We start from the raw sequence: 256,406 nt of genomic DNA, 5'->3' as shown, positions 1-256,406 counted from the left end.
TCAGTAAGTTCTCTATTTGGGCTCTCTCTGTACATTTTTATTTATTTATTTATTTATTCATGACATTTATACCCCACATTAGCCCGAAATAGACTCAAGTTCAATGTGGCTTACAAACAAACAATAAGGTGAATAAAACATAATGTACAGAATATAACACAAATTACAATAAGTTCAAGAAGTAAATTAATACATGTGCAGCAAGTAACCAGGGATTAGGCTCTCAAGGACAAACAAATAATTAAGGGTGGATAGGTAAGAGTATAATTAGGCAGGACTAGATGGGAAACAAGATTAAGAAAAGGGTGTAGGTAAAATTCAAATAGAGTTCTTTGTATTCAGAAAGGCCAGACTGAATGTGTTTTTAGAAGACTTCTAAAAGTTAGGTAATCATTTGTAAACTTGATTGATTAAGGAAGAGAGTTGGTGGCACTATATGAATTGTATGGCTGAAAATTATGCCTTTTGGCATTATCTGGATAGTGTTTATACTGTACATTAATCTGGGTAAAGATCTGTAACAGAGTGGACACCCAGGAGGGAGTGGAAAACATGAAAAAGGATCTGAGGATGCTAGAAGAATGGTCTAAGGTTTGGCAATTAAAATTCAATGCGAAGAAATGCAAAGTGATGCACTTAGGGAATAGAAATCCTCTGGAGACGTATGTGTTAGGCGGGGAGAGTCTGATAGGAACGGATGGGGAGAGGGATCTTGGGGTGATAGTATCTGAGGATCTGAAGGTGACGAAACAGTGTGACAAGGCGGTGGCCGTAGCTAGAAGGTTGTTAGGCTGTATAGAGAGAGGTGTGACTAGCAGAAGAAAGGGGGTGTTGATGCCCCTGTATAAGTCGTTGGTGAGGCCCCACCTAGAGTATTGTGTTCAGTTTTGGAGGTCGTACCTTGCGAAGGATGTAAAAAGAATTGAAGCGGTGCAAAGAAAAGCTACGAGAATGGTAAGGAATTTGCGGTACAAGACGTATGAGGAGAGGCTTGATGACCTGAACATGTATACTCTGGAAGAAAGGAGAAACAGGGGTGATATGATACAGACGTTCAAATATTTGAAAAGTATTTATCCGCAAACGAACTGTTTCCGGAGATGCGAAGGAGGTAGAATGAGAGGACATGAAATGAGATTGAAGGGGGGCAGACTCAAGAAAAATTTCAGGAAGTATTTTTTCACGGAGAGAGTAGTGGATGCTTGGAATGCCCTCCCGCGGGAGGTGGTGGAAATGAAAATGGTAACAGAATTCAAGCACGCATGGGATAAACATAAAGGAATCCTATTCAGAAGGAATGGATCCTAAGGAGCTTAGCCGAGATTGGGTGGCAGAGCCGGTGGCAGGAGGCGGGGATAATGCTGGGCAGACTTATACGGTCTGTGCCAGAGCCGGTGGTGGGAGGCGGGACTGGTGGTTGGGAGGCGGGGATAGTGCTGGGCAGACTTATACAGTCTGTGCCAGAACCAGTGGTGGGAAGCAGGGCTGGTGGTTGGGAGGCGAGGTATAGTGCTGGGCAGACTTACATGGTCTGTGCCCTGAAAAGGACAGGTACAAATCAAGGTAAGGTATACACAAAAAGTAGCACATATGAGTTTATCTTGTTGGGCAAATTGGATGGACCATGCAGGTCTTTTTCTGCCGTCATCTACTATGTTACTATGTTACATACAAAGTATAAAAAAAAGTGAATAAAAAGAGAAGTGTTTATTAAAACAGTTACCTGAGGTGGCCACATTTTGCCCTCAGGCTGCGTCAGGGGTATAAAAACTACAAAATAAAATAAAAACATATATAATGAGCTCAATAAAATATGTACAGTTTCACAAAAAACTTGGAACCTGGTGATTTGATCATTAGGCATATAGATAGTTGGGTGGCTGGTGGACGTGAGGTGGCTTGCCTGCCTGGTGCGAAAGTTGCCGGACCTCACGCATCACCTAGATAGGATTTTAGACAGTGCTGGGGAGGAGCCAGCTATCTTGGTACATATGGGTACCAATGACATAGGATTCACACCAACTGAACCCTATTGTAAATCCTCACACTTAAATTAGTGGGGGGGGGGGTTCCTAGAAACGTCCATGACCCACCTCTGCCCCTCCTGTGGCCATGCCCCCTTTTTGACTCCACACAGAAACATTTACATGCACATCTTTATAGAACAAGGACTATAAAGGTGTGCATGTAAATTCCAATTATTGCCCATTAGCGCCATTGTTAGTGCCCGACTATCAGTGCTTAATTGGCTCATTAAGCAATTAAGGGGCCCTTTTACAAAGGCATGCTAGTGTTTTTAGCACACAATAAAAATAAGCACATGCTAGATGTTAGAGACGCCCATATATTTCTATGGACGTCTCTAGCATTTAGCGTGCCTTTGTAAAAGACCCCGTAGATGCACAATTTAGGCGCACACAGTTTTGAGCACTATATATAGAACTAGGGGGGTAGATGTGCAGTCAGACTGCTATTATCTGCAAGGTTCTTCCTGTGATGGTTTCTGCCCGGTATGGACTACAGTGCTGCCAACTCACGGCTCTCGCAAGCAAGAACAGCAAAGGCGACAAAAAAGTCCCAAAGCAAACTCTGTGGTTCAGAAACTTTATTGGTTGGTAATAAAAAGACTCAACATGAATCATGTTTCGGCCATTAGGTCTGCATCAGCAGTCTGTACCCAATACTTGCTTTAACGTTTAATAGAATCAAAAGTTCAGGCAGACGGAGGGTATGTGACTTTAGAAGCCCCCAGTATTGAAAGAAAAAGCACTCTAGAGCTGTTGCCAGCGCTACGCTTGTGGCAGACACAGGGCCGGTCAAACCCAGTAAGCGGGGTAAGCACCGCAGGGGGGCGCCTGCCTTCAAGGGCACCACTGCAGCGCTGCGCCGCCATACCACGCCGCCCTTGGGGGTTTAAATCTTTAATTTACCTCCATCCCAGCGGCCGCGTCATTTCAAGGCCCTGCCCGTCTCTAGCCTTCCCTCCCTTCGTGAGTTCGTTCTGCAGAGTCCCGCCTTCTGACGTCATTTCCTCGAGGGCGGGACTCTGAGGGACCGAACTCACGGAGGGAAGGCTAGAGACGGGCAGGGCTTTGAAATGATGCGGCCGCTGAGACGGAGGTAAATTAAAAAAGACAAACCACGCAGGGTGGCAAGAAGAAAAAGGGGGATGTTGGGGGGAGAAGAGGGCGGGCAGGTGGCCATAAATGGGAGGGGGATGGGGGCGAAGGACAATCGCTGGACAGGGGCAGGGTGGGAGAAGACAGAAAGGAGATGCTGGGGGGGGGGGGCGCCAACTCATACTCTGCAGGGGGGCACTAGAGACCCTAGGACTGGCCCTGGGCAGACACACGTTGTACCTTTACGTACACTTGAACGAGTGCCTTTTCTTTCAATACCGGTGCTTCTAAAGTCGCATACCTCAGTGTGCCTGTTGGGAACAGACTCCTGAAGCAGGCCTAGCAGCCAAAAAATGATGTGTTTAGTCTTTTCTACCAACCAATAAAGTTTCTGCACCACAGAGTTTGCTTTGGGACATTTTTGTCGTCTTTGCCGCTGTGGTTTTTGTTTACTTGGTGCAAAGGTTTGTTCTTCTTTGTGTTTTTGATGCAGCTGTCAGTCAGGTTCAGCCACATGCTGCTTGTATTCATTCCCATGTCTCTCCATAATCATGACAAAGGACAATGTGGGACTAGGGGTACCACGTGCCCCAGAATTTGAGAACGCTACAGGATTGTGAATTAGCAAAAGGATGCTTCCTTTCACTCTGGCAGCCAGACAAAGAGCGTGGAGAAGAATGGCATCACAACTCAGTAGCTGCACGCTATATTACAGTATCAGGTCAATGCCTTCGAGTTTGCAACACACTGTTTTACATTTCAAGATGAGGGCTGAAAAATATCTTACATCAGCAAATGCCCAAAGCATTGGGTGGAGCTCAATTAAGAAAGACTTGCTGATGTGTGAGAACTCACATGTGCAACACTGTCTAAGTATGTAGGTGCATGTTTTAAAGCACTATCATATATATATATATATATTTTTTTTTTTTTAAATTAAATCTATTTCTGTCTTCTTAGCTTTAAATATTATTTCTATATTAGCTGTTTAATGTTAAATATCTTCAGAAGACCTGGATGACCAAGTTAAATCCTTGTAAGGTGAAGGGGCTTTTAAGCAGCTGATGACATCATTGAACGTGGGGGTGTCAGCATTGAAAAGTGAGACATAAGAGCACAATGGGCCTCCAAGAGTGGGTTGTCATCCAATACTTTATTGAGAGACCTGACATGGGCCATGTTTCGGTAGAATGCCTGCGACAGGAGTTGTCACTATTGGCAATATGATCTGATAATGTTTCTGTCCTTTCAAGCTCTGCGGGCAATTCCAACATATAGAAACATAAACGCAACATGGTTAATTCATTCAAGTAAGAGAAATTGCTGTCAAGACTCTAGAACACCTGGTGAATTGTCTCTCTTCCTTGAGGCGCAAATGTAGCATTGAAAAGTGAACAGTGGTGTATGGCGTGTCTTGATAAATGTGAAGATACATAACAACTTACATTAACTGGAAAGCTCCTGCGTAGCCTAGTGGTTAGTACAGCAGACTTTGACTCCCACTGCAGCTCCCTGTGACTCTGGGCAAGTCACTTAACCCTCCATTGCCCCAGGTACAAAATAAGTACCTGTATGTAAACTGCTTTGACTGTAACCACAGAAAGGCAGTATATCAAGTTCCATCCCCTTCCTTCTCTTACCAGATTAGTTTAGTCGCTGGAGCAACACACACCTTAGCAGTAAAGCTTTCAAAACTGCTGCAAGATTGTTAATTTTACTGTTTGCACATTTGCCATATTTCACATTAAGCAGAAGGTGCAACTTTTAAGTGAGTTAGGGAACGTTCAGGCTGATAGGTTCTACAGAATTAGTAGTCCTTGGGTTCTTAACATAGGCAACCAAGACCCCTTGGGCCTAAGGATATTCGTGATATTGCATAATAACAACGAGACACATGGTATTTTCTTAACATGGCATAATTTGGCCGCAGCTTTATTTTAAATACAAACAACGTCATAAACATCATAACCCTGGGTATACCCAAGCCAATCACCTTCCGGCTTAGTAGCCAACCCAGTCCGCCGTCATAGCAAGACTGACCAATCGTAAACAGAGCTCCCCGCCGTACAGCAAGGGAGCTCAACCGTAAGCGCATATATCCCAGCTGCCTAGCTTACACCATCAGGCTTGGGTACCCCGCCAAAGCTGTGACAAATATAAACAGGTACATATCCACATTAACTCGGGAGGGGGGGGGGGGGCTTGGTGTCAGGCTGCTGCTCCGGACGCCGGAAAGAGGCATCCGGCTCCACCCAGGGGTTTTTAACCCCCTTTACTTCCCGCCCTTCTCAGCGGGAGCGTCTGGCGAGGCGGGAACTAGCTCATCGCGCCTCGCTCGCTCCTCCCGCGTCTTGGGCACACAGGCCTGTCAGGGGCACTGTGCCATGTTATTGGCGGCTCCGTGCACCCGAGGGGCACTGCGCCTTGCTTTTCTTTAGAATTACAGTGTGTCTTCTTTCAATGCTAGCATTGTTTTCTTTCTGCCTCTCTGGGTTTGGTCCCCTCCAATCTCCTTGGTCCACTTAGGAGTTTAACCCTAGCCTTAGCAAGCTGTAAGGATCCTTAATATTTCGTTAGAGCAAAAATAGTGCAAGAATATGTCACAATAAATCTTCCCCTATGCCACAGAAGGCTTTCTTTTCTAAACAGGGATTTTAAAAAAGGAATTACTTCTGACAAATTTGTCTCATCTTGATATGCCCTGAAGGTGGTGGCGTCTACCCAGCCTCACTCATCTGACATTGCATTCACTCCTGCACTCTGGGCATTCTTTTCCTTCACCTGGTTCATTAGGTTTCCCTTCTTTGTCTGTAAAAGTCTGCGGAGTGATGTTCAAAATGTTTTCTAAGAGAATATCTGGTGGTCAAGCAAAGTGACTTTTAATGCTCAACTGATTTTAAAGTAATGCATTTCAAAGAAAAGTCAGGGTTTCCAAAGACAGGTACTAATGTGCCAGGCTGTATGCAGTATTAAGACTTGTTGAGTAGTTAATACATTTGTGAGTGCTGCACTGACCTCCAGTCTTTGATCTCGAAAATTAATACTGGGGCTTACAGTTGAAATCCTGCCTCTGACAGCACAATGAACAACCACAATTGAGTACCCCATTCACACACTTTTTATTTTCAAAGTACACATTTATGAAAATCTCTACCGCTTGCAAAAGCAGAACACTGAACTGGTGTGTGGTTTACCTTGTTATTCACAGTGTACAGCAACTCTTTTAAAAAGGCATATCTGAGCAAGGTGCATCCTCTTTGCTTTCCTCTCCTGTTCACTTTTTCCTCTGCGTAAACTTTCAAGTGTACAGGTAGAAGTTCGCTACTTCTGGCTAAGTCTTAGGCTGACCCATCTAAAAACCTCACATTAATGGGGCAAATAATGTTTTGAGTCATTACACTATAAATATTACACTATAAACACACTGCCACTTAAAGCAGATTCAGCTTTTTGCCAAGGAAATATATTTTGGAACTGATCATCATTAAGTCATGAAATTGTTATTTTCTGAGACAGTTCTATTATTTCTGCCAGTAAACAGATATTAATGCCAAGGGCTGTCTTACTAGTATGATCACTTCGAATTTTCATTTTTGATAAGTATATGGCTGAATATTATAGCATATTTTCAACCCATCTCCTCTATTCGCTCATCAGTTAGAACAAGGATGGATGACAGTGCAATTAAATGTGAGTAATTAATCAGTCAGATGGTGGCGCATGCTCTGCCAATATTTTAAGTAATTCAATTCTTTGCTACTCTAAATACATTTTGATGAACATGCTCACTACTCAACCTGCCCAGTTATAATTGTCAATATATTATTCTTCCAGAGTATCTGGTTTTCCTAAGAACAGTTTATTGTGCATAAACATGTTTAGGACAGTTCTATAAAACACACAGTTATGTGCCATTATGCACATAAGTCATTAGAATAAGGCAGATATATGGCTATGTACACAAATGTGCATGTACAAAGAAACCCCCTTGTAATAGCTATGCAGCTGTCTTGTATACACCTGGAGCTAGTAGGGATGGGGGGTGGGTGGGGTGGGGTGGGGGAACAGGCTCATATTGTGGAGTTGAGGGCCAGGGCAAGGACTGTTGAAACCCAGTAAGCTGAACAAGCACTGCATCAGACTTACATTCCAATCTACTCCAAAAAACACAATCCACACCAAAGTCACTATCCACCTTATAATTGAAAGAGAAAATGCCTAGATTTCGACCCAAATCGGGAGATAGACGTTTAGCTCACAAAAACGAATAAATCGGTATAATGGAAAGCCGATTTTGGATGTTTTCAACTGCACTCCATCGCGGAAGTGTACAAAGTTGATGGAGGCGTGTCAGAGGCGTGGCAAAGGTGGAACTGGGGCGTGGTTATCGGCCGAGGAGAGATGGGCGCCTTTCGCCGATAATGGAAAAAAAGTATGCGTTTGTAGCTAGAATTTAGGGCACTTTTCCTGGACCCTGTTTTTTCACGAATAAGGCCCCAAAAAGTGCCCTAAATGACCAGATTACCACCAGAGGGAATCGGGGATGACCTCCCGTGACTCCTCCAGTGGTCACTAACCCCCTCCCACCACAACACATGATGTTTCACAAACTTTTATTTTCACCCTCAAATGTCATACCCACCTCCCTGGCAGCAGTATGCAGGTCCCTGGAGCAGTTGTTAGGGGGTGCAGTGGACTTCAGCAGGTGGACCCAGGCCCATCCCCCCCCTACCTGTTACAATTGTGCTGCTTAATGCTTAGTCGTCCAACCCCCCCCAAACCCACTGTACCCACATGTAGGTGCCCCCCTTCACCCCTTAGGGCTATAGTAATGGTGTAGGACTTGTGGGCAGTGGGTTTTGAGGGGGATTTGGGGGGCTCAACACACAAGGGAAGGGTGCTATGCACCTGGGAGCTCTTTTACCTTTTTTTTTGTTTTGTAAAAGTGCCCCCTAGGGTGCCCGGTTGGTGTCCTGGGCATGTGAGGGGGACCAGTGCATTACGAATCCTGGCCCCCTCCCACGAACAAATGCCTTGGATTTATTCGTTTTTGAGCTGGGCGCTTTCATTTTCCATTATCACTGAAAAACAAAACGCCCAGCTCACAAATTGTCGAATAAAACATGGACGTCTATTTTTTCGAAAATACGGTTCGGTCCGCCCCTTCACGGACCCGTTCTCGGAGATAAACGCCCATGGAGATAGACGTTTTCGTTCAATTATGCCCCTCCATGTCTAAACCAAACTACTCTTTTACTGAAACCTTTAACTGATAAGCCTGCCATCTACTGAAGCCGGCGAAATCGGTATAATTGAAAGCCGATTTTGGCCGGCTCCAACTTCTTTCCGTCACAGAGCTGGCCAAAGTTAAAGGGGGGGTGTATCCGCAGGGTATAGAAGGCGGGACGGAGGCGGGACGGGGCGTTGTTAAGACATGGCCAGCTTCAGCCGATAATGGAAAAAAGAAGGCCGGCTCTGACGAGCATTTGGCCGGCTTCACTTGGTACATTTACTTTTAGGACCAAGCCTCAAAAAAGTGCCCCAATTGACCAGATGACCACCGGAGGGAATCAGGGATCACCTCCCCTTACTCCCCCAGTGGTCACCAACCCCCTCCCACCCAAAAAACATTTTTTTTAAAAACTTTTTTGCCAGCCTGAAATGTCATGCCCAGCTCCCTGACAGCAGTATGCAGGCCTCTGGAGCAGTTTTTTGTGGGTGCAGTGCACTTCAGGCAGGTAGGCCCAGGCCCAGGCCCACCCCCCCTACCTGTTACACTTGTGGTAAATGGGAGCCCTCCAACCCCTCTCCCAAAACCCACTGTACCCACATGTAGGTGCTCCCCTTCACCCATAAGGGCTATGGTAATGGTGTAGAGTTGTGGGGAGCAGGTTTTGGGGGGGATTTGGGGGGCTCAGCTCACAAGGTAGGGGAGGCATGCACCTGGGAGCAATTATTGAAGTCCACTGCAGTGTCCCCTAGGGTGCCCGGTTGGTGTCCTGGCATGTCAGGGGGACCAGTGCACTACAAATGCTGGCCCCTCCCATGACCAAATGCCTTGGATTTGGCCGGGCTTGAGATGGCCGGCCTCGGTTTCCATTATTGGCGAAAACCGATGCCAGCCATCTCAAACCCGGCCATCTCTGACATTTGGCCGGCCCCAACCGTATTATCAAAACGAAAGATAGCCGGCCATCTTTCTCGATAATACGGTTCGGGACTGCTCTTTGCGGGCACCGGCCATCTATATGGCCGGTAGCGTTCGATTATGCCCCTTAAGGTAACAGATGCACATCAATGTGGTAGCCAACTATATACACAGTCCTTCTCCTCTCTTCATCAGTACAAGATAATTATTTACTTCTCCCTTTGTGAACCTTCTCGTTGGATTGGTGAAGGTCAAATGTACACAGTTCTTAAGTACTGTTAACAGTAGACAGGATGTTCGAGAACGATCAGGGCAGTAAAGATGGTAAACACAAAGTTGCAGGCAGCTGGTGGTAGATGTAAATATAGAAAAAGAAGCCTTTACCTTGCCCCCACTCATAAAAATGTATTTATGATATTTATATCCCACATTATTCCAGCAACCTGAGTTCAATGTGGTTAACAATATAGTGAAATCACATCATGCAGAATACATTGCAATAAAAAGAGAAAGAAAGAACAATGCATAACAATGAAAACAAAGATTCAGTAGAGTAAAACAGTAACCAAAATTGACTAAACAGGGAGATCAGTATCCACACCTAGAAATTTTCCAAGAAGGAAAGTTTTTAACATTTAATGGAATATCGAGTAATCACACTGACCCCTAATTAACTTTGGCATGGAGTTCCAAAAATGAAGAACAATGGGCAAAATGTGGTTGTGGTAGTCCCACCTGATGAGCACGGCTGCCAAGAGACTGAACCAGGCCCGGGGCAGGGCCGCCGCTGCCGGGCCCCCCACCCTGGACCACTGCAACCCCTCTGCCCACAAGGATTGTCACTGCTGCCGCCTGCCGCAACTGTAAATGCATTGGCTGGTGGGGATCCCAAGGCCCCACCAGCAGAAGAATCTTCCTCCAGCACTGCTCTTCTTCACTCTTCAGCGTGGCCTGCCCCTGTGGTTGCTTTTTCTCTTAGGTCACACATGCTCGGTTTCAAAACCGAGCATGTGCAGCTTGAGGGGAAAATCAGCTGCTTGGAAGGCAATGCGGTAGACTGTGAAGAAGAGTAGCACTAGAAGAAGACTCTTCTGCTGGTGGGGTCTTGGGATCCCCATTAGCCAAGGTAATTACAGTTGTGGAGTTTTCTCTCTCCTGCGCAGGAGAGAGAGAGAGATCCCGGCACCGGGCCCGGGGAATTTTGCCCCCTCTGCTCCCCTCTCGGCGGCCCTGTGAGCTGCCAATTATCCTGAAATGCAGAACCTAGTAACATAGTAGATGATGGCAGATAAAAACTTGTATGTCCATCCAGTCTGCCTGTCACGATTGTGACTATTTTCCATGTCTGTGCTCACCTCGCCCTCCGGTGGCCAGAAGCGGTGTCTGCTATAGACTGTTTTCTTGCTGTTTCCCAAGCATGTTTCAAAAGTCATTCCGATCCGGTTCGGATCTTCCTGCTTGCCAAACTTGCTTGGGTTGATTGGAAGTAAGCAGCACCCTTACCTGTGACCTCACTTGTAATTGCCTTTATTATGCACCTGGCCCTTTCAGCTGGGCCTTTGCAATGCCAAAGGTCTTCAGGTCAGTTTGTATGCAGTTACTCACCATAGCAGCATAAAATGTCTTTTTCACCAGTTTTACTTGTTTGTTATAAAACCTTTGCAACTACCTACATTTCCCTAGGGCCACAAGGGATCTCATTTTACACAAAAATTGGCTTTGCTGTTCTCAATTGTTGTTTAAGCAATTTCAACCCACTATGATATCAGGGGTTCATTTTTCTTTCTGGCATATTATTGCAATGGTCTCAGGCTCTAAACAAACAGTCACGGACTCTGGAACAACGTGAGCCCTTGGCCTGCTGTCATCGAGCAGCAGCAGGAGGCAAAAACCCCCAACCAGGACTGGACTAACAAGCAAGAATGGAGCTGAAGCTGTAGGCAGGCAATGCTGGAACAGACAGGACTGAAGCTGTAGACAGGCAATGCTGGAACAGACAGGACTGGAGCTGAAGGTAGAGGGGACTAGAGCAAACAAGGCAGACTAGGCAGAACACAAAGCTGACCCACACAGACAAACAACAGAACTAAGGCTGAGGCTGACCCTAGCACACAAACAAACAGAGAAGAACGAAGCAGAAGTGCACACAGGCACCCTAAACAAGAAATCAAGACAAAAGTGCCCACGGGCCACACAGGACTATGAACAAGGCAGAAGTCCTTCACTGCACATGGACTAACCTGGAGACCTTTGGCAATGCAAAGGCCCTGAATGAAAGTCCACCACTCCTTATAAAGGCCCTCACTAATGATGTCACAACTACAGGACAGAGGCAGGAAACAACTGACACCAAAGTGAGGCTTGACACACTAGGAGTGGCCTAGTGGTTAGGGTGGTGGACTTTGGTCCTAGGAAACTGAGGAACTGAGTTCGATTCCCACTTCAGGCAGCTCCTTGTGACTCTGGGCAAGTCACTTAACCCTCCATTGCCCCATGTAAGCCGCATTGAGCCTGCCATGAGTGGGAAAGCGCGGGGTACAAATGTAATAAAAAATACAGGAAAGAAACAACAATGCAAGGTGAAAGAACAGACAGGAGCCAGCTCGTGACCATTGGGAAATAAGGTGAGTCAAAGAGGGGTCACAACCACAATCATGACAATTATATTTAGACATGACAGGTGCAATCTTATCCAATGCCTGACCTAACGCATACTGATTGACCAGAACTTGCAGGTGCTGGAAACCATTGATACTAAATAGTCCTTATTAGGTATCTTTTGATGGCTTGATGGGGGGCCTGGAAGGAAGGCCTTTATGTAGGTAAATGTGATAATAAGTGCATTCGTAGCCATCTAGGACATACCCATAGGTGTGCAGGGTCTTTCCATAACTATACAGAATAATGTTTATTTGGCTGTGTGCTGGTATCTCTAACACAGGTCAATATATGAGAGACCACCGTTTCCTTGCATATCACATATCAGCTACTTCATCAAAATAGAAGATCCAACATCAAAGGAGTAGCCAGCCCTCCAATTATGGAGGAGCCCAGAGGTGGACTGGGGGGGGGGGGGAGCAACAACATATCCCTACCCTCCCTGTTGTTCCAGGGCATTAAAATTAGTATGTATGTCGAAGCTCTGCCAGCCAAACAAATTCCCTACTGAGCAGCTCCCCCCCTTCTTCCTCGCGCTGTTGCAGTAACTCAGATTCCCCAAGCATGCTCGGTTCCTGTGCAGTTTGGTGCTGTTATGATGTAGCCTTGATGCAAGGTTATCTAATTTGTATAGTGCGGAAGTCTGTCTTGTGAGAACATATACTTTTATTGACAGGTTGAATATTCATGCTGGTGCACTGTGATAAGATATAACATCCGACTGAAACTGATTTAGCATGCCTATTTAAATATCGATACCTAAGTTTTATACATGAATTCCAATTTATTATGCCCCTGATGGAGAATTTTCAAAACATGGCCATGTTGAGCATTTTGCATCAATAAGAAAATAAAGTCTCTGTGTTCTTCTGGTGTGGATCCCACCCTACTGCTTTGTTTTACATATCAGCTGACAGTCCACCAACTGGAGAGCCTTGGAGGCAGTTGTAACGTCTGTGGCCATGACCACCCTCAGACTTACCTTATTCCTGGGGGTCAGCTTCCTAGCTGGCTCCTGTTTCTTCTGTCTGTCCTTTCTGAGCTAGCTCTGGCTCTCTGTGCTGGCTGCATCCAGCAGCATGACACTAATTGCCTCACTATACTGCACCTGTGGGTGTTGCCTGGGTTAGCTCTCTCTCTCTGTGTGTGCTGGCTGCTTCCAGCATGACTCCAATTGCTTCACTACACTACACCTGGGTGTGGGAAGCCTCTCTGTGTTTCACTGTGCTTTCTGCCTGCTCTGTGGTTTGTGCCTGAACAGCCTCCATAGTTGCTTAGAGATTGCTGCAGCTGTGCCTTTGGTGTTGAAGGGCTTTATTAAGCACTTAGAGACTGCAGCCTTTGCCTTTGCATTGCCAATGCCTCCGCAGTGCCTTAGGTCCCGAGGTTAGTGTGCTGTTTGCACAGTTAGCTTTCCTTGTCTTGTGGGCTTCCAGTCCTTCTGCTTTGCGAGTTACTATCACCTGTGGGCCTTGCCTTCTGGCTCAGGGTATTATTGCTCTGTGGGCTTTCAGCCCTTCTGTGTTTATTGCTCTGTGGGCTTCCAGCTCTTCTGTGTCTATTGCTCTGTGGGCTTCCAGTCCTTCTGTGTCTATTGCCCTGTGGGCTTCCAGTCCTTCTGTGTCTATTGCCCTGTGGGCTTCCAGCCCTTCTGTGTCTATTGCCCTGTGGGCTTCCAGTCCTTCTATGATTATTGCGCTGTGGGCTTCCAGCTCTTCTGTGTCTATTGTGCTGTGGGCTTCCAGCCCTTCTGTGCTCATTGCTCTGAGGGCCTCCAGTCTATCTGCGTATATCCCTTTTACCTGTGGGCTTCCACGCCTTCTGGGTGTATTACTGCGGCCTGGGGGTTTCCAGCCTTTCTGTGGGCTTCTAGCCTTTCTGGGTGTATCTCTCTGACCTGCAGGCTTTCAGCCTTTCTGTGTTTATTATTCTCTGTGGGCTTCTAGCCTTTCTGTTAGTAGCAGTGCTTTGGATCTACTTCTGACGGATACCTGGTTTTGACCTCTGCCTGTTCCTGGACCTGCTTTTGACCGCTGCCTGGTACTGACCCCTGCCTGTTCCTGGACCTTCTAGTGACCGCTGCCTGGTGTTGACCTGTTGCCTAGCCCTGGTTTGCTGTGACCTGCTGCTTGGTCTAACCCTGTGGACTTTGTGCTGGACTTTGTTCTCTCTGTTGCTGGCCGCCCGAGCTCAGGGGCTCAACTCCTGGGGAATGGTGGGAGGCACAGAGAGGACTCAGGATTTTGGCCGACAGCCCGGTGAGGGTTTCCTTCATCGTGTTCAAGGGCTCACCTCTCCGTGGAGATACATTACAGAAAGCCGAAGCCCTGATAGACTGAGGGCAGAGCCTTAAATAGGAAGGAATCAGGCTCAACCAGGCACAGCTGAAAACAAGATGGCAGCCCCCATCAGGAACACCCTGCGACCAAATAAGGGCTTCCTTCCTGCAGCTGCCACCTCCAAGATGGCTGCCCTGGCCTAACAGCCCTCTCCAAGATGGCCGCCAAACCCTGGAATAAACCTGAATCCAAGATGGCCACCAGTGCCCAGCTCAGAACAGCCAGGAAACGTGACAACCTGCAGAGCCGAGTCGTTCAACTGCTCCATGCGCCCCCCTTGCCAGTGGTGTAGCCAAGGGTGAGCTTGGGTGGGCCCAGGCCTATCCACTTTGGGTTCAGGCCCACCCAGTAGCAACACATCTATAATGTGGCTGGCAGGGATTCCCAAGCCCCACCAGCTGAAAACTCCCAACTGTCCCTCCTGCATACCTTTTAAATAGCAGATCTTTGCCTGCAGCAAGCAGCGACTGATACATACTGTTCGCACCGGCCCCACAGCCTTCCCTCTGATGTATTCCTGCCTATGCGAAAACAGGAAGTTGCATCAGAGGAAAGGCTGTGGGGCCAGCATGAGCAGTGTGTATTAGTTGCTGCTCGCTGTTGGTGAAAATCTGCTATTTAAAAGGTATTCAGGGAAGGGCGGATGTTTGAGAGACCATATGGATGCAGGCAAGAGAGGGAGAGACCAAATCATTTGTGGGACAAGGCAGAGTTCTGCCCACCCATCTTGGGCCAAGGCTCACCCAAATTTGGGTGTCTGGCTACGCCCCTGCCCCTTGCTAGGAGGAAGGGTGGTGGGGTGATGCACTTCAGGGGTGGGGGCGCGATGCGCCTTGGGGGGGGGGGTGCAGCGGTGAATTGCCCCAGGTAGCAAGCAAGCTAGGTACGCCACTGGGTGAAGGTGCTAATATGTGTAAATGTTGATGTTTAAATTTCCTGCCCTGCATAACAGCGTATTTTGTGAAATTGGTTCCACATACGTATACCTGTGCATCACCCATACCATGCCTCTGACACGCCTCTCTTCTACATGGGGATATCTGAACATAGCCAGCACATCCATTTGTAAATCTGGCCTTTCTTAAATTTCAGTTTACATTGTGAAGGAGAGGACAAGGGGGTGAATAGGATGGAAGTGGAAGGGGAAGAAGTGAGGAGGCTCCAGAGCAGAAGGAGATAGAACAGAGCCTTGCCTTTATTGCGTCCCCAGAGAGATAGAAGAGAAGGATTAGTGCCCTCTGGAAAATGGAGGAGGGAGCAAAACTACACTACCCATCATCCCCAGAGAGAGAGAAGGAAAGGGGCAGTGCCCTCTGGCAAATGGAGAAGGGAGGACTACACTACCCAGCAGCCCCAGAGCAAGCCCTTGCACAGGAACTATCTGCCCCAACAGCCTCCAGGGGAGAACTCTGACAAAGTCAGGGAGGGGCCCCTGGAGGGTAATCAGGTGAAAGAGGAACAGCTGAAAAGTGGGTGGGACGAGGAACCTATGGAGTGGCAAGAAGCCGAGGAGGGAGAGAGAGGAGAGAGCCCGGAGGAACCAATGGACCTCACAGCCTGGGCTCATTCTTTAGGAAAAAAGCTGAGAAAGCAGGTGAACTCGTGGTTTGGCAGCTGGGTTGCGAGGGGAAAGAGAAAGGGTCATGCGGGAGAAGGGTCAGTGTATTGAGAGAGTGACCCAGCCTTTTTTCTCCCCACAGCGAGTTCAGGCTGTTTTAAACTGTGTGTTAAAGAGTGCTGTTTGAAGAGGGATTATCGACTCCCCCTGTGTGAAACTGTTAACAGCGGGAGGAAGCTGTTTGTGGGAAAGTGTTTGCTCAAGACTGAAGAAGCTGTTTATTGAGAACTGTTTGCCAAAGCACCTGGAGGAAACCAGGAGCAGTGGCTTTCCTTTTTGTGGTGTTTTTTTTGACTGCCCTTCACAGACACTCTCCCCCTTTTCAAAGGGGAGGAGGAGAGGGAGCGCACGGGGCTGTAGACTGCTTAAGGTGGAACAAACTGAGTTCTGGAAGCAGTGGCGTGAAGTTGGTTTTTACCCTACTGTGCTGTGGCTCTGAAAGGAGAAACAGTGGGAATGTGTTTTTTTTTTTTGCCTGCTTTATTTCTGAACTGCTGGACTGTGAATCCCAAGAGAATAAAGATACTTACTGATTTTGCTTTCTGGAGTTTGGATTTCTTTGAGCCCTGCCCTGTGGACTGCAGTGGGCTAGGAGGCTGAGACAGGTATCCTGGTTCTTAACCGGAGTAGCCAGGGCAGCGCAAGATCCTGAGGACCCCCGGGAGGAGGGAGGATCTTTTACAACATATAGATGCTGTTTTCACATGGAAATGCCAGCATTTTCATGTGCAAATCATGAATATCCCTTCTAAAATAACCATGAAAGCCTTTGGTGAAAAAAGTACAGCATAATCTATCAGCCTCATTTTCCTTTCCATTTTCTATTCTAATTACTCTCCTTGTACTTTACATTAACAGGAATTTGGCTGTGCTTTGTTTTTCAAGAAAATTTGAATGGCTGAGCAAATGACCAATGCTGAATCAGGGTTTCTTTTCACCTTCATATTAATCAAACTGTGGAACAACTTGACAACATTATTTTGCTCTGTCTAAGGGTTGGACCTCTTACTGCTCTCATCCATTTTCAGATTTTGTTGATTCTACAATTTGCTATGGGTTCTAAAATATTATGTGCCTTGGCCTGATCCCAAGCCCAAAGGGAAATGATGTTCTTCTTACATTCTCTTACTTTAATAGTAATTGTTCCATTTTCAATAGCTGTGTAAAGAAAGCTTCTTTCTTTAATTAAAAAAAAATATGGGTGGCAGATAATGTTCTTCTACTACCAAATTAAGAGTGTCATTAACTAATATGCATTAACATGTTAATATGTATTAATGCAATGTAAGGCATCCTTATGGATAGAAATTACATGTGTAAAGGGGAAAAGGATAGTGATAAGAGTGGACTACCATCTACCTGGCCAGAATAGACAGATGCAGAAATGTTATCAGAAATTAGGGAGGCTAACAAAACGGGGAACACAATAATAATGAGTGATTTCAATTATCCCAATATTGACTGGGTCAATGTAACATCAGAGCATGCTAGGAAGGTAAAGTTCCAAGATAAAATCAAGGACTGCTTTATGGAGCAGCTGGTTCAGGAACCAACAAGAGGAGGAAAAATTCTAGACCTAGTCCTCAGAGGAGCCCATGATCTGGTGCAGTAGGTAATGGTGCTGGGAGTGCTTGATAACAGTGATCATAACATGATCAGATGATATATAGGGAATACGTCCACGTTGCCGGTCTGGAGCTTGTAACAAATGTAAAAATAGGTCTTTGAGCACAAGACAAGCTCCACCACACATGTGCGAGTACCTTCCTGCGCTACGAGAGTGTGGGACAAGCAGTACAATATAAAGCATAATATAAAGGAGACAACTTCAAGGGGAGGTGGGAGTGTATGTGAGAATATAAGGCCTGCTGTCTGCAGAGAATACTGACTACAGGTAAGTATCTTCCTTTCTCTGAGGACAACCAGACCTATAATGTTCACATTTGGGAATCCCTAGCTACAAGGGTCACCGAAAACAACAATCATTGGTCAATTGAACCTCGCAACGGTGAGGGCAAAAAAAATAAGTAACCTGAAACTATATACAATCTGAGTAAGAGTGCAACCTGGGACAGAATAAAATGGGTCTAGGAGGGTGGAGTTGGACTCCAGACCCCAAACAAGTTCTGCAGCACACTGCTGACAAAGTGCCAAAGCAGAAAAGCGTGGTTTTATGTTTAACTTTGGACATGACCACTTATGTCAAAAGCTGGTGTAAATGCTCTTGCTTAAATGTTAATTATGCACATAACTGACAGTATACTACAAGCTCACTGCTGGATTCTATATATCACACCTTAATTTCCATGTGGAAGTCGAAGCATATTCTATAACAATGCACGTAACTTAATTGGTTAACTAGCTAATCAGCGCTTTCAATTGGATGTCAACAAGCACTTATCAGCACTAATTGACATTAATTTAAGAATTACGCACACAACTCGCTAAGCATATTCTGTAATGTGAGGCACGTAAATTCTAAGTTGCATAGTTGAAAAGGGAGCATGGCCATGGGCAGGGCATGGGTGTTTCTAAAATCTATGCATGTTTTTATAGAATACACATCCGCTCTGCGCCTAATTTAGGTGTCGGGATTTACGCCAAGTAAACTATGGTGTAAATGACCATGACTCCATTTGGTTGTATGGAGAAGCACTCGGTGTGTTCTATATACTGCATGGAAATTAAGCCTATTCTATAAAATGTAGGCGTACTTCAGAGAATACACCTAGGCATATTTTTTTCTGTGCAGAATTTTCAGGCTTCATATACAGAATCTAGCCCTTAGTGCCTAAGTGCTTGGCACACCTCTGCCCTACCCATGCCCCTCTTGTAGTTATGTACTATAGAGTTTAGTGCTAATATTATAGTATAGCACCACAGTTACACGCTTAACTGCAAATTAGTGCCAGTTAGCACCAATTAACTCCAATTATCACTGATAATTGGTTTAGTGGCAATTCACACCTTATTAATTAACATGCACTGAACCAACAGTATTCCATAACCTACATGAGCAAATTTGCATGCTAAGCACAGAAATGTGCATACAAAATTATAGAATTAGGAGGAATATGTTTATTCCTAATTAAAAGATAATGTTCTAAAATCTTGATCTACCTATCTAGAGCTTTATCTTCCTTTATTTGATCCTGATTAGAGTACATGGTAGGCTATAATCCCAGACAGGTAGTATTTTGCTTGCATACCTCGGCTGTGGTTTGCCTTCATTTTCTGATTGTAGCACATGTCAGTGCTTAGTGAAAATGGGCACATATCCATTCTGCCTCCAGGGCAAATCATTTAATCAGTCTAGTACTACTGACAAAGTTTCTCAGCCTGATTCTCCCACATAGTTCATGTGAATCAAATCAAGATGAAAAATACTTTAAAAAGAAAAAGCTTTTTTATAAAAGAAAACCCCCCAAAACCTAAACAAAAACCCTAAATACCAAATACCCTTTAAATCCTTCTACCACCTTAATATATGGTAATATAGTACAGTTCCCTTGTAACTTTCCCTCAGTGTATTCCTGCTTCATTGTATATAAGTCATCTCAAACTCCTTTAGAGGAGAAAATCCATTTCCAGCTCATTTAATTTGTTTTAATGTAGTATTTATAACCATCTTATTCTACCAATTGGCAGTACAGAGCGACTAGCATCAAACATTATTATGTGTTACAGTCAATATCTGTCAAATAAAATACATTTAAAAACATATTCATAATCATGTAATAACATCATTCAAAATAAAACTAGATAATATATAATACAATCAAAATACAAAGAGAGGAGGAAATGGAATTCTATAATTCAATAGGATAGTTTAGAGGGATAGAAAACCTAGTAGAAAGAGAGGCAGGCAAGCAGTCCTAAAGCCATCGTGACACCTGACCAGGGGCATAGCCACGGGTGGGTCTGGTCCCACCCAGTTTGGGCTCAGGCCCACCCAGCAGTAGTGTACACTTGTCAGTCAGCATGGGGGAAGCAAAGTGGGTTCCCGTGGTCCTGCATCTCCCTCTCTCCCTCCCTTAATGAGCTTCTCTCTTCAAGAGATCGCTGGCATCAGCAGCAATTCCTACATGCTGCCTGCAGCTGACCCAGACACTTTTTCTCTGTCGCGTCCAACACTCCTCTGACACAACTTCCTATTTCCACCTGGGCAGAACATGGCAGACAGAAGGCTTCGGGGGCAGACGAAGGCAGCATGTAAAAATCGCTGCTACTGCCCCTTTGAAGAAAGAGGCTGAAGCTAGATGGGGGTGGGGAATCTCAACTGGGGATTTGCTAGGGAAAGGTTGGACAACCTAGGGAAGGAAGAAGGGAAGAGAGAGAGAGACAATTGTTGGACATGGGGAGGGATGAAGAAATGTTGCATGGAGGTGGAGATGGGCAAGAGAGGGAGAGATCCTGCATGGGGGGGGGGGGAGAGATGTTAGGCACAGGGTAAAAGTGAGAGGGAAACAGATGGTGGACAATGGGAGAGGGGGAGGAGGAAAGAAAGAGGGAGAAATGTTGGACATGGCAGTGGAGGGAACAGAGGGAAAAATGTTGCATGGTGGGGGGGGGGGGAGAGAGATGTTAGACCTAGGGTGCAAGGGAGAGGGGAGAGAGAAATGGTGGTAAATGAGAGAGAGAGAGGAGAGGAGAAGTGATATACATGGGGTAAAGAAGAGGGAGGGAGAGATGAACATGGGGTAGAGAGGGAGGAAGAGATGCACAGGATGGGGGAGGGGATAAACAGGGACATGTTGGATCCAGGGGCAAAAGGGATTGAAAGACAGATGCTGGACAATGGGATGGAGGGAAGAGAGATGGAGAAATGCTGGACCAAGGGGAAAGAGAAAATGGACAGGAATATGTTGGGGGGGGGGGGGGTGAAGTGGAAGGGACAGGGAGATATCAGGCTATGAGGGTGGGGAGGAGAGAAAGAGGGCACAGATGCTGTGCTAGAAGGGTGGAGGGAGAAAGATGCTGGGAATAGTGGAACTACATGGGAGAGGTGGGGGATGAATGCAAGGAGAATAGTGATTACAAGGGTAGAAATATGGTAATGGGGAGTAGATTAAGATGAAAGGGAATCGAAGGTTAGGGAAGGAGTGAGATGAGGAATGGGAGAGCTAGTGGGTAAGAGTAGGAGATAGAAATTGATAGTTAGCTAAAAGGTATAGATAATTATAAGAAAGGGTGAAATTCAAGAGAACAGAGAGGCAGTAAAGAAAAAAAAAAAGAAAGGAAAGTGCTAAAAAGGAAAAACCAATAAGTCATAGGTAGGTGTAGTGAGAGAATGGCACAAGACAGGAGAAAGGAGAAAAGACATGCATAGAAGCCGCCTGAAGGAGAATTAGTGGACATACAGGAAAGCAGAAAAGAGAAACTAGAACCAACATGATGGAAAAATAAAATGGCCAGACAACAAAGGTAGAAAAAAAGCATTTTTTATTTTTAATTTATTAACTAAAATATGTCAGCTTTGGGAAATGTATATAGCAGATGTCTTTGTATTATGTTCATTAGAAAAGGAAATCATTTCCCTTTTTATTTCTCCAGTGTTGCAGTACATGCTCTTTACTTCTTGTGGTTCCCAGTTCAATTTTTGTCTACATATTTTTATTTCTAATTTTGTGATCCTTTGTTCTGTATTTGCTGAGGGTATGCCGATGGGATAGTACTGGTAGGTAGGGAAATCAGAAGGGAGACAGGGAGGAGAGAAGATCCAGGGGCCCCTCCTTCCTTTATTTTCTGACCTTGGCCCTAGTATGTCTAACACTGGCCTTGATTCTTGCTGTAGCTGGTGGGGATCCCCAAGCATCATCAGCTGAAGACCTCCTCCAAAGGCAGATAGAACTCTCTTCTACCAAGCTCTGCAGTCGGTGGCAGCATCCTTGAGCCATCGTCAACTAAGCATGCGCATGTTGCTGGCATTGGTGGCTCATGAACATTTCTGCTGTCTGCCAAGCTTGGTAAATGGGAGTTCTGGATGCCTTCAGAGGAAGCCCAAAAAATAAACAGGCAAACAATTTGCAAGATCCAGAACAACAGGAAAAAGAGCAGACCAAGTGAAAAGTAAAATGATATTTATTTCCAAGTCATCAAAACAGCAAACAATTTCCTTTAATCGCCCAACATGGCCATGATTCACCCTACAAGGGCTGCATCAGGGGCTAAACAAATAACTGTAAATAAATAAATACATACATACATAAAAGGCCAATAGATATTTAAAAAATTGATCAAAACACCTACAACTTAAAACAAACTAAATATAAAAGAATTATCTCATACAAATAAAGGAAGAACTACATACCCAGCGGAGCAGTCCAATGTTTTCCCTGTCTGGTTACTGCTATATATATGAATAATTGATTAATTAAACAAACCTAAAGGCAAAAACAAAACAAAAAACAGTCCCATAAAACAGTTCTGATGCATAAGGGGAAAGCCAAAACAAAATTAAATACTCACCAAAACAGCATTAAAAACTAGCAAGAGGTTTGCTTATACAACCGCAGTTACAACAGCTCAGGTACATTAAAGGAATGCTAAAACACAAGTTAAATACTCACTAATACAGCTCTAGAAACTAACAGGAGGTTTGCTTTTACAAGCAGCAGTTACAGCAGCCATGGCATCCTGATGTACAGGCTGCCTTGAAATGGAAACAGCTTTAAATGTTAGTGGGGTCAAAGTTTGCCATTAAGTACTTCCTTTCTCCACACTCAGGAATAAAGGTATAGGGAAAAGCTTGTGTGATGGCTAGATTTTATTTCTCCATCTCTCCTTTCCAGTCCTCATTTTCCCTCCAGTCCCATTGCTTACCTTTCTAGTCCTCCCATTTTGACCTGTATCTCTTATTCCTTTTTTCAGACTCCTATTCCATTTTCAGTCATTTTCTAGTTCCCTACTTTCATCCTCTGTTCTCATTCCCTCTCAAGCCTCATCTACCTGTCTTTCATCTCCTCACCAAGCTCAGCTCCTTCCCTGTCATTCACTCCCTCTACACCTCTGGTTCTTTTGTTATTTCTTACCACCTTACCCTGAATCCCCTTCCCCCTTTTTACTTCCTCATTTCTATGCTCCCTCAGCTCCTTCAAAGACCTTTCCCCTTCTTTTTTTCTCACCCTCTCCACATTCCTTTATTTCCCCAGGATCAACTGTTGCCTCTCCCTCTCTTACATCCCTATCATCCATTCTCCACCTCTTTCTCTATAACCTCTTCCTCACCATGCGCCTCTTCTCCAATATTCATTTATCCCACTTGTAGGTGCATATACAGATGATAGAAAATCACTCAGGTAATAATTACTCTGGACTCGTATGGCAAGAGGTATGATTGCACCTAATTTGGCCCTGGGGTCTGAGCTAAGCAGGCGCCAATGAAGGAATAATGCCAATGTAGACATATATATTATTTATTATCCTATATAATAATTCTCACTCCAACGTTCTGTCTTGCCTGGGACCATGGCTCCCTCGGAGTTGGTCTGCTAGGCTCCGTAGATCAGACTGACGTCATTGGCCGCACTATGACGTGATCCCGGGTGAGAAAAAACCCCCACACAGCTCATCCAACCCCACAAACAGCAAAAGGCTCAAGACAAGCAACCAGTGGATAAAAAAAAAACAACTCGCTGAACGTGTCGCACCCCTTCTGAGGCAGTCACCACCGCCGATACCAACCATCCTCTCAGGCCGTAGCACTATAGGCGGGCAGTCTGGGCGCAAAGACAACAGTAGCAGCGGCAGGAGACAACAGTTACAGCTCCCACCACTGCTGAAGGCGCTCCGGGATGAAAATATGGAGCACGAGGAGCGGCGGCAGCACCGCAGCAAAACCGGAAGTGGTGAGCCGGTTTGCGGTGCCAGCCAAAAAGAAAGGCAGCAGGGAGCATTTGGAAGAGGGGAGGGAGGGGACGACCGTGACACTCGGAGCTCCAAAGACACAGCCTAAATGGCTGCGGGGCAGGCACTCCGGTCGTGAAGACAACAGTAGCAGCGGCGGAAGAGAACATTTGTGGCTCCCGCCGCTGCCAAAGGAACTCTGGGAGGACAATGTGGAGCTTGAGGAGCGGCGTTGGTGGCAGGAATGGAAGAGTGCAAAGAGAGAGAGAGAGAAAGATGTATTTCTCCATTCCCCTCAGTACTGACGGCAGATTTCCCATTATCTCTGTGACTTTACTGACAAACAAAACTGGACATTACCTTAGAATGTGTAAAGATGTCACTGTGCCATAGAAAATCCTTCAGATCTAAAAACATTCTTTTCCTTTAAATCTACACTACTCTTGGGCAATAACGCTGGTTTAGCAAGTAGGCGTTATAAGGATGAGCTTTATAATATGCATGTGATGGGAATATTCAGTTTAGGAGAACATGGTTCAAAATCTCTTACGCCTTCGTTTTCAGAACTATTTCTTTTTTTGGATGAAGGCTCCAGTCACAGCAACCTTTTTATATGGAGAGGGAGGGGGTGGAAGGAAGGGATGGGGGGGGGGGGGGTGGAAGGAAGGGATGAGGGGATGGAAGGAAGGGATGGGGGTGACCCTGGAACGATGACCCACACACTCTCATTCTCACACACACACTCTCTCTCACAGTCAGACTCGCACCCAGTCTCACTCTCTCTGTCACACACACACACACACACGCACATTCACTCTCTCTCTCTCACACAGTCACTCTCACACACACTCTCTCAAACATACACACTCCAAGGAGAATCTTGCTAGCGCCCGTTTCATTTGTGTCAGAAATGGGCCTTTTTTTCCTAGTAGATAATAATAATACTTTTTTGGTTAAAACAAGTTCTCTTCTGTACTTTCTATGTTCAGGCTAACTTTGACAATATACTTTTATATTTATATTTTACATTTTTTATCGTATATTGTTTCTTTCTAGGAGAAAAAGGCTTCTGCTATTTGATATGCTTATTGACTTTAGCTTATTGCTTTGTCAGTTGCTGAACCAACTTCTTCATCAGCCTAAAAACCTCCTGGGGCAAACTTTTTATTACTTTTGTACTTTAACTTAATATTTCAATTCATTTCCAGAATTCATTTTTTCTGTTTTTATATTTAACTTGTATTATGTGAAGGGCAACATCGGTACTTATCTTATTATGTAGTACTGTCTGTGTTGGTCTGCTCAACAGAGTGCCTCCGTTTTGTTTACTTCTTCAGGAGACAAACCGCACTGCACTGTTTTTGCCGTGCCCTGTTGAAAGTAAAATAATTGTAAGATCATGGATTTACCCCATCCTGGATTTTCTTCTCTCTTGCTATGTTTGTTCCATATTGGAGTTTGATTCTTTTACTCACCCCTTCTCTTTATCTAGCTTTTTAAAAATGGCAGTTGAATTGTGGCACCCTTATGATTTTAAAGGGACGCTCCCAGTATTTGCGATTTAGAAGAATATGCTCAGAAACACCAGTGTTTAAACAACATTCTAAAAAGCTAACAGAGAAATTGAAAACAAGAGGATTGTCAAGACTCTTGAGGCTTGATAACTAGAGGCCCCAATATCTTGGAATATAACCTTGGCACACCAATCACCTGAAGTCTCTATTATTTTTATGAAGTCTCTTTTATTGAATAAATCACAGATAATTTACTCACAGATAGATGTTCAGAGGTGCTGCTCCAGGACACAGAGACTCCTTAATCTGAGAGCTGTTGGGGGTGGAGATCTGAAGAGAGGTAGATATATTGCAGGGGGGGGGGAAGGTTAGTTGAACAGGTAGAAATGGTCCAAAGCTGGGTGACTGGAATGTGCAATATCTCATTAGAGAGGAGATATTTTCAAGGTAAAAAAACCAGGTTCATTACAGGGAGTTTCAGCAGGACAGAACTGTCTGGAATAAGATAGTACATGCTCCATGTCTCTGGCTAGGTGGTGGGAAAACCTCATGGCTGAAGGGATAAAGAGGTGTTGAGGCTTCACATGGGTTCAGGGAGGAGCAGATAGAGACCAATGGGGACAGAGCCTGCCATCAGGTAGCAAGGGGTGGTCCTAGAGGACGGCTCTCGATTGGAGGGAAAGGTCATACCTGGCTGACCTCCCAGGACAGAGATAGTGAGAATGACCAGGAAATGATAGCAGGAAAACAAAAGAGCCAAGCTTGGCAGAGAGAGAGAGAGAAGAGGTCTGGGCAGCCTCACAACCAGTGGTAACAGTTCTTACACAGCCAAGCAAGTGTAGTTGCACTGCCTGTGAACTTCATTACCCACAGTGCATTGCTCATGTATCTTTGCAGTGAGAAACTGCAGCAATGATAGTCCTTAGAACTGAGAGTAACAGTAAAAGCATTACACACATTTTAGGATCACGTTATAACTAGTGCGAGGCTGTTGGAGGACAGAACAAGGATAGCCAGAGAAATTATTAAAATCTGCGCCCTCGTTCACAAAATCATCAACACTGAAGCCCAGGGATACATGTCAGACCTCATAGACCTCCCAATCAGAAATACAACAAGATCAACACGAACATACCTAAATCTCCACTACCCAAGCTGTAAAGGACTCAACTACAAATCAACTATGCATCCGGCTTCTCCTATATAAGCACACAACTATGGAACGCACTACCAAATGCCATGAAAACAACATATGACCACATAAACTTCCAGAAACTACTAAAAACTTACCTGTTCAAAAAGGCATACCCGAACAACCCAACTTAAATGTCTCAACTCTGCAACACAACAAAACCAAAACTCGATTGGACATAAATTACCTCTTCCTCCTTATGATTCCTAAATCTGAGTGTCATTTATGAACTTTACCACAACTTCACTTTGTATTTGTTCATACCGATATTGGCAATTCCCTCTACGGTACTATGTAAGCCACATTGAGCCTGCAAATAGGTAGGAAAATGTGGGATACAAGTGTTACAAATAAAATAAAACAAACCTAAACTAGGGCCAAACACAACCACACAGAGAGAGGCTTCTAAACACTACGAAACAAACTGTAAAGGATACAATGATACAAACATGTATTTTGCAGTACACTCAAGGGACGGGACAAATAGTAAAAATTCTTTTAAAATACTGGAGAATTTTACAAACACATCCAACATTTACAGATCAAACCTTAAGAATAGCATTCTCCAGGAAGAAAAATATCAGACAAATATTACAACCTCCCAGTTGGAATCAGGACTCTATATCCAAAGAAAAACAAGGACATAGAATCTGTGGATTCTGCAAATATTGTGTTAACATGTGGTCAACAAAAGAATTTGTCAACCCGATAGATAATAAACATATGATTAAGTCAGAAACAAATTGCAAAAGCATACATGTAGTTTATATACTGATATGCCCATGCTCAGAAATTTATGTGGGGAAGACAACTAGACCCCTAAAACAATGACTGGGAGAACATAAGCACAATTTAAAATATCAAAAAACAGAAGAACTGACAGTACAACATAGTTTACAATATAACAAGTTTGCTGATTATAAATGTGTAGCCTTGGATCAAGTACAAAGTACATTGAGAGGAGGAGACAGAGACCGTAAATTAACCCAATTAGAACAAAGATAGATTTACAGATTGCAAGCCTTATATCCTAAAGGCTTGATAATAGGATAGAGTGGAAAGCATTCCTTTAATTAGTAGATCTAGTAGAAGATATACGTCATAATATTCAGGAACAGGAAATCAAGTACTAAGCCTTCACATTGGCTAAGAGACAGTAGCGTCCCTTTAAGATCATAAGGGCATCACAATTCAACTGCCATTTAAAAAAAGCCAGATAAAGAGAAGGGGTGAGTAAAAGAATCAAGCTCCAATCAGGGCCGCCGAGAGGGGGGGACAGGGGGGACAAAATTCCTGGAGCCTGGGCCTCCAAGAGGGGCCCGGCGCCACAGTCCCACTCGCCTCCGCCACCGGGCCGGGCCCCTTCCACCCAAACCCCCGGCAGCAGAAGTGCTGTCTTCCGACTCCGGCGTGCGCGGCCCACACAGATGCGCTCCTCTCAGCTGATATTCGCTGTACTCTGCAGAGCTTCTGTGCGTCTGACGTCCTGTATGTACAGGATGCCAGACGCACAGAAGCCCTGCAGAGTACAGCGAAGATCAGCTGAGAGGAGCGCGTCTGTGTGGGCCGCGCATGCCGGAGTCAGAAGACAGCACTTCTGCTGGTGGGGGTTCGGGTGGAAGGGGCCCGGCCCAGTGGTGGGTGGGACTGTGGCGCCGGGCCCCCCTCAGAGGGGGGGCGGCGACAACCTAGGGGGTGGCAGTGGGGGCGGGGCCCAGGGGCGGCCTTGTCCCGGGCCCAGCCCAGTCTCTCGGCGGCCCTGGCTCCAATATGGAATAAAAATAGCAAGAGAAAGAAAATCCAGGATGTGGTAAATCCATGATCTTACAATTGTTTTACTTTCAAGAGGGCACGGCAAAAACAGTGCAGTGCGGTTTGTCTCCTGAAGAAGTAAATGAAACGGAGGTGCTCTGTTGAGCAGACCAACACAGACAGCACTACATAATAAGATAAGTACTGGTGTTGCCCTTCACATAATACAAGTGAAATATAAAAACAGAAAAAATGAATTCAGGAAATGAATTGAAATATTAAGGTAAAGTACAAATTTAACAAGCTGGGAAAATGTGGGATACAAGTGTACCAAATAAATAAATAAATTTAATAAAAAGTTTGCCCCAGGAGGTTTTTAGGTTGATGAAGAAATCGGTTCGGCAGCTGACAAAGCGATAACATAGTAACAGTAGATGACGGCAGAAAAAAACCTGCATGGTCCATCCAGTCTGCCCAACAAGATAAACTCATATGTGTATACCTTACCTTGATTTGTACCTGCCTTTTTCAGGGCACAGACCATACAAGTCTGCCCAGCAGTATTTCCCGCCTCCCAACCACCAGTCCTGCCTCCCATCTCCGGCTCTGGCACAGACCGTATAAGCTAAAGTCAATAAGCATACCAAGCAGCAGAAGCCTTTTCCTCCTAGAAAGAAATAATATACGAAAAAAATTTTAAAATATAGATATAAAAGTATATTGTCAAAATTAGGCTGAACAAAGAAAGTACAGAAGAGAACTTGTTTTAACCAAAATAGAATCATTTCATGGTCAAGTTCTTAGCCAAGTATTTAAACAAAGAATAATAATAGCAATTATGGCAAGATACAAAATATATTGAGCACTTATACATATCTATCTATCTATCTATCTATCTATCTATCTATCTATCTATCTATCTATCTATCTATCTATCTATCATGTGATTACACCACTACACTACTATCCTGAGAAAAGATCTTAGCAGCTATATTACATTACAGACCATGAACCTTAGAAATAACCAATCCTTAGCCAGCAAAAGACAGGTCACTAACTAGTGCCCTGAACGGTAGAAGAAAATCCTGTTCTCTCACCCTTAGTGGTGCATAGCATCAGCTCCAGATGGGGTGAAGATTTGGTTCCTCTTCAGGGCTTGAGCAGGTTCCCCAGCAAACTCCCTGTTATCAGTTGTTAGTCCATGTCCTTGCCTTGCAAAAGCAGTTAGATTCTCAGTCTATTGGAAACTGTAAATCAGCTCCTGAACTCCTCCTTGTGCTGAACTTAGCACAGAGAGCTACAGATCATAGCTGTTCTTGCAATTCAGTCCCTTTCCTCAGAGAGATGCATACACCATCAGACATTTTTCTCTTTCCCTCTCCTAGCCCAACTCTCTCTCCAAAGTCCAGGGTTGGCACTGCCCTCCAGGATCCCCAGGTGATGATCCGGGACCAATCAGGAACCATATATATCTGTCCAGCAGGTTACATATGGTCATCACAATGAGGGGCCTTGGACTTCCAGAAAGACCACCTTATCAATAATAGTCTCACCACGGAGGTAAACAACAAGCATTACCTCATTCATATCTTGCACTGCAAAACTCTCCTCCACAGTTTCACACAAGATACTGGAGGACCTGTGTGTCTGTGAACCTCTCTCCTCCGCAGCTTCTCATGAGATAAACTGGAGGCTAGTGCAAGTAAACAGCATGTCCCTGGATGAAGTGAGCAAGCACAGTTCTGCCAGGATGTCATGCAGAATCTATGTTGGCATTATTCACAAAAGATGGTCCATGGCCTAACCAGGCCTCAGGCCTACCAAAGGTGAGATACAGGGGATACCCCTACATACCTGTCTTCCTTTCTGCCCCTAGTGTCCACTCCTCTGAACCTCCTTATCCATCTTCTACTATATATTACCCTGATGCACCTGGCCCCTAGTTACTGTCCTGCTCTTCCATCTTACACTCCCTGCAGATGCCTCCTTCCTCCATTGCCACCATCCAGCATCTGACCCCTTATCCCAGCCACAGCTGCTGTGTCAGCTCCTAGCCCCCTTCTCCCAGCCCCAGGGCCGGTCCAACCCAGTAAGCGAGGTAAGCATGGCAGGAGGGCGCCAACCTCTGGAGGGCACCACCACGACATGTTTACCCTTGCCACTAACCTCAGATCCCGGACCCCGACAGCAGCCCTGCCTTCGGTTTCCTGCTCTGGTACCCGCGCCGCTCAGGGGCATTTAAATCTTGTATTTATTAATTTTTTTTTTTTGTTACATTTGTACCCCGCGCTTTCCCACTCATGGCAGGCTCAATGCAGCTTACATGGGGCAATGGAGGGTTAAGTGACTAGCCCAGAGTCACAAGGAGCTGCCTATGCCTGAAGTGGGAATCGAACTCAGTTCCTCAGTTCCCCAGGACCAAAGTCCACCACCCTAACCACTAGGCCAGTTTTAAATTTACCTCCGACATCGCAGCAGCTGCACAGCGTCAGTGAAAGCGCTGCTGCCCGACGTCTCTAGCTTTCCCTTCGCTCGTTCGTTCCCTCTCAGTGTCCCGCCCTCACAAGGAAATGACGTCAGAAGAAGGTGGGACTCTGAGGGAACGAGCGAAGGGAAGGCTGGGAGATGTCGGCAGCAGCGCTTTAACTGATGCTGCGCAGCTGCTGCGACATCGGAGGTAAATTTAAACACAAGATTTAAACCAGAGAAGAGGGTGGGCAGGTGGACATGGGAGTGGGAGGGCAGGGGAGAGAGGAGCATTAATCGATGGACATGGATGGGACGGCAGGGCACAGGGAGAGAGGAGAAATTGCTGGATGTGGAGGGGAGGGAGGAGAATTGCTGGATATGGATGGATGGAGGAGGGAAGGGGAGAGAGGAGCATCGATGGACAAGGATGGACATGGATGGGAGGACAGGGCCCAGGGAGAGAGGAGAAATTGCTGGATGTGGAGGGGAGGGAGGAGAATTGCTGGATATGGATGGATGGATGGAGGGAAGGGGAGAGACGAGCATCGATGGACAAGGATGGACATGGATGGGAAGGCAGGGCCCAGGGAGAGAGGAGAAATTGCTGGACATTGAGGGGAGGGCAGGGGAGAGAGAGGAGAATTGCTGGATATGGATGGATGGAGGGGGGCAGCTGGGGAGAGGAGAATTGCTGGATATGGATGAATAGATGGATGGAGGGCAGGGGAGGTGCTGGACATGGGTGGATGAAGGGGAGGGCAGGGAGAGAATTGTTGGACATGGATGGAGGGAAGGGAAGACAGGTATAATATTTTCAATGATGCTATGGCTAGTAAAAGGGGTGTGACTACTGTAGGGGCGGAGCCATAATGATCCCGCCCCTGGATGGGTAGGGGCGCTGACTAATAGGCTGCAGGAGGGCGCCAGAAATCCTAGGACATGCCCTGCCCAGCCCCATCATTAGAACCTTCTTCCAAACTCACTTCACTTCTCTCAACTTAACCTCCAGCTGCCAATCTCGGCCTTCTCCCATCCCTACCATTTGCCAGTTAGCACCCTTTCTGCAGCAGGATGGGTGTGGCTGGGGGGCTAGCAGGTGTGGGCAAGGAGTTGAGGAGGTGAAAGAGGAGGCAAGACAGGAAATGTGAGGGTCAAAAGGTTCAGACTGGGGCAAATGCACAAAGATAAGAATAGGGTTACCATATGGCTCCAGAAAAAGGAGGACGGATTGAGCCAGCCGGGTTTTACTTCCATTGCTTTCCATTGAAAGCAATGGAAGTAAAACCCGGCCGGCTCAATTACTTCCATTGAAAGCAATGGAAGTAAAACCCGGCTGGCTCAATCCGTCCTCCTTTTTCTGGAGCCATATGGTAACCCTAATAAGAAAGCACTTAGCAAGTCTCCACTATTTCTCAAACAACCACTTCCACCTCTCCTTTCTCGAACTTAGCAAAATCACAAATGGATCTAAAGACAGGTTTAGCCTTGCCCATATGCTTTTAAAGCATGTCTAACTCTGGGCATTTTTCTTTCTGCCCTCAGGAAGTCATTTTGCTATCCATTACCAGCAATAAACGTTCATCACGTAACACCGCCAATGCATGCCCACAAAGCGTTCCCTTTTGGGAATGTCTTCATTTCGGTGGCTAGTGGACTTCGGTGGGGTTTTTTTTGTTTGTTTGATTATATGCTTAGACGTTTTGCTGCAAGAAATACATATATCTGCCTGTTATGTCATTTTTTAGACATTTTTCTGCTTCAAAAATGAGCCTCTTAGCAAACATATAATAACACTTTGATATATTTTTTCAGTTTCTCTACACATGCAAGTGATTTTATGCTTTTGACTACCCTGATGTATAAATATAAGCTCATATTTAATTATATATATATATATATATATATATATATATATATATATATATGTGTGTGTGTGTGTGTTTTATGAACAAGATGTTTTATGTAGTTTATTACACACACAGAGACCAGCAAACAGTATGTATATTTTTAATTTTGTAAGAGTAGACATGTTTCATCTGCTGTCTATTTGCAGGCATTTTAATTGCTCAGTTTTCTTTACATTGAAAAACAATTGGGATACATTTATTGAACCCTTTAGCATATCAGTCGCAGATGGAAAATTAATTTCCAACTTCATTCATCAATGTATAACTCGGCACTTTTAGGTTTACATTGTTATTATCCCTTTATGCGCATTGTATTATCTTCTGACCTTACATTTGAACTCAGTTGCACACTATCTTCTGCTTTGTCAGCTTTATTCAGTTTTTATATGTTTATTTTATTTATACATGTTTTGTTGTTCACTTTGAGACCCCTGAAGCATACACTTGCCAAAACACAGCCCTTGTCGGGTCTCCTAATAAAGATTGCTTTTCATACTGATTCCTGAGTCCTGTTTTCTCCTTGTGTTGGTCTCACTGCACAAGCAGGCAAATGCATACTCACTCCTGCATATATTTCAGAAAAGGCTCTATGTGAGCACATCTTTTTCTAAAATACTGCCAGAATTGTACATGTCACAACCTGGATGTATCAGTTCTGATTTCTATGGTCATCTAAAATGGGGTTTTACCTGGAGTCTGTTCAAAGCTAAGTACAAAAAAAATGCAAGAGTACATGAATGTTAGATAGAGATGAAGATCTCCTGAAACAGCAAACATATTTCTCTGAAGTTTGAGACAGAGGAGCAAATTCATTAAACATTGAGGGCATTGTTGAAGGAATAAATAACCATTTACACCTGTTAGGGATGTGAATTAATTACGCGGATTCAGTTTACTAAATTTAACATTGAAGAAAGTGCACAAAATGTTATTTTAATGCATGCAAGCCTACACATTAAAACACAAAGGGGGCTCATTTTCAAAGTACTTAGACTTACAGAGTTCCATAGGTTACTGTGTAACTTTGTAAGTATAAGGCCCAGATGCTTAAAACATGGTGCTGAAACGTATCAGCACCAGAAAATACCGCCAGAGCAGCATGAAAAAAAACCTTTCCAGTGTTCAATGCTAATAGTATGCAAATATATGCATACTGTTAGCACTGAGCATTAGGAAGTTAATGGGGAGGAATGTGCTTGGCACATGCGCACAAGATATAATCGGCTATCCACTAGGCGCTAACCAGTGATATTCAGTGGGAGACAGCTGGCTATTGCTGGATAGCCAGCTAAGTACCCTTTAACTGGCCAGGTGCTGCTCCTGGCCGCTTAAGTGGTTTTGAATATTAGCCGGATTGTGTGGAGGCAGGTGGCGGTGGTGCTTGAAGATTTGAGAACCAGGCGCTCTGTCTCCTGCACAGAGAAATTGGGCTCCCTGCACAGTGACATAGCTGTGCACACTGAGGAACGTTCTTCCACGTGCAGAGGTATATTTGCACATTTTGCATGTGGAAGGAATGTCCTGCTTTTGCCACAGACATTTTCTCGATACGTTTGCGTGGTGTAATTTAAGAAACATTTACCTCCAAACGTCTACGATGTTTGCAGTGTGTCCTCTTTTTAAACCTCGTTTATTTCTCCATTTGAATGTCATATCGAAAATGCCCCTCTTTATATATTAAATACACTTATGAGGGGGGAGGAGTGGATTGGAGGGGGTATGGGGGGGGGGGGAGAAAAATGATTTATGGAACTTGTCTAACCAAATGTAATTTTGAATGTTATGGGAGCTCTTTGCTCCAAAGTGCTGTTAACACGGTTGTTTAATAAAATGTATAAATTAAAAAAATAAATAAATACACTTATGAAAATATGCTTTCTTAAAAATATACTTACAGAAGTAAAGGCAGATCCAGTCTTCTCTAATAGAGCTAAAAATGTACATGATACATACTGGTCTTGGTGTGTGTGATAAACTACATAACACATCTTGGTCATAAAATATATGTACAAATGGTTAAATATGCTCTTACAGATCAAAGTGATGTGTAATGTAGTGTGCAAAGTAATAGTGTGCATATATGGATGTCATTGGTGCACAAAAGTGCTTTCATAAATGAAACTAAATGAATTAGGCTTTGATAACAAGTGTGATAAAATTTATAAAACGTATTAAAAAAATCATAGGGAGACATGCAAAGGGGCCCTTTTACTAAGCCACGGTAGGCTCTACATGATTGCAGCATGCGCCCAAATGAGATGACTGCCAGGCCAATGTGCCCCCCCCCCCCCCCGGCAGTAATTTCAGATTTGGTGCTCACTCATAACGCCTGGATGAATTGTTCATTTATTTCCTCCCACACGACTTTTCCGGCGGTAATCAGCAGTTGGCATGCATCGACCGGTCACCGTGTGTGTAGCACATGAGCCTTACCGCTAGATCAATGGGTGGCATTAAGGGCTTAGGCCGGTTTTAGAAGTACGCTGGTTTCAGTTTTACGGCATGCCCTTTTCCCGTCACATTTTTAAAAAAACCTTTTTTGTAGACGCAGTAAAAACTGGCCCAGGGCCTAATACACACGCCTACACTGCCACAGGCCACTTTTTACTGCGGTTTAGTACAAGGGCCCCAAAGTTACTTAGGTGCTCTAAAACCGAACTGGATAACATAAAGAATCTATGCTGATACAAAAGGGGGGAAATGTTGCATAAAATACCGGACCTGAATACTTTCCATTAATATCTAAAAATAAAATAAATGAAAGTTCACTTAATCTGATCAGCAATGTGCATTGCTCAAAATGAGTTCAGAAAAATGCTGTGCATGCCTACAGGTTTTTTTAAGGGAGAAAGTGTGCCAAAAAAAGCTGAAATATATAATCATTTGTGTATTTAATATAAAAAACTAAAAGCTAGATATAATCACAGAAGCAGAAACCATAGATTGTTTTACATATAATTTTTCCACACTCCTATACTGGAACTCGATACTAATGTGACCTTCCACTAATATCTAAAAAGAAAATAAAATGAAAGTTTCTGCTTCTGTGGTTATATCTAGCTTTTAGTTTTTGATATTAAATACACAAATGATTATATATTTCAGGTTTGTTGGCGCACTTTCTCCCTTAGAAAACCCTGTAGGCATGCACAGCTTTTTTCTGAACTCATTTTGAGCAATGCACATTGCTGATCAGAGTAAGTGAACTTTCATTTTATTTTTAGATATTAGTGGAAGGTCACGTTAGTATCCAGTTCCAGTATTTTACATATATATATAGGAGTGTGGAAAAAATATATGTAAAACTTGATCTATAATTATAGAAAGTGTCTGTGAGCATATGCTCAAGTGTGCCTTCCAAACAAAATATGTTAACAAATTTGTGTGATGTCACATGTGTATTAGAGCCATGGTTACCAGGGCCCTTCATTTAGGCAAAGTACTGATATATAAATAATGTGCGTATGATCTTCATAATATTGATATATAATTAATGCGTGTATGATCTGCATGCGTAAATGTATGTCTCTAATGTAGTATAGTTGTTATATTTATACATCCGGGTGGTCAAAAAACTATATAAAATATACATTCATAAAAATATAGAAATATAGACAGATCCAGTTTATTAGATACACAAAGACTAGTATGCATTATTCATATCTTTAATTTTATAAGAGTAAAATTATTTCATCTACTCTCTATTTACTACTACTACTACTACTACTATTTAACATTTCTAGAGCGCTACAAAGTGTACGCAGCGCTGTACAAACACAGAAGAAAGACAGTCCCTGCTCAAAGAGCTTACAATCTAATAGACAAAAAGTAAAGCATTTAAATTTAAAATATTTAAGCAGTCAAGCACAAGAGAACAGTCACAGAAGGACAGAAGATGTTGAAGGGTGGTCAGTGTGATTAGGTGTAACTCTGGTTGGAGTAGTGGGAGAAGGTGATAGAAGAATAGAAATGGGTGAGGTAAAGTAATGAGTGGGTTGATAGGGAGGTTATATAAGACATGTCACTCTAGGGGTGGGTGGGTAGAGGGGTAGGGTGGGTAGGATTAAGTCTAAAGCAGGAGAAGGTATTCTCTGCAGCCTATCTGTGAGATGGAAAATGCTCTCTGAAGCTGCTGCTATAAGTTGTTAGTTTTCTCTCCCTGAAAGAGATCCAAGCCACACCACAGGCATTTTAATAGCTTAGTTGTCTTTACATTCGACAACGGTTGGAATATCAATCCCAGCTGGTAAACAGATTAATATCCAACTTCGTTCATCAATGCATAACTCAGCACTTTTAGGTTTACATTGTCACCAAGTTACATGGTCAATCTATTAAACCTTCCGACCAGAAACATGTCAACATCTTCACGATCATACCTTACCCTGCACCTTCCCAATTACATGGGCCTGTGTTTTGGCAGAGGAACCACATGCTTCAGGGGTCACAGGACCCTGTGTAGTCACTGGTATTGGACTGGTACCTATGGTACAGCATACAAAATTGCCAGGCTGCGGGAAATCCTGCCAAAATGTGGCTGTGTTCAAGAGTGCTGTTGTCATCAGACATCATGTTCCCCCTTGTGTTCTTTATTGCACTGAGTCCCTCTTCTCTTTTTGGTGTGCAGTGGGAGCAGCTATTTTGCAAAGATACACACTGAAATACTGCACAGAGGAACTCAGCAACACATGTAAGTTACACATGTATGTTGGTGTTTCACTTACACATGTCTGCCATTTTGCAAAGCTACACATATAAATGCTGCTAGTTAACAATAGAGACTGCAATTTTTAGTTATTTAAATTTTGGAGGGGAAAATAAGCAATGGGGGAGTCGTGTGGCCTTTCTGTAGAGGGCTGGCCCAAATGAACACTTTTTACAAACCTATACATACAAGGAAACCACTATAAATTCTGAAGTTGAAATATATGACATAATCATGCATTCTCTTTCTGAAATAGAAAATAAATGTGAATGTTTTGGTTCTGCCCAAGTCCTACTCAAACCACACCCCTTTGCCATCTACAATAGTACAGTTTTACTTATGTAAACACAACATTTAGGTTATACACATTCATGTGATATACACATGTAAACCTGGTCTCACCACATATTCTGGGCACAAGCTAGCTCTTTGGGTTGGGTACTCGAAACCAGGGCGCATCACCCACCACCTTTCCTCTAGCCCTCTTCTCCCAGCGCGTGGCTGTTGTAATCTCCCCGGTCCCTTGCCTCATAGGAAGGGAAGACACTTAAGCCCTCGGAGGTAAACTCCTTGGCTGAAAAAGGAGAGACAATTCAGCCTTAGTTTAGGCGCAACCAAATAAAATCCTTATTGGTATTTCTCTATGTCAATACAAAAGTGATTATCCCTCTGGAGCAGTTGCTGTCACACAGGCAACAAGATGTTCAGGCTGAGCTATAAGGCCGCTCAGCTAGGCTTTCTCATTCTGCATTCATATACTGTTTTAAGTTTCATTTTTCCTAAATCATGTGATTCCTCTTATTCTAACTTATTGTATATAAGGTTATTTCCTGTTTTCTTCATTATACAAAAAAGGTAATATTCTTCTGATATTATTTCTCATAATACATAAAAGGTAATTTCCTGTATATTTATTAGCCTTGTACAACCTCTCCTGTTCCTATTCACATGCACACTCTGTGCTCATTGGCTAATTCCCTTATCCCATACACGCAATCCCAGCAAGCAACTTGCTGTAGCATGAAACACCTGACTCCTTCTTCTCTAAACATATATTTGTGGAGGAACATCTCCTTCTTTGAAGGGTCCTCAGTCTCACTCACCATCAAGGTTATATCAATTTGTGTCTGCCATATATGGGCCGCATAGCCTCAGTTCCTCATGTGTTTCTCCTTGTCATGTGATTTACCAGAAGTGTGTAACAATAGTTGCTATTTACTGATAATCAAAGCTCATGCACTCTGTATTCAGGCTGCAGTAGGGAGAAACAAAACTTGTGCTGATGACAGCAGCTCTGAGTGCTTGCAGAGGAAGGAATATACACTGTCAGCTCTGCTGGCCCCCTGCCTCGGAATAGAAACTAACGCCGGATGGGGCAGGGGACTAGCAGAGCCGACAGCTACGCGCCTGCTCTGCGTACCCCTCTGCCAGCACACCCTTGGTATGCTACTGGTTCAGCCTTTGGTTATTGAGTCTGATCAGGATACCCCCTCTCCTCATGGTTCTGGCGGGGGTGAAGGCAACCAAGGACCACGTGCTTTCTAATCCTATTATATCCTTCAAACTCCACCCCAACTATGACATCCCTTGTCACTTATTCTCCCAATACTTCCCTCTGGGCTGGGTTCTCCTCCCTCCCATTCGTGCTGTTCCTCCCCCAGTAAATCTGGAGAGTTCTACAAACCAGTTCTAGTAATCCCCTGGGGAAATCCACACACCCAATTTACCAGGGGATTATATATGTGTAAATGCTGCTATTTACCCATGTAAACTGTGAATAGGGCTTCTAAAATAAGTATGTAAAGCCAGTAAGGAGAGTTATGCTCTGTCAGGAAACTATCATAGCTGATACTTAATTTGTACATATTTCCTTTTTTATTGCAGTTGCTGGGACAACAGAATTTTAATATCACACTATTTTAAAACATATTTATTTGAAGCTAGATCTTCCCCAGGGAATAGGGAACACTTCTTACTAACAGCTCCAGTACTTTCCACCACTTACTGCACAATAAATACTTTACAGAGTAGTAAATTGGTTGCCCTTAAAAGTTCTGCATATTTCATGCTACTGAACAAATACTTGGCATAATTTTATGCATCCAAATATCTTCCAGATTTTGCTCTGTATTTCTTAGGCATTTCTGTGAAAGCTCTCCTGTGATACTGAACAAGGCTAGCCATAGCTCCACAGGAAACTGGCAGTGAATTATTTTCTGAAAGCATAAGCATGAAATATTGAGTTTAAACATCTGGCTTCAATGATGAATAATTCTTTGATTGTGTCTTACTCTCTAGATCTCCAGTGCTCATCTCTAACTGTCCTGTTAACATAATCCTGAAGCAATCCTTAACATTTTACCATGGAAGACTGTAGTACAACAGGGGGGGGGGGGGGGGGGGGGGGGGGGGGGAATCACATTTGTAATTCATTAGGAAAATATAGCTGAAAAGCTACAAAGTAAGGTTTATGCTGCAGATATGTTTAAATATTTCATCCTAAAATGCCCTACATCACAGGAAAGTGTCTCTGTTCAGGTCATTTAAAGCATGAGTGGAAGAAAATGAAGAGAACAAGAATTCTGGATAAGCCACTTTGAAGAGATGGGAAAGTGAAGTAGCAGTTGGGACACTGGTTGGTAATTTGTTCCACAGAATATGCGGAAGGAAGGAAAAGGCATGGGCTTTTTCTCTATAAAAAGATAATTTTATAAAACGTATCCTTGTGCAAAGCCTGTATTCCATGAGGAAATGAGCCATACAAGAACGTAAGACCTTTGAAGTCAGAATGATTGAATATTTTAACACCCAACAGAAAGGACTTAACAAGGATCTGGGGTTCCTAGCCCATTATAAACCATAAAGCTGTATGTCTCTGTTGATCACCCCACCCCTCACCTATCCACACCCATCCTGTTAGAATATCAATGATATGCTTTGATGTCCCCATGCATACTTCCTACCCACCCTGTCAGACTGTCATAGTAATGCTTGAATGTTTTCACTTATATACACTGTCAGCTAGCACATTTGCTTATTTCCGATCTGACGAAGAAGGGCAACCTTCGAAAGCTAATCAAGAAATGTATTAAGTTATGTCCAATAAAAAAGGTATCATCTTATTTTCTTTTCCATGTTTTATTTTGTTTGATTTCTATTGATAACCTTAAGAGTGGACTAACACGGCTACCACACTCCTCTACTGATAGAAAGGCATACAAATGTAAAAAGCAGGTGATGCAGAGGCCTGCTTGCCATGAGGAATACGTATATACCCAGACTGAGAGCAAAGGAAGCAGGAACCAGAACATTAGTGACTGAGCACAGTGAGATCGGAGGATAAAAATCCAGAAGAAGGTGCTTTGGTTTTATTGTGTTCAATTACACTGTCTTCTTTATTGTTCAACTTCAAATACAACCAATCCAGCACGAATTCAGCCATGCCTGGACATTGTCACGTATTCCAAAAAGACAAATTACATTAGGCATTACAGATTATTATTCATTCACTGACATCAGTGTCTCTGAGTAGGATAGAAGTTAGACAATTTGTGCTAGAAATCTTCCCTAGTTTACAAATGGTTAATCAATATGTTGTAATCCATCTCGAACCTTGTTTTAGAACAGAAGTGCATGATTAGACTGGATGAGAAATATTGGGGCTCAATATTTAAAGCCAGTTACCCAGAAAACAAGCACTGGCTAGGTCCAGGAAGTGATATTCTGTGGCGCTGTCCAGATAATTACACTAAATATCATATCTGATGTCTCAGCCACTATCCGGGTAGTATAAAGGTAGTCTAGGAGTGGAGGTTAGGCAGAATTGGAAGTTACTATTGAGAGAGGGGCTGGGACACAAGGGAGGGACAGGGAGGTGGTCTGTAGTCCTGGCTGTGAGGAGATAAAAAAAACATGGGTTAAGAGTGTATTTGCAAAATATGAACACAACAGGCATTTGAGATACTTACTAGTGAGAGATGGGTTGGGACACAAGGGAGGGATAGGGAGGTGGCTTGTAGTCCTGGCTATGAGGATAAAAAAAACCCTAAGGGTTAAATTTGCACAATTATGGGTGTGTTTGGTGGCTAGGAAACTAAGAATACAGTCGCCACGGAAGATACTTACTGAGAGAAGGACACGAGAGTAGGGGATAAAAGAACACACGCATTAGACGAACACATTATGCCAAGGGGAAAGATAATATGTGCGCTTGGCAGGGGCGTAGCCATGGGCGGGCCTGAATGGGCCCAGGCCAAGCCACTTTCCCTCGAGGCCCGCCCACCCCACATCCCTCGCTCGCTGTTGCTGACTCGCTGCCTTTTCTCCCGCGGATCCAGGTACGGCCGTCTGGGAGCATTCAGCGTGCCTGCCTGCCCTGAAATTCTTCTCCTCCCCGCCGCTACGCTCGGTCCCTGCAGCATGCTTTTTTTCGCCTGTCGCACAGCGCTGCCATTCACACAGGCAGCTCCGCCCCCCCCCTGCCGTGTCTACCTGGCCCTACGTAAACAGGAAGTGCATCAGAGAGGGCCAGATGGACGTGGCAAAGAGGAGCAGAGCTGCCTGTGTGAATGGCAGCACTGCCGGCGACAGGTGAAAAAAAGCATGCTGCAGGGACCGAGGCTGTGTGCGCTCACTTGGAAGTGGAACTTCTGGCAATTTTTAATATCTTTGCTGAAACAAATGAGATGAGATCGAAGTTCAGCAAAGAACTGAAAAGACAAAGATCCTCCCATCAACAAGCACTCAATAAGCATCACTAGTTCAAGAAAATTCAGATTCATAATGTGACTCCGAAGAATATCAAGCATTGCCTATATTTTAGAAGCCATCTCTCATGTAAGGCTGATTGAAAAAGAAATACCACCTTCTGCAAGTTCAGCCTTGAGCTGCTTCATGAAACAGATCATATTTCAACATCATATCTGAAACCAAGGCTTATCTAGCAGAAACTATCCTTTAAATTGCTTATTGCTTCTACTAATCTTTTCTATAGCACTATTAAACTATGCAGTGCTGTACACATTATATGCAGGTACTTTCTCTGTCTCTAAAGGGCTCACAATCTAAGTTTTTGTACCTGGGGCAACAGAGGGTTAAGTGACTTGCCCAATATCAGAAGGAGCTGTAATGGGATTTGAACCCAGGTTACCAGGATCAAAGCCTGCCGCACTAACCATTAGGCCACTCCTCCAGTGCATAGAACCTTTTGGGGAGTTCATCCCAGTTATTTGGCTAAGTATTATAAACTTGTTTATGCTATTATGTGCATTGTGATCAGTCAGAAATTTGGTTGGACCTACCCTCAGTTAAGGATTTCAAACTGGCAGCTACTCAGGGATGTATATTAAGGGGTATGGGACAGTGGTGGGGAGAAGAATTTCAGGGCAGGCAGGCACGCAGGCAATGCTGAACACTCCCGGACAGCCGTACCCGGAACCGCTGGAGAAAAGGCAGGACAGCAAGGGATGTTAGGTTGGGGCAGGATCAGGAAGGCAGAACTAAGTGCTGGACTTGTGGTGGGAGGATGGGGGGGGGGGGGAGAATGGGGGCTGGAAGGAAGGGGTAGTGTTGCCGGACTTGTGGGAGGAAGGGGATTGGAGGGAAGGGAGAGAGCTGCTGGATGTGGGAGGAAGAGGACGAGGGGATCTGAATGGAAGGGAGAGAGCTGCTGGACATGGGAGGGAGAGGAAGAAGGGGCTGGAGAGTTGCTGGACAAGGGAGGAAGAGGAAGAAGGGACTGGAGGGAAGGGAGAGAGCTGCTGGACATGGGAGGAAGAGGAGGAGGAGGGGACTGGATGGGAGAGAACTGCTGGAGGGAGGAGGAGGAGAATTGGATGGAAGGGAGAGAGCTGCTGGATGTGGGAGGAAGAGGAGGAGGGGATTTGGATGGAAGGGAGAGAGCTGCTGGACTGGGAGGAAGAGGGGGAGGAGAACTGGAGGAAAGGGATAGAACTGCTGGTACAGCACAAGGAGGGAGGGAAGGGAAACAGAGATACCAGACCAAGGAGATGAAGGAAAAGGGAATAAATACAAATGCTAATAATAATAATAAATACTAAACCTACAGCGTGAGGGAGGAAGAGAGGGCGGGGTGGGTGGGCAGGCAGGGAATCAAGCAACCAAACCAGATGCTGGAAAGGGGAGGGAGTGAGAGGGAGAGAAGCCAGATGGGGTAGGATCAGGGAGGGTAGAGATATATTGGCACTGGGGATGAAGAGAGGGGAGAAGCTGGACAGAGAAATATAGGGACACAGAGTAAGGGAGATGCTAAACATGGAGGAAGATAGAGGTACAGAGATGGAAGAAGATGGATAGTGGACATGGAGAGTAGAAATATCAAATGGACATGAGACCTTGGTGAGTGAGAAACCAGAGCCTGGAACCAACATAACTTGAAAAATAAAATGAGCAGACAACAAAAGGTAGAAAAAAGAATTTTATTTTTCTATTTTGTGACTAGAATATGTCAGATTTGAAATGTACATCCTGCTAGATAAGGCTGGGGCCCAAGGCAAAATTTGGGAGGGGACACAAAGCTTACTAACAGGCTGCACCTTCCTCAGCTTCCAGCTGGCCTGGGGTTCTCTCTGGCTAGGGGGCCAATTGCAGTTGCTCTAGTTGTATCTCCCCTAACGCTGTCTCTTGCATGTGCTATCATATTTTGCACAGTATAGGAGAAAATTCATCTCTTTGTATTTCTCTGTGCTGTGCTTAATGCAAGGTCTGGCCTCTTGGGATTTTGATTTAATTTGTTTATGGTCACTTATTCTGTATTTGACATTTGTGCTCTGTGTGTGTGACCAAAGTAGCATAAATTTTCTATGTAGTATTCTATAGTACTTTGGCTTGTTCAGTTTTCTTGATGTATTGATATTTTAGGGCCCCACTGTAATATTTAGGGCATATTTGGGGGAAGCATATGTGTGTTGGCGGACCGTGGCTCAGTGGAGGATGAAGAGTGCACCCTCTTATATTTCCCCTAACTCTCAATGTGACCTGCAACCACTGAGGCCAGCACTGCTACTCCCATTGAAGTTATTGGGAGTGGGGTAGGTGTGTGATAGGAGTAAGGGTGTGGGAAGGGCATATCAGGTGGCAGGTGTTTCTCTAGTGCCCATCCATCCAACCTGTTTGTCCACCCAAAAATTGCCTTCTGGGTACGCCACTGGCGCATGGGACAGATGTATATAGGGATAGATAAGGAGAATATACCATTTGCACTGTGGAAATTGCCGGCGGTGTCATCCTGCGATCCTTCGTGCCTCAGTTCCTTCCCTCAGCTCCTGGCAGAGACTACTACTACTACTTCCCTGAAAGAGCAACTTCATCTGCTGTTGCTGCTCCTGAAAATGCCTTTCAGCTTGCTGCTGTCACTCATGGAAATGCCTTTGTACTTCCTCACACAGCTCATGGAAATGGTTGTCCATCCATTTGTTGGTGTCCTGTAACTCCTGCAATGCTGCATTGCCAACCAAGTTCTGTTTCTCACACTGCGTGTCAGACACAATGCGCATCTGTTCGCATAGGGCATCTGTGGAATGCTGTACACCAGCCACTTCTGAAAGCAGTCTATTGACAGCTTTGTTCCACTTCTCCTGCCTCTCCTACAGCTGGTGCTGATCCAGCCATGCCTCTGTAGGAGGGGATGCAGGAGGGCAATCATGGTGTGACTCGATGGAAGAAGACGGGGTAACATTGAGGAGCTGAAGGGTCACGGTTTCCTCCACTTGCTCCCCATCCTTGTGTGTTAGTGGCCACAGCCCTTAAAAATAAAAGGGCAGAAATTATGTACACACACACCCCCGCTATCCTATTTCAAGTTCCCTGCAACACACATGCCACCCCTCTGTACTCACGCATTTCTTGTTCATCCTCGCTGCTACATGGTGCTGTAGGCTCTGTCACCCTTGTGGAAGTGCCCAGGGCCGGTCCAACCCAGTAAGCGAGGTAAGCATGGCAGGAGGGCGCCACCACGCCATGTTTACCCTTGCCGCTTACCTCAGCTCCTGGACCCCGACAGCAGCCCTGCATTCAGTTTCCTGCTCCGGTACCCGCGCCGCCCAGGGGCAGTTAAATCTTGTATTTAAATTTACCTCCGACGTCGCAGCAGCTGCACAGCGTCAGTGAAAGCGCTGCTGCCCGATGTCTCTAGCTTTCCTTTCGCTCGTTCGTTCCCTCTCAGTGTCCCGCCCTCACAAGGAAATTACGTCAGAAGAAGGCGGGACTGTGAGGGAACGAGCGAAGGGAAGGCTGGGAGACGACAGCAGCGCTTTCACTGATGCTGCGCAGCTGCTGCGACATCAGAGGTAAATTTACACACAAGATTTAAACCAGAGAAGAGGGCGGGCAGGTGGACTTGGGAGCGGGAGGGCAGGGGAGAGAGGAGCATTAATCGATGGACATGGATGGGAGGGCAGGGCCCAGGGAGAGAGGAGAAATTGCTGGACATGGAGGGGAGGGAGGAGAATTGCTGGATATGGATGGATGGAGGAGGGAAGGGGAGAGAGGAGCATCAATGGACAAGGATGGACATGGATGGGAGGACAGGGCCCAGGGAGAGAGGAGAAATTGCTGGACGTTGAGGGGAGGTAGGAGAATTGCTGGATATGGATGGATGGAGGAGGGAAGGGGAGAGAGGAGCATCGATGGACAAGGATGGACATGGATGGGAGGGCAGGGCCCATGGAGAGAGGAGAAATTGCTGGACATGGAGGGGAGGGCAGGGGAGAGAGAGAATTGCTGGATATGGATGGATGGAGGGGGCCGCCGGGGAGAGGAGAATTGCTGGATATGGATGAATAGATGGATGGAGGGCAGGGGAGGTGCTGGACATGGGTGGATGGAGAGGAGGGCAGGGAGAGAATTGTTGGACATGGATGGAGGGAAGGGAAGACAGATGTAATATTTTCAATGATGCCATGGCTAGTAAAAGGGGTGTGACTACTGTAGGGGCGGAACCATAGTGATCCCGCCCCTGGATGGGTAGGGGCGCTGACTAATAGGCTGCAGGAGGGTGCCAGAAACCCTAGGACCGGTCCTGGAAGTGCCCACTGCCAGATGTCCACCTACAAAAACAAACAAAAGCCAGTTGAATGACGACCAGCTGCTCCACCCACTACTACTGTTCCCTTCCAGCACCCCACAGCACATCACATTACTCACCGCCCTCTCTGTCCTCAGTGCTGGTATGCGGGGTCCCTTGACCTGACAATCTTGTGTCATCTTCCAGATGTTCCCCTAGAAAGACAACCACAAGCAAGTTTGATCTTGACCACTGCAGCACCACAGTTCTCGCTACCACCTACTCGTCTGCAATACGACAAAACCAACTCACCTTCCATTTCATCAATGGCCTCCTCCAATGTGTAAACACCACCACGCAGGCCAACTACCTGCTCGCGGCCGAGGGTGGGCAACACAGCCTCCTCCAGGGGGGGTCAGATTCAAAGTGCAGCGAGGTCCACCCCGTTTCCTTTGCATGCTTCCACTGCTTTTGTGCCTTGGCCTTGATGAGACCCCTGAAATCTTGCCACTGATGCTTGCACTGCTCCACAGTACGCTTCTCCACACCAAAGGCACTCACATCCTCCACTATCTTCCTCCAGATTTGACTTTTTTGTTCTACGGAGAGCCTTGACTTTTTAAAAAGGCGGTCAAACTCTTCACAGACATGATGCACCAAAACTTTGAGCTCCTCCTCTGTGAATTTCGGTGCACGCTTCCGCTTCCCATTGGCACCAGGGTCCCCACTTTGGGCCACTGTTTCCTCCTCCTCCTGTTGGGGCACACCAAGATCCTCCATGGCTTCCTGAAAAAAAAAGAGATTTTAACAGGAGGGAAAATGCAAGAACAAACACTTACCACCTGCCCTTGGCCTCATCTCTCCGCTTCCCCATGCATATCCTGCATTCCTATCCAAAGTTAGGAACCCCCCCTCAAAAACATTTTTGCAGCCCAAAGATAAGACAAGAGTCATCTCTGTCTCTCCTGCCCCTCAACCAATGCAAAAAATGGGGAAATTGAGAAATGAGAAACATCTCATACTCACCGATGAAAATGTAAAAACACACAAAAAAACAGGACGCAAGCAATGTGGCACAGCACACAGTAACCGTCTACACAGTGATTAAAAAATCGTGCGTGGATTTGGGCTTTACTGGTGAGTGACGTCTATCTCATACGCCTAGGATGCACATCTATGATGCAATGTTTTTAGACATGCGTACAACAGCTACAGCGCTTGCCGTGTGCTTAGCGAATGACTATTGTACACATGTGTTTGTGACACCACTACCGTGAATTTCAACAGGTTAGTGAGACTTTCATGCATTGACCTTTGCATTACCGCGCGGCTCATTTGCATGCAATTTTTTTTGAGCATCGGTTGTTTTTTCAAAATCGGTATCTTGTAACATGAACCTTTACATTTTCAGTGCTTTAACGTTTCTTTGATGCATCCAGCCCTAAGCCATCACCCTCTCTTTAACAACAAGGGCTGTTTACCCCTTCTGGACCTCTGTATGTTAGGGCTTTTGTTGGACTCCATGTTTAGCTTTTGCATCTTTCTGATCCACCGATAAATGGTGGTAATGCTTTTCATATCTCTTGGTCACATGTTGCTCTTTTTTTTTCTTGACTATTCTCTTCATTTTATTATAGTCCCCTTTTTGAAAGTTAAATGCTAACCATCTTGTCTGCAAACTTGTCCAGACAGTCAATTCATTCCCGTGATTTTCCCTAGCTTTGTCACATGTATAAAGCATTTTTTCTCCCACTATTTTCGTTGCTGTTTCTTTCACTGATGCTGTACTTAACTTTTTTTTTTTTAACTCATATGTTTCTTAGGTTAACACTGCTAAAAGCAAAATAAAGCATTTAAACAGGAAAAAAAAGTTTTCTTATCTGAAACTTTTTCCCAATAAAGCATTTGTTCTGCCACTATTTTTCATTGCTATTTCTTTTACTGGTGCTGTACTTGTAAAAAAACTTGTATGTTTTTTAGATTAGCACTGCTAAAAACAAAATAAAGCATTTAAAAGGGAAAAAAGTCTGCTTATCTGTAACTTTTTTCCTCTATGTTGTTACCACCAACTTTTTTTAAAACAGCTGCTGTTTCTTTTTTCTTTTGTTTTTAGGAGGCTTGTGGTCTTAAAAAGCAAAAACAGCTCATTGTGCTGTTACACTCTCTTGAAAAGCAGGGAGGTCTCAGTAAGTTTGCTTACCTGTAACAGAAAATAACCCCTGTATAAAGCATCTTCTGACTGCAGCCAGTTGGGCTGATGATTTTCTTAAAGGAAAGGGGGAAGGAGGGGCTGAAGAAGGGAATGCAGAAGGAGAGAGAGAGAGAGAGAGAGAAATTAACATCACGAAGAAACTCTTGTCACTATTTTAATTGATATTTCTTTTACTGGTTCTGTACTTAACTTTTTATAAAACTTGTATATTTCTTAGGTTCACATTGCTAAAGAAAAATAAAGCATTTAAAAAGGAAAAAGTTTGCTTATCTGGAACTTTTTTCCCGTTATGTTGCACAACCAACTTTTTTTTTTTTTAAACAGCTGCTGTTTCTGTTTTGTTTTTAGGGGTCTTGTGTTCTTAAAAAGCAAAAACAGCTCACACTGTGCCATTAAGCTCTCTTGAAAGGCAGGGAGGTCTCTGTAAGTTTGCTTATCTGTAACACAAAATAACCCCTCTATAAAGCATCTTCTGCCTGGCTGCTGCTGGTTGGGCTGATGATTTTGTTAAAGGAAAGGGAGAAGGAGGGGCTGAAGAAGGGGATGCAGAGGGAGAGAGAGAAATTAAAATTGCAAAGAAACTCTGTCACTATTTTCATTGATATTTCTTTTACTGGTTCTGTACTTAACTTTTTATAAAACTTGTGTATTTCTGCTAAAGCAAAATAAAGCATTTAAAAAGGAAAAAAGTTTGCTTATCTGTAACTTTTTTCCTCAGTTATGTTGTAACCACCAACTTTTAAAAAACAGCTGCTGCTTCTTTTTTCTTTTGTTTTTAGGGGGCTTGTGGTCTTAAAAAGTTCACACTAGTTCTTTCTAAAGAGGATGGCTTGGAAGGGGAAAGGGGGGGGGGGGGAGTTGAGAGAGGCTGCAGACAAATTGGTGCTGATGGCTAGAGAATGAGGGGTTGGATGGAAGCTGAAGGACTAATTGATCTTCCAGAGACAGTACAGCAAAGCAAAAACAGCTCACAATAAAGTGTTACAGAGGCATTGCACAGCACGTTACTTCTTCCTGTCATTCTTAAAAGCAGAACCTAACTCGATCCAGCTTAAAATAAAGAAAAAAAAAACAACAGAAAAATGGTGAGTCCAGTGCTAAAAATGCCTGTTTTCTTTCCAGTTTGAAAGTTAAAATGTGCACATTCCTCCAAGGCTGTAGTTTGATAAAAGTTAAAATGCGCACATTCCTCCAAGACTGTAGGGGGCAGTGTCAGGGGTATTTGACATCACTTTCCATCACATGGCCCAATCCAAGATGGTGACATAGCGCATTCAATGGTAGCTGCCATCTTGGCAAAAGGGGCATAACTATGACATCATTTCCCATGACATTGCCAAAAGGGGTGGGATTTGAGGCATGGTTATATAAAGGGGTGGGGTTTTGGGTGTGGCTATGCAAATAAGGTGGGTTTAGGGTGGGGTTATATAAAGGGGTGAGGCTATGATGCCATATATGATAAAAAAACAAAAAAGTAGCGTGATCAACATGACACTTCCAAGACACTGTGAAGGCGAGTAAGAGATAATCGTATAAAGGTTGATTATCTCTTACTCACCTCCACAGTGTCTTGGAAGTGTCGTTTTGATCACGCTACTTTTTTGTTTTTTTATCTTTACCCTTGTAGCGGATCTAGTTTCTCCACTTTGTTGGTTTTTTTTACATGCCATATATGACATCATCATCAAAGGGAGTGGGTAGGGCTTGGGCATGTCTTCACTTCTGATTGGTTGTGAGGACCAAAAGTGGGTGTGACCACCTGTCAAAAATATGCAAATTTGCTTTGACAAATGCCAGTGAGATATATTACTCCCATCCCATATTCAAAAGCAAAAAACTCTAAACTACAATTGGACTCAGCTAGACTCCGCTCTCCATGTAGCTCACAATATATATGAGGAGAAATCCAAAGAAATAAAAGCTGATGTAACAAATTAATAAAAGAAAATAGAAAACAAGCACTTCATGCTTTAAACATATTATAAAGTATGGTTAACCTAATCTACCCTAGAACCCCTTTAACATACACAATGATGACAGAAGAATTCTAACTCATAATCAATGAAAGGAGAGAAAGTAGGTATAACCTCCATTGATCTCCAAGGGGAATCAGAAGAGCGGAGAGCCAAGACATGACCAAGAGATACGCTCCACGCTGCAGCCTTTTTTACTACAGTGGGTAAAAAGGCCAAAAAAAGAAATGTCCTTCAGCAAGATTTCACTTACCACGTGGCCATTGGGGGGAACAATTACTGCCACCCACTGAGGTGACGGTAAGAGCTCCCGCACTAACCCGGCGGTAACTGGGTAGTGTATGGTGCTGCCTGATTACCATGGGTTAGCGCCTGTGGAAATATTTATTGAATATTTCCACTAGCTCCAGAAATGTCACATGCTGTGGGTGGAACTACCACCAGCACCCACGTTGGACTGGCAGTAGTTCCAGATTGGTGAGTGGTAAGCCCGCGGTGGGCTGCCGCTTTGTAAAAGGGCCTCTTAGTCTCTCCACTATGGCCTTGTCTTCCCTGAGTGTCCCTTTCACCCCCATGGAGGAGCATAATCGAACGGGGCGCCCACGTTTTCCTGAGGACGTCCCCGCAGGACGTCCCTGCGAAGGGGTGGGGAAACCCGTATTATCAAAACAAGATGGGCGTCCATCTTTCGTTTCAATAATACGGTCAGGGACTCCCAAATCTCAACATTTAGGTCGACCTTAGAGATGGTCATCTACAATTTTTGGCAATAATGGAAACCGAGGACGCCCATCTCAGAAACGACCAAATCCAAGCCATTTGGTTGTGGAAGGAGCCAGCATTCGTACTGCACTGGTCCCCCTCACATGCCAGGACACCAACTGGGAACTGCAGTGGACTTCAGAAAAAGCTCCCAGCTGCATAGCTCCCTTACCTTGTGTGCTGAGCCCCCCCCCCCCCACAACTGTACACCACTACCATAGCCCTTAGGGATGAAGGGGGGCACCTACATGTGGGCACAGTGGGTTTGTGGTGGGTTTTGGAGGGCTCATATTTCCCTCCAGTGGTCATCTGGTCATTTAGGGCACATTTTTGTGGCTTGGTCGTAAAACAAAAAAGGACCAAGTTCTCCAAGTGTTCGTCATGGATGCCCTTCTTTTTTCCATTATCGGCCGAGGACGCCCATGTGTTAAGCACGCCCCAGTCCTACCTTCGCTATGCTTCCAACACGCCCCCGGGAACTTTGGTCATCCCCATGACGGAAAGCAGTTGAGGACGTCCAAAATCAGCTTTCGATTATGGCAATTTGGGTGACCCTGTGAGGACGCCCATCTTGCGATTTGTGTCGAAAGATGGGCGCCCTTCTCTTTCGAAAATAAGCCTGTTGGTCATCTAGTGGATTCTTTAACCTGCTTCTTGCTTCTAATATATCTAAAAAAACATTTTTTTGTGTATTTTTTCCTTCAACACATTCTTTTTATAGTTGCTCTTTGCCTTCCCTAACAGCACTTTGATTTGACTTGCCATTTCTTATGCTGTTTCTTACTATCTTCAGTTGGATCCTGCTTCAATTTTTTTGTGGAGTTGGTCCAGAGGGAGGCTACTAACATGGTTAGTGGTCTTCATCATAAAACTTATGGGGGCAGACTTAAGATCACAATATTTATACTTTGGAAGAAAGGTGGGAGAGGAGAGGTATGATAGAGACATTTAAATACTTATGCAACATAAATGCTCAGGAGGCGAGTCTCTTTCAATTGATAGGAAGCTTTGGAACAAAGGGGCATAGGCTGAAGATACAAGGGGATAGGCTCAGAAGTAACCTGAGGAACTACTTTTTCAAGGAAAGGATGGTGAATTCATGGAACGGCCTCCCGGTGGAAGTGATGGAGACGAAAACAGTATCTGAATTCAAGACAGCTTGGCACAAGTACATAGGATCTCTAAGGGATTGATAGGGAGAATAGATGGCATGGACGGGCAGACTGGACATGCTATATGGTCTTTATCTGTATACATTTTTCTATGTTTCTATGTAACTATGGACCCATGTAAGATCTTTGCTTATTTTCTGGGTCATATGACATATGCAAAGTAACTAATACACATGCAAAGTTTAAGTCATTAATGAAGTCACTATTTTAGAAATATTGCACAGAATTTGAACATGTAAAAGTGAGTTTCCACGTATAAATGACCCAACATGTCTAATATCAATTTTGGAAAAGCTGCAGCACATAGCTTTCAAAAAGCAAGTCCTGGGTAGGCCTACATAAGCATGTTTCTTATTTTGCAAAGGAAACGCATATCATCATAATATCAATACATTTTTCAATTTACTTTTGAATTACTGTTATTTATTCACAACTGAGCAATTTACCCCACAAGACCTAGCTGAAGTTGTATCTACCTCCATATCCCCATTAATTTGGACCTTATATGCTAGAAATGGCATAACTAACCAAACTGATTTTTCTAATAAATGTCCATTCATTGCTGTTCTGCAGTCAAATCAGGCCCAAAGTACCTAATAACATTCACACTTCAATGTAAAAAAAAACCAAACAAACAAACTCCTCTCCCCCAGAAATTGCCCCTCGTGAAAGCAGAACTACCTCCCCTAAGAAACAATCCCTTTCCCAAAAATGAAAACACCTTCACAATGAATTATGCGGTTCATGTATTTTTTGTAATTGTCAGTCATGTTAATTGTGAGCTAACCGGACTATGTAATATCATGATATCATAGTGCTCTTTTAAGTTGAGCCATGCTTCTCCACTTCTCAGAGCAAAACATCTTCATGACTATCATGCATCTACATCTCTTGAATTTACATGGCTCTTTCATGAATTACTATATAGAATATTTAATTTCTTTATGCTATTTCAACTAGGACATATGTATATGTTCATGCACAATAACTGCCACATATGCCCCTTGAATAAAAAAAGCAAGAGATTAATAGAAAATGTGTTTATATATATTTTTGAATTTAATAAAAAATACCAGTTCATAACATAAAATATTCTCAACTTATTTTTTTTAACAGTATCATGAACAGTTTTCATGGTGCAGTCATACCAATATTATTTAAAGATGGTTTAAGCAGATAACAAGTTCTCTAAAGTCTGACAAAATGTGGGACTTGAAGGTTGCACACAAGTCTGGATTTTGGGAGATCCACAATGAATATGCATGAGATTTATCTGCACTCAGCAAGTCTAGGATATAATTAATTTTCACATTTTGGTTATTTTGAAGACTAGGCCATTTTCTAGTCCTCAAGGACTGCTATTTGACACTCCTTTTCTGTAAGTGTATTTAGGAGGGGAAGTTATCAACATGGGCTATTATTAAGTGAGGTTATTTTACCACATCGGGTTATTTTAATCCACATTGATAACTTGCCCCCTAAATGTTGGAGCTCAGTGAGCCTGTATGAAAGTGCATATATACAAACAACAATTCCAAAAATCAAATGAGCACTAAGGAGTCCTTTTACTAAAGCTTAGCATGCGCCAATGAACATTTGCGTGCGTTAAGTGCTAAGAAACCCATTATGGGCTTTTTACTATTTAGTGTGCGCCAAGCTTTAGTAAAAGGGCCCCTGTCCAAAAGATGTCTTTAGCAATTTTAAAGTATTACAATTTAAAATAATAACTCAGAAATCCTTTGTTTCAATGTAAATACAGAAAAGTTTTTTTAAATGTGAATTTCCTCTACTGAGGTCCGGAGGCAGCCTACAACTGGGCCTCGGGGGAAGGGGGGGGGGGGCAGAAGTAGTGGCATATAAGTGGGTCCAAGGGGATTTCTTATGTTAGAGGGAAGGGGTGAAGAGAGCCATGGGACAGAAGAAAAAGTTTTGGGCACTGGCATTTTCGGCCAAAACAGAAACAAGGACAGATGTGGATTTCGGGCTGGTTTTGGTGCCGAAGCTGTAACTGAATCCTAAATTTGGTCAGCCACTAGGGATGATTAGGACAGTTGCACACAGTTGTTCACCAAGGGGTCCTTTTACTAAATCAGTGGTTCCCAAACCTGGTCCTGGAGGCACTCCAGCCGGTCAGGTTTTCAGGATACCCACAATGAATATTCATGAGAGAGATTTGCAAGCAGTAGGTAGTGCATGTAAATCTATCAATCTATCTCATGAATATTTATTGTGGGCAACCCAAAAACCTGACTGGCTGGGGTGCCTCCAGGACCAGGTTTGGGAACCACTGCACTAAACTGTGGTAAAAATTGGCCTTAGTGCACCCCTACACAGGTCTTTCCCACGCACTAAGGCCATTTTTACTGTGGCCGAACCCCCCCCCCCCCAATTTTCTATTATTGACCGTGCACTAAGGTTGCCATTTTAATAAATTACCACCATCTATTAAGGAGGCAGTAAGGGCTTCTGTGCTGTGTGCTAATATTGTGCGGTAATGTTAGCACAGAAATGCCCACTCTCTGCTCCTGACACACCCCCTCAAAAATGCAAAAACGTAAGTACTGCAAGGTTAGCACACCCATATGGCAAAACTAACATGGAACGCTTTAGCGCGTCACAAGTTAGGCCATGTTTGCTGCTCTAGGCACATATTAGCATCTAATGCAACTTAGTAAAAGGGCCCCTAAACTAGATTTGGTGTTTTCATTAGAGTTTTATAGAACCTGTGAGTAATTTTCAACAAATGAGATCATCAATATTGGCCTTATTTCTCAACTTATACTTTTCACTTGCTTTTAAAATAATACACAGAAGTTACACCACAGGTACTTAATGCCATTCCTTGAGGTCTGGATTTGAGAGAGAAGGGCCAGGCAGCCAGAAGAAACTGCATCTGTGACCACATCTGAGGTCAAGTTAGCTCTGAGAGGTATTCAAGAGAGAGAGAGTGAGTCTCCTGGAGACTGCAGAGTCCTGGGAAAATTATAGACTGTAAATGTCTGAGTTATATTTTGTTTTCTGCTTTTGTTATTGTTGCGAGTCTGTCCTTTTTTTTTCTTGAGGACTATTTTTGTTTTGTGAACTTTTGGTTCAGATCTCAAATTCTCGCCCGGGCTGAGTTATTAAGTGCTACTAAACAGTGGAGAGTGTTGATTAACTTGTCAAGAACCCCCTAGTTATACTTGTCCTGACCTAAACACTACTACGTTATCCAGTGAGGAAAACACTGAAAATCAGTGTTACCTCCCTGAAGGTGTGCCCCCTAATCTGTCAAGTGGCATATAATAACCCTAAGAGGACCACTCCAGACTTGCAAGGGTTAAACCAAATATAATTAATCTAGAGTATTTCTCTTGAATATTCATTGTGGATATCCTAAAAACCTGATCCATTTTTAGACTACAAAAAATAGAGTATCTTAAGCTACAATATGCATTCAAGCAGAACAGTATTTTTCTCATTTAGATTCAGAGTTAATATAGAATTTCCCTCACTGGTACTCTATGGTAATAATGAACTACAGCAGAACAACTGAAAATAAAAAATAAATATACACAACTGCTGTAACATAACTCTAAGGCAGCTAACAACAAATGCTCATAAAAATACTGGCAATAACGAATAGCATTGAAGCCTTGTACTGTATTTTCCTTTTGTTTTTCAGTAAATTCCAAGTTACATGAATCACTGATCATTTTACTCAAGAAAATATTTAATTAAGATTCATTAATGAACTGCATAATTTTGGAGACAAGTTTTTCTTTCTTCTCTCTTGCCTTCACAGAAATGCCATGCTGCTTTAGCCAGAACTGAAGAGTTACACTGTTCAGCTTTGATAACTGTAAAACAATAATAATATAATTATCTCAAACAATATCATGCTGTTAAAAAGAGAAAACTAAATCAAATATGAAAATTAGCATATCAATTATTGAAATGGGATTTGGTCCAACATGCTATATAATTGGATTTGGATTTATTATTTTTAATCCGCCTTTGCTCAAGGCGGCTTACAAAAATACATACATAAAATCATGTAAAATCAAACATATAAATGGCAAGTGACCGACTCACCTGCAAATGCGCAGTAGAGACTTCCCTCTCTGTCCCGCCCTCGCGTCAAGACGTGATGACGTCAGAGGGCAGAACAGAAAGGGAAATGGAGTCGGACTGTCAGACGCTGCCGCTGGAGCCTGGAAACGAACATCGCACGCACCAACCTCCACCCTTCCCCCCCATCCTCGCCGCCGCTCCCGCCCCCTCCGTATCAGGTCCCCTGCACTGACCTGACAGCGCCTCTCACCTCCCTGTGGAAGCGCTGCAGGCAGCAGCAGAGCGATCTGCTGCTGCCTGGAGCGCTTTCACACGGAGGTAAGAGCCGCTGTAAGGTCAGTGCAGGGGGCACGGCACGGAGGGGGGAGGGAGCGGCGGTGAGGAGGGTAGCTGGAAATCTCGCCCGTTTTAACGGGCTTAACGGCTAGTACATACATAAAATCTGGAAATACACAAATATACAAACAATAACATCCAGGCCCTTAGGTGATTTAAAGAAGTAGTATCAAGTATAATATATTATAATTTTGTGTTAAAAGTGATAGTTTTTCAATTTATGAATATTTACTCTGAGTACATTTAGGAATTTCATATTAGGGAGCCTGGTAGGGGTGTATCTTTCGGTTAAGGCTTATATTATTAATGTGTATGGATTGCTCTTGAGACTGATAATACAGAACAGTTTATTCCACACTTGTGGTTAGCTGCATTTGGAATTGGCTGGTGGAGGTTTGGTGCATCCTAGACACCACTGCCTATTTAGGAGGTGCTAAGTGTTCCCACATTATCCAGTTAGTGCACGTTAATCAGAATGTGCTAGCTGGATATCACTTCCATGTTGATTCCCCACCCTTAGAACACTTGAATAGCACACGCTAACAGGCAAATTACTGCAAAACGCTTCAATATGTTTTGCATTAAGCCTTTTTTTGTGAACTAACCACACATTAGGGCTTAATGCTCTTTAGTAAAAAGGATTATAAAATAGGTTAACAATAAGCAATTTCCTAGACACTGAACCTAGGCGACTTGTTATAAAATTATTCTCGATAAAGGCAATTTTACAACTGTGTGCCTCTAGGTGCCTACTTTTCTTTATAGACTACTACTGACAAAATGGCGCCTGCGCGTCACACGTCGGCATTTCACTTTAAATAGATTACTCTCATCAGCTATCTTAAAGAGACAGGCCTATATGATTTATTATGCTAATAAATTCTTTATAGAATTACCCTCAATATAGGAGAAAGATAAACTAAAATGGTATAATAAGAACATAATCATTTTTAAAATCTTACCTGATTATTTTTTGCATGATTCTCTATATCCACATCCTGGATGGCAAGTTTGGTTTTGGATTTCTTGAGTTTTGTCTCACACCCTTCTTCCTGTCAAGAAACCAAACATACAGTCTTTACATGAATTAAGAATAAACAAGCTATGTTCTAAATGAATTTATTTTCAAATTATGTTATTGGAGACCAAAGGGCCTAGATCATGAAGAGATTCCCCACAGGCACTACGAAAACTGAGTAAGTTCTTAAATTGATACTGGAGTAGTAGTGGTTAGAGCAGTGGGCTGAGAACCAAGGAAGCAAAAATTCAAATACTACTGACATTCTTTGTGAGCCTAGCAATTGTCTCAGGTACAATGTTAGGGGTTCTTTTACTAAGCTATGGTAAAGCACTAACACTTGCTTACCAAAGCTTGAAAGGATTTATCGCAGGACATACTCAGGCATCCTGCGGTAAGTTTGAGATCTGCACGCGAAAACTATGTGCTAATAAAGCAAAGATACTTTCCTGTAGCAGCTATTCTCTGAGGCCAGCAGGCCATGAATTCTCACATGTAGGTGATGTCATCCATAGCACCTGGTCCGGAATGCTAACCAGCATAATTTGTCTTTAATAGCTCATGGCAGTGCATCAATCACACATGTGCAAGTGCCATCCAGCCCAGCATGCAATCACAGGATCATCAGTACAGTAATATAGCTATACAACTCCAAGAGGAGGTGGGAGAGTATGAAAGAATTAGTGGCCTACTGTCCTCAGAGAATACCTGCTACAAGTAAGTATCTTCACTTTCTCCAAGAACAAGCAGGCCAGTTCATTAACCCCTAGCCCAGTCTCACCGAAAAGAATAACAGTAGGACAATAGGAACTTGCAATGGCAAACTGTGTGAGAGTGCAGCCAAGAACAGAATAAAATGGGCCTAGGAGGGAGGAGTTGGATTCTAGACCCCAAACAAATTCTGCAGAACTGTCTGTCCAAACTGACTGTCGTTTCTGGTGTCTTTCTCAAGGCAACAATGGGATGTGAATGTGTGGACTAAAGACAATGTTGCAGCCTTGCAAAGCTCTACAATAAAGGCTGATCTCAAGTGGGCAACTGATGCCACCATGACTCTGACATTATGAGCCTTGACATGACCCTCAAGAGTCAGCCCAGCTTGGGCATAAGTGAAAAAAATGTAATCTGCCAGCCAATTGAAGATTGTGCGTTTCCCAATGGTGACCCCCATCCTGTTGGGATCAAAAGAAACAAAAAACTAGGTGGACTGTCAGTAGGGCCGAGTCTGCTCCAGGTAAAAGGCCAATACCCTTTGCAGTCCAAGGTGTGCAGTGCACTTTCATCAGGATGGGCATGAGGTTTAGGAAAGAATGTTGGAAGAACAACTGACTGATTCAGATGGAACTCCGACACCACTTTAGGCAGGAACTTAGGGTGTGTGAAATGTTGTGTAAGGTGGATCTGTTACTAGGGCCTGAAGCTCACTGACCCTGTGAGGTGAAGAAGCGAACAACTAAAGGCTGTCCAGAGATGGACTTACCTTCCACATGGTACTGGTAAGCATTATTTGCAATAAAGTGAACCCTTACAGAGTTGGCCTTAAGACCAGACTCAGAGAGGTGTAGAAGGTACTCAAGCAGGGTCAATTTGAAAGAATAACACTTTAATGGAATCTTTCCTGGAAGGTAGTAAAATTCTGGAAACAAATTCTAAGCTCTCAACATCTAGCCTGTGAGGGTCAGAGACTGGAGGTTGGGATGTAGAAGAGATCCTTTGTACTGAGGGTCAGGAAACACTCCAATCTCCACGGTTCTTCAGAGGATAACTCCAGAAGAAGCGGGAACCAAATCTGCCTGGGCCAATAATGGGCTATCAGGATCAAGGTTCCCTGGTCTTGCTAGGAGTTTTAGCAAAGTCTTCCCTATGAAAGGACTGGGAAGATATGCATACAGAAGGCTGTTCCCCCAATGGAGAAGGAAAACATTTGACACTAGTCTGTCATGTGCTCTGAGAATGGAACAGTACTGAGGAACGTTTTGATTGTGAGAAGTGGCAAAGAGATCCACTGAAGGGGTGCTCCAAACTCAGAAAATCTTACAGGCAATGCCTATGCTGAGTGACCACTCTTGCGGTTGCATGATCCTGCTCAGTCTGTCAGCCAGGCTGTTGGATTTGCCCATCAGGAACGTGGTTTTGAGAACTATCCAGTGCTGGAGTGCCCACTGCCACATCTAGATGGCTTCCTGACACCGAAAGTATGATCTGGTATTCTCCTGCTTGTTGGTGTAATACATTGCAACCTGATTGTCCATTTGAATGAGTACAATTTGGTTGGACAGCCAATCTCTGAAAGCCTTCAGCGTGTCTAGATCGCCCTTAGCTCCAGAAGGTTGACGTGACGATCTGTCTCCTGAGCTGACCAAGTACCTTGAGTGTGAAGCCTATCTAAGTGAGCTCCCCACCCTAGGTGAGATGCATCCATTGTCAGCACATTCTGGGGCTAAGGAATTTGGAATCGTCCACCAGAAAAGGAATTGAACTAATTCTGGTGTCAGATGGATGACATTTGCTAGCTTCCTAGAGACTTGACACCAATGGGAAGCTAGAGTCCACTGGGCAGTTCTCATGTGGAGATGTATCAAGGGAGTGCCATGTGCAGTGGAGGCCATGTGGCCTAGCAAACTCAAAATCTGCTGAGCTGTGACCAGCTGGCAGGCTCAAACCCAAGTGGCGAGAGCAACTAGAGCATCCGCCCTTGGCCCAGGGAGAAAGGATTGTGCCTGCTGTGTGTTTAGCAGGGCTCCAATGAATTCCATTTGCTGAACAGGGTGCAGATGGGACTTGGGATAGTTTAAAACAAAATAGATTTAAGAAAATCCTAGGTTTACAATGGCGACAATTATGTGCTGTTGTTAAGCTTCTATCTTTGGGAAAAAGTCCTTGTAGTTGGAATATTACTTTTTATTTCTTTTTTAATTGTCTTTCAGAAAGCTCCAATACATATTGTATATTTATCTTTTTAGTATTGCCTTAGACTCTATGCATCAGTGCCAAATAACAGCAACAGCATTTAGCTTAAAGTCCGATGGGGCCACCGTTTCACCCGTGTGGCTTCCTCAGGAACATGCGCTGTCTTGTATGGCTTACAGAGATCTACAAAAGGCAAAAATTAATTAATTACAAAACCCATTGTGGATTAAGCTTTCTCTCTCTAAAGTTGGTGCACTTACTTTCAGTTGTTATACTGACAAAATGGCACCTGCGCGTCACACGTCGGCATTTCACTTTAAATAGATTACTCTCATCAGCTGATCTTAAAGAGACAGTCCTATATGATGTATGCTTAGTAAAATACATACCAGTCTGTTTTACAGTTTAAACCCTCTGGTTCTAAGGTGTTCAATTTAAATGTCCATTTTGCTTCACTTCTTTGCAATTGCAATTTTCTATTGCCTCCTCTCTGGTTTCTTCCCTCTACTTTATCTAAAATACAACACTTCAGATATTCGGGAGTGTTTCTTGTCGATACAATGCTCTACTAGTGGTTCTGTCACGTTTTTTTTCTATTGATGTTGGATTTATGTTCAAGCATCCTGATCCTAAAAGCTCTGGTTGTCATCCCCACATACAATTTATCACAGGGACATTGAATGACATACACAACATATTCGGTTTTGCAATTAGTGAAGTGAGTTAAAAGATGTTCACGATTATTCTTTATATCTTTAAAATTTTTTGTCTGTATGGTAATTTTGCAAATCTGACACGTACCACACTTAAAATGCCCCCTAGTCAATGTTGGCAAAGCTGCAACATAATTCTTCCTTCAGATTTTTACCTCTTGCCAATGCAATTCTCAAATTGATTTTCTGAAATATGGGATTAATTTGCATAATCTCCCAGCGACTCTTCAATATTTTAGTGATTTCAGGACTTGATGAATTATATTTCATGACCATGGTGCAGATGTCACTGAATTTTTCTTTCTTACTCACGCTTGATAATAGAAGTTCCCTATTGTTGCATTTTCCTCTCTTATATGCCTTTTTAAACATATGTTTAGGATAACCTCTCTCTGGTAATTTGACGGTTAAATCTTTAGCTTGTCTTTTATACTTGTTCTCATCTGAACAGATTCTGCGAATTCTTAACATCTGTGAAATAGGCACAGCATGAAGACATCATCAATAAATCTCCACCATTTGTGTATTTTACAAACAAATGGGGAGGCTTCAATCCCTTCTTTCTCAAAGGATATCATATATAAATTTGCAATTGAAGGTGCAAATGCTGCACCCATTGCGACACTGCTCTTCTGTAAATAGAAGACTCCATTGAATAGGAAATAATTCTCCTTGATGGCTATTCTAGTTAAAGTCATGAGGAAGTCTGTGGGTATAATTTGTGGTCAATCTCTGGAGTTAAGCACCTCCTTCACTACTCTTAGTGCTTCATTTTGAGGGATGGACGTATATAATGAGTTGGCATCTAGGGTCACCAGTAGGAAATTGTTGTGTCCCCAATCTATTTCCGTGATTTTTTGCAAAAAATGTGTTGTATCTTTAATATACGATGGACTTTTTAAAACTTCCTGTTTTAAGAAAGCATCCACAAACATCAATAAAGGTTCTAGAACCGATTGTCTGGCCGAGAGGATTGGTCTGCCTGGTGGTCTGTGTGCATTTTTGTGCACTTTCAGAAGGAAATACATAACCGGTACCACAGGGTCAAAATGATCCAAAACTTTTTTTATCTTTAAAGGTAATGTAACCATCTTGCAATCCCTTTGCAGTGATTCTTCTAATTTGTGACTGCACACGCTTAGTAGGATTTAGTGCTAATTTTTTATATGCATTCTTGTCCTCTAGTTGCCGGAGACCTTCCATGATATAATCTTCTCTGTTTAACACAACTGCGCCACCTTTGTCAGCCTTTTTAATGATGATACTGCCATCTTTCTTCAAATTTTGCAATGCAGTGAATTCACTTTTGGTTAAACCGAGCTTCTCATTTCCCCCCCCAAACCCAACTCCCCGCTCCCCCCGTTTTCTATTTCTGTTGATGGCTCTCTCATTCTCCCTGTCTCCTCAGCTCGAAACTTTGGGGTCATCTTTGACTCTTCTCTCTCCTTCTCTGCTCATATCCAGCAGATTGCCAAGACCTGTCATTTCTTTCTTTACAACATCCGTAAAATCCGCCCCTTTCTTTCCGAGCACTCTACCAAAACCCTCATCCACACCCTTGTCACCTCTCGTTTAGACTACTGCAATCTGCTTCTTGCTGGCCTCCCACTTAGTCACCTCTCCCCTCTCCAGTCGGTTCAAAACTCTGCTGCCCGTCTCGTCTTCCGCCAGGGTCGCTTTACTCATACTACCCCTCTCCTCAAGACCCTTCACTGGCTCCCTATCCGTTTTCGCATCCTGTTCAAACTTCTTCTACTAACCTATAAATGTACTCACTCTGCTGCTCCCCAGTATCTCTCCACACTCGTCCTTCCCTACACCCCTTCCCGTGCACTCCGCTCCATGGATAAATCCTTCTTATCTGTTCCCTTCTCCACTACTGCCAACTCCAGACTTCGCGCCTTCTGTCTCGCTGCACCCTACGCCTGGAATAAACTTCCTGAGCCCCTACGTCTTGCCCCATCCCTGGCCACCTTTAAATCTAGACTGAAAGCCCACCTCTTTAACAATGCTTTTGACTCGTAACCACTTGTAACCACTCGCCTCCACCTACCCTCCTCTCTTCCTTCCCGTTCACATTAATTGATTTGATTACTTTATTTATTTTTTTTGTCTATTAGATTGTAAGCTCTTTGAGCAGGGACTGTCTTTCTTCTATGTTTGTGCAGCGCTGCGTACGCCTTGTAGCGCTATAGAAATGCTAAATAGTAGTAGTAGTATTAGTAGTAGTAGTAGTAAATTACGTGGACCTTTTCTATTGTATCTGGATTTGTTCATTAGCAATTTTACATCTCTTACCACCATGCTCTTGAAGGTACTAAGAGTTGCATCTAACTGGCCTGCCAGTTTCCAGATAGATTTTGGTTTATTACCGTTCTATCTTGGTAGGTGGGTTCTTTGCCAAAAAACATGCGTAATTGTAACTTCTTGATAAATTTCTCAAGGCCTACATGAAACTGAAAATCGTCAATAAATAGAGCGGGAACAAATGTGAGACCCTTAGATAAGACTTTTTCTTCTTCTGCTGCTAAGGTTTTACTGGATAAATTAATTACCACTGATTGTCCATTCTTTGTGTACTAGTCCACGGTCTGCTCCTCTGAGTCCCTCTTCCTCCTAAAAAACTCCTACTGTTCTTGCTGGATGATGAAAATTCTTCTCCGTGTGCTGATTGCTTATCTGTGGGCTTAAAGTGTGCTGCATCTTCTTTCTGATACGTCCATGTATATACTCTGTAATTGGAACAATCCTTTTCATCCCTGCTGAACTTCTTTAATTTGGACTTTTTGATAGATTCTCTTAACTTATCAATGTTGTCTTTCAATTCTTGATGTTGTTTATCAAATTCCTCTGTTGTACTTTTACTCTTAATCAACTGGATGCTTTTATCTAATTCCTCCTTCAAATTGTTAGTTAATGTTTTACTTTTTTCTATAATAAGTAACATTAAATCAAGGGAACATTTGTTGAGTATTTTGTTCCATTTCTCTATAAAATTTGTGTCAAGAAAATTTTGGGTGCCTTGTTTATGCGCAAACCTCTAGGTATTCTTTCCTTTTTGCAATATTCTATAAGAATTCCACTGTTCAATTCAATCTTAATTATGTTCTTATTTTTGAACAGTATATCTGACCAACCATTAGTGGAAGAGGCATTTACTTGTTCTAAATTGAACTCCGAGGGGGCATTTAATAGTTTGTTGATTTGTATTAGTAGTAGTAGCTAGCCTGTTGTACTGAGAAACTGAAAGCAGTGTTCCAAGGATTGGAGAACATACTGCAATATTACCTACCTACTCATCCATTTACTACCCATCCATCCTTCTATTATGTTATACTTAATTTCCTACTTTACATAACAAAATTCTGTTACCTATTACTATATAAGCCGCATTGAGCCTGCTTTTAGTGGGAAAGTGTGGGATACAAATATAATAAATAAATAAATACATAAATAAATAAATAAATTCTGTGTATGACACTCAACTAAATAATGCAGAAATGACCAGTGAATAATTAGGTAAATCTATACAAACTCTTTGGAACACTAGTCAGTGTGCTTATCAAACCTCTCAAGGTGTTTTGTTTTGTCAAGGAGAAAACCCTCAGAAACCTAATAGATTTAAGAAAATCCTAGGTTTACAATGGCGACAATTATGTGCCGTTGTTAAGCTTCTATCATTGGGAAAAACTCTTTGTAGTTGGAATATTACTTTTTTATTTCTTTCGATTCACCTCCACCTGTTCCACACCACTCAGGATTTTGTAGACCTCAATCTGCCTTCTCTTTTCCAAGCTGAAGAGAACCTTACCTCTTTAGCCTTTTCTCATATGGGAGCAGTTCCATCTGCTCTATCATTACATATGATAATTAAGAGGAAAAGTTTTACCCGAAAAGGGAAAGCACTAAAAGGCAAAAAGTTGATGCATTGAGGAGAGATTAAAAACACAACCTCTCTGCTCTGTGAAAAATGAAAGACTGCCAGGCCCATGCTAGTGTGTCAGATGGGAAGGCAAAGACTTACCCCTGATATTCAAAACCATTTATATGGCCAGGAACAGCACCTGGCCAGTTAAGGTAAAATTATGTATAATCATACCTGATAATTTTCTTTCCATTAATCATAGCTGATCAATCCATAGACTGGTGGGTTGTGTCCATCTACCAGCAGGTGGAGATAGAGAGCAAACTTTTGCCTCCCTATATGTGGTCATGTGCTGCCGGAAACTCCTCAGTATGTCGATATCAAAGCTCCATCCGCAGGACTCAGCACTTAGAGAATTACACCCACGAAGGGACACTCTGCCCAGCTCACCACCGCCGAAACGGGGGAGGGGAATTAACCCAGCTCATCCCCACACAAGTGGGGGAGGGGAATCCGTCCAGCTCATCCCCGCGGAGCAGGGGAGGGACACCACACCCGCCGATGCGGGGGGATCTGGCTTATCCTGCAACCGCAACCGCGGGAGGAGCTGACTGACCCTAACACCGCCGAAGCGGGAGGGGTACAAAGCTGCCCTACAGCCGCACGAAGCGGGAGGGAGTGCCGGCAGAATTTATGTCTCAATCCAGCCCCGTAAAACGGAGGGGAGAGGAATGCAGCAGCTCACTGTAACACAAACTCGTCTCAACTCTTGAAGAATCCAAGTGAAAGAAGAACTTGAACACGAAGTCCTCCTGAAGTAACTGAAGGCTAAACTTGAACCTAAAATTCAACCAGAATATAAACAGTACAGATATCTGGGAGGGGCTATGGATTGATCAGCTATGATTAATGGAAAGAAAATTATCAGGTATGATTATACATAATTTTACCTTCCATATCATCAAGCTGATCAATCCATAGACTGGTGGGATGTACCGAAGCAGTACTCACCCAGGGCGGGACATAGAAATCCCTGACCTCAACACTGAAGCTCCAAACCGGGCCTCCGCCCGTGCAGCCACAGTCAAACGGTAATGCTTGGAGAATGTATGAGCCGAAGCCCCGTTGCCGCCTTGCATATCTCTACCAAGGAGACGGATCCGGCCTCTGCCATCGAGGCCGCCTGAGCTCTCGTGGAGTGAGCCTTCAGCTGGATAGGCGGCACCTTCCCCGCGGCCACATAAGCCGCTGCAATGGCTTCCTTGACCCATCTTGCCACTGTAGGCTTAGCAGCCTGCAGACCCTTACGAGGACCTGCAAACAGGACAAACAGATGATCCGATTTCCGGAAATCATTGGTCACTTCCAAGTATCTGATGATGACTCGTCTCACATCCAGATATTCAAGAGCGGAGTACTCCTCTGGGTAGTCCTCCCTACGAAAGGAAGGGAGACAGAGCTGCTGATTCACATGGAAGCGAGAAACAATCTTGGGCAGGAAGGAAGGCACTGTGCGAATAGTCACTCCTGCCTCAGTGAACTGCAGAAAAGGCTCTCGACATGAGAGCGCCTGGAGCTCGGAAACTCTTCTGGCTGAAGTGATAGCCACCAAAAAGACTGCTTTCAACGTCAGGTCTTTCAGAGATGCCCTCGACAAGGGTTCAAAAGGCGGCTTCTGCAATGCTCTTAGCACCAGGTTGAGATTCCACGCAGGCACCACTGAGTGCAGAGGAGGGCGCAGGTGAATAACTCCCTTGAGAAAGCGCACCACATCTGGCTGCGAAGCCAGGGAAGCACCCTTCAGGCGGCCCCTGAAGCAAGCCAGAGCCGCTACCTGGACTTTAAGGGAACTGAGCGACAGGCCTTTCTCCAGACCTTCTTGCAGGAACGCCAACACTGAAGAAATTGGAGCAGTGAAGGGAGAAAGAGAGCCTGCTTCACACCATGCTGCAAAGATACGCCAAACCCTGGCGTAAGCAGTAGAAGTAGAGCGCTTCCTCGCTCTCAGCATAGTGGCGATGACCTTGTCTGAGAAGCCCTTCTTCCTCAGACGCTGCCGCTCAATAGCCAGGCCGTAAGACCAAAGGGAGAGGGATCCTCCATCACCACGGGACCCTGACGTAACAGGCCCTGCTCCACTGACAGCCGCAGAGGATCGTCGACTGAGAGCCTGATCAAGTCCGCATACCAGGGACGTCTGGGCCAATCCAGACCCACCAGGATTACCCTGCCGGGATGCTTTGCCACCCGGTCTAGCACCCTGCCCAACATGGGCCAGGGCGGGAACACATAGAGGAGCTCTTGTGTCGGCCACTGTTGGAGAAGAGCATCTACTCCCAGGGATCGAGGGTCCCGTCCTCTGCTGAAGAAGCGCGGCACTTGGCAATTGGCCGATGACGCCATCAGATCTAGGCTCGGCTGGCCCCAGCGCTTCGTGATGTCCAAGAACGCCTGAGCAGATAGTTGCCACTCTCCGGGCTCCAAGGTATGGCGACTGAGAAAGTCCGCCTTGACATTCATGACTCCGGCAATGTGGGCCGCTGAAAGCTGCTCCAGGTTCGCTTCCGCCCACTGGCAAAGACTCATAGCCTCCTTGGCTAGAGGGGCGCTCTTGGTACCTCCCTGGTGGTTGATATAGGCCACAGCCGTGGCATTGTCCGACAGGACCCGTACAGGCTACAACACCAGTACCGGGATGAACTCCAATAACACCAACCGAATGGCTCTGAGTTCCAGGAGGTTGATAGACCACTTGCCTCTGCAGGAGACTAGAGCCCCTGCGCTGTCCTTCCCAAGCAGTGGGCTCCCCAGCCCATCAAAGAGGCGTCTGTCGTGACGACAATCCACTCCGGGGTCACCAGAGGCAATCCTGCAGACAACTTGTCTGTCTGCGTCCACCAGCTCAGCGCCTTGCGCACTGCTGGGTCCACGGGAATGCGCACAGCATAATCCTCCGACATCGGAGTCCAGCGCAGCAGCAGAGATAGCTGTAGTGGTCTCATATGAGCCCTGGCCCAGGGCACTACTTCCATCGTGGCCGTCATAGAGCCCAACAGCTGCACGTAGTCCCAAGCCCGAATAGGAGAGGCTACTAGGAACTAATCCACCTGAGCCTGAAGCTTGACAATCCGATTGTCTGGCAGGAACACTCTGCCCACTTGGGTGTCGAATCGAACTCCCAGATACTCCAGGGACTGAGTCGGGCGCAGCTGGCTCTTCTTCCAGTTGATGATCCATCCCAGGGAGCTCACCAGAGCAACTACCCGGTCCATAGCTTTGCCGCACTCTGCATAAGAGGGGGCTCGGATCAACCAGTCGTCCAGATAAGGATGGACTTGTACTCCTTCCTTTAGCAGGAAGGCCGCTATGACCCCCATTACTTTGGAAAAGGTCCGCGGAGCAGTAGCCAACCCGAAAGGGAGGGCTCTGAACTGGAAGTGTCGTCTCAGGACTGTAAAACGCAGAAAGCGTTGGAGAGGAGGCCAGATGGGAATATGCAGGTACGCTTCCTTGATGTCCAAGGAAGCCAAGAACTCTCCTGCCTTCACTGCCGCTATAACAGAGCGGAGAGTCTCCATGCGAAAGTGCCTCACTTTCCAGGCCCGATTGACCCCTTTGAGGTCGAGGATAGGCCGGACAGAACCTCCTTTCTTTGGAACCACAAAGTAAATGGAGTAACGTCCCTTGCCAATCTGATTTTTTGGCACCGGAACGACCGCACCCAGGCGGATCAGGTTGTCCAAGGTCTGCTGCACTGCCACAGCTTGACCGGAGACTTGCAGGGAGAGAGTACAAACCCGTCTCTTAAGGGTTGGCAGAACTCTAGCTTGTAGCCGTCTCTGATGACTTCCAGCACCCACGCGTCTGAAGTTATAGTGGTCCACTCGCCCAGAAACGAGGACAGCCGTCCTCCAATCTGCACTGGGGCGTGGACCAAGGCCCCGTCATTGGGTACGAGACCCTGGGGGAGGACCGGAGGGAGCACCTCCGGGACGGCGGTCTCTGCGAAAGGAATGCTGCTTGGGGGAGAAATTCCTCTTGAAGGAAGAGGGGGCAGAGGAACCCGACTTGCCCGGGCGGTACCGACTGGCGTCCAGCAACCGTCCTCTGGAGGTACCGGGACGAGTACTAGCCCGAGCCCTGACCTCTGGTAATTTCTTGCCCTTAGACGTGCCAAGATCGGTCACGATTTTGTCCAGCTCGACCCCAAAGAGCAGCTTGCCTTTAAAAGGCAATCTAGCCAGGCGGGATTTAGAGGCGTGGTCAGCCGACCAATGTTTCAGCCAAAGCCACCGCCGCGCAGAGACTGTCTGAGCCATGCCTTAGCTGAGGCTCTCAAGACATCATACAGCAAGTCTGCCAAATAGGCTAAGCCTGATTCCAGGGCCGGCCAATCAGCCCTCAAGGAAAGATCCGAGGGGGAAGCCCGCTGCACCATAGTCAGGCACGCCCTGGCCACATAGGAGCCGCAAACTGAGGCCTGCAAATTTAACGCAGCTGCCTCAAAGGACGACCTTAAGGCCGCCTCCAATCTTCTGTCTTGGGCGTCCTTTAGGGCCGTGCCACCTTCCACCGGCAACGCCGTTTTCTTAGTCACCGCAGTGATTAAAGAATCCACGGTAGGCCACAGATAGGCCTCACGTTCACTCACAGCCAAAGGATAGAGGCGGGACATAGCCCTAGCCACTTTAAGGCTCGTTTCCGGGACATCCCATTGAGCCGCAATTAAGGTGTGCATGGCATCATGCACGTGGAAGGATCTAGGCGGGCGCTTCGTCCCCAGCATAATGGCAGAGCCAACAGGGGCTGAGGGAGAGACGTCCTCCGGAGAGGAAATCTTCAAAGTGTCCATGGCCTGTAACAACAGGTTGGGCAAATCCTCTGGGCTAAAAAGCCGCGCTGCAGAGGGGTCATCCGCTCCATCCGAGCGGGGATCTATCTCCTCCAAGGAATCCGCAAAGGACCGTTGGGAGACCTCAGACACGCTGCCCTCATCTACATCGGAGGAGACAAAGTCCTCCAAGGCCTGGAAATCAACCCGAGGGCGTTTACCTCTGGGAACCTCAACCTCTTTATCAGAAGAGGGAGCAGGGGCAGCGTTTTGCATGAGGAAAGCCTGATGCAGCAGCAAAACAAACTCGGGGGAGAAACCCCCCAGACTGTGCACTTCCGCAGCCTGGGCAACAGCCCTAGACGCACTCTCAACCGGCGCTCGCAATAGCGGGGGAGAGACATGCTGCGCATCCAAAATGGCGTCCGGCGCGAAACTCCGCGAAGGAGCCGCGCGGGAAGAACGGCGCTTAACTTTAGCCGCTTTGTGCCGTCGCCCAAATTAAGGGCGTTCATGGCATTAATGTCTCCAACCTCAAGGGCGGCCCACGAAGAAGCCGTCCGAGCCGCGTGGCCGGCCAAGATGGCGGAGGCGAGGAGCGGGGGATGGGCGTTTATGGCGGGAAAAAACCGCCACGCCGGAGGAACGACCGGGACATTCATCGGTCACTAAACTGTCAACCATCAAGGGCGAATCAGGTTGTAAAACCCCCGCATCCCCTCTAGAAGCGCTCCAGCGATCCGGGGAGCGACCCTTTGCGCCCTCGCCCTCCGACGCCATATGCCACGAGGAGAAGAATCGGGGAACCCCCTGCCCGCTATAAAAAGGTAAAATTACCTGCTTGCCGCTCCGAGCTGTAACGAACTGGTGTCCCAGTGAGTAGCTGCAATGAACGTTTAAAGAAACGTCGAATTAAACGCCTTTAAAGACGTTTAAAATTTTTTATTTATTTATTTTTTTTAAACGGAGCCAGCGGGAGGGGGGAGAAAAGGAGGGACCTGGCACCACCAGGTTTGCACTTGCTCAAAAGAGCCCTCAACCCCAGGCCTCAACAAAACCTAAGGATTAGGCTTGGAGGCCTAGCCAGAGCTGCTGCTGTGTGTGACCACCACCTGCTGAGATAGAGAACATACTGAGGAGTTTCCGGCAGCACATGACCACATATAGGGAGGCAAAAGTTTGCTCTCTATCTCCACCTGCTGGTAGATGGACACAACCCACCAGTCTATGGATTGATCAGCTTGATGATATGGAAATGGCACTTATCTGGCTATCCAGTGATATTCAGCAGGGGTTAAGCTGGCTATCCCCCACTGAATATCCCCGGTTAGCAGCTAGGAGATAACCGGCTGTATTGCATGATATAGCCAGCTATCCCTGAATAGTCGTCGCATAGCCTGCTATTGTAAGCGACCACATCGGGCCGCTTAAATAGCTAGAATACCTTTAGCTGGTTTAAATTTAACCAGCTATCTCCGAATATCAACGTAGCCAATTAAGTTTAAACCATCCAAAAATAAACTGTATATTCAATGCCAGTCACTGGAAACGGTCCGGCATTGAATATCCGGGCTTATTGCTGAACACAGGTGTTAGCCAGACTCCCTCCCATGGAGGGAGTGTACTGCCAAAGTGTGGCAGTACACTTTGGCAGCGTCTACACCAAGCTCCGTTGGATGACAACACCATTTGTGAGAATATCATGTTTGCTTGTGCTTGGAGAACAGCCCTATACGTTCAGTTTTAAAATTAACCATATATTTGTTTTGTTAGTTTCTGCTTCTGTGTGTGCATACAGTTTCAGCTTCCTACAATGTCCAAAAGTTGGTTACATTTCATGAATCTAATAAAAAGACTGATATCAGGAATATTATAAATGGAAAAAAATGTATTTTATTCATTTGTAGCTCAGCTGCAGAACCTATGCTCATGGTACCTGTTTTCTTTTGATGGATTCTTTCCTTGCAGTGGCCTTTGTCCCAGTCTTTAATTTGAAGAACTTCTCACAGTGCAAGGGATCACCAGTTGTGAACCTCTGAGTCGTTTGTTTCTTATCTGCATACTGCAAATTTGTAGTAGTTAGTATTGTGTTTTGTTCTGGTCCTTTACGGTTTATTGCAATATGATTTTCCTACTCTACAGTACTTTAAGTAGCAAACAGATTAGATATAAATCTTAAGCTCTTCCATAACATACAGCACAAATGCGTAGCATTATATATATATATAAGGGCACTTTTTTAAAGCTTTTTTTCCAGATGTAAAGCCTGTTTTAACATGGAAAAATGCTCTTTTAAAATTTAAAGCGGTATTTTATCTTTACTCTTATACATTTGTTTGGGGAGGTATACACACATAACAATTAGGTGCATGGAAAGGATGCACCTACCTTTATATGATCCAAGAATAAGCATTCTTGGGGGTGTAGCCTGGGCTAAGCAAGGATGGAGTTGCAATGAACACACAGAATGCACGCAGAACTTTACACCATCTTTCAAAATTTGTGCTTCTGAATTTGTGCACTATTTGGGCTAGTTCTGGGTGCCTATTATATAAAAGGACTTTCACCAAGAAATAAGTTTCTTAACAAGGTGTTCCCATGCTGACATATTAAAAAATGAGTAGTTTACCATATTTAAAATAAGAAAATGAAAGCAAAGGTAAATATTAAAAATTGAGTTACTGTTGGGGTTATAGGTCTAAATTCTATAAATGGTACCAAAAAATTAGTGCTGGAAAAAAAAGCACTTAGTGCTATTCTATAAACAACACTCTATTCTAATCTATGTATTCTACCCTTAAAAAGGTCCCATCCTGCTGCTGTTGCTACTTTTTCTCCCGCGGCTCCACCGGGTCCGGGAAGCAGCGTTCAGCAGCGTTGCCTGCCTGCCTGCCTTTTAAAATAATTTGTCTCCCCAGGCTCCGCTGCATTTACTTCTTCGCCCATCGCAAAGCGCTGCCATTCGCACAGGCAGCTCCGCTCCCCTTTGCCGCGTCCATCTGGCCCTACAAATCCACTACAGGAAGTGCATCAGAGAGGGCCGGATGGACGCGGCAAAGGGGAGCGGAGCTGCCTGTGTGAACGGCAGCGCTTTGTGACGGGCGAAGAAGTAAATGCAGCGGAGCCTGGGGATACAAATTATTTTAAAAGGCAGGCAGGCAGGCACCGCTGCTGAACGCTGCTTCCCGCCACGCTGGTGACTGGCGCAGGGATGAGACTTCTCAAGCCTTGGGGGCCTCCAGAAGATTCTTCATCTGGCAGGGCCCGGAGATCCCCACCAGCCCAGGTATTTATCTTTACGGGAGGGGGATGGACAGAGAGGAAATTTATGGGTCATGCCCACCTAGTCCACCCCCAGGCCCACCCAAAAAATGAGGTCTAGCTACGCTACTGGATCAAATCTAGATTTCTGAAAGATCATGTGGGCAACCGAGTTCTGGACTAACTGCAATATTTTTTGCAAGCCCAGTGAAATACTGGCATACAATGAGTTTAAGTAGTTCAGATATGACAAGATAATTTATTTAGTCAAAATTGCAAAATGCTATTGTTCAAAAAGTGCCCGAACAGAGCTTAATTCCCTCAATTTGAAAAAAAACCACTTTGGCACATTATTTACTTGAGGATGAAAAGTAAGAAGAGAGGCCAGAATGACTTCCAGAACTTTTGAGGTTCCTTCAAAAGGAAGGGAGATATTTCTCTTGAGAAAACAGAAGAAGGAAAATTGGAGTTCCAAACAAAAGAGCCTTGTCTTAGAAGAATTAAGCTTCAACTGAAATCTATCAGGCCATGACTGAATCTTAGAAATCAGGAAAACACACACAACGGGGGTGACATGAAAGATGATGCAGAATCAAAACGTCTAATGGACTGAAAAAGTTCACATTAGAAACTTTATTCACAGTAAAACGGACTTGACACAAATCGTGTTTCGGCCACAAGGGCCTGCCTCAGGATTCCTGTGAGTTGTAAGAATGTGTCTACATAACTCTCTGAATGTGTCGGTCAAACCTTAGGAGATCTAACCATAACAGCGTTGTCACATAGAGTCGCGGCTTACAATGATCAAATTTCTTCCTGATATAAATTGAGGAAGATTCTGAATTGCAATGGAACTTAGAAATAAACCCCCCAAATTCTATATAGCACGACTGAAATTCTGCACGCAATTTAATTACTTAACAAGCCAATCAGCATCAATAATTGCCACTTAACAAGCAATTACTGATACTAATTGGCATTAATCAGAACTTAGGAACATAACTTGCTACGCGTATTTTGTAAAGTGATGAGCGTAAATTCTAATGCGTGCTGCCTAAAAGGGGGCATGGCCACAGGCATGGAATGGGCAAACTGTGGGCATTCCAAAAATCTACATGCACGGTTAAATGGACGCAGGCGTGGCAGCTAGGCGTATTCTATAAACTGGCTAGGTGTATTCTATAAACTGCACCTAAATCTAGGCACGGTTTACAGAATATATCTAGGCATAAATATTTTTGGCACTGATTTTTCAGGTGCCATATATAGAATCTAGTCCAAACAGTGGAAGGGTAAACTCTCCTAAAAAAATGGTCAGATCAGGGTACTGGGATCCATTTCAGACTGGAAATTTGAGTTGCACACCTGATAGAATCCAGGTAAGCAATCACACCCAATGCATGCCCTTTTTCTAATGCTCAAAGTTAGGCGCTGCTTATAGAATAGCGCTTACAGCTGGGATATGCAACTACCTTTAGGAGCAACAATTATACCAACTTAACCCTGGTGTAAATCCACATGGCTAAATTACGCACAGATCCCCCTAATTCTCTACCAGCATATATAAATTGTAGGAATGCTCTCAATCTGCCCATGATCCTTCCATGGCCACACCACCTTATTGGAGCGGCACCTAAATATGTATGCTTAAATCCAAACTGAAGCCAATTAGAAAAGATAATTGATTGTTAGGGCCCAATTATTAGTGCTAATTGGCTCATTATTCAATTAAATTACATGAACACATTTGGGCGTGCTTTTTAGCACCATTTATAGAATCCAGGGGATAATGATTAATGATTATGGTGCATATTTCTCGGCGAAAGGTTTTTTTTTTTTAAACTCCTGAGTGACACCTCTGATGGATCCATGTACATATTTATATAGTGATATTTCTAATGAGATAATTTGATTTTGTGATATATTTGTAGATCTCTTAGATTTAAGTATATGCCTCTTTTTAAATTTTTGTAATTATTATATAAAAGGCACACTTACATCTATGTTGCCTTTATAATAAAGGTGCTTTTGGACTTTCCACATGGGCACTCTGTTACAAAATTACCCCCATATAATTTAAATGACTAAAGTAAGGATTGAAAACGTTTCATTATTTTCCTCTCTTTTGCTGCCCAGGTTTAATAGAGAAGCAATAAATAAAATACCCCAATATACCAATAAAACAAGCTTAGTAAAGTGAGAAGAAAATATGAATAACAGTTTAAAATCCACCTGTTATAATTACTTGACTTTTTTGCCATGAATTTATATTTAAAGCACATATAGCAAGAGATCAAGATATTACACACTGCTTACTTCTAGGATAAGTAGCATAAAATGTACTGTACTGTTTTGGGATCCAGCCAGGTACTGTAACCTGGATTGGCCACTGTTAGAAACAGGATGCTGGGTTTGATGGACCTTCAGTCTATTCCAGTATGGCAACACTTGTGCTCTTATGTTATTGTGACAGCAAAAGGAGTAGTGTAATCAGAAGGGCACTCCCAAAAAACCCCCAGGAAGACGAGGAGTAATGTAATCAGCAGGGGTCTCCCAGAAAAAACCCCAGGAGGACGAGGAGTGCAATGAATAAAACCTTTATTCTTCAGGACCCAACACAGCACTGTGTTTCAGTATAAAGCCTACATCAGGGGTCTGTGCGCAAGATCGCAAAGGGACAGTGGAGTGTCTGCATAATAGTCTCTATAAAGACAATATCCAAAATAGTAGTAGGTTCAGCATGCAACGCAGAGACAGTATACTGAAAAGCTTTATTGGGGGAGAGGCCTGCTGATTACACTACTTCTTTTGCTGGTTTCTTCTGACGTAGTGATATAAGGTCTTCCACTTTTGCACTGTCTCTCTTATGTTATTGTGAACATGAAGTGAAGGACTTTGTAAGTGCCATAATCCTCAGGTTTGGAGTGCCCTTATCTGCTCCAAAGATTCCTAAATATGTGGTTTTAGGCTATGTTTCAAAGTCATCTGTTTCCAAGATTCAGCTCTTGATATTCCAGTCCAGATTATACCCAACTTTGCTTTAGTGTTTCCTACTTCTAAGACCAGCTCCTGGTATTCCTGTTCAGGGGCTACAGATACCTTTGCTTCAATGCAATGGGGCTGGGATCAAAGGGGGATTGCTCTTGCCCCATCAATTTCTTCAAACAGATCTGGCAGACTGCTCAAAATAGCCTGCATCAGATTTCTTGTCATACTAAGCAACAAGCATATAAGAAAAGGCGGCATGCCCCTCACTTCCAAACCAGGAGCTCTAGTCTGGCTATCTAATCACCATTTCCAGTTAAAAGTTCAATCTGCCTGATTCGCTCCTCAGTTTGTGGGTCCTTACCCCATACTGCGACAGATAAATCCTGTCACGTACCAACTCACATTACCAGTCAATTTATGGACACATAACACCTTCCATGTATCCCTTCTGAAGCCTGTGGTCCTAAGGAAATCTGGTTTGATTCCTCCTCCCCTCGAGACCTCTGGTATCTGCATCTGATGATGAGTACGAGGTACAAAGTATACTGAACACACAAAGGCTACATGGACAATTGCAGTACCTTGTTTCCTGGAAAGGATTCGGACCTGAAGACAACTCCTGGGAACACGCTGTCCAAGTCCATGCTCTGGTGATGGTGAGGCGCTTCCATCACCTGAAGCCTGGAGGGTGGCCAATGTAACCCCGGTTTTTAAAAAGGGTTCTAGGAGTGATCAGGGAAATTATAGACCAGTAAGCCTGACATTGGTGTTGGGCAAAATAGTGGAAACTATTGTAAAGAACAAAATGATGGAGGAGTGGCCTAGTGGTTAGGGTGGTGGACTCTGGTCCTGGGGAACTGAGTTCGATTCCCACTTCAGGCACAGGCAGCTCCTTGTGACTCTGGGCAAGTCACTTAACCCTCCATTGCCCCAGGTACAAATAAGTACCTGTATATGTAAGCCGCATTGAGCCTGCCATGAGTGGGAAAGCGCAGGGTACAAATGTAACAAAAAAAATTACAGAACACATAAACAAATATGGTTTAATGGGACAGAGTCAGCATGGGTTCAGCCAAGGGAAGTCTTGCCTTACCAATTTGCTTCATTTCTTTAAAGGCGTGGATAAAGGTGAGCTGGTTGATGTAGTACATCTAGATTTTCAGACAGGCAACAATCCATAATGATTGGCAGCAACTCATCACCACCATGGACACTGAGCTGCGGGGTACCACAAGGATCGATACTGTCACCTGTTCTGTTCAATATCTACCTCAAACCACTAGCTGAGCTGATTCGGTCAATGCACACTCAGTTCTACATCTATGCGGATGATATGCAGCTACTCATACCCATTGAACCTGACTTACCTATAGCCTTGAATAAACTGATCACTTGTCTAACATCAATTCAAGAATGGGCTAAACACAACAAACTTTGCCTGAACCCAAGTAAAACTGAGCTTCTCTGGGTCCCTAACCCAAGTGGATACACACTTGACATCAAAATCCCTTTTGGGAAGTATGAACTCCCCCTCAAAATCACAAGTCAGGAACCTTGGAATACAGTTAGATTCAACACTTACTCTGATTCCCCAAATCCAAGCAACCTTCAAGAGCTGCTTCAACTATTTGCAACAGCTACGCTGCATCTCTCTTTACATCGAGAAGGTAAATCTTATCCCAGTTGTGCATGCCATGGTAACATCAAGACTGGATTACTGCAATGCACTATAGAATGGTCTGACTACAAAGGGCCTGCACCAGCTCCAGTTGATTCAGAATGCAGCAGCAAGACTCACAGAAGGTTGCAAGTGACGTGACCACATCACAACATTTTTGCAAAAACTTCATTTGCTACCAGTACAATACAGGGCTAAATTTAAAACTCTATGTCTGATCTTCAAGGCCCTGAAAGGAAATGGCCCCGAGTATCTGAAGAATAGGATGATCCTCCACACATTAAGGACACTAAGGTCCTCCCAAGGACTTTCACTAACTACACCCTCTCCAAAAGACATTACACGATGTGATACCCACAAGCAAGCCTTCTCCAGAGTAGCCCCCACACTCTGGAATGCATTGCCTGAAAGGCTCCACTTAACACAAGACTAACTCTACTTCAGGAAGCAGGTGAAAGCTTGGCTCTTCAACCAAGCCTTTAACGGAAGAAGTAACTAACTTGTTAGTCTCACTCGCACACACAAAGATTGACTCGGGCGGCACATACTGCAGCGGGACATGTTTATCCACTCCTACCCTAGCTGAGATAATATTTAACCATCTCTCTGACCTCACGTGCAACTTTCTTCAAATCAATCACCTTACTTTCTAATTCTTCCTACTTTCTTGCTCATCTATATGTTACAACTTTGCCTTACCCTTCACTACCAATTATGTTCTAGTATATATTGTATTGTCATTGCAAGTAGTATACCATGCCATACTTTGTATTGTTGTTTGAATATTTTTACTGCTCTAATTGCCTCCTGCTCATGTTTGATCTATTCTTACTGTACACTGCCTTGAGTGAATTCCTTCAAAAGGGCAGTAAATAAATCCAAATAAGTAAATAAGTAAATAAATAAATAAATAAAATTCCTCATGAAAAACTCCTGAGAAAATTAAAGAGTCATGTGATAGGAGGCAAGGTTCTGGTGTGGATTAGGAATTGGTTATTGGATAGAAAACAGAGGGTAGGGTTAATCATTTCTCTCAATGGAGGAGGGTGAACAGTGGAATGCTGCAGGGATCTGTACTGAGACCAGTGCTATTTAACACATTTATAAATGATGTGGAAATCTGAACGAGTGAGGTGACTAAATTTGCAGATGATGCAAAACTATTCAAGCTTGTTAAAACACGTGCGGATTGTGAAATATTGCAGAAAGACCCTAGGAAATTGGAAGACTGGGCATCCAAACGGCAGATGAAATTTAATGTGGAGAAATGCAATGTGATGATTCACATTGGAAATAATAATCTGAATGATAGTTACCTGATTCTAGAGTCCACCTTGGGGGGTCAGCACTCAAGAAAAAGATCTGGGTGACGTTGTAGATAATACACTGAAATCTTCTGCTCAGCGTGAGACGGTGGCCAGAACAGCAAACCAGATGCTAGGAATTATTAGGAAAGGGATGGTGAATAAGACTGAAAATACTTTAATGCCTTTGTATTGCTCCATGGTGCGTCCACACCTTGAGTATTGTGTTCAGTTTTGGTCGCTGTATCTCAAAAAAGATACAGCGGAATTAGAAAAGGTTCAAAGAAGAGCAATCAAAATGATAATGGGCATGAAAACGGCAATTACATATCTTTGAAGGGGGAATCCCATGAGTAAACATTGCAAGGCTGGCACTGAAAACGGCAAAGGGGGCAGTCCTTGACACAGCCTAGCTGGCGAAACATGCATGTCAGACACTTCAGATCCCCTGGTCAGATTATTTGCTAAGATAAGTACTCTATGGGGAAATTTAAATATAATTATTCAACTAAGTAAAAAAGTTGATGAAATTAATGTGACATTAATTGCCCATGAAGAATTTGGTGCACTTGTGCATTTCCAACATTGAATGAAGGTTGGATATGAGCACCGCTGAGGCGAATAGTAAGAAGTATAAGAAGTATGATGATGTTGTATGGATAAAGTAGAGGGAGTTTAATTGGATTTAGGATCCTTATATGATCGTATATTTTATAAAAGCAACATATGTTCCTATGTGCCTTACAAAATTACCCCAGGAAAGATAGGCCAAATTTACACCTGCTCTACAGCAGGTATAATTATTTGCATGTAAATGCCGCTATAAATCAGTGCATAGGCACATAGGGGTCGATTTTCGCAATTTAAACAACCAGAAATGGCTTCTGTCCAGTTAAATCTCCTGTTTGGGGTTAACTGCTAATTTTCAGCAGCACTCAGCCAGTTAGTGTCACTAAAAATAACCGGTTAGCACCGAACTAAAAATCAGCTATTTTGGGGGTGTTTTGGAGCAGAGTTGGCACTTGGCCATTTAGGTGCCAATATTAATCAGTCAGGTTAACTTCATTAATAGGACCACATAAAAGTCAATCCTGTCCTTATGCGGTAACCCATATCCTCTAGTATCGCACGTAACCGGCTGTGCATTAACTGGCTCCAGAAGCTCAGAAATTCAATGCCAGTGCTTGGACATGGCCTGGCATTGAATTTGCAGGTTTAATGTCAATAGTAGGTCAGCAAAACACTGATCACCCCTAGCAAATACTGGGCCTATATTTCTTTAAAAACATGCTCACAAGTGCTAATTCCTTCCTGCTCTGCCTGTTCTCTGCTCTGAGAATACCTGTCCATGTACCACATAAAAAAAGATGCTATTGCTTCTCTGAGCCTACTTTTTATGTGCATACACATTGAGGGAGTTCATAAGAGACTGCTCGAGTATGTAAAATGCTCTCCTACATGCTTAAATCCCTCATAAAATTACCCCTTAGTCACTAGAACTAGAGTATTAAATGGGGAGCATGTCAACATAGTTCATTCATAGCTGTTCTAGGGAAGAACTAAACACTGAATGAAGACCAGATACCTTAGTAGAAACCTCTGCTGGTGGTACTGAAGCTTCTTGATCATTGGTTTCAACATTAGGCAGGTTTAAGGTTGACCTGTGAATGACATCAGTATCCTTGCCTGTTTCTCCTCCACTGTGGTTTTCTTTTTCACCCTGAGATAACCAGGGAGTCACCATTTCTGTGGCTGACATGTGGACACTTTCTGCTTCACAACTCAAATCCAAACAGTGCTGTAAGTTTGTGTCTGCTGTACAGACTTTCTTTTTTGCGTTGAAATGCAGACCTGTTGTATTTCTTTGCTCTGAGTTCACATTCGATAGCTGAAGTTGTAAACTCATGCAAGTAGAAAGTGAAGGAGGGTTCATCTGTCTTTGAATGACTTCAGCTGTATTCCTCTCACTATTGTTGGTGAAAGCTGGATTTGCTTGATGTGGATTGGACTCCATTCTTTGAGTAGGTGAAAATCTAAAAATTCTGCTACTTGATTTTCCATTTGATGCTATGGCATCACTAGTATTCTTTCTAACTGGCATATCTGGAGCTGGTTTGTGGAACAGGGGAGCATCGGGTTTAAATTTTGCTAATTTTGGTTTCATGATCTTCCCAATTGTTGATGATGTTGGTGATGAAGATAGCAGAACACTCTGCTGCTTCCTCTCATTTGTAACTTTTGTATCCATTAGATTGACTTGCAACAGTCTGCTTTTGAAACTGGGTATAATTTTGGCATCATTGCCATGGAAATGAGCAACAGAACTTCCTTGTAGCCCTTGGGACCCAGAAGAGTGAATAGGTAGTTCTGAGGCTTCTCTTAAGCTTACTTGCTGCCTGTTTTCAGTAGAGATCTCCTCATTCAAAGTAGCATTAGCATGAGTACCCTGAAGTGGCTGGCTGAGATTTGTGAGAACATATGCTCTTGACTGGTTGATCAAAGGCCCCATCTTGTGTTCATATCCTGCAGTACATGCCAAAGACTCTGGAGCTGAAACAGATATCTTTGCAAAGGGAAACTGAGTGAGAGAAGCCCTGAAAATTGCTTTGGCTGTAAGGTTTGTTGGCCTGCACTGGATATCCTGCAATAAAAAAAAAAAAGCAGTGTACAATAAGCATAACAAGTTGAAGGAGCCTATTGGTACTGTTAAAATAAATTAATGAAAAGGAACAAAAGTTAATTAGACTTAATATATTATTATTACTATACTTAGAGATGCAATTACATATCAGGTTCTATGTGGGTCACAAACAAGACTTGGACAATCCCAAAGGAATTATAATTAGAATAAAATAACTAATTTCAAAGTTTTTCTGCTCTATCACAATTCCTATATTGACTAATTCGCTAAACATATTTTCAAAACAGAAATGCTTTTACTGCCCTCCTAAACATAAGATAATTTTTCTTCAACCTAATTACAACCAGTAAGTTATTCCATATCAATGTTGCTTGATATAGAAGCAATGAAGTTAACTATTTTTCAAATCTGATTTTATTAATCACTGGGTATTTATTTATTACATTTTTACCCCACATTATCCCACCTATTTGCAGGCTCAATGTGGCTTACAGAGTGTTATTATGACATATTCATGAGGGAATAATAGATATAGTCGGTGGTAGGACGAAGATATTTAAAGAAAGAGAAGAGGGTGTTAAGTAGGGTGATGTGGGAGGTGTAGTTGGTTGTGTGGGTGGGTTGTGTAGTGATTTGTGTCTTTAAAGGTTCTTTTTATAGGCTCTGTTGAAGAGGTGTGTCTTCAAGGATTTGCGAAAGTTGCTTAGATTATCCATGGTTTTTAAGGTTGGGGGTAGCGCATTCCATAGCTGTGTGCTTCTATACGAGATGGTGGTGGCGTATGCTTGCTTGTATCTAAGCCCTTTACAGCTGGGGAAGTTCAAGTTGAGGAATTTGCGGGCTGATCTCTTGGCGTTTCTGGGTGGTAGGTCCACTAGGTTGGACATGTAAAGAGGGGCATCTGCGTGACTGATCTTGTGTACGATCGTGCATATTTTGAATTCGATGCGTTCTTTGAGTGGTAGCCAGTGAAGGTTCTCTCTTAAGGGTGTCGCACTTTCGTATTTGGTTTTACCAAATATGAGTCTGGCTGCGGTATATTGGGCAGTCTGGAGTTTCTTAATAGTCTGTTCTTTGCAGCCGGCGTACAGAGCGTTACAGTAGTCCAAGTGACTTAGTAACATAGACTGTACCAGGGTACGGAAAATGCTTCTCAGGAAGTAAGGCTTGACTCTTTTGAGTTTCCACATCGAATAGAACATCTTTTTTGTCGTGTTCTTCACGTGGGTATCGAGAATCTTCAGGGTTTCTGAGATAGGAAGGGTGCAGTATTGTGTGGTAATAGTGGAGTAGTAGTTTGTGTTATATTGAGAAGTGAGTACTAGGCATTGAGTTTTTTCAGCGTTGAGTTTTAGACGGAATGAGTCTGCCCAGGTGTGCATAATTCGTTGGTGATTTCGGTTATATTGTGTTTGAACGGGATGTAGATTGTGACATCGTCTGCATATATGAAAGGGTTAAGGTTGTGATTGGCTAATAGTTTGGCTAGTGGTATCATCATTAAGTTGAAGATGGTAGGTGATAAGGGGGATCCTTGAGGAACTCCGCATTCCGGTGTCCATGGAGGTGATCTTTTGGCATCTGTTATTAATTGGTAGGATCTGGTGGTGAGGAATCCTTCGAACCACTTGAGGACCGGGCCTCCGACTCCGAAGTATTCTAGAATATGAAGTAGTATTCCATGATCAACCACGTCAAAGGCGCTTGACATGTCAAATTGCAGTACTAGTATGTTCTTGCCAGTTGCAATTGTTTTTTTGAATGAGTTCATTGCCGCCACTAGTAAAGTTTCGGTGCTGTGATTTGATCGAAATCCTGATTGTGACTCATGTAGAATTGAGTGTTTATTTAGGTATTCAGTGAGTTGTTTCGTAACTATACCCTCATTATTTTAGTAATGAGCGGTATAGACGCAACTGGTCGATAGTTAAGTCCATTGTGCTTTTTTTTGCGTCTTTTGGCAGAGGTGTGAGTAGGATGTTTCCTTTATTCGTGGGGAATAGGCCGTTTTGGAGTCTGTGGTTGATTTGGTCCGTAAGGTCTTTCTTGAATTGTTTTGGAGCGGCTCTTATTAGGCTAACAGGGCAAATGTCTAATTTGCATTGAGACTTGCTATATTTTTTAAGCCATTGTGAGAGTTCATCTGCTGAGATTTTGTCGAAGTTGGTCCATGAACGATCAGCTGGGTATTCCCCAGGTTTTGGATCTAAGCAATCAAGGAATTTTGTGTAGTCGGTGGTGTTGTTTGGTATCATGCGCCGGAGTTTTATGATTTTTTCATTAAAATAATTCGCTATGTTGGTAGCGGATGGGGTACTGCAAAACCATCTGATCCCTGAGAGAATGAACTCTACTTAGGGTTGCCAACTAACCGGTTTTCAGCCAGACTGGCTAGTATTTCAATGGCCAGGCTGGCTGCTGGCAGACCCTCAAAACAGGCACTAGAAAAGCCATTTATTTTGTCTCTGATGCCAAGACACTTTGGCATCTCCCACTCTCCATTCTTCTGGTGCAGTGTCTCTCCCGCTGCCTCTGTCTCCACCCGCCGCCTCCCCGGTCCATCCAACATCTCTCCTTCTCCCCGTACACCTCCCAGGACCTGAAACATGCCTTTTCTGACAAGCGACAGCCGCAGTGATTCAAGCACGCCATAGGAGCCGACTCTGTGGGTGCTTCAGCACCCCCAATATTGAGAAAATTGCTTGTATGTGTCCAGGGAGGGGTTATTTCCATTGGGCTTAGCACCCCCAATAATTTTGAAAAGTTGGTTCCTATGAAGCACGCAGTTTCTGCCTGCATTCAAGGTCTTCCCTGGGCCGTGTCCCGCTCATGTGGCAATAGGAAGTCACATCATCATGGTAAATGGAGCTCATTCTGAGGAAAAGGATGTTCCCAGTAGTGTGTCACAAGGTTTGGTTCTTGGGCTGGTTCTTGTTAACATTTTTGTAAGCAATACTGCTGAAGGGCTGTCTGATAACGTTTGCCTCTTTGCAGATGACACCAAAATCTGCAATAGGGTAGACACCCCTGATGGTGTGGATAACATGAGAAAGGACTTAGTAAAGCTAGAGGAATGGTCTGGAATTTGGCAGTTTAGATTTAATGCTAAACAATGCAGGGCCATACATTTGGGCTGCAAAAACCCGAGGGAACAGTACAGTTTAAGGGGTGAAGAACTTTTATGCATGAAAGAGGAGCAGGACTTGGGTCTGATCATATGCGATGATCCTAAGGTGGCCAAACAGGTAAAAAAGGCAATGGTGAATGCTAGAATGATTTTTGGGTGTAGAGGGTGAGGAATGATCAATAGGAAAAAGGAGGTGATGATATGTGACACCTCATTTAGAATACTGTATACAATTCTGGAGACCACACCTTCAAAACGATATAAAAAGGACAGAGTCAATCCAGAGGATGGCTACTAAAATGGACAGTGGTCTTAGTGATAAAGTGTATGGGGACAGACTTAAAGATCTCAATATGTATACTTTGGAAGAAATGCGGAAGAGAGGAAATATGACAGAAACATTTAAACACTTATGCAAAATAAATGCACAGGGGGTGAGTCTCTTTCAGTCGAAAGGAAGTTCTGGAACAAGAGGCATAGGATGAAGGTGAAAAAGGATAGACTCGGAAGTAACCTGAGGAAATACTTCTTCATGGAAAAAGTGGTGAACTCATGGAGCAGCCTGCCAATGGAAGTGGTGAAGACGAAAACAGTATCTGAATTCAAGAGAGCTTGGGACAAGTACATAGAATATCTAAAGGAGTGATGGGGAGAATAGATGGCATGGATGGGCAGACTGGAGAGGCCATATGATCTTTATCTGCCTCCATTTTTCTCTGTTTCTATCATAGGAGGCGGGACACAGCTGAGGGAAGGCCCCGAATGCAGGCAGAAGCCGCTTGTTTGAATCACTGTGGCTGTTGCTTGTCAGCAAAGGGATGTTTCAGGACCCAGGAGGTCCAGGGAGAGATGCTAGAAAGACCTGCAGGGGGTGTGTGTGACAGAGGCAGTGGGAGAGATGCAGTCTGGACCAAGAGAGGAGGAGTAGGGGACTCAAGAACAGCTGGCCTCATCTGGGTGGAGAGGTGCTGGGGAAGGGGGGAGAAGGAGAGGAGGGGAGGACTCAAGCAATACTGAACTCATCAGGGGGAGGGAGAGATGCTGGATCCATTGGGGAAAGGTGGGGAGGGGGGAGAGATGCTGAATCTGCCAGGTGGAGATGGGAGGGAGACAAAAAAATGCTCCAGGGAGGGGAGGGAGAAAAACTAGACTGAGGGAGGAAGAGAGATGCTAAATCAAGGGGTGGGAGACAGGAGGAGTGGAGAGGGAGAGACCAGTTTGCATTCCTTTCCTCTGAGCGGATTCCATTTACCACCACCCTCTGCCACCTGTCAGTGAACCAGTTTCCTATCCAGTTCACCACTTTTGGTCCTAAGTTCAGCCCTTTCAGCTTATTCACGAGGCTTCTGTGGGGGACTGTATCAAAGGCTTTGGTGAAATCCAAGTAGATTACATCTAGCGCACGTCCTTCATCCAGTTCTTTGGTCACCCAGTCAAAGAAGTCAATAAGATTCGTTTGGCAGGATTTTCCTTTAGTAAAGCCATGGCTGCCTCAGGTCCTGTAACCCGTTGGCTCCTAGAAAGTTAACTATCCTTTCTTTCAGCAACGACTTCTTTAATTTTCCTACCACCGACGTGAGACTTACCGGTCTGTAGTTTCCCACTTCTTCCTTGTCTCTACTTTTGAGAAGAGGGACCACATCCACTCATCTCCAATCTTGCAGAACCTCTGCATTACCATAATATATTCTTCCTTACCATGTATACATGCACATGATATATATCTATACCATGATCTGTTCCATGTATGTTATGTTCCATGCATGTTACCATTTGTAATTCTGTTACCCGGAAATGGCAACCGCCATTACGGCAAATGTACGCCACATTGAGCCTGCAAATTGGTGGGAAAATGTGGGTACAAATGCTACAAATAAATAAATAAATAAATATCTATTAAATAAATCTTTAAGAGGTCCCGCCAGGACCTCTCTGAGCTCCTTCAGTATCCTAGGATGTATCCCATCCGGCCCTATAGCTTTGTCCACCTTCAGATTCTCCAGATGTTTATAAACGCTTCTGTAATCAGCGCAGTATCCACTCCATTCCCAGATATTCCCTCAGCAGGCAACCGCAGTCCTTCACCAGGATTTTCCTCCATGAACAACGAAGAGAAGTAATTGTTTAGCACATTCACTTTATCCTCCTCACTCTCCACATAGCCGTTCTTATTATCTTTCAGCCTTGCAATTCCATTCCTATCTTTTTTCCTTTCTCCAATATATCTGAAAAAGGTCTTGTCACTTCTCTTTACATCTTTAGCCATTTTTTCTTCTGCTTGCGCTTTTGGTAACCGTATTTCCTTCTTCGCTTCTTTGAGTTTAATCCGATAATCTTTCCCGTGATCTCCTTGTTGAATTCTTTTGTATTTCTCGAACAAAGCCTCTTTTGCTCATACTTTTTCAGCTACTTGTTTGGAGAACCATATAGGCTTTCTGTTTCTCTTGTTTTTACTTTTCTTGTGTAAAGATCATTCGCCATATTTATAGCAGCCTTTAGCTTTGGCCACTGATTTTCCACTTCTCCTACTCCTTCCCACGCCAACAGCTCCTTCTTCAGGTACTCCCCCATTTTATCAAAATCAGTACATCTGAAATCCAGTACTTTGAGTTTTGCGCATCTGCACTCCACCTTTGCCCTAATATCAAACCATATTGTGTGATGATCACTATTACATAGGTGGGCACTCACCTATGACATCATCAAAATGAGGCGACATCAAAATGGGCAGATATTGAGTGTGGCCTCACTTCTGATTGGCTGAAAACCCAGAAATAGGTGTCACCTGTCAAAATCATTATATTTGAGGAATGCTAGTGAGGTACAATACTTAAGTTTATTTTTAAGCTTCTGACCAAAAGTTGCCATAACTAAGTTGAAAAGGATTACAGAGCATGGGGAGCCTTGGGAGACTCCACATCTCATCCTTCATTTATCTACAACTGTTTTTGTCCATTTAACTGAATATGACCTGTCACAAAGAAAACCCATAAACCAAGAAAACACTCTACCTGATATACCTATGGAGTCTAATAGAAAGAGAATTAAATCATGATCAATCAGGTTGAAAACAGATCAGATAAGACCATAAGTACCTGGCAGAATCCCAACGAGTAACAAGATTCCAGAATCCCAAAAAGTAGCAAGATTCCAGAATCCTAAAGAGTATCAACATTCCATGCTACCAATTCCAGGGCAAACAGTGGCTTCTATTTAGTATACAACTGTCTGGTTTTGCAAATCAGTCAGCTTTGTATGTATAACGTATTCCCTTATTTATGATCTAGTAGGGCAATTAGCTAGCTTGTGTCTTCTTGGTCTTCTCACAGACCATACTCAGGCTTGCTTAGCCCTAGTAATAAGTACATAAGTAATGCCACAATGGGAAAAGACCAAGGGTCCATCGAGCCCAGCATCCTGTCCACGACAGCGGCCAATCCAGGACAAGGGTGCCTGGCAAGCTTCCCAAACGTACAAACATTCTATACATGTTATTTCTGGAATTGTGGATTATTCCCAAGTCCATTTAGTAGTGGTTTATGGACTTGTCCTTTACTGTCTAACCCTTTTTAAACTCTGCCAAGCTAACCACCTTCACCACGTTCTCAGGCAATGAATTCCAGAGTTTAATTATGCGTTGGGTGAAGAAAAACTTTCTCCTATTTGTTTTAAATTTACTACACTGTAGTTTCATCGCATGCCCCCTAGTCCTAGTATTTTTGGAAAGCGTGAACAGACGCTTCACATCCACCTGCTCAACTCCACTCATTATTTTATACTAGTAAAAAAGGCCCGTTTCTGATGCAAATGAAACAGGCACTAGCAAGGTTTTTATCAGAGTGTGCACGTTTGAGAGGGAGTGAATGTGCGAGAGTGTGTGTGACAGAGAGAGAGTGAGTCTCCCCCCTCCCCTGTCTCCCCCCCGCCCTCTCTCCCCTCCCTCCCCCCTCCCAGTTTCGGAGAGCAGTGTTTGGTAATTATACAGGATTCCTGCTGTGTTTTTCACTGTTTGTGTCAGGATTCCTGCTGTGTTCCAGAGAGAGCGAGGCTCGAGTTTCGGAGAGCAGTGTTTGGTAATTATACAGGATTCCTGCTGTGTTTTCCTTCACTGTTTATATTTGTCAGGACTTAGGAGCTGTGTTACAGAGAGAGTGAGGGCGGGGCAGACACATGAGGAAACCAGATAGCTACACCGCTTCACACTTCCGGCTGGAGGCTTCATTTAGAACGTTGGTGGTGCCTTTTATATATAGAGATATCTCTATCATGTCTCCCCTCAGCCGTCTCTTTTCCAAGCTGAAAAGCCCTAGCCTCCTTAGTCTTTCTTCATAGGGAAGTCATTCCATCCCCGCTATCATTTTAGTCGCCCTTCGCTGCACCTTTTCCAATTCTACTATATCTTTCTTGAGATGCGGCGACCAGAATTGAACACAATACTCAAGGTGCGGTCGCACCATGGAGCGATACAATGGCATTATAACATCCTCACACCTGTTTTCCATACCTTTCCTAATAATACCCAACATTCTATTCACTTTCCTAGCCACAGCACCACACTGAGAAGGTTTCAGTGTATTATCGACGACGACACCCAGATCCCTTTCTTGGTCCGTAACTCCTAACGTGGAACCTTGCATGACGTAGCTATAATTCGGGTTCTTTCTTCCCTCATGCATCACCTTGCACTTGCTCACATTAAACATCATCTGCCATTTAGCCGCCCAGTCTCCCAGTCTCGTAAGGTCCTTCTGTAATTTTTCACAATCCTCTTGCGAGTTAACAACTTTGAATAACTTTGAGTCATCAGCAAATTTAATTACCTTGCTAGTTACTCCCATCTCTATATCATTTATAAATATATTAAAAAGCAGCGGTCCTAGCACAGACCCCTGAGGAACCCCACTAACTACCCTTCTCCATTGTGAATACTGCCCATTTAACCCCACTCTCTGTTTCCTATCCTTCAACCAGTTTTTAATCCACAATAGGACATTTCCTCCTATCCCATGACCCTCCAATTTCCTCTGTAGCCTTTCATGAGGTACCTTGTCAAACGCCTTTTGAAAATCCAGATATACAATATCAACCGGCTCCCCTTTGTCCACGTTTGTTTACTCCTTCAAAGAATTGAAGTAAATTGGTCAGGCAAGATTTCCCCACACAAGAGCCATGCTGACTTGGTCTCAGTAATCCATGTCCTTGGATGTGCTCTGTAATTTTGTTTTTGATAATAGCCTCTACCATTTTCCCCGGCACCGGTCTATAATTTCCCGGATCTCCCCTGGAACCTTTTTTAAAAATCGGCGTTACATTGGCCACCCTCCAATTTTCCGGTACCACGCTCGATTTTAAGGATAAATTACCAGAGCTTCCTCTTACAGTAACACCTCCTCTGCATCTATGGGCTGCAGCCACCGCCCTCGGCCTCGGATTAGACTCAGCTGGGATTCTGGACTGCTCTTTTTCAAAGATGACGATGAGGGTGCCCTTGGCTCTATCCATAGTTCCTTCTTCTTGGGGTCTTGTGCTGAGATGGTTTTCGAGTTGGGGCGACTCATCGACCACCGTCAGATCCGGTCCCACGTCACTAAAGTCTCTGGTGGGAGGTCTCCCCTCTACTGCTGATCCTAGGACAGAGCTCTCACAGCCCAAGGGGGCTTTGCTTTCCTTCATAACATGGCCCAGGCTAGTGCTAGCAGATGCTGCACTGCCTTCTTCCTGTTTGTAAAATCCAGATCCGCACTCGGGGCAGTATAACTTAACTGGTGTGGGCTCACTCCAGTATGGGCATTTGGGACAAACAGTTCCCCCCTCCACTGCAGTTTCTTCCATGCCTAGCTCCATGATGGCCTGTAATTGGTGTGCCATTCTTCCCGATCAGCTCTCAGTTCACCACCGTCACCAGTGCCACACCCTGCCAGCCACTTCTGCTCTCCTTTTATACAGCAAGTGTCCACATTCAATGCACATACCTATCCTCCACTATCTTCCAGGATATGCGAATAACATTGCCCGCTCCACCTTCCAAAAACAGCTGGCTACCAGGATTTCTGCAGCGTGTGATTTCCGGAGCTCGCTATCCTCCTTCTCCCTGGTCAGCATGGGAACCACCTCTACAATGACTTAGCAAATTCCTCCCACCCATCACCCAGGTACTTAATTGACATGCTTCTTTTTGTCTGTTAGTATGGATTTTTTTCATAGGCAGGAAATCTGAACTCTCACTGGTCAGATTCCAACCATCTCTCCTGTATCAAATTTATAAATCCCAGGCCTACATGACAGGCCCTCTGGTATCTAATCCACAAGGCAATCAAAGTAATTGTAATCCATAAGCAGAAAGTCACTCTTGCAATTCTTTAGCCAAACAGTCCGTTCCTCCATCAGTCCTTCGAGCCCCACATTGGGCGCCAAAATTGTGTAACCCAGGACTCACCTGGGCTAGCTATGGGCCTGGGCCATTAGATCACTCTCTCTCTCTCTCAGGCTACTTTCACAAACATTTCCAGCATCCTCTCAGTTGGGCTGAATGGGCAATGATCCAGAATATGGGTTTGGGGATGAGAGACAATTATCTAACAATTATTTTCTTCAGTTCTCCATTCCAGGAACCACACAACACTCCAGGAGGATTAAGAACAAACTTAAGCTTTTATTGTAACTTCAGCAACTAGTAATTCTTGCTGCAATGATCTTTAACACAGTCAGTGATGTAACTCCAATTATACTTCTCAAAGGTAATTACAAGTAGTGGATTAAAAACTGGTTGAAGGATCGGAAACAGAGAGTGGGGTTAAATGGGCAGTATTCACAATGGAGGAGGACAGTTAGTGGGGTTCCTCAGGGGTCTGTGCTAGGACCGCTGCTTTTTAATACATTTATAAATGATTTAGAGATGGGAGTAACTTGCGAAGTAATAAAATTTGCTGATGACACAAAGTTATTCAAAGTCGTTAACTCGCGAGAGGATTGTGAAAAATTACAGAAGGACCTTACGAGACTGGGAGGCTAAATGGCAGATGATGTTTAATGTGAGCAAGTGCAAGGTGATGCATGTGGGGAAAAAGAACCCGAATTATAGCTACGTTATGCAAGGTTCCACGTTAGGAGTTACGGACCAAGAAAGGGGGACTGGGTGTCGTCGTCGATAATACACTGAAACTTTCTGCTCACTGTGCTGCTGCGGCTAGGAAAGCGAATAGAATGTTGGGTATTATTACGAAAGGTATGGAAAACAGGAGAGAGGATGTTATAATGCCGTTGTAACGCTCCATCGTGCGACCGCACCTTGAGTATTGTGTTCAATTCTGGTCGCCGCATCTCAAGAAAGATATACTAGAATTGGAAAAGGTGCAGCGAAGGGCGACTAAAATGATAGCGGGGATGGGACGAATTCCCTATGAAGAAAGACTAAGGAGGCTAGGGCTTTTCAGCTTGGAGAAGAGATGGCTGAGGGGAGACATGATAGAGGTTGAATTTTATTGGGGATTTAGTTGGTCCCCAGGTTCAGTCTGGTAGTGCCATTTGGTGATCCACTCACCAGAGAAAACTTCTAGAAGGCTTAACCATATTATCATCTGACTTCGGTTTTGTGTAGGGGAATAGGAGTGCTCCCTAATATCCATTCCAACCCCAGAGAATAGTTACACCTTTAAATGTTATAAGATAAAGAAAGAAGATAGGTTTCAAAGATATATAGTTTTATTTGTCAACTTACCAAAGTAATACAAGATGATTAGATACACAAGCAGGTGTGGAGGACTGACGGGCAGCATGGCACACCTATGGAGATTTCCACACCCTTACATTTGCTGTCAGTCTTATATACCTTTCTGCTTGCATTCAAATCAATAGGCTCTCATACACTCCTATGATAACGCTGTTTACACAGATGACCCCCTTTTCCATGTCCAACCGCAGATGCTCATCAGGAAGATCTCCCTCCCTTTCGGACAGATGGTCCAACTCTGTTCCCCTATCTTATTTTGGGACTTCCCTATTCTCCTGTTGCTACCTGGTGATCTTAGGTACTTTCCAATTACTGTTCTTGAGTTAGGATATTTCACAATTTTTCAACTGTCAACTGTAAAAACAAGCCTCCTCTAACTCTGATACAGAGATGAAGGAAGCCATTTCACAGATGAGAGATTCGATTTTGATTTCAGATTCCTTGACCAATCTTTTCCCAATTAGGCCTTAGTCTGGGCTTTAGGCTGGGCCTTGCTTTTCCAGCAGGCTTCTGACTGTACAAGCCACTTGATTTTTAGCCTGGCTTAAGTTTCCAAAAGGCCTGGTCCTTTAAACTTGGGCTCCCACCATTCCAGTAGTGGCCCCTGGCTGTATCATATCTCTACATTCCCCTCTTGCTGCCCCCATTAACTGGGGGCGGCACCAAGTTTGTCACCATCTATTCCAGAAGGTTTCATACTCTACAAGGTATATAAAATAATGAGTGGAGTGGAACAGGTGGATGTGAAGCGTCTGTTCACGCTTTCCAAAAATACTAGGACTAGGGGGCATGCGATGAAACTACTATGTAGTAAATTTAAAACAAATCAAAGAAAATTTTTCTTCAACCAACGCATAATTAAACTCTGGAATTCGTTGCCGGAAAATGTGGTGAAGGCGGTTAGCTTGGCAGAGTTTAAAAAGGGGTTAGACGGTTTCCTAAAGGACAAATCCATAAACCACTACTAAATGGACCTGGTAAAAATCCACAATTCCAGGAATAACATGTATAGAATGTTTGTACGTTTGGGAAGCTTGCCAGGTGCCCTTGGCCTGGATTGGCCACTGTCGTGGCCAAGATGCTGGGCTCGATGGACCCTTGGTCTTTTCCCAGTGTGGTATTACTTATATACTTATGTCATTTCATATACATGCACTGAAAAAGAATAAAAGAGGAGGCTTATCACCAATGAATAACTGAGTCCCTATGCGAAACCCATGATATTGCCCTGCAAAATCAGAGCCATTTGGGGTAATGCCTGTGATTACTAAGGCCCTCACTCACCCTGGTACCAGTCACCATAATATCGTTCTTGTCCGCCTCAAAGGAGACTCACTGTTTACTGGTGCTCCCTCCCATGTCCATGTCTCATATGCAGCACATCCAAACTTTCTTTTAAATCCCTCTCCAGCTGCAGGAACAAAGGCAAGAACTTCCTGAGCAAACTTTCCAGCCGCTACCCACCTCGCACACACCGTTCCCACAGCCAGCCAAGTCTCTCAATCTCTCTCGAAGTCCCCCCCCCCTTCCAGTTACCTTTCAGCTTGATTCTGTTGCAGAGCAGCAGCAGCATTACAGAGAAAGGTGGCTATGCCAGCTCCAGAGTCTTCTCTCTGCCACACCCCTAAGGAAACAGGGAGTTACATCACGGGGGTGGGGGGGTGGGGGGGCAGCAGACAGGATACTCCAGGGCTGACACAGCCAAATTTCTCTGAAATGCTGCTGTTGCTGTACAACAGAACAAGCTGAAAGGTAAACCAAAGGGAGCTCACACGGCACCTGTGGCTCCCCCTGTACCGACACCTATGGACTGGAAGCAGAAAAAGGTGCCAGTATGCTGTATCAATGAGTACCAGCACAAAAAAGCCCTGAGGCTTTCACATGCTGGTACAGCAAGAACAAGCATTAGAAGTTTGATTTACATAAAGAACTAGCCTTCTACTGCAGGCAGAATGTGTACATTTTGTAATAGGCATGTATCCTGTACAGAGTTGAAATTATGAAAATGACAGACAGTTGTGGAAGTAGAAGAAATACCAGGAGGTGAGCCAACAACCCTAAGAATTGTATAGGTCCATTTCAATACATCACACTCGCTTCCATGTGCATGTCCATGTCAGGTTTTTGTTTAAATCTGCGAACCACAGCTCTGCCACTGGCCGACAATTATCATTGGCAGACCAAGAGATAGTCAATTGCCAGTATCCATTGGTTGATGTACATCAAGGACAAAGAGCACATACATATCAGGCATGATCTAAAGGGAGGTGAAATGTAGGTGGGTGACTACTTTATCGATGGTTATGCCATTATTAATGGCGAGCACATGGTCTTTGACCAGGTGCTTATTGGTGGGCTTTTTCGTTCTTATTCCCTGGCCACTGATACGCAGAATGATTGTGTTCTTCCTTCATAGAACATGTATGCCTTTGGTAAGTTAAGGATCATGTTAGTTTGTGTGAAAGAGACAAGATAATGTTTTAAAAATCTTACTGTATCACTGCTGCTGCTCTCTGTAGATTCCATTTCTGTGTTGTTGTAGGGTGTTTATTTTAGTTTAAAACTAACAAAGATAACGCAGCTCTTATACTCCTCCACCATACCATTCCTTCTGGTACAAGCCCTGGGCTATAGTATCCTGTTCGGAGGGTGTTTCTGGTTACACCTGTCCATAAGGAATATGACTGGACAAACGAGGAGAGCCCCCTCCTCTGTGACACCCTCCCATACACTCAACACCACCAGACATATTTTAGGACTACTGTCTGAAAGGTCAATTGTGACCAGATGTTCTGATATGTAGGGGAAAAAAACAAAGACCCTGAACGTTTTACACAGTTTCATAAGAACACACATGACGTTTCATTAGTTTATGATTTTTATTATTACGATATACTGTATGGTACATCTGTTACTACTACCTTTCCATACATTTTATTCAAGGTCTGTAGCCTGTGCAGGTCATGATCTATACTTCTACACATTGTCTCATGTCCAAAACATGTCTGAAAACAGATGTCCCAAAGTCTGAAACAGATACAAACATATTGAGAACTACAGACTTTTGTAAAATGAATCAAGTTTTCTTTCAATTATAATACAGTGGATATAATTTATATAATCTTGCTCCTTCAAACGGTTTGTCATACTATTTAGCTTTTGAAAAGTATTAGGTGCTGTTATACACTGTCGATGAGGTGAATGATGGTGTTAATGGTTTCATTAAAAAGCATCGGTATTTCCATTTTATACCTAGCTATCAGAATGATAACTAGAATACGCTTCAAACACAGTCTTTTGCAAAACACGTAGTTTCTGCGCTTTTACATCAGGGTGCCATCTCAGGAATGCATGCTGTCTTAGCCCCCACAACCATGATAGTATTTAGCATGTGATGTATAATGTAGTAAACCGCTATTCATATGAGTGAGTTGAAGATGCTTTTCCGGTAAAGAGAATGGATCCTCAGTTGCTTAATAAAACTGATAGTGTCCCACCATCTCATGTCTCGTACATCCTCAGGCCTAGAGGTCCATTTGCAAAGTCTCTGTATACCATGGGCATTCTTGGGCACACACTGACAGCAGAACAAGCAGCACACACACGTGACATTGACTGGCTGTAGCTCTGCAGTGTCTCTATATCCTTCATCATTCACCTACAACAGAAGTTTGAGTCTGTTAAATGCTGTTCAAGAAAAAACAACCCAGATCATATTTTATCAGAAAGAAAACAAAACTACATGCATACCTGTGAAACTGAGGGAGTCAATTCCTCCGCCTGGTTTAGAAGATCCATAATTTAATTATCCTCAGCCACTTTATACATTTGTGTCATCGATGGCATCTTCGAACATGTCTTCTGTGAAATCCGTGGCCTTATCCGTCACGGGTATGTTCTGGGTGCTATCTAGGTCTTCTGTTAGAGAAATGTTGACTTCTTGGGAGTCAAATAGTTTTGCCCACTACCTAGTTCATCCTGTGAGTAGTGTGAAATACGAAGTGGTCGCCGCCATCTCGGAAAAGGTGCGTGGTCTGGGAGGAGTGATGACATCATGTCCTGTGATGTAACCACAAAGGGTGGGGTTTGGGGTGGTGTTATGCCAAAAGGGGCTGTCACGAAATGCCTACCACCCACCTGGGGTGAACCCTGCCGCCACCTGAAGTACTGCTCGGGCCTACCTGCACCTGTGCTCTACACTAGCACCCTCCTCTCAATGACTGGGTCCTGCTTGCCTTTGGGTGAGTTCCCCACCCACAAGTTATTTCTCTGGTGGTTTCTAAGGACACTGGGGCCACAAACCCAGGGGTTCCATAACTCTTAGAAAACACCCACAGACCCAAAACACAAACCAGCAGGATAATTAGTCAGTCCAAGACAATAGCACTAACAAACTAATTGGTTTATTATCAGAAAAGGAATGGAACAGTGAACGGTGGAAAACTAGATGAAATTAGCAAACAATAACAGATAACTGAACAAGGATCAACATTAATCTAAACACTATTACTACCTGAGTAGCACCTGGGGAGTTCAGGAAAATTAACTGCTCACAGTCTTTGAACAGGGTCTCAGTGTAGAGATCTTTACCCTTCACACTCCCTTATTGAAACTGGGGGAAATCCAGTACCTTCTGGCTGGATTTTGAACTCTAGGGCCAATCAGAGTCCAGAGCATTAACTTTGAAAGTATCTGGCCAATGGCACTGCAAGTTACTTTCCCTCAGGGCTTCCCTCCTTTCCTGTGGAAGACAAGCTGAAAGGAAAACAACTTCAGTCTTAAAGCATAGAGCAGGCACCACCTTCTGGCCAATTAAGGGAAATACATGTCATAAAATAAAAAAAATAATACAGACCACATGCATAAGTCTCCTGTTTCGCCACAAGGGCAGTATTATGCAAAAGGGGCAGGGTGTGGGCAGGGTTATGATGTCACATCTGGTGACATCATCAAAGGGGTTGAGATGGGGAGTCTGCAGGGATTTTGCAGACTGGGTGTGGCCTGGGTGGATCCTTGATTATGATTGGCTGCTGTGACCAGAAGTGGGTATTATCTATGTGCCAAAATATGCAAATTAATTTTGACAAAAGCTTGTGTGGTATACCACTCAGGCAAGTTGCAAGTCTAAATCTCAAGTTTTTCTTCACAACTATTCTAAGAGCCTACATTCTTTTTTAAGCAAATAAATTGTGCCATGAACCAAGGATTAAGGATCTTTTTTTCAGACAGAAGTTTTCATTAATGGAGCTATCTTGTTTAAATGTGTATAAACCAAAAGAACCAATATTAAGTGAAGAAGAATTGGTAAAATTAGAAATCAAATCAGACCAAAAAAGGTCAGAAGAGATTTTGGTGCTCATTTTCAAAGAATACAGACTTACTCCCCTGTTTACAAAGTGTATTTATTTATTACATTTGTACCCCGCGCTTTCCCACACATTGCAGGCTCAATGCGGATTATATAGTAAATACAATTACAATCACAAGTCTTTAAGGAGAATATTTTAAATTGTAGTAAACATAGTGAAAGTGGGGGTTTGAGGAAAAGTGAGTTGAGCAAGTCAGGGGAAACAAAGGAAAGGTAAGCAAAAGGAAAGAGATTGGAAGGGGTAAGGAGAGGAAGGATGGAGTGGAAAAAATAAAGGGCAAATGATGGATAGGAAAAGATAAGGGCATAAGGAGACTGAGATAAGGGCATAAGGAGATTGGGAAATATAGTCTGAGGGATAATAATCTTCAAGATCAAGATTGTAAGAGTATAGAGTTAATTAGGGTCAGGCGGGTAAGCTGTCTTGAAGAGATGGGTCTTCAGCATTTTCCTAAAGATTAAATAGTCATTGATTGATTGGATAGATCTTGGCAAGGTGTTCCAGAGCTGGATACCCAAGAAGGAGAAACTGGATGCTTAAAAGGTCTTATATTTAATACCTTTGCAATTGGGGAGATGTAAGTTAAGATGGGTACGAGATGACGATGATCTATTTCTGGCTGGGAGGTCGATGAGGTTATTCATATAATTAGGGGATTCACCATATATAATCCTGTGAATCATAGTATAAACTTTAAAATGTATTCTCTCTCTGATGGGAAGCCAATGAAGTCTCTAAGAGGTGTTGCATTGTCGAATCTTGACTTGCCGAAGATAAGTCTGGCTGCCGTGTTTTGGGTAGTCTGAAGCCTCCTGAGGATTAGGGACTTGCATCCGAGGAGAAAACTGTTGCAGTAGTCTGCGTGTATAAGTACTGTGGATTGTACTAAGTTCTGGAAGGTGTTCAAGGGAAGATAAGATCTTAATCGTTTCATAATCCACATCATGTTAAACATTTTTTTAGTGACGGATTTGGCATGGTTTTCAAATGATAGATGGTTATCAATTGTTACTCCAAGTATTTTCAGGCTATCTGATAGGGATAATTTAACATCTGAGGTGTTAAGAGTAGCTGGGAAAGGCAAAGAGTATTGGGATGAAAGGACTAAACACTGTGTCTTCTCTTTGTTTAGTTTCATCTTAAAAGCGTTAGCCCAAGAGGTGAGTGTGGTCATGCCAGTATTAATTTTGTCTGAGATTTCAGATAAATTGGATTTGAAGAGGATAAATATGGTGACGTCGTCAGCGTAAATAAAGGGATTAAGTACAAGCTTGGCTAACAACTTAGCCAGGGGAATCATCATGAGGTTAAAAAGTATCGGTACCCCGCATTCAGATGACCATGGGGATGAAATATTCGAGGTCCCCTTGACTTGATAAGATCTTGTGGTAATAAAGCTTTTTATCCAGTTTATAATGTTGCCACTGATCCCAATTTTGTCGAGGAGTTTGGTTAGGATAGTATGATCAACCATGTCAAAGGCGCTGGATAGGTCAAATTGTAGAAGGAGGTTATGATTGCCAAGTGCTATTTCTTGTTTGAATTTGGATATTAAGGTAAGAAGGACCATTTCAGTACTATGAGCCGAGCAGAAGCCCGACTGTGATTCGTGTAGAATGGAATATATTCGTTGAGTTGTTGGGTCACTCTGTTTTCCATTAATTTTGTGATTAGAGGGATGGAGGCAATTGGACGATAGTTGGTCACATCGCTTGTAGGTTTTTTTTTTTGGGGGGGGGGGGGGGGGTTGGGTATGGGTGTGAGTAAAATATTGCCATGTCTGGTGGGGAAGGAGCCTCGATGAAGTAGGAAGTTCAAGTGGGCGGTGAGATCAGATATAAAGCATGTAGGGGCGTCCTTCAAAAGATAGTTGGGAAAAGGATCAAGTTGGCAATAAGATCTGGAGAGTTTAGTGATGGTTTTAGTAACTTCATCATTGGTAAGGGGGGTAAAGTTAGTCCAATATCTGTCAGCTGGTACTTCATCAAATCCAGGGTCTTTTACGTGCCAAACAGGATTATTATATCCAACTGACCAACTCTCCTGGCTCTAATCCTCGACTTCTCTTCACCACATTGAACTCTCTCCTCAAGGTGCCCCCTCCCCCAACTCCCCCTTCATTATCTCCTCAGACCCTTGCTGAATTCTTTTACAACAAGGTTCAAAAGATAAACCTTGCTTTCTCTACCTCACCACCTCTCCCTCCACTAGTCCGTTCCCCTCTCTCTCCTTCCCCTCATTCCCTTTCCTCCTTTCCTGAAGTTACTATTGAGGAAACTACACTTCTCCTTTCTTCCTCAAAATGTACCACCTGTTCCTCTGATCCCATTCCCACCCACCTTCTTAATGCCATCTCTCCTGCTCTTATTCCTTTTATCTGTCATATTCTCAACCTCTCACTTTCCACTGCGACTGTCCCTGCTGCCTTTAAACATGCTGTGGTCACACCTCTCCTTAAGAAGCCTTCACTCGACCCTACTTGTCCCTCTAATTACCGACCCATCTCCCTCCTTCCTTTTCTCTCCAAATTACTTGAGCGTGCTGTTCACCGCCGCTGCCTTGATTTTCTCTCCTCACATGCTATTCTTGACCCACTACAATCTGGTTTTCGCCCTCTCCACTCAACCGAAACTGCGCTTACTAAAGTCTCCAATGACCTATTACTGGCTAAATCCAGAGGTCAATATTCCATCCTCATTCTTCTTGATCTTTCCGCTGCTTTTGACACTGTCGATCACAGCATACTTCTCGATACCCTGTCCTCACTTGGATTCCAGGGCTCTGTCCTTTCCTGGTTCTCTTCCTACCTCTCCCTCCGCACCTTTAGTGTTCACTCTGGTGGATCCTCTTCTACTTCTATCCCTCTGCCTGTCGGCGTACCTCAGGGTTCTGTTCTTGGTCCCCTCCTCTTTTCTATCTACACTTCTTCCCTTGGTTCATTAATCTCATCCCATGGCTTTTCCTACCATCTCTATGCTGATGACTCCCAAATCTACTTTTCTACCCCTGATATCTCACCTTGCATCCAAACCAAAGTTTCAGCGTGCTTGTCTGACATTGCTGTCTGGATGTCTCAACGCCACCTAAAATTAAATATGACCAAAACCGAGCTTCTCATTTCCCCCCCCAAACCCACCTCCCTGCTCCCCTCGTTTTCTATTTCTGTTGATGACTCTCTCATTCTCCCTGTCTCCTCAGCTCGAAACCTTGGGGTCATCTTTGACTCTTCTCTCTCCTTCTCTGCTCATATCCAGCAGATTGCCAAGACCTGTCGTTTCTTTCTTTATAACATCCGTAAAATCCGCCCCTTTCTTTCCGAGCACTCTACCAAAACCCTCATCCACACCCTTGTCACCTCTCGTTTAGACTACTGCAATCTGCTTCTTGCTGGCCTCCCACTTAGTCACCTCTCCCCTCTCCAGTCGGTTCAAAACTCTGCTGCCCATCTCATCTTCCGCCAGGGTCGCTTTACTCATACTACCCCTCTCCTCAAGACCCTTCACTGGCTCCCTATCTGTTTTCGCATCCTGTTCAAACTTCTTCTACTAACCTATAAATGTACTCACTCTGCTGCTCCCCAGTATCTCTCCACACTCGTCCTTCCCTACACCCCTTCCCGTGCACTCCGCTCCATGGATAAATCCTTCTTATCTGTTCCCTTCTCCACTACTGCCAACTCCAGACTTCGCGCCTCCTGTCTCGCTGCACCCTACGCCTGGAATAAACTTCCTGAGCCCCTACGTCTTGCCCCATCCTTGGCCACCTTTAAATCTAGACTGAAAGCCCACCTCTTTAACATTGCTTTTGACTTGTAACCACTTGTAACCACTCGCCTCCACCTACCCTCCTCTCTTCCTTCCCGTTCACATTAATTGATTTGATTTGCTTACTTTATTTATTTTTTTGTCTATTAGATTGTAAGCTCTTTGAGCAGGGACTGTCTTTCTTCTATGTTTGTGCAGCGCTGCGTATGCCTTGTAGCGCTATAGAAATGCTAAATAGTAGTAGTAGTAGCAGTTCATCAAGAAAGGTGTCAACCGTGATTATGTCTTTGGAAATCGAATTACGAAGATTAATAATTTTGTCGTTAAAGTAATTAGCTAACTGGTCAGCAGAAGGGCGGTTTGAAGGTGAAGTTGTTACTGGGTCTGTGTTAAGCAGAGTTTTTATAATTTGAAATTGTTTTTTTGTGTCTGCACCGGAGTTAGTAATTTTTCGTGTGTAATAATCTCTTTTGGCACGCTTGATGGCGTATTTGTAGATCCTTTGTGACTGTTTCCATGCATTAAAGTTAGCGTTATCCTTTGATTTGCTCCATGTTTTTTCAAGTTTTCTGGTTTGTGACTTCAAGTTTTTCAGTAAGTCATTGAACCATGGAGAAGGGTTACATTTACGTAAAATCTTGGGGTGCAGAGGAGCAATTTCATCCAGAATCATTTTACATCTATTATCCAATAAAGTAAGGAAGAGGTCTGAGTTAGGTTGTATCGACCAGTTATTTGCATAGATATGTTGCCAGAATTTAGTGTTATCAATCCGTCCTCTGGTGAAGATTGTTTTAGGGTCATGTGATCAGGACTTGCCCTTTTTACGCCATTGTAAAGTTAGGAAAGCTTTGTAGTGGTCAGACCAAGGTGTGGGAGACCAATCAATACTAGATATAATAAAGTTAAGGTTGATAGAGAATTTATAAGAAATAACATCTAGTGAATGACCCTTGATGTGGGTAGATTGTAATGGAGGTATAACAAGGTCACATAGGTCAAGGAGATCCATACATTCTAGGGTGTGGGTAGACTTGGAGTCTTCTAAATGTAGGTTCAAGTCACCTAGTAAGATTATATTAGGATTGTTGATACATGAGTTGGATATAAAGTCCATAAAGGTAGAGTGGTTATAAGTCCAGTTACGAGGGGGTCTGTAAAATAGAATGCAAGTTAAGTGATCGTGGAGTGTGGGGCACTGAAGTTTTATTGAAGCGATTTCAAGTTCCGGGGTAGAGTTTTCAGAGATGAGTTCAGATGAGAAGTTAGATCTAAGAATTAATGCTATGCCTCCTCTAATTTTCTCTTTTCTAGGTCAATGTAGGATTTTATATCCAGGAGGGCAGAGGTCAAGTATGATGGGGTCCTTAGAGTCACAGATCCATGTTTCAGTGATGAAGAGTAGGTCTATAGTGTCAGACTTGATCCAGTCAGTGATAGTTTCAGCTTTACTTACCACTGATCTAGCATTAATATATCCCACACGAACAGGTAGGTAAGGATCAGTTTCATGAGATGACGGGCAAATATTTATAATTTGACTCGTTTTTTTTTTTACTTTGGTTTTAGTAATTTTGAGCGTTTTTTGATGTTGTGAAGTTTAAGTTATTTTTTGCTTTATTTGAGACATCAGCTGTTATTAGTGGTGATTGGTTGGGTGTTGAAAAGTGTCTTTGTGGCTATTAACAGTCCGTGATGAAGACATTATCTTGGGTGTCCTTTTGTGGTAATGAAGCACTGGAATAATATTGATATCCGAAGGTGAGGTTTTGGAAGTTGCATGAATAAGGGCAAGTGAATGAATAATGAATAGAATTTTTAGGAAAATCATTTTGGCGAAACAGAATTATTGATTAGTTTAGAATGCAGTAAGTTAATAGCAAAACTGCCTGAAAAGAAGCATCAACTTAAGTCAGCTATCTGCATAAAGTGTATAACAGTTTTAGATAGGCACAATCATCAGTATAACAATTTAAACTATAAAATGAGATAGTGACTATAGCACCAATTAAATTTCCTGGTGAGGGTAGAATTTGTAACACAACTAAAGATTATTAATGGTGTTGTGAAATGCAGTAGATTGATAGCAGGACTATCTCTAGATAGCAACTACTAAACACAGAATGTCTGCAATTAAGCATATAACAGTTTTAGATATACACAGAAGTAGTAGTCCAAATTCAAAATCCAGGATGAAGACAGTGTTAAATGATGCCAGTTAACATTATATACCAATTAATTTCTTGGTGAGGGTTAGTATTAGTAACACAGATAAAGGCTATTAACGGTAAAATTGCTGGATTATCTAGGGATAACATCAGCTAGACACAATTGTCTGCAATTAAAGCATATAACAGTTACAGATATATAGACAGCATGTGTTAGGCGGTGAGACTTATGTGTTAGGCGGTGAGAGTCTGATAGGTACTGAGGGGGAGAGGGATCTTGGGGTGATAGTATCCGAGGATCTGAAGGCGACGAAACAGTGTGACAAGGCAGTGGCCATAGCGAGAAGGTTGCTAGGCTGTATAGAGAGAGGTGTGATCAGCAGAAGAAAGGAAGTGTTGATGCCCCTGTACAAGTCGTTGGTGAGGCCCCACCTGGAGTATTGTGTTCAGTTTTGGAGGCCGTACCTTGCGAAGGATGTTAAAAAAATGGAAGCGGTGCAAAGAAAAGCTACGAGAATGGTATGGGAATTGCATTCCAAGATGTATGAAGAGAGACTTGCTGACCTGAACATGTATACCCTGGAGGAAAGGAGGAACAGGGGTGATATGATACAGACGTTCAAATATTTGAAAGGTATTAATCCGCAAACAAATCTTTTCCGGAGATGGGAAGGCGGTAGAACGAGGACATGAAATGAGATTGAAGGGGGGCAGACTCAGGAAAGATGTCAGGAAGTATTTTTTCACAGAGAGGGTGGTGGATGCTTGGAATGCCCTCCCGCGGGAGGTGGTGGAGATGAAAACGGTAACGGAATTCAAACATGCATGGGATATACATAAAGGAATCCTGTGCAGAAGGAATGGATCCTGAAAGGCTTAGCCGAAATTGGGTGGCGGAGCAGGTGGGAGGAAGAGGGGTTGGTGGTTGGGAGGCGAGGATAGTGGAGGGCAGACTTATACGGTCTGTGCCAGAGCCGGTGATGGGAGGCGGGACTGGTGGTTGGGAGGCAGGGAATCCTGCTGGGCAGACTTATACGTTCTGTGCCCTGAAAAAACAGGTACAAATCAAGGTAAGGTATACACATATGAATTTATCTTGTTGGGCAGACTGGATGGACCATGCAGGTCTTTTTCTGCCGTCATCTACTATGTTACTATTAACTGAAATTCAGATTCCATAAATTTGAGGAAGCAAAGGCACATACGTGGGTAAAGCAAAAAACTAAGTTAGCAGTTCCTTAATAAGGCCACTGGTGTAGATCATGCATTGGCTGAAGGGAAGCAGGTAGTGTTATTTTCCTTGGAAGGAGCAATAGAATTTAAAAGTACTTAGGTAACACTGGATCTAAAGATGGTTGCCACGAGGTCAAAACAAGGTACTAAGAAACATTTGCCATCTGGATCTAAATAGCCACAACAAGGCATTAACATCGATTTTTGCAGAATATTACAGGAGTCAGTAATAATGGCAATGTGAGAGAGAATTGAAATTAGGTACTGTTTGTAATTAATACTGTATTTGTAATATAAGAATAAGATAAGGTTGCAGGAATAACGGTATAAGTGGCACAATGTTCAAGGTAGAACAGATGTGAAGAACACTGTGCAGTAAAACTCGACCATCATATTATATATCACCTAGATGGACTATGCATTACTAACAGTAAAGTAATTTGGATGAGAATTTTCTTTTCTTGATAACGTCGAAGGATCCTCACTGTTTGAGACAGTCTCGTTAGCATCAGTTTCCTCCATCCCAATCGTTCACACTTTCTTCTTTAACGGTTGTGCTGCATACCTTACAGCAGCAGCTTTGGTGACTCACTTGCTATACTGCCTTGGCGGGCAGCCGATCCGCCAGTGTGTTTATCGACGAAGGCTCCTCGCCTTATGGGACAACCTTGAATCACCAGCGACCTTCGACCCACTCGTTTGCACTTTTCAAAGTGGTTTGGGCAGCAGAGCTTGCAGTGACGCCTTTGGTGTTCCAGTCGCAACACCGCCTTGGCAGGTAGTCGAACCGCCGGTATTTCCCTAGAGGGCAGGTTCAACCACTGCAGCGGCCCATTCCGCAAGGTAGAGGTGGGGGCCTCGCTCGGTAAAAGGCCTCAGCGACAACAGGTGTAGCTAAATCACGGCCGGAACTTTAGTTAGGGGTAGCTAATGGTCAGAGTGATCATCTAAGGCCAGGCTGCCAGGTCGCATACGGGGCTGAGAGCTACGCACGTAAGCAGTTGTATTATTTGGCAACGGCGGTCGATCAGGCTGGGTGCCTGTGTAAAACCTATGTGAGACCTTACCAGGGTTGCTCTGTTCCACTTACGGGTGGGTCCATCCTGTGAGGGATCAGTTATCATCAACAGGTATTAGATCGTTATACCACCCTAAGTCACCCTAATCTCAGATGTCTTCAATCAAGTTCTGCCCGATTTCAACCAATTCAGTTCGATTTCAGCTTGGTTCAATTTCGGCAACTGGAGCTGTCAAAGTGATATACAGTTACAGCCCAATTCCAGCTCAAATTTAACCCTATTTCAGCTAAATTTCAGCGTGATGTTCAATACTGACCGACTTCAGTTCAATTTCAGTCCAATTACTGACCGGTTTCAGTTCAATTTCAGTCCAATTACACCCGATTACATCCTGGCTAAACTGAGGTAACCGGAGCTAACTGACGTGATGCTCAGTCGATGGCCAATTCCAGCATAAATTTAACCCGATTTCAGTTCAATTTCAGTCCAATTTCGGTCCGATTACAGCCTGAGGCAACCGGAGCTAACTGACAACGTGATGTTTAGTCGGCGGCCATCTTCAGCAGTTACACCGCAGCAATACCGACAAAGTGAATAGGCTGCGTCAGTATTAGCACACCAGCAGTTGCTAGCGCAGCTTTGTAAACAGGACGGTTACAAAGTTATGAGGTGTATTCTCGAAGCACTTACGCTTACAAAGTTCCATAGGTTACTATGGAACTTTGCAAGTCTAAGTGCTTTGAAAATGAGCCCCAAAGTAACCAATGTAACTTTGTAAGTCAATGTGCTTTGAAAATAAGCCTTTTTATCTCTCAATAAGACAAAAGATTTAGTTTTTTTTTTTCTTTTTGTTGTTTTGGATTGCCAGTTGACAGTAATTCAAGTAGAAAATGGTCAGTCCATACCAAAGGTGACCAATGAACTCCTCTCATAAAAAGATTTGAAGCGGATAAAGTGGTATAAGCAAAGACTTCATGCTGATGTTCTTTTTCATGACTACTAGTAATGGTATGAAAGGATAAGCCCAAATCCAACAAAAAATCATTAAACTCTTGTTACAGCAGAATCATTTAAATCGTCTAGGTGTAAATTTATGTCCCCTAGAACAAATTTTTTTTGTATGTAATAATGATTGTTATAAAATTAAACAATAGAAAAGCTAGGAGGAAGATAGCCTTATTCATTTTCATGGGGCTGTGCTTATTTTTGTAAAGGATTGACGAAAAGAATATGAGTAGTATACGGTTGTATAATGTACATAGATTTTACAAACCCCTTGAGTTACAATGCATTGTAAACCTCTTCTCTGGTGTTAATAAAGATACTTTCCAAAAAAAAAAAATGAAACAGCAATTATATGGAAATACATGTTTTTTTAATTTAAGAAAAGCCCTAAAACAGCAAAAACAATATTTGCTCAGGTATGATTCTACAATAGATTATACAAACAGCATGAGCAACTTTCCCTAACTTCCTGTATATAGGGTTACCATATGGCTCCAAAAAAAGGAGGACACATTGATCGTCCGGGTTTTACTTCCATTGAAAGCAATGGAAGTAAAACCCAGACTGGCTCAATCTGTCCTCCTTTTTCTGGAGCCATATGGTAACCCTATGTATACATTTTTACTGCAACTCATTCTGTATACTCAGTCTGATTACTTCAATAATCTCATTAGTTCTTATAGCACTCAAGACTCAGATTCTTCTATCACCTACTTCAGAATCACTACTAGAATGTAAAAAATTATGACAACATATTACCGAATTCAGCAATTTCATTTACCTCTTTTTTTTTCTATTGTATTTACAGAAGAAGGTAACAAAGAGCTGGCTTACCTGCACACAAGGCCTGATAAGTTCCTTTGTAGCATAGCAAGGCTTACTTGTCATCTTGACAGGACAACCACAGAGATGGGACAGAATAAACTTTAAGTCAGACAGAAAAGCATTTAACACATGGTCCAGATCCATTCTGGGAAAAAATTGTACAGGTTTACTTCTGATGCAGCTAAATGGGTATCTAAATGAAAATTAAGGGCTATGTACCATACATGCATTTCTTTAAAACAAACAAAAAAAAAGGTTATAAATATTAGGAGGCCAAAACAGAAAGATTTAAACAGTCCCCACTTTTTATGAATAAAGTGCATGGTAATTTCCCTGTTTGCACATGGTAATCATGCACTATTTTTGTTTTTTCTAATTATTTTTTGAGGGGGCATGGCGTGGGCAGATAACAAGCTCTTTTCTTTTTATTACACTGTTAATGCTTGAGGTATGCAGACCCAGAATTCATATCACATACTATGACTGAGATAAAACTTACAACTTTGAATGCTAAAGATATTTCACACCCAATTAAATGCAAGAAAATCCTATTACAGTGGTGGAAATAAGTATTTGATCCCTTGCTGATTTTGTAAGTTTGCCCACTGACAAAGACATGAGCAGCCCATAATTGAAGGGTAGGTTATTGGTAACAGTGAGAGATAGCACATCACAAATTAAATCCGGAAAATCACATTGTGGAAAGTATATGAATTTATTTGCATTCTGCAGAGGGAAATAAGTATTTGATCCCCCACCAACCAGTAAGAGATCTGGCCCCTACAGACCAGGTAGATGCTCCAAATCAACTCGTTACCTGCATGACAGACAGCTGTCGGCAATGGTCACCTGTATGAAAGACACCTGTCCACAGACTCAGTGAATCAGTCAGACTCTAACCTCTACAAAATGGCCAAGAGCAAGGAGCTGTCTAAGGATGTCAGGGACAAGATCATACACCTGCACAAGGCTGGAATGGGCTACAAAACCATCAGTAAGACGCTGGGCGAGAAGGAGACAACTGTTGGTGCCATAGTAAGAAAATGGAAGAAGTACAAAATGACTGTCAATCGACAAAGATCTGGGGCTCCACGCAAAATCTCACCTCGTGGGGTATCCTTGATCATGAGGAAGGTTAGAAATCAGCCTACAACTACAAGGGGGGAACTTGTCAATGATCTCAAGGCAGCTGGGACCACTGTCACCACGAAAACCATTGGTAACACATTACGACATAACGGATTGCAATCCTGCAGTGCCCGCAAGGTCCCCCTGCTCCGGAAGGCACATGTGACGGCCCGTCTGAAGTTTGCCAGTGAACACCTGGATGATGCCGAGAGTGATTGGGAGAAGGTGCTGTGGTCAGATGAGACAAAAATTGAGCTCTTTGGCATGAACTCAACTCGCCGTGTTTGGAGGAAGAGAAATGCTGCCTATGACCCAAAGAACACCGTCCCCACTGTCAAGCATGGAGGTGGAAATGTTATGTTTTGGGGGTGTTTCTCTGCTAAGGGCACAGGACTACTTCACCGCATCAATGGGAGAATGGATGGGGCCATGTACCGTACAATTCTGAGTGACAACCTCCTTCCCTCCGCCAGGGCCTTAAAAATGGGTCGTGGCTGGGTCTTCCAGCACGACAATGACCCAAAACATACAGCCAAGGCAACAAAGGAGTGGCTCAGGAAGAAGCACATTAGGGTCATGGAGTGGCCTAGCCAGTCACCAGACCTTAATCCCATTGAAAACTTATGGAGGGAGCTGAAGCTGCGAGTTGCCAAGCGACAGCCCAGAACTCTTAATGATTTAGACATGATCTGCAAAGAGGAGTGGACCAAAATTCCTCCTGACATGTGTGCAAACCTCATCATCAACTACAGAAGACGTCTGACCGCTGTGCTTGCCAACAAGGGTTTTGCCACCAAGTATTAGGTCTTGTTTGCCAGAGGGATTAAATACTTATTTCCCTCTGCAGAATGCAAATAAATTCATATACTTTCCACAATGTGATTTTCCGGATTTAATTTGTGATGTGCTATCTCTCACTGTTACCAATAACCTACCCTTCAATTATGGGCTGCTCATGTCTTTGTCAGTGGGCAAACTTACAAAATCAGCAAGGGATCAAATACTTATTTCCACCACTGTATATCTCATAAAATTGAAATCAGATGTTTTTCTTCTTCAAAAGTCACATTTGGATTTAACTGAAGCTTCAAAATTATCAGGAATTTGGTTTGATAAGCTATACACAGCACCTGCTAAGGGAAAGAAAAATGGTGTAATAACATTCATTCGCACATCTTTTCCCTTTGAACTCTCCTCTCACACCTTTGATCCTGAAGGTCCACGGTCTCATCTGAAAGGCACTATCAACAATAAACCAATCACTCTTATCAACTTATATGCTCAAAATGCAGATGATCCTAAGCTCTTCCACAAAATAAGAACACAAAGAGTATCCATACTGGGTCAAACTAATGGTCCGTCTACACCAGTATCCTGTTTCCAAATAGTGGCCAAGCCAGGTCTAAAGTACCTGGCAGAAACCCAATTATTGGCAACATTCCATGCTACCAATACTGGGGCAAGCAGCTGCCTCCCCATCTCTGTCTCAATAGCAAACTATGGACTTTTCCTCCAGGGATACGCTAACCGTTGTTACCACGTCCTCCAGCAAAAAGTTCCAGAGCTTAACTATTCATTAAGTGAAAAAAGAAAAAATATTTCCTCCTATTTGTTTTAAAAATATTTCCATGTAACTTCGAGTGTCCCCTAGTCTTTGTACTTTTGGAAAGAGTAAAAAAAATCAATTTACTTATACCCGTTCCACAACACTCAGGATTTTGTAGACCTCAATCATATCTCCCCTTATCTGTCTCTTTTCCAAGCTGAAGAGCCCTAACCCCTTTAGCCTTTCCTCATACGAGAGGAGTTCCATCCCCTTTATCATTTGGTCGCTCTTCTCCTAACCTTTTCGAATTCTGCTGTATCTTTTTTGAGATACGGTGACCAGAACTGAATGCAACACTCAAGGTGAGGTCACACCTTGAAGTGATACAGAGGCATTATAGTATTCACCATCCCTTTCCTAATAATTCCTAGCATCCTGTTTGCTTTTTGGCTGCCGCCACACACTGAGTAGAAGATTTCAGTGTATTATCTACGATGACACCTAGATCTTTTTCTTGAGTGCTGACCCCAAGTGGACTCTAGCATCAGGTAACTATGGTTCGGATTATTCTTTCCAATGTTCATCACCTTGCATTTGTCCACATTAAATTTCATCTGCCATTTGGTTGTCCAGTCTTCCAATTTCCTAAGGTCTTCCTGCAATATTTCACAGTCCGCACATCTGAATTCACCTTAGAGCTGGCAGAATTAGTAATTTTGAATAATTATTTTTGGTTTGAAAATAATTTTTATCTTCAAACACAAGGAGTGGCCATGGGGGCTACTCTAGCCCCTTCAGTGGCCACGTTATACATTGCCCAAATTGAATCTAAGATGATATATGTGGCCCAACAGTTTGCACTGGTTCGCCTATGGAAGCGGTTCCTGGACGATATTTTCTTTATATGGACTGGGTCTGAACAATCTCTGGCAGAATTTGTGCGATGGCTCAACACATTGGATATTAATATTTCTTTTACTATGACATCTAGTCAAAGGGCGATTGAATTTTTAGATCTTTGGATCTACAAGGAATATGATAGATTGCTAACATCTTTATATCGCAAACCAGTGAGCCGGAATACCTTTTTACATTTTGGGAGTTTCCATCCTTATCATCTGAAATTTAATCTTCCGGTTAGTCAATTTTTGAGAATTAGGAGGATTTGTTCTTCTTTAACGGAGTTTAAACGTCAATCAAAAGAATTGAAAGCTAGATTTAGTTCGAGGAGTTATCCAAAAGTGGCAATTAAGAAAGCTTATCTACGAGCAAGATTTGCTCATCGCTCATGGTTGTTGTCTGAAAACAACAGAGAAGAAATAGATAGTCTGACATGTGTGTTGCCCTTCTCGACTACGAGTCAAAAAATTGTGCAAAGTATAAAGGATCACTGGCATATTCTTCAGTTGTATCCCTGTTTTCCTGAGGTGCCAATAATATCTTACACAAGAGGTAAATCGATAGGCGATTGTTTAGCCTATAATAAGTTTTTTGATCCTGTGACTAATGTTAGTAGTGGTAATCATCTTGAATGTGGGCACTGTCAATGGTGCTCACAATCGATCACAGGCAGTTTTTGGTCAGTACCGGGGAAGAATTTGAGGTGGAGGTCCAAAACTAGGACAAATTGTGATACAAAGAATATTGTGTATGTCATAATATGCCCTTGTGATCTTTTATATATTGGGAGGAGTGCTCGTTCAATTAAAACCCGTCTTACAGAACACAAATCCCGTATAAACACTCAAAATACACAAGCTCCTTTAGTGGAGCATTGGTTGCAAAAGGGTCATAGCTGTGAGGACATTAAATGGAGGATTATTGAACAAATTGAGATGAGGAGGGAGGGTGGTTCAGTGAATAAATTGCTTAATTTTAGAGAACAGTGGTATATTTTTTCTTTACAAACATTTGTCCCTATGGGCTTAAATGCTGAACTTGAATGGGCGTCATTTATCTAGCTTAGGACCAATAAGAACTGAGGGGGAGGGACTATTGATGTCAAGACGTAGGTGGTATTTAATCTTGAAAGAAAACGTTGTCGCCATCTTTGCTGATAAAAGTAGGAGCAGAGCTGGCGCTAGAATTAATGCTCAGGGTGAGTTTTTCATTGCTTAGGTTTGTTAAAAGATATGGGGGCTGAGCAATGAATATAATATAAGTATTGTTTTGTTTCTTAGGGGACTGTCCTTGAGGCAGCTCAAGTTTGAGCAAAACATATGTCGGACAACTTTTACCCCTGGGTCCGATGACAAATTAAGATAAGTTAAAAAGTTTAAAGTCTATTTCAAAAAATTATATTGAAGAATTTAAAAAGCTGAAAATGTTGAAGCTGACCTATGAAGATGATGGATGTTATTAACATTGCTACATAAGTTATTTGTAGGTGGCAATGAACATCGCTGAGGTCAATTGATAGATGGGATAGAGTGTCTATACAAGCTGTGGAAAATTTTTACATCTAAGGCACGCTATATTTATAGATTGTTTTGAACACCTGAAGAGTATGATCCATATATACTGAGACATTTCAAATCCTATCAGCATTTACTTACTTCTATTCAACATTATATTCTTTGCATTGAATGCGGTGACCATTAAGTCCATCTCTGGCATCCCCCAACAGGCAGTTATCTATTCGAAGGCCAGAGGGGAGAGTGTCCACTCCCTCGGCTCCAACTGGTGGCGACTGAGAAAGTCCACTTGCACATTCTGTGACCCCACTATATGAGATGCTGTCAAGAAAGAGAGACCAGTCTCTGTCCAACGGCAGATTAGAGCCGCCTTGCGCTAGGGGTGCACTCCTGGTGCCCCCCCGATGGTTTACATAGACGACCGCCATCGCATTGTCCGAAAGAACTCGAACTGGGCAACCGCGAAGAAGAGACAGAAATTCCAGAAGGGCCAGACGAATCACCCGTAACTCCAAGCGGTTGATGGACCATGACGCCTCCGTCAAAGTCCAAATTCCCTGTGCCGTCTGTTGCAGGCAATGAGCCCCCCAGCCAGACAGTGACGCATCCGTGGTCACAATCTTCCAGTCCGGGGTTGCCAGATGAATACCTGACACCAGATTTTTTTGAATGAACCACCAGTGCATGATTGTGTGAAGACGGGCCGAACATGGCACCTGAACCTCGTAATCCTCCGAGATCGGAGATCAACGGCTCAGAAGGTGCCACTGGAGGGGGCGCATGTGAGCTCTGGCCCACTTTACCATGTCCAAGGTGGAGGCCATGGAACCTAGAACTTGTACATAGTCCCAAGCCCGCGGGTTTGAAGTCTGAATAGCGCTCGAAGCTGAGCCTGTAACCGCTGTGCTCGAGCTGAAGGAAGAGAAACTATCCCTGTTCGGGTATCGAAGCACACCCCCAAGTATTCCAGCGTTAGGGAAGGCGTTAGGCTGCACTTCGGGAAGTTGATCACTCAACCAAGCGATTGAAGCAACCCGACCACTTTGTCAGTTGCCCGCTGACTCTCCTCAAAAGAAGACGCCCGTACAAGCCAGTTGTCTAGATAGGGATGGACCTGAATCCCTTTCTTCCTGAGATAGACCTCCACTACCAGGACCTTGGAAAAGGTCCAAGGCACTGTGGCTAGGCCGAAGGGCATCGCTTTGAATTGAAAATGATGACCGAGCACTGCAAAGCGAAGAAAGCGCCTGTGGGGAGGCCAGATTGGAATGTGTAAATAGGCCTCTTTGAGATTGAGAGAGGTCAAAAACTCCCCTGGCTGTACCGCTACAATCACTGATTGGAGGGTTTCCATGCGGAAAAGCCGAACCCGTAAGGACCTGTTGATGCACTTGAGATCTAAGACGGGTAGCAAAGAACCGCCCTTTTTTTGGCACCACAAAATAAATGGAGTATCGACAGCACCCTCTTTGTGCTGGGGGTACGGGCTAGACGGCACCCAGCCGTTGTAAGTTGAGGATGGTGTGTCGAACGGCCCGCACCTTGGCGGGACATTTGCAAGGAGATTCCAGAAAAGAGTCTACTATGGGACGAGCCAATTCTAACTTGTAGCCATCTCTGATAACCTCCAAGACCCATTTGTCGGATGTTACCCTAGTCCACTCCACCAGGAATAGGGACAGTCTGCCCCCAATAACCGGCTGGATATGGACCAGGGCCCCATAATTGGGCGGACCTGGCTGTGGGCTGGTTTCTGTTACCGGAAAGGAAGGCCCGCCTATCACCTCGAAAAGGCTGAGGCCTCCGAGAAGACCTTGCTCTCTGAAAAGAGGCCCCATGACCTGGATGGTAACGCCATGTATCCCTAAACTTAGGTCTAGGTCCCGCCAGTCATACAAACTTGGACCTGTCCTCTGGGAGGCGCTGGCCCTTAGAGTCACCGAGGTCCTTCACAATCTGTTCTAAGTCTGTCCCAAACAAAAGCTTTCCCCTGAAAGGAAGCCTTGCTAAACATGACTTAGAGGCCACGTCTGCAGCCCAATGATGCAACCCACAGCCAGCGACGCGCGGTAACTGCTAGGGAAACCTCCTTTGCTGAAGCCCTCAAAAGATCATAAAGAAGATCCGGAAGGAAGGCTAAACCGGACTCCAAGGCCAGCAAAACAGCCATGAGATCTTCCAGAGAGGAGGCTTTCTGTACCCACGATAAGCATGCCCGTGCTGCATAGGAGCCACAAACTGAGGCCTGCAGGGAAAGGGCTGCTACTTCAAACGACAGCTTCAAGCAAGTTTCCAACTTAAGATCCTGAGGGTCCTTGAGCACTGTGCCACCCTCCACAGGGAGAGTGGTTTTCTTAGTGACCGCTGTGATTAAGGAATCCACCCGTAGGGATCTTCAGCAAGTCTAAGTCAGGAGCAAGTAGTGCATAAAGACGGACATAGCTCTAAGCAACCTTAAGCCCACTGTCCGGCGTATCCCACTGCGCCGAAATAAGGATCTTCATGGCCTCATGCACATGAAAGCAATGAGGTGGGCATTTGGTTCCAGACATAATAGAGGGCACCGGACCTGTTCCCCCTGACAATTCAGGGAGGAAATGGCCAAAACCTTGAAAGCCCTAACAATCAGGGAGGGAAGCTCTTCCCTGTGAAAAAGGCGGGCAGCCGTCGGATCATCCCCCTCCTCAGAGGGCAGGGTGACCTCATCTGCCAAATCCAAAGAATCTGAGGGCGAGCCCGGAGACAAAACCGGGCCATCTGTGTGAGAGAGCTCCTCGGGATCCAAAATCTCCGCATGGCGACGTTTTGGCAGGAAAGGCTGCAGCAACCGAAGTTTGCTGAGGAAGAGACGGGGCTGCCTGAAGAGAAGCTCCTGACTTCTTCAAAAGAAAGGCATTGAGCATTAATAAAACAAAATCCGGGGAAAAAGGAACTGCAAGGGACTCCCCTGCTCCCTGTACATCACTTCCCTCCATCGGAGCCTGTTCCACAGAAGCACGCTGCGCGTCTTGTCTATCAACCGCCACGTGCGGAGCGGGTCGCGCCTGAGAGGAAAAAATGGTGCCCGCCGACGCGCGCTGCACTAACTGCCCCGACGAAACCACTGAAACTATCCCCTGCGCTTCCAACTCACCGGACACCTGAGGGGAACCCCCGTCGTGCTGAACACCCGCTGCAGGCTGACGGCGGCAGGACTCACACTCCCCCAATGCTGCTCTCCGGCCCCCACACCGGGAGCAGCGCTTAGCCGCCTCAGAAGGCACTGACATGCTCCACAAACGCCTGCCCCAAAACAGACTCGGCAGCCCGTCTAGTTCCTTCGTATGATTAAACAAAAACAAAAATTCTTACCTTTTTTTTTTTAGTCAGGAAAGAAAGGAAACACCCGATCAGGCCAACAGCCCCGGGCAATGGAGGAAAGGTAGGGGAAGACCTGGCGCCACCAGGTGTACATCACAAGCTGCAAACAGCCACTCAACCGCTGTCTGTGCTAAACTAGGCCCAAAGGACACCAGTAGCCAAATCAAACCAGAGCTGCACAGTGATGTCCCTCTACCTGCTAGATAGAGAGAATACTGAGGTTCAGCTGACTGCACAGGTCCACATATAGCAAACCTTGGAGATTCTCTCTATCTCCACCTGCTGGTAGAGGGACACAACCCACAAGTCTCTGGATTGATCTGTAGGACGCCATGGAAGGCGTTATTATAGTCTCCATTCCTTTCTGAATAATTCACGACTTTCTATTTGCTTTTACTGAGGGTGATGATTTCAATGTATTATCCATAATGTCTCCAAGATCCTTTTCCTGGTTGGTGAATCTTAATATGGAACCCAGCACTGTGTACCTATGCTTGCAATTATTTTTCCTTAAATGCATCACTTTCTGCTTGTCTACATAAAATTTAATTTGCCAGATGGTGACTGGATTGATTGATTTATTCTGTGTTATTTCTCATGCTTGTGACTTTGTTTATTTTTACCACTTAGGCCAGTCAAATGTTGAGTGTGGAAGCAGTCAAAGGATACGTGAACAGCCTTTCCCCTATCAATTTGAAGAAAACACTGCAGTATATCATATTTTCCCCTTGATCTTCTGGGAGCATGTACCCATACTAAAAAAACAACAAAAAAAGTGTATATAAATTTTGAAACATATGACCACATTTTATTCTTTCTGTAAAAACTGAACTCATTACCAGTACCCTATAGGGCCAAATTTAAAACTCTGATTTTCAAGGTCTCAGATGAAATGGGCCAGAGTACCTAAAGAACAAGTTAACCCGTTACACTCTTTTTGAGACTAAAGACTTCATAAAGAGTATCCCTAACTGTATGCTTACCAAAGAAAATCATGTGATGTGACACTCAACAAACAGCGATTTCAGGAGTAGCTCCCACACTTTGAAACTCACTCCTAAAGAGGCTATTTCTATCTCAAGGCTGTCTCTACTTCAGGAAGCGGGTGAATGCCTGGCTCTACTCCTATGCCTTTAAAGCCTTTGGCAATTGACTAGCCAATCACTCACATTGTATCAGAAATAGCTTTCAGCATATCCTCTAAATGACACCAGTTCCACATACCTTATTCAACTGTTACCTTCAGTCTAGTCACCCATTTATATTTATACCAATGACTTTGTATTATTTTGTCTGTCTCTGATATGATGTCCAAATCTGATTTTGGACGTTTTGGAAAAAACATCCAAAAATCCAGTAGCAAACTTGGCCATTTTCAAATCAGAAAAATGTCCAACTTTTTGTTTTGAAAATAGTCATTTGCTAGATGTTTTTGTGCTTAAAGCGTCTATCTTTTAGGACCATTTTCGAGAAAAAAAGGGAAACGCACAAAAACAAGCCATTGGGATATGTGGGGGCCAGCATTCTTAGTAGACTGGCCAAACAGATATCCCAGCAGAGCAGTGGGGCACTGCAGTGGACTTCACATAAAGGGTCTCAGGAACACACCTCACCGTTACCCCCTTATATTGAATGCGAAGCCCTCCAAAACCCACCAAAACCTACTGTACACTACAATAGCCCTTATGCCTGCAGGTGTCATCAATATGTAGATACAGTAGGGCTTTTGGAGGGGTCACACTTTCCACCACAAGTGTAACAGTTAGAATGGGATGTGGACTTGGGACCCCTTCTCTGCAGTCCACTAGACTACTCCAGGGGTCTGCTTGCTATAACTAGCCATAACATCTGAAGCTGTCAAAGAGGCTGGTATGTACTGTTTCTTTCACATCTTTGGGGAGTGGGGTCAGTGACCACTGGTGAAAGTAGGGGGGGGGGGGGTCATGCTTTAATCCCTCCAGTGGTCATCTTGTCATTTAGGGCATCTTTTTGTGACTTAGGTATGACTGAAACAGGTCTAGACCAAATGGTTTACCTTTTAGCCCTGGATGTTTATACTTTGTTCCATTACAGCAGAAAAACATCCGAGTTCTGGGAATGCCCAAATCTCACCCACCAACACGCCCCTCTTGTGATTTGCATGCACCGCAGAGAATAACATCCGAAATTCAAGTTTTGGAAATCATGATTTGGACTTTTTTTGGTGAAAAATATCCAAATGCTACTTTATGCTGTTTTTGAGATTTTGGTTTTTTTTAAATGAACCCCTGTATGTCCTGATGGCACTTGTTCTTTCTGCTGCTTATTAGATCTTTCATTATATTGTGCTAACACTGTGAATACTATATCTTTGTTATATACTGTAAAAATGTTTCACTTGGACTGTACTGACATTATGAATATAATATCTATGTTATATGAAAGTCTATTATGCTGTTTGAATGTGTACATCACTAAGGAATTTAATAAATCTTAATAAAAAATAAAATAAATATAAAAGAGTAGTGCGCATAGATAGATAGATACACATTACTAATCATCTTTCAGAAAAATGATTACTAATATTTAATGACTGGCCTTCTTTTACCAGATTCTTCCAATGAGCCTGAAAATTTTCATATGACAGAAATGGTGAATCAGGTGGAATGGAATGGCTGATGCTTACAATCTGACCCATCTTCATGCTGTATAGGGAAAATAAAAACACAGAGAGAGAGAGAGATATGAAAGGCATGTCAGTAGGGCAATTACCTGAAACTTCACAATACACATTACAATCAGAATGTCTAGCTCTTTATATTCCTTTTCATTATCTGCAGTATCATGAATTTGCCTACCTGTAGGAATTCTCCATAAACAGCATAAATCAGACACAGAAGTGGGTTATATCATCTGATGACACCACATGGATAGTTATCACAGATCTCAGAAAAGACCGTCACTTCCTCATGAGTCCTGTCAGCTTAATTCAGAGTTTAAGAACTTAAGTGGGTGGGTATGTGTATCTTATTTATCTGCTGCATATGGATAATGTTACTTTCTCCATCAACGAGGATGAAACAGCCTATGAAGTATGAAATCTCATACCTGAACATTGCCATATTTTGATTTATTTAACTTCTGAGGGCAGTACAGAAACATAAGTAGTTTTATAGAGAGTTGACTACAAAATAAAAAGGTCTTACAGAACTGTTTATCCAGATGTACTTTCTAGGACACAGACATAAATTTGTATAGGCCATCCAGATTGGAAAATGGATATTTAAGTACATGTGTTCAAACAAACACTAGTATTTTAGAAAAGGCTTGCAGAAGGCACAACCTTTTAAAAAATATGTCTAGTGCCACCAAGGAAGCATATATATTTGGTAACATGCAAAACATGAGAAGCCATTTTATAAAAGAACATGATAAAAAAAACAGTAGCATCACTAAGGGTTTGCTTATGTAAGTAGGTTACAAGTATATATAAATTGAGATTTTGCAATGTTACACATCTGCTGGGAGTTAATTAAAGAGCCATCCTCTAAAACACAAGCTTTGGAGACAGGAAGCATAATTCCTTCCTCAAGCACTCCTCCAAATCCCAGGTCCAAAACAGGAGTCAAGAGTTATGTATGACTCGAAGAAGGCAGTGGTGTAGCCAGAAGGCAATTTTTGGTGGGACAACAGGTTGGATGGGTGGGCACTAGAGCTGCCAACTTTCTGAAAGAGAAAAAAAAACCTAGCCACCTGATGCACCCATGCTCCACCTCTACCTCACTCCCAATAACTTCAATGAGGGTAGCAGTGCAGACTTCAGTGGCTGCAGGCCAATTGAGAGCTAAGGGAAGTACAAGAGACTGCACTCTTCAGCCCCCATTCAGCCATGGTCCTTCAACACACATATGGAACTGAAGCCAAACACATTCCGCATCCAGAGAACCTCCTGGCCCTCCACCAACAATGGATGCAGAGCAAGGACATTTCCCCATAAAACTCACCATACAAAGAAATTTGGGTTTCTAGTATAATCTCAATAATAGACATATTGTATAGTAATTAAAAAAATTATAAACAAAAAGTCACTCAGAATTTAGAGCAAATCTACCATGCCAGCACTAACTTCTAAAACAAGGATCTTACCTATGAAAAGTTAGTGCCCTAAATATTACAGTGGGACCCTAAAATATCGATACATCTATTGAAAAAACTGAATATGCCAAATTCCTATATAAACTTCATGGTAACAGAATACCTCGGTCACAAACAGAGATGAACCCCAAGAAGCCAGACCTTGCATGTAGTACAATACTAGAGAAACAAGAAAGAAAGGCAAAATACTACTGTAAGATTTCTCCTGCTGAAGAGGAGGGACGTCCCGGAATATCAAAAACCAATCTGAAGCGACGGAGAAACTCTGAAAGATCAGAAAGCAGAGGATCCTGCTGCTCCCACAGCGGCGAGGCCCATGCCAGAACGGCCCCAGAGAGCAAGGATATAATGTAAGTGATCTTAAGCCGATCTGAGGAAAAAGCTGCAGGCTGCATCTTGAACAACATCAGACATTGGTTTAAAAAGCCTCTGCAAGCTGGGGGGCACCGTTGAAACGAGGCGGTTCTGGCAGCCGCAGACCCGGGGCTGGTAATACTGGACTGGCTTGGGCGGCAGGGCCCTGCCGCTGAGACTGAAGAGTGGTCAGTTGGGAGCAAACGTCCTGCAAAACTCCAAACGATTGAGCTGGACTTGTTGTTGTTGTTCTTGTAGTAAGACTTGAGCCAGGTCAGACAAGTCAGGTTTGTCCGATGAACTCATGGCTTCGGCTTACTGTCAGACTCATGAATCCTTGTGCTGAGTAGAACACTGAAGCCTCTAGGAGAATGGGAGGACCCAGGTTCTGACTCAGCGGTCGGACAACCCTGAGGCTTCACCTGTAATGACTGCCATTCCCCGGAGGTTGAGCCCCCAGGTGCGGGCGGCCGAAAGGACTTATGAAAACAGGCACAGAGAGAATTCAGGGTATAGGCTAGGTCAATAGGCTGACAGCAGGCACAGAGAATAGTCAAGGTACACGCTGGGTCGATGGGCAGGCAGCAGGCACAGAGATTAGTCAGGATACACGCTGGGTCAATAGGCAGGCAGCAGGCACAGAGAGTGGTCAGGATACACACTGGGTCGGTGGGCAGGCAGCGAGCACAGAGAGTAGTCAGGATACACTCTGGGTCAATAGGCAGGCAGCAGGCACAGACAGTAGTCAGGATACAGGCAGAGGTCAGCAACGAGGAACCAAGCAAAAGAAAGCTAACATAGAGCAAACAAACACCTACCGGGGTAGAAGCCGAAACAGAGTGCAGGAGGAGAGGTCAGTTGATAAAGTGCTGGCGTCTGACATCAGCAGGATCTAGCAAGGGGAGACTAATAGCCAAGGGGAGAGAGAAGGAGCAGAAATCATCAGTGGCCAATAGGAAAGGAGTAGAGGGAGGAGAAAAAAGAGAAGAGACATCAGATTGGTCAGTAGGAGAGAGAGGGGAGACTAATAGCCAATGGGAGAGAGAAGGAGGAGAAATCATCAGTGGCCAATAAGAAAGGAGCTTGGGACGGAAACAAAAGAGAAGAGACATCAGATTGGCCAGCAGAAGAGAAAGGGGAGGAGCCATGATGCGGGGAGCAGCGAATTAGCATAAATTGGGGCGGAGCCAGTCAGACAGCAAAGCCCACGTGCGAAGGTAGCGCGCGCTGCGTGGTCACAATGGCCCGGACCTCCGTGTTTGTTGGGGAAGCTGCCTGGATGGAGGTAGGGGACGTGACACACACGCTGTGATTGATCTGATAGTAACATCAGACCATGCTGAAGTCTTAGCCTCACTTGGGGTCAGGAGGGCAAAAGGTGCAGCCCCTTCTGGCATTTTAATGCACAGCTCTTACCTGATAAGGAAATCTTGACTAAAATTCAGGATAGCATCCATACATATTTGCAGATCAATATGACTTAAGAGTTGTCCTTCAAAACCATATGCGGAGAGTTTAAAGCCTTTCTCCAGAGTGAGATTATCAGTTAGCAGCCCACAGACAGAAGCAAGTGGCAGCCTAAATGACAACTTGAAACTCACATAGTCTCCTTAGAAACAAAAGCAGTCTGACTTTAATGAAGATTCCAGAAGCTAAACACACCTATAATAAAGCTTGCCAATGAGACAGCAAGAAAATAAGTCTTTTCGGACACTGTTCACTATTATGCAGAATGCAATAAGAGAAGTAAGCCATGGTGAGATACCTTAAGGGAGACAGAGCTAAAATAAAGCCAAATATTGACAGCTATAACAACTATATTAGAGTAATTTAAATCTTACTATCTGAAACTGTATACCTTAGAAGCCCCTTCCACTTCACCAGACTTATTTATTTTTAAGCCATATAACTCAGCCACAACCCAGTGAGGAGGACAACTTAATACTCCAGGCTCCACTCTCCCAAGATGCAATCATATCTGCAATTAAATCTTTAGTATTAGGCAAATCTCTTAGGCTGGACAGACTACAGCAGATTTCTATCAAGTATTCAAAAATAACATAGCCCCTTGGCTACTACATTTATACCAACAACTTGGGAAGGAAGGATCTCCTACAACACACAGAAAACAGTGAAGGTGACTCAGAAACAAATAGACGATATTCTAATTGTCTAAAAGATTTATTGTCCAACAACAAAGGCTTGACACAGCTGTGTTTTGACTAACTGGCCTGCCTCAGGAGTCTCCTAGTATTGTCTGTATAGAGCTGTCTGTATCAAATGCTGCAGTCTACAGACTTTTCGCCTACAGTCTAGAGAAGTGTTTGAGAGGTTGACCATTTTCTGGCGCATTTTTCTGTTACATGTTGGTGGGAGAGTATATTTGGTCAGTGAGAGCTGTGGTTAGTTTTACGGTATCCAGACCTTTTCGGTTTATCCTTGTATTTGTCTTTTTAAAGACAGATTGCAATTGTTTTTCCCTTACACAGGCCTTAGAGCCAAAACACAGTCCATGTCGGGTAATTACTATTGTAATAAAGATCTTCTGCCAACCGTCATTTGCTTCACTGTTTTCTGTTCATCATTCGTGTTCTGCGGAGTGAGTTCTCCTTGGTCTGCTATTCTGCTCAGATGTTGAGCATTACCATGAAGAAGACCTAGTTTAAATTAGCTAGTTACATTCCCTGGGGTGGCCAGGGCTTAAGATTTTGCAAAGGCAGTGTTCACCATTCCTGGGAGGAAGGAAGTTATTAGCCATCGCTCAAAGCTAACACCTAGATGACAGACTTAGGTCCTACAACAGCTGGGCTGAATTAGAAGATGGATATAAAAATGGGGGAGGGGGAGCATGGTCAGCTGTGAATGAAGGCCCAAGATGCTATAAACCAACAAAGACCAGGTATACCAGGAAACTCAAATGAGAAGTAGAAAATTGATGGGGATAAGAAACCCCATAAACTGATTACAGTACTTCAATTCTTCAGAAAACAAAGAACCTTTTACAAACCTCTGTTCACACAATATGATTTATCAATGAAAAAAAAAAAGTCCTACCTTGGTAAAACATAGCACCAGTTACTGGAAATGAAGTGCCTTAGAATCACAAAATTCTTGTTATTCTCAAAAGTCTTTAGTGCTCCTGCTGAAATATCAAAGTCCACCAGCTAAGTTATAAAAGAATACAAATAAAGATATTACTGCCAGAAGTTGTCGCTCAGACATAAGCAATATGTATAGTACTCTAAGCGAAACTGGAATGTTGTCAAAAATAATGATTGAGTTTGGCTAAGAAGTCAGAAGTCAATATTCAAAATGACATATATTGTTTATGTCAGGGTTAATCACATAAATCTTATTTCAAAATTTTGGGCACACGACTGCATAACGTTGGTCCAAACATTTTGATGTCCAAACAAACGTTATTAGTTTAGAAGGGCTAGCAGGTGATCTGGGGATGGGGCTAAAAGTTAGCCAGGTCAACTTTGCCAGTTTATGCTGGATTGCATAAATAGCTGTCTTAACAAATGAATAACTCTTCTGTGTTTAACTTTAAGACATTATATATTCATCAGTCCAAGTTGATTGAAAATCTGTTTAAAGATAACCAGATAAGTCATCCAGTTGTCTTTAAATGATGTACCAGTCCTCAAGAGTGTAATAAGTTAACAGCTACACTTCAGCCTAATTAAATTTAACAAAGGTATTCAAAAATATGGATGGGAGGTTCTGGTACATTTTAATAATGTCAACTCCAGGAACAGAGTGGGCATTTAACCAATATTCAGCACTTAACCAGTTAAGTTACCTAGGGGCTCATTTTCAAAGCACTTAGATTTACAAAGTTCCATAGGTTACTATCCTGCTTATTTTCGAAGGAGAAGGGCGGCCATCTTCTGACACAAATCAGGAGATGGCTGGCTTTCTCCTAAAGTCGGCCAAATCGGTATAATCGACAGCCGATTTTGGCCAGCTTCAACTGCTTTCCGTCGCAGGGTCAGCCAAAGTTAAAGGGGGCGTTTCGGCAGGGTACAGAAGGCGGGACAGGGGCGTGGTTATGAGATGGCCGGCTTCGGCCTATAATGGAAAAAAGAAGGCCGGCTCTGATGAGCACTTGGCCGGCTTCACGTGGTCCATTTATTTTTAGGACCAAGTCTCAAAAAAGTGCCCCAACTGACCAGGGGATCACCTCCCCTTAACTCCACCAGTGGTCACTAACCCCTTCCCACCACCAAAAAAAAAAAAATGTTAAACATTTTTGTGCCAGCTTCTATGACAGCCTCAAATGTCATACCCAGCTCCATCACAGCACTATGCAGGTCCCTGAAAAAGAAATGAACAGCAATGAATAAATTTCACCTTCCTTTTTATCCTAATAGACCAGTCCAGACCAATGAGATGTACAGTACAAAAGCAATACCTCACTAGGTGTGAGAAACTAGATCCCCTGGTATCAATGCTCTGCCAAGGCAGCACCACCTCTGGCCAGAACATCAATCTTGTAGTGCTTCTCAAAGGAATGTAACAACCACCAAGTTGCTGCTTTGCAAATGTCTTCAAGCATAAATGCACAGGACTCTGCCCAGGAGATGATTCTTGCCTGCATGGAACATGTGTGGAGCCCAACTGGAACTACTTTCCAACTAAGGATGTATGCCACCTCAATTGCTGTCTTTTAAACCACTGCGCTATTGAGGTCTTACAAGCAGCCTGCCCTTTATGTGGACCCTAAAATAAAATGAAGAGTCTATAAAATGAGGAGTCTATCAGACTTTCAGAAGGAATTTATAACTTCCACATACCCAAATGCACCCTGCAAACATCCAACTTATGGGGCTTCCATACAAATTCCAAGTCTCCTCTTCCCCAAAAAAGGCCAGGTGTGACACCATCTGATTCAGATGCAAAGGAGAAACCACTTTCAGCAAGAATGAGGGGACCATACAAAGAGATGTAGTCTCATCTACAAAGGATAAGTAAAGATCTCTAGAGAACAGGGCCTACAACTCAGAGACTATCATAGCCAAACAAATGGGAGCCAGAAAAACTGCCTTTAGAGTGAGGTCCTTCAAGGAGGGCATTTCATAGGCTCTAACGGTAGGCCCAGGTTAAGGTCCCACTGTGGAATAATATATCCCAACGAGGGTTCAAACTTCCTGCTATGGGATTCCTACCAAAATGGCCGCAGCGTTTTTCTTTATAGATTTACAATTCAAAGTCCTGTGACGTTAATAGCAGCAAACATTGTGTGTTGTCTTGCATTGGTTCACTGTCGAACGTCATTTAATCAACAACATATTACCTTACGTATATCGTTTATATTTCAAATTCAAGTTTTCTTCTAATGATGTAACTAAGAGTAACAATCTAACAGAACAAAATCGAAAATTGGAATTAAGTATAAGAATTGAAAGTAAAATTGTGAAATCCAAAAAGGATTTTTTAAAAAGTCCAAAAGGATCAGAGAAAGCTTCTCCATTCTAATCTCAGGTTTAATCCTGAAGGTTCCTCCATCTTTAGTACAAAGATCCAAAATTGTTCCCTTTGTAACAGTTTTCTATTAGGGGAGTCCACCGGAATATGGTCAACCGCACAGACCTGTAATGAAGAAAAGTCATGTCCCATTTCAAGACAATGTGATACAATCAGGGCTTCAATCCTCAATTGTTTCAAACAACTCTTATGTTCAGAGATACATCTTCTTAAAGGGCGAGTAGTTTCCCCGACGTAGATTTTCGGACAGGGGCAAGTAATCAAATAAACCACATGGTCAGATGAGCAAGTGGTATTTGAATTTAGAAAGAATTTTGTGTGTGTCACAGGATGGATAAAATATTCCGTAATTTCAAGAGTGTTGTGACACAAAAAACATTGTAAGCATTTCAAATGGCTCCCCTTAGATATTATCCTAGAGGAAGTTTTGGAAATGTCCTATGGAATCATAAGTTCCTTCAGATTTAAATTCCTTGTAAAAGTAAGACGTGTTTGAGAAAACATGGGTGAAATGTTGAGGATGTTCCAATGTTTTTTTAATAATTTTGGAAACTTTTTCAATGCCTGGAGTGTATTTTAGAATACAGGTCATACAATCATCTGATTCATTTTTTGTTGATTTTGGGGCAAACAATAGATCGCGACCTGAAAAACATGCCCTTGTATAGGCTCTGTGGATGACTTGTTTGGGGTATCCCTGATCCAAAAGACGCGTTTTAAATGTCTTGGAATCTGTTTTGAAATCAGAGATATTAGTATAAATATGACAGAATCTCAGGTATTGAGAAAAGGGGAGACTTTGCTTTAAAGAAGGAGAATGGTCACTTGAAAAATGAAGGAACGTGTTACGGTCCGTTTCCTTTTTATATACAGTTATCGTCAAATGGTTGTCATGTTTAGAAATCAGGACATCTAGAAAAGGTATCTGGGAGGGGTGATGACTCAAGGTAAACTGGATGCTAGGATGACATGTTCAACTAGTCAAAAAATAAGAGTAATCTCTCTTCTGTATCAGTCCACAAAACAAACACGTCATCTAAATCCCACAGCAGGAAGTTTGAACGTGTTCAAGTCTTTTGGTCACCCACGCCTTGAGACTGCTATTTATGGTGAAACTCTGGCCAAAGTCGGTGTGATGGCCCAATCATTCACATGTTGTTTTCCTACCTGCACTCTGAAGTTGAAGTTAAGCTAAGTCATAGTAACATAGTCTGCCCAACAAGATAAACTCACATGTGTCATTTTTTGTGTATACCTTACCTTGATTTGTACCTGTCTTTTTCAGGGCACAGACCATATAAGTCTGCCCAGAACTATCCCCACCTCCCAACCACCCGCCCCGCCACCCACCACCGGCTCTGGCACAGACCGTATAAGTCTGCCCAGCACTATCTCCACCTCCCAACCACCAGCTCTGCCTCCCACTGCCGGCTAAGCTTCTGGGGATCCCTTCCTTCTGAGGAGGATTCCTTTATGTTTATCCCACGCATGTTTGAATTCCGTTACCGTTTTCCTCTCCACCACCTCCCGCAGGAGGGCATTCCAAGCATCCACCACTCTCTCCGTGAAAAAATAATTCCTGACATTTTTCTTGAGTCTGCCCCCCTTCAATCTCATTTCATGTCCTCTAGTTCTACAGCCTTCCCCACTCCGGAAAAGGTTCGTTTGTAGATTAATACCTTTCAAATATTTGAACGTCTGTATCATATCACCCCTGTTTCTCCTTTCCTCCAGGGTATACATGTTCAGATCAGCACGTCTCTCCTCATACGTCTTGTAACGCAAATCCCATACCATTCTCATAGCTTTTTTTTGCACCCCCCTTCCATTTTTTTCACATCCTTCACAAGATACGGCCTCCAAAACTGAACACAATACTCCAGGTGGGGCCTCAACAACGTCTTATACAGGTGTATTAAAACCTCTTTTCTTCTGCTGGTCACACCTCTCTCTATACAGCCTAGCAATCTTCTAGCTAGGGCCACCGCCTTGTCACACTGTTTCGTCGCCTTCAGGTCCTCAGATACTATCACCCCAAGATCCCTCTCCCAGTCCGTACCTATCAGACTCTCACCGCCTAACACATACGTCTCCCGTGGATTTCTACTCCCTAAGTGCATCACTTTGCATTTCTTCGCATTGAATTTTAATTGCCAAACGTTAGACCATTCTTCTAGCTTCCGCAGATCTTTTTTCATGCTTTCCACTCCCTCCGGGGTGTCCACTCTGTTGCAAATCTTAGTGTCATCCGCAAAAAGGCAGACTTTACCTTGTAAGCCTTCGGCAATATCACTCACAAATACATTGAATAGAATCGGCCCCGCCCGGCAACACAAAGGAAAGAGCAAGGTCTGTTTGAAACAACGGAAGTCGTTGAAGGTAACATTCAGTCCGGCAGTGCCTTTCTTGAGTTTGCGACGGAAGAAAGCTTGGAAGAAGCAAACCCTGCAGAAATAACGCTGACTTTAATTTGGAAAGCGCTTCAGGATCTAAAATAAGTTGTTTCTAAGTCCGTTCGAGAAACTACTTCAATTGGGACAAAAATGACTCAGTTAACAGAATCCTTGGATAACGTACGTTCAGAGACAATGGCAAAAATATCCCAGAATTATGAGGAAATAAAAAGTATTAAGATCACGGCTGACTCACTGGTAAAAGATAAACTTTTGCTTCATAGAAAAATGGAACAGTTAGAAAACTTCAATAGAAGACTGACTCTTAGAGCTATAAATTTCCCCATAATACCTGGGATATCTCCAAATGACTTATTTAAAAAATATCTAACTGAGAATCTGAACTTACCATCTCAAGCTATCCCTCCTTGTAATAAAATTTATTATTTAAAAATATCAACAAGGAAGAATGAACCTGGACAAGAGGGTAATGAAATAGATCTTCAGAATTTAACGGCTATATTGGAAGAATCCATAACTGAAGTGACAACTCGTGGTACTTTAATTATTTCCTTAATATTTGAGCAAGACTTAAGTTCACTGATAAGATTATACTTTAAAAATTTTCAGAAATCATTTTATGGTCAAAGAATATGGATTTATCCTGATGTTACTAGAGTAACTCAGGAAAGACGTAGAAAATTCTTGTTACAGAGGGATAGAGTGAGAGAAATCCTCGCCTACCCCTGTAAATGTATTGTCAAATATTTGAATAACAAGTATATTTTTTATGATCCTGAACAATTACAGGGTTTTGTAGATAGGAAAAGCTTGAATTGAGAATAATTATTAGAAATAGCGAGGAAATATCAGAAGTAAAGCCACTGACTAATAGACAATGTTTTCTTTTATTAATCTCTCCTATATGATTTTCACCACCTTCTCCCCCTTTGAAGATTGAGGTCTGAGAAAGAGATAGGATTGTTGTTATAATATTCTTTGTTTGAGACCTGTTGGTCCAGATGTTTATTTTCCTTTATATGATCTCTGTGTTTTCACAAGTGTGTTGTTACTACAACTTGTATATTGTTTAAATAATAATTAAAAAAAAAAAAAAAAAAAAAAAGGAATCGGCCCCAGCTCCGATCCCTGAGGCACTCCACTACTCACCTTTCTCTCCTCCGAGTGAACTCCATTTACCACCACCCTCTGGAGTCTGCCCGTCAACCAGTTCCTAATCCAGTTCACTACTTCGGGTCCTATCTTCAGCCCTTCTAGTTTATTCAAGAGCCTCCTGTGGGGAACCATGTCAAAAGCTTTGCTGAAATCTAAGTAGATTACATCCATAGCACGTCCTTGATTTAATTCTCCAGTCACCCAGTCAAAGAATTCCATGAGATTCGTTTGGCACTTCTCTTTTTGGATCCACAGTCAGTTCTGTGAAGCTTTAGAATTTTGTATTAAAGAATTTAAGGGTTTCTTATGCCAGTGATGAAAGAACCCATTGATTTTCCTCAACCTTTGCTACTGAAAAAGGAGAAATTAGATCTTACATGCTAATTTGCTTTCCTTTAGTCCCTCCGGACCGGACCAGGATTGGACTGTTGGGTTGTGCCCGCCTACCAGCAGGTGGAGACTGAGAAAAACTCTGACTCTAGAGAGCCAATAGGAGCCCTGGCCATGTGACCTTAGCCTCAGTATTTGAATAACAAAGCAGGAAAGAAAGAAAGAACTTCTGTGCCGTATGGAATCCTAGCAGCCACAAATTCCTCGGCAAAACCGAGTACTAGAGCTCACCAGCAACTCTCACCAGAGAAGTGGTATGGCCCATTTGTATTAGAGCTCACCAGCAACTCTCACCAGAGAAGTAGTATGACTCACTTAAGGTTTCATATATATTCCAGCAACTGAGCTCACCAGCAACTCTCAACAGAGAAGTGGTATAACATATTCAAGGCTTTATATATATTCCAGCAACTGAGCTCACCAGCAACTCTCACCAAAGAAGTGGTATTAAGGTTTTATATATATATATTCCAGCAACTGAGCTCACCAGCAACTCTCACCAGAGAAGTGGTATGACATATTTAAGGCTTTATATATATTCCAGCAACTGAACTCACCAGCAACTCTCACCAGAGAAGTGGTATGACATATTTAAGGTTTTATATATATTCCAGCAACCGAGCTCACCAGCAACCACCAGAGAAGTGGTATGGACCACGCAAAGTCTTTTTTTTTTTTTTTGAAACATTCCACTTCCAAACTTAATAAAAGAATCTAAAGAGTTGATAGAACATGGGAGGGGCCTGGTCCGGTCCGGAGGGACTAAAGGAAAGCAAATTAGCAGGTAAGATCTAATTTCTCCTTCCTTAGCGTCCCTCCGGATCGGACCAGGATTGGACTGTTGGGAAGTACCAAAGCAGTAATCTTACGGGAGGGACAGACATTGAGAATGCGGTAGAGTCCCTGAAAACACCCAAACTAGGATGAATATGAAGCCAAAAGCTTGACGATCCAAGAACCGCCAATAAACTAAATAGAATGATTACAAAGCAAAAAAGCTGAAAAGTCAAGCGACGCTGAACATTGTCCCCTACCAAGTGGCCGCTATATAATGTCCCCTACCGCACTATCAGTGCAGCGCAAAGGACAGAGAGACTCGAGAAAAAAAAAACGACTGAAAGAAAGATGGCAAAGGTAGAAGCAGAGCCGCCTGGAAACAAAAAACTGCAATGAATCTACCTCAGCTGAGAAAGTGGAAACCGAGATCCTGAAGTACAATACTCCAGATATCGTAGACTATTGCTGACCTAGCAACAGATTGGAAGTATGTAAAGCCTGTCAGTGAGAAAGTACCTGATCACTAGAAGCTAAATAGGTAAAAACAAGAATGCAGTTAAATACTATGCAGAAGAAGGTACCTAAATCCCTGCTGCAAACTAGACTGAAGGTCCAAATAAACTGACAGCCGCTGCAGTTACCCAACATGAAGAAAACATATCTCAGAGCGCAATTCAAATGAGAGAGAATCATCTGTAGCTGTTGCCTCTGCAAGCAGATCACCTGAGACTCTTGTCGTAGACCCCAATTAGTGAAAACAGGAATAAATCAACAGCAGACACTTGTTAGTACCGTTCATCTGTTAGATACATATAAAAGTCCATAAAACACTACACAGTTCCAGGAATAACATGTATAGAATGTTTGTACGTTTAGGAATCTAGCCAGGTGCTCATGGTCTGGATTGGCCGTGGACCGAAAGGTGGGCTCGATAGGCCCTTTGAGCTTTTCCCAGTGTGGAATTAAATATGTACTTATGTAGTAGAACTATAAATATACATATATATTTTCACAGATGCAGCTATCAAAAAAATGCTCACTGTGTATATGCTCCCGGCATACTTGCAGGAAGAATGCTCAATCTCAACCACCAGACCCAAGTGCTGCACTAGTGAGAATACAGAGGCCAACTGAGCAGAGGGAATTCCATCCGAGATAAATATCTGGATACGAGAGGGCATCTATCTCTGCCACTGACAAGTCTTTTTAGCAAGAGAGTAAGCGAGGCACATGGAAGGTCAGAGCGAAAAGAAATAGTTCTAGAACTGGGACCTCCCCTTAAGGTACTATCCACTGAGAACTCCCAGAAGTTTTTCTGTTTTTCTTTTTTTTTTTTTTTTCAATGGTCATGAAATTGACGGAGTGAAAAGCTGCCAAAAAAGACTACCGAGACTCCAAAGAGAATGAAGAAAAAATTCCTTCTTGGGAGCTAGAAAGTAAAATTTTACTCTGCAAAATAGAGCAAGATAATGGCTGAAGGCCCAAGAACATCCAGAGAAAACAGAAAGTGGGACGCTTGTAGAGAAGACAAAAAACAGTCTGCGCCAACTTGAGTAAACAAAGAGAGAAAAAATAGAGACATGCTACGAAATCTAATGAGATCACACGAGAGCTCAAAAGAGAGATCAAACGAGAGACCTGGCTACATGCACCCCGTAACCTAGAGTGTGCCCGAAATGCACCACCCGTTGCTTGACCTGACAACTCTGCCAATAAGACTGTCTGTAATGAACCAGACATCTAGGAAAGGATGAAACGAGGAGACATTGTTTCATGAGTGCCGCTGCTACTACGACCATAACTTAAGAAAAAAGTGCGCGGAGCCGACGCGAGACCAAAGAGCAGGGCAAGAAAACTGGTAATGAGGACCTTCTCATCATCCTCGTATCGTGGACATTACTCCTCCTATACTGAGATGTACTAAGATGTACCGACCCACACCCATAAGAAATGAATGTGGTACTTGCAACCTGGATTGACCACAACTGAGGACAGGATGCTGGGCTTAATGGACTCTTAGACTTTCCCCGTATGACAATACTCATATACTAATAGCAAAAATGCACAGGAAGTGAAAGAATCCCCTTCCAATTGAAAGGAAGGTCTGGAGTGAGGACGTATAGAATGAAAATGAAAGGATTACCATATTTTGAGCGTGGACTGAGACACACTGGCCTTTCATTTTACCGGATCTCCCCAAACCTCGTATCATGTCATGCCTCCTTCCTCACTGAGATGTACAGAGATGAACAGACGCACACTCACGAGATATGAATGTGGTATTTGCAATCTGGATTGACCCCATCTGAAAACAGGATGGGGAGTCTTGGCCTTTCCCATTATGGCAACACTTATGCCCTTATGGCAAAAAATGCACAGAAAATGAGTGAATCTCCTTCCAAGAGAAAAAAAACTCTGGAGAGAGGAAGAATAAAATGAAAATGAAAAGGAATAGACTTGGAAAATACCTATTACGGAAAAGGTGGTGAATTTGTGCCACAGGAGACAAGACTGTACCTGACATCAAGAAAGCTTGAAACAAGACCCTAAAATCTGTAAGGAAGAGAAAGGGATAGCAGATGTTATGGATGGTCATATTGGACAAAACCAGAATGTTTACCATGTGCCCAGGCTGAATAGATAGAGGAAACAAAAATACAAGTAGATGGCTTGAGGACCTTCCACTATCCTTAAGTGGGAGAAAATGCAAATTGACCGGATAACTTTACTCCCTAAGTGGACATATATCTTGTAAGTCCTAGAAGAAAACTAAGATAACACATGAGAAACTCCAAGACAGTTGGAAAGTAGAGAAGACGTGAATAAAACATGCCTTCTAAAGCAGCTGAGAAAACTGGGTGCTCGATAGACAGGACTGAGTCTCCTAGAATATGAGAACCATCTGAACCATGTAGCCTATGCAGCTGTCATCTGCTATGCCAAAGAGAATGCATAGCCATGAAAGAAAATTGCTGAAAGGAAGTAAGACCTTATGTCCAGAATTGCAAAGTACGCAACAATTGAGTATCAGACAATGTATTTCATTGCACATGGCATCTGAACCATACAGCCTACGCTCTAGAGAACGTTTGTTAAGATCTTAAAACACTGTATAAGAACATAGCCATGGAGGAAAATGTCCTGAAAGGAATTAAGATCTTATATCCAGCATTGTAAAGTACCAAACAATAGACTATCCGGCAATGTAGTTCTATCCACATGGCACCTGAACCAGATAGCCTATGCCATAGAAAATGTTTGTTAAGTTCTTAAAAATACTGTATAACATCATAGCCATGAAGGGAAATGTTTAAAAGGAACTACGATATTATGGCCAGATTTGTAAAGTACTAATCAATTGACTATTAGACAATGTAGTCCTATTCACCAGGAAATGAGAAAGACACAGAGAGGCTCATTTTCAAAGCACTTAGCCTCCCAAAGTTCCATAGAAACCTATGGAACTTAGCCTCCCAAAGTGCTTTGAAAATGAGCCTCAGAGTGACGTACACTGGACCCCCATAAAAACTGCGCTAGACAATAGCGAAGACCTTTCCTCCAAACATCACACACAAGGGAAAGGAATAGGAAAATGGTTATTTTGGAGCTGAGATACAATTTAATTCGCCCAATTGTCAAAAACAGAGAATTCCCGACTGAGCTGCACTTTGAATCGGAGTCTTGCCAAGAACAAAGAAGTCGCCAACTGAGCTGCACTTTAATTCACAACATTGCTAGCAACCAAAAAGTCCCCGACGGAGAAAAAACAGAGGGAAAAACAAAATGAGCGCCATTCGCATCGTAGCATTTCTTTTTTTTTTTTTTTAATAGCTTGAAAAATACATGTAAAAATTAATTGCAGGGCAAATATACTACCAATTGCCCCAACTACCAGAGAAACAATATCTCCTTTCCATTGCACAAACAGTCAAACACAGTAAAAGCAGAAAAACGCTGCCGCATCACGGGAAATTGCAGCTGCAAGCAAAACAATGGCGGCCAAGCGCGCCAAAATGAGAAGAATAAAGTTCGGGGGAGAAAACCACTGACCGGACCGACGAAGAAGCAGGAAATCCGTGCCGCCGAAAAACAGATAGCCTCTGATGCCGCACAAAACATGGTTTAGCCTCTGGCCCGAACAGGAACCGTCAATACAACTCCCAAGCTATACAGACCCGTCCAAGAGCGAGCACGCGCTTAACAGTTCGCGCCTCTTTTTTTTTTTTTACAACTACCGCCGCTAACAACGCCGGATAGCAGAGGAAAAATAATGAAGATGACAAAAAAAAAAACGCCGATTAAAGTCACAGACGCTGACTTATCACTTTTTTTTTTTTTTAAATAGCTCCGCCAGAAAATAAAATAAAGACTCTTCAAACAGAATAAGACAAAAGAGCTACCTGCTCGTTATAAGCCTGGGGAAAGCAAAAACTACTTCCTTTAAATTCCTTTCAATTGAATTAATTCTTTTAATTTTCTTTTACTTGATTTAATTATTTAAAAACAGCTGCCTATTAAAAGTGGCTGCCTCTCCCTAAGACGGTACACCTTTCCAGAGAAAGGGACGGCCCTTCCCTGCTAAGCCAGGGAGATGGGGAGGAAGGGGGGTGGACTCGAGACACCCGAGTTTAACACCCCAGAGGTTGTCAAAGAAAGAAAAGAAACCCTGTCAAGCCTCTAATTACGATTCCAGGCACAGAAGAAGTATTATAAATATATCTGTAATATCTTATAAAGAAAAAGAGAGAGAGAGAGAGAGAGAGACTAATGGGCTCACTTCCTACCTGCTGAGAGACTGAGAAAATACTGAGGCTAAGGTCACATGGCCAGGGCTCCTATTGGCTCTCTAGAGTCAGAGTTTTTCTCAGTCTCCACCTGCTGGTAGGCGGGCACAACCCAACAGTCCAATCCTGGTCCGGTCCGGAGGGACGCTAAGGAATAATTATTTGGGTTGGAGGTTAGGTTGGTTTCAGAGGGTTTTTCCCCTTTTTTCTATTTTGAAACTCAATGCACTTCACAGAACTTTAGTTTCTCTAAAGTACTGTTTTGCCATCATTTCAGAGAGTTATTGTGTTGTAGAATATCCCACTGTGGAATAAACCACCTGAAGTGTGGGTCAAATGTGCCTGACTTCACAAAAAAAGTGCCCTTGAAAAAAGCAAGAGCTGCCACCTCGATCTTGAGAGAACTTAGAGCCAGACCCTGCTCCAGTCCCTTCTGCAAAAATGCTAGAATGAAGGACCCTGTTGGTTTGAGTTTGGGACAAATTTGCTCACCACATGGAAAAGTTGTGCCATACCTGGACATAAACCAAGGATGTAGACTACCTACAACGTATACCAGGAGTGACAGGCCCAGTTTGCCATGAGGATCACGAGAAATGGATGCTTGACCACTTTCCAAAGGATCCTGCCAATGAGGGACCATGATAGAAACATGTAGAGAGGCTCCTGCTTAGACCAGGCTGCATTAGTATGACTATTCTCAACAAGCGGAACTCCTTCTTGCAGTTAAGAAAAGGGAACATGTTATATTCTGGCACAACATCACAATGTGGCAGCGTGGCAGACACTAGTGCTTCACCATGAGTGCAAAGGCTGAGGGACTCAGTGACTACTCTCCAAGATTCAAGGCATTCAGGTTGAGAAAAAGCCCTTGAACATTCTCTGACCCTGAGATGTGAACAGCAGCAATCGCCATGAGATGAAGCTCTGCCCAGCTACACAGCCAGCTGGCTACCAGTGCCACCACTGCATTCCTGGTTCCCCTTTGCTATTGATGTATACCAACACTGTGGCATTATCGGACATCACCCAGACCGCTTTCCCCTTCAGTAATGGAACAAACCACTGCAACACTAACTGGATGGCTCTCACCTCCAAATAACTGATATACCAAGAGGCTTCCACCTATGACCACAGACCTTAAGGAACTGATAGAGGCAATGGGCTTCTCCAACCCATGAGACTCATATTGGTGGTCATTGCAACTCATTCAGGAGGGTCCAAAAGTATCCCTTTGAGTAGATGACTGAGCTGGTCTCATCAGGCCAGGCACTTCCTCAGGAAACCAGAAAGAGGAAGACAAGTGTCAAACTCCTGGGAGTGGGGTTGGGGGGGGGGGCCCCCAGTGAGACAACAATGCCCTTTGAAGAGAATGCATATGAGCCCTCACTTCCAGATACAATACCATGGATCTGAGAATCTGGAGATAGTCCCAGGCTAAGAGGCCTCCTGCATACAAAGGGCTCTCCACTGGGACTGCAGTTTCAGCATCTGCTCCATCAGGTGCACTATGAGGTACTACAGTTCCTGTGAGAGGACTAACTGACGCTGAACTGAAAATGCCTGCCAAAAATGCAGAAGCAAAGGAGGTGCTTGTGAACCTTCCTGATCACAATATGAAGATAGGTCTCTTTCAGATACAGGTAAGTGAGAAATTCACCTGGCCTGAGGGAAGTGATCATTGACTGTAGTGTTTCTATGCTAAACCATGAAATGTGCAGAGAAGCACTGACCTCCTTTGGGTCCAAAACGGGGCAAGAGCGGCCTTCTTGGGGATTACATAATAAATCAAGTACTGCTCCGACCCTGTTTCTGACAGGGAACTTGCTCTACACCTCTGAGGAGGAGGAGCAACAGCTACACAGTGACCTCCATCATCGCCTTCTTGGGAGGTGAACCAAAGAGAAATGCCATACATATGTTTGGCAAATTCTAGGGTTTACCCCTGTTGAACCACCTTTTGGTCAGAGATTATGAAGGCCAACTCACAGGCCTGAGCCTATCACTTCATCTGTACCTCTGAGGGGCCTCGCTGATCCTAACTGGGGTCCTTTGATCCTATTAGTGGAGGACAAGGCTCCAGTATCCCTTGCCCTCTAAGCCTTGAAAAAGGGCAGAATCTTCTTGGCTTTCACAGCTGCTGAGGTGGCCAGGATCTGCCTACCCAGGTGGTAGTGGCACAAGTTTTTTGACCAATGAGCTGATGACTAAGGACAGTCCTCTGGCCCGAGGCCTCCATGAGCTTTTCTAAGTCCTCTTCATACAGTAAATGACCTCTAAAGGGCAGCTTATTTAAATGAGCTTTGGACACTGCAGCCACAGATACCTACAGGCCACCGTCACAGAATCCATTGTCCATGGGGAAATGCAGACAAGATTGTAAAGCATATCTGCCAAAAGACCACCACTGACTCCAGACAAGCCACCTCTGGGGATTACATCAACTGTTGGATGCACCGTAACAATGCCTCAACCACACAGCCTCTGCAAATAGCAGCCTCTGCTCCAATGGCCAAAAAGGTGAATGCCTGTTTAAGGTGCTGCTCTACCTTTCAGTCATGAGCTTTCTTAAGCACTGAGCCTACCTCAACCAGAATAGTGGTGGTTTTGGTCACTGCCATGACTAGATCATCAATCTTAGGAAGCCAAAACAATCTGTCCAGCTCAATTATTATTCACTTACAGATTTTCCAATCTCCAGTTGTTGGCAGGTGGCTCTAGTAGACAAGATGGTAATAAATGGTAAATGTTACACCCTTCAGCCCTGTATAGTTGGAAAAGGGCACCCTGGTTGTTGTAGCAAATGGACCTCCTGTTCCTTTCTTTTAGGATTTAGGAGTGGGCAGGTTTCCCATTCCTGTCCACTAAGACAAGGCAGCAACTGTTTTTAGTTTTGTTTTCTTGTTCCTGATCCTTCTTGAATTATTGCTCCTCTTGCAAGTGTCTTTAATGGCCAACCTGTAAAGGTATGAACTGACTGATTCTTTGTTAGGCTTCTGCTTCAGGCATATGTGAAGGGAGGGACCTCCCTGTAGTTACAAGGTCAGAGGTGGGAGATGGACCTAAGACAAAAGTGTGATAGCAAGGAGTGGCCTTAAAAACTCAGAGGGAGTGTTCCACTACCACTAGATCTTTCTCTCTGAATATGACAAGGCCAGTGGCATAGGCGGTCGGTGGCCCAACTGTTTGGGGAGGCTAAAGGGGGCGGGGTTATGGGGTGGGGCCAGGGGCGGAGCTTACCTCCATAATTGTCTGACAACACACAGAAAAAAATAAGTAAAAACAAAATAGTCACAGTTAATACCTTTTATTAAATTTAGGTATTAGATATGTATCATATGTCAAAGAATAAAGTGGTTGCTCAAAGCATATTCTAACCACAATCGCTCAACTGCAAAACACTATGCACAACTTTGTGCAAAAACACACTCAGAACCTTACTGTACCATAAATATTACACTGGGCAGACCCTAATACATCAATAAGGAGAAAAACAAAACAGAAAAATTTAAGCAGATCACAAGAAGAAACAATGGAGCCCCAAACGACCACTTGCCTGCTTGAAGAATCCAGACAGACCTGTTCCTTTAACATCAAATAGATAAGTTCAAAGTTAGCTGCAGGGATTCATCTTCTCTGAGCTTCAACTCAGCTCAAAAACTTCTTACATAAATATTCCCCTTTAATTTAGATAAACTACTAAACCCTAATTCTGCAAGGTTGAGGGAAAAGGACGCCATCACTTTTCATCCCCTTTCTCTTAGACTACTGGATGCATTGGAGCCGACTCTGTGGGTGCTGTGGGTGCTTCAGCACCCCCAATATTGAGAAAATTCCTTGTACGTGTCCAGGGAGGGGTTATTTCCATTGGTCTTAGCACCCCCAATAATTTTGAAAAGTTGGCTCCTATGTGGATGTACAGCGCAACCAGAAATCAGAACTTGAAGTCACGTTAAAAGAATTCAAAACCACCTCCTTGGATTTTCTGGATTTAATCTACACCTCCAATTTTGCTAAATATTGCTAAAATAGTTGGAAGCAAATGCGATGCTCTCACAGCATGCTGTGCAGGGCATCGGAAACTGTTTATGCCTATATAGAATGCAACTTTGACTGCAAGCTTAAGGGCCTCTTTAATCTAACTTCCCTCCCCCCCCCCCCCTTTAGTTTCAGGACAGGAAAGAAGGCCGGTTTCTGCTGGGGTGATTTATGGCACGGCTTTCGGCTCTCCGATCGGTGGCGGCGGCGGCAGCCGCCGCCCCCCCCCCCCCCGCACGTTTTAACCTTTACTTTTTCCGTGGCAGCGACGTCAATCAATGAAGAAAAAGGCACTTACAGGTTCGCTTCCAGCTTCTCTCTTCACACAGGGTCCCGCCTTCAGCGATGATGCATTTCCTGTTTCCGCGAGGGCAGGACCCTGTGTGAAGAGAGAAGCTGGAAGCGAACCTGTAAGTGCCTTTTTCTTCATTGATTGACGTCGCTGCCACGGAATAAGTAAAGGTTAAAACGCGCGGGGGGGGGGGGGGGTGCTGCCGATTGGAGAGCCGAAAACAGGAACCAAAGAAGGAAGGAGGGAAAGCCAGTGCCAGTCCAGAGCTGCCTGGCAAAAACGCTGCGCTAGTGAGGACAGCACTGCAGCAGCCAAGGGAACTCGGAAGTCCACGATTGGGCTGGGGAGGCTTAGCCTCCCCAAGCCTCCTATACGGGGCGCCTATGGCCAGTGGTGTGCTGCAGCCGGCTCGCACCGGCTCACAAGAGCCGGTTATTAAATTTTTTACCGACTTGCGAGCCGGTTGTTCCTGAGAGCGAGCCGGCTCTCCTTCCTTCCTTCCTCCCTCCCTCCTACAGGGTCCGGTGGTTCCTCACCTCCCTTGTCCAGCGAATTCTTCGGGGCAGGCACTCCTGCCTGCCCGCTGCCGGCGCTGAACCTCCCCCGCTGCCAGATCGCTCTTTGAAAATGGCTTCCGAGACTTCCAGCGGTGGCCTCGCAAGACTTCTGCTGAAGTCTTGGAGGCCGCCCTTGTAAGTCTCGGCGGCCATTTTGAAGAGCAATCTGGCAGCGGGGGAGAGTCAGTGCCTGCAGCGGGCAGGCAAGACTGCCTGCCCCGAAGAATTCGCTGAACAACCTCGGTGGCTGGAGGGGGTGGCAGGGGAGAGAAGGGAGTCGCTGGACATGGGTGGCTGGAGGAGGGGCAGAGGAGAGAAGACAAACGCTGGCATGGGTGGCTGGAGAGGGGCAGGGGAGAGAGGGCAATCGCTGGGTATGGGTGGCTGGAGGGGGGCAGGGGAGAGAGGACAGTCACTGGGTATGGGTGGCTAGGGGGGCAAGGGAGAGAAGACAATCGCTGGCATGGGTGGCTAGAGGGGGGCAGGGGAAAGGACAATCATTGGCATGGGTGGCTGGAGGAGGGGCAGGGGAGAGCGAGGACAATCGCTGGGTATGGGTGGCTGGAGTGGGGGCAGGGGAGAGGACAATCGCTGGCATGGGTGGCTAGAGGGGGGCAGGGGAGAGAAGACAATCGCTGGCATGGGTGGCTGGAGGGGGGCAGGGGAGAGGACAATCGCTGGCATGGGTGGCTGGAGGAGGGTCAGGGGAGAGAGGACAATCGCTGGGTATGAGTGGCTGGGGGGGGCAGGGGAGAGGACAATCACTGGCATGGCTGGCTGGAGGAGGGTCAGGGGAGAGTGGACAATCGCTGGGTAGGGGTGGTATGGGTGGCTGGAGGGGAGGGGAAGGCAGGGGGAGAGGAGGGTTGCTGGACATGGATACATGGAGGGGAGGGCAGGGGGGAGAGGAGGGTTGCTGGACATGGGTGGATGGAGGAGAGGGAAGGGAGAGAAGAAATGCTGGACATGGATGGAGGGGAGGGAAGAGTGAGGAAGGAGATGAGATGAGGGAAAAGGAAGAGAGGAGAAAAACTGCACATGGATGAAGAAAATAGGCAGAAGATGGATCCACTGGACAGTCAAGTCTGCGGAGGACCCAGCTTTTACTTAAGGATGTAGGGCAAGAAATGAAGAAGAAAGGTGGAAAGTAAAGAAATAAATGGAAAGGAAGCCCTGGAAACGGAGTTAAGAGGACAGATAGCAGCAGAATCGGATACTAGGCTAGCATGATCAGAAAAACAAAGTCACCAGACAACAAAGGTAGAAAAAAATCTTTTTATTTTCATTATAGTGTTTAGAATATGTCCACTTTGAGAATCAGGTGCTCAACATTAAAAGTTTATATTTATTTACTTATTTATTTATGGCATTTTATCCCACATTAAACATGAATTAGATTGGAACCTGGAGTGGAGGAGTGGCCGAGTGGTTAGGGTGGTGGACTTTGGTCCTGGGAACTGAGGAACTGGGTTTGATTCCCACTTCAGGCACAGGCAGCTCCTTGTGACTCTGGGCAAGTCACTTAACCCTCCATTGCCCCATGTAAGCCGCATTGAGCCTGCCATGAGTGGGAAAGTGCGGGGTACAAATGTAACAAAAAAAAAAAAAACCTGGGATCATTTTGAGGCAGCATGGGCAGAAAAATTATATTTGTTAATTCTATTTTAACTCCTCAGTCCTGCAAGTGATGGAGGAATGTCATATGGTTTTAATTATTCAAATGTCTAGCTTTTGCTAGGCTACAGGTTAGAAAGGTCAGAGAGAAATGAAACTTTCACTGTCCCTTTTTGGGGTTAATGTTAGTTCAAAGGTATTAGTTTACCACATCTGTATACCATTATCAGTAAGGCATACTGGACGGCTTTGTAGGCAGATTAAAGGATTAGTTTAATGCTGGTTAGAAGGAGATAGAGTAGATATAGATACCATTATAAGTATTTAGATTTGGTCTTATAAGGAATTCTGATTTCTGCTTATTTTAGAATATGTTTTATTCTGTGTAATTAATAAGTTCTATTTCTATGTAGAATATCTTTTCAATTCAGTGTTACATCAGTGTCTGACTTTCAAGTAAGACTGCAGTTGAAAAGGTCATTATCTGGTTTGAATTATCCACAGTCCTAGTGAGTTCTGTGAAGGAAGCTAATAGGTGAAAGAGGTCAGAAAAAGTCAACTTACTTCCTTGATGGATTATAGCAAAATGTAGGACTGTATGCCATTAAGCAAGACTGGCCCCTTAGCCCCTAAATGAACCAGTTTAAGCTATGACTGGGATTATGTGAATAATAATAAAATGCCAAGAGATAGGTGCCCCATTGTCTAGTGTGAGAGGCCCCAGGTCATAGGTTAGTTTGGGAAATATCTAAAACCTACAGTGGGGGAAATAAGTATTTGATCCCTTGCTGATTTTGTAAGTTTGCCCACTGACAAAGACATGAGCAGCCCATAATTGAAGGGTAGGTTATTGGTAACAGTGAGAGATAGCACATCACAAATTAAATCCGGAAAATCACATTGTGGAAAGTTATGCCAGTACTGTTCCTTAGGCCCATTCTAACCATGGCCTTTTGCTGAACTCTGTACATCCTACACCTGCTAGAAATGGCGCCAGCTAGTCTAAGGTAGGTTCAAGTATAGGAAATCTCTGAAACTGACAGTTTAGAAGGTGCTGGTAGCAGGGGCGTAGCCAGCCTTCCGTGGGAGAGGGGTCCAGAGCCCGGGGGGGGGAGGCACATTTTAGCCCTCCCCCCGGCGCCGCCCCCCCCACCGCCGACATTGCTGCCCCCCCCTCCCGCCGCGAACCCGCCGCCGCTGCAGCCTACCTTTACTTTTGCTGGCGGGGGATCCCACTCCCCGCCAGCCGACGTCTTCTCAGTCCTTCCTGCTCTTCAATTTGTTTGCTGACGTCCTGCACGTAATTGTACGTGCAGGACGTCAGACTCAGAGAACAGTTCTGTTCTCTGAGTCTGACGTCCTGTACGTACAACGTGCAGGACGTCAGCAAACAAATTGAAGAACAGGAAGTGACTAAGAAGAAGACGTCGGCTGGCGGGGAGTGGGATCCCCCGCCAGCAAAAGTAAAGGTAGGCTGCAGCGGCGGCGGGTTCGCGGCGGGAGGGGGGGGCAGCAATGTCGGCGGTGGGGGGGGCGGCGCCGGGGGGGAGGGCTAAAATGTGCCTCCCCCCCCCGGGCTCTGGACCCCTCTCCCACGGAAGGCTGGCTACGCCCCTGCTACCAGCACCTTCTAAACTGTCAGTTTCAGAGATTTCCTATACTTGAACCTACCTTAGACTAGCTGGCGCCATTTCTAGCAGGTGTAGGATGTACAGAGTTCAGCAAAAGGCCATGGTTAGAATGGGCCTAAGGAACAGTACTGGCATAACTTGCAGGCACCTCTCTCCTGTTGACTAGCTGATCTCTCCTTACTACCACAGCCAGCAGTGAGAACACTGACAGCAAGTGCAGATATGGGAGCAGGGCTGCAGCGGGGCCTGGGGCAACCCCCCCCCCCCCCCCCCCGGGCCTCTGCACAGCCCCCCTTCAGGCCCGCGCAGCCCCCCCCCCCCCCCCAGGCTTGTCTTCTCTCCTGCTAGTTCCACTCTGCTGCACAGGTCCTTCTTCCTGCTGTGTCCAAAGAGGAAGTACTTTATACAGGAGGCAGGACGCAGCAGGAAGAAGGACCTGTGGCTGGCAGAACAGAGATAATGTGATAATTCTGAAACACACAGAAGCAGGAGAGCCATGCTAGTGCCAGACGGGAGCCGGGCCCCCTTGGAGGCTGGGTCCTGGGGAATTTTGACCCCCCCCCCCCCCCCTCAGCAGCCCTGATGGGGGTTACAGTTGCCTAACTCATTTACCACCACAAGACAATACCCTCAGCAGAAGTAGTACTGCTCAATCTCAAAATATTCCTCAACTTTGAATTTGAGAAATTTTACAAGTAAAAAAGGAAGAAAAACTATCACAAGCATCTTCAGAAGATTCCATGTGTACACTTCCCCCAGACTCAATAAGGCTATGCAAGTCCTGGCCTGTTTAGGGTCACTCTAGGAAGTCACCTAATGTTCTCTTCAGGGCATGAGAGGAAGCTGGTATACATATTTGTTTTTCTGGGGCATGAGCAGGGGGACTAGACTCTAGACCTGCCAAGTCTCCCACATTCAGTGGGAGTCTCCCGCTTTGGCGGGTCATCTCCCGCACTCCCGCCAAAGCGGAAAAGTCTCCCACTGAAACACCCAGCGGCGCTAGCTCCTTCTTCCATTTCTGGCCACTGCTGCTTCACCTGTTGAGCAGCAGCGGCCGTGACAAAAAATAAAAAGAGCTTCAGCTAACAAACAAAACAAATGTGAAAAAGCAAGCGCAGCACCACAGGCAGCCTTCAGGCATTGGCTGTGGGCTCTGCAGCTGCTCCTCTCTCGTCACTGCCCCTGGAGCAGGAAGTTGAGATTGATTTCCTGCTATGCTGTGTTCCTCCGGGGACAGAGAGAGGAGAGAGGAGAGGCTGCCGAGACAACAGCCAATGCCTGATGGCTGCCTGCAGTGCCACGCTTGCTTTTAAAAATTATTTTTTGTTAGCTCTTTTTTTTTTGTAGTGGCCACTGCTGCTCAACAGGAGAAGAAGCAGTGGCCAAGAAATGAAGATCTGGTGGAAGGAGGAGCAGGAGGCAAAATACAGAGAGTGGGGAGAGAAGGAGGGGAGATGGAGCAGGAGGCAAAACAGAGAGAGTGGGGAGAGAAGGAAGGGAGATGGAGAAGGGCTGGAGAAAGAGAGAAGCTGCTGGTGATAAGGATGGGGAGAAAGGGGGGATCCTGGCTGAGATCAGAAAGAGGGAAGACGCTGGAAGGAAGGGTAGGGAGAGAAACAGAAGAGACATTGAAGGATGGGGAGAAAGAGGGGGAAATGATGAATGTAAAAGGGTAGAGAGAGAGAGAGACACACACAATGAGATGGATCGGGAGAGGGGGTAGATGGAAGGATGGGGAGAGAAAGAGGGAAGACGGATGGACGGACGGGGAGAGAAAGAGGGAAAACAGATGGAAGGACGGGGAGAGAAAGAGGGAAAACAGATGGAAGGATGGGGAGAGAAAGACGCTGGATGGAAGGATAGGGAGAGAAAGAGGGGAGATGGATGAAAGGATGCAGTAGGAAAGGGGAGAGGATGAAAGGATGCAGTGAGAAAGGGGAGAGGATGAAAGGATGCAGTGAGAAAGGGGAGAGACTGGAAGGATGTGGAGAGAGAAGGGACACTGAACAGAAAAGGGTGGAGAGATAGAGAGACACTGGATAGAAGGCGGGGGGAGAGAGAAACATTAGAGGGAAGGATCAGGCGAGAGGGTAGATGGGTGGAAGGATTGGGAGAGAAAGAGGGAAGATGCTGGATGGAAGGGTAGGGAGAAAGAGGAGACGCTAGATGGAAGGATGCAGACAGAAAGAGGGGAGACACTAGAAGAATGGGGAGAGAAATAGGAGAGTTGCTGGATGGAAAAGGGGAGCAGTGAAAGACTGGAGAATAAGAGGCAGGGGCATGGGGAGAACAAGGGTGAGGAAAAGATGAAAAGCCATAGGTAGATGAAGTAAAAAGAAGGAAATTAAAGAACGGATAGTAAGAATGAATTCAATCTGGACAGAGAGCAAGAGACAGAAAAATATTGAAGAAAACAAAGAAAAAGGAAAGAAAAATGCCATCAAGAAACCCTGGCAAAAGAGTTAAGAGAAGACGAAGGAAAGCAGAATCAAGAGACTGGGAGCAACACAATTAGAAAAAGTAAATGGCCACACAGTAAAGGTAAAGAAAATAATTTTATTTTTAAGATAAAGTAATATGGTAGCTGTGTTAATAAAGTTTCAGAGACCAATACTTTCTTCCTCAGGTCAGGAGAGGATACCATAACAGCATTATACTGACCTGAGGCAGGAGGTTTTGGCCTCTGAAAGCTAATTGAAAAGGGAGTTAGGCTATTAAATAAATTATTTTCTGAAATGGCTGTGGGTTTTGAGGCGTGTCAGGGGGTGGAGCCATGTAGAGTGGGTGGAGCCTGTGCAAAGTGGGGCAGGGCTATGGGCATGTACTAAAATCTCCCTCTCAAAAATTGGGACCCCTTGGCAGCTCTGAGACTCCTCAAGGAGGCCAAAAAAGGCTGGCAATCCTCACACACTCTAGAAGTGCTCTGAACCAATTTCTTTTTACTGATATACTTCAATTCAAGTCAAACATGTATTTCTTCAGCAGAGGCAGGCAATAAACTTATTTACAAGTACAGAATCTCCAACTCCTCAATGCAATCTCCTTAACTCCACATAGAATTCTGACCGTTGTCCACAGTTTACATCTCTACTCCCAAATATATATAGAAGCAGTGCTGAATATAATAAGGGAACCACGTGACTTGGATGATCTTTCTTGTACCTGGGATTCTGTAGATGGTAAGTCTCCTGATGGCTGGAGAATAGTTGGTGTCCTCTGGGATCTACCAGGGCACTGCTAGGTGGTGTGTGAGGGGTTCCATTCCTCTGCCTTAGTGCAGTACTTACCTGGATGCCAAGCCAGCAAAATACAAATAAAGCAGCTTATTCCCTTTGTTCCTCTTCCAATTAAGTGGATACAGAGGCTTCCTGATGGCTCTGCTAGAACCAGACTGCAGGGAAATGTCTGTGTGATGACTGGAACCTGATAACATTAATTTTCCTTATTTTTAAGATTTCCTGTGAAGTAGAACTCAGCTAACCATTTGCTATGCTGCTTCTGGCTCTCAAAGACATTAGGTCTAAGGACCTCCCTACCTGTGAGGGTCCTGAAGGGAAAACCAAGGGACAAAGGTTTGAATGTTGTTCCAGGCTTTATGGCCTTGCAAAAGACCCTCCAAGGGGGGGGGGGGGGGGGAGAACCCTACTCCCTTAATCTAAATACAGGTCGAAACTCGACACTCTTACTTCATAGGGAAAACTTTCATAGGGAAAACTAGGGGCCAAAAGGATCATCAGAGCACTGCTTTACTCACTGATCTGCGATATCACTGACTACACAACTACATAATTCAGATTCCTATTGGTTGAGGCTGTGGGAATTTTCTAGCACACAGTAGAAATAGTTTTAAAACCCCCATATAAACTAAATTATAAAACTCGCTAGTCAGGTTATTTGCACCCACAATCAAAGATAAATAGTGAGTTTTATTAGATTCAAAGTGCTGCTTAAAATACTGTGTACATTGCTATTTATCATAATCTAAATATGTCTTAAGCCAATATCTGTACCAGCACCTTGCCTCATGTTTAAAAATAAGTCCCACCACCTTTGGGAGAAAAAACAACAACAACAACAACAATCTGAATACTCCCTAACATTATCTGTCTCCTGATACTCACTAAACTAATCCCTGGAATCTAGCTGGGGCAAGAATGATCACTGCTGTTGTTGTCCTGGCAGCAGCACTATTTTGCAAGATGGTATTTCTGGAGCAAGAGCAAATAAGAATGGCTTCTGTCTCAACTAGACCCCAGGGACTGAACTGGTACATTTAGGGAGAGAGTTGTGGATACTGCTAGACGGCCATTTGTATGTTTTTTTTTAAGGGGTAGGGCTTTGAGGAAGCACTTCTTAAAAACATTTTTATTCCTGGGTGGATGTGCAGGAAGGGAGACAGACTCTTATTCAGTATCCCACCAAGAAGTTTCAAACCTAAGAGGGAATTTTCTTCAATGGCAGGCTCAGAATGGGGGCCCAACATCTCGTATTGTTGAAGCTTCCAGCTACAGCAATGATAATTACTGCAGGATTTACTAAGTTAAGGTACACTCAGTTATCATAGTTTAGTACATCTAGTGGTAATTATCCTGTTGTAAAGTGATACAGTACCATGTCATTTTACTGCTGCCTAGTAAATAATTCAATATATAAATTTCTTGACACAGCAGTTATATAGAATCTTAATCACAGAAAGAAAGGGCATCCTTTACAATAATGACCTTTAAAATGACTCTACCTGAGGCGGCGGCAGTCGAACTGTGAAAACTTGCAAACTGATACAAAGTTGGGTATCTGATACATTGAGGTCCATCACTGAAATAAAATCAAAACCAGTCATTGTAATATGCTGCTTTACCTGCAGATGAAACATCTTTATACACTATGTATCAAGATATTCACGTAATGAGCAAGAGTATTCACGTAATGGCGAAGCATGTATGCCGTATTGATCACTTCTGGACTTCTAATAGGCTGACACACTGAATTAGAAGCACTAACAGGCCAATTCTATAAGCTCACGCCACTTACGCATGTCAAAGGCACCTTTAATTGGCAGTTTCACAGATAAGTACACTAGATGCTATTCTATAAAGTACTGCTTAAGTGTTATAGTGCATAACTCCAAGGTGGGCATAAATATGGGAGGAGCATAGGCAGACATGTGTATCTTACAGAATACTATCAGTTATGCATGTCATTTGGTACACTTTGGCATGACCATTTACACCTGCCATTGACTTGGCATAAAGGGTTACACCTAAGCTTTAGTGCACCAGTGTGGGTTTGTGCAAGTATTCTATGATGACTTAGGCATGCCTAAGTTCTATTATAGAATTGGCGCTAAGCGTGCCTCATTGTAGCGCCTAAATTGAGGCACTAAGTTATAGAATTCCCTCATAAGCATTTTCCTCATAATAGGGATGTGCATTCATTAGCATGAATTCAGTTAAGGCACCTTAAAAAATTTAGTGCATGCAAAATTAATTTAACGCACATTAACCTACAAATTAACATGCATATAATCAATGTCCATGCATTAAAATGTTGTAACGCAGGTTACAAAATGTTTATTAATATGATAAGTGTCTTGAAGGCCTCAATATGTACAGTGGGGGAAATAAGTATTTGATCCCTTGCTGATTTTGTAAGTTTGCCCACTGACAAAGACATGAGCAGCCCATAATTGAAGGGTAGGTTATTGGTAACAGTGAGAGATAGCACATCACAAATTAAATCCGGAAAATCACATTTTGGAAAGTATATGAATTTATTTGCATTCTGCAGAGGGAAATCCCTCTGGCAAACAAGACCTAATACTTGGTGGCAAAACCCTTGTTGGCAAGCACAGCGGTCAGACGTCTTCTGTAGTTGATGATGAGGTTTGCACACATGTCAGGAGGAATTTTGGTCCACTCCTCTTTGCAGATCATCTCTAAATCATTAAGAGTTCTGGGCTGTCGCTTGGCAACTCGCAGCTTCAGCTCCCTCCATACGTTTTCAATGGGATTAAGGTCTGGTGACTGGCTAGGCCACTCCATGACCCTAATGTGCTTCTTCCTGAGCCACTCCTTTGTTGTCTTGGCTGTATGTTTTGGGTCATTGTCGTGCTGGAAGACCCAGCCACGACCCATTTTTAAGGCCCTGGCGGAGGGAAGGAGGTTGTCACTCAGAATTGTACGGTACATGGCCCCATCCATTCTCCCATTGATGCGGTGAAGTAGTCCTGTGCCCTTAGCAGAGAAACACCCCCAAAACATAACATTTCCACCTCCATGCTTGACAGTGGGGACGGTGTTCTTTGGGTCATAGGCAGCATTTCTCTTCCTCCAAACACGGCGAGTTGAGTTCATGCCAAAGAGCTCAATTTTTGTCTCATCTGACCACAGCACCTTCTCCCAATCACTCTCGGCATCATCCAGGTGTTCACTGGCAAACTTCAGACGGGCCGTCACATGTGCCTTCCGGAGCAGGGGGACCTTGCGGGCACTGCAGGATTGCAATCCGTTATGTCGTAATGTGTTACCAATGGTTTTCGTGGTGACAGTGGTCCCAGCTGCCTTGAGATCATTGACAAGTTCCCCCCTTGTAGTTGTAGGCTGATTTCTAACCTTCCTCATGATCAAGGATACCCCACGAGGTGAGATTTTGCGTGGAGCCCCAGATCTTTGTCGATTGACAGTCATTTTGTACTTCTTCCATTTTCTTACTATGGCACCAACAGTTGTCTCCTTCTCGCCCAGCGTCTTACTGATGGTTTTGTAGCCCATTCCAGCCTTGTGCAGGTGTATGATCTTGTCCCTGACATCCTTAGACAGCTCCTTGCTCTTGGCCATTTTGTAGAGGTTAGAGTCTGACTGATTCACTGAGTCTGTGGACAGGTGTCTTTCATACAGGTGACCATTGCCGACAGCTGTCTGTCATGCAGGTAACGAGTTGATTTGGAGCATCTACCTGGTCTGTAGGGGCCAGATCTCTTACTGGTTGGTGGGGGATCAAATACTTATTTCCCTCTGCAGAATGCAAATAAATTCATATACTTTCCACAATGTGATTTTCCGGATTTAATTTGTGATGTGCTATCTCTCACTGTTACCAATAACCTACCCTTCAATTATGGGCTGCTCATGTCTTTGTCAGTGGGCAAACTTACAAAATCAGCAAGGGATCAAATACTTATTTCCCCCACTGTATATACTAGAGAAAATGAGGAATAGAGGGGATATGATACAGATGTTTAAATACTTAAAAAGCATTAATAGGCAGAGATGAGGAAGCAGTATAACTAGAGGTCATGAATTGAGGTTTTGTCACAGAAAGGGTGGTGGATGCCTGGAATGCCCTCCCATGGGAGGATGTGAAGACACAAATGGTGACAGAATTCTAGAATGCGTGGAATTAACACAGAGGATCACTATATAGAAAAACGATAGAATCCTATTAAAGCGAAACTTAAATGACCTCATAACTGGAGTGAGCTTTGACGGCAGCTTCAGAGATTGGGAAGTATTACCAATGCCAGGAAGACTTCTATGTTCTAGGTCCCATAAGGATCAAGGCTACAGTTTTAAGTCAACGGCAGCAACAGTAGTTGGAAAGTAGGACCAGTTCCAGGCAGGCTTTTATTTATTTATTGCATTTGTATCCCACATTTTCCCACCTATTTGCAGGCTCAATGTGGCTTACAATATTACAACATGACAAGCATCGTTAAAGAGTAGGGAACAGTTAGTTACATACTGAATAAGTGTGACAGAATGGATGTGATCAGTACAATGAACAAGTAGTCAGAATATCAAGTGATTAGCAACGTGTTAGAATTCCTATTATTGATTGTTATGGTAGGCCTTGTTGAAAAGATAAGTTTTACCATATTTTACCAGTCTGTGCCCCAACAGTGGCAGGGAGAGACAGAAATGAATGAAGTACAGTGCAATCCGCTTACGTGCAAGGGTCTGGGACCAAAGAAATGCATGCAGTTAACCGGAGTGTGCACTTAACCGTTGTGACCCAAAGAAGCTTGACATCTGATAAACATATGTACAGTACTGTTTATTATTATACATACAGTATACAGTCTCAGTTAACTGACGTTAGGCTTACTTGAAGTAATCAGTTATAGTCCTCTGTACACTATTGGGTCTGTGAGTTCCATAGACTACGTCTGCCAGACGGTAAAAACTGTCATAGCACTGACATCCAGTAGCCTCCAGATAGGCCCGCACGGTGTTGAGACTCTCCAGCGCTCATGCAAAAGTGACAGGAAGAGGTTGTTGAATTTCGTCAGCATGTGCCTCGCTGCTCATTTCATCCTCTGTTTCATCATCAGCCGTTGTTGCCTGCGTGTAGGCACATATCTCAACATCAGTGCTGTCGTCAGCTGTTTGTAGATCGTAATCAACAGCTACATAGCGATGAAACTCCTCTTCAGTAACACCAGCTGGGATGTCAATAACCTGTTCATGTGACGCGTTTGTAACAGCTGCATCTGTTTCGTCCCTCTCCACATCCTTAACAAAGCTTGCCCGCTTGTAGCAGTTCACAATGGTTGCCTGTGTAACATGATTCCAGGCTTCTTTCTGCATATGTAGGGAATCCAACAGTGATAAATTACAAACCAGTTCAACAGCACGTTTATCCTTGCCAGTCTGGTCATCCATAACGCTCATCAGACGATGTAGTACAAGAGCCCGATAATGTTTTTTGAAATTGGCTATTATGCCCTGATCCATAGATTGCATCAGAGAGATAGTGTTTGGTGGCAGGAAGACCACCTTGACATTAGACAGCCTGACATCATCCCTGTGTGCAGCACAATTATTACAAAGCAGCAAAATCTGAGGCTTTTGTGCCCGAATTCTAGTGCCTAACTTCTTTAGCCACTGCTTCCAAATTTCCCCAGTCATCCATGAATTTGCGTTAGCCTTGTATGACACAGGAAGTAGTTTAACTTTTTTGAAGCAACAGGGTTGTTTGCTCTTTCCAGTGACAAGGGGTTCCAACTTCTCACTCCCATCCATATTGCAACAAAGGAGGATCGTCAGTCGGTCCTTTGATGTTTTACCTCCAGTAGTTTTGGCATGTTTGAATGCAAGTGTTCCATCAGGAATTGCTCGCCAGTAGAGACCGTTTTGGTCAGCATTGAAAATGTCACAAGGTGCAACCTCGGTCAAGATGGTAGGAAGAACTGAAACAACCCAATTTTCAGCACCAAAGTCATCAGCGTCTTGTTTCTCACCATGCTGTTTCTTGAATTTTATGCTGTTCCTCTCCTTCCATCTTTCCAACCATCCAACAGTGGCTTTGAATTCAGTTAGTCCAAGACTTTCAGCTAGCTGGTTAGCTTTCTCCATAAGCAGTGGTCCACTGACAGGAAACTGTCTGCTCCTGACTCGAGAAAACCACCGAAGAAGAGCATCTTCTACCTCCTCAGCTTTTCCCACCCATTTTCGTTTCCGTTGTGGATTTGTATTGTTTTGCCAGTCTTCCAGAAGCTGGTCTTTCTGCTTCAAGACACGTGAAATTTGACTGGGATTGACACCATATTCTTTAGCAATAAATGTTAGACTTTGTTTTCTAATTTTTTAAGAACTTCTATTCGTTCAGCCAGTGTTAAAGTTTTACAGTTCCGCCGCTCTAACAACATTCTTTCGCTTATTCTGCCTGTGGCAGTTAAAGGGGAGGTAAATTTGAAATCTCGTTGGTTGTCACGCGCTAATCGGCTTTCATATTCCATGCACGCGCTTATGCAGAATCTTTCCTGCAGAGCAACGGACTTGAACCATGCATATAAGTGAATCTTGCACCACTTATCAGTGGTGCGCTAAATCGAAGTTTGTCCCCATAGAAATAGATGGTGCCAAAAACGGGACCGAAGTACAGCATGCAGTTAAACAGAGCATGTGCTTATCCAACGTGAACTTAAATGGAGTGCACTGTATACCACATGCAGAGTGTCAGAGTCAGCTCTGGCCACCTTGATGGGCAGACTAAATAGCTTGTGCATGTCATAGAACATAAGAACAGCCATACTGGGTCAGACCAATGGTCCATCTAACACATTATCCTGTTTTCCAAACAGTGGTCAAGCCAGGTCAGAAGTACCTGGCAGAAACCCAAATCGTGGCAACATTCCATACTATAAATCCCAGGGCAAGCAGATGCTTCCCATGTCTGTCTCAATAGCAGACTATGGACTTTTCCTCCAGGAATTTGTCCAAACCTTTTTTAAACCCAGATACACTAACCGTTGTTACCACATCCTCCGGCAAAGAGTTCCAGAGCTTAACTGTTCGTTGAGTGAAAAAATATTTCCTCCTATTTGTTTTCAAAGTAATTCCATGTAACTTTCGAGTGCCCCTAGTCTTTGTATTTTTGGAATGAGTAAAAAATCAATTTACTTCCACTCATTCTACACCACTTTTAAAGTTGCCATGGCTCTGACATTGTGAGCAGAGACACAGTCCTGTAGGGTCAGCCCAGCCTCAGCATACGTGTAGGAGATACAGTCAGCCAGCCAAGCTGTGATTGTATCTTTGGTAATGGGAATTCCCAATCTATTAAGGCTGAAGGACACAAAAAGCTGGAGGACTTCTTATGAAGTTTTGTACATTCTAGATAGTATGCTAGAACACGTTTGCAGACTAAGGTGTGCAGTACTGCTTCTCCAGGATGAGAATGTGGCTTAGGGAAGAAGACAGGAAGTACAATGGACTGACTGAGGTGGAACTCCAATTCTACTTTGGGGTGGGTTTGGAGCACAACCCTGTTGTAGTAGAACCTGGAATAAGGTGGGTCTGCCACCAGGGCTTGAAGTTCAATTACTCTTCTTATAGAAGAGCTATTAAGAATACTACCTTATATGTGAGGAACATCAGAGAACAGGAACAAAGTGGTTCAAAAGGAGGTTTTATGAGAGCTGTGAGGAAAGACACTGAGGTCCCAAATCACAGGCGGTGGTTTTGATAGGAGGTTTGGTATGAAATAAACCTTTCATAAATCTTATTATGAGGAAATGAACAGAAACTGGTTTATTATCAACTTTGAAGTGAAATGCACTAATGGCACTCAAATGCACTTGACTGAATTAGTTTTGAGGCCAGAATCCGAAAGATGGAGGAGGTACTCCATAAGGGTAGGAAGAGAGCATGTGAGAGGGTCGAGTGCTCTGGTCACACACCATAGAGAAACATTTTTGTATAGAAGGTTTCCTAGGGTCTAGGAGTATCCTAAAGACTCATTCAGGAAGGTTTAAGGAACGTAAACCTATGTAATCAGGAACCAAGCTGTCAGGGCGGGTCTGGAGGAGAAAGGATTCCTCGTTCTGAATTATTAGGGTTCGAAAAGGATCTAACCTCAATGCTGCTGTCCAGGGCATATTAGGATTAACAGGATCAGTCTCTCTGTACAAGCAGCCCCCTTTCCATAGGATACAATCCTTACAAGTCTCAATGATTGGTTGACTAGCTCTCTGCCTCAGGGCTTCCAGGTCAGGATCAGACCATTGTGCTTCCTGAAAAGCATGTCTCTGTCCTATATCAGTATCCATATCTGGAAGGGTCTCTGCTGGTGACTCTGACAAATCAGGGTCAACAGTCTGATCAATAGGTGTGTAAGCTAAGTCAGCCTGTTCCATACTCACGGCCCCTGTCACCTCAGGAACTGGTGCTGCTGGAAGCACTGGAGCGCCTCCCTCCTGCCACTTGGTCAGCTGGTTCCACCTGGACTGGCTCAGGATCTGGAACTGGAGAGGTGATCTCTGCTGCTTCTGCTTGTTGGCTCTGGCCTGACTATGGGTCACCAAAGCGGAAATGTTGACTCTGCTATCAAGGGTAATGTTCATTGGACCCATGTCAGTCCCACACAGCACTGGTACTACTACTACTACTTAACATTTATAAAGCACTACCAGGGTTACGCAGCGCTGTACAATTTAACACAGAGGACAGTCCCTGCTCGAAGGAGCTTACAATCTAAAGGACAAAGAAGTGCAGTTAATCAAATTGGGGCAGTCTAGATTTTCTGAATAGATGTATAATGGTTAGGTGCCGAAAGCGACATTGAAGAGGTGGGCTTTGAGCAAGGATTTGAAGATGGGCAGGGAGGGGGCTTGGCGTATGGGCTCAGGGAGTTTATTCCAAGCATAGGGTGAGGCGAGGCAGAAAGGGCGGAGCCTGGAGTTGGCGGTGGTGGAGAAGGGTACTGAGAGGAGGGATTTGTCCTGTGAGCGGAGGTTATGGGTAGGAGTCTTTCTGAGGAATCTCATTGAGGCGGCAAATGTTTTCAAATGCAGTTAGATATCCATCAATGTCACCTCGGGTATCATCAAGTTGGGCCTGATCCGGGCTGTAGATCCTGCCTCAGGCCTTGGCGCAGGGGTTGGGCTGGAACTTTGGTTACAAGCCACTTCCATTTCCATCTTTAATTTCTGCAGCCAGAACTCCCGCTCCTCACGCTGCTGTTCCCACTCCTCTTGCCCCGTTCCTCTTGTTGCTGTCACTCTTTCCGTTCCTTTCGCTGCAACTGCTGCTCGTCTAGCTGCTGTCATTCTAGCATATAGATCTGCTAGATCTCAGCTGGTGTGGCATCTGGCCCTGCCAACTCACAGGCCTCTGCCCATAAGGGGTCTACTCTCACCACAGAAGAACTCTGCACAGGCCAGTCCTGCAGATTTTCTCTGCTGAGGTCATCCAGTTGCTCTTGTGTTAGGACAGGCATCTCCAGCACCTGCTGGTCACTGCAGTCGCCATCAGCATGCTGCTAATTTACCAAAATAAAAACTGAACAGGAAAGGGACCCTGTTATTGCTGTACTTGTTCACTTTTCTCTGTGTCTGGAGGATACAGATCAAAAAAAATCTGAACCACTCAGTGGATGGTGACCCTCACTCCACACACTGAGCCTGACAATCCCACCGCTGTCTCAAAACAAGGACAAGGTCTCAAATTATCCCCAAGTGATTTCCAGGTTACTGGGGCCACACTCCCAGTGGTCCCGCAGTACCCAGAAAGCACTCACACACCCAACACACAAACCACCTAGATTTTTTATCAGTCCAGAGAGGAAATACACTAAATTATTTAATGTCTTAAAAATCGTACAGTGGAACAAAATACTGCAATTAGCAAACAATAACAGGTAACTGAAATATGGATCAATTATAACATTAAACATTTGCTTACTTCCTAGAAAGTACTTGGGAAGATCAGGACATATAATTCACTGAGCCTCAGCAAAGAGAACTGTCTCTCTTTTCTCCCAGGCTAAGACTGAAGGCAAAATCAGTACACTTTAAAGGAAATGAGCTCCTGGGCCAATCAGAGCCCAGTCAACAAGATTTCAAATATATACTGCTTCTTGCTTCCTGCTTGTGTTAAAGAAAAGTTCTGAAAGAGGAGGATGTTTCTCTGCCAAGTGAACATTACTTTGCTTTGTGCTTTGGGAAATTAAAGATTGAGGTTTAAAGGAGAAATTGTAGGTTAGGCAGAATAATAATATAAAAAAGCAAAATTTTCAACTAATCTCCATACTCTTTTCCCCCTAGTTTTAAAACTTGAACTTTGTACCACAGCATTAACAGATAGCCAAAGCAGAGCATAGCCGTGCTGAATGGTGTGTAACATCCAACAGTCAAAGGTGAGACATCACCCCTGTTGAAAGAGAATGAGCCTCCCTCTGTCTGGTAGGTTGGCAGAGACAACTGTATGTAGGCAATTCTCTCTAGGAAGCTGTCAAGCTGATGCTTAGATTGAGAGAGTGTCTGGGATTTTTGACCCAGCTGCTGACTTGGATACGAGCGTTGGGGCGTAATCCTTTAAGGATTGGATCAGAAATTGGTTGACTGACAGGTGACCAAAGGTCACCATCGAACTGGGTGAGTGAATATACCTCCGAGAATGGAGGTTTTATTTTAAAAAGGTATGAACATATATAGTAACATAGTAGATGAAAGTAGATAGAGACCTGTACTGTCCATCCAGTCTGCCCAACAAGATAACCTCATAGTATAAGGTATGATGCTAGACACTCTTGGATAGCAGATTCAAGGTCAGAGACCCTAAGCCAGGAGAGACGTCACATTGCCACTGCTAAGGTGGAAATGCATGAAGAGACATCAAAGGCCTGCCTTGCCAGATATTTACAACAGCTGAGAAGTTTCCTGTGAAGCTTATGGAACTCCTCAGCTTTCTCGGGGGGGGGGGGGGGGGGGGGAAGGAATTCTGGAACAAAGATTACAGATTGTCGACTACATCGAGGTGCGTCAAGGCAGGTGAGTCTCCGATGTTGAAGAAAGTTCTTCTGCCAAAGTCAATGCATGCATCGGTCAGGTTCGTGCTGCCCTGGATGGTTGATATTGAGCTGTTGTGCAGGACCTCTCCCGTGACTGTCTTTCCGATGTATTGATGGGCTGGACTTAGTCTATTACAAGCACCCTGTAAGCCTGTATAGACTGTGAATGCAGTAGGCTTGAAAGCTCCTCCTTGAGCATAGCCTAGATTTCTTCATGAAGAGTAGGTGTCTGTACCGGCTGAGAAAGCAGTGTGGATGCAGTCCAAGTTATAGCCTGTGAAGGCGCATGAGATCTCGAAGACCTCAAAAGCTCTTGATGAGAAATAAGTCGGAGAGGAGCAGCATGGACGCTTCCTGTGCATCGAGGACATCAATGCAGGGGAGGTGTGGGCAGAATGCCTGGAAGGAGAATGATGACGATGCTTTTTAGGCTGCAGGTCCCTCGATGCACACAGCACCAATGATGAGGATGTAGAGTCCTTACGTGTAGGTGGTACTGAGTTGGACCTTCTCGATGTTGTGTCAGTGCACCCAATTTGATGCCAATGCAGGTTCCGCATCAAGTACCGAATCCCCTGCCATGCTTGATGGAGATGCTGATGAAGCAGAAACAAAATGTTTTTCATGCTGGATTCTGCGGGCTTTAATGGTCCTCACTTGCACACACAGGTAGAGGCTACACTGTATGTACCTGTGCTCTGGACCCAAGCACTGAACACACCAGTTATGGGGGTCTGTGCCTGAAATAGTCCTATTGCATTGAGTACACTTCTCAATGCCACTCGGCACCCTTATTGACAGAGGAAAAAATGGCCAACGCGAGGTCAAAAAACTCTATCGCCTGGGGTGCTCAAGTAGTCACATACCTGAAAATTGTTGATGCTTCTCAGGCAAAAGAAAGGCTCAGCGGTCCTAAAAGGCAGAAAACTGAAAAATAATTGAAAAAAAATGTATAATTTGAACAGCTTACTACAGAAAAAAAAATATGAAGAGAAAATATCCCCCAAAAAAAGGAAGGCACCAAAAAGGGAAAAGTTTGATGTGCTGAGGAGAGATTAAAAAAACAACCTCTCTGGCTCCTAGGAAAACAAATGTGGTGGTCCTCCACTCGAGCATCGGGCAGGAGGGAACTGCCTCAAAGATTTAAAATGACAGTGAACTTGGCAATTTCAGTACTGGGCTCATGGATGAAGTCACCCATATGTGAGAATATTATGCCTGCTTGTCTTCAGAGAATATGACTGGCTAAATTTAGCTGTTCAGTGAAAATTAGGAAGCTAAACTTAGCTAGCCAGTCAATTTTCAAAGGCTTTGATCTACCCAGTTGAGAATTTTTTTTTAAGCCAGCTGGTTCCCTTTGAAAATGATTCTGTGTACTTCTAACTGTATCCACTAAATAGCAGATTTAAACAAAACCAAAAAGTTCTAGATAGGGCTCTTCCTAAACTTCCAATAGTTATAGCTGAAGAGAAGACTACAGAGTTTGGTTGTTTATGCTTTCTCATTTCAGAAGATTTTTTGCGAGGTGTTTGGGGGAGAAGAATAGATAAACCTGAAAGTTATGCTGTAATTGAGTAAACCAGCTTCAATAGCTAAAACGTTTTACCTATGAAAGTGGGAGGTGATAGTCTACTTACCAACAGCGCACTGCTTGCCAGTTTGTGACAAAAAATCTTTTCCTAAACAGAAACAAAACAGAGCAATTTGTTTGTTTTCCAAATTCCTTTAGAGAATAATTTTTAAAGCTTGCATTTAACAACTTTGGGGATTTGCAATGCATCTTGGTTCAAAACATATGAATGCTGGTCTCTTTAATGTGCATTTCCTAACTATTAAGAAAGCTTGCCATGTGGGGGACGAGGGAGAAAGAAAAGGCATTGCACCTACTTGGGGAATGCTATTTAATTATTTTAGTAATAACAAAGGCACATATCTAAAGAATTTCAGGAAAAACAGTCATCTTTGCAAGAATACATCAAAGAAAAAATTGGGACTTACCTGATAATTTTCTTTCCTTCATGCACAGCAGATGAACCCAGTAACTGGTGGGTTATATCCGCCTACCAGCAGGTAGAGATAGAGAACACTGAGAGAAGGCAGTGACCCTGGACGTTCAGCTCCTTCTCCCTTCAGTATAGGTCGTATTCCAAAGCAGAGAGAAGAAGAAAACACAACAAAACTTTACTCACAACAAAACAGACTTGCTCAACAGGAGCTAAATGAACTAGCAAGGGAGGGAGATGCAATCTTCTTTTCTTTTTCACCATCCAGCTCTGTTGAAAGACCTAGGATACTGACACAGAAAAAAAAAAAAATCCAGGATCCAGAGGGATCCTGGATTCATCTGCTGCGCATAAAGAAAAGAAAATTATCTGGTAAGTCCTCATTTTTCCTTCCTTAGCTTCAGCAGCAGATGAATCCAGGAACTGGTGGGATGTACCCAAGCACTCCCTAAACTGGTTGGGGAGCTGCCACTCCTTGGGAGAGGACCACCGCTCCAAAACATGCATCGTCTCGTGCAACCACATCAAGCCTATAGTGCCTCACAAAAGAGAGATGGGAGGCCCAAGTAGCTGCTCTACAATATCTCTTGGATAGAAAAAATGCCAGTCTCCGGCCATGATGAGGCCTACATGTGGAATGCGCCTTTAAAGCCTCTGGTGGAGATCTACCCGTCACAATGTAAGCCGAAACAATGAACCCCTTAAGCTAGCGAGCTATCGTGGCTTTAGATGCCGGGAAACCCCGACGCAGCCCTGACAACAGAACAAAAAGATGATCGGTGCATCTGAATTTGTTGGACATCTGTAAATATCGTAGCAGGATTCTGCGGACATCCAATAGGTGCAGTTGCCAAAAAGAATCGAGAAATCCTCCCCACAAAAGGAAGGTACACCCAATTTCAGCTAAGCTTCTGAGGATCCATTCCTTCTGCACAGGATTCCTCTATGCATATCCCACGCATGTTTGAACTCCGTTACCGTTTTCATCTCCACCACCTTCCGCGGGAGGGCATTCCAAGCGTCCACCACCCTCTCCGTGAAAAAATACTTCCTGACATCTTTCCTGGGCAGACTCAGGAAAGATGTCAGGAAGTATTTTTTCATGGAGAGGGTGGTGGACGCTTGGAATGCCCTCCCGCGGGAGGTGGTGGAGATGAAAACGGTAACGGAGTTCAAACATGCGTGGGATATGCATAGAGGAATCCTGTGCAGAAGGAATGGATCCTCAGAAGCTTAGCTGAAATTGGGTGGCGGAGCAGTTGGGGGGAAGAGGGGGTGGTGGTTGGGAGGCGAGGATAGTGGAGGGCAGACTTATACGGTCTGTACCAGAGCCGGTGATGGGAGGCGGGACTGGTGGTTGGGAGGCGGGAAATACTGCTGGGCAGACTTATATGGTCTGTGCCCTGAAAAGGACAGGTACAAATTCAAGGTAAGGTATACACATATGAGTTTGTCTTGGGCAGACTGGATGGACCATGCAGGTCTTTTTCTGCCGTCATCTACTATGTTACTATGTAAGGTAGAACAGAGGCTAATTCAGATGAAATGCAGAAACGACCTTAGGTAGGAACGAAGGCACCATTCGGATTGTAACCCCAGATTCCAGAAATTGCAAAAAGGAATCCTGACAGGAAAGCGCCTGAATCTCTGAGACCTGCGCGCTGACGCCATAGCCACTACAAAAAAACCCCGTCTTGAGTATAAGATCCTTTTCCAAGGCCCGCCGAATCGGTTCAAAAAGAGCCATCTGCATAGCCCGGAAAACCACACTCAAGCTCCAAGACGGGCACGGATTACGCAACGAAGGATGAAGATGCAAGGCTTCATGTAAAAACCAAACAACATCTGGATAAGCTGCTAGAAAAGCTCCAGCTACACCCCCCTGAAAACACACCAATGCTGCAACTTGAACCCAAAGGGAATTGTAGGCTAGGACTTTCTGAAAACCTTCTTGTAGAAAAGCCAACATCTGCGACACTGAGGCCCCAACAGCTCACCAAGCATGAGCTGCACACCAAGCCTCAAAGGTTCACCAGACCCGGGCGTAGGCTGTAGTAGATCGTTTCCGTGCTCTCAGCAAGGTAGCAATGACGTCGTCAAAGTAGCCCTTCTTTCTCAACCTCGATCTTTGCGGAATGTGAAATATTGCAGGAAGACCTTAGGAAACTGGAGGACTGGGCGTCCAAATGGCAGATGAAATTTAATGTGGACAAATGCAAGGTAATTCACATTGGAAAGAATAATCCGAATCATAGTTACCTGATGCTAAGGTCCACCTTGGGGGGTCAGCACTCAAGAAAAAGATCTAGGTGTCGTCGTAGATAATACAATAAAATCTTCTGCTTAGTGTGTGGCGGCAGCCAAAAAAGCAAAGAATACTAGGAATTATTAGGAAAGGGATGGTAAATAAAACCGAAAACACTATAATGCCTTTGTATCGCTCCATGGTGCAACCACACCTTGAATATTGCATTCAGTTCTGGTCGCCGTATTTCAAAAAAGATATAGCGGAATTAGAAAAGGTTCAAAGAAGAGCGACCAAAATGATAAAGGGGATGGAACTCCTCTTGTATGAGGAAAGGCTAAAGAGGTTAGGGCTCTTCAGCTTGGAAAAGAGAAGGATGAGGGGAGATATGATTGAGATCTATAAAATCCTGAGTGGTGCAGAACGAATAGAAGTAAATCCTTGCTCCAGGATTGGTAGCATGGAATGTTGCTGCTAATTGGGTTTCTGCTAGGTAATTGTGACGTGGTTTGGCCACTGGTTGGGAAACAGGATACTGGGCTAGATGGACCATTGGTCTGACCCAGTATGGCTACTATTATGTTCATATTGTTAACTGCTAAGGGATATTTGGATTTTAGAAAGCATTTGAAAACATGTCTGTTTCAGAAATTTGTCTGTAAATGATAGTGATTTTTTGGTGGGTGGGTTTTAGCCTTTTATGATTTATATTGTAATTTTTTTTTTTTTACTAAACGTCCTGGTTCTGACCAGTTTCTTTTACTGTAATCTGCATTCAACTGTGAGGTATTTGTGAGGTATTTGCAGAATATAAAATGGATGGGATTTTTTACTGAAGGAATAAGGGTAAAAAGTTTATTTCCATTAATTTAAGTGCAGCTTTTGATATGATTGAAAATATTTTATTGAAATGATGTGTTGATTAGGGATTTTAGGACTAGTGCAGCAATGGATTAAGTATTTTCTGCAAGATAGGAGATACAAATTGTGGTATGGTAGTAAATGGTCTAATGAGAAATTATTGAAATGAGGTGTCCCACAGGGATCTACCCTTCCACCATTGCTTTTTTTGTTTTTTAAATAGTTTTTATTGAAATGTTATACTGTAGCTGTTCGGTACAAGGCATGATATCCTAGCGCACAAAGGAAACTAACCACCACCTCCCTGCTCCCCCCCCCCCCCCCCCATCCCAGGAAACCCCAAGTTGAGTTACCGTTTTGTATGTTCTTTCCATTGAACATAAGGGTCCCAAGTACGTTTAAAGTTTAGCAATCAATTTGTGAGCACTGCCATCAGCTTGAACATCCAATATACAAAGTCAACTTTAGCAAGAAGTTGGGAATGTGTGGAAACCTTTGTTTCTTTACAAGGCGCCGCCAAGAGAAGTCTGCTGGCTGTCCTAACATTAATCGTCAGTTTCAAATATTTTTCAGGCAGGTCCAGTGGTTTAAGTACATAAGTATGGACCTTTGGTCTGTCCAAGTATTGCCACACTGGGACAGACCAAAGGTCCATCAAGCCCAGCATCCTGATTCCAACAGTGGCCAATCCAGGTCACAAATACCTGGCAAGGTCCCAAAAAAGTTCAATACAATGATCGAAACCTCACACTCGATGCCCATGTGAAGAATACAACGAAAAAGATGTTTCACTCCATGTGGAAACTCAAAAGAGTAAAACCTTTCTTCCCGAGATACATCTTCCATACCCTGGTACAATCAATGGTAATAAGTCATCTGGACTACTGCAACGCACTATACGCGGGCTGCAAAGAACTATCAAAAAACTCCAAACAGCCCAGAACACCGCCGTCAGACTCATATTTGGAAAAACTAAATATGAAAGTCCAAAACCCCTAAGAGAGAAACTTCACTGGCTCCCACTCAAGTAACGCATTGCGTTCAAGATCTGCACAATGGTACACAAAATCATTCACGCAGACGCACCAATCTACATGCTAAACCTCGTGGACCTTCCTCCCAGAAATGCCAAAAGATCATCCCGCAAATTTCTGAACCTACACTTCCCCAGCTGTAAAGGACTAAAATACAAGCTGATACACTCCACCACCTTCTCTTACATGAGCACGCAGCTGTGAAATGCATTACCAACTGCCTTGAAAACTACTGCCGAAATAACGAACTTTCGCAAATCTCTGAAGACACATCTCTTCAACAAGGCATACAAGGAGAACCCATAACCCACAAAATACCCACGAAACCACCAGCTTTGAAAGTCCACCTTCTATACTATCCTTCCTAAAACCTTCCTTATCTTTTTCCTTACTTAACCCTGACTTAAACTTTGTATACTACCAATTGTATCTGGTATCCTATAATGAATATGCCATAACAAAACTCTGTACACTACCAATTATATCTGATATCTTGTAATGACTATGACATAACAAAACTCTGTAAGCCACATTGAGCCTGCAAATAGGTGGGAAAATGTGGGATACAAATGCAATAAATAAATAAATACATTTTATGCTGCTTATCCCAGAAATAAGCAGTGGATTTTCTCCAAGACAATTTAATAATGGTCTATGGACTTTTCCTTTGGGAAGCCGTTCAGACCTTTTTAAAACCCCGCTAAGCTAACTGAATTCCAGAGTTTAATTACACGTTGAGTGAAGAAACATTTTCTCCAATTAGTATTAAATTTACTATTTTGTAGCTTCATCACAAGCCCCCTAGTCCTAGTATTTTTGGAAAGAGTAAACAAGCAATTCACGTCTACCCATTCCATTCCACTCATTATTTTATACATTTCTATCATATCTCCCCTCAGCCGTCTTTTCTCCAAGCTGAAGAGCCCTAGCCGCTTTATCCATTCCTCATAGTGAAGTCGTCCCATCCCCTTTACCATTTTCGTCACCCTTCTCTGTACCTTTTCTAATTCCACTATATCTTTTTTTGAGATGCGGTGACCAGAACTGAACACAATATTCGTGGTGCGGTCGCACCATGGAGCAATAAGAGGGCATTATAACGTCCTCATTTTTGTTTTCCATTCCTTTCCTAATAATTCCTAACATTCTATTTGCTTTCTTAGCTGCCGCAGCACACTGAACAGAGGGTTTCAACATATTATCAACAACGACGCCGAGATCCCTTTCTTGGTTGGTGACTCCTAATGTGGAACCCTGCATTATTTAGCTATAGTTTGGGTTCCTCTTTCTCACATGTATCACTTTGCACTTGCTCATATTAAACGTCAACTGCCATTTAGACTCCCAGTCTTGTAAGGTAATTTTTCACAATCCTCTCGTAATTTGACAACTTTGAATAACTTTGTGTCGTCAGCAAATTTAATTACCTCACTAGTTACTCCCATCTCTAGATCATTTATAAATATGTTAAAAAGCAGTGGTCCCAGTACAGACCCCTGGGGAACCCCATTATCTACCCTTCTCCATTGAGAATACTAACCATTTAACCCTACTCTCTGTTTTCTATCCTTTAACCAGTTTTTAATCCACAATAGGACACTAACTCCTATCCCATGACTCTCCAATTTCTTCCGGAGTCTTTCATAAGGTACTTTGTCAAACACCTTTTGAAAATCCAGATATACAATATCAACCAGCTTGCCTTTAACCACATGTTTGTTCACCCCTTCAAAGAAATGTAATAGATTGGTAAGGCAAGATTTCCCTTCACTAAATCCATGTTGGCTTTGTCTCATTAATCCGTGCTTTTGAATATGCTCTGTAATTTTGTTCTTTATAATAGTCTCTACCATTTTGCCTGGCACCGATGTCAGGCTCACAAATCTATAATTTCCCAGATCTGCTCTAGAACCTTTTTAAAATATCAGCGTTACATTGGCCACCCTCCAATCTTCCGGTACCACACTCGATTTTAAAGATAACTTATATATTACTAACAATAGTTCCACCAGTTCATTTTTCAATTCTATCAGTACTCTGGGATGAATACCATCCAATCCAGGAGACTTGCTACTCTTCAGTTTGTCAAATTGCCCCATTACATCCTCCAGGTTTATAGAGATTTCATTCAGTTTCTCCAACTCGTCAGCTTTGAATACCATTCCTGGCATCGGTATCTCTCCCAAATCTTCCTCGGTGAAGACCGAAGCAAAGAATTCATTTAATCTCTCCGCTATGGCTTTGTCGTCCCTGATCACCCCTTTTCAGGCAAACAAGAAGCGGAAAAGTAAACGCACCTGTGCTCCCCAACAAAGTTGTAGCTGAGGGACCGAGAAGCAGACTGAGCTTCTCCTAAGAGGTGAAGGCGTCTGACGTCATAGAAGAGAATTCGCCTCCACTAGGGAGGAGCCGCATGTGCAGCAAGGAAGGTCACCCACCGGAAGGGGAAAAAAGAACAGATGGGATCGCTGCCCCCCCCCCCTGGCAATCGTGCACATCGAGCTGATCGAATCCTTTCAGGTCAGTGACGCTGCAGTCAGGTCAGTGATGCAGTGGTCGCATGTGCTGACGCCCCACGTCCTCTTTCAGTGCCGTTATGGTTGTGACATTAATATTTACAAGTCATCTTTGAGGAAATTGGTGAGACAGTGTGGTTTTCATTTTAAGCATCTGCAGATGATTTTCAGTTTTTATTGCCTTTGGATGGTGATGGTTAGGCTCAACAATCTATGCTTATGTAACCCTGATTTCATGCAAAAGTTCGGGGAACCAGCTAACTCTTTGGGTCAGGTACACAAAACCAGGACCACAAAAAGTTCTGCTTTTACTGAGCTGGACTCAGGCTGGGGCAGGGCTTGATCCTGGTAGGCAGTAGAGTTTTAAGCCACACTTGCAATTATTCTCTTTAATAGTCTTTCAACAAATTTACTTCACTCTCACTCCAAAGAAACTCTCCACTTCAGGTCATAGGAGCAAACTTTTCAGAATTATTGGGGGTGCTAAGCCCAATGGTAATAACCCCTCCCTGGGCACATACAAGAAATTCTCTAAATATTGGGGGTGCTCAAGCACCCACAGAGCCGGCTCTTATGCTCTGTCATGACTCTTGGAGCTTGGTAATTAGAAGCCCCAATATCATGGAGTATAACCCTGGCACAGCAATCACCTGAAGTCTCTATTATTTTATGAAGTCTCTTTTATTGAATAAATCACAGATAATTTACTCACAGATAGATGTTCAGGATACAGAGACTTTCTTAATCTGGAGGCTGTGGGAGGTGGAGATCTGAAGAGAGGTAGTTGTATTGCAGGGGAAGGGGAAGGTAGTTGAACAGGTAGAAATAGTCCAAAGCTGGGTGACTGGAATGTGCGATATCTCATTTGGAAGGAGATATTGTTAAATGCAAAAATAGAACTTTACTGGAATTCTGCATTAAGCGGATATCCAAATTTTATACTTTTCTGGTAACAAACAGTTCACAACAATGAAAGAGGTTTCTTGTGCCACTCCAAGACTTTTTTGTGAATGTTTCAACTACTGAATTAATAGTTTCTTGAAAATCCTAGGGTATTTACATATTTACAGTACCAACCAGTCATCCCCCATTCTCTCTGGCTGAATAGTTCAAGACTCCCACTCCTTCCATGGCAAACTGTACCACTGGGCTTTTACCCAACCACCTGACCCACTCATGATTATACCTCCCTATCTGTCATAAGTACATAAGTACATAAGTAGTGCCATACTGGGAAAGACCAAAGGTCCATCTAGCCCAGCATCCTGTCACCGACAGTGGCCAATCCAGGTCAAGGGCACCTGGCACGCTCCCCAAACGTAAAAACATTCCAGACAAGTTATACCTAAAAATGAGGAATTTTTCCAGTCCATTTAATAGCGGTCTATGGACTTGTCCTTTAGGAATCTATCTAACCCCTTTTTAAACTCCGTCAAGCTAACCGCCCGTACCACGTTCTCCGGCAATGAATTCCAGAGTCTAATTACACGTTGGGTGAAGAAAAATTTTCTCCGATTCGTTTTAAATTTACCACACTGTAGCTTCAACTCATGCCCTCTAGTCCTAGTATTTTTGGATAGCGTGAACAGTCGCTTCACATCCACCCGATCCATTCCACTCATTATTTTATACACTTCTATCATATCTCCCCTTAGCCGTCTCTTCTCCAAGCTGAAAAGCCCTAGCCTTCTCAGCCTCTCTTCATAGGAAAGTCGTCCCATCCCCACTATCATTTTCGTCGCCCTTCGCTGTACCTTTTCCAATTCTACTATATCTTTTTTGAGATACGGAGACCAGTACTGAACACAATACTCCAGGTGCGGTCGCACCATGGAGCGATACAACGGCATTATAACATCCGCACACCTGGACTCCATACCCTTCTTAATAACACCCAACATTCTATTCGCTTTCCTAGCCGCAGCAGCACACTGAGCAGAAGGTTTCAGCGTATCATCGACGACGACACCCAGATCCCTTTCTTGATCCGTAACTCCTAACGCGGAACCTTGCAAGACGTAGCTATAATTCGGGTTCCTCTTACCCACATGCATCACTTTGCACTTGTCAACATTGAACTTCATCTGCCACTTGCACGCCCATTCTCCCAGTCTCGCAAGGTCCTCCTGTAATCGTTCACAATCCTCCTGCGACTTGACGACCCTGAATAATTTTGTGTCATCGGCGAATTTAATTACCTCACTAGTTATTCCCATCTCTAGGTCATTTATAAATACATTAAAAAGCAACGGACCCAGCACAGACCCCTGCGGGACCCCACTAACTACCCTCCTCCACTGAGAATACTGGCCACGCAATCCTACTCTCTGCTTCCTATCTTTCAACCAGTTCTTAATCCATAATAATACCCTACCTCCGATTCCATGACTCTGCAATTTCTTCAGGAGTCTTTCGTGCGGCACTTTGTCAAACGCCTTCTGAAAATCCAGATATACAATATCAACCGGCTCCCCATTGTCCACATGTTTGCTTACCCCCTCAAAAAAATGCATTAGATTGGTGAGGCAAGACTTCCCTTCACTAAATCCGTGCTGACTTTGTCTCATCAGTCCATGTTTTTGTATATGCTCTGCAATTTTATTCTTAATAATAGCCTCCACCATCTTGCCCGGCACCGACGTCAGACTCACCGGTCTATAATTTCCCGGATCTCCTCTGGAACCTTTCTTAAAAATCGGAGTAACATTGGCTACCCTCCAGTCTTCCGGTATTACACTCGATTTTAGGGACAGATTGCATATTTCTAACAGTAGCTCCGCAAGTTCATTTTTTAGTTCTATTAATACTCTGGGATGAATACCATCAGGTCCCGGTGATTTACTACTCTTCAGCTTGCTGAACTGACCCATTACATCCTCCAAGGTTACAGAGAATTTGTTTAGTTTCTCCGACTCCCCCGCTTCACATATTCTTTCCGGCACCGGTGTCCCCCCCAAATCCTCCTCGGTGAAGACCGAAGCAAAGAATTCATTTAATTTCTCCGCTACGGCTTTGTCCTCCTTGATCGCCCCTTTAACACCATTTTCGTCCAGCGGCCCAACCGACTCTTTGGCCGGTTTCCTGCTTTTAATGTATCTAAAAAAGTTTTTACTATGTATTTTTGCTTCCAACGCTAATTTCTTCTCAAAGTCCTTTTTTGCCCTCCTTATCTCCGCTTTGCATTTGGCTTGGCATTCCTTATGATCTATCCTGTTACTTTCAGTTGGTTCTCTTCTCCACTTTCTGAAGGATTGTTTTTGGCTCTAATGATTTCCTTTATCTTACTGTTTAGCCACGCCGGCTGACGTTTAGTCTTTTTTCCCTTTTTTCTAATACGTGGAATATATTTGTCCTGAACCTCCAGGATGGTGTTTTTAAACAGCATCCACGCCTGATGCAAGTTTTTTACTCTGCGAGCTGCTCCTTTCAGTCTTTTTTTCACCATTTTTCTCATTTTGTCGTAATCACCCTTTCTATAGTTAAACGCTAGCGTACTTGATTTCCTAGTTTCACTTCCTTCAATGCCAATATCAAAACCGATCATATTATGATCACTGTTATCAAGCGGCCCTCGTATCGTTACCCCCTGCACTAGATCATGAGCACCACTAAGGACTAAGTCTAGTATTTTTCCTTCTCTTGTCGGCTCCTGAACTAGCTGTTCCATGAAGCTGTCCTTGATTTCATCAAGAAATCTTATGTCCCTTGCGTGTACAGATGTTACATTACCTCAAGAGGTGCACTTCCATAAGTTGCTGCCTTTGGTACCCAAACAGGCTCTTCTTGGGGGGGGGGGGGGGGGGGCTAACCCTTTCTTTCCATCTGGCATTCTCTTCACAGTTACTGATTTTATTAACAGCAACTACTCCTTGGTTCAGCCTTAGGTTATTCGGCCTGATCAGGATACCGCCCCTGCCTCACAGGTCCTGGTGGGAGTGAAGGCAACCAAAGACTATGTGCTCTGTAATCCCCTAACTTTTGTAACATTCAAACTCCACCCCAACTATGACATCCCTTGTCGCTTATTCTCCCAATACCTTCTTCTGTGCTGGGTTTTTCACCCTCATTCTATCCCTCACTCCAGTGAATCTGGAGAGTTCTACAAGCCAGTTCTAGTAATCCCCTGGGGAAATCCACACTCCCAATTTACAAGGGGATTACACTTACTTTGGGCATGAGAATGGTGGGTGATTGGTTTTCAGAAAGTGGGCTGGTTTGGAATGTTTAAAAATCAGCCATGTTATGTTTTGAAGATGTAAAAACTGTCAGGATTAGAGATTGGAGCTACTGCATGTTTTCTCCCTATAAGTATTAGGAGTTGTTTTAGAGGATTGTGGTATTGGTGAACAGCAGATCTCTCAGGTGGTAGGCCAAGTTTGCTCTATTGAAAAGAATACACCACTTTTTAGAACCATCTTTGTTTACAACTGTTTGTTAGGCTACGCTTATAAATTCTATAGATTACTGTAATAGTCTATATGTAGGATTGCCAGATACATTAATGGAAAGATTGCAGATGGCTCAGAATATGCTGACTAGGTATTTGACTGGACATAACAGAAGAAACAGCGTGGCTCCTTTGTTAAAAGAGCTTCATTGGTTGCCAAACAGGGAGTTGTGTGCGCTCAAAATGTTGGTCTTGACATTTAAAGTGCTACAAAACAACAAACATCCAAAGTCTTATATGACAAGCACAACATTATATTACTAATTATTTGTTAAGATCATCACAGAAGAGTCAATTGATATCTTGTGGCAACGAATTGATGAAGGAGGAGACTTGGAGGAGGAAGGCTTTTAGAGTGGAATAAACTCCCTGTGAAGTTAAAGAGAGATGTGTCTTCTTTCTTGTTATTTATGTATAAACGGTTTTTATTGATGGACAAACTTCAATTCAAACATATTAAATGCTTACAGTGTATATCTTACCAATATTTCTATAACAGCAACGTATCTTACAGCGTGTCTATCCCATTGCTTTTTTAACATTTACCCCTTCCCCTCCCCCCCCCCCCCCCCCCCCAGGAAAATGAAACATTACCCTCTGGATTGGAGCTTCATACATCCTACTGACACTCTTGTCAAACCTTGTCCAGTCCTTATTCGCTTACACGAGGGGCTCATAACTTCATTATATCGATCCTAGTCTATTAAGTATAGCACTTCTGGCCTTATGGGATATATTTTGCAAATAATGAGTCCAAACATTAAGAAATTTCTTTCTTCTCCTCAAGTTATCATATGCGTCCCTTGCCTCCCACAGCATTAGCTCATGTAGCTTATTCCTCCATAGCCAAACAGAGGGTGGCTCTGCCTGCATCCAGTGTCTCAATATGCATTTTTTGCCCACTGCAAATGCTTTACATAAAAATCCCTCCAAGTTTTTATCCGATATCCCATATGCATTATTTTTGTTCAAGAGTACTCCTCTCCAAGAGGAGTGCACCTTTTGCCCCAATACTTGTTCTAGGTACTCCTGTATCGCTCTCCAAAATGTTTTTATTTTATCGCACCTCCAAAATGCATGCAAAAATGTGCTCCTCTCTCTATGGCATTTAAGGCATTGGGGATCAGAGCTCCATCCCGCCCTTACAGCCTGGGATTGTGTTATATAGCCTCGATGAATAACCCTGAATTGACTCTCTTGTAATTCTGCCCCCCCTACCTGCCCAGGTATGCCTTTGATTAGTTTCGCAAAATTTATTCCTTTCAGCTCATTTCCCAAGTCTTTGCTCCATGTGTCTTTAAGCTTCTCATATGTTCTGGGAGGTCCGAGTGGGACTAGAGCTTTATGTAAGCTCGATATTGATACCTGTCCATGTGCATCCCCTTCCAGGAATTCACGTATCTTCTGACCCAATTTTGTGCCCAGGGCTGCCTGATCTAAACTATGCCAGTAATGATGCAATTGTCTGTATGTATAATAGTCCTTCTGGGCCAATACCTGTCTCTGCTGCAGATTCTGAAAGCTATGCAGGTTTCCCTCTTCATTCATTAAGTGTTCAAATAAAGTGATGCCCATTTCCGACCATCTAGCCATTATCCCTTTCTCTAACCCGGGGGGGAAGTCCCTATTCCCCTGTATTGGAAGTTGATCACTAACATTAGGGTCTTGTCTCCAGCTGTGCATGAGGAACTGCCAGACACATCGCAATGGTTGCAACAGTATACTTCTTCTACAGGTGTTTGGCAAACTCTTTGTTTTTGCCTGTAGAAGAAAATTCAAATGCCAGGGGTCAAATAGCGCTCGTTCCCAGTTCGTCGGTGTGTGTTGATGTGTATTAAGTGTCCAATCCCTGATATGTCTCAAAAGGCACGCCTGATTATATCGCTTAATACAGGGGAAACCTAGTCCACCCTGAGCCCATCCATCATATAAGTATTCAAATCGTATTTTAGACTTCTTCCCCCCCCACACAAATTGCCGACACATCCTATTTAATTTCCGTAAATCTTTACCTAATATATGTATTGGCAACACCTGCATGATATAGAGCCATCTCGGGAATATGATCATTTTGAAGAGATTTATTCTGCCTATTAGTGATAAAGGCAAGTGGTTCCATCTCTCCAGAACACTTTTGGTATCCTGTAACAGCTTGTCAACATTTATCCTATACAGAGTGGTAGTATCCATAGTTAATCGCACCCCTAGATAGCGAAAGGATTCCTCTGCCCATCTCAATGGAAGCTGTCTGTGCCACTCTCCCACTTGAGCCTCCTTCCTGCATAAGGCTTCTGATTTTTCCAGGTTTAGCTTAAAGCCAGAGAAATCCCCATACTCTGCCATACATTCTAATAGCGCCTTCAGTGATGTTTCAGGAGAAGTCACATGTGCCAACAAATCATCAGCGAAAGCCGCTATTTTAAAACTTTTTGTACCCACCCTGACTCCCTGCACATCAGGGTTACATTGGATATCTCTAAGCAGTGGGTCTAGCGTTAACACAAACAATAAGGGTGACAGGGGGCAACCCTGCCTGGTCCCCCTATGGATAGGGAATGAAGGGGATAAAATTCTATTAACCCACACCTGAGCCTGTGGGAGGTAATATAATGCTCTAATTGCATCCTGGAATGATCCTCTTATGCCATACGCGTCTAGCGTGCCAAATAAAAAATCCCAAACCACCCTGTCGAACGCCTTTTCGGCGTCGAAACTGACTAATATTGATGGTGTGGCCTTTGTAGATACCTCCTCCAATGTTACCAATATCTTTCTTACATTTTTAGTGATGGTTCTGCCCTGTACAAATCCTACCTGCGAGTCCTCTATAACATCTGGTAGTATTCGGGACAGGCGGTTTGCCAGGACTTTTGCAAACAATTTTGCTTCAAAGTTTAATAACGAAATAGGTCTGTATGATTCAGGTTTTTGTACATCTCTCCCTGGTTTTGGAAGAACTATAATCTGCGCCGTTCGTAATGACATGGGCATTCGTTGCTCTTGCACTATCGTGTTAAACATTGCAGTAAGGGGTTCTACTACTTCCTCCTTCATCAATTTATATAATTCTCCCCTATATCCATCAGGGCCTGGGGCCTTTCCTAGGGGCGCTTGCTGTATTGCCCATGATACCTCCTCAACAGACATGGGAGCATTCAGCATGGTTAGGCTCTGTGCATCTATCTGCGGGAGATCTTGCCCCGCTAGATAGATCTCACTGTCCATTGGGGGCGGGTCAGGTGAAGCATAAAGCTTCTGATAATATTTTTGCATGATACGATTTATACAATCATCCTTATTTTCTAATACCCCTCTTGAAGAGTATAGCGCGTTTATTTTGTAATTTCCTTGTCTTGGGTTTGCCATCCTGGCCATCATCCTACCACTTTTATTTGCAAATTTGTATAATTGATACCTATAATACATATGATTCTTTTGTGTTTTATTATGTATTCTCTCATTTAGTGTTTGCTGCATTTCTAGAAGCTTAGCTTTCAGCAGAATATTATGGTGGTGTCCATACTCGCGTCTCAAGCGGGTAATGTCTTTTTCCAACCTTTGCATGTCCCTCTCCCATGTCTTTTTCTGGTGGCTTGTGTACGCAATAATCTCACCTCTTAATACCGCCTTTGCTGTGTCCCAGTATAATATGGGAGCTGTCCTATGCTCCTGATTAGTGTCTTGAAACTGTCTATATTTGGCTAGTATAAATTCCCGAAATTTCCTATCTTTATATAGCCTTGTAGGGAACTTCCATTGATATGGACTAGATTTACTCTCTGTGGGTTCCCATAAGGCCATTACCATTGCGTGATCTGATATTTTTATGGGTCCTATTTCCGCCTTGCGGATTTTCGTAAATAGTGGACGGGAGATAAAAATGTAGTCAATCCTCGACATGGTGGCATGCGCCCGGGACAGGTGAGTGTAATCTCGTTCCAACGGATGTAGAGTTCTCCACACATCCACCAGGTCGAGGACCCCACTCAGTAGTCCAATTCCTCTAGATTCTGCTCCCGCTCCCCTCCTTTTGTCCCCCTGTGACCTGTCTAGTTTGGGGTCGCCCACTTCGTTGAAGTCTCCTCCTACCAACAGGGGAACTCCTTCCAGACTTGTTAGGTGATGCAGAAGATTTTTATAAAATGTTTTGTTGTAAGTGTTTGGAGCATATACATTGCACAAAACCATTGGTTGACGCTCTATTGTCAGGTGTGCCAACACATATCTTCCTTCCTTATCTGCTATGATCTTATGTGTAGTGATATGGATCCCTTTCTTGATTAGTATTATTACCCCTGCTTTTTTCCCCAGTGCTGGTGAATCATAATATGAGCCTACCCACCATCGACATAATTTCTCATATTCTTTAGCTGTTAAGTGTGTTTCCTGAAGCATTGCTATTGATGCCTGTTGCTTATGGAGTGCGTGGAGGATCTTCTGCCGTTTAATCGGCGATGAGATGCCTCCCACGTTCCATGTCACAACCTTAAGGACCATCACATATCCTCAAGCGTCTTTTTAAATACCTGGTGAATATCTCTCTTTGTGCAGGAGGGGCCTCCCAGCCTGTGTCCCCCCCACCTCTGATACTGTGAATTTCCACTAGCGTGCCCTCCTCGTGAAGCTCTTTGTGTGTTCCTTATGTTGTCCTTTTCCCTTGTTGCCCTGAAGCTCCTATTCTCCCCTATACCCTCCCTCCCCTCCTCCCCCTCCCCTACCCCTCCCCCATCCTCCCGTCTTCCCCCCTTCCCCCAATCTGAACAGCACCGAGTGTGCTGTCTGCCTCCGTGCTTCCGATCAGGGACCCCACTCTTACTTTTTGCATATGTTGCATATTGCTTCCCCCCCCTTAAAGTTCACAACCCCCCTTAGATAACATCAAATAACAGTATCAAGTCCAACATTAGCAACCACAACAATTATAGTTACAGATCTTCTGTCTCTCGCTGCTCCCTGTCGTTCAGCAGTGTCACTCCCACTGGTGAGCCTCGGATTCATTACTCATGTGTCTCTTGATGCTTCCGAGCTGTCTCTCTCTAAGCGGTCCACCAGTGCTTGAGCGGCCTCTACCGTGTCACAGATTCTCACTGTCCCATTATGCTGAATCCTGAGTTTAGCCGGATACAATAAACTGAATTTTATCCGCATTTTGTGTAGCCGCCCACAAATGGGCGAAAATTGCTTACGTTGGAGGGACACTTTAGTGGAATAGTCTTGAAAGCATAGTATCTTTTGTCCTTCCACCTCCAGCGTTCCTCCTTTCCGAAGAGTTGCTAGGATCTCCATCTTATGTTGATAATTAAGAAGTCTCAGTATGACCACACGTGGGCGGGTATTTGCCTCCTTCCTCGGCCCCAAACGATGCGCCCGTTCTATCTTCAGTTGCCCCACCGTGCTCTGAGTTGGCAATAACTTAGTGAGCCTGGGTTCCAGAACATCTCTCAGATCTGCATCTGGTATTGATTCAGGTATACCTATCAGTCTGAGATTGTTTCTACGCGAGCGGTTCTTCAAATCATCCACTTTCTCTTCTAAAGTTGATACTGTTTTTTGGAGGTGTTCAATGGATTTAGAAGTTTCCTGTGAGGCGTCTTCTACGTCTCCTAGTCGCTGTTGGACCTCCTGAAGTTCGTTAGTAAATGTAGTAAACCTTTGGTCCATGCCATCAAGCTTATCAATTATTTGCTGTAACTTGTGGCTCATGGTTTCCTCCACCGCCATTCTTACCTCTGCTACTATTTCTGAGGCCCAAACCGAGCTCACTGGTGGCGATGGAGGCGGGTTTTTCTCCGTCATTTTTGGTCCTCCACTCTTGGTTTTGTCCTTCTCCAGCTCTTTTTTTGTACTTCTGGTCGCCATACAAAATGTTTTTGGGGGTAAGCGCAGCGTAATCTGTCTGCAGATTTTAATGGCGTCTGTCCCTTTTCTTTACCAGCTACTTTGGAGAGTCACGTGGCTTACTGCTGTAATAGCTTAAACATTGGCCCAAACCCAGACTACCAATTTTGCTGGCTATTGTGCCGGTTTAAAGAACTGCTTGCGATTCTTTTTAGTTATTTTCTTAAATTCTTTCTGAGTTTTTTACATTTCCACCTGCTTCATGGCCGCCATTCGGGGGCTGTGCTCGATGTTTCCTCCGTGCCTCGCCATACAAAAAGTTTTTTTGGGGATAAACGCAACTTGATCTGTCTGCAGAGTTTGGTGATGTCTGCCCCTTTTCTTTACCGGTTGCTTTGAGGAATCTCGTGATTTACTGCTTTAATAGCTGAAACAGTGGCCCAAACCCAGACTGCCGATTTTGCTGGCTATTGTACCGGTTTGGAGAGCTGCTTGCGACTCCTTTTATTTATTTTCATAAGTTCTTCTGAGTTTTTTTACATTCCCACCTGCTTCGTGGCCGCCATTCGGGGGCTGTGTTCGATGTTTCCTCCGTGCCTCGCGGCTCGCCTTCCCCCTCACCCTCCGTTCCGCCGTTGAAATCGCCGAGCCCTTTTGCTCACTCTTATGCCTTGTAAGAAGAAGGCTTCTCAGCCTGCGGATTTCGGCGCTCTTTTCTCGGCGCGATTCCTCACATGGGCGGGTATCCGCCGTCGATCTATTCTCGCCTTTTTTCTCCCCCCCGAATCGGGGTTTACGGGTCTCAATCGCGCTAGTGCACCTTCCGGAGGAGAGGGGAGGCTAAACCGCCGACTCTGGAAGCTATTTCATCGCGTTTTGGTGGGGTCCCCGATCGTTGCTAGCTGGAGCTCACTGTGCGGCGGCCATCTTGGCCGGCAGCTCCACCGGAAGTCTTCTTCTTTCTTGTTATTTAAAAGGGGTTTGAAATTTTAATTGTTCCTTTTGATTGATAGGATGTTTATTGTGACCTTGTGTTTACTGTGTTTCATTATGTATACCATCTTGATTGCTTGCCAAGGAGAGGGTACATAAGGTTTTGAAATAAATAAAATCTATATAAATAAATCCCACCTTGAACGTTCTGAAGCTCCCTCCAACTGTGGCAGTGAAGTCCTGAACTGCTGTAGTCCTCCTGGCTATTCGGACTACTCACCACCGCCCTCAGCCACGCCCCATCTGCGACCTACGCCACGCCCCAACTGGACATAAAAAGCACCATGAACGTTCTGAACCACACTTTGAGGCTTCAAAAGTTCGTATGTTCGAAGCTCTGTAACCACTTTTAACCACAGTACATCTGTGCGCCGCCATGATCTGAAACGAGCGTCACAGCTGCAACACACACGGATGAGCGTCACACCAATAGGAATACAACAAGGGAGGAGCGTCTGAGGCGAAGGCGTCAGTCGCCGTTGCCACGCAACGGAATGCAATCACGCGTCATGCACCTATGAAACAAAAGAAGGGGCGGACCTACGGCTCACTCAATACGTGCGCCTCCATCGTTCCCATGCACCTATCAAAGAACTCAAAGAAAAGGAAGGAGCTCTGAAGCCTCGAAAAACACAGTCTCTGGGCCCCACCCTCGCGTCAAACGTTATGACGTTGAGGGCGGAGGCGGAGCAATTCACCGCCCTCGCGTCAAACGTTATGACGTTGAGGGCGGAGCAATTCACCAACATCGACGACGGGTGGGGGGGGCCACAGGAAAAACAACTCATACAACGCACCTCCGTTCAGAACCATCTCAGACTGCCAGGTCCCTGCAGCCGCTCAGCCTCTCTCCTTACATCACTGCCCCTGGAGAAAACCCCGGAGAAGCACAGCCAACGACGTCAAAGGGGAGAGGAGGAGCAGCTGCACAGACGACCAATGTGAGATGACTAAAACAAGTTCCCTAACACTCAAAAAAACTAGCGCTTCCATGCTGATGCAGCAAAGGTGTCAAAGGTATGTCCTCAAGAACAAGACGCTGAGACCGCCTGTCAGCCTGATCTCCTTTTCATGAAACTCAGGATTACTACGAAAAGGTGAAAATGCAGCCTGAACACTGACAACATCGCAAAACAATACACTTAATTCATCTGTTAGCAACTGCACGAAAATGTCCTCAGACATCATTAATCTGCCTTCTGGCACGAGCCACCAATTAAAAAAATACACTAAACAGTAGCTACGATCGGGCTAGGAGAGAGGCAAGTCTTTTTCATTGTTGTTGCTGCTGCTTTTCAACACTCAATCGAGGCAGACAGGCTCGGTGATGGTGTCAGCAGACAGGCTGTCCCGCGACCACAGATAACGATCAACAGCAGCACACATCACAGAAGGCAGGTCAGATAAGTTTCTCACAAGGAGTTGATGCCTGGCTGCACCTCAGTAACATCACATGTGGCACACAGAACAAGGACAGTGGCAGACTCCCTCAAATACAACCCCCCCTCCCACAGCTGCCTCTCACTGCATCTCTAACATCCAAACTAACCTCTCTCTCACTCTCTCTACAACACACACACACAAGGGACAGGGAGGAGATGAGAGGGGAGGAAAAAAAAACATCAGTACACACTCCCTTTCACTATCTCACTATCTCCCTCTCTCTTAACTGCCTATAATTGAGAAATGGCTCAAATGGTTGTGTTCTGCTATGGAACATTTTGCTGCTGTCTTCCCATTTTGAACCCTAGCCTTGCACACTCTCTTTCACAGACACACATACATATACACACTCTCACTCTCTCACTTCAATCACTCTCACAGTCTCTCTTTCACACAGACACACACACAGTTTCACTGTCTCTCTCTTCAACACACTCACTCTCACACACACATACACTTTCTCTGACTCTCTCTCTCACACACACACACACACACACACACATATACACATTCTCACTACACTTGAGAAATAAAAACAAAATAAACCGTTGTATTCAGACACACACACACAAGGGACACGGAGGAGATGAGAGGGGAGGAAAAAAAAACACCACATGCACACTCTTTCTCACTCTCTCTCACTCTCAACTGCCTATAAGGAGCAACTGACCCTCCACTGTCACAGGGACTACTAGCATCTCTCTCTCTCACACTCACACACACACACACACACACGGGACACGGAGGGGATGGAAGACAAAAATGAATCATTGGGTATGGAGGGGACGGCAGGGGAGATAAGGTAACAACTGGCTCAAATGGTTGTGCTCTGCTATGCAAACGTTTGCTGCTGTCTCTCCATTTTGACACTAGCCTCGCACATTCTCTTTCACACAGACACGCGCACACACACACACACATATTCACACTCTCTCACACAGACACACACACACACACTTTCTCTGTCTCATACATACACAGACACAAATACATGCACACACTTTCACTGTCTCTGTCTTCCACATACTCACTCTCACACACACACGGCTGGAGTGGGGGCAGGGGAGCGAGGAGAATCGCTGGGTGGCTACAGGGGGGAAAGGGGACAGAGGAGAATCGCTGGGTGCCTGGAAGGGGAGCAGGGGAGACAGAACAATCGCTGAGTGGCTGGAAAGGCGGGCAGGGGACACAGGAGACAGTCTCACTCTCTCTCTCTCACACACACACACACACACACACACACACACACACACACACACTCACACATTCATTCTATCTCTCTCTCTCACACACACACAGTCACTGTCAAACACACTCTATCAAACATACACACTCCGAGGAAAACCTTGCTAGAGCCCGTTTCATTTCTGTCAGAAACGGGCCTTTTTTACTAGTAATTAAATAAATACCTCTTCTCTCCTTTACTCTCTGCTCTTTCCTCCTTTCAATGGGCCATTCTGCATAACTTGATCATATACTGATTATTGGTCTCATACATCAATGACTGGAACTAGGCCTTGCACCCCCCTTTAAAGCCTTCAGGGTTGTAACTGATACCTGGTGATGTCCACCCCCATCTATGCTTTTTTTTCTTTTAAAGTGTGAAAGGTGATCAAAACCAGTTTTTTTTTTTGTTTGTTTGTTTCGGCTGAAACCAAATCTGCAGCTGAAATTTGTTGCTCAGTTTCAGCCAAAACTGAAGCTAAAACTAAGTGGGTCTTGCCCCCTCCCTTAACTTTACTCACTTCCTCTCCCTTAACCAGACAGAGCCTCCTTTCTTTCTCCCCACCTGTGACAAGAGAGGGTCACCTTTCCACCTTCCCCTTCCCCCCAGAAACCAGACAGAGCCCCCTTCCTGGACCCACCATATGCTCCCCCAGGCCTTTCTTAAACCCTGGTGTTCTAGTGGCCTAACTGGGACAAGAGTGATTCCCAGTCACTTCTGTTTTTACAGTCTCCACCATCAAAATGGCTTCCAAGACTGCCACTGAAGATCTTGGCAGCCATTTTGATGGCAGAGATGGCAGGGGCAGGAGTGACTTGGAATCTCTTCTGCCCCAATTAGGCCCAGTAGACCACCAGGGCTTCTAATGGAAGCCTGGGGATGGCAGCAATTTTAGTCAGGGGGCTAAAGAGGGCACATGGACTTCATTTCATATGACTGCAGAAGTAAGAGTGGGGATAATCGCAGGGCTTACTGCTGTTGGTGATCTGGCTGCTCTGAAATTTTACATAGATCACTGAGTGTGAGAGGATGTACGAGTCATGACAGGATCCTGAGAAGCAGGGATAAGACATCTGTTATCTCACCCTGGGCACTGCAAACCACCTGCATGTTAAGAGAATGAAAGGTCTTTCTGTTGAAGTAGGTGGCCTTCCTCCCTCTTGGAGGCCTGATGGACATATGTGTTCCATCTATGACCCACAGGTCAAATGAAAAATAGGCCAGTCCATAGAACTGGATCACTGCTTGATGCTCCTGCTACACACTATGAGGGATGGCTATTTAGTCAAAGGTGTGGATGAGAAAGGCTGTGAGGAACTGGGCGAGACACTGTAAGATGACAGACTGGCTGAAGCCTACAGTGAGAGCCAGCAGAGATTGGAAACTGCCAGTAGCAAAAAAGGCTAGGGCTGAGGTGACCTGTAGATGAACCAGCATCGGTTGCCCTCTCTATGTGCTGAAGTAGAGGAAAGGTTCTATCTCTTGGCAGAGATAGTGGATAGCAGCCTTGTCAAAGCAGAACCTGGTCAGGCACTGGTCTTTCATGAGTTCTAGAAACTGGGGCCTGGGCCTATATATCCTGTAATAGGGATGCCTCCTCGTGGCTTTCCTCTCTTTCTTTCCATTGTGCCTCAGGCCGAATGGCCTGCCTAGCCCATTCATTCAGGTCAGTCATGTCTTCTAGCTCCTTCTACTAACACCCTGAAACATTCACCACCAGCAACTGATATTCGTTGCCACAGAATGTGGTAAAAGCAGTTAGCTTAGCAGGATTTTAAAAGATTTGGATAATTTCATAAAAGGGAAGTCCTTAAGCCATTATGAAGAGGAACTTGGGAAAATCCATTGCTTATTTCTAGGATAAGAAGCATAAAATCAGTTTTACTGTTTTGAGATCTTACCAGGTGCTTGTGACCTTCGGTCTTAGTATGGCATTGCTTATGTTTATATGTATGTTCACACACACAAACACTTCGCTAGAGACCCAGGGAAGCAAACAAACACACAGACACACAGAGCAAAAAGGGCACACCCAGACAGGTAAAGATTGAAGCAGGGTAAGCTCTCAGATGTAGGTTGAGCGGCACACAGCTGGGTTGAGGGGGAGGGGCAGAGAACAAGTGTGCACAGAGGGTTTGCAGATTACCAAGAGCAGATAATACACAATGCAAAGTGATAAGGGGTAGGCAATGACAGACCTGAATGGACAGAGAGGACAGTCATGCCAATGACTCACAAACACCAAAAATACAAGCAGTTCCAAAAGACTCCACCAATTTACAGTCTCCTTCAGTCACTACCAATGTATGCAGCCCCAAAAGACAAGTTGATATGGCATTTTTACATCTTTTATTGTAGCCAATGCTTAAATGTCCTGCCCTGCATGTGGTGCTACATGTACATAAGAACATAAGCGTTGCCATACTGGAACAGACTGAAGGTCCATGAAGCCCAGTATCCTATTTCCAACAGTGGCCAATCCAGGACACAAGTACCTGGCAAGATCCCAGAACAGTAAAACAGATTTTATGCTGTTTATCCTAGAAATAAGCAGTGAATTTTCCTAAGTCCTCTTAATAAAGGCTTATGGATTCAGCATTGCCCCCCTCCACACTTCTTAACTTGCCTTCTATATGGAGATTTCTGAATATAGCTGGCATCTATATAAATAAATCCCACCTTGAACGTTCTGAAGCTCCCTCCAACTGTGGCAGTGAAGTTCTGAACTGCTGTAGTCCTCCTGGCTATTCGGACTACTTACCACCGCCCTCAGCCACGCCCCATCTGCGACCTACGCCACGCCCCAACTGGACATAAAAAGCACCATGAACGTTCTGAACCACACTCTGAGGCTTCAAAAGTTCGTATGTTCGAAGCTCTGTAACCACTTTTAAGCACAGTACATCTGTGCGCCGCCATGATCTGAACGAGCGTCACAGCTGCAACACCCACGGATGAGCGTCACACCAATAGGAATACAACAAGGGAGGAGCGTCTGAGGCGAAGGCGTCAATCGCCGTTGCCACGCAACGGAATGCAATCACGCGCCATGCACCTATCAAACAACTCAAACAAAAGAAGGGGCGGACCTACGGCTCGCACAGCACGAGACTGCCGCCCAGCTGAGGAGAATACCGCTGCCCTGACAGTGCTATCTTGCAGAACCTGCCGCTCCGAACTGCCATCCGAACCCGCACCAACAAACAAAAAAAGTGAACAGACAGCCTCCAGCAGCCTTCGGGATACACACTAACAAAAAAAAAAAAAAAACAAGTGAAGAAACAGCCTCCAGCAGCCTTCGGGACACACACTAACCCCAAAAAAAAAACCCCTGTGAAGAAACAGCCTCCAGCAGCCTTCGGGACACACACTAACCCAAAAAAAAAAAAAAAAAAACCCGTGAAGAAACAGCCTCCAGCAGCCTTCGGGACACACACTAACCCCCAAAAAAAAACAAAACGTGAAGAAACAGCCTCCAGCAGCCTTCGGGACACACACTAATCCAAAAAAAAAAAAAAACCTGAAGAAACAGCCTCCAGCAGCCTTCGGGACACACACTAACAAAACAAAAAAAAAAAAAAGGTGAATAAACAGCCTCCAGCCGCCTCAACAGGGGACTTCACAAAAACTGAAAGCAGGAAGATAAAACCAACTGCAGTCTTCTCTGGACGAGGTTCACAGCCGCCCTGAACTGCCCTGATACTGCAGCAGTAACAACAGGGCAAGCTGGATGAGGTTCACTTTAAGGGAGGGGGCATGGAACTTGAAGGGGAGACAGACAAACACATGGAGAGGGGGTGAGAGAACAGAATGGGAGGGAAGGGGAGAGGAAAAATTATGCAGATGGAGGGCATAAAGAGAGCACAATCCCTGGATAAAAGAAATAATTCAAAACAGAAACACGGGGGGGGGGGGGGGGGCACCCTTACATTGCCACTCACAGGAGGGAAGGGGGGAAAACTAACAGAAAGGGGGCGACTGCACTTCACACAGAAGGAGGGGGCCGTGCACACATACACACAGTCTTTCACTCTCTGTGTCACTGTGACACACACTCTCTCGAACACACACACACACACACACACTCTGTCTCACTGTCACACCCACATTCTCACACAGGCATACACAAAACTCCTTTTTGTTTTCTTTTGTTTACACTTGCACAGCTGATAGCTGCTCGCTGCCTGCCGTGCCCCTCTTCCTTTTTACAAACATTATGCCACTTTTCCTCTTTTTCCCTCTTTTCTTTCTCTACAAACATGACAAGGGGGTTGGAACAGGAGGTCCTGCACAGCTCTCTCCACTGTTGCCACAGGCTAAGCAACAGTTCAGGCACAAGGAGGGGAGGATGAGGGCCAGAACAGGTACACAGACCACAGATGGAGGCGGAGGAGGGGGTCCTGACAGCACAGGTGAAGGGGGGAGGGGCGACCCACAGCCCTGAGAGAAGGGCTGTAGGGAGACCTGAAAGGAGGGGGGGAGACTGACCAGACAGGGAGATGAGGGGTTCTGCGACAACACAGTGGCAGACGCAGACGGAGGGGGGTCCTTCCAGCCAACATAGGGAGGGGGGGGGATGTATCTCCGTCACACACACTATCTCTCACACACACTCTCTCTCTCTCTCACACACTGACTGTCTCTCTCACTCTCTAACACTGTCTACAACACACACTATGTCTCACACTCGATCACATTCACTCTCTATGTGTCACACAGTCACTGTCAAACACTCTATCACTCTCATACACTCTCGCTCACATACCCACTCAAACACACTGTCAATCTCACACACACACTCTCTAACAGACACACTTGCAGCCACACACATTCAATCTGTCTCTCTCACAAAGTCACTCTCACACACACACTCTCTCAAACATACACACTCCGAGGAAAACCTTGCTAGCGCCCGTTTCATTTGTGTCGGAAACGGGCCTTATTTACTAGTATCTACATATAAGTCACAACCTTTCAAAAATGCAATTTATGCTTGGATGCCATTTATATGTGGATATGCCAGCATGTCCCCACAAAAATTGTGAATAGCATTTCTAAAAAGATGGCCTGTATGTTTATTATTATAGGGTGTTATGTCTTAGAATGGGATTTTTAGTTTGCTGTGCTTTCCTATGACTGCCAAGGTCATATAGTAAATAACACACTGAAATAAATAGAAATACAAATACTAAATCAGAAGAATGACTGATTCTTTGGTGTAAATTACCTTGGATGAACAAATGACCTGCCTTATTCCAGCTGGGAGCAAGCTTGGCTGTAAGTGTGTATGAAAGGCAAGTCTGAAGCATAGCTGCGGTCACTCGTTGTGGAACTTCCATCTAACAAAACATCAACCAACAGAGAGAAAAATAATTTGCATCCAGATTGCTAAGGTTGTACTTCCAGTTTCCATATAGACATTCACCCAATAGTAGAGCAGTTCTTATGCTAGAAATGCATTAAGTCTACAGTAACCACCTAGCTCTGGATTACAAGAAGCAGGTGAGTGGTGTGGGAAAATGTATAAAACATCCCCTGCATATCTCAGAAAACATCCTTCTGAGTATTTCTACCTTCTATTCTCTTGTCACTCAGGGGCTCATGGCTGTGAGGTTAATGTGGGCATAACAGTTTTACCATGGGATAGAATTGCAGGAAGGGTTTCAGTACAGGTAATAAGTCGCACGGAAACCCTTACTTCAGATTGCATTTAAATTAATGACTGCATTAACATGAATTTAAATGCAATCTGAAGTAAGGGTTTCCATTTGATAACAAAGCTGAAGTGGGAGAGACAATGAAAAAAAGAGAGACCAATAGAACAAAAGCAGGGGAAGTGAATAAGAATATAAGGAAGGAAGATACAGTAGAAAAGACTGAGGTGCTCCTACAGAAAGCCTCACAGTAGAGCCCATACTCTACCATATAATTATCACGCAAAAAACCCCAAGACATGCTATAATCAATGAGCATACAATTACTGTTGTAATCTACAGCATATTACTTTTCTGGCAATGCCTGAGCGGAGATTGGCTCAGGTATTGACAGGATGGGTTGACATTTAAAATTAAAACATAATGCCGTGGCATACATCAGTCCCTCACCCCTATCTAATGCATGGCTGCGGGATACTTAATGACTGCATTAACATGAAGTATCCCGCAGCCATGCATTAGACAGGGGTGAGGGACTGATGTATGCCACGGCATTATGTTTTAATTTTAAATGTCAACCCTTCCTGTCAATACCTGAGCCAATCTCCGCTCAGGCATTGCCAGAAAAGTAATATGCTGTAGATTACAACAGTAATTGTATGCTCATTGATTATAGCATGTCTTGGGTTTTTTTGCGTGATAATTATATGGTAGAGTATGGGCTCTACCGTGAGGCTTTCTGTAGGAGCACCTCAGTCTTTTCTACTGTATCTTCCTTCCTTATATTCTTATTCACTTCCCCTGCTTTTGTTCTATTGGTCTCTCTTTTTTTCATTGTCTCTCCCACTTCAGCTTTGTTATCAAACTTTCTGTAGTACATTTGTCTTCCTTCATTTTCAATCTCTCCTTCAAACATATGCTTCATTCCTTCATTTAATTTACTTCTATTTATAAAGCATCTTTAAACACTATTCAATTTAACTGAAGTGTACAAAGTATGTAATCATATCAATATATTATAAAAATAATTATGCACCTGCCTATGATCTATGTCTTCATATTCCTTCTCCACCCCTTTCCTCTCCACATTCCCATACTTCTTTATTACTTCCTCAACTTACTACTACTACTACTACTACTATTTAGCATTTCTATAGCGCTACAAGGCATACGCAGCGCTGCACAAACATAGAAGAAAGACAGTCCCTGCTCAAAGAGCTTACAATCTAATAGATAAAAAATAAATAAAGTAAGCAAATCAAATCAATTAATGTGAACGGGAAGGAAGAGAGGAGGGTAGGTGGAGGCGAGTGGTTACAAGTGGTTACGAGTCAAAAGCAATGTTAAAGAGGTGGGCTTTCAGTCTAGATTTAAAGGTGGCCAAGGATGGGGCAAGACGTAGGGGCTCAGGAAGTTTATTCCAGGCGTAGGGTGCAGCGAGACAGAAGGCGCGAAGTCTGGAGTTGGCAGTAGTGGAGAAGGGAACAGATAAGAAGGATTTATCCATGGAGCGGAGTGCACGGGAAGGGGTGTAGGGAAGGACAAGGGTGGAGAGATACTGGGGAGCAGCAGAGTGAATACATTTATAGGTTAGTAGAAGAAGTTTGAACAGGATGCGAAAACGGATAGGGAGCCAGTGAAGGGTCTTGAGGAGAGGGGTAGTATGAGTAAAGCGACCCTGGCGGAAGATGAGATGGGCAGCAGAGTTTTGAACCGACGAGAGGGGAGAGGTGACTAAGTGGGAGGCCAGCAAGAAGCAGATTGCAGTAGTCTAAACGAGAGGTGACAAGGGTGTGGATGAGGGTTTTGGTAGAGTGCTCGGAAAGAAAGGGGCGGAGTTTACGGATGTTGTAAAGAAAGAAACGACAGGTCTTGGCGGTCTGCTGGATATGAGCAGAGAAGGAGAGAGAAGAGTCAAAGATGACCCCAAGGTTTCGAGCTGAGGAGACAGGGAGAATGAGAGAGCCATCAACAGAAATAGAAAACGGGGGGAGCGGGGAGGTGGGTTTGGGGGGGAAAATGAGAAGCTCGGTTTTGGTCATATTTAATTTCAGGTGGCGTTGAGACATCCAGGCAGCAATGTCAGACAAGCACGCTGAAACTTTGGTTTGGATGCAAGGTGAGATATCAGGGGTAGAAAGGTTTTCTATTTCCTTTTTTACTGTGTGCTCTTGCTCTCCTTTTATGCAATGAACTTTTCTTTCCGCCTGTGCTTTCTCCTCATGAGATTATGCCCCACTTCCACTTTTTGGTTTTCAAGTTAAAGTGCAAGAGAGATTATCTCTTTCTTCATCATCTATACAGTATCTTTTCCTTTTCTTTCAAATGTTCATTCACTCTCCTTCTACACCAGTGCTCACCAATCTTTTTGCAGCCACAATTCCAATTTGCATGATCATGGAAAAGTATGTACCCCCCAGGCGGAACAGGACAATGACATCCTATGGAGTTCCCACCCAGGTTGCGACTCTAAATGTAGTTTTCGCAACACCATTTGAGGTCACAGCCAACAGTCTGGGAAGCACTGTTCTACACCATCTCTCTTCTACATAACACGTCTTCCTTCCTCCTTTTTCTTCCCTGCTCCTCCTCTTGCATTTACTCAATCTTTTGTTTTCTTCCATTCTGCATTGCTCATTCTCTTGCTTTCTCTCTTCTTGTGTTCTCTCTATTCCTCTTCTCAACACTACCTCTCATATGTCATCACTTCATGTTTTCTCTCTTCCTCTTGGAGTCTATCAGGGCTTTTGAAGGGGTTGAGGAAAGGTGAAGATAACTTGCATCTCCATCATGACAGCAAAAAGACAACAAATCTGAATATGTTGTAGGGACCCTGAAGGGGACCCAGGAGAACTAGAGCGTTGGGGTTTAGCAGGGGATAAGGGAGAAATTGGACATCTGTGTCAGTCATATAATAAAGGAAGTTTAAGTTTTTCTAAGACTGAAAACAGTGGCCTTGAAGACTATGAACTGTGAATGCTTGGCTTAGTCTAATTACCTGTTGAACCAAATATGCTAGAAAAAGGCCTTGAAACCGAGGCCTGAAAGAAACAGAGAAAAAGTGGCCTATAGAGTACCCAAAGAAGGATGTGCATGGGCCAACATGATACGGTGTACTTACTGATGGAACAGACGAGGCCTAAGAATGGCAAAAATTGTGTTGTTGCCAATGATATTACCATGTAAAAGAATGAATCTGTATTCTGAAATTTGCTAATAAAAGCAGCTCAGTTAAAGGAGAGATCAGAGACCTATCTAGCAAAGCTGCTGGATTTTGCAGCTGTGTGATAGTCTCTCCTGAATCTGGCTTTAGTAATAGCTGTAACCTGTGTTGTGTGTTTATTTCCTCAAACACACCTAGGGCTCTGAAATCTAAGAGCCGAGGTAAGGGCAAGAAGTCCCCTAGGTTCCAACAGCCATCAGTTTGGTGCCATTTTTGTCGGATTCAGAGGCCAGCATCTGTTCAACGATGGGATAAGTATGAATATGGGAAAGACATTGAGAAAAGGTGTTTATAAAAAGTGTCAGATGCAGTATGATGAATAGCAAAAGAAAACTGATGAGACTGCTAGCAAATCTAAGAGTCCTAGTAATAAGATGTTGCGTTGACATGGCAAACAGGCACTGGAGTTGATTGCCAGCGATATGACCACATCACACCATTTTCGCAAAACCTTCACTGGCTACCAGTACAATACAGGGCTAAATTTAAAACTCTACGTCTGATCTTCAAGGCCCTTAAAGGAAATGGCCTCCAAGTACCTGAAAAATAGAATGACCCTCTACACACCTCCAAGGACACTAAGGTCTTCTCAAGGACTATCACTAACCACACCCTTTCCAAAAGACTTTACACAATGTGATACCCGCAAGCGAGCTTTCTCTGGCGTAGCTCCCACACTCTAGAATGCACTCCCTGAAAGGCTCTGCTTAAAACATGACTATCTCTACTTCAGGAAGCAGGTGAAAGCTTGGCTCTTCAACCAGGCCTTTAATGGAAGAAGTAACTAACTTGTTAGTCTCAATCACACACACAAGGAGTGACATGAGCTGCACATATTGCAGCAGGACATGTTTATCCAGGTCATTCTAAATGTAGCCTTTGTGTCATATGTAGGGTCACTACAGAAACTCCTAAATTTTGGGATAAAGTTAGAAAGAAATGGATCACTATTCGAGGTGCTATGAATTGCACTTCTAAAGCAGTGATTTACCTTATTGAATGTCCCTGTGGTCTTCAGTATGTTGGGCAAATAGAGTATGCTAAAGACGAGACTGATTGAACATAAACACAGTATTAATGCTGAGAAAACTTATACGCCCTTGGTCAAGCATTGTATACAGTTACATAATTCATTTGAGCGATTAAGATGCATGGCCATTGAACAGATCATTGACAATGGGCGGAGAGGAGATATTTCTCAATGTTCACACCAAAAGAAACAGAGATGGACATATACTCTGCAAACAGTCATTCCAAAGGGATGGCAGGCAGAATGAGAGGCATTTTACTGAATGGGTGACAGCTATTTGTTTCAACAAAACAGCATTTTCTATTGGTTCTGTTTTTGACATCATCAGAGGGACGTTTTCTTCTGAGAGTATTTATTCGGGCTGTCGCCATTTTGTGTCTGGTTGCGTGACTGAAAAGGTTTTCATCCTGATTGCTGTTTTTCCTCCTGAGGCAGAAACAAAACAAGAGGGCTCCTTGTGGGGAGATGCTATGTGCTGCAGAGAGACTACTGGTGGAGTTGGACCCTTTTGATGATTACAAGCAGATTTCGTGTAGTTGCTGCAACCACCCGGGTGGAGAAGCTAAGTAGAAAAATTTTTTTTTTTTTACTCTGTGCACTTTTGGCATGCTTTGGACATTTTTTCAGTAGTCTATAGTGTTTCTGACACTAATCCTAGAGAACGTTTTACAGCTAAATCTTTGTTTTCTCTGTTTTTTGGCTGCATCGGTTTTTTCCTCCTGAGGGAGTTGTTTTCCACTGCAGTTTGTTTTCAGAGAATTGATTGAAACCAATGATAAGTGCCTTTTTAAAGGCAGACCATCTTTGTAGGCTCCCTGAGCTATTGAGGTTTCCTTTCTTTAATACTTGAGTGGTCTGTAGTCTCTGGGGTTACTGTTAGAGTTTGGAGCAAAAAATTTTGGGGTGATAATAAGAAGTATACAATCCCATACTTTGTACTGTTATTTGAATATATTTACTGCTGTAATTGTCTATTGCTCATGTTTGATTTATTCTTAAAGTACACCACCTTGAGTGATTTCCTTCCAAAAGGCAGTAAATAAATCCTAATAAATAAAAATAAATAAATAAAATGTTTGTTCACCCCTTCAAAGAAATGTAATAGTTTGGTGAGGCAAGATTTCCCTTCACTAAATCCATGGTGGCTTTGAGGCATATTTTCAAAGCACTTTGGGAGGCTAAGTTCCATAGGTTTCTATGGAACTTTGGGAGGCTAAGTGCTTTGAAAATGAGCCTCTTTGTCTCATTAATCCATACTTTTGCATATGCTTTGTAATTTTGTTGTTTATAATAGTCTCTACCATTTTGCCCAGCACCGACTTCAGGCTCACCGGTCTATAATTTCCCAGATCACCTCTGGAACCATCTTAATGACTGGTTCCACTTTACTTCTCAATTCTCTGTAACTCAGTTAGTTAGTCAAACCATATCATTTTAGTTATGTGTTATATGCGCCTATTTAACAGTTGGGACCTCTGCTGCTGGTACCTTTAGTTTACAAACCTCTGCATCAAATGTGGCACTGGTTCTGCAAACTACATGGCGTAGATCATTCTACATCTCCGTTGCTCCCACTTTTTTGCCCGGACTCAGCACAGCGGCTGTTATTAGATGGGTTGCTAAAGGGTTGCACTATTTACGTCAGGTGGTATTGGATGAGGGGATTATTAATATTTTTGAGGGGCTTTGTGCAGATTATAAACTTTCTTCTCAAGTCTACTTTTCGTATCTACAGTTTCGCTATTATACTGCCTCTCTACCTTCTGCAGCCCTGACGTCAGAAGTTCTGGAGTCTCTTTCAGAAGCGCCGTGTTTGGATGCCCAGCTGGCTGTCCCATTAAAATGTCATTATAAACATTTGTAGGATAGGCTGCAGGCCTTCAACTATGATTCCTTGGCTTCTGCTTGGGGGCAGAACTGGCAACTGTCATTACTAGTGGACAAATTAAAGTCTGCTTGTTTGGTATTTACCATCTTACAGCCACTGTTCAACTATGGGAACTGCAATATAAGATGTTAATGTGTATGCACATTTTGCCGCATCGGGTGCACAAAGCAACTTTGGTGCCAACTTCAAGCTTGAGTTGCAAATATCATGTTTTGTTCATGGAATGTACTTGACTCTGACAAATAAGGGCTTAGTTTTTTTTCTAGGGCTGATAAAAGCCAGAGAAATTTGTAAAATTGCAGAGATTGCTTCAACAGGGATTGATTGAGAATAAAAAAAGGTCTTCTAGTCATTTAAGCTTCAATAATTGGGATTATCAGGAATTTCTTTTTCCTCTTCCCTTAACTGCAGCAAGAAAATGGAGGGGGGAGGAGGCTCACATTGTACTGTTTTCAAACGTTCTTTGTTTGACATGTATAAGTGACAAATGTTACAGCTGCACCAACAAGTTGTTTTGTTTCATGTTGCTGTTCTAGAAATGAGATTGTCTTAAATTAACCCTTTTGTTTATTCTCTCTATATGTCAGTTTAGATTTAAGGTTATAGTTTCTTGCTTTAGTGACAGGAAAAAATAATAGAGAATTGTACCACTGACTGCCAATGGAGATCTTTTGTGGAAAAAATGATTTAAAGATTTAAATATTGTTATATGTTTCCAACATTTTTATTGATGAAATAAACATATGAAACAATACAATATCCAAATGTGCATTGATACAAGTGTTGTTCATGCATAATCCATCAACAATCATCAAGAATTTTAACTCCCCCCCCCCTTTTCCCTGTACCCCCCCTTTCCCTCTTTCTTTTATCAATCTACCTGTTATAGGCCTTTAATACAAGTCAATTTTTGAAGAAAGCTCTTTCAATATCCCTTATGTTATATCAGGCCTTCCCTTTTTAAATATTGTTATAAAAGATGCTATCTTTATATCGATTCTAGATTCAGTGCCTTGTTTTATTTTTGTTGTTAAAAAAAACCCTCTAATATATGGCTTGTTTGTTACATTTCCTGTGTACTGTTGCTTTCAGAAAGCCACGATGTGAGCCTGAACAAGTATGAGGCTCACATTGCAAATAATAATGAAGATGGTTGATGTGTTTTGACCCCACCTGATTTGAACTATTTTTGCACACTTTTGTACAACCCTTGTTTAACATTTGTTGAAGCCTTCTATTCACAGTCTCTCCAGAGAAAGGCTGACCTTCTTCAGCTAGACGACCAAATACAAACCCTGGGAGGGCAACATACTGTATTAACAAAGGGGAAACCAAAACAATAAATATGAGGACAAACCCAAAGGGACAGAGAAAGTGATAGGACCATTGTGGGTAGGGAGGAGGACCCTGCCTAAGCACTGCTGGAGCTGCCTCATGAGTTGAGGAAGACTAAAGGTCCTGCAAGGGATCTGAGACAAGAGGTCCAGCATGCTCAAGGTCAGATAAAATGCACTCTTGAGCATGCTCCATCCTGGATAGACCTGCTTCCAAGGCACCTAGTTGCCAGGCAATGGCCTCAATCATTTCCTCCATCTTGTCTAATACAGCAGCAACAGAGCATCAGCTCTCTGTATTAGAGAGGAGAGAGGGGAATGCAGGAGGCCATTTTCCCCTCCAGCAGGTCCTCCAAGCCCCTCCTGAGGGTAGTCCAGCTGCTTCTGATGTGGGAGATGGGATCTAGAATGGGCAGGTAGGATTGGGCAAAATTATGGCCATCAGGGCAGGAGAGGTGTGGTCCTCTTCACTTTTCCCCTTTCTCCTCCCCATTCTCCTTCTCCCACTCAAGGCCTGGATAGTGGTTAAAATACAAGGTTGATCAGTTCAGGGTAGCTGGTTCAAGTCCCAGCACTAGGAGCCAGAGCTGTTTACCTGACCTTCTTGCTATCCTCCACTGAGTGTAGAATATGTTGAACAGATCAATGAAAAAAAATCCCACCTTAATGGTTTTTGAATTATATTTCTTGACAGAAGAATGTGAAAAAATGCATAAGGCTATGAAGACTTTTACAAGGCAATGTACATTCTATATTATTTATATTGATTTATATCTGTACTTACTTTAGCCCAATGTTTCTCTACAGCAGCTTGAAGTTTTCCAGATTTGTAAAATGCTATCTGAAAATAAAAAGAACAAACTATCACATCTATTTCTTTTTAAGTGTATGCAAAGGCAGTACCACAAGTGATTGCTGTGGGAAAGTCATTGTTGTATCAGTAATAGCTCGGAGCAGGTCCTTGCTGGGCAGCGTAGTCTAATACATTATTATTTCCTTGATCGAACTAATACCAGACTTTAAAGAAAGTACATTTCAGACAACAAATCTTGCATCCCATGACATTTAGAACATTCTTGTCAAATAGTGGACCTTTCTCCAGATGTCTCAGTTTTTGAAACATCACACTTTCAGAGAATATTTTTCCAAGCAAGCACATTCAGTCAATCTTGATAGCTGCTTGCTTACAAAAGCAAAAATCCTATTACAAAGGATGAACAGTAGAGAAGGTGAGTGTCTGTGTTTTGAGAGTAGAGAGAGTAGGGACTTGTGGTGAAACAATGGGTTCCTAAGCCTGTGAACTATATTGTTTACAAATGACATGCATTTCTCCTAATTGGACAACAGATGGCGCTTTTTTCAGTTTTTAAGCTGTTGCAAAGAAGATTAGTTTCTTTTTCAATTTAGCTTGTGAAAAGGTAATCTGCAGTACCACTGGACAGATACTTTCAAAGTTGGTGCTTTGGGATCAGATTGGTCCTGGAGTTCAAATATAGCCACGAGGTACTGGATTGTTCCTTAGTCTCAGCTTAGGCGCACAGAGGAGAAACATCTTTCTCCTGAGACCCTGTTCAAGTCTTGTGAGAAGTTATTCCTGAAACTCTCCAGCTATTACCCTGGTAGTAACAAGTGTTAAACTGTTTTAACGTTGATCCTTGTTTTGGTTATGTTATTGCTTGCTGTACATTTTCAACTGGCTTTTCAAACGTTCACTGTAACAATAAACCTATTAGTTTATTGGCTGTGTTGTCCTGGACTGACTATGAATCCTGGTGATTTGTGTTTTGGGTCTGTGAGTGCTTTCTAGGAACTATGGGTCCCCTGGGAGTGTGGCCCCAGTGTCCTAGAAATCACCGGGAAATAACTTGTGGGTGAGAGATTCGCCCAGATGTAAGTGGAACCTAGTGAGTGGGGAAAAGGGTTGGCTAGTATAGAGCACATGCCCAGGTGCAGGTGGGCCTGAGCAGTGCGAGGGACAAACCCTCTAGGTGGCTGCAGGGTTAACGCCAGGTGGGTGCTAGGTGTTCCATGACACTACTGTAGGATGAAAATATACAGTAATGTGGTCACATAACTGCACAAACTTGACAGCAAATATTTATTTGTAACATTTGTATCCCACATTTTCCCACCCATTAGCAGGCTCAATGTTGCTTACAAAATACCATAAAGGCGAACACTTCTTGAATCCGCTTGGGACCTTCGAGGACATCGATGGAAAAATCGCGTCGGTGAAGTCAAAGTCGTCGATGGTGGCGGTGAAAAGCACACCCGAAAAAGAAACGGCCGCAACGAAGCGCCCTTGTGACTAAAAACGACGAGGGGACTCTTTTTTTTTTAAACACAATTGAAAAAGAAAAGAAATACGCGAACGCATACGAAGGAGAAAAAGCTTGCGACTAGGCCGCGATCCGGTTTCCGGGGCTGACAGAGAGAGAGACGGCAACACATCTCTCTCCAGCGCGAAATAGAAAAAAAATGAGTGGGAACGGTCGCGCACGGGCAGGACGACGGCTGCGCATGCGTGGTGGGCGTGCCCTGCGTGCGGGACCACCCGCAAAGTTTTGTTCCAGTTGGTGGGGGCTGCCGTGGACGTCAACCCAGTCGTGAGAACAAGCAGCCTTGCTTGTCCTCGGAGAATAAGGAATATATAATGTCCAATACGATCTAAGGTTATGTTGTGTTGCAGAGTTGAAGCATTTAAGTAGGGTCAGTTAGGCCTTGCAAAACAGGTAAGTCTTTAATGACCTCCTGAAGTTAAGATGGTCATAAATCGTTTATGAGGTCATTTGTCCTTTGCTCAGGGACCGGGCTTGAAACAAGTTTGCCTATCATGATGCCTACTTCCCATATCACTCTGTTAAGCTGGAAGAATATTTGTCATTTTCTTATTAAAAAAAAAAAAAAAACCACTAGAAACAGCTTGCAGAAAAAATACATATATCTTGAAAAAGGAAGGAAAAGCCTCAGATAAAACACAGGTCTTAACTTTCAATGTCCATTTGGTATCAATCATCGGATATCCTCCCTTTATTTAAATTCAATGGGTTTTTTTTTTTTTTTTTACTTTTTATAGATTTAATTCAAAATTCAAAAACTGTGTATAAACCTTTTGCACTTAGCTTATCAGTAAAACTTCAAAGTTTCCCCGACGTTAGCCACCGTTTCACAGTTTACCAACTGATGCATCAGGGCATAAGAGACTGTCATCAGATTGTGCTCACAGATTTGTCCTTTCTTAGTTGAGCATAGTCCTTACTTTTTTAAGATAACGTATTAGTTTGAGTGAAGTATTCTTTGTAATAGTACTTGTTGAATTTCACGCCTCTAATAGTGTGTTTGCAGTATAAATGTTTTACAAATTCATTGTTTCATTATTTTTAATGTCTGTTTTCAACCCATTAGTGCGTTTTATTTGTTGTTCCCAGTTAATCTGTTGCATATTATGTGAAATTTTTTTGGATGTTTTGACATCTTCATTTTTTAATTATGTATGTATTCTTTTATGTATTGACTTTTGTGGAGTATGTGCCATTTTTTATTTTCTATTTAACTACGTATATTTATTCTGTTTTTAGATACCTGATGAAGGCCTAGAAACACGACTCATATTGAGTCTTGATTTACCAACCAATAAAGATTCTATGACATACCGCCTGATTTGGGAGTTTTTTTATTTGGCACATTTTCTGTTGTTGGTACTGTTTGCTTGGTGCAAAGAACTGTTCTTTGTATTCCTGTTCTTCTTTCTTGTGATGAATGAGGATGTCTTTTGAACCCTGGGGAAATGTCCTTAGTTTTACAAAGGAAAGGTTACAGAGACTACTTCAAGAATCTTCAAGATCTTGTTGATACTATAGAACATATTGAAGACAAATGGATGGGGATGACCAGTTTGAACAAAAGTTCTGAGACAAGAGGACATTTCTGTGGGTAAGTGACATTATTTTATTCTGTGCTTGGTAACCTAAAGATTGGGTTTAAAAGATAAACTGTAGGATATTGATAAAAATGAAATTAACTTTATTAGGTAGTCTCCATATCCTTTTCCCCATAGTTTTAAAACTTGAATTTTCTGCCACAGCATTAACAGATAGTCTCTAGAAAGCACAGTAGGGCCTAGTTCAGTCTTAGAAAAAAAAAGTAAATAAAAGAGAGAGAAGCAAGCATTATTAACTAGTTTCCATAGTGTACAACCCTTTTTACCCGTAGTTTTAAACTGTAACTTTCTCTAGAGGTAGAAACTTAACAGCCAAGAGTATAAAAAGAATAGTAGCAAGGCTTAAACTGTCCTAAAAGAAAGTTATTTTCTGTTCTTGCATGCTGGAGAGGTAGCACTACTACTGACCTGTTAATTAAGGTATGAGAAAGTAGAATATTTGCAAAGGTTACTAAGGGAAATCTAATTACTGGGCTAGCGTCAAAGGGTTTGTTTGAAACAGTCTCCTTAGAATCCAAACTATATTGAGATAGAGAGGAAAGATCCCACTTAAAGTGACATTATTCTATTCTGTGCTTGGTAACTTAAAGATTGGGTTTAAAAGAGGAATTGTAGAATATTGATAAACATATAATTAAAAAAAGAAGAAAAAGAAGCAGCAAACTTTATTAGCTAGTCTCCATACCCTTTTCCCCACAGTTTTTCAAGAAGGCACAGTAGGGCCCTATATCAGTCCTCATTCCCACCCACCCTCCCCAAATCCTACCCCCCCCCCCCCCCAGCTCAACTCTTCATTTATAGTCAATTACTCTAATTAGAACAAGAGGGGAGTTTTCATTAGTTTTAATAACATTTAATTAGTTTCTGAGAAGCAAACACAAAATAAATTACAAATTACACCAATCTTAAGGCTTTTTATATTCATCTGATATCCCTAGTATCTTAAGAAGTTTTAATCAAACAACTCTATAAAACTAAGATGTAGGAAGGAAGACCAAACGACAGCCGGCATGGTTCAAAAGTGAGGTAAAGGAAGCTATTAAAGCTAAAAGAAAATCCTTCAGAAAATGGAAAAAGGAACTGACTGAAAATAATAAGAAACAGCATAAGGAATGCCAAGTCAAATGCAAACCACTAAGGAAGGCAAAGAGGGACTTTGAAAAAAATATTGCGTTGGAGGCAAAAACACATAGTAAAACTTTTTTTACATATATTAAAAGCAAGAAGCAGGCAAAAGAATCGTTTGGACCACTAGATGACTGAAGGGTAAAAGGGGCAATCAGGAGAGATTAAATGAATTATTTGCTTTTGTCTTCACTGAGGAAGATTTGGGAGAGATACCGGTGCTAGAAATGGTATTCAAAGCTGACGAGTCGGAGAAACTGAATAAAATCTCTCTCATCTGACTGCAGTACCATTCCTGTACTTGTCACTGCTCGTAAAGCATCTAGGCTCTCTAACCATTGCTCTACAGCTACTCTTTCTGACCATCGCTCTAGTACTTTTCATTGGCATACTCCACACCACAGTTGCACCCCCAGGCAACATCATCTTCAGTATATCTCTTGCTCGGAAAGTCATCCGGAACCATACCTCTCTGTCAAAGTGGGCTACATCAATGCAAGGTCTACGGTTAACAAGATGGAAACCATTTCGGACTGGCTCAGCACTGATAACCTCGACCTTCTCTTTATCACAGAAACGTGGATACGTGACCTGAAGGACCCTATTCTCCTTGACTTCTGCCCCCCTGGCTTCAAAATCGTGCACTGGACCAGGCCGGGGAAAAGAGGTGGGGGCCTTGCCATGATTCATCACTCGGGCCTCCGGGTTGACTCCCTGGCTGAATCCATTTCGCCTGGTCTCGAAATCGCTTCCGTCAAGATCCACAGCAGCTCTCTACAAGAATGTCTCTGTTGTATTCTGCTCTACAGGCCACCAAACAATTGGGCTGCCTGTCAGGCAGATTTCATGGACTTTCTCTCCTCTTCCTGTACCAATTATTCCAACCTCCTTGTTCTTGGCGACTTGAACCTCCATTTAGAAAATCAGCACTCTCCCAGCACTTTTCAATACCTGAGTTTCCTCAAACTCCTGGATCTTCATTACCTGATCTGCATCTGACGCACTTAAAAGGTCATACCCTTGATCTCTTTGCCTATAAGCTCATCAATGACTCTGTCCTCTGTGTAGCTAACACTGCAAGGCCAGCTGTCCCTTGGTCAGGTCACTTCCAACTAAGGTTTACACTCCGCTGGCGGAAGAATAGCCATCCACTACCCGAAGACCCTGCTACTTACTATACAAGAGGGGAAGTCGACCTGAAATCATTTTGGGAGCAAATTTATGGGGGAGCCTGGCCAGCAAACGCAGACTCCTTTGATTACCTCACGCGTTAGGAGAACCGGTGTCAATGCATCTTAGACGGACTTGCACCTTTGCAACTTAAATCCTCCTCCCACTGCAAAACTAAAGCTTGGTTTACTCGTGACCTTAAAGCGCTAAAACAACAAATTAAGAGGCTGGAAAGAGCTTGGTATAAGTCTAAAGGCGACCACACCTTGTCAGCCTGGAACCTCTCACTTCACACTTACAAATATGCAATCAAACAAGCCAAAAGAACTTTCTTCCAGAAAAGAATTAAAACGGTCATGTTGGATGCACGGAAGCTCTACCGTCAGCTGAATTCCTTGCTTGACACCATCCCAGTTATTTCTCCAAGTGTGGGCATGCCATCAGCGATCCAGTTAGCCAACCATTTCAGGGAAGAAAAATCCTTCACCTTCGGAACTCGCTTCCTCAAAGCTACTCTAGTGCTGCTGACTTCCTTCAAGGCCTTGCGTCCACACATGACCCTTGCCCAGCTGACCGTTATTGGTCCACCTTTGAGCCAGTCACTGCCGAGAAGGTCTCTCTGGCCATATGCAAGTTTTCACGAATGCACTGCAAGCTGGATAGCTGCCCTAACTACCTGCTGCAATCGGCGCCGGAATGTTTTGTTGCTGACTTTACATCCTATCTTAACTTCATGCTCCAGCACGGGCGCTTCCCCGTTGATCATGGCCATATTCTCCTGACACCAATCCCGAAGGACCCGAAGTGTGAACCTAGTATTATTAGTAACTACTGCCCTGTTGCTACAATCCCATTGCTTGTCAAGACTATAGAAAGCTTGGTGAATTCTCAGCTCTCTGATTATTTGGACAAATTCTCAATTCTTCATGCCTCCCAATCTGGATTCCGGCCTCACCACAGTACCGAGACAGTACTGGTTACCCTCCTGTCCAACTTTAGGAAGGAGCTGTCTTTTGGAACTAACATCTTGCTTCTTCAATTTGATATGTCAAGCGTGTTCAACATGGTTGACCACAATCTCCTCCTTATGTTACCAGCTGAAAATGGTATTGGAGGTACTGTCTTCGATTGGTTTAGGGAATTTCTGTCTTGCCGATCCTATCAGGTCAAAGTCCAGTCCTCTATTTCGCCATCTTGGAGATCTCTCTGTGGGGTTCCTCAAGGCTCTCCCCTTTCGCCTACCCTGTTCAACATCATGATGCCTCCTCTAGCAACAGCCCTTCACAACCATGGCCTGAATCCCTACATCTATGCTGACAATGTGACCATTTACATCCCCTTTCGTTCTTCCTTGGCCGAAATCTCAGCAGAAATTCAGAACAGTCTCGCCATCATGGTCAATTGGGCTAACACATTTAAGTTTAAGCTTAATCAGGAAAAAATGCAGTGCCTCATCCTCTCCTCCCAGTTCAAAAAGTCTATGCTGGGCACTGTTACTTCGCAGAACTTCACCATTCCTGTCGCAGCAAGTTTGAAACTCCTTGGGGGGTCATTCTGGATCTCCATTTGACTCTTGAACTTCAAGTATTGTCTTTTACGAAGCGAATGTTCCTTTCCATAAGGTCCCTCAAGCGTATCAAGCAGTTCCTACCATTCGACCTATTCAGGACACTAATCCATTCCCTCGTCTTGAGCCACTTTGACTGCTGCAATGGAATTTACACCGGCTGCAAAGAACATGCCCTTAAGAAACTCCAGACAGCGCAGAACACGGCGGCGAGGCTGCTATTTGGCAAATTGCGGTTTGAGGCAGCAAAGCCCCTTCATGAGAAGCTCCACTGGCTCCCGATCAAAGAATGCATTGAATTCAAGGTCTGTGCTCTAGCCCACAAGATTGTATATGGGGACGCTCTAGCCTATATGTTCAGCCTAATCGACCTCCCGCCCAGGAATTCCGAGAAGTCGTCCCGCACCTATCTCGATCTCCACTTTCCTAACTGCAGGAACTTAAGATACAAGCTGCTCTTTGCCTCTTCTTTTTGCGTCACGTGTCCCCATTACTGGAATGCTCTGCCGTCAACATAAAAAGAGACAACCAATCACAGACTGTTCAAGAAATCCCTAAAGACTTACCTGTCTTACTCCTCTGCTGTTTGATCTTCTGCATCCCCACATTCCTTTCCCCTGCTGTTTCCCTCTCTTCCCCTCATCCACTTTATACTCTGATTTGCACTAGAATTATTATGTTGTACTTTTCCTCAAACGTTGTAAGCCACATAGAGCCTGCCTTGGTAGGATTATGTGGGATATAAATGTTCACAATAAATAAATAAATAAACCTGGAGGATATAATGGCTCAATTTGACAAAAGGAAGAGTAGCAAATTTCCTGGACCGAATGGTATTTATCCCAGAGTACTGACAGAATTGAAAAATGAACCTGTGGAACTATTGTTAATAATATGTCATTTATCTTTAAAATTGAGCATCGTACCAGAAGATTGGAGGGTGGCCAATGTAACGCTGATTTTTTAAAAAGGTTCCAGAGGAGATCCTGGAAATTATAGACCGGTGAGCCTGACGTCGGTGCCAGGAAAAAGGGTAGCGACTATTATAAACAACAAAATTGCAGAGCATATTCAAAATTAATGAGACAAAGCCAACATGGATTTAGTGAAGGGAAATCTTGCCTCACCAATCTATTCCATTTCTTTCAAGGGGTGAACAAACATGTGGATAAAGGCAAGCCGGTCGATATTGTGTATCTGTTTTTCTCAAAAGACGTTTGACAAAGTACCTCATGAAAGACTGCAAAGGAAATTGGAGAGTCATGGGATAGGAGGCAGTGTCTTACTGTGGCTTAAAAACTGGTTAAAAGATAGAAAACAAGAGAGTAGGGTTAAATGGTCAGTATTCTCAATGGAGAAGGATAGATAGTGGGGTTTCCCAGGGGTCTGTGCTAGGACTGCTGCTTTTTAACATACTTATAAATTATCTAGAGATAGGACTAACTAGTGAGGTAAATAAATCTGCTGAAAACACAAAGTTATTCAAAGTTGTCAAATTGCAAGAGGATTGTGAAAAATTACAAGAGGACCTTACGAGACTGGGAATCCAAATGGCAGGTGACGTTTAATTTGAGCAAGTGCAAAGTGATACATATGGGAAAGAGGAACCCAAATTATAGATATTTAATGCAAAGTTCCACATTAGGAGTCACCGACCAGGAAAATGATCTAGACGTCATTGTTGATGATACGTTGAAACCCTCTGCTCAGTGTGCAGTGGCGGCTAAGAAAGCAAACAGAACGTTAGGTATTAATAGAAAAGGAGTGGAAAACAAAAATGAGGATATTATAGTGCCTTTGTATCACACCATGGTGTGACCGCACCTCAAATATTGTGTTCAACCCTGGTCACCGCATCTCAAAAAAGATATAGTAGAATAAGAAAAGGTACATAGAAGTGCAACGAAAATTATAAAGGGGATTGGACGACTTCCCTATGAGGAAAGGCTAATGCAGTTAGGGCTCGCCAGCTTGGAGAAAAGATGGCTGAGGGGAGATATGATAGAGGTCTGTAAAATAATGAGTGCAGTTCAACAGGTAGACGTGAATCAATTGTTTACTCTTTCCAAAAACACTAGGACTAGGGGGCACGCAATGAAGCTACAAAGTAGTAAATTTAAAATTAATCAGAGAAACTTTTTCTTCACTCAACATGTAATTAAACTCTGGAATTTGTTGCCAGAGAATGTAGTAAAAGCAGTTAGCTTAGCGGAGTTGAAAAAAGGTTTGGATGGCTTCCTAAAGGAAAAGTCCATAGACCATTATTAAAATGGACTTGGGGAAAATCTACTTCTTATTTCCAGGATAATCAGCATAAAATGTATTGTACTTTTTGGGGATCTTGGAAGATACTTGTGACCTGGATTGGCCACTGTTGGAAACAAGATGCTGGACTTGATGGACCTTCGTTCTGTCCTAATATGGCAATACTTATGTACTTATGTAATGAACTTCATTATGTCACTATTCTGCAACACCTCTGCAATAGCATGATTCCTAGGGGTCTTCGCATCAGGATTTCCTGAATCAATGGTTTGCAATTTTGAATAAATACACATTAAATCTGATGATTTTAATTGTTGAAACATCCAAAAAATGATATACTGAAACCTAGAGTAGAGGAGAAATTTGATAATCTTAAAATAACGCTGATCGTGTAATTCTGAATGTCAATAGATGTTTGGATAATTTCAAAAGGAACATTAAGACCAAATTGATAAAGTATGTTAAGATATAGATAACTACAAAAGAGGTTCTATATAACCGTGGTTTAAAAGAAGGGTAGTCACCAAAAAAGCAAATCATTCCGTTCTGTCTCCAGGACACCTCCCCGAGTAGATGATCAATCAAGAGATCAAGTAGATAGCCCTAGAGAGAGGATCACTGTGCAGGAGCCACCAATAGACAATAAGAGTAGAAAAAGGATTCAAAGTGATTTGGGGAAACTGTTTACTTCTCCCACAAGTCCTACTCCAATTATTACATCTCCATATGCTCCATCAAAATATTTTTTAGAGAAAGTTTTACCAGAGAAGATGCATCCCCCAGCACAGAGGAATTGTGACCAGTTGCTATACAATATCAACCAATACGAGAAGGGTATTCATTATTGACGCCCCTCTTATCTGTACAGGGGCAGAGGGAGAGGCAGGTCCAGCAGAAAATATGATTGCAAGAGATGGTAGAAGAGATTCCCATCATTAACTTTTCCAAAGTACATCTTAATGAAAGTAAAATACAATAGCTTAAGAAGGGTCTTCCTTTTGTGTCAATTCCAAAATATGACCCTCTATAGACCCATATTGACATTTTTCACTTTTAAAAGGAAATCATAGCTTATACATTTTTTTGATGACAAATACAATACCGAGTGTGATTCGTCCATTTTGAAGAGGATTTCCCAGTGGTTGCCACCAGGCCCTCCAGACCCTGTCATGTTTACATTTTACAAATGTGTACTTAGAGATATCCAAGAACTAGAAGATTTAAATCAGAAGAAGAGTTTTCACAATATCACAAGGGATGAACATGCAACAATGGTAGCTCTGTTTAAGAATAAAGACATTGTAATTAAACCAGCCGACAAAGGGGGAGGAATTGTTGTCCTTGAGAGAGAATATATCAGAGAAATAGAGATACAGATTCTTGATGTCCATTATTATGGATCTTTGGATGAAGATCCCACTCCGATTTTACAGAAGGAGATTAATCAAGTTGTGACAACAGCCCACAAATCAGGGTATATCACCACCAAGGAAAAGGATTTTCTAATTGTTCCAAATCTCATTATCCCAATGCTATACGTTCTCCTCAAAGTGCACAAATCACTCATTGATCCACCAGAACGCCCAACCCTGTCAGGCAATGGGTCGGTTTTGGAACCCTCTCACAGTTTGTAGATTATTTCTTCAGGCCATTTGATCCACAAATCAGTTCCTATGTCAGAAATTCTTCTCATATCATCAATTTACCTGAAGACTTTTGACAGAGATTTAAACAATATCCTCTTGGTTACTATGGATATAGATACTCTCTATACCAATATCCCACAAATGGGAGCCCTGGCAATTATAGAGAACACCCTGAAGAGTAGGAAGACATTAATATGGGTTCCAAATGTCTTTTTCATCACCTTAGCTACCAAAGCCTTATCACAGAACTTCTTTTGAGCCTTAGCATAGAACTTCTTTTGCTTCCAAAATAAATTTTATCAACAGATATCTATAAAATCCTCAGAAATAACTGGCATACACTTGATACATATGGGTGTTTTAAAGGGAAGGAATTTATGATGGTCTATTCAAGAACCAAGAGTCTCAGAGAAAAATTAGTTCCTTCAGCTCTTCCTGAACTTGGACATGAAAATCAGGACTATAGTGGGCATTCGTCATGCAGAGTGTTCCGTCTGCAGACACTGCATGACCTTGGAGAGATTTACACATCCTGTTACAAAATGCAATTTTTTTCTCATACACTCTACCAATTGTAACCTGACGCATGTTATATAAACTGTGGTATGTCCTTGTGGTTTATTTTATATTGGAAAAACAAAAAGGATAATGAAGACCAGGTTTATCAAACGGGGAAGTTGTATCAGTATGAATGTCCAGTCAGCCCCATTGGTTACTCACTGGTAACAAGTTAGCCACTCGATAGATAATTTTTTTTTTTTGAAACATTCTTTTTTATTAATCAACAATAAATCTGCAAGTAAACAAATACAGACTTTAATTTTCATTTCTCCCCCCCCCCCCCACCCTTCCCCAAACCCCCCTCACCCTCCCTCCCCTCTCCCATCATACACCTATTGCTAACTCGCTTGGGTCATAGCTCTTAATTGAGTCCAGAGTTCATCATTCATATTATAATTTCCCACCCTTTTGTCAGTTAGTTTCTCCATCTCCCCAATAAGGGAGTTTTAGAAGCCAGTCTTGCTCTGTTGGTGCCTCTTGCTGTTTCCAAAACCGGGCAATGACACTCTTTGCAGCTGTCAAGCACATCCTCTTTAGACGTCTCTGCCATTTAGCTCCTCGTCTGTTCCTTAAGCCCAACAGGCACCACTGAGGCTCGCACAAAAAGGTCTTACCTGTGTGGGCAGTTATCTTTGCAGTAATGGTTTGCCAGTACAATTGTAATTTCCCACAGGACCACCAAATATGCAAGAAAGTTCCCACATCCGTTAAACATCTCCAACAATACTGTGAAGCCCCTGGAAACATCACATGCAATCTGTGTGGGGTAAAATACCATCTCGAGAGGACCTTAAAGGCATTTTCTTTCAGCAACACACATGTCGATGCTTTGTTAACTTCCAAAATAATGGCCTTCCACTCATGAACTGTTAATTCCTTCTGCAAATCACTTTCCCATCGAGTCATATACAAACATTTCTCAAAACTCCTACCCCTTATAAATTTATACAACATAGATATAACTCCCTTCATTGTCCCTAAAGAGCCCCACAAATTCTCTAATTCTTCATAATCCTCTGGATCCTTTCGTAACCATCCTTGTGTATAAATGTAATGTTGGACCTGTAGGTAAAAGAATCTATCCCTATCCAAAACCCCATAGTCTTCCTTAAGCTCTGTAAACAATCTCATTTTCCCATCTTCTAATAGATCTCGAAACCTCAATAAGCCCCTCTCAGCCCACCTCTTTGCCACCGGATTTCCCAACCCCACCCTGAATGTGGGTTCCCCCCGAATATAAGCGTAAGTAGATGTAGTTCTAGCTTTCCAAAAGCGTGCCCTAAGGGATCCCCATAGTGTCAATAGATGCCCTACAAATGGATTGGTAGTAAGCCTGCCAATAGTGGGGTAAGTTGAAGAGGCCCATATTACTGACTGCAAGCTATACTGCTGCACCATCTCCTGATCCATGTGTGCTGCCACTGACCATTTCTCCTGACCCCACGTGGATATAAGTTTCAGTTGTGCTGCCCAATAATACCACTCAAGGTTCGGGACCCCTCTCCCACCCAACTCTGTCGACCGCCAAAGCAGCTTCCTACTGAGCCTCGGAGCTTTGCCCCCCCAAATAAACTTCAATATAGCTTGTTGTAATTTCCTCAACTCCCGCCCAGGGACCTCTACAGGCAATGTCTGAAACAAAAACAAAAGTCTGGGCAATACATTCATCCTAATCGATGCTATCCTTCCCCACCAGGACAGCCACTTTCCCATCCAGCCCTCCATATCCTTACGTATTTGATGGAACAACGGTATATAATTTAGCTGATATAGCTGGGAGATCCGAACAGGTATTTTAACTCCTAAATATTTAATATTATCCCTCCGCAATCTAAAAGGAAAATTACGTGAAAGCTCTTCCATCCTATGCTGTGCTATAGACACCCCAATCATTTCAGATTTATCATAGTTTATCTTAAAACCAGAGAGCCTACTGAACTCTTCCAACTCTGCCAATAATATAGGGAGATTCAACCCCGGGTTGTTTACAAAAAATAACACGTCATCAGCAAATAAAGCCAATTTGTGTTCAGAACCACCTATCATGATTCCTGGAATGTCAACTGATTCCCGCACCCTCTGAGCCAAAGGCTCAATCGAGAGTGCGAATAGCAGTGGTGACAGCGGACACCCCTGTCTAGTACCCCGTTCAATCTGGAAAGCTGGTGTATACCCCCCATTGACTTTAATTCTTGCCACGGGCTTCTCATATAACCGTTGTAGCCACCCTATCAACCCCTGGCCAAACCCCAAATGTTCCAGCACTTCCCATAAATAGGGCCATTCCACCCTATCGAACGCTTTATCTGCGTCCGTACTCAAAAAAGCCACTGGAATGCCCCTCTGTTGGGCTACCCACATAACATGTAGGGTGCGTCTGATGTTATCTGCCACCTGCCGCCCCATGACAAACCCAGATTGGTCAGTATGAATCAGCGTAGGCAGAACCTTTCCTAACCTATTGGCAACTACCTTGGATAAGATCTTAACATCTAAGTTTATCAGTGAGATGGGGCGATAGGAGCCACATACCGCCGGGTCCCTTCCTGGTTTCAATAGCAGGGAGATCCCTGCTTCATGCATGCTCACAGGCAATGATTGGCCAGCAAAGCACGCATTCCCAACCCTCAGCAACATGGGCCCCACCTCCCCAACAAAAGTCTTATAGAACCCGGCAGAATATCCGTCCAGGCCGGGCGCCTTCCCTCCTTGGAGACCCTTAATCACCCGTTGAATCTCTTCAAGATGAAATGGGGCCTCCAGCTGCTTGCGTTCCAAACTTGACAGCCTTGGGAGGCGCAACTCCCCTAAACTCTTCCTAATTTCTCCCCCCTCTGCCCCCCTCTCACTACGATATAAAACCTGATAAAATTTTTCAAACTGATCTCTAATTTCACCATCCCCATAGTACATCTTATTACCCGCCCCTTTAATTTTTGTTATTGTGTGGCTCCTTTGTCTATGCCTCAGAAGATTAGCCAGCATCCGTCCAGACTTATTACCGAATTCATAAAACCTTTGTTGGAGTATCGTACGTAAAAACTCCACACGTCCTACCTGCAATTTCTCTAATTCCACCCTACACTGTCTTAACTCTCTCAGGACTATCCCTGAACCTCCCTCCTGGTGACGGCATTCCAGCTTCACTAGTCGTGCCCGTAAGTCCAATTCCCTATTTTCTCGTTGCCTCTTTTTCCGTGCTCCCCATTTAATGAGTTGGCCCCTCACCACAGCCTTCAGGGCATCCCACAATGTACCATCCAGAACCTCACCAGTGTCATTCATAAGCATGTAATTCTGAATGACCTGACGGATATCCTCCCGCACCCTACCATCCCCCAGAATCAGTTCATTTAATCTCCAAAAGAGTTGGCGCCTTTCCTCTGTCAAACCCTTAAGCTCAAGCTCCACGGGGGCATGGTCTGATGTGGAAATGGACCCAACATGTGACTCAGCCACTTGATCCCATAATTGGCGGCTGCACCACACCATGTCAATTCTTGTATAGGTATTCTGAGAATGAGAGAAAAAGGTATAAGACCGCTGGCTCGGATGCCTCAGCCTCCAGACATCCACTAAATCTAAGTTGGAGACAAGTGATTTTAACTGTGCACAGTGGGCCGAGGACCTATCGACCAACCCCTTTGAATGATCCATTGATGTCATACTAGTATTAAAATCCCCACCCAAGATCATCCCCCCTTTCTGAAACTGGAAGAGTTCCTTATGTATCCGGGTAAAAAATTCACCCTGTCCTGAGTTAGGAGCATATATATTTACTATGGTCACCTCCTTACCATACAGCTGACCCCTAATCGCCAGGCACCTTCCCAGAGCATCCCTGTATACTTCCTCTGTTACAAATGGAATATGTCTACGGATGTAAATCACTAATCCTCCCACCTTACCCCCTCTAGCATCAAAGTGTGAAATACAGTCACTATATCCCCGATGTTTAAGTAAATGTGCATCCCTCTTTTGAATGTGTGTTTCCTGCAATAATATAATATCCCAATTAAGTTTCTGCAATTCACGATGTATCAAACTTCTCTTCAGTGGGGAGTTCATCCCATTAACATTCCATGATCCAATGTGTAAACCCTTAATCCCCTTCCCTCCCACCCCCCCTCCCCCCCTCTGCTGGACTGAGCCTAAAGCCGCCAGCCAATAAAGTTGAGGAAGTTACTCCCCGCCGGAGCTCATCACCCTCTTCCCCCCCAACAACATTTCCCAGACCCCTCCCCCCAAGATTCAAGTATTTCTGCTTAACCCCCAGAACCCTTTCAACTATAGAACAAACATCCTATAACAGCTCCAACATTGTCCCCCCACCTGCATACCATACTTTTTTTTAAACAATACCCCATTAAACCCATGAGGTAACTGAAACCATGAAAACCCCTCTCGTCCATTCATGGTACTCTGGTCGCTGCTGATAACTGTGTAGTGTTCTCTCTTTGTGGGTGCACTCTCTGCCATGATGACCCCTTCTTTGTCTTAACTGACATACTCGAGATCCCCCCCGAAGCCGCCGGGGGCAGGTTTGTATAACCCAGTTCGGTGAGAACTTTCCAAGCTTCTCCCAGCGTAACCACTCGTCGGGTGGTGCCATCAGCTGTGAACTGGAGACCAAAAGGGAAGATCCAGCGATATCGGAAATTGGACTGCTGGAGATAGGTGGTCAGATCTTTGAATTCTCTTCGTCTCTGAAGGGTACCCAGCGCCAAATCTTGGAACACCATAATTTTATTGTTATCCCAGAGAATCTCACCCTGGGATCTAGCTTTCTTCCATATCTTATCTTTGATAGTATAGTCTTTAAAGCATACTACAATGTCCCTAGGTTGCAGATCTCTCCTGGGCCCCAGACTTCGATGTACCCGATCAAACCTGATATCAGACTCCTCCATATTGGTCTGCCCCTCCGTGCCTATATCCAGTATTCTAGCACAAATTTCTCGAATCACCTGTGCACAGTCTTTATTCTGGTCCGTTTCAGGGACCCCTTTAAATCTCAAATTGTTCCTTCTGGAACGATTTTCCAGATCTTCCACCTCCAATTGCATTTTTGCTTTTTCAGCTTGCACAATCGTGAGAGCAGTGCGCAAGCCCTCTATTTCTCCCTCCACGTGCTCCAACGTGTCTTCCACCTGCTCCACCCTGCCTCCGATCTCTCTCACCTCTTTTTGAATGTCTGTGACTGCCTCCCGAATAGTTTTCCGGACCGCCGACATCTCAGCTTTTAAAGCTTTAAACCACCTCGCTACCTCCTGCTTCGTCAACTCCGTATCACTTTCCAGCTGTTCTACTGGGTCCTCCGTTTCGGAGCCAGAATCCGCGGCGGCCATTTTGTTGCTGGCTTTCTGCTGGGAGCGACTCGTGTTCGCCGCCTCGTCTTTCTGTGTCGCGGCGAATTTAAACTTTTCCAGCCGTTTTCTTGTCGCCATCGCTTCTCTTTGTCCTGCCCTCAAAACCGCCAAACTCGGGGGGTTGGGAACCGGGAAATAGCGCTGATTTCTTCGCTGCCCCGACGGAGCTATGGATTCAGGCTTCCATCTCCGACGGTGACGTCACCTCCTCCTCACTCGATAGATAATTTACAATTTACAAAACAGATATGCCCCACCTGGAGAAGAGGGGATGTCGCAAAATTATTATTACGTGAGAAGCAATGCTTCATTTTTTACTTAAAAATGGTAGAGTCAGGGAGTCTTAATTCCGAATTGGATCTAAGACTATTTTTATGAAAAAGTCCTATATTAAATTTTGTAATATACAATATCATTTATATTTTCATCACACACACTTTAATATTTGTACACCAGAAGTTTTGTGTGACCACATCATGAGTAGGCCGTTTAGATATTTAGTAAATGATCTTTCTTCTATATCTTTTGATTTAGATGTTTGCATATATACTTTCTTTTATGCATTTTACTTTATTTCCTTTATCTGCCTCTCATTTCCTTTATTTATTTATCTACCTACCTCTCATTATTTATTCATTTTTAAATGTTGCTTTAATTTTTGGTTTATTTATAGGTTAAACTTAATAAATGTGGAAGGGCATTTTTGATATGGCGTCTAAGTCGGACCTTGGATGTTTTGTGCCAAACAACCAAAATCAAAGGGCCATAATCAAAAGGAAATGTAAACATTTCCCTACATATGAAAATACCAAAAATAGCCATATGGAAATAAAAAATCCACAATCAACAGTGAAAAACGGCCGCAGTGTTTGAAAATGCACTGCATAGAATGTCTATCGGTACTACATGTCTCCGTGTTTACAGAAAACATGCGCAGTCACAGAAGGACATACAGATTGTAATACTGCCCAGTTAATAAATGCGATTCAATGTCCATGACCTAAATGGGATATAGGACAAACTACACAAAAAGTTAAACAATGAACAGCAGAACATTTGAGTAAGGTGAAATTAGGCCTTACCTGCTAATTTTCTTTCCTCTAGACCCTCCAGACCGGTCAAGACGCTTGGGTTATGCATGCCTACCAGCAGAGGGAGACTGAGAACACTAACTTCAAACTGAGTACATATAACCTGTGCTAGCCCTCTATCTCCAGTATACACTTAGCAAAGCAGAGAAAACAAATCCCTGGAACAGTAACTCTGAAAACTAATAGAACCCCTGTACCTGGAAAACTAATAGTCAAACACCAACAGTGTGCTTAAACAGATGAAACGCCCAGGCGTCCCACTCTGCAGAATATTAGAGTCAAAGAAAGTTCTCCGACCATACTGAATATAAAATGAACAGACATAGCAGAACACGGCTCAAAATACTTCTGATAATTGACACGGCTGAAAAATACTTCTGATAAGAAACAGGGCGGGCTCTTGACCGGTCTGGAGGGTCTAGAGGAAAGAAAATTAGCAGGTAAGGCCTAATTTCACCTTCCTCAGCAACCCTCCAGACCGGTCAAGACGCTTGGGAAGTACCAAAGCAGTAGACACATTAAGGGTGGGACCCACGAAAAGCAGAAGACAACACAGCCGCTCCAAACCGAGCATCCTCTTTTGCCTGCACATCAATTCTATAATGCTTTACAAAAGAATGAATGGACGACCACGCCGCCGCCTTGCAAATGTCCTGCGGAGGAATAAAACTGCTTTCCGCCCAAGAAGCGGCTACCCCCCGAGTAGAGTGTGCCTTCAATACCGAGGGAACTGTCCGACGCCTCAACAAATACGCCGAGGCAATAGTCTCCTTCAACCATCTAGCCAGAGTAGCCTTGGAAGCCGCTTCCCCCTTTCTGGGACCTCCAAACAAAATGAACAACCGATCCGACGCTCGGAAATCCTGCGTTCTGCTCAAATACGACCGCAAGATGCGTCGAACATCCAACTTAGCCAAACGACGTTGAGAGAGATCACCAGACCTATCCCCCAACACTGGTAACGAGATCACCTGATTTACATGAAAGGAGGATACCACCTTAGGGACAAATGAAGGAACTGTCCGCAAAGTCACTTTCTCCTTAGCCAAGGAGAGAAAAGGCTCTCTACAAGACAACGCCTGTAGCTCCGAAATTCTACGCGCCGAAGTAATGGCCACCAGAAACACTGTCTTTAAAGTAAGATCTTTACACGAGATGGAAGCCAACGGTTCAAACGGAGGGCCTACCAGAGCCTCCAAGACCAAATTCAAATCCCAAGGCGGCACCGTCGGCCGACGAGGCGGACGAAGCAACTTGACAGCTTTCAAGAACCGCCCCACGTCCGGCGAAGCCGCCAAGGAAATTCCCTGAATCTTTCCACGGAAACAAGACAACGCTGAAACCTGCACTTTCAGGGAAGAGAGCGAGAGCCCCCTGTCAAGACCATCCTGCAGGAACTCCAAAACTTCCGCGATCGACACGCGTAGAGGAACATAATCCCGCTCTTGACACCAGTTCTCAAAAATGCGTCACACCCGCACATAAGCCAAAGAAGTAGACCTCTTACGAGAACGCAACATGGTATCAATTACCCTGGCTGAAAAACCTTTCTTCCTTAATCTGAGCCTCTCAAGAGCCAGGCCGTAAGCGAGAATGGAGCCGGGTCGGCCATCTCGATCGGCCTCTGAACCAATCTCACCCTGGGCCCCAACGGCATCGGAGCCTGCACTAATAACCGAACTAGGTCTCCGTACCACGGACGTCGAGGCCAATTGGGCGCAATCAGAACCACTAGACCTGCATGGCGCCCGATCCGCTGCACCACGCGGCCCACCAGCGGCCATGGTGGAAATACATAGAGCAACTGTTGAGTCGGCCACGGGAGCACTAACGCGTCGATGCCCTCGGCCCGAGGATCTCTTCGACGACTGAAGAAGCGAGGTACCTGAGCGTTGTCGGCCGATGCCATGAGATCCAGCCCCGGCCGACCCCATTCCAACACCAGTCGATTGAACACTGAGGGATGGAGGGACCACTCCCCGGGGTCTAACGTGTGTCTGCTTAGAAAATCCGCGCTCACGTTGTCCACCCCTGCCACGTGGCCCGCCGAGAGACCCTGAAGATGAGCTTCTGCCCAGAACATTAACTCCGCCGCCTCCACAGCTAACGCTTGGCTCTTCGTTCCCCCCTGCCGATTTACATATGCGACGGCCGTGGCATTGTCGGAAAGCACCCTGACTGCCTTGCCTACTAACAGGGTGTGAAAGGACCGAAGAGCCAAACGAATTGCTCGAGTCTCCAGGCGATTGATGGACCAAGATGCTTCCTCCAACGTCCAACGTCCTTGAGCTACCTGACCCAGGCAATGCGCTCCCCAGCCCGAGAGACTCGCATCCGTGGTCAGCACCGTCCAACTGGGAGTGTCCAGCGGCATGCCCTTCGCTAGATTCGGAGCGTGGAGCCACCAGCGAAGGCTGCGAAGGGCAACCCTCGGCAGAGGGAAACTCTCCTCCAGGTCCTGAGACTGAGGAGACCAACGAGTCAACAAAGCTCTCTGTAATTCTCTCATATGGGCCCTGGCCCAAGGGACCACCTCTATTGTTGCTGCCATCAGACCCAACACCTGCAGATACACCCGAGCCGAAGGCGCTCTCTGCGCTCGGAGCCGCCGGATCTGCCCCTGTAGCTTGGAGATGCGAGAAGCTGTCAAGAACACCCGGCCCTTCTTCGTGTCGAAGCGAACTCCCAGATACTCCAGAGACTGGGAAGGCACCAGGTAACACTTTGCCAGATTGACCACCCAACCGAGCGACTGTAAGAAGGTCACCACACGACCGGTAGCCTCCTCGCTCTCTGACCTTGATTTGGCCCGAATCAACCAGTCGTCCAGATACGGATGAACCAAAATGCCCTGCAAGCGCAGCGCCGCTGCCACCACCACCATCACCTTGGAGAAGGTGCGAGGCGCAGTCGCCAGGCCGAAAGGCAGCGCACAAAACTGAAAATGCCTCCCTAAGACCACAAAGCGAAGAAAACGCTGGTGCGCCTCTAGAATGGGAATGTGTAAGTAAGCCTCTGTCAGATCTAGAGACGTCAGAAACTCTCCTTCTTGCACCGCTACAATAACTGAGCGTAACGTCTCCATCCGAAAGGAGGGAACCTTTAGGGCCGCATTGACCTTCTTGAGGTCTAAAATGGGCCGGAAGGCCCCCTCTTCCTTCTTGGGCACCACGAAGTAAATGGAGTAACAGCCCGTACCTCTTTCTAACCTGGGAACAGGCACCACCGCCCCTAACCCGATTAGACGCGACAGAGTGGCCCGTACTGCTCTTGCCTTGCATCTTGAATGACAGGGAGACACGAGAAAGAAGTAGGAGAGGGGACTGTCGAATTCTAGGGCGTACCCGTCTCGCACTATCTGCAGTACCCACTGGTCTGACGTGATCTGGACCCACCTCTGGTAAAACAAGCGTAAGCGAGCCCCCACGCGAACCAAAGGCTGGGTCCCCAAACCATCATTGAGACACACGGGACGTACCGGACGCTCCCGAAGAGGAGCCTCGCCCCCCGCGACGGCCACCTCGAAAGGACTGGGTTCTCTGGAAAAACCGACCCCTAGTCCCCCCAGAGGACCTACCGGGCCGATACCGCCGAGCCTCCTGAAAGCGCCCCCGCCCTGCTGCCCCCTTAGACACCTTGGGGCGAAGCTCAGGAAGCCGAGGGGCCTTAGCATCACCAAGATCCTTCACCAACTTATCCAATTCCTCCCCGAAAAGCAAAGAGCCTCTAAAAGAGAGGGAACAAAGTTTAGTCTTGGAGGCGGCATCAGCCACCCAGCCCCGTAACCACAGGGCCCGCCGAGCCGCCACCGCAAAGGTCATGTTCTTAGCCGAGGCCCTCAACAAATCGTACAGCGCATCCGCTAAGAACGACGACCCCATCTCCAACTTGGCCAGATCTTGAACAAGAGAAGCCTGCGGACTATCCAGGAGCCTCTCAGCCCAGCGAAAACAAGCCCGAGCCACTAGACCTCCACAAACAGACGCTTGCAGCGCCAAGGCCGACAGATCAAAACTGCGCTTTAGGAAGGTCTCCAATTTCCTATCCTGAGGGTCCCGCAACGCGGCCCCCCCATCCACTGGAATAGCAGTAGCCTTAGTCACTGCCGTAACCACGGCATCCACAGTCGGGGGCCTGAGGGAGTCTCTGTCCTCCTGAGGAAGAGGATAGAGCTTAGTCATAGCTCGAGCCACCTTACACTGAGCCTCCGGCGAATGCCACTCCTGCGTGATCATATCTCTCAAGTCCGCATTCATAGGGAAAGAGCGAGAGACCCGCCTGATCCCCTTGACCAAAGGATCCACCTGCTTCCCATCCCCAATGGGAGCTGCCGCCGGATCAAACCTTAAAGTGGCAGACACCTGCTCAATGAGGTCCGCTAATTCATCCCTGTGAAAAATCCTAACCACCGAGGGGTCTTCCCCAGGCAAGGACGGTCCCCATCCTGCCCTGCCACCGACCCCTCCTCCTCTTCCAGGGGGCTAAAATCACCCTCAGAATCCGGAGGAGAAAAGACCTCTACATCTTCAGAGCACTCCACACGTGGTCTTTTAGCGGTAGCCCCCCCCCAACTTAGGACTAAGGGACTCCGCACCCGATGGGCCCGCTTTCCAAGCCTGAAACAAACTCCAAACAAACTCAGGAGGGAACCCCATGCTGCCTGAGGCCTCCCCCCCAGCGGGACTCGAAATCGGGAGGGGCTGCGGCCCCACGACCGTCTCAGCGCCCAAAAGACCCGAATCCAAGATGGCGGCGGTTCCCGCCAAAATCGGGACCGCCGCTGAAGCGCCAACCTGAGCCGCACAACTCTCCTGCGATCCCGCCGAAGGAGCCTCCGCAGCTAACACCGGTGGCGCGAGGGATGGGGCCTTGGGCTCTCCACAAAACCGGCAGGAGCCGCCAGCCGCGTCAACACCCCGACGCGCGCACAGCCGGCAACGAAGGAACTTCCCCGACATACTCGCGTCTAAACAAAAAACAGCTGATTGCAACCGGCGAAGTTAAAAGAAAGAAAACCAACACTCACCGGCGCTGAATACTGACTCAGCTCTCCCAGACCGGCTGAACAACTCCGGAGACCCCGGAGTGCAGCTCCTGCAGTCCTCCACACGAGGAGTTTTTTTTTTTTTTTTTAAACTTTATTTGAGCCCTGCTGCTAGAATCTGAATGGCACTCAAGGCTGCAGGATTAACACTGCAGCCGAGGCACAACTCTGGCCAAAACAGGAGAGCCAGTCGGGGGGAGGGACCCGGCCACCCGGGTGTGACACCCCAGAGGGGACAATGGCAGGCCCCACCGGACCTACCAACCCCTTGCACACTACAGCGTTCCAGGCACAGGGAAGAACTGTATCACCAACTTATCCCCAGAAAATCAGGAAAAATTAACTAGTCTCACAAGATCCTACCAGACCGGACAAGCTGCACAGGCTGCATGTCTACCCTCTGCTGAGACTGAGAAAATACTGGAGATAGAGGGCTAGCACAGGTTATATGTACTCAGTTTGAAGTTAGTGTTCTCAGTCTCCCTCTGCTGGTAGGCATGCATAACCCAAGCGTCTTGACCGGTCTGGAGGGTTGCTGAGGAACTTGAGAGTATTAAAATGGGAAGCACCCTTGGTAGAACACTGGGTATCCCATAATCATATTGAATCAGATTTAAAATATGTAGTTCTGTCACACATCCAATTGCAATGGGGAGGAGATGTATCAGCAATTCTTACCCAAAAGGAACAAAAATTTATCTATGATTGGGGACACGGTTCAACCCAGGGGATTAAACAAGGAAATTGATTGGGTGGCCTAACAAAGACTGAAGTCATTTCCTCTTTCTGCAAGGGCGGGACTCTGAGGGAACGAACTTGAAGGGAAGGCTAGAGATGGGCACGGTTTTCAATAACGCGGCCGCTTTGACGGAGGTAATCAGGGGAGCAAGGAGAATCGCTGGGTATGGGTGGCTGGAGGGGGGGCAGGGGAGCAAGGAGAATCACTGGGTGGTGCAGGCAAACGAGGGCAGTGGTGGGAGGTGAGGTAAACGGGGTAAGCATGGCTTGTGGCACCCTCCTGCCATGCTTATCTCGTTTATCGGAGCCAGCTCTCCCTGCAGAACAACCGGCTCGCAAGATGTTAAAAAAATTAACAACCGGCTCTTGCAAGCTGGTGCGAGCTGGCTCCAGCACACCACTGATCTCACAGCACTGAAAAACAGTCTTTATATTACAAAGTATGTAAATTCAGCAAACTAGAAGTTTTAAATGGTTAAAATGTTCACACTTACTGCCATGATAACTAAAATTTTATTCTGCTCTCCTGGTACAGGTGATGAAACAACATCTTGATACTGAAATAACAAGTACCTAAAGGAACAAAATTGCAGATTAATTTTGTGTTTCCCTAAAATTCAACTGCTTTGAGCTACTAACTGAAAGGCGTGAGCTATATCCCCCCCCCCCCCCCCCCCCCAAAAAAAAAAAGGTTTAGTGTTTTCAAAAAAATATTTTTCTTATCGTTTTACTATTATATGGAGGCCATCACTTTAAAGTTAGGTTAAGTGTATTTTAAATAACATACATTAGTCAAGTTTTAGAAATGCATTCAAAAACCACACAGATATCATAGCACAGTCTATCCAGCTTATAATCGAAAGTGATCGCCAGCTATCTTCCAACACAAATCGGGAGATGGCCGGCAATTTCTTAAAAGCGGCGAAATCGGTATAATCGAAAGCGGCATTTTAAACAGCATCACCGCTTTCCCATCGCTTCGCCGGCGAAAGTTCAAGGAGGCGTGTCGGTAGATTAGCGAAGGCGGGACATGGGCGGGCATGGGCGTGGCTACCAGATGGCCGGCTTTCGCCAATAATGAAAAAAAAAAAGCGGCGTTAAGCAATATTTCGGCGGCTTTACTTGGTCCTTTTATTTTCACGACCAAGCCTCAAAAAGGTGCCCCAACTGACCACTGGAGGGAATGGGGGATGACCTCCCCATACTCCCCCAGTGGTCACCAACCCCCTTCCATACTAAAAAAATAAAACTAAAAACCTTTTTTGCCAGCCTGTACGCCAGTCTCAAATGCAATACCCACCTCCATGACAGCAGAATGTGTTCTATCCTCTGACAGCCTTTCCCTGGTTGCGATGTGGCTCTCGGGTGAGTGTGACACCTTTTCTGTTAGGTGCCCTGCAGAGTCACATTAGCAATGCATTGTGGTGGGTGTAGGGTACTGGGCTCTACTCCCATGGTGCTTTTCCCCCCTGCTAACTGGGTCAGAGTGTGCCCTGTTTTGTTTCCTGTTGTAGTCCATGCGGTAGTGGCCATTTTTGTAAGCCAGTTTTAGTTCTCTTTCCTGTGTTACCCACGTTAGAGAACGTAGTTCTTACCTTGAGTGGTGCTGAAAGAGGGCATTGTACACCATTGTGCCAGCTCTGACCTACTGCTAATCTAAGTACCAGGGGACTCTGATCTGCAGTTAACTGTGAGTAAACGTGGTTATTTCAAGAAGGGACTTTTTCAGAGAGATTAGTCTTCAGGTATCAACTGGTGTGCCAAAGTTATACAGCAGCAATAAGTCCTACAGGCTGTATGCAGGTCCCTGGAACAATTTTAGTGGGTGCAGTACATTTGTGGGTAGTGGGTTGGGGAGGGGCTTGGGGGGGGGCTCAGCTCCCAAAGTAAGGGAGCTATGCACGTGGGAGCTTTTCTGAAGTCCACCGCAGTGACCCCTAGGGTGGCTGGTTGGTGTCCTGGCATGTCAGGGGGGCCAGTGCACTAAAATTGCTGGCTCCTCCCACGGCCAAATGCCTTGAATTTGGCCGGGGTTTCAGATGGCCGACATAACTTTCCATTATCGCTGAAAAACAAACCCGGCCATCTCAAACCCGGCGAACTCCAAGGCATTTGGCCAGGCTAAACCATATTATCGAAAAAAAGATGGCCGGCCATCTTTTTCAATAATACGGTTCCAGCCAGCTGTAGCGCCGCCGCCAACATAGATCGCCGGTGATCTATTTGGCTGGCGACGTTCGATTATGCCCCTCCACGGCAGCTTATTATCTTTGCTTTATATTGGGTACTATTTCCATAACCCAGTGGCGGAGGAAGGGGGAGGGGGGGCGGTGGGGTGGTCCGCCCCAGGTGCACGCCGCTGGGGGGGGGGGGGGGTGTCGGCTCCGCTGGTTCCCTGCCCTCTGCCCCGGAACAGGTTACTTCCTGTTCCAGGGCAGAGAGAGAGCAGGGAACCAGCGGAGCCGATGCAGCTCCCAGCAACGTGCACTCGGGGGCAGATCGGCCCTCTCGCCCGCCCCTCGCTTCCTAATTCAATGTAAGAATGCGCTCCGGGGGGGGAGGGTGTGCGCCGAGTGGGGGGGGGGGGTGCGCAGCGGCGACCCGCCCCGAGTGTCAGCCGCCCTCGCTACAGCACTGCCAAAACCCAATTGAACCCCTGGGTTACCAGATGTTCCATTATGATAAAAGTGGGGATGAATATCGATTAAAATTTTTAATTGCACAATTAATCACATGAAGTGTCCCCCGCACATTTCCTCCTGTACAGTGCAATATATAGAGAGCAGATGTAAATTCTCAAAACTGACATATAAAATAAAAATAAAATAATGTATCTTATAATTGTTGTCTGGTGATTTTATCTTTCCAGTCATCTCGTTCCCTGTCTCTGGTGATGCTTCCCTGTGCTCTGAACTCTGCTTCCAGGGCCTCCTGTCTATTCACCGTTTCTTTTTTCTCCTCTTTCTCATCCTGCCCTGTATCCATCTGTCACATTCAAATTTCATCCATTTTTCCCTCCTTTTCAAATCTGCCTAGTTTCCTTCTCTTTCCTTCCCCTCCATTCATGAGCACCACCTCCTCCTCTCTCTGTCTCTTTTCTCTCCTTTCCCACCCCCCCCCCAAGCACCGTCTTTTCCCTCCATTCATGGGCACAGACGCTTCCCTCCTGTCCCTCTTCTCTCCCCCCTTCCCCTCCATTCACGAGCACCATCTCCTCCTCCCTTCCCTGGGCCCCATCTCCTCTTGTTTCTCTTCTCTCCTCTTCTCCTCCACAGGCACAATCTCCTCCTGTCTCTTTTCTCTTCTCTCCCCTTCCCTTCCACAGGCACCGTCTCCTCCTGTCTCTCTTCTCTCTCCTTCTCTTCCCCTCACTCCTGATCACCATTCCCCTTGTTTTTTCCATCACCTATTTCCAGCATCTGTCCCTCTGAAATGCATTTTTTTCTTTCTCTCTCTCAACAAACCTTCCTGTGCTCTTGAACTCCCCCCCCCCCCCCCCCCCCCCGTGGTCTCCATTCTCTCTCTTTCTCCCAAATCTTTTGCTTCTGAACCCTCACCCCTCCTCCCCCATTTCTTTCTTTCTCTCTCAACAAACCTTCCTGTGCTCTAGAACCTCCCCTCCGCGGTCTCCATTCTCTCTCTTTTTCTCCCAAATCTTTTGCTTCTGAACCCTCACCCCTCCTCCCCCATGGTCCATGTTCTGTGTTCTCTCTCTCCTTGTACCTGCTCCTCTCAGCTCTCCGACTTTGCCTTCAGCACTGCAGGCATGCTGCTTCATTCAGCCACCTAAAGCCTCTATAGTGTCCTGCCTTCTCTGACAGAACTTCTTGTTTCCCGGTGGGATGTTACAGAGAGGCTTTGGGCAGCTGCCAGAAGCATGCCGAGCAGGAATAAAGAGAGAGAGAAATCACAGGCCCCAGTGCTGCTGCTTAGAGCCTCTCCAGCCTTGCCCCAGACCCGAAATTCCACACTCATACTTCCACGGTTACTTCTGGATAACGGGTGTGGCTCCACCTTCATCACACCACATGGGCGCATAGCAGCAGGGCTGACCCAGACCGGGACCCAGCAGTTGATCTCTGCAGCCCAGATAGCCTGCAAAGAGAGCAATGGATGTAAAAGCCAGACTGGTCATTAATGTGCATTAGACCTCTTAATGCACATTAAACATTTAACGCGTTAATCACATTAATGACACGTTAATTATGCAGCCCTAAGGTGGAAGGAGGAGTAACATTTATTGAGTGTGGGAGGGCCAGTTTTAGACAGGCTGGGGCTCAGGGCAGAAATTAAGGAGGGGGCTTCTCCCTCAGTCTCCCCACCCACCATTACTGCCACACATAAACCAACTTTAAATGACTTCTTCACACACGAAACAGACAGACCTTCAGCAAATACAGAACATGTGATCAGAAATTAGAAACAGAAATATGAACACCAAAATTGAAACTTGGCAAGTACTGCAACACTGAAGAAATAAAATTGTATTGAACACAATCCGTATAACCAAAGGGGGCCTAGGTCCCCTCCTCCAACTTTGGGCTCACACCCCCCAAAATTAGCCATCACCTTTGCTGTGCCAGCTGAAGACTACCTCCTTTAATCCGGCAGCCAAAGCTCTCCAAGCTCTGCAGCAGGTGGCTGTGTTCTCAAGCTGCTGCCACCATTTTTGCCCCCCCCCCCCCATGCATGCTCAGTTTTCATGTATGCAGAAAAAACAAACATTCACAGGGGTGGATCAGCAGTGGCGGCAGCAGCTCAGTGACACTGCCGCTGGCTGCAGAGCTTGGAGAGTTCTGGCTGTCGGAACAGCAAAGGAAATGGAAGTCTTCACCTGGAGGGGCATAGAGAACCCTGCCAGCTCAGGTATATTTTGCATTAAGGCAGGGGCAGGCAGTAGGGAAAAACTTGGTGCCCACCCATGTTTGAGTTCGGCCCTGCCACCTCTCCAATCAACCATCTGGCTATGCCACTGAACACGATACAAAGCCATCTGTGATACACAAATCCCAAAGTTAACATATTCCACTTAATAAATTCAAACTAAAGCACTTTTTCTACCTTTGTTGTCTGGACATTTTATTTTTCCATCATGTTGGTCCAAGTTTCTCCATCTGTCTTCTGCTAATTTTCTTTCCAGTGACTTTTGTCCATTTGTCTTTTCTTCCCTCTCCTGTCTTGTTCTATTCCTTCATACACCCGTCTCTGACATATTGATCCTTCCCTTATCAGTTTTTCCTCCCTTTTTTCTTTTCAGCCTCTCCATCCACTCAAATTTCATCTTCTTTCTCACTCTTCTCCTTCTTTTTTCAGCTACCTATTAACTTTTCATATTCTTCTCTCATCCCCTGTCCCATTTCCCATCACTCCTTCCCCTGCCTGCTATTCCCTTCCAGCTTTCATCTAGCCTCCATTACTACATTTCTAACTCTGTATTTACTATCCTCCTCTCACACATCTTCCCACCCCTTCTTAGCCTCTCCCATATGGGTCCGCCATTTCTAATATTTCCCCTCCCTCCACTCTTATAGCCCAGTATTTCCTCTTCCTCTCCCTCTCCCCCCCCCCCCCCCCACATGGCCTAACATCTCCCTGCCCTTTTTCTCCACACCCCCATCATCTTCCTGTACCACCTCTCTTCCCTCCTGCCGCACTCCACCCATGGTCGAATCATCTCTCTTCCTCTCTCTCCCTTCCATGGTCCAACATGGCTCCCTCTCTGTTTCCTGCTGTTGTTCCCTGCCCCCACCCTCCCATTGTTCAACACCTGCCTCTCCCTCCCTTCCATCCCTGGGTCCAACATCTTTCTCTTTCTTCCCAACTGCCCTCCCATCTAGCATCTCTCCCTCCTTCCCCACCACTCTCGAGTCCAACAACTTTTCATCTCTCTTCCTTCCCTCCACCCCATTCTCTACCATTTCTCTCTCTCTTCTTCCTCTCTGTTCCCGGGCCCATCATTTCTTCCTCTATCTCCATCCCCCATTCCCAGTATAACATGTCCCCCCTATATCTCAAATCTCTCCCCCCGGTCTACTTTAAGATAGCTCCAATAGGGCCCTGCAATTTGCCATCTCTTCCCCTTCTCGCCACCCCGATCCAAGGTTTCCCTCCTTTCCCCTCACCTTCCCTATCCAGTTTACTTCACATTTTTGTTGACGGGGGATTGTCGGCATGGCAGCAATTCTGATATGCTGCCTATGGCTGTCCCGGGGCTGGTCCTCTGCCGTGTTCCACTGAAACAGGAAGTTGCATTAGAAGGGTGTGGAAAGCAGCAAAGGAACAGCACCAGGGCAGTCAAAGGCAGCGTATCAGAACTGCTGTCACGCCGACGATCCCTGCTGGATTTTAATGCTCTCAGTGGTAATTTGAAGGTCATTCAAATAACTGAAAATGGTAAACCATCTGGACTAATTTGAGAATCCACCAGTCTAAAGTTATAAAGGGTCATCTGTTTGCAAAACATTTACCAGAAAGTCAACCTTCGCCCCCGTTTTGTTTATAGAGTAGTTTGGGTTTCTGGGCACACTGCTGTGAAAACAAAGACATTGTCTGGACTGAGGGGGTGGAGGACACCTATGCCTAGGAGAATAGTAGGACTTCCATTACTCAGAACTAAAACCTCCTGGAAGAAGAGACCAGGATGGGAGTGGGCCTGGAGAGAGTCTTAAGGGTATCATTATGCTGCTTGATAAGTGTAGCAGCCTCCTGCCTTTATCTCTAAAAAAGATTCTTTCCATGGCATGGCATGCCAGTAAGCTTTTCCTGCACATCAAATCTTAAGTTTAAGGACCTCCACTAGCTGAGTCTGTGAGCACCAGTACTCATAGCAGAAGCTTTTTTTTTAAATTTTATTTATGCAATTTAAACAATTTACAACCAAACAATAACACATGTACAGTAAAGTGGCCAATAACTAAAAAATAAGGAAGAGATTATAAAGAACATTCAGTCAAGTCCACAATATTAGGATTCAGGATTACAAAAACAAAGGAAAAACCAGGTAATAAATTATGAGACCTAGACCTGAAAAGCTGGAGAGCCTGCACAGCCACCTGGATACTGCCCTGAGGCTGCTCTCCGCTTCCACAGCAGGAGCAGCATTTAACAAACAGGAAATGACGGCAGGACCAGAGCTGAGAGAGACAGAAGGGAAGAGTGATGTGCGGAGTCTGCATGGTTTTCGCTTCTGCTGCTGCCCCGACTAGGTAAAATTACTTTTAGAACTCAGAAGAAGGGAGGGAGGGGGATCTTGGAACTCGGAGGGAGGGAGGGCGGGCAGGGGATCCCGGAACTCGAATTTTCTACCTTCGGACTATAAGACGCACCCCCCATTTTCCTCCCAAATTTGGGGGGAAAAAAGTGTGTCTTACAGTCCGAAAAATGGTAAAATTATGTATCATACCTGATAATTTTCTTTCCATTAATCATAGCTGATCAATCCATAGACTGGTGGGTTGTGTCCATCTACCAGCAGGTGGAGATAGAGAGCAAACTTTTGCCTCCTTATATGTGGTCATGTACTGCCGGAAACTCCTCAGTATGTCGATATCAAAGCTCCATCCGCAGGACTCAGCACTTAGAGAATTACACCCACGAAGGGACACTCTGCCCAGCTCACCACCGCCGAAACGGGGGAGGGGAATTAACCCAGCTCATCCCCACACAAGTGGGGGAGGGGAATCCGTCCAGCTCATCCCCGCGGAGCGGGGGAGGGACACCACACCCGCCGATGCGGGGGGATCTGGCTTATCCTGCAACCGCAACCGCGGGAGGAGCTGACTGACCCTAACACCGCCGAAGCGGGAGGGGTACAAAGCTGCCCTACAGCCGCACGAAGCGGGAGGGAGTGCCGGCAGAATTTTAAGTCTCAATCCAGCCCCGTAAAACGGAGGGGAGAGGAATGCAGCAGCTCACTGTAACACAAACTCGTCTCAACTCTTGAAGAATCCAAGTGAAAAAACTTGAACACAAAGTCTTTCTGAAGTAACTGAAGACTAAACTTGAACCTGAAATGCAACCAGAATAAAAACAGCACAGATATCTGGGAGGGGCTATGGATTGATCAGCTATGATTAATGGAAAGAAAAATATCAGGTATGATACATAATTTTACCTTCCATATCATCATGCTGATCAATCCATAGACTGGTGGGATGTACCGAAGCAGTACTCACCCAGGGCGGGACATTGAAATCCCTGAACTCAACACTGAAGCTCCAAACCGGGCCTCCGCCCGTGCAGCCACAGTCAAGCGGGAATGCTTGGAGAATGTATGGGCCGATGCCCAAGTTGCCCCGCGGCCACCTAAGCCGCTGCCATGGCTTCCTTGACCCATCTTGCCACTGTAGGCTTAGCAGCCTGCAGACCCTTACAAGGACCTGCAAACAGGACAAACAGATGATCCGATTTCTGGAAATCATTGGTCACTTCCAAGTATCTGATGATGACTCGTTTCACATCCAGATATTTAAGAGCAGAGTATTCCTCTGGGGAGTCCTCCCTACGAAAGGAAGGGAGACAGAGCTGCTGATTCACATGGAAGCGAGAAACAATCTTGGGCAGGAAAGAAGGCACTGTGCGAATAGCCACTCCTGCCTCAGTGAACTGCAGAAAACACTCTCGACATGAGAGTGCCTGGAGCTCGGAAACTCTTCTGGCTGAAGTGATAGCCACCAAAAAGACTGCTTTCAACGTCAGGTCTTTCAGAGATGCCCTCAACAAGGGTTCAAAAGGCGGCTTCTGTAATGCTCTTAGCACCAGGTTGAGATTCCACGCAGGCACCACTGAGCGCAGAGGAGGGCGCAGGTGCTTAACTCCCTTGAGAAAACGCACCACATCTGGCTGCGAAGCCAGGAAAGCACCCTTCAGGCGGCCCCTGAAGCAAGCCAGGGCCGCTACCTGGACTTTAAGGGAACTGAGCGACAGGCCTTTCTCCAGACCTTCTGCAGGAATGCCAACACTGAAGAAATTGGAGCAGTGAAAGAAGAAAATGAGCCTGCTTCACCACGCTGCAAAGGTACGCCAAACCCTGGCGTAAGCAGTAAAAGTAGAGCGCTTCCTCGCTCTCAGCATAGTGGCGATGCCCTTGTCTGAGAAGCCCTTCTTCCTCAGACGCTGCCGCTCAATAGCCAGGCCGAAAGACCAAAGGGGGAGGGATCCTCCATCACCACGGGACCCTTATGCAACAGGCCCTGCTCCACTGGCAGCCGCAGAGGATGGTCCACTGAGAGCCTGATCAAGTCCGCATACCAGGGACGTCTGGGCCAGACTGGACCCACCAGGATTATCCGGCCTGGATGCTTTGCCACCTGGTCTATCACCCTGCCCAACATGGGCCAGGGCGGGAACACATAGAGAAGCTCTTGTGCCGGCCACTGTTGGAGAAGAGCATCTACTCCCAGGGAGCGAGGGTCCCGTCCTCTGCTGAAAGAGCGCGGCACTTGGCAATTGGCCGATGACGCCATCAGGTCTAGGCTCGGCTGGCCCCAGCGCTTCGTGATGCTCAAGAACGCCTGAGCAAATAGCTGCCACTCTCCGGGCTCCAAGGTATGGCGACTGAGAAAGTCCACCTTGACATTCATGACTCTGGCAATGTGGGCCGCTGACAGCTGCTCCAGGTTCGCTTCCGCCCACTGGCAGAGATTCATAGCCTCCTTGGCTAGAGGGGCGCTCTTGGTACCTCCCTGGCGGTTGACATAGGCCACAGCCGTGGCATTATCTGACAGGACCCGTACAGGCTTCAACGCCAGTACCGGAATGAACTCCAACAACACCAACCGAATGGCTCTGAGTTCCAGGAGGTTGATAGACCACTTGCCTCTGCAGGAGACCAGAGCCCCTGCGCTGTCCTTCCCAAGCAGTGGGCTCCCCAGCCCATCAAAGAGGCGTCTGTCGTGACGACAATCCACTCCGGGGTCACCAGAGGCATTCCTGCAGACAACTTGTCTGTCTGCGTCCACCAGCTCAGCGCCTTGCGCACTGCTGGGTCCAAGGGAAGGCGCACAGCATAATCCTCCGACATCGGAGTCCAGCGCAGCAGCAGAGATTGTTGTAGTGGTCTCCTAGCCCTGGCCCAGAGCACTACTTCCATCGTGGCCGTCATAGAGCCCAACAGCTGCACGTAGTCCCAAGCCCGAATAGGAGAGGCTACTAGGAACTAGTCCACCTGAGCCTGAAGCTTGACAATCCGATTGTCTGGCAGGAACACTCTGCCCACTTGGGTGTCGAATCGAACTCCCAGAAACTCCAGGGACTGAGTCGGGCGCAGCTGGCTTTTCTCCCAGTTGATGATCCACCCCAGGGAGCTCAAAAGAGCAACCACCCGGTTCACAGCTTTGCCGCACTCTGCATAAGAGGGGGCTTGGATCAACCAGTCGTCCAGATAAGGATGGATTTGAACTCCTTCCTTCCTCAGGAAGGCCGCGATGACCACCATTACTTTGGAGAAGGTCCGCGGAGCAGTAGCCAACCCGAACGGGAGGGCTCTGAACTGGAAGTGTCGGCCCAGTACTGCAAAACGCAGAAAGCGTTGATGAGGAGGCCAGATGGGAATATGCAAGTACGCTTCCTTGATGCCCAAGGATGCCAGGAACTCTCCTGCCTTCACTGCCGCTATAAAAGAGCGGAGGGTCTCCATGCGAAAGTGCCGAACTTTCAAGGCCCAATTGACCCCTTGAGGTCGAGGATAGGCCGTACAGAACCTCCTTTCTTTGGCATCACAAAGAAAAAGGAGTAACGTCCCTTGCCAAGCTGATTTTCTGGCACCGGAACGACCGCCCCCAGGCGGATCAGAATGTCCAAGGTCTGCTGCACTGCCACAGCTTTGACCGGAGACTTGCAGGGAGAGAGTACAAACCCATCTTTTAAGGGTCGGCAGAACTCTAGCTTGTAGCCATCTCTGATGACTTCCAGCACCCAAGCGTCTGAAGTTATTGTGGTCCACTCGCCCATAAACGAGGACAGCCGTCCTCCAATCTGCACTGGGGCGTGGACCAAGGCCCCGTCATTGGGTACGAGACCCTGGGGGAGAACCGGAGGGAGCACCTCCGGGACGGCGGTCTCTGCGAAAGGAATGCTGCTTGGGGGAGAAGTTCCTCTTGAAGGAAGAGGGGGCAGAGGAGCCCGACCTGCCCGGGCGGTACCGACGGGCTTCCTGAAACCATCCTCTGGAGGTACCAGGGCGAGTACTAGCCCGAGCCCTGACCTCTGGTAACTTCTTGCCCTTATACGTGCCGAGATCGGTCACGATTTTGTCCAGCTCGACCCCAAAGAGCAGCTTGCCTTTAAAAGGCAATCCAGCCAGGCGGGATTTAGAGGCGTGGTCAGCAGACCAATGCTTCAGCCAAAGCCACCGCCGCGCAGAGATTGTCTGAGCCATGCCTTTAGCTGAGGCTCTCAAGACGTCATACAGCAAGTCTGCCAAATAGGCTAAGCCCGATTCCAGGGCCGGCCAATCAGCCCTCAAGGAATGATCCGAGGGGGAAGCCCGCTGCACCATAGTCAGGCACGCCCTGGCCACATAGGAGCCGCAAACTGAGGCCTGCAAACTTAAAGCAGCCACCTCAAAGGACGACCTTAAGGCCGCCTCCAATCTTCTGTCTTGGGCGTCCTTTAGGGCCGTGCCACCTTCCACCGGCAACGCCGTTTTCTTAGTCACCGCAGGATTAAAGAATCCACGGTAGGCCACAGAAAGGCCTCACGTTCACTTACAGGCAAAGGATAGAGGCGGGACATAGCCCTAGCCACTTTAAGGCTCGCTTCCGGGACATCCCATTGAGCCGAAATTAAGGTGTGCATGGCATCATGCACGTGGATGGTTCTAGGCGGGCGTTTCGTCCCCAGCATAATGGCAGAGCCAACAGGGGCTGAGGGAGAGACGTCCTCCGGAGAGGAAATCTTCAAAATGCCCATGGCCTGCACAAACAGGTTGGGCAAATCCTCTGAGCCAAAGAGTCGCGCTGCAGAGGGGTCATCCGCTCCATCCGAGCAGGGATCCGTCTCCTCCAAGGAATCCGCAAAGGACCGTTGGGAGAACTCAGATACGCTGCCCTCATCTACATCGGAGGAGACAAAGTCCTCCAAGGCCTGGGAATCAACCCGAGGGCGTTTACCTCCGGGGGTCTCAACCTCTTTACCTGACGAGGGAGCAGGGGCAGCGTTCTGCATAAGGAAGGCCTGATGCAGCAGCAAAATAAACTTGGGGGAGAAACCCCCCAGACTGTGCACTTCCGCAGCCTGGGCAACAGCCCTAGACGCACCCTCAACCGGCGCTCGTAAGAGCGGGGGAGAGACATGTTGCGCATCCAAGATGGCGTCCGGCGCGACACTCCGCGAAGGAGCCGCGCGGGAAAAATGGCGCTTAATTTTAGCCGCCTTTGTGCCGTCGCCCAAATTAAGGGCGTTCATGGCATTAATGTCTCCTACCTCAAGGGCGGCCCAAGAAGAAGCCGTCCGAGCCGCGTGGCCGGCCAAGATGGCGGAGGCGAGGAGTGGGGGATGGGCGTTTATGGCGGGAAAAACCGCCACACCAGAGGAAGGACCGGGACACTCATCGGTCACAAAAACTGTCACCCAACAAGGGCGAATCAGACTTTAAGACCCCCGCATCCCCTCTAGAAGCGCCCAAGCGATCCGGGGAGCGACTCTTTACGCCCTCGCCCTCCGACGCCATATGCCACGAGGAGATAAATCGGGTAACCCCCTGCCCGCTATAAAAAGGTAAAAATTACCTGCTTTCCGCTCCGAGCTGTAACGACCTGGTGTCCCAGTGAGTAGCTGCAAAGCGAATGCTACATACCTGTAGAAGGTATTCTCCGAGGACAGCAGGCTGATTGTTCTCACTGATGGGTTGACGTCCTCGGCAGCCCCCTCCATCGGAAAGTTTACTAGCAAAGGCCTTTGCTAGTCCTCGCGCGCCCATGCGCACCGCGCATGCGCGGCCGTCTTCCCGCCCGAAACCGGCTCGAGCCGGCCAGTCCAGTATGTAGCAAGACAATACACTTCAAGGGAAGACTCAACTCCAAAGGGGAGGCGGGCGGGTTTGTGAGAACAATCAGCCTGCTGTCCTCGGAGAATACCTTCTACAGGTATGTAGCATTCGCTTTCTCCGAGGACAAGCAGGCTGCTTGTTCTCACTGATGGGGTATCCCTAGCCCCCAGGCTCACTCAAAACAACAACCATGGTCAATTGGGCCTCGCAACGGCGAGGACATTAATGAGATTGACCTAAAAAATTTACCAACTAACTGAGAGTGCAGCCTGGAACAGAACAAACAGGGCCCTCGGGGGGTGGAGTTGGATCCTAAAGCCCAAACAGGTTCTGAAGAACTGACTGCCCGAACCGACTGTCGCGTCGGGTGTCCTGCTGCAGGCAGTAATGAGATGTGAATGTGTGGACAGATGACCACGTCGCAGCTTTGCAAATTTCTTCAATGGAGGCTGACTTCAAGTGGGCTACCGACGCAGCCATGGCTCTAACATTATGAGCCGTGACATGACCCTCAAGAGCCAGCCCCGCCTGGGCGTAAGTGAAGGAAATGCAATCTGCTAGCCAATTGGATATGGTGCGTTTCCCTACAGCCACTCCCCTCCTATTGGGGTCAAAAGAAACAAACAATTGGGCGGACTGTCTGGTGGGCTGTGTCCGCTCCAGGTAGAAGGCCAATGCTCTCTTGCAGTCCAGTGTGTGCAGCTGACGTTCAGCAGGGCAGGAATGAGGACGGGGAAAAAATGTTGGCAAGACAATTGACTGGTTCAGATGGAACTCCGACACAACCTTTGGCAGGAACTTAGGGTGAGTGCGGAGGACTACTCTGTTATGATGAAATTTGGTGTACGGGGCCTGGGCTACCAGGGCCTGAAGCTCACTGACTCTACGAGCTGAAGTAACTGCCACCAAGAAAATGACCTTCCAGGTCAAGTACTTCAGATGGCAGGAATTCAGTGGCTCAAAAGGAGGTTTCATCAGCTGGGTGAGAACGACATTGAGATCCCATGACACTGTAGGAGGCTTGACAGGGGGCTTTGACAAAAGCAAACCTCTCATGAAGCGAACAACTAAAGGCTGTCCTGAGATCGGCTTACCTTCCACACGGTAATGGTATGCACTGATTGCACTAAGGTGAACCCTTACAGAGTTGGTCTTGAGACCAGACTCAGACAAGTGCAGAAGGTATTCAAGCAGGGTCTGTGTAGGACAAGAGCGAGGATCTAGGGCCTTGCTGTCACACCAGACGGCAAACCTCCTCCAATGGAAGAAGTAACTTCTCTTAGTGGAGTCTTTCCTGGAAGCAAGCAAGATGCGGGAGACACCCTCTGCCAGACCCAAAGAGGCAAAGTCTACGCCCTCAACATCCAGGCCGTGAGAGCCAGAGACTGGAGGTTGGGATGCAGAAGCGCCCCCTCGTCCTGTGTGATGAGGGTCGGAAAACACTCCAATCTCCACGGTTCTTCGGAGGATAACTCCAGAAGAAGGGGGAACCAGATCTGACGCGGCCAAAAAGGAGCAATCAGAATCATGGTGCCTCGGTCTTGCTTGAGTTTCAACAAAGTCTTCCCCACCAGAGGGATGGGAGGATAAGCATACAGCAGGCCCTCCCCCCAATCCAGGAGGAAGGCATCCGATGCTAGTCTGCCGGAGGCCTGAAGCCTGGAACAGAACTGAGGGACTTTGTGGTTGGCTCGAGATGCAAAGAGATCTACCAAGGGGGTGCCCCACACCTGGAAGATCTGCCGCACTACACGGGAATTGAGCGACCACTCGTGAGGTTGCATAATCCTGCTCAGCCTGTCGGCCAGACTGTTGTTTACGCCTGCCAGATATGTGGCTTGGAGCACCATGCCTTGACGGCGAGCCCAGAGCCACATGCTGACGGCTTCCTGACACAGGGGGCGAGATCCGGTGCCCCCCTGCTTGTTGACATAGTACATGGCAACCTGGTTGTCTGTCTGAATTTGGATAATTTGGTGGGACAGCCGATCTCTGAAAGCCTTCAGAGCGTTCCAGATCGCTCGCAACTCCAGAAGATTGATCTGTAGATCGCGTTCTTGGAGGGACCAACTTCCTTGGGTGTGAAGCCCATCGACATGAGCTCCCCATCCCAGGAGAGACGCATCCGTGGTCAGCACTTTTTGTGGCTGAGGAATTTGGAAGGGACGTCCCAGAGTCAAATTGGAGCAAATCGTCCACCAATACAGGGATTTGAGAAAACTCGTGGACAGGTGGATCACGTCCTCTAGACCCCCAGCGGCCTGATACCACTGGGAGGCTAGGGTCCATTGAGCAGATCTCATGTGAAGGCGGGCCATGGGAGTCACATGAACTGTGGAGGCCATGTGGCCCAGCAATCTCAACATCTGCCGAGCTGTGATCTGCTGGGACGCACGCACCCGCGAGACGAGGGACAACAAGTTGTTGGCTCTCGCCTCTGGGAGATAGGCGCGAGCCGTCCGAGAATCCAGCAGGGCTCCTATGAATTCGAGTTTCTGCACTGGGAGAAGATGGGACTTTGGGTAATTTATCACAAACCCCAGTAGCTCCAGGAGGCGAATAGTCATCTGCATGGACTGCAGGGCTCCTGCCTCGGATGTGTTCTTCACCAGCCAATCGTCGAGATATGGGAACACGTGCACCCCCAGCCTGCGAAGTGCCGCTGCTACCACAGCTAGGCACTTTGTGAACACCCTGGGCGCAGAGGCGAGCCCAAAGGGTAGCATACAGTACTGGAAGTGGCGTGTGCCCAACTGAAATCGCAGATACTGTCTGTGAGCTGGCAGTATCGGGATGTGTGTGTAGGCATCCTTCAAGTCCAGAGAGCATAGCCAATCGTTTTGCTGAATCATGGGGAGAAGGGTGCCCAGGGAAAGCATCCTGAACTTTTCTTTTACGAGATATTTGTTCAGGGCCCTTAGGTCTAGGATGGGACGCATCCCCCCTGTTTTCTTTTCCACAAGGAAGTACCTGGAATAGAATCCCAGCCCTTCTTGCCCGGATGGCACGGGCTCGACCGCATTGGCGCTGAGAAGGGCGGAGAGTTCCTCTACAAGTACCTGCTTGTGTTGGAAGCTGTAAGACTGAGCCCCCGGTGGACAATTTGGAGGTTTTGATGCCAAATTGAGGGTGTATCCCTGCCGGACTATTTGGAGAACCCACTGATCGGAGGTTATGAGAGGCCACCTTTGGTGAAAAGCTTTCAACCTCCCCCCGACCGGCAGGTCGCCCGGCACTGACACTTGGATGTCGGCTATGCTCTGCTGGAGCCAGTCAAAAGCTCGCCCCTTGCTTTTGCTGGGGAGCCGCGGGGCTTTGCTGAGGCGCACGCTGCTGACGAGAGCGAGCGCGCTGGGGCTTAGCCTGGGCCGCAGGCTGTCGGGAAGGAGGATTGTACCTACGCTTACCAGAAGCATAGGGACCAGTCTTCCTTCCCCCGAAAAATCTTCTACCTGTAGAGGTAGAGGCTGAAGGCTGCCGGCGGGAGAACTTGTCGAATGCGGTGTCCCGCTGGTGGAGAGACTCTACCACCTGCTCGACTTTTTCTCCAAAAATGTTGTCCGCACGGCAAGGCGAGTCCGCAATCCGCTGCTGGAGTCTATTCTCCAGGTCGGCGGCACGCAGCCATGAGAGCCTGCGCATCACCACACCTTGAGCAGCGGCCCTGGACGCAACATCAAAAGTGTCATAAACTCCTCTGGCCAGGAATTTTCTGCACGCCTTCAGCTGCCTGACCACCTCCTGAAAAGGCTTGGCTTGCTCAGGGGGAAGAGCATCAACCAAGCCCGCCAACTGCCGCACATTGTTCCGCATGTGTATGCTCGTGTAGAGCTGGTAAGACTGGATCTTGGCCACGAGCATAGAAGAATGGTAGGCCTTCCTCCCAAAGGAGTCTAAGGTTCTAGGGTCTTTGCCCGGGGGCGCCGAAGCATGCTCCCTAGAACTCTTAGCCTTCTTTAGGGCCAGATCCACAACTCCAGAGTCATGAGGCAACTGAGTGCGCATCAGCTCTGGGTCCCCATGGATCCGGTACTGGGACTCAATCTTCTTGGGAATGTGGGGATTACTTAGTGGCTTGGTCCAGTTCGCAAGCAATGTCTTTTTCAGGACATGGTGCAAGGGAACAGTGGACGCTTCCTTAGGTGGAGAAGGATAGTCCAGGAGCTCAAACATTTCAGCCCTGGGCTCGTCCTCCACAACCACCGGGAAGGGGATGGCCGTAGACATCTCCCGGACAAAGGAAGCAAAAGACAGACTCTCGGGAGGAGAAAGCTGTCTCTCAGGAGAGGGAGTGGGATCAGAAGGAAGACCCTCAGACTCCTCGTCAGAGAAATATCTGGGGTCCTCCTCTTCCTCCCACGAGGCCTCACCCTCGGTGTCAGACACAAGTTCACGAACCTGTGTCTGCAACCTCGCCCTGCTCGACTCGGTGGAACCCCGTCCACGGTGGGGGCGTCGAGAGGTAGACTCCCTCGCCCGCATCGGCGAAGCTCCCTCCGCCGACGTAGTCGGGGAGCCTTCCTGGGAGGTGGCCGCGGTCGGCACCGCACGCGGTACCGACGTCGGGGACCTCAACCTGGGCGATGGGCCAGCCGGCGCCACGCTCGACGGTACCGGAGGCGCAAGCACCGCCGGTACCGGAGGGGTAGGGCGCAACAGCTCTCCCAGAATCTCTGGGAGAACGGCCCGGAGGCTCTCGTTTAGAGCGGCTGCAGAGAAAGGCTGAGAGGCCGATGCAGGCGTCGACGTCAGAACCTGTTCCGGGCGAGGAGGCTGTTCCGGGCTGTCCAGAGTGGAGCGCATCGACACCTCCTGAACAGAGGGTGAGCGGTCCTCTCGGTGCCGATGCCTGCTGGGTGCCGAATCCCTCGGCGACCCAGAGCTCTCGGTGCCGACATGGGGAGGAGACCGGTGTCGATGCTTCTTCGACTTCTTCCGAAGCATGTCACCGGAGCTCCCCGGCACCGACGAGGAGGACGTAGAATCCATCCGTCGCTTCCTCGGGGCCGAGACCGAAGAGGGTCGATCCCGGGGGGGCTGTACCGCAGGAGCCCTCAGGGTAGGAGGAGACCCACCCGAAGGCTCACCGCCACCAGCAGGGGAATGGACAGCCCTCACCTGCACTCCTGACGATGCACCTCCGTCCGACGACATCAGCAGACGAAGTCTCGGTACCACCGACGTCGATACAGTCGCCCGATGCCTCGGCGCCGATGCAGAGGTCCGATGCCTCGATGCAGTCGATGGAGCGGCAGCCAAGGAAGATGGTCCGGACGCTGACGACGTCGATGCACTCGATGCCTCCGGTGCCGATGCCGACGAAGAGCCCGAGAACAAAACGTTCCACTGGGCTAATCTCGCCACCTGAGTCCGCCTTTGTAACAGGGAACACAGACTGCAGTTCTGAGGGCGGTGCTGGGCCCCTAGACACTGAAGACACGCAGAGTGCCTATCAGTGAGCGAGATTACCCGGGCGCACTGGGTGCACTTCTTGAAGCCGCTGGAAGGCTTCGATGTCATGGGCGGTAAAATCACGCCGGCGAAATCAAAAGCCGAAATGGCGAAAATTGAAGCACCAAAATTTAGAGGGAGAAAAATCTCGACCGAGGCCCAAAGAGGCCTACCCCGACAACGAAAGAAAACTTACGGGGCAAAAACTGAGAAATACGGGAAGGGCAGAAAACCCGAAAGGGTCTTCCGGAACACTACCGGAGCGCTTCCCGAACTTTTTCAAGGAAAAAAAGGACAAAAACACGTCGAAAAGGACGCGCGAGGTCGACTCTCTGGGGCACGAACGGCGTAACACGACCGTACCGAGTGCGGACGAAAGAAGACTGGCCGGCTCGAGCCGGTTTCGGGCGGGAAGACGGCCGCGCATGCGCGGTGCGCATGGGCGCGCGAGGACTAGCAAAGGCCTTTGCTAGTAAACTTTCCGATGGAGGGGGCTGCCGAGGACGTCAACCCATCAGTGAGAACAAGCAGCCTGCTTGTCCTCGGAGAATGAACGTTTAAATAAACGTTGAAATAAACGCCTTTAAGGACATTCAAAATTTTTTTTTTTTTTTTTTTACGGAGCCAGCGGGAGGGGGGAGAAAAGGAGGGACCTGGCACCACCAGGTTTGCACTTGCTCAAAAGAGCCCTCAACCCCAGGCACTCAACAAAACCTAAAAATTAGGCTTGGAGGCCTAGCCAGAGCTGCTGCTGTGTGTGACCACCACCTGCTGAGATAGAGAACATACTGAGGAGTTTCCGGCAGCACATGACCACATATAGGGAGGCAAAAGTTTGCTCTCTATCTCCACCTGCTGGTAGATGGACACAACCCACCAGTCTATGGATTGATCAGCATGATGATATGGAAACAGTACTTCCTCTTTGTACATCTGTATGCTGCACAAACCAACATGTTTAAAAATATAAGTGAGATTAAATTAAAAAATGCTACCAACAAAAAAGAATGACAACTTAGATGCAACAGTTCATAGGTTTGTACATCTCTTTCCTGTCTTTCCTACCCTCCATGTCCAGCGTTTCTGCCCTCTCCGCCATCCATCCATGTCCAGCAACTCTCCTCTTTCCCCTGCCCTCTCCTCCATCCATCCCCAGCAGCAACTCTCCTCTCCCAGCCATCCATATCTAGCAATTCTCCCCTCTCCCCTGCCCTCTCCTCCATCCATCTATAGCCAGCATTCTCCTCTGTCCCCTGCCACTCCATTCATGTCCAGCAATTCTCCTGTCTCCCCTACCCTCCCTTCCATGTCTACCGATTTCTCCTCTCCCCTGCCCTCCCCTCCATATCCAGCGATTCTCCTTTACCCCTATCCTCCCCTCCATGTCCAGCGATTTCTCCTCTCTCATCCATGTCCAGTTGATTCTCCTTTGCCCCTATCTTCCCCTCCCATCCCATCCATGTCCAGCGACTGGCCCCAGCCCCCATCTGCCCCCCTTTTCAGCCCCCAAGTTCCAGTTCAAACCCAAGCCCCACCTGCCCGCCCTCTTCTCCTGCAACATCCCCCTTTTATTCCTGCCGCCCTGCGTTTTTTAAATCTTTTATTTTACCTCCCAGAAACAGGAAAATATGTCAGAGGAAGGTGGGACACTGAGAGGGAAGGGAAGGCTTGAGGCGAGCCTGTTTCTTTCGCTGCTGCCGCTGCCGCTTTCATTTTGAGGTGAAATAAAAGATTTTTAAAATGCAGAGCGGCAGGAATGAAAAGAGGGCTGTGGGGGAGCTGAGGGCGGGCAGCTGGGGCTGGAACTGTGACGGCAGTAAGCATGACTTGTGGCCCCCCTGCCATGCTTACTGGGTTGTGCCTGCCTGAGAGCGGTCACTGCGGCTGTAGATAATAAACACAGTTATGCACCCTGGAGTACTGAAGTCTGTGACCCTGCAGCTCTGGGGGGGGGGGGGGGGGGGGGGGAGAGGCAAGTCGGCTCACATTCCCAGAACTGGCTCACAAGATGCCAAAAAATTTAACAACCGGTTCTTGCGAGCCGCTGTGAGCTGGCTCCAGCACACCACTGCCCCTGCTCATCTGCTCGCTCTGATGGCTGCACAGCGTGTGCTATTAGCGTGCCCTACCCTATGATAGATGCACACTGCACTTCCACAGGGCTCCAGCATCTCTGCTGTTCCTGGCTCTCAGGATGTGCCTAGAGGGAAATTCCCTACTTAGGGCCAGATGCACTAAACTTAACGAGCCAGCAACGTGGTTTTTAAACTGGTTCTAGCCAGTTCAACTAGCAAGTAGTAAACCGTGACATGTACAAGAGAGTTCTCCGAGCCATTTTCCTATCACGGTAGCAACTAACGAAAATGGAATGCAGATGAGCAAATTAGTATTATAATGTGTATAAATCGTATTGTAATGAGATGCACTACCGTTTTCCAATTGCCTAACCTTGGAAAACCTAATGGGAGGTCTGCACCTCTCGTTGGGGCTGTTCGCCTCTAAAGACTTCTATAAATTTAACCAAAAAAAAAAAAAATTTTGGAAAAAGTGCTCGTCAGGGACGACCTTTATGGATGTCCTTCACTCAAAATAACAAAAAAAAGAACGTCGTACTTCTTAACTCGGGATTCAAAAGCTTTGATAGACACTTCTTCCGTACACTTTATTCCATTAGTGAAGCCAAATGGACTGATAGGAAAGGGATTTAAACGTTCTCTTTCTCCTGTGATTTTTAAACAGTCCTGCTGACTCGCAGCCAGTGAAAGCCATCCTGTTCCCAGCTTGCCTGCTTCGGGGGTGGGGGGAGGCATGGAAGTCCCAGCAGCTTGTGAACGCAGCTCTGCTTGATGCCACCCATGGCCTCTCAGCCAATCACAGTGTGTTTAGCTGACACCAGTGACAGCTAAACGTGCTGTGATTGGCTGAGAGAGACCAGGAGGAGGTTTTTTTTTTTTTTTGTCTTGTCCAAGTGCTCATCAGGGACGTCATTTTGGGGTTTGTGAATGAAGGATGTCCATGTTAGGCACTTTAGAAGGACGTCCCTGACGAGCACTTGGATTCCCTCACAGCAGCCCCGAGAGAGTATTGCAAACCTGTGAAAGACGCCTAGACTTGAGAGAAGGAAGTCCATAAAGGACGTCCTTGGCATGCGCAGAGCAGCCTGCAAAACGCTTGGTGCTCTGCGCATGCTCAGCTGGCCGACTGGCTTGGAAGGAAATCCCATGCAAATGAGCTAGCAGCGACCAGCTCATTTGCATGCGATTTCCTTGATGCATGCCCGTTTCTTACCGATTCGCTAAGGAATCGGTAAAGGAAGGGCTTTAACGATTGTTTTAGTGCATCTTCCCCTTAGTACTGTACAATAGCATAAGCCCCTGACAAAGGGCATGAAGCTTGCAAAGCCAGTGGATTTTTTTTTTTGTATGTACTGCTGAAGTGAGCACTTTCGGAAAGCCTGGGAGCTGCAGGGGAGCCTATGGGGAATACACCCAAACAGGGTGGGGGGATGGGGACCTGCACCCCTCAGGCAAGGCCCCTAAGGACTGAGCCAAAGTGTCAAACAGTAGCACTAAGAAGTTCAACTGGGGACTGTGGAGCCAAGATCTGAGCTCAACCAGGTATGGTCCGGAGACTGTGATTTGGGAACGGCTGCTAGGCTCGACCACGCTGTGCGGCTGCAGCCAGCAGAGCGGGGAGCTAGGCCAGGGACAGGAGCACAGTCAGCACAACCTACCACTTGCTGAAGGTAGAGAAAAATACTGGATTGTTCCAGAGAGCACCTCTGCTTATGCTGGTGATGTCACTGGCAAAATTCAGTTTAATTCTACCCGCTGACAGAAAAGGATAACACTCATTGGTTATTATTATTATTATTTATTGCATTTGTACCCCACATTATCCCACCTTTTTGCAGGCTCAATGTGGCTTAGAGTGTCGTTATGATGAAGTCATTACATGATCTTAAATACATAAGCTGAGAGTAAATGAATTAGATACAAAATCTTTACATAATTATAAATACATAAGCTGAAAGTAGATGAGTTAGATGCAAGGTGCTAGGAAGGTGTTGTGAGAGGCGTTTTTGATGCACCTGAGTGATTTGAGGAGTGATTTATTAAGGGTTCAGAACAGAGGAGCTAAGGCTAAGAAAAAGGTTTCTAGAAAAGCACCTGGGAGGATTTAGCACTTTTGTTTGTCCTCAGAGAACTATGTTTAGTAAATTTCTTCTATAGAATAGTTTCTACTATCTTACCCAACACCGAAGTCAGGCTCACCAGTCTATAGTTCCTGGGTCTCTCTTAAAACTAATTTTTAAAAATTGGTCCGACAGTGCTGCACCCCAATTTTCAGGTAACATTGGCAATTTTAATGGTAGATTACAATTTGCTAATAGTAGGCCTGTAATTTCATTTTTGAGTCTTTTTCAATCTGATTTGCCACTCTTTAGTTTGTCTATTTGCCCTATTACATGTTTTTTTTTTTTTTTGTTATCTTTGTCCTGCTTTTCTTTCCTGTTAAGACTGTAGTTCCTTTCCTTACTTTTTATTGTTTTAATTTGTACACCTCGCCACTTTGTTATGAAAGGCGGTATATTAAGTCTAATAAACAATAAACATCTTGCAGGCTCACTACGATTTGTTTCAGTTCAATAATCAAAAAAGAAAAAACAACAACAAAAGATGTTCCTCTTCCCCCACCTCTTGCAGCCTTTAAACTTACCTACAGATCTTTAACTGTAGATCCCTCAGAACAGCATCTCCAGGATTCAGCACCACTGTGACAGCACAGAGCTTCCGGAGATCAGGCAGAGAGATGAAAAACAGCGACTGGCATGTACTTTCATTCATATTCTTCCACTGGCCATAAAGACACACACACACAAAGACTAATTAGTCTGCGAAGTTAAGGTTTCACAAAAAGATGTGCAATGACAAAATATAGTGAAATTTAAATTAAAATACCTTTTAGGATGAATTTAAAATGGCATTTATAGTTCACGCTCACCAGATCAATCTGCTTCAATGTGGGAAGTAGCCTATTGGTTAGTGCAGTGGCCTGAGAGCCAGGGGAAACGGGTTCAATTCCTGCTGCATCTCGTTATGACTCTGGGCAAGAAGATACTTAAACCTCCATCGCCCAAGGTACAAAATAAGTACCTGTATATCATATGTAAACCGCTTTGATTATAATCATAGAAAGGTGGTATATCAAATCCCACTCCCAATACAAGATGCATCCTATAAATAAATCATATGGGTTGTGGGACTGAATATGCAGCTAGTGTAGTGACCATACTGGCGCTATCTGATAGGTCCATCATTCAATTTTTTTTTTTTAGATTTGTCATCTAATTGTTTTTTTGTATGATTATTTTGTATTTCAAGTTGGTTAGGTCCAGAGGTTTCTCCCAAGTCCTCGGAGAACACCAGCTATAGATAAGTATCTTTGCTGTATATAAAAAAGGCAAGTGTGAGAAGAGAAAAAAATGAAACGGAAGGATCAATTTCAGAAGTAGGTATGTGAGAATAATCAGCTTGCTATCCTTGGAGAACACCAGCTACAGGTAAGAATCTTTGCTTTCTCCGAGGATACGCAGGCCTTCTTATTCTCACATCTGCAAATCTCTAGCTACTAGGCTCAATGAAAACAAGAAAGCTAGGATAATTTAGTCTCGAAATGTTAAGACTACAACTTCAATCAACCTTATATTATATATATACACTAGTTGTGTAGGTGCAGCCTGGAACAGAATAAAATGGGGCCTAGGAGGGTGGAGTTGGAGTCTAGACAGCAAACAAATTCTGAAGAACTGCCTATCCAAACTGACTGTCACATCTGGTGTCCTGATCCAAACAGTAGCGGGAAGTGAATGTGTGAAAGACCACTTTGCAGCCTTGCAAATCTCTATGGAGGCTGATCTCAAGTGGGTTGCCAACACAGCCATGGCTCTGACATTGTGAGCCATGACATGATCCTCAAGCAAAGGAGATTCAATCTGCTATCCAATTTGAAAGTGTGTGCTTGCCAATGGCCACCCCCAACCTGTTGGGGTCAAAAGAAATGAAAAGCTGGGGGGACTGTCTGTGGGCTTGAGTCCACTTCAGATAACAGACTAAGGTTTGCTTGCAGTCAGTATGCAGTACACTTTCACCAGGATGGGCATGAGGTTTTGGAAAAAAATGTTAGAACAATTGACTGGTTAAGATGGAACTCCGATACAACCTTAGAAAGGAACTTCTGGTGTGTGCGGAGGACTATTCTGTTGTGATGAAATTTAGTATACGGTGGATGAGCTACTAGGGCTGAAACTCACCAACTCTGAGCTGAATTGACCGCCACCAGAAACACAACTTTCCAGGTCAAAAACTTCGGATGACAGTAATTCAGAGGCTCAAAAGGAGCTTTCATCAGCTGGGTGAGGACTATGTTGAGATCCCATGACACAGTGAGAGGTTTGGTGGGGGGGTTTGTCAGCAACAAACCTCTCATGAAGCAAACAACTAAAGGCTGTACAGAGATGGACTCGCCTCCTACATGGTGATGATAAACGCCAACTGCACAGAGATGAACCCTTACAGTTGGTTTTCAAACCAGACTCAGAGAGGTGTAAGAGGCACTCGAGCAATTTTTGTGTAGGGCAAAAGAAGGGATCTAAGGACTTGCCCTCACACCAGACAGCAAACCTCTTCCACTTTAAAGAGTAACACCTCTTAGTGGAATCTTTCCTGGAAGCCAGCAAGGTATGGGAGACACCCTCAGGCAATCCCAGGGGTTTGACTTCTACGCTTTCAAAATCCAAGCCGTGAGGGACAGGGATTAGAGGCTGGGATGCAGAAGGAGGTCAGAAAACTACATTAGTTTATTCATCTCTAGTAGCCCATCATTAAACTAGGGATGTGGTTGTTTTTTGCATCTTTTTATCATTTTGAGTGGTGCTATTTTGTTCAGTGTGTTTTTGCTTAGTTCATCCCAGTTTCTTATGTTGAGTTAACAAATATTTTCTCCGATTTGTTTTAAATGTATTACTTAGTAGCTATTTTGCGTGCCCCCTAGATCTTGTATTTTTGGAAAGAGTAAACAATTCATGTCCACCCGTTCCACTCAGTATTTTATATACCTCTATCATACTCCAAGTTGAAGAGCCCTAGCCTCTTTAACCTTTCCTCATAGGGAAGTAATCCCATCTTCTTAATCATTTTCGTTGCCTTTCTCTGTACCTTTTCTAATTCTACTATATCTTTTTTGAGATGCAGCAACCAGAATTGCATACAGTATTTGAGGTGCAGTTGCATTATAATATTCTCATTTTTGTTTTCCATTCCTTTTAATAATTCCTAACATTATACTTGCTTTATTAGTCACCACTGCACACTGAGCAGAGGGTTTCAACATATTATCAATGACACCTAGATCCTTTTCCTCAGCGGTGACTTTTTTTTTTTAGTTTTCAAAGCTTTATTGAAAAAAAACAATGCAAACACTACAAAGGCAAGTTCAATAAAACAATAATAAACAATCAACAACCAGCCCCCCAACTTACCATTGCCCAAATCCCTCCCCCTCCCAAGAATGCATCACAAACCGTTAAGATTGAGATCCAGAGTTGAAGTGGATCTCCATGTTTCATAAACATGCCAAAGTTTTTAGAAAAAGCAGCTAAATGTCCATGTCTCTGTGAAGTCAGTTTGGACATTTGAAAAACAAAATCCAATTTTTGGAGAACTTGAGACATCAATGGCATCAATTGGCGTTTCAAGGATTGAGCCAACGTCAATTTTCCAGCAGTAAACACCTGTGTTGCCAGCTTGTGGTGCTCCAGTGTAAACCGTCAGAGGCTTAAGATGTAAGAGGCAGTAATCTGCCCATTGAGGACGGCATTTATGTAAAATTTGTTGGACTAATAGAGGTCTAATTAAGCTGAGCCTTCAGGCAAGTCCACCAAATATGATAAAATGTGCCCTGTCATAGTTTCGTCAACACTGATCAGATGCTTAAGGAGACATCTTGATAAAAACATTTTAAAACCATTTTCAACAAGATTGCTAGCAAAAGAAACTTTAAAGAGGTATTTAAAGCCCTTCTCCCAACAGTCTGAGGCATAGGTATGATTACGGTCAGCTTCCCCCCTTACAGGGGAAAATTAGGCTCTTACCTTGGTAATTTTCATACCTTTAGTCCCAGCAGATGAACCCATTAACTGATGGGTTGTATCCGTCTACCAGCAGGTGGAGATAGAGAACACTGAAAAACCACAGTGACCCTTGGATGGCTAGCCCCATTCTGCCTTCAGTATTTGAAATTTCCAAAGCAGAATGAATCATAAAGGTAGAATAACATAAACGTTCCTCACAGCGAACCAACACCCCAGAACAGGAGAAATAACCACACAAAGGAGGGACAAACTCAACCTCCTGTAATAGAACAGCATGTAGAAATTCTGAAAACTGGTTTCCAACTTCTCCCGATGAGATATATATCTGCATAAAAAATCTGAACAAAAAACAAAGTCAGACAGGGAGGGATCATGGATTCATCTGCTGTGATAAAGGAAAGAAAATTACCAAGGTAAGAACTTAATTTTCCCTTCCTTGTCATCAGCAGCAGATGAATCCATTAACTGATGGGATGGACAAAAGCGCTCCCTACTTAGGGTGGGAACAGGCCACTCCGCGAGCAAGCACTTGTGCTCCAAAAAGCGCATCCCGCTTCGCTGCAACATCCAGCCTGTAATGCCGGACAAATGAGAGCTGGGAAGCCCAAGTAGCTGCACTACAGATCTCTTGAAGAGAGAGTGCACCCGTTTCAGCCCACGAGGAGGAAATCGTTCTTGTGGAATGTGCCTTAAACCCTTCAGGTGGAGACCGGCCTGAAAGCAGATATGCAGAAAAAAATTACTTCTTTGAGCCAACAGGCTAAAGTGGCCTTAGACGCCAGACCCCTGCGTCGAGGACCTGTCAACAAGACAAAAAGGTGATCAGAAGTCCTGAAGTCATTAGACATCTGTAGATACTGCAACAGAGCCCTGCGGACATCCAAAAGATGTAATTGCCCAAAGGAATCCGGAAAATCTTCCCTAGAAAAGGAAGGAAGAAAAATGGGCTGGTTCAGGTGAAACGCTGAGACCACTTTAGGGAGGAAGGAGGGTACTGTACGTACTGTTACTCCGGACTCCGATAAGTGCAGAAAAGGGTCCCGACAGGACAGCGCCTGAAGCTCAGACAAGCGCCTAGCCGATGTCATGGCCATCAAAAAGACTGTTTTGAGAGTCACATCTTTCTCCGAAGCTCCCTTAAGCGGCTTGAAAGGCGAACCCTGGAGAGCCTTCAACACCAGCCCCAGGTTCCAGGCCGAGCAAGGCGCCCTCACGGGAGGACAGAGCCTAAGCACCCCTCTGAGAAATCGGGCAATGTCCAGATGAGCAGCAAGGGACAAGCCAGAGACTTTCCCTCGATAGCATGCCAATGCTGCTACTTGAACCCGCAGGGAATTGTAAGCCAGGTTTTTTTGTAAGTCATCCTGCAAAAGGTCCAACACCAGTGAGACAGTAGCCCACGTGGGAGAGATCGCCTTTGAAACACACCACGCCTCAAACTTGCGCCAGATCCGAACATAAGCTGCGGAGGTGGACCACTTGGGGGCCTGCAAGAGAGTGGATATGACCTTGTTAGGAGTAGCCCTTGTCTCTCAATTGCACCCTCTCAAGGCCGGAAGACCAAATCGGCAGGGATCCTCCACAGACACCGGACCCTGAACCAACAGGTTTGGCACCAGGGGCAAATGAAATGAAGCCTCCACCACCATCCGACGGAGATCCGCATACCATGGACGCCTTGGCCAGTCTGGAGCGATAAGAATCACCAATCCCCGGTGTAGTCGAATCTGAAGGAGGAGTCGCCCTATCAAGGGCCAAGGAGGGAACACATACAGGAGGCTCAAGGGCCAGGGTTGAGCTAGAGCATCCAACCCCGCAAAGTAAGGATCTCTCCTTCTGCTGAAAAAGCGAGGGACTTTGGCGTTTGAACTTGACACCATTAAATCCATTCCGGGTGTCCCCCATTTGGCACAAATCTGAAGAAATACTTCTTCTGCCAGTTCCTATTCTGCCGGGTCGATTTGGTGCCTGCTGAGAAAATTGGCTTGCACGTTGCTCTGACCTGCTATGTGAGCTGCAGACAGAAGCTGCAGGTGGAGTTTGGCCCAGTGGCAAATCTGAGCGGCCTCCGCCCTGCACTGACTGCCGCCCTGACGATTGATGTAGGCCACCGCTGTCGTTTGACTGACAGGACCCAGACAGCAACCCCCTTCAGAGTCTTTTGGAAGGCCATAAGAGCCTGGAATATCGCTCTCAGTTCCAAGCGATTGATGGACCACCCCGCTTCCACGGTTGTCCACTGACCCTGAGCATAGCTTCCCTGGCAATGCGCTCCCCAGCCCAAAAGGCTGGCATCCGTTATCACCAGGCACCAAGAAGAAAGTGCAAGCGGCATTCCTTGGCGCAGCATCCTGTCGGAGAGCCACCACTCCATACTGAACTGGGACGCAGGGAGCCACGTTAGTCTGCGTTGATATTCCTGGGAAATCGGAGACCACTGGTGAAGCAGGGCAATCTGCAAAGGCCTATCCTTAGGTAACCGCTGGGGCTTAGAGTCCACTAGGTCTTTAACAATCTTCTCCAAATCCTCTCCAAATAACAGGAGGCTCCGAAAGGGTAACCTCACCAGCCTTTGCTTAGAGGCCATGTCAGCCGCCCAATGCCGTAGCCAAAGGAGGTGGCGGGCAGAAACTGCCACAGACATCTGCTTAGCTGAAGCTCTGACCAGATCATAAAGGGCTTCAGCCAAAAATGACAGGGCCGACTCCATCTGGGGGCAACCTCAGAGAGGGACCCCGCACCATCCGCGGGTTGCTCCACCGCCTGTTGTAACCAGAAAAGACATGCCCGGGTTGCATAGGAACTGCAAATAGACGCCCTTACGGCAAGGCCCGAAATGTCAAAGGACCACTTTAGCACGGATTTTAGCCTCCGGTCCTGTAGGTCTTTCAAAGTGACCCCTCCCTCTACTGAGAGAGTGGTCTTTTTTGTCACCACTGTGACCAACGCATCCACTTTAGACATCCCAAAAGGGGCCAAGTGCTCCTCACTCAGAGGGTAAAGCTGACCCATAGCCCTGGCCACTTTCAAAGGCCCATCGGGGGTCAGACCATTGAGCTGAAATAAGCTCTTGGATGGAGTCATGCACAGGAAAGGCCCGAGTAGGCTTCTTAGTACTCGCCATCCTAAGATTAACAGAGGAGGCATCGCCCTCGGCAGGATCATCAATCGAGAGGGCCTGCAAGACGTCAGTAATGAGAGCTGGCAGCTCGTCGCTGACTAAATAGCAATGGTCGAGAGTTCCATTCTCAAGTGGCCATCAAGGACAGTGGCTTCACTTCCTCTTTCCTGGGCGGTGACTCCTAACGTGGAACCCTGCATCATTTAGCTATAGTTTGAGTTCCTCTTTCCTACATGCATTACTTTGCACCTGCTCGTATTAAATGTCATCTGGATGCCCAATCTCCCAGTCTCATAAGGTCCACTTCCAATTTTTCACAACCCTCTTGTGAATTAACAACTTTCAATAATGTTGTGTCATCAGCAAATTTGATTACCTCACTAGTTATTCCCATCTCTAGATCATTTATAAATGTTAAAGACAGTGGTCCCAGCACAGACCCCTGGGGAACCTCACTATCTACCGTTCTCCATTGAGAATACTGAAGGGCATGATAGCTAAGAGGGGGAAAAAAAACTCTGTGGTTCCACCCCCCCCCCCCTTCCTTTGGTGCCCTAAGCACATGCTTATTTTAATGGTTAATCCAGGGCTGGGGACAGCCATGATGTAAGATCCAAGTAGATCTTCCACTCATTGACACAAGGTAAAGCCCCATAAACTTATTCCAAATCAGAAAAATTAAATTTACTAAAACAAAAGACAGTAAAATAATAGAAAAAAAATTATTAAAAGAGAAAAGTTACCTACTGTAGGAGGTGTTCTCTGACAACAGCAAGATATAAATCCTAACACATTGCATCATCCAGTGGAACCCTGTATGGGAACCTTTCCCAGCACTGAAGACATTGGTTTTAAGATTGCTCAACTATGCATGTGCACCTCCTCTCACCTGCCACTATTGCGTGAGACCACATTAGGCTGTTACAAGCATCATTAGGATACAGATTTCTGAGGAAGTGTGAGGTTTTGTGAGGCTTTATACCCTGTTAACCTGCTTCGAGTAAGTAACTAGGTTTTTTCTGAACACAACCAGGATATTTAAATCCTCACACATGGGACTCCTCAGCTACAGGCTGCCTTTAACAGAAAGAGAGAATAACAAACACTGATGCCGCAATAAGCAGACAGCTCAATGATTTTTGGCAGCAACATGCTTTATGCTTTATTAGTTTTATCCAGTTGGGTTTTTTTTTTACATCAGCCTGGAACAGAAAGAAATAGGCCTGAGAGGGGGAGGAGAGATGGAGTTGGATTCTAATCCCCAAATAGATTCCAGAGGACTGTGCAGCCAAACTTTCTATTGCATCAGGAGTTTTGTAGAGAGTATGAGATGAATGTGTGGACAGAAGTCCATATTACATCCATGCAAATCTCTTCAAAAGGAGGCCAACACCAAGAGGGCTACCAATGCTACCATTGCTCTAATACTATGAGCTATGACATGACCCTCTAGCTTCAGGCCTAACTGGACATAAGTGAACAAAGTGTAGTCTGCCAGCCAGTTGGAAAGAGTACATTTGCTGGCAGCTGCCCCCATCCTATTAAGTGTCACAATAAACAAAATGCTGGGCAGACTTTGAAAGGTAGATCAGTTACTAGAGCCTGAGGCTCACTAATTCTGCAATCTGAAGTTAGTGCCACCATAAACATCTTCCTGCTCAGGAGCTTCAGCTGACAAGTGTCAAGTGGTTCAAAAGTAGCATATATCAACCGGGTAGGAACAACATTTGACATCCGATGACATTGGGTGCAGGGCTGTAGCGAGCTATATACAGGTGGCCGCACAGGGCACACGAGAAGCAGGGCACTAAAATTACACCCTCTCCATTGCTTCCCCTGCTTGGCCATGACACAGTGGGTAGGACAGAGGCACTAGGGGGTGTATCACACAGGACATATATCTGGCTAGGGACACCCCTACTCAGGTGGTTTGACGGGAGGCGAACAGAAGCATTAGGGGGTGTATCGCACAGGACATACATCTGGCTCAGGACACCCCTACTCAGGTGGTTTGATTGGAGACATCAATAGAGAGTTAAAATTGAATTCTGAAAAACATGTTATCACAAAACACTCCAAAGTCTAAGCTTCCCTCCCCGGGGGCACTGTCAGACTTGGAACTTTTGGCTCTTCTGAAAGCAGATTTGTCTACCATTCAAAGAGAATTTAGGAGACCTCTGGATTCTGTATATAGAGAGTCAACATGATTGTTCTTCTTATCTGAACCTCTTGTCAGGATTCTCTGAACATAAGAGCATAAGCGTTGCCGTACTGGGACAGATTAAAGGTCCATCAAGCCCAGTATCCTGTTTTCAACAGTGGCCAATCCAGGTCACAAGTATCTGGCAAGATCCCAAAACAGTAAAATACATTTTATGCTGCTTATCCTAGAAATAAGCAGTGGATTTTCCCAAGTCCATCTTAATAATGGCCTTTTGGACTTTTCTTTTAGGAAGCTATCCAAACCTTTTTTAAACTAAGCTAACTACTTTTACCACATTCTCTGGGAATGAATTCCAGAGTTTAATTACACGTTAAGTAAAGAAATATATTCTTTGATTTGTTTTAAATTTACTACTTTGTAGCTTCATTGCATGCCCCCTAGTCCTAGTATTTTTGTAAACAGTAAACAAGCGATTCACATCTACCCGTTCCACTCATTATTTTATAGACCTCTATCATATCTCCCCTCAGCCATCTGTTCTCCAAGCTGAAGAGCTCTAGCCGCTTTAGCCTTTCCTCATAGAGCAGTCGTCCCATCACCTTTATCATTTTTGTTGCCCTTCGCTGTACCTTTTCTAACTCCACTATATCTTTTTTGAGATGCAGTCACCTTTGAGATGAGGCGACCAGAATTGCACACAGCATATGAGATGTGGCCGCACCATGGAGCAATACAAAGGCATTATAACATACTCATTTTTTGTTTTCCATTCCTTTCCTAATAATACCTAACATTGTATTTGCTTTCTTCGCCGCTGCACACTGAGCAGAAGGTTTCAACATATCATCAACAAAGATCCATTTCCTGGTCGGTGACTCCTAATGTGGAACCTTGCATCACATAGCTATAGTTCAGATTCCTCTTTCCCACATGCATCATTTTGCACTTGCTCACATTACGTCGTCTGCCATTTGGTTGCCCAGTCTCTCAGTCTCATAATGTCCTCTTGCAATTTTTCACAATCTTCTTGCAATTTAACAACTTTGAATAACTTTGTGTCATCGGCAAATTTAATTACTTCACTAGTTATTCCAATATCTAAATCATTTATAAATATGTTTAAAAAACAGTGGTCCCAGCACAGATCCTTGTAGAACCCCATTATCTAATCTTCTCCATTGAAAATACTGACCATTTAACCCTACTCTCTGTTTCCTATTTTTTTAACCAGTGTTTAATCCACAATAGAACACTACCTCCTATCCCATGACTGTCACAGTCTCCTTGAGTGGATAGAGGAATTGGAGGATTATGAAATGTTTCTTCCTTAGGCTCCTCCTCCTTCTCTAACTTAAATGGGATGGCCTGCGCCATCTACCTTACAAAATCAATAAGAGCTTCTCTGTTGGGGATTTACAATGAGTCAGGATGGAATTTTAAGAAATACCTGAGGGCTCTTCTTCCAAGAAGACCTCTGGCTCTTTTTCAGACTCCAAGGAGTAGTCAGAATCAGACTCACAAAAATACTCCAGAGATGATTGAATCTCTGCCTGTCTCATGCTACTGATTCTAGGGTCAAGCTTTGGCTGAGGGTATCAAGACACCGAGGATTCCCGATACACTAGCAAAACGTCCTCCCTTAATGTACTAGAAATAAACATGAACTCAGAAACCTTTTGAGGCCTCACTGACTCCTGCAAGGCACACATGGGTCTCAAGGATTAGTTGGACTCCTCTGGTTTCAACATCTCACACTGAAGCAGCAGCACTGCATTAAGTGAAGAAGAGCTCTCTCCTTGTAAATAATGAGCACGGGTGTGCATCTTGAAACAGAAGGAAAGGGCACTTTGAAACAAGGTAAAAAGGTTTAAGCTATGTGAGCCGGGGCCTCATGATCTGATAAGTGATCTGGGAAGTGAGTAATTATGGATGGACAAAGGAATGTGGTTTGGCAGTTGAAAGAAAACAGAATGATCTTTGAGGAAAATAATTTGTTGAACTTATGTGAAGCATTGTTTAACATAAAGGATATATAAACAGTTGAAGCACAGTATTACTTGGGAGAAACAGTAGCAGAGAACACTTATGTGTAGCAGCAGCTGTTCTCCCATGAGAAACTATTGATTGTATTTGTACTTAGGAAAAATAAACTAAATTGCTTTTCTCATACGTGGTCTTCCTTAGTCTTTTATCACCTCAAATTGTGGGTGGGTGGTACATAGTAATTTGGGTAATTTGGGATGGTGGTAAAAAGACTAGATTTAAAACATCCTCACCTCAAACTTTTTCATGAGTTGCTTCTTGAAGGCTACACATTAACAAAGCTGTGGATCCCACAGTAGGAGTGACTACATTCTCAAGTTACTTGGGGTATATTGAAACACAGGTCTCAGATCCAAGATGGGTGTCACACCCTCTCTGATGCTACAGAGAATGAGTGGTCCTCATATGAATGATGCTTAGAGAACACAGTGCCCTCGGTGCTGTGCTTCAATGTGAGGTGATGTCGAAGTGTTGTTGAGGTGTCTCGGCCTCTGTCACGCCCCTTACCTGTGCCGCCCTGCCCGCAGTGATGCCTCGCTCCGCGAGCAGGAGAGAGCGGGGTATCGCTGGCTACGGGCGGCGTGTGCAGGGAATCGTGCTGGCCTCCTGGACGGCGCCGGTTCGCCGCTATTGCGCGGTGGCGGCTGGAGAGCGCCGGCGCTGCCATAATGGCCGGCGCTCTCAAGCTGGAGAGTCTCTTCCGGGCGCGGGGCCCGGGAGCAGGGAGAACGCCCCTTCTGGGCCTGGATTGGCTGGTCGCGGCGGGACTCCGCCTTCTCTCGGTGACCAGCCTATCCAGAGCCCTGGAGCAGGTTGTAGGCTCCACCTCCCGGACAGCTGAGGATTGTCTTCCTGATGGAGGGGGCTACTTAAGGACAGAGGCTGGCAGAGCTCTTTGCTTCGGCTTCTGCTTGTGTGGTTCCTGAGTTCTGTGTTTGTGGATTACCTGTTTTGAACCTGTTTTGACCTGGACTTTGCTTTTGCCTGCCGCCTGCCCTGAACCTTGGATTGGACCTGGACTTTGCTTTTGCCTGCCGCCTGCCCTGAACCTTGGATTGGACCTGGACTTTGCTTTTGCCTGCCGCCTGCCCTGAACCTTGGATTGGACCTGGACTTTGCTTTTGCCTGCCGCCTGCCCTGAACCTTGGATTGGACCTGGACTTTGCTTTTGCCTGCCGCCCGCCCTGAACCTTGGATTGGACCTGGACTTTGCTTTTGCCTGCCGCCTGCCCTGAACCTTGGATTGGACCTGGACTTTGCCTTTGCCTGCCACCTGCCCTGAACCTTGGATTGGACCTGGACTTTGCTTTTACCTGCCGCTTGTCCTGAACCTTGGATTGGACCTGGACTTTGCTTTTGCCTGCCGCCTGCCCTGAACCTTGGATTGGACCTGGACTTTGCTTTTGCCTACCGCCTGCCCAGAACCTTGGATTGGACCTGGACTTAGCTGTTGCCTGCCGTCTGCCTGGAAGTTCTGTTTTGACCTGGTGCTGGGTTCTGGCCATCTGTCTGCTGTCCCTCCTGGGTTCCAGTCCTTCCTCCCTGGGGAAGTTCCTGTCCTGATTCTCCAGGTAAGATCAGAACTGTCTGGCTGCCAAACGTGTTTGGCACAGGGGCTCACTGATCGTGGAAAAGGCCTGACAGAAAGCCGAAGCCATGAGCTCGCCAGATAAGCCTGATCTGACCGACTTGGCCCAAGCCCTTCAACAACAGCAGGCTCAGCTTAACAGATTGTCTGGGGTACTACAGGATGTGTGCTCTCAGATGTCAGCACAGCGAGGGTCGTCTTCTGGAGCAAGTAGGACGTCTCCATCTCATCCTGCTTTTCGTCTGCCCGAACCTCCCCGATTTGACGGTACACCCTCCGCATGCCGCGGATTCCTGAATCAATGTCAAATGCTCTTTGACATGCAACCTGCCTCCTTCCCTACGGACAAATTAAAGATTACCTACATCATTTCGTTACTCTCCGGTCCTGCCTTGGCCTGGGCTTCACCACTCTGGGAACAACAGGATCCTCTCCTCTCAGAACTAGGAGAATTCCTACGTAGGTTCCGCATGGTATTTGATGTCCCAGGGCGTCCCTCTTCTGCTGCTAGTGAGCTACTACGGATTCAGCAAGGGAACAGCTCGGTTGGAACCTATGCTATTCAATTCCGCACCCTGGCGGCGGAACTTAAATGGAATCAAGAGGCCCTTACGGCCATTTTCTGGCAAGGCTTGAGTGGGCGTATTAAGGACGAATTAGCCGGTCGTGAGATTCCTAGTACTCTGGACGCTTTAATCGCCCTATGTATCCGGATTGATGTCCGCTTCCAGGAACGGGCAAGAGAACAGGGTGCCTCTCGTCCGTCTCGTAGGACCTCTCCTCAAAGACACCGTACGGTCTCCCCTCAGGGGGCTGCGGGTCCAGCTACGGAGGGAACGGAGGAGCCTATGGTGATTGGTAGATACCGACTATCAGCTGTTGAGCGGGCCCACCGGAGGAGTAATAAATTATGCATGTATTGTGGGAAACCTGGTCATTTTGTGAAGGGATGTCCCAGCAAGCCGGGAAATGCTTAGACCCTAGCCTTGTGGAAGGGGTGGTTTTGGGTCAATCAGGAGCCCTTCCGGACAATTTGATGACTGTACGAATATCTTACTGTGGCAAGACTTTAGAATAAACACCCTAGCTTTACTGGATTCAGGAGCAGGGGGCAACTTCATTGATGCTAGCCTACTTCAGGGGCTAGGAAGGCCGATGGTTCCCTGTAAACCAGCTCTACAGGTGACTTCTATTCATGGCTCTACTCTTCCCCAGCCGATTACTCATCTCACCCTCCCGCTTCGGATGCAGGTGGGTCTTCTTCATCATGAGGAGATACAGTTTCTTATTTTACCTCAAGCCATTCATCCTGTAATTTTAGGTATGCCCTGGCTGCGGCTGCATGCGCCCTGCATAGACTGGCCTTCAGGAGAGATCAGTCAATGGAGTACTCGTTGTTTTGAGACCTGTCTGACACCAGTGCACCCCCCTCCTACTAAGATGCTAGCTCTGCCTGGAATCCTCCATCCCTGTGAGGCCTGTCTGCCGAAGGAATATGATGAGTTTTCGGATGTCTTTGATGCCCGGGAGGCGGATTCCCTCCCACCCCATCGCCCTTTTGATTGTCCCATTGAATTGTTGCCGGGCACGATGCCTCCTAGAGGAAGATTATATGCCTTGTCCCGGGATGAATCTGCAGCTATGCGGGACTATATTCGGGAGAATCTTCGTAAAGGGTTCATTCGACCTTCTTCTTCTCCTGCCGGGGCGGGGTTTTTTTTTGTCTCCAAAAAGGATGGGTCCTTGCGACCCTGCATTGACTATCGAGGGCTTAACAACATCACGGTCAAGAACCGTTATCCTCTTCCGCTCATTCCGGAGCTTTTTGATCGACTCCAGGGGGCGGTCATTTTTACTAAGTTGGATCTCCGAGGGGCCTACAATTTGATCCGGATCCGCCAGGGGGACGAGTGGAAGACTGCGTTTAATACTCATGAAGGCCACTTTGAGTACCGTGTCATGCCTTTTGGTCTTTGTAACGCTCCGGCTGTGTTTCAAGATTTCATCAACTTCATTTTCCAGGATCTCCTTTATTCTT

The 256,406-nt window shown here is 44.9% G+C and overlaps 1 protein-coding gene across 1 annotated transcript; it reads right to left on the bottom strand.

Moving 5' to 3' along the window:
- Positions 1-55,824: 55,824 nt before the first annotated feature.
- C1H18orf63 (chromosome 1 C18orf63 homolog) lies at positions 55,825-242,147 on the bottom strand. The gene is made up of 14 exons (XM_030212812.1): positions 242,020-242,147; positions 219,356-219,434; positions 195,130-195,186; positions 186,444-186,555; positions 160,249-160,290; positions 149,061-149,137; positions 124,235-124,344; positions 119,280-119,376; positions 117,362-117,447; positions 108,254-108,437; positions 80,950-82,005; positions 72,070-72,195; positions 57,759-57,848; positions 55,825-56,246 (listed from the first exon to the last, which is right to left on the bottom strand). The coding sequence occupies exons 1-14, from the start codon at positions 242,145-242,147 to the stop codon at positions 56,124-56,126; spliced, it is 2,367 nt and encodes a 788-aa protein (XP_030068672.1). The 3' UTR covers positions 55,825-56,123.
- Positions 242,148-256,406: the final 14,259 nt, after the last annotated feature.

The sequence above is a fragment of the Microcaecilia unicolor genome, chromosome 1 (genome assembly GCF_901765095.1).
Source record: "Microcaecilia unicolor chromosome 1, aMicUni1.1, whole genome shotgun sequence".
In the NCBI taxonomy this organism is placed as follows: domain Eukaryota; kingdom Metazoa; phylum Chordata; class Amphibia; order Gymnophiona; family Siphonopidae; genus Microcaecilia; species Microcaecilia unicolor.
The sequence above is the reverse complement of the archived record's forward strand: the minus strand, read 5'-3'. Positions and strand labels throughout refer to the sequence as shown.

What these genes read in the sequence shown, in the direction of transcription:
- C1H18orf63 (XM_030212812.1), bottom strand. Translation starts at nt 242,147, where the DNA reads ATGAATGAAAGTACATGCCAGTCGCTGTTTTTCATCTCTCTGCCTGAT. An exon ending in AGGTCATTTGTTCATCCAAG is followed by an intron (nt 160,291 to 186,443) that starts GTAATTTACACC and finishes GTTTCTGTTTAG; the next exon opens with GAAAAGATTTTTTGTCACAA. An exon ending in ATAGGGGAAAGGCTGTTCAC is followed by an intron (nt 108,438 to 117,361) that starts GTATCCTTTGAC and finishes ATTTTCATTTAG; the next exon opens with ATACCCATTTAGCTGCATCA.